Genomic DNA, 279,633 nt, shown 5'->3' with positions numbered 1-279,633 from the left:
TTGGTTGCTTTTATAGACATGCAACTGATTTTTGTGGGTGATTCTCTTGGCTGGATTTATAGCACATAATTTAAAAATAATAAAATTATAGCTTTCCTATAGTCAACGGAGTCTGGTGGAATGCATGAGTTTTTTTTTTGCCAAGCCCGGGGAGCTGTCGGGAGCCTGTGGTTGCAAAGAACAGGAACGGTGATGTTCTCGGTCGCCTCAGAGACTGAGAGCCTGAACCAGGGGCCTTCCCACAGCCCGCGTCCTTCCCCCGATGGTCAGACGCTTCATCTTCCTGCCCTTCCAGGAGACTCTTGTCTGGGCCCGTGACTTGATGTTTCAGGACAGAAACTTTCAAAGTTCCCCCCCACACCCCACCCCCAGTTCTTCTCTGGTGAATTCAACACTCAGTTCACACCCTAAACGCTTTCACTCCGCTGCCTTGGAAATACCTAGCTACCTTCAAAGCCCAGTCCGTGTAATTCCACTCACATGTGGGCTAGAGAGAAAACAGATGAACTAAATGAAACAACGGGCAGAGTGGGGACTCTACGATCAATTAGAAAGAGAAGGGGTTGGGGGCGGGGGTGCAAAGCTCAGGACAAAAGGGACGCTGAGTTTCAGTGACGCAGGCCACCAGCCTAAATCACCGTTCTAATACAGACCGACTCAGCTCAAAACGTTTGTTAAAGGAGAGTTACCGTTACCACCCACTCTGGACTGCGTTAAAGTGAATCCACCCCAATCCCCCACTGAACCCCCTGCCCGGAAGGAACCTCCTTACCCCAAAGCAGTTCTGCACGAATCCCCACGTTGCCTCCCTCCACCGAGACAGCAGCTGAGCTCTGCGTGGTGGATCTTTCAAGGGACCCAGTTCCGCCCTACACACAGGTAGTCTTGGGGGGACAGCTGGGCAGTCACTGTTTGACAAGAGTAAAATGCAAACAAAACATCTTAGACGTCAGAACCCCCTTTGTTCCTCAATGATGAACGGTTCTTAGCCAAGTCAGATATTAGTTTTTATGCTTTCTGTGTGTGTGTGTGTGTGTGTGTGTGTGTGTGTGTGTGTGTGTGCGCCGCGCACGCATGCACTCAGGGCCTTAGTCCTGACTCTGTGCTCAGGGATCACTCATGGGGCTCCAGGGACCATATGGGGTGCTGGGGATCGAAACCAGGCTGGCTGCATGCAAGTCGAGTGTCCTGCCCGCTGTCCTCCTGACAAAGGAAATAGCCTCCCGCCCACTTTTCAAACAGGCTGGCCTACAGGAAACAGGAGCCATCCAGGGGCAGCTGAGTCTGGGCGACACAACTTGGCCGTGAAGGGCTCTCTGGGTGACCAGGCACGGGTCCCACCCTCGCTCCGTAGCCCTTGTAACCTGGGGGTGCCCTTCCAGCGTGTCCAGACCCTGCTCTGTCAAATAACGTGCTCGGGAATTCTGCCTCTCACCAGCTGCTGCAAATGGCCTGTCCACCATCAGGTACTGGACCAAATGGACTCTGGTCTTTGTCCGGAACCCGGGTCTGGAGCACTAACTCCACTGGGTCAACTAGTGGGATTAAAAGTGTTTCCCCGGGGGCCGGAGCGATAGTGTGGCGGGGAAGACACTTGCCTTGCACGTGCCGGTGCAGGTTCAATCCCTGGCATCCCAGAGGGTCCCCCCAGCACCGCCAGGAGTAATTCCTGAGTGCGGAGCCAGGAGGAACCCCTGAGCATTGCCAGGTGTCACCCAAAGTGTCGAAATAAAGATGGGAGGGGGGCGCTGCTTGGTATGTTGCTGGCTTTGGTGGGACTTTCTGCCACACTCTCTCTGGCCCCACGGAACAGCTTATTCGTACTGGAAGCCGGTTTCCTTGATCTGATGTGCTGTCCTCAGGAGGGAGCTGCAGACCCGTATACAATTTCCACTTTACCTGCATTTTCTTTCTTCCATCTAGAGCAGAGAATCCCAAACTGATTGGGCATCACACCTCACTTTCCAGAAAAGAAAAGAAAAACAAAGACAGAAAAGTCTCCTGGCAAACTCCTGGGAGTCGGCCCTCTGCGGGTGGACAGATGGAAAGTGCCCCTGAATACCCCCAAGGCTCCAATCCTGGCCCCCCACCCTGTCATTTTGGCATCCTCGGGGGGCAGTGTCTCCAGGCTGCGGAGCACTCAGCAAAAGAGTGACTCGGCTCTGTGGCAGCCGCTGCAGTGTCTCGGGCCTCAAGTGTAACGGCTGAGACCTGGCCAGCTCCAAACAACCGACACGTGGTGAGTGGACAGAGACAGTGGCGGGAAGCCGGACAGCGGCCCGGAGGAGACGTTTCCCCAGACAGAGGCGAGAATGATGAGAACATCAGTAACAGCCGAATGTCCAAAATCACTCGTACGGGACGTGCTTGCCAACTGTCCAGCTGGGCAGGGCGGTCTGACCGGGCTGTCGGACCGTGTAACGGGAGTGATGGCGCTGGGCATCGCGCTGCCGGCCAAGGGCCCGGGACTCACAGGGGCCCCTGGAGGGTGAGGGAAGGGTGTCACGTCGGCATCGTGGACCTGCCAGGCCAGTCAGCGAAGGTCCTGAGACCCAGAACTGTCCCTGTAGAGATGATTCCTCGTCTGCAGTGCCCACACACATGGCCACGGCAGACAGAGGGGCTTCATGGTGTCCACCAGGGCGAGGACCCACACGGCAGCCCTGCACTCAAGTCCCCCCAGTTGGGCACCAGCACCAGCTGTTCCAGAGGGACCCACACTCAGGCGAGGGATGGTAGAGCCTGGGCACGTGAGGCCAGAGAGCCGCCAAGGAGGCTGGCCCGGAAGCTGTCCACCCAGGGACAGCGCACAGGACCTTGAATAATGGGAGGTGCCTCGGACCAAACTGTCCCCTCCAGCAACCAGGAGCACTGAGGGCATCCCCAGCACCAGCATGTTCTTGTCCCCACGCCCGCCTGTCTGTGCAGCAGGGGCCAGACCTAGGGTGCTTGGGGTGGGGCTGGTGGGGAAGAGAGGGGTGGGTAGGGGCGGGTCAGGGAAGGGAGGGGAGAGGAGGGGAGGGTAAGGATGGGTCAGGGAAGAAAGGGGCAGGGAGAGAAGGGGAGGGGAAGGGAGGGTATTGTAGGGGAGGGACGGGTGGGTGAGGCAGGGTGGAGCAGGGCAGGGAGGGTGAGGCAGGGAGGGGAGGGGAGGGGAGAGGTTAGGGTTTGGCAGGGTGGGGAGAGAAGGGACAGTGGGACAGGGAGGGAGCGGTGGGGGGAGGGGCTAGTGGGCTTGACGCAGCCTGGTCAGCGGCCAGGTGATACCCGCTCAGCTGTGCGTGGGCAGTCGGGAGTGCCAAGACCTAGCACAGAGGGAAGCATCTTTCTAGGAGGGTCCCAGCCCCCCTCCCCGGGGTGAGGCCTGGGAGTGCCAACGTGCAGAGCGCACGCTGTGTTTCTCAAAACTGTTGAGCACAACTTCAGAGTGAAAAACTGGGCTTTACCTGGCCACACACACAGGTGTGAACAGACCTGGGGCCACAGCACAGCGGGGAGGGCGTCTGCCTGGCACACGGCTGACCCAGGTTCAATCCCCGGTATGTCCTTGGGCACCACTAGGAGTGACTCCTGAGAACAGAGCCAGGAGTCAGCGCTGAGCACCTCCGGTGTGGCCCAGAAACAAGCAAAATCATCATCATCTTCATCATCATCATCACCTGCAGAGAGTTCCTACGTTTCCCTAGACAATTCACGCCGATACTTTGTGGCCATTTTTCCTGTTTTATTTTATTTTTCCCAAAAGTTAGACATCAGGGGCCCAGCGCTAGTACAGAAGTCAGGTGCTGGCTTGCACGTGGCTGATCTCGCCCCCGGCACCCGTCTGGTTCCCTGAGCACCTCCAGGCCTGGTCCCTGAGCACAGACCCAGGAGACAGCCCTGAGCACCGTCGGGTGTCACTCAGGAATAAAAAGTAGGCTTGACTTTGCCATTGCCTTCCCGGCCCGTGGACCCCACCTGGAAGTGTGAGAATATGAGCTCCGACTCCCCCAGGGTCCACGAGCCCCTGAGACCCTCCGGGGGTGATCCCTGAGTGCAGAGCCAGGAGTAAGCCCTGAGCACAGCCAGCTTGACCCAAAAGCAAACCAGGAAGAAAATCACGACCAGGGGCCTCGGCACGGGTAAAGATGCAGGAACGGAAGAGGGAGTCCTCAGCCACTGACCGCAGTGTCTGGTCTTGCCCGGCAGCTTCTTGGGCCCTGGGGTGGCGGTGATTTGAAGCAAATGATGTTCACCATCAATATTTTCATTGCACCTCACACTTGACCCTCAATTTCCCATCAAGGACAGAAACCGCAAGAAATACCCAGCAAGACGCACGGGCAAGGGTCAGGCTGCGGCCAGGCCCCTGCAGGCGCTTGGAATACTATGCAGCCCTGGAAAGAGCAGGGTGGGTCAGGGGCTCTCCAAAGGACCAGAGAGGAATCCCGGTGCTCCCCCTGAGGAACCGTGAGGATGCGCTGGTCTCTGACCCACCCACCAACAGCGGGAGCCTGGAGAGCCCGTTCCCAGACAGACAGCAGACGGGGTAGGCGTGGGGGACAGGGGACTTGGTGCTACTGGGGGAGACGGTCTCCCTGGGGGGAGATGAAAAGGTCCAGAGGTGGTTGGAGCTGCTGGTTGCTGGTGACAACGGCCTTAATGAAGGCGGTGGGAGCCAAGGTTTGAGAGCGGGGGAGATGGGATGTTTGTGAGACATTCCAGCTCGGGAACCCTCTGCCATCACAGGGCTGAGCCCTGGGCTTAGTACATCTGCATAGCAAACATTTCTTTTTTGGGTCACACCCGGGGATGCTCAGGGGTTCCTCCTGGCTCTGCACTCAGGAATTACTCGGGGGACTTTATGGGATGCTGGGACTCGAACCCGGGTCGGCCGTGTGCAAGGCAAACGCCCTCCCCGCTGTGCTATCACTCCAGCCCCCGCAAACACTTCTTGAATGACACGTTTTCTTTTTTGGGGGGGTCGGCGGGGGTCACACCCGGCGATGCTCAGGGGTTATACTCCTGGCTTTGCACTCAGGAATCACTCTTGGCAGTGCTCGGAGGACCCTATGGGATGCCGGGAATCAACCCCAGGTCGGCTGCGTGTAAGGCAAACGCCCTCCCCGCTGTGCTATGGCTCCAGCCCCAATGACACGTTTTCTTAAACGTTAAAAATACATAAAGTTCGGGGCTGGAGTGTAGCACAGCGGGGAGGGCGTTTGCCTTGCATGCAGCCAACATGACCAACCCGGGTTCGATTCCCAGCACCCCACATGGTCCCCTGAGCACCGCCAGGAGCAATTCCTGAGTGCATGAGCCAGGAGTAACCCCTGAGCATCGCCGGGTGTGACCCAAAAACAAAAAAAACAACAACAACATAAAGTTCAAGTGTCCCTAAGCACAGAGAGGTCGAGGGGGGCAGCAGCCCCCAGGGGGTGGAAGGAGCTAAGATCCACTGCAGTAAAGGGGGGGTCTACCCCCACCCAGCAATCCTGGGAGAAGTGGGAGCACAAGACTAGGAACTGGTCCCGAGGACACGGCAGGGACACAGATGCCATCACCCTCCGGGCTCAGAGCCCAGACCCCCAGCAGCCCTGGAGCTGGGGGCCAGGTTAGAGAGGGCAGCGCTGGCCGGGAGGCCCGTTAGAGGTGGACAGCGCTGGCCAGGAGGCTGGTTAGAGGCGGCAGCGCTGGCCCAGGGCGCGTTAGGGACCTGGAGCGCTGTCCACCCGGGAGGCCCCGCAGCCGGGCAGCGTGGGAGCGGTTATGCAAATCCCGCGGGTGTGGCTCTCATTACCTTCCCGGCTCCCGCCCTCCCGGGGCTCCCGCATCTGGATCCCATTGGGCCGGTTTGGTTCCAATCGGCTCATTTCCTGCTACCGTCCCGGCCCCCACGTCCCCTCCCCAGCTGCCGCTCGCACGTCTCCCGGGCCGGCCTGGGTAACGCCCGGCACCAGCGCGCTGGCCGCTGGCAGCCCCCGTGTGCGGGTCCACCCGGCCTGTGCCACCACCTGGGCCCTGACACCGGGTGCCCGCCCCCCTCACTCAGGCTGGACGTACCCTCCTTCTATCAAGAGGTCTCCCTCCTCCCTGGCTGCCCCTCTAAACAAAGCCGTGGTCAGTCAGTCTGGGGACAGATGGGAAGGATGGGGGTCCCGGGCCAAATGCATGATGGGACGGGAGAGAGGAACCTGGGCACCCCCCACCCCCACCCCCACCCAGGGCCGGCCCATAAAGGTTCCTGGAGTGAGCCATCTCCCACCTGCCTGCCTCTGGGGTGGGATCCCCCCGCCCGCCTCCCCAAAACGCCTGTCCCCCACTGTCACGCAGAGGTCATCCCCGTCACCCACCCTCAGCCCAGCACCGCCGGACCCTCACTCGGAGCTTCGGTGATGCATGATCACAGCCTCCATTATCCTTTGGGTTGGGGCCACACCCGGCCGTGCTCAGGGCCTCCCGCTGGCTCTGGGCTCAGGGACCACCTCTGGCGGGCGCAGGGGACCCTCGGGGTGTCGGGGTCGCACCCCGCCTGCCTCCATGCCAGCCTTGCCCCCTGTGCCCACTCTCCAGCCCAATCTCTGCCGTCCCTGTTGCATCTGCTGTGATTCACTGCCGCCGGGTCACAGGTGGGAAACTGAGGCAGCACCGCTGCTCGGGAACCCGTGGGGTCTTTTCCTCCTGCTGTTCACAGGCCCGGGGGGTGGGAGGCTGCCAAGCAGGGGTGGGCGGGGGTGGGCGGGGCAGGGATCCCACCCAGAGACCACGGGCTGAGAGACCCCAGCCAGACCAGACACCATTCATCCACCCACCCATCTGTTCGACCCACCCATCCATCCCACGGACCACTCCTGAGCCCGCATGGCCAGAGCCCCTTGACTCTCGAGGGAATGGACGGAACCCCGAGCCCCTCTTTGTCCGCACAGAGGCTTGGCATCCCCGGGACCAGCCGCACCACCCGGGCCCCCGTCCCTTCAGGCCCTGGCACCCGGACTGGCGCCAGGCTCCGCTCCCAGCCGGGGCCGGGTTCGAGAGCCCCTGCGCCTGGCAGAGCCTCCCCTGCCTCCTCCCGGGGGGCCCTTGGGGGGCCCCCGGGCTGCTGGCTTTCCGGGAAGGAGAGGGAAGCGGGCGCGCCGTCTGGCAGGGGACGCGGCTCCCCGGCAGGCTTTGAAGCTGCGAGATGAAAGCAGGCTGCAAGGGCCCAGCTCTCCGCCCCGGCCAGCAGCTGCAGCCCGCGGGCCCGCCAGGGGGGAAGCGAGGCCCCGGGCCAAGAGGGCCGCCCCCGCCCCAGGGGACCCGGGCGGCCTGGCTCCAGCAGGGGGAGCACTTAAGTGCCACCAGGCTGGGGCGCCCGGCCCCCCAAATCTCCCTGTGTGGCCTGGGAGAGGCGCAGCCCAGCCCGGGCTCAGGGGTCCTGCACATTGAGGGCTGTGAATCCCCCTGAGAGTTGAGGGCCTCGGGGCGTGGGGCTGCCGGCACAGACCTGCTGGCCCCGGGTGGCCCTGGCAAAGCAGCTGTCCGTGCCCTCAGCCACCTTGTGGGGGTCACGGCACAGCTGGCTGCCACAGGCAGAGTCCACTCTGCAACCCCCGGCTGGTGGCCACTTAGCGCCACCCCGGCAGGAGGCAGGACCAATGTCCTCTGGGGCTAGACAATATGGGCCATCGTGACGGTAAAGGGACCCCGGGAGACCCTGGACAGACCCCTGGAGCCTGCAGACCCCCCTCCAGGAAGAAAGGGAGGAGGAAAGGAAGGAAGGAGGGAGGAAAGGAAGGAAAGGAGGGGAGGGAGGAAGGAAGGAAGGAAGGAAGGAAGGAAGGAAGGAAGGAAGGAAAAAAGGAGAGGAGGAAAGGTGGAAGGGAGGAAGGAAGGGAGGAAGGAAGGAAGGAAGGAAGAAGGGAGGGAGGGAGGGAGGGAGGGAGGGAGGGAGGGAGGGAGGGAGGAAGGAAGGAAGGAAGGAGGAGGAGGGAGAGAAGGAGGGGAAGAAGGAAGGAGGGAAGGAAGGAAGGAGGGAGGGAGGGAGGGAGGGAGGGAAAAGGAGAGAAGGAAGGAAGGAAGGAAGGAGGAAGAAAGGAAGGAAGGAAGGAAGGAAGGAAGGAGGAAGAAAGGAAGGAAGGAAGGAAGGAAGGAAGGAAGGAAGGAAGGAAGGAAGGAGGAAGAAAGGAAGGAAGGAAGGAAGGAAGGAAGGAAGGACATAAGGGAGGGAGGGAGGAGGGAGGAAGGGAGGAAGGGAGGAAGGGAGGAAGGAAATGAGGAAGGAAGGGAGGAAGGAAGGAAGGCAGGAAGGAAGGAAGGGAGGGAGGGAGGGAGGGAGGGAGGAAGGAGAAAGGCAGGCAGGCAGGCACAGGGGTGTGCCACAGAGCTCTGGGACCCAGGGTTGAGGCCTGCATCCCAGCACACTGGCCTCTGCAACCCTGGGCCGCAGGCTCCCTGGAGCAGAGAGACCAGCTGTCCTGGGCTGACCCCCAGCCCACGAACTCCCTGCACCTTCCCCGGAGCTGAGCAAGGAGCCCGCGTCCAGGCCTGGGCGCAGCCCGGCTCACGCACCTGCACACACAGAGGCCAGGCGCCTGAGTGACTCTCTCCCCTTCCTCGCCAAGACGGGGCCGCCCCCTCCTCACGGCCTCTGTGACCGGCCTGACGCCCAAGGACCGGCCACGTCACAGGACGCTGCTTTGGTTTGGTTTGGGGGATGGTGGTGCTTTGTGGGGGCTGCTCCCGGCTCTGTGTCGCCCCAGCAGTGCTCAGAGACAAACCCCCCAGGGTCCCACGAGCCAAGCACGGGCTCTGACCCGAAGCAGCGAGCGAACTGGGCCTCGGACAAGAGGCGTCCAGCAACCTGACCACGCACCAGCCAGGCCCCAGGCCCCTCCCCAGAAAGGGGGAGGCCGCGGCTGATTCTGGACCCCCCTGTCTGCCTGGGGAGGGGTGAGGTGCTGTGCACTGTGTCCAAACCCAGGTGGACAGACCACGCTGCCCATCAGCTGAGCTGCTGGGTGGGCAGCACACACGGGGGGGCAGCTAAGGGCCAGGATCAGGGGGCCCCAGCCCGCAGGCCCTGAGAACTTCTGAGACATGGGGGGGGGCGCCGCCACAGCCCCCGACCCCGGCCGGGCCGCTGAGCCTGCAGGCCACGCTCGCCCCGCCCGGCCGGCCACGGCGCCCACAGCTGGCTGATGCGAAACACACGTGTTTTGACTGAAGCGGCCCCCGCCCCCTGGAAAACGCCGACATTAAAGGAAGCGCAGCTCTGCAGAGCCGAAACTGTAAAACGCTGCTGAAACGCAGCCCGGGGGATTAAAGAAACCACATGAAGGGGCCCGGCCGGGCCAACCTGCGCGCTGACTTCCTGCGCTCCAGCTCCGGGACATGTGCCTCCCACCCGCGGGGACGCCGGAAGTCCAGACCACCTGGGCCCCAACCCTCCCAGGGCCTGGCCTCTGGGGGGCGACAGAGGTGCCCTGCTGCCCGTCCTGGCCGCGGGACCCGCAGAGACCCGGGGCCGGGCACTAGGGCACAGCCACCCTCTGCCGCCCTCCTGCCTGGCCTGGCCCCGGCTGCTCGCTGGGAGATGCGGGAGGACTCGGCCAGGCCGAGTTTCCTGGACACGCAGGGAAACGCCGGTCAGGCCGCCACGGCCCCGCTGAGGGACCCCCAAGGAGCTCCCAGAGGAAGCCCCCGGCAGTGCCCACTGGGGGGATCAAAGCTGGGGGCTCCTCGCACTCACACTCGAGGGTCTGGGGGTCTGAGTCCCGCTTCCAGGTGGCCTTGGGTGAGTCGTGCTCCCTCTCTGGGCTCAGAACTTCGAGCCTGGAGAAGGAGAGGGGAAAGGAGCTGACAGGGCAGCCGACTGGGTGCCACGCACACACACACACACACACACACACACACACACACACTCACGTACACACATACACACGCACGCACACACACGCACACGCACACGCACACATGGCTGTACACAGGCATCTGTGGACACACGAATACGAGTATGCACGTGCACACATGCATAGAGGCACATGTACACACACACGCACATGAGCAAGCATGCATCCATGCACACACGTGCACAAGCACGTGCGCGCGCACAGTTGTGCACACAGACGCACATACAGATGAGTGTGCACACGTGTACACACACACATATTCACACGCACACGCATACAGACACACACGCACGGACATCCACGTGCACACAAGCCACACACACGCACGCATGCACAATGACATGCGCACACACGCACACACTCCTGTGCATATGTACCCATGCATCCATGCACACACAAACACACACACACACACACACACACACACACAGACACGGTCTCCCCCCTGCAGATCTGGGCACGCAAACACGCCCACCTCAGGCACCGGCGGCCGCCCCGGCTCCAGCCAGCCCTCCCCCCGTTATATAAACTCCTGTGCCCTCCAGTGTCCCCCGCAATCACTTACCTAATATTAGGATATTAAAAAATATGGCAAGATTTTAAGAGACTTATTAAAATGCAATTAGCAGCGTGTACGACTTAAGCAGGGAGATTATTTTTAAAAATGACTTGATTGTGCGGGATACCACGCGCCTTCCCGAGGCCGTAAACCTGCCAATCACGCGCATCCTCAAATGAGGAGGTTTCCTTGTTTTCTCTTTGTCCTTCAGGGCCTCCAGAGGCCGGGAGGACTGGGGCCCCCCACCCTCCAAAGTCACCTTACTACGACGCCGGCAACCCTCTCCGGGGGCCCCTCACGAGGAAGCCACGGGGCCCATCAGGCCCACAGCTGACCCTCGTGAAATTCGGTTAAACTGGCTGGAGGGTAGCAAGGGGCGGGCAGCCCCCCTAAACCCCCACCCCGTCCCAATTTGGATTTTGAATCTGCATGCAGATGAAGAGTGACTAACCCACCGTGCTTCTCACCTGGGGGTGAGAAGGGCCTAAGGGAGGAGCAAGAGGTCCGGGGGTGGGGGTGTGGGCTGCTGTAAGCCTCTCTGAGAAAGAGACCCCAGTTCCGACCCCCCCCCCCCCCCCCCCCGCCACCCCCCAGACTGGAACGGTGGGTTATGCTGCCCCCTGCTGTCCGCTCTCCGTACTGCAGGCTCCTGGACCGGGGCCGACTGCAGGGGCCGCGAGTGGTCCCCAGGGCGGGTCCTTCTTGGGCCCCTCCGCCCGGCTCGCCAGGACCCCCGAGACCACCTGGAGCATCACCTCCCTCCGGGGCAGCCCCCGCCCGGGTGAAGGAGTTTATCAACTGTGCTCACTGCTTCCTGGCATTAGACCCCCACCGGCACTTGCCTCCGACCATAAAAAGGCCATTTCTCCGAGAAACGAAGTCCCAGCTCCCGGCGTGGGACGCCTTCCAGAGCTCTTACCAAGCCGCCGGGCTGAATTTATGTTTCCTGGATGTGCTCTCGGGGGACTGCGATGGGGAGTCGGGGCGGCACAGGGCTTTCTCTCCTGTCCCCGTCTCCCTGTGGTCTAAGGTGCTCCCAGCCCCAGCTGCCCCGGGGGAGAGGACGGACCAATCCTTGCTCGCTGCGTGACCTCGGGCCGGGCCCTGCGCCTCCACGTCCTCTTCTGTGACCCCAGCAAGACAGCCACCTCTCCCTCTCGCGGGTGGTCCGAGATGTGCTGAGAAGGGGCCTGGGGGTGCTGGCGGGAGAAGGGTCGAATATTCCTGCTGTTCCAGAGACAGCGGCCGTCTCGGGGTTCTGGCCGGAGGGTCCCGGGCAAGGGAATCTCCTGATGTAAACATTGGGTCCCCGCCCCTGTCGGTCTCTGTCACAAAGATCTTACACTTCTGGGAGGTTGTTGAGTCACACCCGGTGGTGCTCAGGGCTGACTCCTGGCTCTGTGCTCAGGGATCACTCCTGATGGGGTGCAGGGGACCCTATGGGATGCCGGGGATCAAACCCAGGCCAGTGGCATGCGAGGCAGTTGCCCCACCCACTGTCCTATCGTTCCAGCCCCAGGATCTGCTTTTCAAATGAGTCAGGGGACCCTAGCCCAGCTTGTTCCCTCGCCCCCCCCCCCAACCCACCCAGGCAGATGTATCTAGAAGCTTCCAGCCCCCAGGGTCAGAGCTGTCAGTCTCAGAGGTGGCTGGGGAAGGTTCTGGAACAGTCAAGCTGACTTGCCACTTTCCAAGACAGACCCCACCACAGGCCTGGCCCCCCTCCCATTTCCAACTGCCCAGGACCAAGCCGTGGGGGGTCCAGAAATCCCCGCTGAATCGCTCGAGGTCTCTCACAGCACAGGTGGGACCCCAGACAGTGACCCCCACCCCCACCGGTCCCCGTCATGCGTGACTTAGAGCATCAGCCCCCTGCTGACTCCAAGGGGCCTTTTTTCAGTCTAGACAAATTCCCAGCAGAGGGGAGGGGAGCAGGTGAGGGAGGACTCGGCCTGTGGAGGTTTCTGGGGTGTTGGGTGCGAGATCCTCCTCCGGGGAAAAGCCATGAGCCCAAGCCCTGTGCAGGGTGCAGACCCCCTCGGCTGCCCCACGGAGCAGGAGAAAGGGACAATGAAGACTCCGGTCATCCCTGTCCTTCCACACGGGGGACAGTGGGCCTGCAGGGACACGGAACCGCAGGAGGCCCGCTCTGACCACAGAACACCCATGCCCACGGGCCACGGCAAGGCCAGCAGGAAAACCCACACACCCCGCTGCACGTGAGACCTCGGGGTCAGCACAGAGCCCCAGACCTCATTGGTCCCAGAGCTGACGCAGTGCTGTCTTGGGGAGGGGGGGGGGCGTGGGAGAACCCCACACGCCAGCAGCAGAGCTGAGGACTTTCTCATTAAACGCCAGGGCCCAGGGGCCTGAGTGACAGCACCGTAGGGAGGGAGCTTGCCTTGCCTATGGCCAACCGGGGGTCCAACCCAGCATCCCACAGGGGCTTCCGAGCACGCCAAGAGTGACCCCAGAGCTCAAAGCCAGGAGTCAGCCCCGATTATCGCCAGGTGTGGCCTGAAACCAATAAACTGGTGGGTCGGAATTTTGTGGAGCGAGGGGAGAAGACAAGGAAGGGGGTGGTCCCAGCCCACTGGAAGTGGCCAGGTCCCCCTGGGTCCTCTCTGTGGTGGTCTCTGCCCTTCGGGGGCAGGTACCAACAGCCGGTTCATTCCGGTGGGTCTGTCTCGGGGCACGGGTGGTCAACCAGGAAGCCCACAGGTGGGGCAGCCTTTGGGCGGTGGCCTGGCCATGCGGTGGGGGGTGGGATGAAGGGTGTCAAAGGGGAGGGGTCAGCCCCCAGCCACTAACGCGCCCAGGCGCCTCCCCGCCAGCTCTTCAGCACACGCCTCACCCCGGCTTCCTCGGCCCGGACTCCATGCTGTCCCTCACTGCCCTCTGCCTGGACACCCGCCCCAGGAGATCCCTCCCCCGCTGGGAACAGGGAGCCTCCGAGAGGGTCCGGGTGCGTGCCTACCTGGGGCCCCGTCCCCACGCACCTGCACACACATGCATGTGTGGATGCAGACATGGCTTTCTATGTGTGCTCTGCACACACGTGGCCACACTCACCTGGCCACACGCTAACACGCACACACGTGCACTCACACGCATGCTCATGGACACACACACGAGCACCCGTGTTCATATACACGCACACGTGCAAACAGCCTCTCGCTCCTGCTCACGCACACATGCAATGCTGAAACACGCAATAACATACATGCACCGACCACACGCTAGACCCGTTTCCCCTTTCCAGAGTGGGACGAGCGTGGAGGGTCCAGGGACCCTCTGGGAAGGTGGTGGGGGATAAGGGGACGGCCACCCGGGACCACCGCCCCCCCAGCCCAGACCAGCGGGGTGGGGGGAGGGGACTGCCCCCGGTGGGGTCTGCAGCGGGGGTCGCCCCTCCTTGAGCCCCCCTCGGGTGCCAGGCTTGCCCTGGCCGGGCGGGGCGGGGGCGGGGCTGGCCTCAGAGTCACGGCTTCGATTCAAGAAGGGAAATCAGCCGAGCTTTTAAAAAATTAAATGGAGTCAGTAATTTGATTTCAGAGAGAAGCTGAAAAGCTCGTAATGGCAGGAGCTGCTCGATCGCGGTGAGGAGGGAAGCCTTGAATGGGGCTGTTAGGCGCGGGGGAGGGCAGGGCCGTTTATCAGCCACGACAAGCCTGATCATTTATTTATTTATTTGCTGCCTTGGCCTCCTTGGCAGCGTTTCAGACCCACTTCCAGGGCTAGGCGGCGGGGGCCGGGCACCGAGCACCGCCCCAGCTGGCCCGGGGGGCCTTCAGGGGGCAGCGTCAGAACCGGCCCCTGAGTCCTGCCCCAGCCTGGGGGGCTGGCCGGAGACCCTGGAAGGGGCTTGAGCTTCGGACTGCCTGCCAGACCCGCGCCCGGGCTTCCGGACACCGCCTCAGTATCCCCTGTGGTGGCGCCGTGTGGCCAGGAGCCTGCGGGGGTCACCCAGCGAGGGTGGGCCCGACACTTGCCCCCCACCCACCTCTCCTGCAGCCAGACACCCGCGTGTGCCCCCCCCGGCCCGGCCCGGCCCTCGGGTCCTCTGGGTTCACCCTGCAAAGTGGCGTCTCCGCGGCCGTGCATGAGGGTCGGGGCTCTGGGGGCCGCTCTTTCGGTGGGGGTGAGGAAGGGGGTCGCAGCAGAGACGGGAAATGTCCTTGGGAGCTGGGGAGCCCCCGGGCTGTGAGGTGCGAGCAGGTGCCTGCAGCCCCCCGGACACAGCTGTCCTCCCTGGGATGTGGCTGAGGGCTTCCCGGGGGTGGCGGCTGAGGGCTCCTGGGAACAGCATCACAGTCTGGGGTCAGCTGGCAGCCACTGGGCAGTGAGGAAGGCGGGGGCAGTTGCTGGACCCATGAGCCTCCCGATGGGCTCCCGGCTCCATGCTTGGGCTGAAACTGTATCCTGCTCCAGAGGGCCAGTACCAGGGGCCACTCTGGGGTGACCCACCACCTGAGCCATGGCAGCACGGGGGTCGGGGCAGGGGCAGGGGGTGAAACGGAGTCAGGGCAGGGCAGGTCAGGCCAGAGCAGGCCGTTCCCACTCAGGCCTGTGGCTCTGTCAGCCCCCAGGGTCTCTCCACCCAGGGGTGCGGTGGGGGCACCTGGGAACCACCACCCCCGGGTGGCCCTGCTGTCTGCTGACCTGGGCTGCTCTCGGCACAAAGGAGCCGCACACCTAGCCTTCCCCAACAGGTACACAGGAGAGACGGCTCCCAGGGAGGGGCTGAGGGTGCCCTTGGGTCAGTGGGGGTGGGAGGTGGCGTGCCCTCAGGCGGGCTGGCCTCAGTTTCCCTCTGTCTTGTGCACAGCCCCCCACACCCCCCCTTTTGCCAACTGGGGCCCCGAGGGTGAGTGGGCAGGATGGCTGGAGTCTTGATCAGGGGCGTGTCCACACGGGGCCCCCCTTGGGCCGAGCCCTGGGGTCTGCAGGGGCCGGCCTGGACAGCCCTCACTGAGACTGCGGGTGGGAAGCCAATGGGCTTGTGTGGGGTTCCCCTGCCTCGGGTGCCCTCTCCTGGACAGCGGGGGCTGTGGGAGCCAGGCTCGGGGCCCGCCAGGCCTGTGGTCACAGCTGCTCCCCGGAGAGCCTCCTTCCTGCCGTCCTTCCTCCAAACAGCGGCCTGGAGCAGGGGGGTGGGCATGGCACAGTGGGGAGCACCTTGCGTGCAGCTGACCTGGGTTCCGCCCCCATCACCCCACACAGGGTCCCCGAGCCACCCTGGTGATCCCTGAGCACAGAGTCAGGAGTCGGGCCCAAACATCACCGGGCTTGGCCCCAAACCAAACACTAACAAAAACACGTGGGTCTGAGTATTTGGCTTTGAAAGAGATCTCGCCTTCTCTGCCTTCCTGCCAGGGTGAGGCCCCTGTCCCCCTCCCGACCCCCCCACCCCGGAACCCCTCCAGCCCTGGTGCAGAGCGAGGGTCTCAGGCCTGAGGAAGGCCTCGCAGGGGGGAAGAGAGGGATTCTCAGACCAGTAACCATTTCCTGAGCCCGGCCCTGGGGGAACAGATTTGTCTGCGTGGGCCTGTCTCCCCAGAAAGCCGAGAGAGAACATTTTTATGTATTTGCAATTGGGTTTGAGGCCGCACTTAGGGGGCGCTCAGGCCTTGTCCGGAGCTCAGGGGTTATTCCTGGCGGACTTGGGGGTCTCCGCGGTGCGGGGGACGGCGTCCAAGGCTGGAGCCCTCCCTGCTACACTACCGCTCCAGCCCAGGGAACTTTTGGGTTTGGGGGGCCACACCCAGAAGTGCTCAGGGGTTCCTCCTGGCTCTGAGCTCAGGGATCACTCCTGGCGGGGGTTCTCAGGGGACCATAGGGGGTATCAGGGACAGAACAGGGTCAGCCACATACAAGGCAAGCACTCTCCCCGCTGTGTCATCGCTCTGGCCCTCCGCTAACCTGGGGAACGTTGTTAGGAGGATTGGATGGGGTGTCAGCTGGGGGTCCCATCACTCCCTCTCACCTGCCGCCAAAGCTGCTAGACCTTCGTTCCTGGGCCTCCCCCACCCAGACCCCTCCCTGACCCAGGGGCACCGTCATCACCAGCCCCTGCTTTAACGGGCACTGGAGACCCCCTCCAGCTGCACACACGGCCCTTGGTTTCTCTCCTTCAGTTGGACCTACCCTGTCCGCATGACCCCATAGTCTCCAGTGATCTGGGGTTCCCTTCTTTTTTTTTTTGCTTTTTGGGTCACACCCGGCGAGGCACAGGGGTTCCTCCTGGCTCTGCACTCAGGAATCACTCCTGGCGGTGCTCAGGGGACCATATGGGATGCTGGGAATCGAACCCGGGTCGGCCGCGTGCAAGGCAAACGCCCTACCTGCTGTGCTATCGCTCCAGCCCCTGGGGTTCCTTTCTAACAGGCTTCTGCAGGGAAGACAAAAAAAAAACAGGACCCTCCAATCCCCATGCCAAGGCCATCCTGGTGCCATGACAGTCCCACAGATTCGCACCACCCATGCTGTTGACACGTGTCCTCCGTCTAAAACACCTTTTCAAAACGTTCTCCGTGAAGATTCCAGCCAACGAGCCTCTAAGTGCTCACGCAGGGTGAGCCGTGTGAGAAAGTCCCCGGGGAACAGAATGTGGGACCCGGAGGCAGCCCTGCTCTCAGGGGTCCACAGGAAAGAGAGGGAGAAGGGCGGGGGTGGATCTGTAGGAAAGCGGGGAGGGTGCTTGCCTTGCATGAAGCCGACCCGGGTTCGATGCTCAGCACCCCAGATGGTCCCCCGAGCCTCCTTGCCTGGATTAATGCCCGAGCACAGAGCCAGGGGTCAGCCCTGAACACAGCAGGGTGTGGCCCCCCAAAGCAAAACAAACACAAGAGAGAGAGAAAGAGAGAGAGAGAGAGAGAGAGAGAGAGAGAGAGAGAGAGAGATAGAGAGAGGAGGGAGAGAGATGGGAGCGTGGCCCAGGAAGGAACAGGAGTGCCGAGACCCTACAGGGAAGGTGTGAAGGGCGGGGGCCCAATTCTCCTGCTCCCAGGAAAGAATCATTGGGGCTGGAACCTTCCTTTCCCAGACAACCCAAGCCCTTTTGCCTTTTCCCTTCTAAGTGCCTCAGTGGCCCAAACCCAGGACCAAAGGGCTTAGTGTCGTGCCCAAGTCACTGGCCACATTCCAGTCCTCCGGCCCTTCCTTCCCACGCCTCCCACGTGGACGTGGGTGAAGGGAGACCACGCTGGTGGCCTGGGGCCCCTCCCCGCACGCCCGGCCTCACACCCACCCGCTGGGCGCACAGTATTCCCTGAATTCCTAACCCCCCCCCATTCCAAAATCGTTGTCATCGCCGCAGGAAACTGTTAAAATAAAAACAGCCGAAATGTGTAAAAACTTTCAAGAAACATTTCCATTTTTAGCAGACGGTTAGAACGCGTTCGGTTCCCCCCCCCCGCCCCCCGCCCCGCCCTTCCCTTTTGTTTCTAATTCTGAATTTGGGGCTAGATTGTGGTAGGCAGCCCCCCTTTGAATCTTTAAATATAGTTCTGAATATAATTACATTTTTAATGCGGCACTGAAGCATCAGATCCTGGTAACGGGGCGTTCTTGCGCCAGGCACATCTGAGTTAAATCTCCTTCGCGTCTGTCTTCGATTGAGGACAGTTAGGAAGTCGGAGATGAAAGTGTTCAGCAGCATTTGTGAATTATGTGTATTTCCTCGTGCTCCCTTTCAGTGGGTTTTGCTCCTGGTGGTTTGGCGAAGGCCGGCTGCCGGGGAGCCGGGCCCCCCCACCCGAACTCCTTTCAAGAGGCCACGCGGCGTCCCGGGGCCCACGAGAGGCCCGTCTCGGTGAGAGTCACGTTTCCTCGTGTCCTCGCGAGGCGGCCAGACCCTGGGACGAGTGACCGAGGACCGCCGGGCACATGGGGACGCCAAGGCTCGGCCGCCGCAGCCCCGCCCGCTCGTGCCCACAGCTCCAGGTTGCAGATGGAGATGCTGAGAGCCCCAGGCTGGCAACGGGCTGCTGCACCCGGCCACACCAGCGCGCCCGGCTCCACACTGCCCACACCCGACCCCTCCTGGGCCCCTCCCACACCTGAACTGTCCCCGTACCGGCACTGACGCCTGACCCCACTCACCCACGGGGTTCCACCCACACCCCTGACCCCACTCACGTGGTTACACACACACACATCTCACCCCTCTCACGTGGTTCCGCATGCATACTGGACCCCACTCACGTGGTTCCACACATACACCGGACCCCACTCATGTGGTTACACACACAAACCTGGCCCCACTCATGTGGTTCCACCCGCATTCCTCACCCCATTCACATAGTTCCACACACACACCGGACCCCTCTCACGTGGTTCCACACGCACCCCAGACCCCACTCACGTGGTTACACACACATTCCACCCGTATGCCTCACCCCACTCACGTGGTTTTATACACACTTGACCCCACTCGTATTGTTCCACCCACACGCCTGACCAACCCCACTCACCCACATGGTTCTGTTCACACACGTGACCTCATTCACTCATGTTTCACTTACATGCCTGACCTCCCTCACGTGGTTCACCCATACGCCTCACCCCACTCTTGTGATTCCACACACACCTGACCCCACTTACGTGGTTCTACCCACACGCCTCACCCCACTCACGTGGTTACACACATCTGGCTCTGCCCACAGGCGTGGCCCCTCCCACATGATTCTTCTCACACACATGGAACGATCACATAGATCCACTCCCCACGTAACCTGGCCACAGCCTGACTCCACCCACGTGGCTCCATACACACACACAATGCCCGTGCAGCCTGGCCTTGCGGCCTATCCTGGCCAGGAAGGGCAGCTGCGTTTCAGGAGAAAGCAGCTTGGGGCAGGGAAAGAGGAGCCGTGAGTGAGGCCATGTGGGCAAACCCTCCGCTTCGGGGACTCATCCCCCGGCTGGGCGGTTCCCCCAGGAGGGTCTGTTCCGGGCCCGTGGCCTATGGCTCAGCAGTAAGGAGGCAGCTCTCTGCAGGAGTGCGTCCTGGGACTGTCCAACAGCTGTCCTTGCCCAGTGACTGTCCTCTCAGGCCCAGGGACTGTTCCCCCGGGTCCAGTGACTGTCCTCCCAGGCCTTGTGACTGTCCTCCCAACCCAGCGAGTGTCCTCCTGGGCCGAGACTGTCCTTCCAGGAGCCTGAGTATCCTCCCAGGCCCACTCTGGCTTTGGCTCACAGTGGCCAAGGTCCAGTTCAGCCTGCCCCCATATCTGCTTTCCGTCATTAGTGACCCCCTGGCATTAGTGGCCATGGGAGCATGTGGCCTCCATGTGCTAACCTCAGGGCCCCAAACTGGACGCGGAGCAGTCTGGCCTCCTGACTCTGACCACCCCCAGACCCCTGCTCTGGGTCACAGGGAGGACACGGGGCCTCTGCAGGGAGACGCGGTGCAGCCCTACCCACCCTGGAGGCTGGCGATGCTCCTGTCCCTGCGTCCCCTGTGGGGAAGGTGTCCACTGGCAGGTGGGCTGTTGGCTGGTGTCCACCAGGCCTTACCCAGGCCGCCCCTGCACCTTCCCACATGGCTGGCGTGGGCTCCCCGGAAGAGGACAGAGCCTTCCCCAGGATTGGGAAGCTGTGCCTGCAGGGAGCCCCCCAACTGCCCCCCACGTCCTGACCCGCCAGGTGCCCCTCCACCGCCAGAGCCATCTCAGAACCGAAGCCCTATCAGCTGTTTACACTTTAGCGAGAATTCTGTCGTGTCAGGCCCCGGCGGGCGCTTTAGGCCAGCGCGGCAGCTGCTAAATGAGAGCATCTGTCTCCTAACAAAGCACCAGGGTTCGGGAGTGAGAGATCCTGGGGGGCTCGGGGAGGCTGTCCCCATGCCCTGCACCCTCCAGGGCTGGGGCATGATGTCGGGGCGTGAGAAGCCCACCCAGAGCCTGTCAAGGCCGCAGCTGATCTGCACCCGCATCCAGCTCCCAGGGGACAGGGCGGCCGCCAGGCTTCCGGGCCCATTGGCAGGGGTCAGATCGGGGGTCCCGGCTGGTGTCAGAGCCCCGATACCCGGGGGCCCGCTCCTGGACACCCCAGGAGTTAGGAAACGGCACGGAGGGCATTCCTCACCTCCCGCTTTCCTCCCCTCCCACCCCACCCCCACCCCCGGCAAGACCAGAGTCTCTGTGCCAGGCAGTTCCTGGGGCACAGCCAAGCCCTGGTGAGGACGCGGAGGGGAGGGCAGCGCCCAGAGCAGGGAAGGCGCCAAGCCCGCGTAAGGGCTGACACCGTGGACAGTGGCAGCCCCCAGGGGCCCGCCTGGCAGCTCCTGGAGAACGGAAACAGACGCCCAGCAGCCAGCCCCGGGCCCGGGGGAGCTGGAAACCCCCACCCCCGGGGGCCCTGAACCAGCCCCTTCCAGAAGCTCAGGAAGCCTGCCTCCGGGTGCCCCCAGCCCAGGTCTGGGCACGGCTGGGTGCTGGGCGCGCAGGCGGCCGCCCGTGGTATTTTTAGCAGGAGCAAATGTCAGGAGTCGCTTCTCCAGCGAAGCTCCGGCTATTTAAAGAGACGGTAATTACGCTCCTGCCGGAGCGAGCGGAGCGAAAGACGGTGATTGCGCGGCAGCCTCCACGCTGACGGCTCCCGCACCCCGCCACCCCGCAGCTGGACACCGGACCCCGAGGGGCAGCGGGCAGTCTGCACCCAGTGGCCCATTCTGAGACCCCCAGCCTGGCAGGGCCCTGCCCGACCCCTCCATCCACCTAGAGCAGATCCCAGATGATGACAGTGATAGCTGTGTCCACGCACCCACGACTGCGTCCACATGATCCCCAGATTGCTCCATACACAACCCCGCGGTCATGGCCACACACAGTCCCGTGCCGTGGCCACACACAGACCGGGCCGTGTCCACACACAGCCCCACTCAGTCTTCCTGAAAAGCCGCCACCCCCCCTTGGAAGGGGCATCTGGGCCCTTCTTAGCACAGGCTGGTCCCGAGCTCTGGCCCCTGGGGGGTCAGGGAGAAGGGGAAGGGAGTGCAGGCAGCACCAGCAGGGGGCAGGTCGCCTGGGCCTGACCAGGGTAAAGGACGCCGAGAGGGTCCAGCATTCAAAGCGCCTGTCGTGACGACCAGTGTCCAGCCAGCAGAGCCGGACCCGCCCCGCACCCTCGAACCGTGGCATCGCACCGCCAGGGGTGCTGGGAAAAGCCCCGGGTCGCCAAGCACCCTTGGGGGGCCTTGAAGGCAAAGCAAGGGAACGAGCTGGGGTGAGGCCCCGAGTTCGACCCCTGGCACTGCACTAGATGCCCAATACCATCAGGTGGGGTCCACGATCAATCGCTCTTTTGCTTGGTTTTGGGTTTTTGGGGGGTTTTGGACCCTGCCCATTGGTGCTCAGGAATCATCCCTAGTGAGAGCATCAAACCTGGTTGGAGAGTTGCCAGGCAAGTGCCTTACCTGCTGTACAATCTCTCTGGTACTAAGACATTTTTAATTTTATTCTTTCTTAAAAGTTTTAGGGGCCAGGGCTGGAGCAATAGCACAGCGGGGAGGGCGTTTGCCTGGCACGCAACCAACCCAGGTTCGATTCCCAGCATCCCATAGGGTCCCCCGAGCACCGCCAGGAGTAATTCCTGAGTGCAGAGCCAGGACTAACCCCTGTACATCGCCGGGTGTGACCCAAAAAGAAAAAAAAATTTAGGAGCCAGAGTGATAGTACAGTGACTTGCCTTGCATGCAGCCAACCCAGGTTCCATCCCCGGCATCCCATATGGTCCCCCGAGCACTGTCGGGAATGATCCCTGAGCACAGAACCAGGAGTAAGCCCTGAGCAGAGCCAGTTGTGGTTCAAGAAAACAAAAAAGAAAGCATTTCAGTGGAGTTCATGCTCAATTCGATCAGCTTAATCAATGGCTGAATAAATAGCAGTACTCCTATATTTAAAAACAAAAAAAAAGGAAGAAGAAAGAAAAGAAAACATTTCGTTCATTTGTGGTGCCAGGAACGGAACCCAGGGCCTGACCCGCGCTGGGCTGGCAGTTCCCCCGACATACTTCCCTGAGCCCCTAAAACATTTTAGAGCAGAAGAAACAAGTTGGGGTGAAGAAAGCGCCCAGAGTTAAGGCGCTTGCCTTGCATGTAGCTGACCGCGGGTCCATCCTCAGCAGCATGTGTGGCCCCCCGAGCACTCAGGAAGTGACCCCTGAGGGGCCGGAATGATAGCACAGCAGGGAGGGCACTTGCCTTGCACGTGACCAACCTGGGTTCGATCCCCGGCATCCCAAATGGTCCCCTAAACACTGCCAGGAGTGATTCCTTAGTGCAGAGGCCAGAGTAAGCCCTGAGAATCACTGGGTGTACCCCCAACCCAAAAAAGAAATGACCCCTGAGCACTGTCAGGTAAGACCCCCAAAGCCAGCAACCCAAATGCTGCTGCCTTGAGCAGTGAGGTCACACGCCAGCCGAGAAGCCAGACTTCCCTGGACCCTCGAATGCGCCCGCCCTCCTGCAGGGGTCCTGGGCGTGGGGCATGAATGATGGCAGGTACCTGGCAGGTGGGGAGGCGGGCAGGGGGACCCCCACACCCACTCTCTGTTCCTGAAGGCCTGGCGAGAGGAACTCCAGATTCCCTGGCAAGATCCCCAGAGGGATAGAGATGGGGTGGCTGGGGGCAGAGCCAGGGAGGAGGCATGGGGACGGGCAGCCTGGCAAAGGACCGAACTTCCTGTGGGTGGCACCAGCCAGGGTGGGCCCTGGCCCAGGAAGGACCTCAGGGGTCCCCACCTCCCTGCCCCAGGCTGCTCGCCCCTCTGCCCAGGGAGCACCAGGGGCATATTCAGCTGCCCGACACCTTCCAAAGGAGAAGTCAGAGCTACCCCGAGTATCCAGAACCTTCTGGAAAGCACCGGTATTTTCCCAGGGACAGGGGCACTAGCCTGAGAAGAGAGGAACCAGGCAGGGAGCGAGGGGACAGGGACGTGCGGCCCGCGGGGCCCCAGCAGGCGGCCAGGAGAGCACACAACCACGTGTTTGCTCGCTGAGACAAGAAAACCAGGCCTGGGACACGTCCAGGGGAGCATCTCAGCTGCCTCCTGGGCCTGCCAAGAGGACAGCTGGGTCCCCGGGAACAGATGGCAAAGCCCCAGGAAGCGGCCGTGTGCAGCGTGTGTCTCCGGGCTCGGCCCAAGGGGACACACAGGGCCCCCGTTCCAGAACTCGGAGTGCCTGACCTCGAGGGTCCCCGCCAGCATGGGGGGGGCACTTAACCACGCCCCCCACTCAGGACCCCTCCACCCGGCCCCGCAGTTCTTTCTACCTTTTCCAAAGCCCCAGACCCCTCCAGTCCCACCCCCACATTTGCTTCTGCTCTAGGCGGTCCGAGGTCTGAGCACAGTGAGAGAAAATGCTGCCAGGGACCAGGGGGTGCTGGGAGGTGTCTGATCCAGGTGGGGAAACTGAGGCAGAGAACTGACTCGCCAGGGACCAGGGGGTGCTGGGAGGTGTCTGATCCAGGTGGGGAAACTGAGGCAGAGAACTGACTCGCCAGGGACCAGGGGGTGCTGGGAGGTGTCTGAGCCAGGTGGGGAAGCTGAGGCAGAGAACTGACTCGCCAGGGACCAGGGGGTGCTGGGAGGTGTCTGAGCCAGGTGGGGAAGCTGAGGCAGAGAACTGACTCGCCAGGGACCAGGGGGTGCTGGGAGGTGTCTGATCCAGGTGGGGAAACTGAGGCAGAGAACTGACTCGCCAGGGACCAGGGGGTGCTGGGAGGTGTCTGATCCAGGTGGGGAAGCTGAGGCAGAGAACTGACTCGCCAGGGACCAGGGGGTGCTGGGAGGTGTCTGATCCAGGTGGGGAAGCTGAGGCAGAGAACTGACTCGCCAGGGACCAGGGGGTGCTGGGAGGTGTCTGATCCAGGTGGGGAAGCTGAGGCAGAGAACTGACTCGCCAGGGACCAGGGGGTGCTGGGAGGTGTCTGATCCAGGTGGGGAAGCTGAGGCAGAGAACTGACTCGCCAGGGACCAGGGGGTGCTGGGAGGTGTCTGAGCCAGGTGGGGAAGCTGAGGCAGAGAACTGACTCGCCAGGGACCAGGGGGTGCTGGGAGGTGTCTGATCCAGGTGGGGAAGCTGAGGCAGAGAACTGACTCGCCAGGGACCAGGGGGTGCTGGGAGGTGTCTGATCCAGGTGGGGAAGCTGAGGCAGAGAACTGACTCGCCAGGGACCAGGGGGTGCTGGGAGGTGTCTGATCCAGGTGGGGAAGCTGAGGCAGAGAACTGACTCGCCAGGGACCAGGGGGTGCTGGGAGGTGTCTGATCCAGGTGGGGAAACTGAGGCAGAGAACTGACTCACCATCACGACCCCTCCCCCACGTCCTGGATATGAAAGACTGGGGTCTTTCCAAAGCAGAAAGGAGTCAATGGGTCTGGGCCCGAGCCATAGGACAGCGGGGAGGGCGCTGGCCTTGCACGTGGCTGGCCCAGGTTCCATCCCCGACACCCCACGGGCTCCCCCGAGCCCCTCCGGGGCGGGGGGTGATTCCTGAGTGAGCCCTGAGCATTGGCGGGTGTGGCCCAAACCCAAACCCAAACCCAAACCAAACAGATCCAGAAGTAACTGGGCCTCGGCCCTCTGGGTTCAGGGGTCCTGTGAGACCCCCGGACCCTCCCCCTCACCTCGCTCCCTTGTACTTGAAGGTGCTGCCCAACTTGGGGAACGAAGAGAAAGAACAGGAGCTATGCCTGAGGTCTGGTGCCAACGCACGGAAGCTCCGAGCCGCTACCTGGTGGAAGGCGGGGGCCGGGAGCGGGGGGGGGGGGGAGGGGGGGCACAGCACAAAACAAAAAGCCGCCGTGCCCTTTAAGGCCCCACTCCGAGGCTATATTTAGGGCTGAGGACAGTGGGCAGGACCCGGGCAGCCTTCACTGGGAGCGATCGCTAATCACCGCACTGAGTTTACAGGGGCCCCTGGGCACACTTAACCCAGGGCAATGAATAGTTATTGCATGGCCTCGGTGCGGGGCCTGTGGGCACACTTAAGCTCGCGGGCTGATCACCAGGCGCGGGCACGGCTCGGGTACACCCTTGGGCACCCGAGCCTTCAGCGGGGAGCGGCAGAGTATTAAATATCTCTGTGCCCCGTGCCCACAGCTGCATTTAGCCAAGGGCAAGGCTGGTGAAACGGCTTTAATTAAAACTTAATGCAAGTTCAAGGTGCAGACGCGCAGGCGGCCGCTCAGAAGTCACCAGGAATGAATCAGTCAATTCGATGAGGTTCTCGGTCGGGGACAGCAGTGGTGGGGCGGGGGCCGGGCGGCGGGGACCTGCCTCTGTCCCAGCAGCCGGGCAGGTAGAGGGGCGCGCGGTGGCCTTCAGGCAGCACATCCCGCAGGCCGGCGGCCCCAGCCCCCTGGCGGCGGTTCTCAGAATGACAGATCCAGCGCCGAGGTGAGGGGCCGGGCGTGAGGTCCCAGACTGCGGGCCACCTGCGGGGACCCCGGGTGGACCCCGTGATACGTCTGAGGACCCACCTCACGCCCCACCCGGTCACCTGTGCCACTGAAAGGCCAGGTGGGCGGGGAAAGGCTTGCCTGCGCAGTCCCCACCCCTTAAGCTGGGAAGCAGGAGAGTCCCCCAAAGATCTGCCCGTCGCCCCCCCAAGGGTCGCGGGCTGACTCAGGCCCTCTGTGCATGGGTCTGGGAGATGCTTATGAAGCTGGACCAGAGGACAGGGTCATAAACTTCTCCTAAGGTGAGGCTCCATGTTTCTCTCTGCAGGAGCCTGGCCGCATACAGTAGGCATTTAACAAATGCTTGCTGTGGGCCAGGCATGTGGCTTACAGGCAGAACACCTGCGGGTTCGAGCCCCAGCACATGCCTTGCCTGCAGCCAACCCCTGTTTGAGTCCCTCACCTAAGGAGCCCTGAGCATCTCTGGGGGTGACCCCAGTGGCCTCAAACACCCTGAGGGGGCCCTGAAGGTCCCCAGCATCACTGCGTGACCCAGGAGGCTGTAACGTCACGGGGTCTGAGCAGCACCGAACCCCCAGCCCTCGCATTGACATTCCCACCAGGTTGGCTGAGAATCGCCGGGAAGCCCCCCAGGCTGCTGAGCGCGCATGAGGGAATTCCCCAATAAAACAAATAGTGAAAAAATCAATTAAAATTAAACAAACAAACGGTCAGGATGAGTGTGATCGCCTTGGCCAGACCTGCGTCCAGCCTCCCTTTCTCCTCCGCTTCTTTCTCTCCCAAAGGGGCTCCGAGGAGCCGGGCGGAGAGCAGAGGCCTGCATGCAGGAGGCCCTGGGCTAGATCCCTGCATGTGTGTGCATCACACACGTGTGTACACACACATGTATATACACATACACACGCACACACATGCACACATACATTCACACACACGCACACACACACACAATGTGTTTAATGCAATAAAATAGAAAAGAACTCACTGCCTGGCTCTGAGGTCCTTTGAAAGCTTTAACACTCATGACATTAGCCAGGCCACAAGGAGCCTCGTGGCCACCCAGAGAAAGTAGCCAAGGACGCACTGGACAGTGTCGGTGACAGTCGTGGCCTCCCTCTGTCCACGGCGCCAGCTCCAACAGGCCGGCCCAAGCAGGAGGCCAGCGAGTAGCCTGTCACCTCCCGACTTGCTCAGGCTGGGCCCAGGGCGGGGGCAGCTTGAGGCCGGAGCCCCAGGGCCTGGGGCAGTTCGGAGGCCAGAGTCCCAGGAGTGCCCAGCTGTGTGCTGAGCTCTGCTGCGTGTGACCCCAAAGGCAAACCAAAGCCCAGAGCCCAGCAGCACCGACTTCCGGTGCCACCTCTCGGCCCCATGGCGTGTGACACAGGAGCCACGACAAGGCCCCTAGCCCCCCTGAGTCCCTCGGCCGAGGTTCTGGGTGGACAGGCTCCAGGTCCACCCTGGAAGCGGGCGCCAGTCACTTCTTTATGGCCTGGCATCCCGGTCCCACCTCCTCGCCCGTAGTGATGGATTCAGTTCCTGGGCTGTCATTACCTGTCCAGAGGGAGGTGAAGCCCACAGGTGCCGCTGGGAGAGGACACAGTCAGTGGCCTGTGGGGCAGGGCAGGGGCCCAAGGTGCTCTGGGTCCAACCACGTGCCCATCTGGGGTCCAGCCGTCCCTCGGCAGGGGCAGCCATGCCCAGGCCCTGTGGCCTCCTGCCCTCTCAGCACATCCGGCTCTGTTGGTCCCCTTCTCCAGATGCGCCCACTGAGGTTCCAGGGAGGCACTGACTCAGTGTGTGCTCCCAGCCCCGTCAGGCTCATTTCTGGCTTGGCTGCGTGCGAGATGAAGCCAGGGGCCACCTGGTTGTTGGCAAACCCCTCCGTGGGAGCCCTGCTGGCAGCCGGTGCCAAGGGCGGAATCCCGGCAGCCCTGGACTGGGAGGCCCGGCACTGCCAGGGGCCACCAGGCACATCCCAGCCTGGGCACGCACCCCATAAGCACTGCAGCCGGGCCACAAACGCCACACCCCCATCATCATAGAGAGAAGTGGGGAGAACACACACACACACGTGCGCACACACAGGCACACACACGCACACGCATCACACACAACGGTGGTTCTCTGTGGGTCCCCAAGGGGCACCACGTGGCCTCCTGCTGTGAAGGAGGAAGAGTGTGGGATTCGAGGGGGGCCGTGTGGTGGGCTGGGGGTATCAAGGAAGGGAAAAAGAAGAACTGCAGGGCCAGAGGAGAGATTGCACGGTGGGGAGGGCATCTGCCCTGCGTGCCACTGACCCGGGTTCGATCCCCGGCATCTCAGGTGGTCCCTGAAGTACCGCCAGAACCCACCCCTGAGCACTGCCAGGTATGGCCCCCACACCCCCAAAAGAAGGAAAGAAAGAAAAGTGTTCCTGGGGCCAAGGGGCAGGCTCTAAGGCGGGAACACGGGCGCCTTGCGTGGTGAGGTCTAAGGTCATGACCCCCAGCACCTCCAGGCACCCTGCTGGCCCCAGCACCCCTGGCCTGAGCAGTATTTGCGTCACCAGGCCTGAGCACTAAGCCATCCGACCCTGCTGGTCAAGGACTGCTGGAAATAAGGTGACCGCCCTGTTACCTCAAAAATAAGAGTATAAAAAAAATCTGATTTTTGCAAATCTGGCAATCTGATTTGCAAAATCAGACTGATTTGCAAAATCAGGCCTGAGCGGAGCGTGCAAGAGGCTGAGGCAGGGGGTCCTGCCGCTCAGGAGACATGGCTGGGCCAGAGCCACCGGGCAGACGGGTGGGACGGGTCTGAGGGTAGGGGGTTCAGGGCCCACGGGAGGGGGGCTGGAGGGAGGAGAGGGACAGGGGACGGGGAGGGCAGGGAGGGTTCAGGGAGCAGGGGAGGGGAGGGGAAGAGGCAGGAGGGGATGGGGGTCAGGGAGGACAGAGGGGGTTCTGCCTCGGTGCCTGCTGCCCTCCTGGAGCTTCTGCCCAGGGTCTGGAAGGACAGTGGGCGTCACTTCAACCCGGAGATCGACCGGGGTTGGCTGCGTGCAGGTGCCGCCCACGCACTGCGCTCTGGCCAGGCGTTTATTAAAGGCGTTTCCCCAGAGCTCAGCTTCATGCTCAGAGTCGTGGCTGGGGGCTGGACACGGCTCTCAATGTCCAGAGCGTCGCACGGCCCGCAGGGGGCCCGGGTTCGACTCCCCCCACACCACACTGCTTCCGAGCACTGCCAAGAGCGGCTCCTGAGCACCGAGCAGGAGTACCCCTGAGCCCCTTTCAGTGGGGCCCCCTGAAAAAGCAGACGAACAAACACACAGCCTTGACGCAGCTGGGGCTGAAGGGAGATTCGGGCTCTGCTTCTCCAGAGCTGGCGAGCTGGGGGGGGCCCGAGGAGAGCTGGAGCCCCGCAGGAGAGCTGGGGGTGCCCGCAGGAGAGACAGGGGTGGTGCAGGGGAGCTGGGGCCCCGCTTTCTGGAGAGCCTGGGGCCTCACCCTCCCCGGCAGGAGGGCGGCGGGCGCTGCCGCGTGTCACTGGGGAAATAAAGCAGCCACGGGCTGTGCAAATTGACCCGGCTCCCCACGCTCGCATCCCCGCGTTGGCACTCTGTAAATATTTGCCAGGCTTCCCGCTGCTCACACCTGCTGCTGGCCCCGTCAGCGCGCCCGCCCGCCCAGCCCCGCCTGCAGAGAGGGGCCGAGCCACAGGTGGCCGCGACAGCGCTGAAACTAATGACCTGTGCCTGGCCGCTGTGACTAATTCTCTGATTATTGACTTTATGATTTTACGCTTAAAACTTCTTTATAATAACACCCAGAAATGTTTAATGGGCTCTATCCAGAGCCATAAAAATTACTTATTGAACACGCGTTTTAAAACTATTAATCTATTGTTTTCCATTAATAATGGCTCTCCAAAGAGCAGGCGACAGTTTAATGCAGCCGCAGTTTTTCTCGGGGAAAAACGGCCTTTTCCTGGAGAAACACCACTTCCCAGCTCGAGGCTGCCTCCCCACGGGGCCGCTGAGCCTCCCCGGCCGGATTTGCACCCCCGTGGGCTCGGAAGATGCTTTTGAGGAGTTTTCAGAAAGAATAGGCCCCAGGGGTCTCGGCCCCCAGATCAGAAACCCCTCGCCTTCATCTCCCTTTTCCGTGCAAAAGACAGGTTTGAGGACCCGTCCCCCAGGGCCTGAGACGGAAGCGGCTCACTTCTCATGCCGCTTTGGATCCTTCTAGAAAGTTCCAGGAACTCACCGGCTGGTACCTGCCCCTCTTCCCATGGCCATTGCCCTTCCTGGGTGATGGGACAGGGGTCCCTCTCTGGGCTTGCAGCTGCTGCTTCGTTCCACAAACGTTCATCAAGGGTCTACCAGGGCAGAGGTCAAGCAGGACTCAGGGAGTGAAGGTGGGTGCTGGGCAGTGCCCAGATGCCACACAGAGGCTAGCAGTGGGCAGGAACTGGTCTGACGTGTCTGGAAGGTTTCTGGGACTATTGAGTGGACATTGAGGAGAGGAAATCGCCCAAACCAGAGCACGCCAGGCCAGGCTCGGCTGCCGTCAGCCCAGCCCCACACAGGACTGGCATTTATTTTATTTATGTATGTATTTTTTGGCTTTGGGGCCACAGTGTTCAGGGGCTACTCCTGGCTCTGTGCTCAGGAATCACTCCTGGCGGTGCTCGGGGGACCCTTTGGGATGCCGTGGATGGAACCCGGGTCGGCCCGAGGCAAGGCGAGGGCCCTCCCCGCGGTGCTATGGCTCTGACCCAGGAGAAGTACGTTTAAAGCAATATTGTGACTCTCCCACAGATTTGTTTTAAAAAGCCTGTGTTAAAGGTTTTATTTTACTCCTTAAATTACTTAATGAGGCAACCAGGCAGATGTTACAACTGGCTCAGAGGAGAAACCCAGAGCGTTTATGGAAGAGGAATGTTCAATGAATCGGCACAGGGGCCAGAGCGATACCACAGCAGGGAGGGCGCTTGCCTCGCACACGGCCGACCCAGGTTCCATCCCCGCATCCCATAGGGTCCCCCGAGCACCACCAGGACTGACCCCTGAGTGCAGAGCCAGGGGTAACCCCTGAGCATCCCCAGGTATGACCCCTCCCAAAAAAAATAAGAATCTTATGTGCACAGGGTCAGAGAGTGGACCCGGGGAAGACACTTGCCTCGTTCTATCCCTGGTACCACATGGTCCCCTGAACACGGCCATGGGTCATCCCTGAGCACAGAGCCAGGAGTAGCCTCTGAGTTGCTACCAGATGTGCCCAAATCTGCCACGACCGCCCCCCCAAAAAAAAGAAATAAACTTTTTTTTTTTTGCGTTTTGGGTCACACCCGGCGATGCTCAGGGGTTCCTCCTGGCTCATGCACTCAGGAATTGCTCCTGGCGGTGCTCGGGGGACCGTATGGGATGCTGGGAACCGAACCTGTGTTGGCCATGTTGGCTGCGTGCAAGGCAAACGCCCTACCCGCTGCGCTATCGCTCCAGCCCCAAGAAATGAACTTACATGTGACTCAGAGTAGGAATGAACCTCACTAGAGGTTCCCTGACAGGTTCCTTGTTGTTCATAGACCAAGAGACTGGCAGAGACCTGGAACCCCAGCACAGGGCCAGAGCTCAGGGCTGGAGGGGACTCAGCGGCCAGGGGCTCCCCAGACTGGTATCGCCCCCCCCCAGGCACATGAGCATCTGGTTTTGCTCATTGCAAGGCTTGGTCGAGCTGTGCCCCTTAAACCAAGATGCTAAGAGCCGGTGATCTGGGGGACAGTGCCCCAAGGGGATGGAAGATACAGATATTCCAAAGTGGAGAATGAGGGGCTGGAGAGATAGTACAGCAGGCGGGGCGTTCACCTTGTGCAAAGCCGGCCCAGGTTCAATCCCCAGCACCCCCCGCAGTCCCCCAAGTCTTGCCAGGAGAGGTCCATGAATGCAGAGCCAGGAGTAAGCCAAGAGCATCACTGAGCATGACTCCCCCCACCAAAAAAAAGTAAAGAATGAATTTGGCATGTTTAAGGAAGGCTGGAGTTAGAGACGAGGGAGGGGCGGGGAATGACAGCACAGAAGGGAAGAACAGGCCGGGCTAGGGCCGGTGTGGAGAGAAGGGGAAGGACCTGTCTCTCCCGAGTGTCCTAGACTCCCGTCACTGACACAGCAGATACTTAAAAATGCTGAGAGCTGGGCCTGCATAGATGGTACAGCAGGGTGGGCGCTTGCCTTGCACACGGCCAAGCCAGGTTCGGTCCCCAGCATCCCTTACACCCCCCAGAGCACCATCAAGAGTGACCCCTCAGGGGCAGGTTGACCCAGTGGCCCGCCCGAGCAGAGCCCCCAGCAGCTGCTTGCTTCCCTAATCCAAAATCGCCGCCCTACCCCCAACCTGACTCCACCGTCTCAGGACGGACCTCACCAAGATATAATCTGCTGAACGTTCTGGTATGCGGGTTTTGTGACTGAAATCTCCAGGTTTTCTTAGAATCGGGCTGGGCTACCCTCCCCCACCTCCCTGTATTTCTGGAAGTCTTGGCAGTCATGTCCACATCTCAAAGCTGCCACCCAACTGAAAAGCTACTCCAGCCTTATGGTCCCGATAAAAATACCGAATGCCCTGAACGAGCACCATGACCTCTTAGCACCTGTATTGCAAACCATAATGAGCCAAAGGAAAAGGAGAGAGAGAGAGAGAGAGAGAGAGAGAGAGAGAGAGAGAGCAAGAAGGAAAGTGCCCCCCATAGAGGGAGGCTGGGGGTGGGGGTTGGAGTGTTGGGAGATAGTGAGAGGAAAACCGGGGACATTGGTGGTGGGAAATGGACACTGGTGGACGGATGGGTGCTGGATCGTTGTATGACTGAGACCCAATTATGAACTGCTTTGTAATGGTCTATCTCATGGATATCCAGTTTAAGAAATTAAAAAAAAAAAAAGTAATGTGGAGTTCATGCCCAATTCAATCTGCTGAATAAACAGCAGTCTTCCTATCACTTGATCACTTGACTTCCTGTTACTCATTGATTTGCTTGAGTGGGCGCCAGTAACGTCTCCATTCGTCCCCTGTCACGTGCTAGTGTAGCCCAATGGCGTCTGTTCGTTCTAGGAACATGAAGAGCCTCAAACCGATCGATCGTTCAGGGTCTTGATGAAGAAGTCTGACCATCTTGTAGGTGGGCAGCCACGCAGTCTTTTGACGTCCCATGGAATCCAGTCCGTAATGGCTCTAGTCCAGCGGTCGTCTCCAAATCTCATTACGTGTCCAGTCCATCTGATTTTTGACGCCTTGGCAAATGAGACAGAGTCCCTGATTCTTGACCCTCGATGGAGGTTGGAACTCCAGATTCTTTCTCTCATTTGAGTGAAACGTGATACTCCAAGCATATCTCTTTTGATTCCTCTTTGGGAGACCCGAATAGCTAGCGTTCTCATCCTGTTTACGTAGGGCCCAGGTCTCTGAGGCGTATGTTAATACAGGAAGAACAGTGGAATCAAAGAGATGTGCCTGGAGCCAGAGGTTTTTCATTCTCTTAGCTATTTCTTTGACGCTCTCTTCCTCCTGTGCAACTCAGGTGCAAGGTCATTCGTCATGTTGACTTCTCAACCTAGGTACACATAACTGTTGCATTCAGAGATGGTCGTTCCATTGAGAGTGAAGGAAACGTCAGGAACAAGACTGTTTCTCATAAACATTGTCTTAGTGAGATTCAGCTGGAATCTGACCTTTCCACACTCACGGTCGAAGTCAGGCAGCATTTGTGCCGCTTGGCTAATGTTTGGTGTTATTAGAATGATGTCATCAGCAAAGCGGAGGTGGTATAGTTGCTGACCGTCTACCTTCACTCCCATTCCTTCCCATTCTAGTCATCACATGATGTTCTCGAGGGTGGCACTGAAGAGTTTCGGTGAAATGGTATCACCATGCCGAACCCCTCTCTTGACATCAATGATCACTTCTTTGTAGAATGGTGAGATCCTGGTAGTGAATCCGTAATACAGCTCACGGAGGATCCAGATGTATTGAGTTTGAATGCCCTGATTGGCTAGGGTTTCAATGACCACTTCCATCTCAACAGAATCAAAGGCCTCCTTTAAATCAATGAACATTAGACAGAGCGGCATCTTGAACTCCCGAGAAAGCTCAATGAGCTTGGTTATCATGTGGATATGGTCAATGGTGCTGAATCCTTTGCGGAACCCGGCTTGCTTGCATGGTTGTCCTTCATCTAGTGTTCTGCCAATCCTATTCAGGATGACTCGAGTGAACAGCTTATAGATGACAGACATTAGGCAGATCGGGCGATAGTTGCCAATGTTGTGGATTTCTCCCTTCTTGTACAGTAGTACAGTCCTGCTGGTTTTCCACTGGGACGGAACCTTGCATTCAGACAGGTAGCGCGTGAAGAGCCGAGCCAGTGTATTGACGAATACTGACGGCAGGTTCTTCAGGTGTTCAGGTCTGACCTTGTCTGGGCCAGATGCTGTTCATTTCTTTACTGACAAAATGGTGTGTCAGATTTCGGAAGGGAGAACATTGGGAACGACATATCCATCCTGTGGAATTTGGTATGTGGGCAGGTGGACTTGGCTATCAAAGAGATTCGAGTAGAAGTCATAGATAATCTTCTCCGTTGCCCTTCTGGAAGATGTGATAGATCCATCAGGACGTCGGAGGGCAGTCATCTTGGTCTTGTAGTTGGCAGTGTTACGAGTCAGGACAGGCGAGTGTTACGAATGCTTTTCCCGGCTTCTGCTGCATCTACCAGCACTGCTGCTCTTCTCTCTTTGAGGTCTTCCTTGATCGCATCTCTGCACTGCTTTGTGAGCTCGGATGTTAGCTTGCGGTTGCCTGAGGCATATGCCAAACCACGCTGGCGAATTAGCTCAAGAGTTTTCGAAGACAGGCGATTTTTGTGGCTATCTCTCTCTTGGCGTTCCTCGCACAATCATGGAGGTGCTGAACCAGTCTATCGTATTCCTTGTCAATATTGTCAACGACAGCATCTTCCCATGTTACTGCAATAGTGCCGAAGAGCTCCCAGTTGGTGGTCGTTCTGGGAGTTCTCTTCTTAAACTTTGCAGCCCTTTCTCCCCACTCTGTGAAGCAGAATTTTGCACGAAGTTGACGGTGGTCAGATCCTGTTTGGAATCTTGGGACAACAGCGACATTGGTCAGTATTCCTGTATTAAAAAAAAAAGAGTGACCCCTGAGTGCAGAGCAAGGAGGAACCCCTGAGCACTGCTGGGTGTGGGCCCAAAACCAGGGTGCCAAGAGATTGTACAAGGTGAAACACTCGCCTTGCCTGGGCTGAGCTTGACTTGATCCCCACCCTGAAGTCTCCCCCGCCAGAGCCACGGTCTGAGGTCTTGGCAAGGTGCCAGGGGTGTCATCATGCACACAGAGAGTGAAGGGAGCTGCGGCCCCCTGAGTCAGGGGGAGGTGGACGGTGCCCCCTGGGTGCTCAGGTCAGAGTAGGGGAGGGCCCGGCCTCATGGGGGTGACTGTGATCTGGTGTTGGGGAACCCAGAAGCACACGGGGTCCCAGAAGCCACACCCACAGCGAGTTACCGAGCAGGAACTAGCTGCTTAAACACTAAAAGTCGGGCCCCAACCTCTGGCTGCTTCCCTCCCACGGGGCTGGGGGTGTCTTCCGTCCCCCCAGCCTCCCCCACAGCGCTCCCCACAGGCCTCGAGGTCCCTTGTCAGAGGGACCCCCTCCACCCTGCCTCTGTCTTCACGTGGGATTCTCCTTTTCTTGATCAGGTCACCCCCTGCCATGCTCTCGGGCCACCTGGGAAATACCAGGTGGCGTCTGGGGTCTCATGGGGTGCGGGGGTCCGACTCAGCCTTGACAGGTTCGGCAGGTGCTCCACCCCTAGACTAAGTGCCCCACCCCCAAATCTTCTCTTGTTGTTTTGGGACCACACCTGGTGGTGACCAAAGGCTTCTCGGGGCCCCAGGCTCCAGGGTCACTCCCTGCAGTGCTGGGGGTCGTAAGGTGCTAGGGATCAAATACAGGCCCAGGGGTCCACCTGCCTGGGTCATACCCAACGGTGCTCAAGGCTTACTCCTGACTCTGAGTTCAGGGGTCACTCCTGGTGGGGTTCAGCGGACCCTGTGGGATGCCAGGGATTGAACCTGGGTCAGATGCATGCAAGCAAGTGCCTTACTGACTCATCCTGCTGAGCTGTGCATCACTGAACATACGTCCATTGCTGGCCGGAGCCATAGCACAGAGGGAGGACACGTGCCTTGCATGTGCCCATCCCAGGTTCCATCCCGGCCCACTAGGAGGGACCTCTGAGCACAGAGCAAGAAGTCAGTCCTGAGCACTGCTGGGTATGATGCAAAAAACAAAGAGGAGGAGGAGGAGGAGGAGGAGGAGGGGGAAGAGAAGGAGAGGAAGAAGAAGAGGGAGGAGAAGGGGGCAGGAGGAGAAGGAGAAGGAAAAGAGGAGAGGAAGAAGAGGAGGAGGAGGAGGAGGAAGAGGAGGAGGAGGAGGAGGAGGAAGAGGAGGAGGAGGAAGAGGAAGAGGAGGAGGAAGAGGAAGAGGAGGAGGAGGAGGAAGAGGAGGAGGAGGAGGAGGGCATGCGGCCAACCTGGGTTTGATCCCCAGCACCCCTAGAGTCCCCAAGCACTGCCAGGAGTGCTCCCTGAGCACAGAGTCAAGAGGAGGGTCGCTGCAGTGTCACACTGCTGCCCGCAGGAGTCGCCCTTCCTAGCTGCAGTGCTCACACACTTCTCGGCAGTGCCTGGGGTGGGGCTCACTCCTTTGTTGCAGTGCTCACATGGCAGAGGACACTTCTGGCTCTGGAGATCATAGTGAGGCTGCCAGCATCTCCCTGGGGAACATGGTGGCACAAGAGATTGAACTTGTCAACCTACACTTGCAAGGCAGGTATTTCAAGCTACTTCCGCTCCTGCCAGCCCCTAGGGTTTGGTTAGGTTAGGTTTGGTTTGGTTTGGTTTGCTTGTTTTTTTAATCTGAGGGGCCTAGGTAATAGTATAGTAGCTGGCCCAGGTTCTATCTCCAGCATCCCATATGGTCCCCTGAGAGATTCCTGAGCACAGACCCTGGAATAACCAAGAGTGACCCATAAACCCCTCCAAAAATTTTTAAAATTTCTAACTAAAAATTTATTTAAAGGGGCTGGAGCAATAGCACAGCAGGGAGGGCGTTTGCCTTGCACACGTCCGACCTGGGTTTGATTCCCAGCATTCCATATGGTCCCCAAGCACTGCCAGGAGTAACTCCTGAGTGAAGAGCCAGAAGTAACCCCTGTGCATCGCCAGGTGTGACCCAAAAAGAACAAAAAATTATTTAACAACTCAGCTAGGGTCCGAGTAGTAGGGTACAGCTAGCCTTGCAGGTGGCTAACCCAGTTTCAACCCCTGGCATCCCATATGATCCTCCGAGCCCACCAGGAGTGATCCCTGAGTGTAGAGCCAGGAGTAAACCCAGAGCACTGCTGGGTGTGGACCTCCACAAAATAAAATAAAATAAAAACCTGAGCTAGAAGAAAGTTAATCCAGCAATATCAAAATTTGGGGCTGGAGCAATAGCACAGCGGGTAGGGTGTTTGCCTTGCATGCAGCCAACCCGGGTTCGATTCCCAGCATCCCATATGGTCCCCTGAGCACCGCCAGGTGTAATTCCTCAGTGCAGTGCCAGGAGTAACCCTTGAGCATCGCCAGGTGTGACCCAAAAAGAAAAAAAAAATTGAGAGTGGAGGCTGGGGTTGGGCAGGGCACTTGGCTTGCACATAGCTGCCTGGGATTAATTCCCGGCACCCCAGATGGCCTCCTGAGCCCCGCCAGCTGTGATCCCTGAGTGCAGAGCCAGGAGTAAGACCTGAGCACCATTTGGTGTGACCCAGAAACAAAAAAATATGGAGTGGAAATGACATCTTTTTTTTTTTAAAGTTGGATCTCTCCTCCTCACCCAGAATTTTATTATGAGAATTTCTGGAGGGTTTTTTCTCTTTCTTTCTTTCTTTCTTTCTTTCTTTCTTCCTTCCTTCCTTCCTTCCTTCCTCCCTCCCTTCCTTCCTTCCTTCCTTTCTTTTTTCTCTCTTTCTTTCTCTCTTTCTTTCATTTTTGGGCCACACCTGGCAATAATCAGGTGTTACTCCTGTCTCTGCATTTAGGGACCATTTCTGGCAGCTCTCAGAGGACCATGTAGGACACAGGGATCAAACCTGGGTTTGCCAAGTGCAAGATAAGGACCCTACCTGCTGTACTATCTCTCCAGCCCCACGATTTCTCCAGTATTTTTTGTTTGTTTGTTTGGGTATTTTTTTTTCCTTTTTTGGGCCACACCTGGCAATGCTCAGGGGTTTTATCTGGCTTGTGAATTTCAAATGAAAGCCCGGTGGTACACGAGGACTCAAGCATTCCATTCGGTGGCCAAGAGCCGCCTCCCCAGGCTGATGACAGCAAGGGATGGACAAAGAACCTGGGGAATGGAGAAGCAGGGCTCCAGGCTGGTCGGTAGTCGGTTTATTTCTCTGTCTGCTCCCCAGCATGGTTCGATCTCTCCCCTTACAGCACAGTCGTAGTCGTAGTTTTGGTCGTAGTCCCGGTCATCAGAGTCCCCTCATCCTGGTCTCCTCGTAGACCTCAAGGTCCTCTCCCTCGTTACATCCTTCCTCGTCTCATAGTCATCTCCTAGTCCCCTCTCTCCCCTCACAACACAGTTATGTAGCAGTCATGAAGAGAGGGGTACTCACAGGGGGGGTGGAACGTTGTCATGACAACAGACAGAGGCAAAACCCCTCCTTTGGGGGAAATTCTAGGAGATTAACTCAAGGACAAGATCTCACCTGAGGGTTCAGCCCTCCAGATTACCAGGAGATTCACTCAAGGGCGGATTCCATCCAGGGTGTGTTGCTTTCTCCTTTCTTTAGCTAGTAATCCATTTAACTAATCACGGTCAGGTCCTCCCTGTTGTTCATGATTTGCTCGAGTGGGCCCAGTAACGTCTCCATCGTGAGACTTGTTGTTACTGTGTCTGGCATATCGAATACGTCACGGGGAGCTTGCCAGGCTCTGCTGTGCAGGCAAGATACTTTCGGTAGCTTGCCGGGCTCTCCGAGAGGGGTGGAGGAATCGAACTCGGGTCGACCATGTTGGCTGCTTGTAAGGCAAATGCCCTACCGCTGTGCTATCTCTCCAGCTCATTTAACTAATTGTAGTAAATTTACTTCTTATATTTCTAGTCATTTTGTATGAACACAGTAAGAGATATTAAGCTTAAAGGGTGGCTCTTCCTGAGGACATCTCACTATATATTCCAGACCCCAGTCCTCAGGCCAGGTTAGTCTTTCCTAACCCCGCCAGGGTCAGTTACTTCTTTTTCGGTCATGACACTTTTTCCCATGACCATGTGCTTAAGTTACTATACTTCTTATGGCTCTTAGTTCGTTCCCTTTTGATGCCAAGACAGCTTACAGCTTGCCCTGGGTCCATCCAGTCCCTTCCTCAGGACCCTCCTTTTGGACATATTAAGAAGTAAGTGCGGGGCTGGAGCGATAGCACAGCGGGTAGGGCGTTTGCCTTGCACGCAGCCAACATGGCCGACACAGGTTCGATTCCCAGCATCCCATATGGTCCCCTGAGCACCGCCAGGAGCAATTCCTGAGTGCATGAGCCAGGAGTAACCCCTGAGCATCGCCAGGTGTGACCCCCCCCAAAAAAAAAGAAGTAAGGGCAACTGAGGCTTATGTCAGGTAAATATGATGGATGCCCAGGAGTAAATATTATTTGGAGGGCTGGAGCGATAGCACAGCGGGTAGGACGTTTGCCTTGAACACGGTCTATCCTGATTCGATTCCTCTGTCCCTCTCGGAGAGCCCGGCAAGCTACCAAGAGTATCCCACCTGCACGACAGAGCTCTCCGTGGTATATTCGATATTCCAAAAACAGTAACAACAAGTCTCACAATGGAGATGTTACTGGTGCCCACTCAAGCAAATCCATGAACAATGAGAGGACAGTGCTATGGTGCTAACCCCCTTGTTACAAAGCATAGCATCAACCTGTGGCTATGCAAAAAGGACATTGCTAAGCCACGCAAGTGACACAAAGGAAAGAGAAAAGCAATATAGGTTTATTAGTACTTGATGGAATTGGGTGTCCCTCAGGCAGAGTCTCCTGCCCCCGCGCCTGGCTGCTGTCCTCACTGGGGCCCCTTGGAGGGAAGCGGGTTGAATTTTCCTCCCCGCCCTGACCAGGGTTCCGGCAGCCGAAGACCTCCAGAACCAGCCACCACCATGCTGAGACCACTCTCCGCACACATGAAGGTACCGGCAGAGGAACAAAGGCATGTGGGTCCCGGGGTTGAGATCTCCAAGCCTACTCGGATCGGGGCTGAGTATCCTCCACCCAGATCCTCCAAATTCCAGTAGGTGGGGGTCACACCCACCAACTGGCCCACTGGTGCCGTGTAATCCAACGGCCAAGACTCAGAGTCTGTAAAACCCAGCTCCCGGGAGACATCTTATCATCTGATTCCTACTTTGGACAACCTGGCAGGCTCCCGAATGTAACCTGCCCACACAGCAGAGTCTGGCAAACTCCCCTTGGCGTACCCAATATGCCAAATACCAGTAACAATGATGGGTCTCATTCTCCTAAAGAGCCTTGAATATGGCACTTTTTTAAAAACCTCAGGGCTAGGACAAAGGAGACGTTACTGGGGCCTGCTTGAGGCAATCGACGATGGAATTGGGTGTCCCTCAGGAGCACTGTTGTGGGAGTAACTCAATAAGCCTAAGCTCCCTGCAAGAGGAGCAAGGACAAGCCAATGTTATCCAACACTGGCTCTGCCCAGGATCCCTCTTCGGGGGGTTTGGGGACCGTTTGCAGCACTGGATACCAAACTGAGGTCAGCCTCATGCAAGGTAAGGGTCTTCACCCCTGCACTGTTGCTCCAGCCCACACACTTCTTCCACACGGTGGCATTCACTGGGGTGGCACCTTTTTTGAGGAGTGATGATACTGGTACGCAGCCAGCTCCTCCCTCAGCTCATCTGTGGCACCAGGGGTCACCCAGTGCAAGCTGCCAGGACCTCTCTCAGTACCCGCAGGCGGGGGTCAGACTCGTGGCCTCATGTCTGGAAACCTCCCCGTTATTAAGCATTTTGGAATACTAATTAGAGAAGCTGGAGAGATAATACAGGAGCTAAAGACTTGCTTTGCTTCCAACCAACTCCAGCTCAATCCCTGGCCCTGCTTATGGCCCCTGAGCACCACCAGGAGTGAGCCCTGAGCACAGAGCCCGCGTCTGGTGCCAATCCAAAAAGACTTAAAATTCAAAAATTCAGTAAGATGAAGGTAGGGATGCAGCTCAGTGGAGCACGTGCCTTGCGTGTGAGACCCGGGGTTCGATCCCTGCAGTGTATATGCATGGGTGTTATTTTGACAAGGGGTCCAGAGACTTCATAAATCACTAGAGGAATCCAGGCAGAACACAGAGAGGTAGGGCTGGAGAGATAGCACAGTGGGTAGGGCGTTTGCCTTGCACGCGGCCGACCCGGGTTCGATTCCCAGCATCCCATATGGTCCCCTGAGCACCGCCAGGGGTGACTCCTGAGTGCTGAACCAGGAGTAATCCCTGTGCACCGCCAGGTGTGACCCAAAAAGAAAAAAATTAATAAAAAATTTTAAAAAAAAAGAACACAGAGAGGTAAAGGGGCTGTTAGCAGGCATTAGATACCAGACTCAGAGAAGTTAGGGCCATAATAGGAGACCAACACCCAGGGACAGTAGAGATAACGGCCAGGAGGATCGCTCCACGGCTCGGAAGCCACCCTCATGTGCTGGGGGAAAAGGCAGCTCAGATAGCCAAGGGACCACTAAGTAAATGATGGTTCACGGGGTCGCTCAGGATGGGAGATGCGTGCTGAAAGTAGACAATGGACCGAATTTCATGGCTTCTTAATACCTGTATTCAAATCATAACACCCAAAAGGAGAGAGTGAGAAGGAATATACCTGCCAGAGAGGCAGGGGGTGGGAAGGGGTGGGGGTGGCAGGAGGGACACTGGGAAGATTGTTGGTGGAGAATGGGCTCTGGTGGAGGGATGGGTGCTCGATCATTGTATGACTGAAACATAATCCTGAAAGTTTGTAAGTCTGTAACTATAACTCATGGTGATTCAATTAAAAACTATTTAAAAAAAGAAAAGTTAATACATTGGGACCAGAGTGATAGAACATATAGGGTAAGGGGGCTTGCCTTGCAAGTCATCGGCGTGGGTCCGAGCCCTGGCACCCCATCCGCCAGGGGGATTCCTGAGCACAGAGCCAGGAGGAATCCCTGAGCACTGCTGGGTGTAGCCCCAAAAATATATTAAGATTTTTTTCTTTTCTTTTCTTTTTCTTTCTTTTTCTTTTTCTTTCTCTCTCTCTCTCTCTCTCTCTTTTTGTTGTTGTTCTTGTTGTTTGTTTGTCTTTTGTTGTTTTGAGACCACACCTAGCAATTCTCAGGGGTTACTCCTAGCTCTGCACTAAGGAATTATTCCTGGCGGTGCTCAGGGGACCATATGGGCACTCAGGGACCAAGCCTGAGCGAACACCCTCCCCTCTCGCTCCAGCCCCTGGGACGCTTCTTGAGGTCACCGGCTGTGAGGTTCAAGGCAGACCAAGGGGGCCAGTCAGTCTCTGCTCCCAGCCCTGTGTGGAATGATCCCCTTTCACTGGAAATGAACCAGACTCTGGCTTTGCTAGGCATTGAGGGGTACCCAGATGGACCCTCTCAGGAGTCTCCTGTGGGAAGGCGGGAAAGGTCGCACGTCGACTGGGAGCCCAGGACACCTGTCGGCACTGAGGGTCAACACTGTGGCGTGCGACCCCACGGCCCAGCCTGGCTGCCAAGTCTGGGTCTGCCTGCTGCCACCAACCCCCCCAGACGGGGCCCCAGAACAACCGGGAGACCTCAGGGGCCCTGGATGGCCCCTCATATGCCTGAACCCCCAGATCTAAGACCACGGGGTGTATACCCCATTGCGCCCCTAAGTTCATGAAACACAGTGTGGTCAGCCTCATCCTAACCGAGAGTTAAACCACGCCGACAAGTAGCCCCAACAAGGACCCAGGGGCTTAGTGACTGCGACCTTCTCTTCACACTTGTGCAAGGCAGAACCTTTGCAAGAGGCTCCCCTCAGGCACCCTCAAGCAGGGGTTCTTTTTTCTGTTTGGGGACCACACCTCGGGGCTGAGTCCCGGCTCTGTGTCAGGGATCACTCCTGGTGGGTTCAGGGGACACTCTGGGGTGTCGGGGATTGAACTCGGGTCAGCCATGTGCAAGGCAAGTGCCCCACCCGCTGTGCTATCACCCTGGTTCCCACATTTTGGCTTTTTGGTTCTTTGTTCATTTGGGGAGGTCACACCCGGCAGTACTCGGGTTACTCCTGACTCTGCACCCAGGAATCACTCCTGATGTTGGGGGACCATATGGGAGACCAGGCATCGAACCAATGCAGGTCGGCTGTCTACAAGACACTTGCCTTACCCGCTGTCCTATGGCTCCAGCCCTACATGGACTTTTTTTTTTCCTTCACTGCCAAGCACTGTTGGGGTGAGTGATGCATATTGGCACCTTCGATGTGCCAAGCAATTTCAGGGAGTGAGATTGGGCCACACCTGGAGGTATCAGGGACTGTTCCTGGTGGGACTCAAGGGACCAAGTATAAAGCCGGGAATCAAACCAGGAACCATCGCAACTCCTAACCCCAGTGCTCTCTTGCCACCCCTGAAGTGTCCAGAGGCTACTCCTGGCTCTGTGCATAGATGTGGCCCCGGCAGTGCTCAGGGAACCGTATGCGGTGTTGGATTCGAACCAAGTGATGGCTGCTGTCGGCACATGCAAGGCAAGCCCCTGGCCCACTGTGCCACTGATCTAGCCTGGGCCAGACACTCAGTGCCCCAGCAAAAGTCACGCATGGCCACCAGAGCAGTGGGTGTGTCAAGGTCTGTGAGCATCTTTGTTAAAACACTCGTTATCGCCCGAGTGCCTGAGAACAGACGGATGGATAAAGAAACTATGATACATCTGCACAGTGGAATACTATGCAACTGTCAGGAAGAATGAAGTCATGAAATTTGCCTATAAATGGATGGACATGGAGAGTATCTTGCTGAGTGAAATGAGTCAGAAGGAGAGGGACAGATATAGAATGACTGCATTCATTTTGGTATATATATATATATATGTATGTATATAGCAGCAGGCTAATATCCATGGGCAGGGTAAACAGGGGCTAGGAGGACTGGTCATTGGTTGGAACTAACCACAAGTGTGTGTGGGGCTGAGGGAAGGTAAGATAGAGAAGAGACCACAATGACGCTAATAGCTGGGAATGATCACCCTGGACAAGATTTGAGGGTTAAATTTGGTAAAGGGATATTCTTGATAACCTTTCAGCATCGGTCACGGTCACAGTCCTCCCATTGTTCATCGATTTGCTCGAGCGGGCCCAGTAATGTCTCCATCATGAGACTTGTTGTTACTGTGTTTGGCATATCGAATACGTCACGGGGAGCTTGCCAGGCTCTGCCGTGCGGGCGGGCGAGATCCTCTCGGTAGCTTGCTGGGCTCTCCGAGAGGGGCGGAGGGATCGAACTCGGGTTGGCCATGTTGGCCGCTTGTAAGGCAAACGCCCTACTGCTGTGCTATCGCTCCAGCCCTTTCAGCATCAATATGGCAAACCATAATGCCCAAAAGGAGAGAGAGAGAGAGAGAGAGAGAGAGAGAGAGAGAGAGAGAGAGAGAAAGGAGACAAGTGCTATAGAGGCAGGCTGTGGGTGGGGTGGGGGTGATGGGAGGGAACCTGGGGACACTGGTCCTGGGAAACGCACCCTGGTGGAGGGATGGGTTTTGGAACACTGTATGACTGAAACCCAATCATGGACAGCTTTGTAAGGGTCTGTCTCACAGTGATTCAGTCAAAAAGTTTTTTTTAATCATTTTTTTTATTAGTGAAACACCATGAGGTACAGTTATAGACTTATAAATTTCTGTGCTTGGGTTTCAGTTATACAATGATCAAGTACCCATCCCTTCACCAGTGCCCATCCTCCACCACCATAGGTTCCAGAATCCCTCCCACCCCCCATCCCCTCCATCCCGCCCTGCCTCTGTGGCAGGGCATTCCCCCTTGTTCTCTCTCTCTTCTTTTGGGTCCTGTGTTTTGCAAGAGAGGCATTGAGTGGCAGTCTTGTTTGGTCTATAGTCTACTTTCAGCATGCTTCTGCCACCCTGGGAGGATCCTCACAACACCCTTTATTTGGTGCTCTCTTCTCTATCTGAGCTTCCTTTTCACCTAGCACATGTAGCAGACCTTCAAGTCATGCCGGCTGGTCCAACCCTTTTGGAAAACAGTATGGACGACTCTCAAAAAATTAGAATTTGATCTCCCATTCGACCCAGCTATAGCACTCCTGGGAATATATCCCAGAGAGGCAAAAAGGTATAGTCGAAGTGACATCTGCACTTGTTTGTTCATTGCAGCACTCTTTACAATAGCCAGAATCTGGAAAAAACCTGAGTGCCCGAGAGCAGATGACTGGTTAAAGAAACTTTGGTACATTTACACAATGGAGTACTATGCAGCTGTTAGAAAAGACAGAAGTCATGAAATTTACATACAAGTGGTACTACATGGAAAGTATCATGTTAAGCGAAATGAGTCAGAAAGAGCGGGATAGACACAGAAAGATTGCATTCATCTGGGGAACATAAAGCAACAAAACGGGAGACTAACACCCAGGAATGGCTGAGATTAGTACCAGGAATTTTGCTCCAGTCAAAAAGTTTTAACTTGGGGCGATAGTACAGTGGGGAGGGCATTTATTTTGCACACAGCGGACCCACATTCGATCCCAGCATCCCATATCCCTGAGCACCAGCAGGAGTAATTCCTGAGTGCAGAGCCAGAGTCATCCCTGAGCCTTGCCCCAAATAAAACAGAACGAAAAATCCTGTTTTCTGTCTGCTTGGGAGACAGTCTGCGTGGATTTCAGGGAAGGAACGAACGGTGAAGAGCACGGATCTCAGAAATATTCAAACTCACCAGATCCCAGAGAAATGCAAATGACAAGATTAGGAGAGCGTTTTGCACTCATCAGAATGGCAAAAAATTAGGAAGGTGGAAATGAAAGAGGTGGAGTGTTGGCAAAACGGCGCCCGAGGCAGGAGGGGAGCGGGCGCCCAGGTGCGCGGCAAGGGGCAGACTGCGCCTGCGCGGGGCAGCCTGCAGCCCTGCAGCCCTCAGCCCCGCAGCCCCACAAACCCTCAGTCCCGCAGCCCTCAGCCCTGCAACCGGCAGCTCTCAGACTCTCAGCCCTGCAGCCCGCAGCCCTCCACCCTCAGTCCTGCAGCCCTGCAGCCCTGCAAACCCTCAGTCCCACATCCCTGCAACCCCGCATCTCCGCAGCCCTCAGCCCTGCAGCCCCACAGCCCCACAAACCCTCAGTCCCTCAGCCCTCAGCCCTACAACCCGCAGCTCTCAGACTCTCAGCCCTGCAGCCCGCATCCCCGTAGCCCACAGCCTGCAGCCCTGCAGCCCTCAGCCCTCAGCCCTGCAACATTCAGTCTGCAGTCCTGCAGCTCCACAGCCCACAGCCTGCAGCCCTGCAACCCTCGGCCCTCAGCCCTCAGCCTTCAGCCCTACAGCCCGCAGCCCGCAGCCCTGCAATGCTCAGTCCTCAGCCCCACAGGCTGCAGCCAGAAGCCCACAGCCCCGCAGCCCCCAGCCCTCAGCCCTGCAGCCCTGCAGCCCTCAGCCCTGCAACCCTCAGCCTGCATCCCTGCAGCTCCGCAGCCCACAGCCCTGCAGCCCTGTAAACCCTCAATCCCACATCCCTGCAACCCTACATCCCCGCAGCCCCCAGCCCTGCAGTCCCACAAACCCTCAGTCCCACAACCCTCAACCCTGCACCCAGGCAGCCCCGCAACCCGCCGTCCCACAGCCCCGCAAACCCCTGGTGTCGGCACCTTGCTCTTCTCCACCCCGTGAGTGCTCCTGAGTGAGGCGCTGACACTTCTCTGCTGTCCCTGTTTCTTTTCTTCTTTTCAGGCCACACCCAGCAGAGCTCAGGACCGACTCCTAGTTCAGTGCTCAGGAGTCACTCCTGGCAATACCGGATGCAGGGGTGGAAGCTGGGCCCAGAGACATGAGGCAAGCACCCTCCCCGCTGTGCTCTCTCTCGGCCCTCACCTGCCCCTCACATGCTGTTTCTCACACAACGGATCAGGATATACTACATCTGTATCGGGATGTTCTCAGCTCCTTTAATTTTGTTTTCATTTCACAATTCCGGGGCTCAAACCCAGAGTCTCACGCCCACAGATCACTACGATTTTTCTTTTCTTGGTTTTGGGGCCAGCCCCGACAGTGCTCAGGGGCTACTCTGGGAGCTGTGCTCAGGGGACCAAACGGTACTGGGGACCAAACCTGGGGCTCCCACGTGCCTAGGTTGTGCCCTAGCCCTACCCTCCACCTCCCTGGCCCCAGATTGTTCTTTTGTTCAGGGGCCACTTGAGCTACGCCTGGCAGGGCTGAGGGTCTGTTCCGGGCTTGATGCTGGGGGCAGGGGCTGCTCCGGGGGCTTGTGGGAGATCCGGAGATGCTAGGGATCAGACCTGAGTTTTCGGGCTGCAGAACATGCCTTCCCGTCCTCGCAGCTGTCTCGCCATTGCTGCATTTGGGAATTATTTTTTGCATTATTTCCCCACTTCATTTAAACACCGTGGTTTACAAAGTTGTTGATGATTTGTCACAGACATTCAATATTCCGACACCAATCCCTCCACCACACTCTCCATTTTCCCAACCACCCCTCATGCCTGCCCCCACAGCAAACCCACAATAATTTATTTTATATTGCTGGTGACCAATCAAAGGCTAATGAAATGATTGCAAAGTGTTTTTATTTTATTTTATTTTATTTTGCTTTTTGGGTCACACCCAGCGATGCTCAGGGGTTACTCCTGGCTCATGCACTCAGGAATCGCTCCTGGCGGTGCTCAGGGGACCATATGGGGTGCTGGGAATCGAACCTGTGTCGGTCACGTTGGCTGCGTGCAAGGCAAACGCCCCACCCACTGTGCTATCGCTCCAGCCCCTGCAAAGTGTTTTTATAGAAGAAAATTGGTGAAAATTGTTGTATCTCACCATGGGGACTTGAAATCCTTCTCTGAGGGTTTGCCAAGCTGTTGTTGTTAGTTAAGCTTCTGTGTCAATGTTTTTATTGGTCAGGTTTAATCTGCAGTGCTCCTCCTGGGATGTCAGTGGTGTAGAGTTTGGAGGTGTCCAGAAAATCCAGAATATTAAACTGGACAGTCCTGCCAGAGGCGTGGTCATGGCTTCGGAGTGTGGGAGCAGCTTCCAGGGCTTCATTTAGGGCAGAAACTGGCCCGTCCCCCTCCAGAGATTGCCCCGTACATCTAAGCTGGGAACGGGTGTCCGAGAACTTTTTGCATCTTGTTGGGATTTAGTTAGTTATGAGTCTCTGGAACAGGCTTGTAGTGAGTTTATACACGGCAGCAGCAGGATGTGGGCCCAGAGCTGCATTTAAAAAAATTCTAGGGGCTGGAATGATAGCACAGCGGGTAGGGCGTTTGCCTTGCACACGGCCGACCGGGGTTCGATTCCCAGCATCCCATATGGTCCCCTGAGCACTGCCAGGAGTGATTCCTGAATGCAAAGCCAGGAGGAACCCCTGTGCATCGCCAGGTGTGACCCAAAAAGCCAAAAAAAAAAATTCTATATGTGAGAACTAGTAGGAATGATTATCTTCTTTTTTTTTCTTTTTCTTTTTGCTTTTTGGGTCACACCCAGCGATGCTCAGGGATTACTCCTGGCTCTGCACTCAGGAATTCCTCCTGGCAGTGCTCGGGGGACCATATGGGATGCCGGGGATTGAACTCGGGTTGGCTGCGTGTAAGGCAAACACCCTCCCTGCTGTACTATGTACTATCACTCCAGCCCCAAATGATTATCTTCTAACCAGAAGCCTAATGGATTGGCTATGAAGGCTCAGGGATGTCACCGACTATGGTCCTGATGAATTCTCATGGTCTTTTCATCACTTTTGGGGAGCATTTGGGGGGGATGAAACCCAGGTCTTCTGCAAGGCACATAATATTCCTTGCAGGGGATTCACACGCTATAGTGCTCAGGGATGACTCCTGGCTCTGCACTCAGAGATCACTACAAGGCTTGGGATTGAACCCTGTGTGGCCATGTGCTAGGCAGGTGTCTTAGCCGCTGTCCCGTCATCTTATACAATAAAGACAAGGTCTGGAGAGAGGACAGTGGGGAAGGTATTTGTCCTGCATGTGGTGGACCAGGGTTCAATCTCCGGCACCCCAAAGTATCCCCTGGGCCCCAACAGGAGTGATCGCTTAGCACAAGATCAGGAGTTAGCCCTGAGAACCCCTGGATGTTGCCCCCAAAACCAAAAGGGAAAAAAAGAGAGAAAGAAATAATACACAGGGGCTGGAGCGATAGTCCAGCGGGCAGGGCGTTTGCCCTGCATGAGGCTGACCCGGGTTCGATCTCTGGCATCCCATAGGATCCCCTGAGCACAGCTAGGATTAATTCCTGAGTGCAGAGCCAGGAGTAATCCCTGAATATCGCTGGTGTGATCCAAAAAAAGAAAAAAAAAAAGAAATGACATGCAGTCATTTCATGGTCATTTAGGGTCAGGAATGAGGCCCTGCGAAGGGTCAGGAAGGTTGGGTTTGTGCCACTCAGGCCTTTTCCCATGAGAAATGTGAGAAATTGTGCCCAGCCCTCAGTCCAAACAAGGCGACTGGCAGGTCAGAGCCCGTGAAGAGGACAGTCTGCGGCCTGAGTGATAGTCCAGCGGGGTGGGCATTTGCCTTGCATGCGGCTGACCCGGGTTCGATTCCCAGCATCCCATATGGTCCCCTGAGCACCACCAAAAGTGATTCCTGAGTGCAGAGTCAGAAGTAACCCCTGAGCATTGCCAGGTGTGCCCCAAAAGCAGAGAAACCCCAAAGAAGCCAGCCCTTGCAGAGGTGAGGGCCGGGGCACATTTCTGCATGGGGATGGGAGTTGGGGGCACACCTGAGCCCAGGCATCATGCAGGTGACGACCACCCCTCTGCCCGCCAACAAAACAAAACACCAGAGTAAGTCTGATGACAAACTCTAGAGGTTTTTTTTTTTTCTTTTTGGGTCACACCCAGCGTTGCACAGGACTTACTCCTGGCTCATGCACTCAGGAATTACTCCTGGCAGTGCTCAGGGGACCATATGGGATGCTGGGGATCGAACCTGGGTCGGCAAACACCCTACCTGCTGTGCTATTGCTCCAGCCCAGACTCTAGAGTTTTGAGTCCCAGTTCGGCCACTCCTGGCTTGGTGACCTTGTCCAAGCTAATAGGGCCACCCTGTGCCTCAGTTTCCCCAGCTAGGAAATGCTGAGTACAGTAGAACTCGCCTCAAAGTGTTGGGGTAGAAATTTCGTTACTCAACGGGAGGTATGATGCCGCCAGCAGGTCAATCTGTACCTGTGAGGCGAGTGCATCAGCAGCCTGATGGCGCCTTCAGACTTCCAGATACCCCAAAATTGCTGCTGTGCCTTTGGCCAGACCCCAAAAACTTGGGGTAAAGTTTACCAAGAAAGTAAACGGCCAAAAGTTAGGTATGTGGGAAACGCACCCACAAACCACCTCCGGCTCAGCTATGTAATTGGAGGCATGGCCTCTCTGGTTCCTGATTGAATGCTTAACGGCCATGATCCCAGAGACTCAGAAACAAATCTCGAAACCCAGTGGTTTTTGGCAGAAATGCATCCGGACCACACAGTAGGTTACTGTCACCAGGCCACCCCAGGGGGGAAAGGGTGCTGTCCCTCCGCCTGCTTCCCCCTGGCGGCTCGGTGGCTGTCATCCTCCAGAGGCCATTGGACAGTCAGGCTTGGGCCCGCAGTGACGAAACTTGTTGGGCCTCATGGGATGGGGGGAGCCGGGCCTGTCCTCCCCACCCCAACGAGACCCCAACTCATCGCCCACGAATGGCCTCTCCGGCTCCTGATCAAGCTGCTCAACGGCCATGATCCCAGAGACTCAGGAGCAAATCTCGAAACCCAGTGGCTTTTGGCAGAAATCCCTCCAGATTTTTTAAGTGTTAAAATTTCAGAATTTCAAAATCACGCGGCCACTACTGCAGCCACGTAACATCATATGTTATTCATAACCAGCAATAGAAAACAAATTGTCTACTGTTGCCTTTTCAGCAGATCTGAGTGTTGGGGTAAAATCTCAAATAATAATGGTGGGTCTGGTGTCAAAGTATTGAACGTGTTCAAAGTAGAGAGAGAGTAATGTGGAAATCATCTCCCCACAGGTAGGGGGAGGGTGTGGGATGGGGGTATACTGGGGTTGTTGGGGGTGGAGAATGGGCACTGGTGAAGGGACGGGTGTTTCATTGTATGACTGAGACTTAGACCCGAAAGCTTTGTAACTGCTCTCATGGTGATTCAATAAATAAAACTAAGGTAAAGGTAAGGTAAAGGCCCTCCCGTTGATCGTCGATTTGCTCGAGCGGGCCCAGTAACGTCTCCATTGGAGACTTTGTTGTTACTGTGTCTGGCATATCGAATACTCTCGGTAGCTTGCCGGGCTCTCCGAGAGGGGCGGAGGAATCGAACTCGGGTCGGCCATGTTGGCCGCGTGTAAGGCGAACGCAAATAAAACTATAAAAAATGAAAAAAAAAAACAAATTTTGTTACTCAAAATCGAAGTGCAGAGAGAGCACTGTGGGCAGGTTCAATCCCTGGCACCCCCTAGGGCACCCCCCAAGCCTGCCAGCTCAGCCTGAGCACTGTTGGGAGTACCCCCCAACAAAGGGGGCCAGCGGGGGGAATGAGCCTGGCTGGAATGCGGAGTCTTGGCAAGTTAACTCTCTGGGCCCATTTCCCCTGGGAAAATAACTAAAGGGGCAGGTAGCTGGTTACCTGAGAAACAGCCCACAGGTTTCTTTTTTTCTTTTTCTTTTCTTTTCTTTTTTTTTTTCTGTTTTTGGGTCACACCCGGCGATGCTCAGGGGTTACTCCTGGCTCTGCACTCAGGAATTACTCCTGGCGGTGCTCGGGGGACCATATGGGATGCTGGGGATCGAACCTGGGTTGGCCGCGTGCAAGGCAAACGCCCTACCTGCTGTGCTATCGCTCCAGCCCCATCCAGCAGGCTTCTCATGATGATTTGTTTGTCTGTTTTTGTTTGGGGGCCACACCCAGAGGGGCTTGGGGCTTACTGCTGGCTCAGCACTCAGGGGTCACTCTTGGCGGGGCTGGGGGTACTGTGTGGTGCCAGGGATTAAGCCCGGGTCAGCCGGGTGCATGGCACACGCCCTCCTGCTGTGCTATTGCTCTGACCGCTTGGGGAGACTTTTTGGGGTGGGGTTCTATGGACACTCCCTGTAGTGGTCCAGAGGCCCTAGGGGGACCTGGCCAGGCTCAGACTCTGCCAACTGGGTCCCATCTCTGGCCCTCGGCTGTGGTTTCATTTTGGTTTTTTAACTTTTATTTTCAGGCTCCATGTTACAACACCATGTCAATGACAGGCTTTATCCACACAAAGCCCCAACACACAACTCTCCACCAGGTGCTCCCTGACATTTACTCCCCTTTGGGGAAAAGGCCACACCCAGCTTTCCTCCTGGCTCAGTGCTCGGGAATCACCTCTGGCGGTGCTCAGTGCGGAGACAGGGACTTACAGCCTTAGCTCAGCACTATCTCTCCAGCCAGGGCTGCGGATTTTTTTTTTCCAGGCTGTAGATTTTAAACAATACTTCTATTGAGAAGATCTCCAGAATGCAAAACAAGGTAAACATACACATTTTTAAAAATAAGGGAGGGGGAAGGGGGCTGGAGCGATAGCACAGCGGGTAGGGCGTTTGCCTTGCACACGGCCAACCCGGGTTCGATTCCCAGCATCCCATATGGTCCCCTGAGCACTGCCAGGGGTAATTCCTGGGTGCAGAGCCAGGAGTAACCCCTGTGCATCGCCGGGAGTGACCCAAAAAGCCAAAATAATAATAATAATAATAATAATAATAATAATAATGGAGGGGGGACGAGGCTGGAGCCATAGCACAGCGGGTAGGGCATTTGCCTTGCACGCGGCCAACCCGGGTTCTATTCCCAGCATCCCATATGATCCCCCGAGCACCACCAGGAGTGATTCCTGAGTGCATAAGCCAGGTGTAAGCCCCCATGCATCACCGGGTGTGACCCAAAATAAATAAATAAATAAATAAAGGGAGCTAGGGGGCTGGAGCGACAGTACAGCGGGTAGGGCATTTGCCTTGCATGCGGTCAACCCAGGTTCAATCCCCAGCATCCAAGCTCTGCCAGGAGTAACTCCTGAGTGCAGAGCCAGGAGTAGCTTCTGGGCATCGCTGGGTGTGACCCCAAAAGCAAAAATAATAATAAGTGAACGAGAGAGAGAGAGAGAGAGAGAGAGAGGCGCCTGCCATAGGGGCAGGCAGGGGGTGGGGGTGGGGGGTGATGGGAGGGAACCTGGGGACACTGGTGCTGGGAAACGTACCCTGGTGGAGGGACAGGTGTTGGAACACTGTGTGACTGAAACCCAATCAGGAACAGCTTTGTATCTCACAGTGATTTAATTAAAAAGTTGGGGCTGGAGAGATAGCACAGCGGGTAGGGCGTTTGCCTTGCACGCGGCCAACCCGGGTTCGATTCCCAGCATCCCATATGGTCCCCTGAGCACCGCCAGGAGTAACTCCTGAGTGCAGAGCCAGGAGTAACCCCTGTGTACCGCCAGGTGTGACCCAAAAAGAAAAAAAAATAATAAACATGATTTCCTTTAAAAAAAAGTTTTAAAAAATAATAATAAAATAAAATAGATATATATCCCATGGGGGAAAAATAATAAAAATAAAAATAGGGAGCTGGGGTTTGGTGGGTAGCAGGCATGGCTCTTGCCTTGCACACACTGACCCGGGTTCAAGCCCCAGCACCCTCAATGCTCCCCCGAGCACCACCAGGAGTGATTCCTGAATACACAGCCAGGAGTCAGTCCTGAGCGTTGCTGGGTTTGGTTCCCCCCAAAGAAGATGGGGCAGGGGGGAATTTCACAGAAAGTAGAATACCAGGGGGGAAATTGTACAAGGAAAGAGGAAGAAATGTGTTTACCACGGCTGTCTGTTTGTAGGGGATTCAATAGCTAATGAACAGGAATTCCAGGAAGGAACCCAAACAAGGCAGGAAGAAAACTGGTCAAGTAACGATACAAGGAAGTTTCTCAGAACTGAAGGTCCTGAATGGGACCGGGTGCCAGAGAGATAGGACAGAGGGGAGGGTGCTTGGCTCGCTGCCACCAGGTTCACTTCCCAATGCCCCTCTGTCAAGAGTGATCCCTGAGCACAGAGCCAGGAGTAAGCCCTGAGCATCACCAGGTGTGATCCAACACACACACACACACACACACACACACACACACACACACGTCTAGAATGAGAAGATAACTGTATGCCCAGAACAGGGATTGAAAAAGGCTCTCCAGGAAGACGAATTTCTCATCTTCAGTTTAGAAACACAAGCGATGTCCAGACGATCGCTCAGGATTCCAAGACATTAGCTGAATTACCAAGAACGTTATGGGCTGCTCAAAGCAACCAGAGGGCCTGGAGGGCAGCAGAAAAGCATCTTTTCCTTTTCCTTTTTCTCTTGGGACCCACCTTGCAGCGACAGGAACTACACCAGGTGATACCAGGTGGACCGTGCAGAGATGGGTCAGACCTGGGTGTCCACATGCAGATCCAGGCTCCGGGCCCTAGAAAAATAACTCCAGTGCTGATAATTTTTTTTCATATTTATTTATTTATTTATTTTGCTTTTGAGGTCACACCCGGCGATGCACAGGGGTCACCCCTGTCTCTGCATTCGGGAATTATCCCTGGTGGTGCTCAGGGGACCATATGGGATGCTGGGAATCGAACCCGGGTCGGCCGCATGCAAGGCAAACGCCCTATCTGCTGTGCTATCACTCCAGCTCCTAAAATTTTTTTAAATCAATCTAAAATTCTGCCTGTAACCAGACACTCCGTGGATGAGAGTGAAAGGGAACAGGCATGGGAGCAAGTCCTGGAGTCACCAAAAATAAGTGAATAACAATTTAAAAATCACTGACCATAAGACTGTGCCAGCCTTGGGGAGGGGAGGAAACCTGGAGACACTGCTGGCGGGAAGCTGACCCTTGGTGAAGCTGACCACTGGTGGGGAGAGTCACTGCTGGAACATTGCATGTCTGCAGCATAACTATAAGTGACTTTATAAGTCACAGTGCTCTAATACATTTTTGAAAAATTGGGGGCTGGAGCAATAGCAGGTAGGATGTTTGCCTTGCACGCGGTCGACCTGGGTTCGATTCCCAGCATCCCATATGGTCCCCCGAGCACCACCAGGAGTAATTCCTGAGTGCATGAGCCAGGAGTAACCCCTGAGCATCGCCGGTGTGACCCAAAACCCAAAAAATTAAATAAAATAAAAAATGTGGGACTGGTGGAGGTAGGGCACTTGCTTTGCATGCAGTTGACCCGAGTTCAATCCCTGGCATCCCATAGGGTCCCTGAACACCGCCAGGAGGGATTCCTGAGTGCAGAGCCAGGAGGAATCCCTGAGCACTGCTGGGTGTAGCCCAAAAACATAAACTAAATAGTTTTCATTCAAATAAAAATGTTAATAAAGAAACGCACTGTAGCACTGTAGAGCACTGTCCTCTGTTGTTCATCGATTTGCTCGAGCGGGCACCAGTAACGACTCCATTGTGAGACCTGTTGTTACTGTTCTTGGCATATCGAATACACTGTGGGGAGCTTGCCAGGCTCTGCCGTGCAGGCGGGATACTACCCGGCAAGCTACCGAGAGGGACGGAGGAATCGAACCCAGGTTGGCCGCATGCAAGGCAAATGCCCTACCCGCCATGTGAAGAAATGATAGGAGAAAAATCTCCATTTTACAGTCATCCCAATGGCAAGTTAGTGGGTGAGTCAGCTGCAGACCCCGGTGGGGCAGAACATGAAGCTGACCAGGATGTTCCCCTGAACTGTGCATTGGAGCAGAGATTCTTTTTTCATTCCCAGTGGGGAGAGGAGTGATTCTACCGAGCGCAGCACCCATCCCACCTGGGCAGGCACCGACATCCCCGGGTCCCCATCTCCTAAGAGCCACGCAAAGGCACGGTGCTACTGTGGTCTTCCGCATACCTGCCCAGCCCTCCCCGGCCCTGCCTGGCACCACTTGGGGCCTGGGCATAGTGAGGACAACCAGCAGTTGTCCCTGAGCACAGAGCCAGGAGTCAGCCCTAAGCACCATCAGGGGTGATTCCTGAGCACAGAGTTGGGAGTGAAACCCAAATGCAGAGCAAGGAGTGATAGTTGAGCACAGAACCAGGAGTCGGCCCTGAGCACAGAGCCAAGAGTCAGCCCTAAGCACCACCAGAAGTGATCCCTGAGCACAGAGTTAGGAGTGATCCCGAGTGCAGAGTGAGGAGTGATCCTTGAGCACAGAGCCAGGATTCAGCCCTGAGCACTGCCAGGTGTGATCCCTGAGCACAGAGCTGGGAGTGATCCCGAGTGCAGAGCAAGGAGTGATACTTGAGCACAGAACCAGGAGTTGGCCCTGAGCACTGCTGGCCGTGATCCCTGAGCACAGAGCTGGAAGTGATCCCTGAGCACAGAGCCAGGAGTGATCCCTGAGCACAGAGCCAGGAGTCGGCCCTGAGCACAGAGCCAAGAGTCAGCCCTAAGCACCACCAGGAGTGATCCCTGAGCACCGAGCTGGGAGTGATCCCGAGTGCAGAGCGAGTAGTGATCCCTGAGCACCGCCAGGAGTGACCCCTGAGCACAGAGCCAAGAGTCAGCCCTAAGCACCACCAGGAGTGATCCCTGAGCACCGAGCTGGGAGTGATCCCAAGTGCAGAGTGAGGAGTGATCCTTGAGCACAGAACCAGGAATTGGCCCTGAGCACTGCCAGGCGTGATCCCTGAGCACCGAGCTGGGAGTGATCACGAGTGCAGAGCGAGGAGTGATCCCTGAGCACCGCCAGGAGTGACCCCTGAGCACAGAGCCAAGAGTCAGCCCCGAGCACTGCCAGCTGTAGCCCCCCGAAAAAGTTCCTGGCCCGCAGCAGGCACAGTCGCTGAGAAGAAAGTTCCCTCCTGGCGCGGAGCCGGCAAGAGAGCCTGGGGCGGCCCCGCCCTCCCGCCGCGGCCCCGCCCCTCGCGCCGCGGCCCCGCCCTTCCCGCCGCGGCCCCGCCCCTCCCGGGCCCGCCCCGCCCCGCCGCGGCCGCCGGGCTCCGGCCCCGGCCCAAGTCTCGCGAGCGTTGCGGCGCGCGAGCTGCGGCGAGAGCCGGGCGGGCGGGCGGCCGGGCGCGACCATCGGCGGCGGCGCGCGGGGGGGGCGCGGGCGGGCCGGGCGCGCTCCGGGGCGGCGCGGGGGGCTCCGGGGCCCGCGGCGCCCGCGACCCCGCGTGCGGGCGGGGCGCGCGGCGCGGGCGCGCTCGGGGGGCGGCGGCGGCGGCGCGGGCGGGGCGGGCGGCGGGCGCGGGCGGGCGCGGACCCCCCTGCGCGCGGGGTGGGGCGCGCGGCGCGGGCGCGGGCGGAGGCGGCGCGGGCGCCATTTTGTGCGAGCCGAGCGGTCGTGGGCGCTGTCGGTGCGCGCGCCGCCTCGTCGGTTCCCAGCGGCCTAGCGGGTGAGCGGCGCGGGGCGGGGGTCGGGGGCGCCTCCCGCCGGGCCGGGCCGGGCCGGGCTGGCCGGGCCGGGCTGGCCGGGGCGGGGGCCACACGCGCGGGGGCGGGCGCGGGGAGGCCCGGCGGGGGGTCCCCACACGCGCGGCGGCGGCGGCGGCGCTGCCGAGGGGCCGGACGGGCCGGGCCGGGGCGGGGGTCGCCGGACGGGCCGGGGCGGGGCGGCTCGGGTGGGGGGTCCCCCGGGCGCGCGGGGTCCCCGGCGCCCCCCGCCCCCGCTGACGGCCCGGCCCGCGCAGACGCCGAGCGGGCGAAGATGTCCGAGTACATCCGGGTCACGGAGGACGAGAACGACGAGCCCATCGAGATCCCGTCCGAGGACGATGGCACCGTGCTGCTGTCCACGGTCACGGCGCAGTTCCCGGGCGCCTGCGGCCTGCGCTACCGGAACCCCGTGTCGCAGTGCATGCGCGGCGTGCGCCTGGTGGAGGGCATCCTGCACGCGCCCGACGCCGGCTGGGGCAACCTGGTCTACGTCGTCAACTACCCCAAAGGTGGGCGCGGCGGGGGGGGGCGGCGGGGGAGACCCACCTCCAGCACGCCCGGCCCGGGTTCGATGCCCAGCGTCCCCTAGGGTCCCCCTGTGCATCGCCGGGTGTGACCCAAAAAGCAAAAAAAAAAGAATGAAGTGGCTCTTGGGGCTGGGGGAGGCGGGGCCTCAAGTGTCCAGGGGATCCTGCGGTGCTGGGGGTCGCCCACCCCACCGCCCCCAAACTGTCTGCTCCAGCCCTTTTGCTGACCCCGGCACCAGGCTCGCTCTCCCAGCCCGGCCCCAGGGACTGCCCAGAGCACGGTGCTCTGCTCTGCTCGGAGGGGAGGGCCGGGGCACCAGGGGCGGGGATTCTCCCAGACTTCCTTTTCCCCCACTTTCCCTGTTGATCCGCTGCAGACTTGAGTGTGTCAGGCCATGGCCTGACCCGCAGAGCAGGGCCACTTTGCAGTGTGGAAAGTTCGGGTTTAACGCGTGAATGTGACTCTGTCAGTTGTGACTCCAGCCAGGGCTGAAGGTGGTGACGGGGGATGCGGTGAGGGGACAGAGAGCCGCCGGGACACCTCTGCAGGTCTTTCGTAGAAACCTAAGACAACTCGGAAGCAGCGTTTCGCTTGCCCCGGACTGTCCCCAGGCTGCCTGCTCAGTCCCCAGCACGTGCTTTTGAGTTTGTCTTCCTGGTTGGCACGGCAGCCCCGTGACAGGTTTCCACGGGCTCTTTTTTCTGTCTCCCTCTCTGCCACTCCATTCCCCCTTCTAGGCAAACTGCTTTTGTCTTCTCAAGTTGTCTGGTTTCCTTTTTTTATTATTAAACTGCTTACATAGACGGGTTGGAGAGAGAGTACAGGGAGGTAAGGCCCTGGCCTTGCGTGCATCTGACCCTGGCACCCCGTATGACTCCCTGATTACTGTCGGGAGCTGCCTAAATCATCCCCACATGCACACATCTTCCATATCCCCCCCACCAAAAAAAGAGCAGGGGGGACAAAATTGGAATCCTTACATCCCCGGCAGTAGATAAAAGCCTCCGCGTTTGGAGCCAGTAAAGTCTTTTCAAAGTTGGGGTGCGCTTTGTTTTGAGTTTGACCCCGGGGACTCAGGGTCCCCAGCACTGCACCGAGTGGTCCTCCGCATCAGAGGGGAAAGTACCGCAAGCTTTGTGTGTATGGAAGGGGTCGTGCCCTAGGCCTGCGCCCACATAGAGCAGGACCCAACTGTGCCAGCACTGAAGGCCACGCCCGGAGCTCCCTGATCGGGGGCTCTGCTGAGGGGCCGAACTCGGGTTTTGCACGTACGTACGAGGCAAGCACCCCATCCTTGGGCCCAAAAGCGCACACCCCCCATTTTATTGGTCCCGGGGTACACGTTCCGTGGGAAGGGGCGTGTTTGCTCCCGGCCGTGCTTGGGACGGTTGTGGCTATGGTGGTGATCAAACCTGGGCCTCCAGTCTGTGGCCCCCAAAAAGTTCCCTTTCTTAAAAAAAAAAAAAATTTCTTCTTGCTTGATGTATTTTGAGTAAATGACTTTGATGTTTCTTGAAGAGAAGGCAGGTTCCAGAGTGGGAATATTACATATCCAGCCACGGGATTCCTGGATTTTCACTCGGTGTGGGAGGGGGTGCAGGGGCAGTGCCGTGGTCGGGCTCTTGTTTCAGGCTGTGACCCAGGTTTGATCCTTAGCACCCCATGTGGTCCCCTGAGCACTGCCAGCACGGGCCAAACGCTGCAGATCAGCAGGTTGGTTTTCCAGTTTCTTGTGGTGTTCTTTTTCTGAATGCAGGACATATTTAAGGGGTGTTTCAAACGTTTTGTTTGCTTAGATAACAAAAGGAAGATGGACGAGGCTGATGCTTCGTCGGCGGTGAAGGTGAAAAGGGCCGTGCAGAAGACGTCCGACCTCATCGTGCTCGGCCTGCCATGGAAGACCACCGAGCAGGACCTCAAGGAGTATTTCAGCACCTTCGGGGAGGTCCTCATGGTCCAGGTGAGTACCGGGGGGCCGCCAGAGTCCCTCCGCAACACCTCACTGCCCTGTGTCTGCTGTCGCAGTTTCCTTGGAGCTTTCTGTTGCGGTGAAGTTGATGACAGTGATGATTGTGGAGGCCAGGCGCTTCACCCTCTGCACAGGGCTCTGGGGACTCTTTCTGCCTCCCCTGTTTAGTTTCTGGGGCGTTTTGTTCATAGTGATTCATGAAGTTACAGGTAACCAAGTATCTGGCATCAGTTTAGAATTTGTAAACATCCGAATCAAAACACTTGAGTGTGGGGCCAGAGCGATAGTACAGTGGGTAGGGTGTTTGCCTTCCATGTGGCCAACCCGGGTTCAATTCCCAGCGTCCCATATGGTCCCCTGGGTGCATGAGCCAGGAGTAACCCCTGTGCATTGCTGGGGGGGGGGGGGGGGGGCGGGAAGGCACTTGGGTTTGACTGCCTGTTTAGAAAGACATGGGGGGAGAGCTCAGGAGAATAGTGTGCTCTAGATGACACGACTTCTCTAGAGTCGAAATAAGAACTGTGTTCTGCAGCAGTGGGGGGGGGGCGGGTGTTGCCTTGCACTCAGCCGTAGGAGGTGCAGTGCCAGGAGTAACCCCTGAGCGTCGCCAGGTGTGACCTGCAAAGCAAAAACAGAAAGAATCACTTGATTTAGGTTTTAACGAAGTAGATGGTATCGCAAGTAGGGCCTTGGCATGTGGTGGACCTGGGGTCAGTTCCTAGCACCCCTTATGGTCACCCAGAAAAGAACCCCCTGCAAAACAAAGGGTCGCTCCATCCGGTGGAAGCCACTCACTGGTTGTGTGTGTTTCAGTGCATTTCGATGATCTTCCGTAGGTAAAAAAGGACATCAAGACTGGCCACTCGAAAGGGTTTGGCTTTGTGCGGTTCACAGAGTATGAGACCCAGGTGAAGGTGATGTCCCAGCGACACATGATCGATGGACGGTGGTGTGACTGCAAGCTTCCAAACTCTAAGGTACTTGCTTGCTTCCAGCAATGGTGGAGGCGACATGAAATGAAATACCGAATACTTAAGGAATGAAATGGAACAGTAAATGCCCACAGGTGCTGTTACAGTTAAAAGTGTAGGCGCCGGAGGGAGGACAATGGGTCGGGTGGGCCTTCGCCTGCACGTGGCTGACCCGGGTTTGGTCCCCGGAGCCCCGCGAGGTGTGTGTGGCCCCCAAACGAACGGTGTGTTAAAGCAGAGAGAGTAACTGGCTTGCAAAGCCGCCTCTGTCCCATGCGAGCAAATCTGATTACCTGGAACTCGCCTTGCTGGCTCCTTTCTTGTCCTCGCGGACAGACTGAGCCCTGGTGGGGTGACGGCGAGGATGACATCTGCCCTGGGCTGGGAGGCTGTGCAGTACCAGGGGTGAAGTCAGGGCCCCTTGGGTGCAGAGAATGCACCAGTGGATTTAAGCCTTCGAGGTCAGCCCTGTCAGGGTTGATCCCCGCACTGCAGGAGAGTCGGACAGGTGGCGGGGCTGCTGTCCCGGGTCCCCCGGCACCACGTGTGTGCCGTCTCCCTGGCTCTCGGGTGCGGCCCAGAAAGACGGAAATCTTGAAAGATTTGAATGGTGCAGTGAGGCAGCCCACGGGTGCCTTTGGTACGGCCCGGTGTGGCCGGCCTGTTTGGTGACTGCCTGTGCTGTGATGTGCGGGTTCCGTCTCCGAGTAGGTGACCGGGGTTTCCCTTTGGTGCTCAGCAAAGCCCGGATGAGCCTCTGAGGAGCAGGAAGGTGTTTGTGGGCCGCTGCACCGAGGACATGACCGCCGACGAGCTGCGGCAGTTCTTCTGCCAGTACGGGGAGGTGGTCGATGTGTTCATCCCCAAGCCCTTCCGGGCGTTTGCCTTCGTCACGTTTGCAGATGATCAGGTATTTCCCCTAGCGTGGCGCCGTGGGAGTCGCCGGGGCCTGTTTCCTCTGCTCCTGGGGCGGGGCGGGGGGGGGGGGGCCGTGCAGTCCGCCCTTTGGCGTGTCGTGTCACGACCCTGCTGGGTGGGGTTGACGGACCGCCCCTGCCTTGCCAGAGCAGAGGCTGCTCTGTTCACGGAAAGGGCGCGCTGGTCACTGCCGTTCCCTGGGGCTCGGCGCGGTGCCCACGGCCCTGCGCCGGCCTCACGGTCCCCACCCGTGTCTTGCAGGTGGCCCAGTCCCTGTGTGGCGAGGACCTGATCATCAAAGGCATCAGCGTGCATATCTCCAACGCGGAGCCCAAGCACAATAGCAATAGGCAGTTAGAGAGAAGTGGAAGATTCGGTGGTAATCCGGGCGGCTTCGGGAACCAGGGCGGGTTCGGGAACAGCCGGGGCGGCGGGGCGGGGCTGGGCAACAACCAGGGCAGCAACATGGGGGGCGGGATGAACTTCGGCGCCTTCAGCATCAACCCGGCCATGATGGCCGCGGCCCAGGCCGCGCTGCAGAGCAGCTGGGGCATGATGGGGATGCTGGCCAGTCAGCAGAACCAGTCGGGCCCGTCGGGGAACAACCAGAGCCAGGGCAACATGCAGCGGGAGCCCAACCAGGCCTTCGGCTCCGGGAACAACTCGTACAGCGGCTCCAACTCGGGCGCCGCCATCGGGTGGGGCTCGGCCTCCAACGCGGGCTCGGGCAGCGGCTTCAACGGCGGCTTCGGCTCCAGCATGGACTCGAAGTCGTCGGGCTGGGGCATGTAGGCCGGGCTAGTCAGTCAGACGCTAGAGACTGGTGGGAATTCGAATTTTTCTAAACTCATGGTAAGTATATTGTAAGATACCTATGTACTAAGAATTTTCAAATTGGTTTGTTCGGTGTGGAGTATATTCAGCAGTATTTTTGACATTTTTCTTTAGAAAAAGAGGAAGAGCTAAAGGAATTTTATAAGTTTTGTTACATAACGGGTTGAACTGTTGAGTGTTTGACAGTGAACTGCTGTTTGCCTGACGGGTAAACCAACACTACAGTTGCTATCAAGAGGTTTCTCCTGTAATATTTTATCCCTGGACTTGTCACCTGAATTATTTGCATGTTCAAAGTGGAACCATTGGTTAGAGCTGCATTCTTTCCTCCTCGTTTTAATTTGAACCCCGCCATCCAGATTTTCTCCGCAGGAAGATCCCTGGAGATCGTGGCGTTGCGATGTTTGGTTCTTTTCTTTCTGTTTGTTTTCTTAACGCTTGTCTCCCCTCATATGCGAGAGTACGATACGAAGCCTTCGTTTAATCTCTGCAGTTCATCTCATTTCAAATGTCTGTGGAAGAAGCACTCACTGACAGGAGTGCTGCACTCACTGCGCCGTGGGGCTCTGTCCGCTGCTTGCCCCCGCACGCAAGAGCTCGTCCCCACGCCGCCGGGCTGCGTCTCTGACGGTGGGTGTCCCATTTTTATCCGCTACTCTTTCTTTCCTGGAGTCGTATCGACGCTGTGACGGCAAGGCTGTGCTGTGGACCAGAAGGCTGTCTGAACTTCTGAAACCTTGTGTGGGATTGATGGTGGTGCCGAGGCATGAGAGGCTGGTATGAGCGAGGACAGGAGAGCGCGTGCAGAGACTTGGTGGTGCATAATGGAGATTCTTGAACTGGGCGAGATGTGTCTCTCAACCCGTGGCTTTGGTGCGAGAGTGTGCGGAGAGCAGTGGTAGCAGTAACGTCCGTACGAATGTTTCTTGCATTCAAAGGACATCCACGTCTGTTGGAAGACTTGAAGTGAGTCTTGCTCTTAGCGAACCAACGTTAGCTGAATGTGTTAGTGACACGATACTGTATCTGCCCCGCCCCCTTGTCAACTGCTGTGAATGCTGTATGGTGTGTGTCCTCTCCTGCTCCTGATCTGTCGGTGTGGTCATGTGGCCTGGCGCTGGTGGGCTGAGCTTGCGTGCTATACAGGAGTCTCGGAGCGGAGTCGCCAGTGAGCGGGGGGCGGTCCTGGGGCCTGCCCACCCCGAGGATGCGGTTGGCGGTCCTGTACCCTGTGCTTGGATGCTTTTATAAGAGTTGTCAATGTTGGAAATTCTGAAATAAAACTGATTTAAATAATATGTGTCTTTGTTTTGCAGCCCTGAATGCAAAGAATTCATAGCAGTTAATTCCCCTTTTTTTGACCCTTTTGAGATGGAACTTTCATAAAGTTTCTTGGCAGTAGTTTATTTTGCTTCAAATAAACTTATTTGAAAAGTTGTCTCAAGTCACATGGATTCATCACCTGTCATGCATTGACACCTGATACCCAGACTTAATTGCTATTGGTTCTTGCATTGTCCAAAGTGAAAAGTTTTTTTTTTTCCTTTTGAAATCTAGTTTTTAATAAGTCTGGGTGACCGCACCTACAATGGTAAGCAGTACCCTTTTTCTTAGTGCCTCTGTGCATTTGGGTGATCTGTGTCCATGGCCTGTATGAAAAACTCCTTTGGGAAAGTCACTGCCTGAAATGCCGGAAGCAGGGCAGGGCGGGGCGGGGGTTTTGGGGGGGCATCGCAGTGGGAGCGTTTTCCAGGGCTTTGTAGCAAAAAGCATAATCGCTTGAAAAGGTCCTGCGCCTTTCTAGACTGGGATTTGAAAAGTGGAATTAATTGCAGTAGGGATAAAGTAGACGAAACCACAATTATCTTGTGCCTGAAATCCGTTCAGAAGCCTGATAGCTTTAAGATCTAGCGGGGTGGGTTTGTCTGTGAAGTGTTCAGTGGACTGGGCTTTGTCCTCCAAGCTGGGGGGTAAGAGAGTTGGGGGGGCGGTGTTTACAAAATTCAGACGCTCGATGCGATGCGAAGTCTGTAAGAGCAATAATATTTTCTCCTCTTGTACTGTGATGTAACTGCTTGTGAGAGTCGGGCTTGTTTTCTGGTAGAAGAATGTAGAGCTTCTTGTGTTGAATATTTACCTGGTGCCCCTGATGACTAGCTCACGATGAATGGACTTGTGTGTTTCCTGTTTGACACATTTATGAATGAAATGAAATTGTCCTTTAGACTTGTGATTGCTGCTTTATTCAGTTTCCGCTGTAAAAGGATCTTGAGTTTTGATTTTTTTTTTTCCCTGCATCTGAATGGCATGATTTCCAAACCCCGTACCGCCTGGATTTCGCATTTTAGCCCTTGCACTGTTACTCTGCAGCAGTAACACGGTAACACTTAAAATGGTACTCGGGGACCTCCAGAGACTAGACTGGCAAGCCTCCGAGGAGCCCGGGGTAAGTTCTCTCGCCATGGCATGGTTTCCCCCCTCCCCTGCACCGTGGGGCCGCCTACCCACATGGTTCTACAGAGCTCTGGGTAGCTAACTACCCCTCCCCCAGAAATCAGACGTTTAGAAGTAAAACTATTGGGCAGGGATTTGTTTTCAAATCTATTTAGTCATCTAAATGCTTTCATTCTTAAAAAAAGAAAAGATTTTTTTTTTGAACCAGTTGAATAAAAAATTTTGTTGCCACCACAGTTGAACGTCTGGAGTCTTACTGGAAAAACAAAACAGTTCCTTTTTATATGGATCAGAGATGCTATTGTAAAAGTGACCTTAAAAAGTGAGTCTAGGGCTGGAGCAATAGCAAAGCGGGTAGGGCGTTTGCCTTGCACGCGGCCGACCCAGGTTCGATTCCCAGCATCCCATATGGTCCCCCGAGCACCGCCAGGAGTGATTCCTGAGTGCAGAGCCAGGAGTAACCCCTGTGCATCGCCGGGAGTGACCCAAAAAGCAAAAAAAAAAAGTCTAGGGGCTGGAGCGATAGCACAGCGGGGTAGGGCATTTGCCTTGCACGCAGCCAGTTTGGGTTTAATTCCCAGCATCCTATATGGTCCCCTGAGCACCTCCAGGAGTAATTCCTGAGTGCAGAGCCAGGAGTAACCCCTGTGCATCGCCGGGTGTTACACACACGCAAAAAGCTGCACTGGTTTGCACAAGAGAAAGGAGGCCCAAGTTCACAATGCATTTTTACACATGGGGTGACTGGCTAGAGTGAGGTTCTGTTCCAGTGTCGGTGTGAAAAACATCTCAGGAGAAATGCTCAAAGAACCTGACATGTGCCTCATGGGGTTCAGAGTTTGATCCCCAGCACGTGGTGGTCTGAGTACCACCGGGTGTGGCTGGGAAACGGTATGTCAGGAAGATGAAACGCGGGTGGGGGGGCTGGCCGGTGTGTGTGAGGGAAGGTGCCGGTGTGCCCCCGGGCAGCACAAGCTGCCTTAAGTGTGTCTGAATGTTGCGTGTTCTTGTAAGCAGTGAAATTTCGTATTTAAAACCACTGAATTCTAATGTAGTTTTGTCAGGTGAACAAAAAGATACTTGACTCGGCCCTCTTCGGGCTTAAATAATTGCTCAGTCAAGTCCGGGCCGGCGTGCGGCGAGGCTGCTGCAGCGGCCACTGGGCTTTCCTTTAAGGCAGTTGGTAGCCTGGCGGCAAGACGCAGTGCTCTTCCATACTTGGGCTTTTGCCAGTTTGGCAAGAAAAAAAATTGACCACTTTTTGTGTTACTGGCTTTCACTTGGAAGGTGGCGGTTACCAAGGCTAAAAAAAGTTTTCCACATTTCCAATTGCCTGTTTGTTTCTAGAAATCCTAGGCTGGAGAGAGCTAGTACCGCGGCTAAGGGCCGTGCCTGCATGGCCGGCCCAGGTTCCTTGCCCAGCACTCTGAAGCCCCCCAGCCAGCGTCCCCCCCATAGTCATCCTCCCCAAGAGCAACTCGAAGCAGAGACAGTGTTTGCACAAGCCGTTTACTGATCCCAGCACACCAGGAAGTCCTGGCAGCCGTTTGTGGGGGTCAGTGGCGCGAAGGAAGCCGGGCCGGGCGTGGGGGTCAGGATAACCACGGCCGCGGGACTTCCATCTGCTGCGGCCACAGCTGCCGCCTCGCCAGGTCACCTGTCTGCCAAGGTCTTTCAGGGTTTGGTGGTGGTTTCTTAACCTCTGGTGTTAGGGATCAAACCCAAGGCTGCACCCTGAAAACAAGAAGCTGCTTCCTGGCTGAGGATGTGTTAAAAGTTGCTCATTACCTTCCTGATCCAGGGCACGTAGTTGGGGACTTTGGTGTAGACCCCATATTGGCCGGCTTCCCCGCAGTGGCTGGGGCCCCAGGACACGACCCCGCCCACGAACCACCTCTGTGTCTCCGTGTCCAGGAACGCGAGGGCCCCACCGCTGTCCCCCTTGCAGCTGTCCCTGCCCCCGTGTTCCAGCCCTGCACACAGCATGTTCTCCGTGACCTGGGTCTTGGGGACCGACTCAAAGGCCCTCGCGCAGCTCTGGTGGTCTGCCACCGGTACATCCACGAACATGAGGCTCCTGGCCAGAAAGCCCCTCTGAGTCAGCCCCCACCCAGCCACGGTCCCCATGGTGTTGGTCGACATGAGGGACTCTGCCGATGGCCCGGGCAGGCAGACGGGCCGGAGGTGGCTGTTGATGCCCACCTTGTCCTTCAGCTTGATCAGGGCAATGTCATTGTCAAAGCCAGCGTCGGGCCGGTAGCCCTCGTGAATGAAAACGGCCTCAGCCCAGGCCTGCGTGTACTGGGGGGACAGTCTCCGGAGGGTGCCCATCCTGATGTCCAGGGAGGCGGGGTCGTCCTTCTGTGCATACACGGCGTGGGCGGCCGTTAAGATCCAGCCGTCGGACAGGAGCGCGCCCGCAGCTGTCGCCGGGCCCAGCAGCAGCACTTGCCAGGGGAAGTCCCCGGGCTTGGCCCTCTCGCCCCCGTAAATGCGGCCTCCGGTGCTGCGAGAGGAGACCCCACACACTGCGGGGACAAACAGCCTCATGTAATGTAGGGCCTGCCCCAATAACGTGGCCCAGAGCCAACCCGCCAGCACCCGCGCCCCAGAAAGGCAGCGGGTGGCAGCGACACCCGGGGCTTCGTTTCAAGGGAAAGGAGGCGGGGGTTGGGGGGTGGGGGCAGCCAGCAGGCACTGGGGTCACCGGCCTCTGGCCTTGGATCACTGAAATGTTTGGGCTTGTCCTGGTGCCAGGGAACCCGCCCAGGCTGAGCCAGACCTAGGCGCTCAGAGTTTCACACAGTCGGTGCAGGAGCGGGGACAGCTCAGAGGGAGAGGGTGTCGGGGCGCCCTGGGGTGGCCCCCGAGCCCAGCAAGGCAGCAGGCTGCTGTTTTAGGCAGAAACCTGTAGATTGAGCTATGAGTTTTGGGCTGGCTGATTCTTCCAACCAGGACTTGTATCCTTGTTGCCGACTCTCTTTGTTAATGTCGCAAGCACGCCAGTGGCAGAATACTTTCATTAAACTTTGCAAAGTGTCAGCTAGAATAAGAGGTTTTAAAAAAGGAAACAACCAGATAATACAGGGGTAATGAAATATATTATTACCTATCTGGGGTTTTTTTTTTTTAATTGCTCTGATTCAACTATATCTTCAGAGCCAATTCTGGTACCAAAAAAATTCCTTTAAGTACTATGAAAAGGCAACTTGCATTAATGTTTAAAAACTAGATGTCATCGAAAACAATTGCTTAGGGAAATAATAAAGTTATTAGCTTTGGGTTTTAATAGCGGTTTTACAGAGAAGTCACTCGGTAGAGCTACTTGGCATTTGTAAATACGAAATGGTTGGAGATAATTTTTTTAATCGCTTAATTGTTTTTTTTTTAATGTTTGCCTAGTTATAAGGTCAAAAATAATCAAATGACTGATGTCGTCAGTGGCTAACAGCCCCTCCGATTTGGGGGGCAGTAACGAGACGCCATTGTTGGAATTAATAACTTGGCCTGCGAGCCAAGTGCTCAAGTCCAGTTTCTGCCTAGCACAGCGAAAATTTCGACGGCCCCCGCCCCTTCTCCTTCCCATCAATTACCAATATCCCAGACACGTATCCATTACCAGGCTCGCAGACGGGGAGCAGTCTCTCTCCTTTGGAGCTCGTCCAGAATCCATCAGCCTCGCACACATATTTACCTGCAAATCATGGGAAAAGCAAAACTGTTTAGCTGCATGTGTAAGGTGCTTGTCATTTGCGTGAATACCCCTTGAAAAATGTTGATTCTTGAGCATCGTTGGGAAAGTGGAGGCGCCTGAAAAACCGCTTTACATGATTTCCTAAGGAGGAGGTCTCTGCATTACCGTGTTTGCTTGCAAAGTGGAAACCTTTTAGATGTGTAACTTGAATATGCATCACAATCTCAAGTGCTTAATGATAAGGTTTTGACTTGTGAAATTAAACCATTTGGAATATATTGTGTGTTTGTAGTCATTTACGAGATAAGATCTGTTTTCAGGTTCTTGCAAATTGACAGGGGAGTCAGGAGCTGTAATATTTTACTTAGCAGGTGGGAGGGACGCTTTCTCCGGAGCCTTGGTGGTCCAGGCTGGGGCGGTTTGGAGATCCCCTCCCCGCGGCCTGCCCCGCCCCGCCGCACCGCTCACCATCATCACCCCTTCCCATTGTGTAGAAGGTCTCGTTACAGCGGTACTGGATCTCGGCTCTGTAGGTGGTCACTTCCGGCCTTGTGACATAGTCGACTTGGCCGTTGGGCAGCTCATCGGGGGGGCCACAGTCAACAACTGGCAAAGGGAGAGGGAGGTGAGCCAGGTTCTGCGGCGCGCAGGGGTGCGGGCCCGGGGCTCCTGACACACAGGGGAGCAGGCCGGGGGCTCTTGACGCCCCTCGTTGGCTTTTTCTGCAGACTGAGGGAAGGGCCGCAGGCCACAGGCCACTTCAGCTCTGCTTGTGGAAACGCCTGCAGCGGGGAATCCTGAAGGAACCCTGGGCTTTGCCAACCTGCCCCGGCCCCGTCAGCCTCAGTGGATACTGTGGGAAGGACCGAGGCTTGTTATCTGCAGGCTTGGTGGTTCCCAGCCCCGCCTGCAGGGAGCCCTGAGCACCACCCCAGGAAGGAGAGGTGCAGAGGGTGGACTTGAGGAAAAGAACTCCAATTCCCAGGTGTTCTGGGGAAGCCCCAGAGGCAGCTCCGCAGGAAGGGCCCGCAGTGGTCAGCAGCTGCCCAGTGGGACGCCCCTGAACTACAGAACGCAAGATGGCACATGATGGAAACCGGGCCCCTAAAAGGGGGCTGGGAGGTGGTTCCAAGGAAACACATGTTCTTTGCACACGTGAGGTCTGAAATCTGACCCCATGTGCCCTCCCCCAAGGACTGCCTGCCCGACCCAGACAACAGAACTTGGTCTAGCATGGAAAGAGCCCAAATTCTTTATAACTGCAGGGGCACCTGTGGTGAGACTTACTGTCCTTCATGAATTAGGGAACTGGGGGCCAGGGCTGGAGCCATGGCACAGCGGGAAGGGCATTGGCCTTGCATGTGGCTGACCAGGGTTCCATCCCCGGCATCCCATAGGGTCCCCCACACACCAGCAGGAGTGATTCCTGAGTGCAGAGCCAGGAGTAGCCCCGTGCATCACCGGGTGTGACCCCAAAAGCCAAAAATTAAACTCGGAACTGGGCTGTGAGATCATATGGATGAATGCAGCTGTCTGCTGTCCAGACCCTGGTACCACATGCGGGCCCTGAGTGCCGCCAGGAGTGACCCCTGACCACTTCCAGCCAGCTGTGACTCAAGTCTCCCTCCCCGCATAATAAACACTTGTGGGTGGGATCAATTGAGTGGGACACTTGCCTTGCATGCCCCGACTTGGGTTCAATCCCCAGCACCCCATAGGGTCCCCCAATCCCCACCAGGAGTGATCTCCAAGCACAGGGCCAGAATCCCGGAGCCCTACCAGGTGTGGCCCCAAAACTGTAATAATAATAATGATAAAGGCCCTCCCGTTGATCGTCGATTTGCTCGAGCGGGCCCAGTAACGTCTCCATTGGAGACTTTGTTGTTACTGTGTCTGGCATATCGAATACTCTCGGTAGTTTGCCGGGCTCTCCGAGAGGGGCGGAGGAACCGAACTCGGGTCGGCCATGTTGGCTTTGTGCAAGGCAAACGCCCTACCACTGTGCTATCGCTCCCAAAACTGTACATATGTGAAATTTAAGATAACTACTGTAACTTTATTTCCTACTTTTGAACATTCTATACTTCGGAAAAGTTTGGGGTTTTTTTTTTTTTTTGGCTTTTTTGGGTCACATCCAGCAATACTCAGGGCTTCCTCCTGGCTCTGCACTCAGGAATCACTCCTGGCGGTGCTCAGGGGACTCTGGTGGGATGCCAGGGATCAGAGCCAGGTCAGCAGCATGGAAAGCAAACGCCCTCCCCGCTGTACTATCGCTCTGGCCCAAAGCTTTATCCATTTTGTTTTGTGTCACCTTGGCTTTATGGGAGTCACACCTGATGGTGCGCGGGGCTGACTCCTGCCTCTGTGCTTGGGGTCACTCCTGGTGGTGCTCTGGGGAACCCCTGGGGTCTGAGGATCACCATGAGCCGTGTGCAGGCCAAGTGCCCTCCCCGCTGAACTCTCCGCAGTCCCATGATGTGTATTTTTTGGGCACACCCGGTGATGCTCAGGGGTTCCTCCTGGCTCTGCACTCAAATCACTGCTGGCGGTGCTCGGGGACCATATGGGATGCTGGAGATCGAACCAGGGTCGGCCTAGTGCAAGGCAAAAGCCCTCCCCGCTGTGCTATTGCTCCAGCCCCATAAAGAAACATCTTGTTGGTCGCAAGGGTCCCTCTTGAGCCCCTGGAGTGCATGGGGTGGGGGGGTTGTTGGGGGAAGGGCACACATTGGGCTGGTCCAAAGAGGAACAAGGAAGAAAAGGGAGCAGGGAGAGGGGCAGCGGGAAGGGCAAGGAGGAGTGGGGGAGGAGAGAGGGGAGGGCTGGAGCAGGAAGGGGTGAGGAGAGGTGAGCAGCTAGCAGGGCTGGCACGGGACCTACTGCTGCACTCGGGCATGGGCTGGTCCCAGCTTCCGTCCTTCTGACACACAGCAGCAAACGTCCCCAGGGCCACGGAACCCTAAAGAAGGATGGGGTGTCACTTCCTGCTGGCATTAGGAAACCCCTCCAGCCGGCGCGTCCTCTCCTCCCGTCCCCCCGCTGTCCCCCTGGTCCCAGGGGAGCACGGGTGTCCAGGCCCGGCCACCGCGGCCACAGCCTGGGCCGCGCTCAGGATTCTCCCTGGAAATTTCGCTTCTTTCCGTCGTTGTTGGGGGGTGCACACCTGGCAGTGCTTAGGGCTGACTCCTGCCTCTGTGCTTAGGGATCACTCCTGGCACTCAGGACCAAACGGGGTGCCCGGGACCGAGCCCTAGACAGTGCCACGCAAGGCCAGCGCCCCAGCTGCTGGACTGTCTCTCCCGCGTCCTCCCACATTGGGTGGGGGCGGAGGGTTGAGGTCAACCCTGGCGATGCTCGGGAGCGGGGGTGGGGTGAGGGGGATTACTCTTGGTTCTGCCCTCAGGAATCACTCCTGCTGGTGCTCAGGGGACCAGATGGGATGCTGGGGATCGAACCTGGTGTGGCCGTGTGCAAGGCAAACGTCCACCCCACTGTGCTATTGCTCCCGCCTCATCACTTTTTTTTGGGGGGGTGGCACATGCCCTGTGGTGCTCTGGAGCCTGTGATGCCAGGAACCAGGACACAACCCAGGCTCCTGTGTGATCTCCCCTCTCTCTCCCTTCCTTCCTCCCTCCCTCCCTCCCTCCCTTTCCTTCCTTCTTTTCTTCCTTCTTCCCTCCTTCCCTCCCTTCCTTCCTTCCTTCCTCTCTTCTTTTTTTCCTTCCTTCCTCCCTTCCTTCCATCACTCCCATGACACTTGGGGATTACTCCCTGCTTTGTGCTCAGGGGACCATATGGTACTGGGGATCAAGTCCAGGCCTCCCACGTGACGCACACACTCATCCCGCTGAGGTCTCCAGCCCTGCTCTCCACTTTGAGTCCAAGACACAACAGAGGGGCCGGAACGATAGTCCAGCGGGCCCGGGGCTGGCCTTGCCACACATCTGACCAGGGTTCAACTTAGTTCCCCAGAGCCCGCCAGGGGTGATCTCTGAGTGCAGAGCCGGGAGGAAGCACTGAGCAGTACTGGGGGGGCCTCTCCAAAGTGAGCACAACTGCTCTCACAGGTCTCTGCTGATGGCCCCAAATCCTTGTGTGGCAGGCCTGGGGTCAGACATGAAGCTTCCGCAGACGTTAACAGGAGAGTTACCGGCAAACACCGTCAGGGCAGGAGAAAAAAGTGCAAAGTTAAGGCCCTTGTCTCGCATCCCTCCCGGTGCAAATCCTCACTCCCACACCTGGTTCTCTGAGCACTGCTAGGAGAGCTCCCCAAGCTCAGGACCCTGAGTGCCACTCTCTGTGTCCCAAACCCCCACCCTCCTCAAAAGCAAAAGCAGGGGCCCAGAGCAATAGTACAGCCTGGAGGCACTTGCCTTGCACGTGGCCAATCCAGGTTCTGTCCACCCACACAGACTGTCCCCCGAACCCTGCAGGAGTGACCCCTGAGCACAGAGCCAGGAGGAAGCCTGAGCACCGCTGGGTGAGACTCCAAACCCAAACAAAATCAGAAGCTGAGCAGATCCGCAGTCCAAAGACCGTGCGGGGCTGGCCCTGCCCCCCCCCCCACACACACACACAGACACCTCCCGCTCACCTGGGCTCTTCCTTCTCAGCACGGGGACTCGGTGCCAATTAGGAAACACATAAAGAGCCGCTTCTCCTCTTACCTGAGCTCCTAAAGGACGCGCTCAGCACTTCCCGCCCCCGAGGAGCGGTCAGGGCCTGCTGTTTATAACTTTGCAGAATGCGCTCTTTCCCGAGCCGCTTAATGCCGGCTGCACCCAGGGGTGCTCGCCTGAAGGTCATTTGACCAAAGGGAGGGACCTCGCCTGACGTGGGGCAAAATCAGCGCGTGCGGAATTGGGTTAGTAAACGCGGCTCTGCTCCGGCCCGGTGACAAGGGAGGCTCGGCGGGTGTCTATTTTCGTCTCCGCTTTCCGAAGTAGTTTTCCAAAACGGCAAGCGGGAGCCAGGGGCGAGCCCCACCAGCTGCATGCGTCTCTGCATCCAGGATGTCAGCGTTTTCTCTCTGGCACTGCCGGGCCCCCTGGGCACCCCTGGGAGTGACTCCCAAGCACAGAGCCAAGAGAAATTCTTCCTGAGCGCTGCCAGCTACACACAATTTTAAAGATAAAGGGGCAGAGGGCGTTTGCCTAGCACACGGCTGACCCAGGTTCCACCCCGGCCTCTCCGAGGGTCCCCCGAGCATGGCCGGAGTGATCCCTGAGGGCAGAGCCAGGAGGAACTCCTGAATGTTGCTGGGTGTGGCCCCAAAACATCACCGTCACTGTCACTGTTCTCCCGTTGTTCATCGATTTGCTCGAGCGGGCCCAGTAACGTCTCCAATGGAGACTTTGTTGTTACTGTGTCTGGCATATCGAACACGTCACGGGGAGCTTGCCAGGCTCTGCCGTGCGGGCGAGATACTCTTGGTAGCTTGCCGGGCTCTCCGAGAGGGGCGGAAGAATCGAACTCGGGTTGGCCAGGTTGGCTGCGTGCAAGGCAAACGCCCTACCACTGTGCTATCGCTCCAGCCCGGCCCCACGCTGGAGCGATAGCACAGCGGTAGGGCGTTTGCCTTGCACGCAGCCAACATGGCCCCAAAACATAAATAAATTAAATAAAAATAAGGATATTTCAGAGCCAGAGAGCTAGTTTCGGGGTAAGGCACTTGCCTTGCATGCAGCCAACCTGGGTTCAATCAATCCCAGGCATCCTAAAATGGTCCCCGGGCCCCAGCCAGGAGTGATCCCTGAGTGCAGAGCCAAGAGTAATCCCTGGGCACTGGCTCGTGTAGGCACAAAACAAAACAAAAAAGCAGGGCATTTATTTCTAGAGGGTTATTCCTGGGGGAGGAAGGGGCAGGGCGTCAGTTTGGGCCACACCAACCAGCCTTGCTCGGGGCGCGCTCCTGGCTCTGTGCTCAGAGATCACTCCCGGGAGTGCTCCTGGCTCCAGAGATGCCGTGGGCAAGAGCTTGGGCCCCCGCTGTGTCCTGCATGGGTCCTTGTTGCCTGAGCAGAGACCCCGCTGGCCACCGCCTTGGCCCATGACCCTTTTGCACACCTGCTAGTTTACACGGATTTAAGGCCCATTAAGGCCCAGAGGGCAGGGCACAATCTCGGGGCAGGACCGAGCTCACCCCCAGGAGAAGGTGCTGGGAGGAGCCCCGAGCACCGCAGGCTGTGGCCCCCAAACCAGCCCCGCAACGCGGAGCCTCTGGGGCCACGGGTCACTCACCCTGAGCAGCTCGAAGCCTGGCTCACAGGAGACAGAGATGCGGTCCCGGAACACGTACTGTGCCTGCACCGGCGAGAGGCGGCCGTGCGGTGGCGCTGTCGGCTCAGGGCAGGGCTGGGCTGCGCCGAGAGAGGGCGGGTTGGTCCAGGCGACTTTTCCTTTGCGGGTGTTTTTGGTTTTGCTTTGTTTTATTTTATTTTATTTCACTGCCTCACTCGGCAGTGCTCAGGGCTTACTCCTGGCTCTGCACTCAGGGACCTCTCCTGGTGGGGCTCAAGAGACCATCTGGGGGGCTGGAGAGAGAGCACAGCGGGTAGGGCGTTTGCCTTGCACGCGGTGGACCCGGGTTCGATTCCCAGCATCCCATATGCTCCCCTGAGCACCGCCAGGAGTAACTCCTGAGTGCAGAGCCAGGAGTAAGCCCTGTGCATCGCCGGGTGTGACCCAAAAACCGAAAAGAGAGAGAGAGAGAGAGAAGGAGAGAGGGAGAGAGAGAGAGAGAGAGAGAGAGAGAGAGAGAGACCATCTGGGGTGTCAGGGCTCAAATTCGGGCTCCCACATTCAAAACGTGAATTTTCGGCCCTTTGAGTTGATGCCCCTGCCCCTGACATTTTGGCTTTGTTTTATTTATTTATTTATTTATTTATTTGCTTTTTGGGTCACACCCGGTGATGCACAGGGGTTACTCCTGGCTCTGCACTCAGGAATTGCTCCTGGCAGTGCTTGGGGGACCATATGGGATGCTGGGAATCGAACCCGGGTCGGCCGCGTGCAAGGCAAACGCCCTACCCGCTGTGCTATCGCTCCAGCCACTGACTTTTTTAGGGTGTTTTCTTTTTTCTTTATTTTTTTCTGCTTTTTGGGTCACAGGGCGATGCACAGGGGTTGCACAGGGGTTACTCCTGGCTCTGCACTCAGGAGTTACTCCTGGTGGTGCTCGGGGGACCATAGGGGATGCTGGGAATCGAACCCAGGTCGACCGTGTTTGAGGCAAACGCCTTCCCCGCTGTGCTATCTCTCCAAACCCTGGGCCTAACGTTCTTGATCTATAAATCAGACTTCAGTATGTGAGGAGAGGAGGCCATGGTGGAGGAGACGACGAACCCATCCAGAGGGCATGGGACTGGCTGGCGCAGGGGCCGGGGAACTTGCCTGGCAGGTGGCTGACCCTGGTTTGAATCTGAGCATCACACATGATCCCTCATGTTTGTGTGTTTGTTTGTTTTGGGGCCCCACCTGGCCTGGCGATGCTCAGGGGTGACTCCTGGCTCTGCACTTGGGAATCACTCCTGGTGGTGCTCGGGGGGCCCTATGGGATGCTGGGATCAAACCTGGTTGGCTGCGTGCAAGGCAAATGCCCTCCCCGCTGTGCTATGGCCCCAGCCACATAGGATTGCTGAGCACAGAATCTGGAGTAGCCCTGAAGCAGGATCAGGGTTGGTCCCCCCAAGAACAACCACCCCCCAATTAGAACAAGATCAAAAGGTGAGAGGGCTGGAAGGACGCTCCAGGGCTGGGCATGCCCGCGGCCTCCTGCCGCACAGACCCTTCTGGGCACCTCGGGGAGCCTGGGGGCCCGAGCAGGGCCGGCCCCAGCAGGGCCGGCCAGGCCCAGAGCGCCTGAGCGGCTTTGCGGAGAGTGCCCAGGGAACAGGCAGGGCAGAGGCGAACTGGACTCTGCTCAGCGCCCCCTAGGCCAGGCACCTTCCTGGGCTCTGAGCCTGGCAGGAAGCTGGTGTGGGGCTAGGGGTACGCGGGCAGGAACTTCTCACCACGGCGGGACCCACCAAGGAAGTCGAGCCCCCTCCTCTTCGAAGCCCCGGGCCAGCTCGGGACCGACAGGGGCACAGGGAAGGGGCAGCCTGGGACGCTGGAGGAAGCAGGATACGGGGCGCAGTGCAGGACCTGGGGGGCCGTCTGGGGACTGAGGGACAGCCCAGCACGGGCCTGACAGGAAGTTCGCTCAAGGGCGTGCTGGGAACTGCAGGGCCTGCTCCCACGCTGTCCCCAGCCCGCCCTGCCCCTGAGCCAGACCCTCGCTGCCCTCCCCCCAACCCCCATCCTAGGGCCCCCCTGCTCTTCCCTGCCAAATCTTCCCCCCCCCGCTTCGTATCTGACCTTCGCCCCAGCTGAGCCCCAATGCCTTGAAAGAAAACCCCGAAGTTTAGCAGTACTCCTAAAAAAAAAAAGAAAAGAAAACCCCGAACTGACGTGGAGACAAGGGGTGTCCTCCAGGCTCCGGACTGCTGTCCCTGCAAGCCCAGCGGCTCAGGAAAGACCTCTGAAAGACCTCATCTGTCCATCTGTCTGCCCATCTATCTGTCCGTCTGCCTGTCCATCTGTCTGTCTGTCATCTGTTCATCTGTCTGTCCGTCCGTCCATCTGCCTGCCTGTCTATCCGTCCATCTGTCTGTCCGTCTGCCTGTCATCTGTCCATGTGTCTGTCCATCTGTCCGTCCGTCTATCTGTCTGCCTGTCCATCTGTCCGTCTGTCTGTCCATCTGCCTGTCCATCTGTCTGCCTGTCATCTGTCCATCTGTCCGTCCGTCCATCTGTCTGCCTGTCCATCTGTCCGTCTGCCTGTCCATCTGTCCGTCTGTTCGTCTGCTTGTCCATCTGTCTGCCTGTCATCTGTCTGTCTGTCCATCTGTCTGCCTGTCCATCCATCCATCTGTCTGTCCGTCTGCCTATCCATCTGTCTGCCTGTCATCTGTCCATCTGTCTGTCCATCTGTCCATCCGTCCATCTGTCTGCCTGTCTATCCATTCGTCTGTCTGTCCGTCTGCCTGTCCATCTGTCTGCCTGTCTATCCGTCCGTCCGTCCGTCCGTCTGTCTGTCTGCTTCTCTGTCCGTCTGTCCGTCTGTCTGTCTGTCCGTCCTCCCTGTGCAGCCCCCAGAGCGCCCCAGGGCACCTGTGCTGCTGTAGCGAATCTTCCAGCCCGTGTGCTCTCCGGACTCGTCCGTGACGAAGCTGACGGCCACCGTGTTGCTCCTGGTCTCGATGCGGGAGGGCCTGGACCTCCCGCAGAAGGGGCCGTAGGCGTCTCTGGGCGTGTGGATCTGGGAACGGGGGCGTCACTCAGCGACTGTGGGCGCCGGGCCCGGGCGCGAGGGGCAGCCACCAACCTTCAGGGCGTCATAGGGGCACTGGGCCTCAGGGTGTGTCTCCACGTCAAAGGAGCCCTCGAAGTCCAGCACGATGCTGAAACCCTCTTCCAGACGGATGCTGTAGGTGCAACTGGAGAGTTTGGGGTACGGCTGCGGGTATTCGGGGCTACTAAGCACCCCAGACCGGTTGGTGAAGACCTGGCCCGAGCACAGGGCTGGGGGGGAGAGAGCATGCGTGAGCGGGGGCAGTGGGCCGGGCCTCAGCAGGGGTTGGAGGACAGTGTAGGGACCATTTCTGGGAAGTGTAGGGACGCAGGATCTGGGCAGTAAGTTCTCGGGGGGCCCAACGTACACCCCAGGGATGTGGAGGTTGTGGCGAGGAATCAATCGGGACCCGGGCATGGTTGGTACCGGGGCCCAAGCCTGGGAGGGAGTGAGTTCAGAGGCACAGGAGAGGGAGGGTCCCCCCGGGGACTCTCCAGGAGGAAGGTGACGCCCTGGCCCAAGGGTGTCTCTCCCTCCACACCCTGCCAGGTGGGACCCGGAGGAGACACCCACCCAGCACCCCTTCCTGTTGCCCCCATGCTCGGCACCCCCCGCCCCTTCCTCCTTCCACCCAGGTCCAGGGACCCACGGGCCGCGCCCACGGCCTCTCATACGACTCGTCCCAGCGCAGAGGGGCCCCAGGGTGCAGCAGCTGAGCATCTGAGGAGCTCAGGCCGGGTCCGCACTGCAGCCCCTCCCCCCCAGGCCCAGCCACAGAGACTCAGCACAGGGGCAGAAACAGCTGATCTGCTTTATTTAGGTCCGAGCAGGGTGGGGGGCCTGGCCCGGCTTCCGGGGGGCACTAGAGATGTCTCTCTGAAAGAGAAGAGATGGGCGGCGCGGGCGGGCATGGTCACCTCCGGGGTGGGGTGGGTCGCTCTAGGTGCAGGGCAAGGGCAGCGCAGGGGTGGGGTGCGGAGGTGCAGGGCGGGGTCCGTGCGGGGGTGGGGAGCAGGGCAGGGGCCTCGGGGGACCAGCGTGCTGTTCCCTTACACCCACACCTGCTCCAGCCTCGTTTTCCTTTCCCCTTTTGGGGGCCACACCCGGCCGGCGGTGCTCAGGGCTGGCTCCCGGTGGGAGGGTCCCCGGAGGCCCCAAACCCAGGGCCCGCCCTCCCCCGGCCTGACGCCTTCCCGTGTGTATGTTGGGTGCAGCCCACAGCAGAGAGCCCTGAGCACTGGGCTGGGAGCGGGGCATCCCGGTGGGCTCACCTGAGCACGTGCGCTGGTTGGGGTGCAGGGTGTAGCCAGCCCGGCAGGAGCAGTAAAAGCCGCCCAGGTGGTTGTGGCAGTGGTGGTCACACACGGGCGGCCCCTCCGGGGGCACCTGGCACTCGTCGATGTCTGCGGGGGCGGGGTCAGGTCGTGAGCTGGGCCAGGAGGGACCCTCCTCGCAGCAGACACAGGTCATTGTGGCCCTGGGTGGCTGACGGAGGGGGAGCCTGGCCTCAACTGTGTGTGTCCTGGGGGCGTCAGGGCTGACTCCCGGCTCTGTGTCCAGGGATCACCCCTGGGCTGCCGTGACCAGGCAGGCTTGAGCCAGTGCGCAGGGCGGCGGCATCCCCGGCCCGGGTGCGAGGGAAGCTCATCTCTGCGCTCAGCCCGTGGAGCTGCTCCCCACCTGAGTCTGGCCTGCTGGTTGGTTTTGGTTTGGGGCTCACACCCACAGTGCTCAGGACTCACTCCTGGTGGGCTCGCAGACCGGAGGGGGCTCAGCTCTCGAGAGTTGAGTCCCCCCTCCCCCCTACATCTATCAGGCCCTGGCCTTTCTTTGGGGCCACACTGGGCAGTCCCCAGGCTCCCTCCTGGCTTCGAGCTCAGATCAGGAGGGGACAGAGCCGGCATGGACGCGTGTGCTGTGCCCTGACTACCTCCTGGTGTGTTTTGGAAGGGCCACACCCGACCATGCTGACTCCTGGCTGCTCCGGGGACCATGGGGGGGGGGGGCAGGATCAAACCAAGCACCCTCCCGGCTGTGCTAGGGCTCCTGCCCCCCCCCTCCTTTTTTTTTTTTTTGGCTTTTTGGGTCACACCTGGTGATGCTCAGGGGTTCCTCCTGGCTCTGCACTCAGGAATTACTCCTGGCGGTGCTCGGGGGACCATATGGGATGCTGGGAATTGAACCCGGGTCGGCCGTGTGCAAGGCAAACGCTCTCCCCGCTCTGCTATGGCTCCGGCCCCTCTGGGCCCACCATGTGTGGCTTTTTTGAAATCAGCCACAGCGAAGGGAACAGCCAGCGTAAACCCACCCAAGGGACGGCTCCGGGTTCTGTTTGGACCCTGGCCGCTGCAGAGCACAGAAGGTTGAATCACCTGGCCCAGGCCTCACAGCAGATCCCAGAAGCCACCCTGGCTGTCAGTGGGGGAGGTGGCGAGGGTACTTCTGGCGGTTGGACGTGCTGGGAGGCCGGTGGACTGTTTCCTGCCAGTGGCCAGTGACGTCCCCGGGCAGCCAGTGTCCTGCGGGTGTGGCCGGAGTCGGCCCTAGAGAGGGGACACGGGGCGCCCAGGGCCCCCACTCACCCTCTGCCGCATAGAAGGCCTCGAAGCCTGAGAAGGGCTTCTCGTTGGAGTAGTCGGAGCGGAAGGTCACGTCCAGGTGGGGCCCCGGCGACAGGAAGTGGTCAGTGCTGGGTGCCCTCTCCGTGTCGGTGCTCTCCTGTCCGCAGAGAGTGGCCAGTACCTTGCTCCCGGCGCTCAGCTGTGGGCGGGGGCGCGGGGAGGTCAGGGGCTAGGGGGCTCCCGGGGCGGGCGCGAGGGGCACACGGCTGGGGTCGCACCTGGACGAAGTCGTACTCGCAGCGGTAGGACGGCTCCAGCTGGAAGTGGGTGAAATAGAGGCGCAGGCGGAACCCGGGGGGCGCCGTCAGGTTCCAGCGCCGCTCCTGGTGGTTGGGGTACGGCCCCGGGAAGCCGGGGGACGCCAGGCGCCCGAACACGGGCTCGGGCCACCCGGGGCTCGGCGGTGCCGCCGCCCCCCAGGGCAGGGCCAGGAGGACGGCCAGCCCGAGGCGGAGGGGCCCACTCCCCGCCCTCAGCCCTGCCCGCCCGGCCTGGGAGACCCCCAAGCGTCGCATGCTGCCTCCGCCTGCTCTGAGCAGACAGCAGCTCACCTTTGGTCTGTTTGCCCTGAGCCCGCCCTGCCCCCACCGCCCTGAGCCTGGCATTCCGGGACGTGGGCCCCGTGACCCCGACAGAGGACAGGCCGGAAGCCAGAGCCGATAACAGGCGACCTCCCCAGACTTTGTCTCCTCTGGGGCCTGCAGGGCAGCTGAGGGCTTCCAGGAGGAGGCGAAGCAGGACCGCAGGCTTCTGCCTGGGCTCCGTGGGGAGGACGGGGATGTGGGGGAGGATGGGCCTGTGCTTCCCGGATCCGGAGTGGCTGGGGAGCTCAGTGAGGGGGTCCCGGGGTCCCCTCGTCGCCTCAGAGGCGGGGCTGTCGTGCCCGGTGACTGCCCGCAGCGGGGTTATTGTGGGGCAGGCTCAGGGCCAGCTCCAGATGGCCGGGGCTTGAGAGACAGGACAGTTCCATCCCTGGCATCCCATCTGGTCCCCTGGGCACCGCCAGGAGTGGCCTCGTGGGCACAGAACCAGGACTAAGCCCCAAGCACAGCTGGGTATGGTCCGAACAGTTCCCCCTAAAATAGGGGTTCAAGCTAGTCCCTTGGGGGGGGCACGCAGGAGAGATGGAAACTCATTAAGGAGTCTGGGAGAGGCCAGGGACAGCCCGGCGGGGAGGGCACTTGTCTTGCACGCGCATGAGTTAGATCCCTGGCATCCCACAGGGTCCCTTGCGCCCTGCCAGGCGAGATTCCTGAGCTTGGAGCCAGGAGTCAGCCGGGTACTGCCGGGCAGTTCAGGAGGGGGCTGGAGGGAGCAAGGGTGCGGCTCTCGCCTTGACATGTGCTCTGGCTTGATGCCCGCCGTGGCATATGGTCCTGGGCCTTGCCAGGCGTGCCGTGACCCCGGATGTATGGTACGGCTGTGGGCATGGCCCAAAAACCAAATGAAGTTTGAGGCGCGGTCCCCGCGCTGGGGAGTCACCCGCTTGTGCCCGGAAGTGAGTCTAGTCCTTTTCATTTTCTGGCCCCATCTAACCTGTTTGTGTACACCTGGCAATGCTCAGGGGTCACTCCTGCCAGCACCTGGGGGCTCCTGGGTTCAGGGATGGAACCTGGGTCTGCTGGTGTTCAGGCAATCGGCCTCCCCTACCTACCGGCCCCTGGTCAGGCTCCTCGACTCTCTCTTTAACCCTTTCCCCCCTGCCCCAACTCTTAGGGCTTTACAGAGAACTGGCGAAAAGCCTGGAACCAAGTTCGCGATGAATTTATTGAAAAGTAACTGGGGAACGAGCCCCCAGCCCTCCTGGGTCAGCAGAGGGGCTGCGTGGCCTGACGCAGGAGGCAGCTGTTGCTGGGCTGGAGCACTTGAACCTGGAGTCCCTAGGACCGTTGAGGCTGGAGGTGGGGGGCGGCCTCCCCATCCCGGCCTCCATCCACGCCGGGGAACAAGTCAGTCGCAGACCCAGCCCAGGCAGGACTGGTCTTACTCCACACTACAACCCTGACGCGGGGCCTGGGGGGTCACTCGGCACACGCCATCCACATGGGACCCCCACTGCACTGTGCATGTGGCCTCAGGGTCAGGGAACTGGATTCCAGTGTCCAGGACTGTGAGGAGTCCTGGGTCCTCCTGGCGCCTGCCAACTGCCCCTTCCGGTGCCGGGTAGAGCCACAATTCCTGTCTTTACCCTCTGACCCCGGCTCAGGGCTGTGGGGGGAGGGGCCGCATGCCACTCCCAGCCCTTCACTGTCTGAGGTCACAGCGGCTGACCGGGCCCCAAGTCGGAGGCGCGCGTGGGGCAATACAGGGGTCAGGGGTCGCTGCAGAAGTGGACGCCCGCTTCCTAGCTCCCATCACAACTGGTCAGGGCCCGACGGTGGATGCAGTGAAGTGCCAACCTACACCTTGAGGCCCTGTCTGTCCCCTCCCGATGCTCTGGCTGTGTGCAGGGCGGTGAAGGGGCTTGTGCAAACAGTGTCCTGAGCTGTGGACACCAGGACAGAGGCAGGGAGGTGGGGAGGAGAGGCCTTGAGCCCCTGGTCCTGGGAGGCTCCTTCCCGGTCTGCAGGCGGCCGGGATGAGGTTCAGCACCATGGAGAGGGCACGGCCGCGGCCCAACCCTGCCAACCAGCACCTCCAGCCCGAACCGTCCCAGGACCGACCTAAACCCAGCAGCCCAGCTGGCCTCCCCGTGTTCCCCTCCAGCAGTCCCCGGTGGGCACCCGACAAGCCTGGGCAAGACTCATTGCTCAGAGCAGGGCTGCCAGCAGCTGCACCCCGGGGTGACAGGGGTCAGTGGGCCTGCGCAGTGTGTCCCCCCGCCCCCGCCCCTCCGGGGCCGGCGCTGGTCTGAGGTCGCAGGGGGGTGGCCCCTCCCGGGGATTCGGGCAGGCCAGGCAAGGTCGTGGACACAGATGCGGAACTTTGTTATAAATACACGTGTTGGTGGGCATGGGGCCGTGGGGCGGGGCTGTACACGGCTGCGAGAGGCCTGGAGGCCACGAGCCCGGGACAGACCGTCCAACCCGGGCGGCCGGGCAACGGTCCCTGGCAGCGGCCAGCCGGCGGGGGTGAGGGTGACGGGTCTTGTCCAGGCCGACGTCAGGCTCAGCTCACTTCATTCAAGGCCTGGGGGGTGGAGGGGAGGAGGGAACGACATGGGAGGCCTCGTGAGGAGAGTGGAGGCTGGCCCTGTGGCTGCACCTCAGGGGCGCCCCAACGCCTGCCCGCAGAGCCCACCCCAGCTGGGGGCCCACCTTGCGGGCAAACTCGGGCAGGACGAAGGCGGCCCGGTGCACGTCGGAGTTGTAGTATCTCAACTGCATCGCCTCCACCTGCTTCTGCGTCAGCGGCCTCACCGGCTCCCGGAAGTTGGTGTTCTGTGGGCAGGTGGGCAGGGCCATGAGGGGCTGCTCTGGCCCCCCCCCCCCAGCCCCCCGGCAGCCCCGTCGCGGCCCCTCACCGGGTTTTTACTGCACAGCATGAAGCCGATCTGGCCGCTGGGGTAGGTGGGGATGGAGCAGTAGGCGTAGCCCACCACCGGGAAGAGAGACTTGCAGAAGTGGCGCATCTCCTTGATGAGGTCCAAGTGCAGCCACTGGCACTCACCTGCAGGGGGGACGCACAAGTGTGGGCAGCTGCCCGGCCCGCCCGCGAGGACCCCCGCTCCACCCTGGCCTGCCCCTCACCCTGGCAGCACAGGATGCCGTCCTCCTTGAGCGCCGTGTTCATGAGCTGGTAGTAGGACTCCTTGAAGAGGCTCTCCGCGGGCCCTGCAGGGGAGGCCGGGCCTGAGGACAGTGGCCGGGCCGCTGCCTCCACCCCCCTCAGGACGCAGAAACAGGAGCCCGGGCTCTGGGAGGAGAGAGACGGAGGAGCCCGCCAGCCAGCCCCGCTGCCCAGGCCCGCAGGGCAGGAGCGGAGACCGGGGTCCCAGTGGGCCGAGGCCGCGAGTGGCCCGGGCACCTGCCCAGCGGCCGGCCTACCCACCCATGGGGTCCGAGGAGTCGGTGATGATGACGTCGAAGGCGTCCTGGTTCTGCTTCATGAACTCGAAGCCGTCTCCCACGTGCAGCGTGAGCTTGGGGCTGGAGTAGCCCACGGCCATGCCGGGCAGGAACTGCTTGGAGACGCGGATGACGTCCTGGGGGAGAGGGCGCAGGCTGGGCGCGGGCCTGAGGGGGTGGGGGGCGCTGGCCGGGGCACCCCGCGCCCCCGGGCGACCCCGGCCCCCGGCCTCACCTCGTCGATCTCGCACTGCACCACGGACTCCACGCAGCTGTGCTTGACCACCTCGCGCAGGACGCCGCCGTCGCCGCCGCCGATGATGAGCACCTGCGGGGCGGCCAGCGGTCAGCGGCGAGCGCGGCCCCGGCCCCGGCCCCGGCCCCCGGCCCGGGCCCGCCCCACCTTGCGCGGGTCCGGGTGGCTGCAGAGCGGCAGGTTGGCGATCATCTCCTGGTAGGAGAACTCGTCCCGCTCGGTGCACTGGATCACGCCGTCCAGCACCAGCACGTTCCCGTAGCTCTTGCTAGGGGGCGGGGGCACGGTCAGGGGGTCGCGCGGGCTCCCCCGGGCCGGGGGTCGCGCTCCCGGGGACGCGTCCCGGGCGGACACGTGGAGCGCGCGCGGCCCGGCCCGGCCCGGGGCCCCGCGCTCGTGACAGCGTGGCGGGGGGCGCCGGGCGGGCGGGGGGCGCGCGGGAGGGCGCGGGGCGGGGCGGGGCCGGGCCGAACCGGGCCGAGCCGAACCGGGCAGGGCCGGGCCGGTACCTGCGGAAGACGAGGATATCCTGGTACCGCGAGCGCTGGTGGTGCAGCAGCTGCTCCACCTGCAGCGACAGGGCCTGCCCGGGCCACAGGCTGCACGTCTCGCGGAACCAGCCCTCGCGGATGGCGGCGGGCCCGGGGCCGGGCGCGGCGGCGGCGGCGGCGGCGGGGCCGGGGCCGGGCTCCATGGCGCGGGGCGCGGGCACTGCAGGCCGCGCGAGCCGCGGCACAACGGGAGCGGCTCCGCCCGCCGCGCGCGCCGCAACCTAGCCGCGGGGGCGGGGCCGGCCGGGGGCGGGGCGCGGGCCGCCCAATGGCGGCGCGGGCGCGGGCGCGCGGCCCGCCCACCCCGGCGCCCGGGGCGCGCCCATTGGCCGCGGCGCGCGTCCGTCGGCGGCAGCAGGCTAGTGCGGCCCGCTCCGAGGGGCCACGTGGGGCCGCGCCGGGCGCCGCGGCCGGGCCCGGGCCGGGTTCCGGGGCGGGCCGCCCCGGCGGAAGGGGCGCGGGTGGGCGTCCCCGCGGGCCTCGGGCTCCCGGCGGGGTCGGGTCGGGGCCGGAGCTTCCGTTGGACGGCGCTGTCTGGCCGGGAAGGGGCCCTCGCCGCCTCGCCGGGCCGCGCAGCCTCCCCCGGCCCGCGCCCGAGCAGCGCCAGCCGGGAGACGCGCCCTAACGAGTTGCTCATTTTGCCGGCGCGTCCCGGAAGGAGCCAGCACATGCATATTCAGCACCCAAAAAAGACGGGCGTGCTTTTTTTTTCTTTTGACAAACGGGGTCTGGCTTCTTGACGGGTGGGAGGAAATCTGCTTTCTGTTTTCGCGAACATGTCAAGGAGCTCGTCGGCAGCCCATTAAGCAGGCTCATTAGCAGATATTAAATGCTAATTGCCCGACACGCCTGAGTTCGCCCGCCGCGACGGAGCAAACGGGTGTCAGCCGCCCCGAGGACGAGGACGAGGACGAGGACGAGGACGAGGACGTGACGGGCCCGTCCGCGGGGCGTGGGATTCAGGCTCCTCCAATTCAGCGCCGCGGCTGGGGGCCCGCACCCGGACCCGAAACGGAGGAGCCTCCCCTGGCACGTCCAGGGAGGCCTGTGTGCCTGGTGGGGTGGGCAGTGAGCATGCAGGCACCCTGCCCACGGGGCTGTCCGACCCCTGAGCGCTGCCCAGGAACCCACAGGCTCCCTGGAGCAGCCCCTGCCGGTGGGCGAGCGGGGCCTCCTGTGCAGCGGCAGAAGGCTGGGCCGGTCAGACCGTGGGCACCGGGAGCCCCAGATGCTGTTGTGGCTGGCAGCCCGGCCCAAGCGGCACAGGGATCCAGGCTCCTCCTGGCTGGCTGCCCGGCTGAGCTCACCGCCTGGTCCTGGACTCGGGCAGGTGTGTCCTAAGAGAAGCCAACACGTAGCCCAGCCCAGCCCAGCCCCACGCACCCACGGCGAGGAGCCCTGGGGCTGGCGGATAGATAGTCGACCCTGCACCTCCTGCACTCGGAGACAGGAAGACTTTGGTGGGCACGAAAGTCTCCCTCCGGGAAGGGCTGGGAAGGAAGTGCAGGGGGCTGGCACTGCTGGTGTCTGACCCGGTTCAGTCCCTGGTACGGCACAGGGTTCCCTGAGAGCACAGCCACAGGGCTCCCCGCCCAACACACACACATACACACACACAGACTCTGCCCCCGCCCAACACACACACACACACAGATTCTGACCCCGCCCAACACACACACACACACACACACACACACACACAGATTCTGCCCCCGCCCAACACACACACACACACACACACAGATTCTGCCCCCGCCCAACACACACACACACACAGACTCTGCCCCCGCCCAACACACACACACACACACACACACACACGGTTCCCTGAGCTCAGCCACAGGGCTCCCCGCCCAACACACACACACACACACACACACACACACACACACAGACTCTGCCCCCGCCCAACACACACACACACAGACTCTGCCCCCGCCCAACACACACACACACACACACACAGACTCTGCCCCCGCCCAACACACACACACACACACAGACTCTGCCCCCGCCCAACACACACACACACACACACACACACACACAGTTCCCTGACACAGCCACAGGGCTCCCTGCCCAACACACACACACAGACTCTGCCCTCGCCCAACACACACACACACACACACACACACACAGTTCCCTGACACAGCCACAGGGCTCCCTGCCCAACACACACACACACACAGACTCTGCCCCCGCCCAACACACACACACACACACACAGTTCCCTGAGCTCAGCCACAGGGCTCCCCGCCCAACACACACACACACACACACACACACACACACACACACACACGGGCTCTGCCCCCTCTTGGGTAGGAAAGTCTCACACACACAGACTCTCTCTCTCTCTCTCTCTCTCTCTTTCCCTCTGCCCCCCTTGGGTAGGAAAAGCTCCTTCGGAAGAAACACCGGTTTTGCCAGGGGCCCTCGTGGGCCTATAGTCGGTGACTGATAGGGACAATCAGGATGAAGAGGCCCAGGAGGGCAGAAATCTCACAATGCCCCAACGCAGACCAATGTCATATAAAACCCAGCTGGAGGTCTGGAGCAGTAGGACAGCGGGCGGGCGCTTGCCTTGCACAAGGCCAGTTCGTATATGGTGCCTTGAACCCCACCAGGAGGAAGCCCCTGAGCACAGCTGAGTGTGGCCCCAAAACAAAACAGATCTGGATGGTGGCACATCTATCAACTCAGGCAGATTTCTAAACTCCAGCTGGGGAGCCAGAGAGACCAGAAGGAAGCCCAGGCTCACCCCCCAGAGGGTGCAGGGGGCCTGGTTGTCTCCTGCACCATTCCAGACTGGCCTGAAACCAAAACAAATGTAAAATTCCTGCCTTAGACAACCTGGTTTCCTAAGGTGGTGTTAGTTTTTAGGGGGCTGGCAGGGTGGTGGTCACTGGCCTACGGATAGCTGGGGGTGGGGTTAGAGGTTAGTCATTGGCCCAGGGATGGTGGTGAGGGGGTGGTCATTGGCCCACCAGGGATGGCAGGAGGGTGGTCAATGGCCCAGGGATGGTTGGGGGGTGGGTTATTGGCCCAGGGATGGTGGGGGGTGGTCACTGGTCCAGGGCATGGGTGAGGGGCTGTCACGGGACAGACTTGGAGGGGGGTGGGTGTAGCCCAGGGCCTAGCCAGCCTCTCCTGGTTAAGTGGTCACGGGTTTAGCTATAATTTGGGAGGAAAACGGCTCTAGCACCTGAAGTAGCCCCACCCCCAAAGGCCCAGGTGATGCTAACTTTCATGAAACACTTGAATCTGTGTTGGTTAGGGATCAATGCCTAAAAGTGGGCCGTCCACATCACTGAAACCATGAAAACCCAACAAATCCGCAGGCTTCAAAAGGTGCCTGTTGGAGATGGGCAGCTGGCGGGGGTGGCACCTGGGTAATTGGGAGCATGTGGGGGGAAGATGGACCTGGTGGGGGGGGGTGAAGGGACAGTGAAGGAACCTTGTTTGTCAAAACCCAGCCCTGGGGGTCGGAGTGGCAGACCAGGGGGGAGGGACTTGCCTTGCACGCGGTCGACCTGGGTTTGGTCCCCAGAACCCCATATGGTCCCCTGAGTACCACCAGGAGTGATTCCTGAGCACAGAGCCAGGAGTAACCCCTGAGTACCACCTGTATGACCCAAAACCAACCAAACAAACAAACAAAAAAAAAACAACTTTGAAGAACTTCTTAAATCGCAGTGCTTTAATAAATTTTTTGGGGGAATAAAAGCACTTAAATGGGCTGAACGACAGTATAATGGGTAGGGTGTTTGCCTTGCATGCGGACAACCTGGGTTTGATCCCCAGAACCCCATATGGTGCCCGGAAGTTCACCAGGAGGATCTCTGAGAGCAGAGTGAGGAGTAAGCCTTGAGCACTGCTGGGTGTGAACCAAAGACCAAGAAAAAAAAATACATGGGAACCACAGAAAGTAGGAAGTCATGTTTTCTTAAGGGTTTTTTTTTTTTTTTTGAGGGGGACAGGCGGAGCACATCTGGGGCGCTGGGCATCAGCCTGCCCTGCCTGCTAAACCATCTCTCTAGCCCGACAGGCCCCAACTTGAATTTTTTTCTTTTGCTTTTTGGGTCACACCTGGCAATGCTCAGGGGTTACTCCTGGCTCTGCACTCAGGAATCACTCCTGGCGGTGCTCGGGGGACCACATGGGATGCTGGGAATCGAACCCGGGTTTGCCGCGTGCAAGGCCAGCGCCCTCCCTGCTGAACTGTCGCTTTGGCCATTTTTTTAGGGAGTCACACCCCGTGGTAGTTAGTGCTGGGGGTTGAACACAACCTCCTGCATGACACACGTGTGCTCCAGCCTTTGAGCTGTTGCCCTGCTGTGGTCCCATCATAGAAACAGACAAGACCAGGAGCTGGCCTGGGGCTGAGGCAGGTGTGGTGGTAGAGGCCCTGGTGCCCGGGCATCATGGGGAGTGGCATCTGGACTCAGCACAGGGAATGTGATCACTGTCACTGTCCTCCTGTTGTTCATCGATTTGCTCGAGCGGGCCCAGTAACGTCTCCATCGTGACTTATTGTTACTGTGTTTGGCATATTGAATACGTCACGGGTAGCTTGCCAGGCTTTGCCGTGAGGGCGATATACTCTCAGCAGCTTGCTGGGCTCTCTGAGGGGGGCAGAGGAATCGAACCTGGCTCGGCCAGGCCGGCTACGCACAAGGCAAACGCCCTAACCGCTGTGCTATCGCTCCAGCCCAGGAAATGTGATGTCAAAACTAAAAGAAAAATAGTAGGAGACTAAGATCCAAGGCCAGGGGCAACAGGGGCCAGGACTGGTCCATGGCTGGAAGCTTGCCAGAAGTGGGTGGGACGAAGGGCAGTTAGGACAGAGAAGGGACTTTGATGACAACGGTAGCTGGAAATGGTCACTCTGGACAGGATCTGAGTGCTAAAAGGAGGTGAAGGGATATGCATGGCGACCTTTCAGTACTTCTGAATCAGAATGCCCAAAACGCCAGAGAGAAAGAGAAAAGTGCTTGACTCGAAGGCAGGCTGGGGTGGGGGTAGCGGTGTTGGGAGGGAAACTGGGGATATTGGTGGTGGGAAATGTGCTCTGGTGATGGAACACTGTAGGACTGAAACCCAATCATGAACAACTTTGTAACTGTGTATCTGCGACTTAATTAAAAAATTAATTTAAAAAAATCTCAAAAAGACAAAACAAAAACCTCACCAAAGAAAAGGCCAGCCAGTCGCCATCCTCCAGAGGCCACTGGACAGTCAGGTTTGGGCTGTCAGTGACGAGACACGCGGGGCCTCACAGGATGGGGGTGGAGCTGGCCCTTTCCTCCCTGTCTCAACGAGACCCCGAGTTGCCGCCCACGAACGGCCTCTGTGGCTCCTGATCAAGCTGCTTAACGGCCATGATCCCAGAGACTCAGGAACAAATCTCGGAACCCAGCAGGTTTGGGCAGAAATCCCTCCAGATTTGAGTGTTAAAATTCCGGAAATTTCAAAATCGCACGGCCACTACTGCGGCTGCGCGACATATGTTATTCATAACCAGCAACAGAAAACAAATTGTTTAATGTTGCCTTTTTGGCAGATCTGAGTATTGGGGTAAAATCCCAAATAATAATGGTGGGTCTGGTGTCGAAATATTGAATGTAATTGAAGTAGAGAAAGTAATGTGAAAATCATTTGCCCCACAAGTAGGGGGAGGGTGTGGGATGGGGGTATACTGGGGTTTTTGGGGGTGGAGAATGGGCACTGGTGAAGGGGCGGGTGTTTCATTGTATGATCGAGACTTAAACCCAAAAGCTTTGTAACTGCTCTCATGGTGATTCAATAAATAAAATGATAAAAAATGGAAAAAAAAAAAGTAAGGTGGAGATCATGCCCAATTCAATCAGCCTAATCAGTGGCTGAATAAATAACAGTATTCCTACATTTAAAAAAAAAAAAAGAAAAAGCCAGCCAGGGTAGGGCCACCTCCAGGAGCAAGGGCTTATTTCACCCCTGGGGGAAACCCCGGGCAAGTTCGTGTCTTCTCTGCTGCCTGCCTGGGGCCCAAACACGCCTTTCCCGAAGCCTCCCGGGCAGCTTCTCACCAGTGATTTCTCACTTGAAAAGACCCCTGGGGGGCTGGAGAGTCAGGGTGGCGAGTAGGACACTTGCTTTGTACACAGCTGATCTGGGTTCAATCCCCAGCACCCCATAGGGTCTCCTGAGCCCCACCAGGAGTGACCGCTGAGCACAGAGCCAGGAGCGAGCTGTGAATATCGCCAGGTGTGGCCCCCAAACTTCTTAAAAAAACAATTCTCACCTGGGGGCTGGCCAGGGAGGTGCTCAAAGGGACGCAACAGGCCTTGGGTGCAGGAGGCCTATGTTGGCCCCCAGAACACCTCTGGGAGCAAACCCTGAGTGTGTGACCCCAAAACAAATGGAGATGAAACTGTCCATCTGTTCCCTTTTCATTTTCTTTTTTTTTTTTCCTTTTTGGGTGACACCTGGCGAATTTCAGGACTTACTCCTGGCTCTGTACTCAGGAATCACTCCTGGCGGTGCTCAGGGGACCATATGGGATGCCAGGGATCGACCCCGGGTCAGCCATGTGTAAGGCAAACACCCTCCTTGCTATGCTATCACTCTGCCTGGCCCCCCCACTTTATTTTTGTCGTGTTTTCTTGCCACTCAGCTATGCTCAGGCCGACTCCTGACTCTGCTCCGGGATCATTCCTGGCAGGCTTTGTGGACCACATGGGGTCCTGCGGAACAAACCAGGGTTGGCCCTGCACCACCTATCCACTTTTTTTTTTTTTGGTGTTTGGGTCACACCCGGCGACGCTCAGGGGTTACTCCTGGCTCTGCACTCAGGAATTACTCATGGTGGTGCCTGGGGGACCATATGGGATGATGGGGATTGAACCTGGGCCGGACGTGCGTGAGGCAAACACCCTCTCCGTTATACTGTCACTCCGGTCCCTCCACTATTTTTGGTAACAGATGCTGCTGCTTCTCAGGGCAGGCAAACACGCTTTGGCCTCCATGTGTTCACCGCGAATGTGCTCAGAGCATCCTGGGGCACAGCAATACTGGCATTTCCTAGTAGGTCCCCCCGACTCTTGCCAGCCCCAGCTTTTAGACCACACCACGTGGCGGTCAGGGATGACTCCTGGGAGGGCTTGCGGGAACATAAGGGGATCTAGCCTGGCTGCATGCAAGGCGAGCGCCCTACCCGCTGTAGGATCTTGGCCCGTGTCACCAAGTTCTCGGGAACTTGGGGCCCGGGGATGTGGCCCAGGAGAACGCTGGGTCTGGGCTCAATCTTGGCACTGCCACCAAAATAAAATAGCAGGACCAGAGCAACTGGTCCTGGAGTAAGCTACTCAGGAGTGAGCCCTGAGCACCACTGGGTTGGGCCCCAAACAAAATAAGACCAAATAAAGCATCAGGCAGGGGAGGAGGTGGGCGCCAGCTTCTCCCAGGGCCTGCGAGCGGGGCAGTGGCTAAAGTGCCTGGAGCTGGGCCGGGAAAGAGGCTCCAGCCCAGAAGCTGCCCCCTGACCCCACAGAGGGTACCTGGGTAGGGGGAAGGCGCCCGTGTCCCCCTGTACCACCCACATCCCAGCCCTGACAGGTGGCCCAGCGGCTCCCCCGGGCCCAACTGTCTTGTCCGGTCATTGGTGGGAAAAGCTTCTATGAAAATAGGGTTTTTTTTTTTGCTTTTTGGGTCACACCTGGCGATGCACAGGAGTCACTCCTGGCTCATGCACTCAGGAATTACTCCTGGTGGAGCTCGGGGGGGGGGGGGGGGGGGCAATATGGGATGTTGGAAATTGAACCTGGGTCGGCCGCGTGCAAGGCAAACGCCCTACCCGCTGTGCTATTGCTCCAGCCCCCGAAAATAGTTTTTTGTTCAAGTATTTGTGGAAAAAAAGGACATTATTCGGTGCACTGTATTTAACAAAGAAACTGAAGGCCAAAGTCACATGGTGGGGGTCACCCCCCTCCCCATGGTCCCCTGAGCCCCCCGGGAGTGATCCGAGTGCAGAGCCGGGAGTCAGCCCAGCGCCAGCCAGGTGTGGCCCTCAAACTAGAGAGCAACAGAAACCCCAAGTGGGGCTGGAGAGGACGCTTGTCGTGCACACAGACGACAGGGGTTCCGCCCCGAACCCCATTTGGTCCGCTGAGCTCTTCCAGGAATCCTTCAGCTCAGAGCCAGGAGTGAGCCCTGAGCACTGCCTGGCGGGGTCCAAAACCAAAAAGAAAAACAATCTGCCTGAGTCACCAACGTAGCTCAGAGCGTTTCCAGTTCGGATCTTGGTCCTGCAGCTCCCCACCCCACCTGCTCCCACCCAACACCTTCCCGCCACGGCATCACGCAGACCTTGGCAGAGGGAGGCCGGGAGAGGGGTGGGGCAGGGGAGGAGAGGGAGGGCAGGGGGCAGGGGAGGGAAGAAAGGGCAGAGGCAGGGCCCCTCCCCATGCAGCGCTCTCACCTTTCCTGAGCCCCAGGTGGGCCCCTAATTCCTTCCTCCCAGCCCCCCACCCCCAGCAAAGGAAAAGGCGGGACCAGATTCCTCCCAGTAAGAATTTTTTAATGGCTTAAAAATGAGCCTGTACAAAACCCGCCGTCTTCCGCTCCTCCCAGCTGGCCCCGGTGTCCCGTGAGCTCTATCTCTTCGGCCAGTTGTGCCTGAACCCTCTGCGGAGATACAGGAAAGAGGCTCGCTCCCTCCACCCCTGCAACTCCCATGCTCTCCCCGCTCCCGGGGCCGGCCTGGGAGGTTGGTTCCAAGGGTTCTGAGTCCACGGGTCACTCCTGGTGGTCACGGGGGCCAAAGCCCGTCGGCTGTGAGCAGGGCGAGCACCTGCCGGCAGGACCCCCTCTCTGGCTCCGGAATTAAGCAATGACGTACCCGGGAGGGGTGTGCAGAGGGGACTCAGGGCCTCACGCACAGGCGAGGGGCGTGCCTGACCCAAGTCACACCCCTGGGCTTACAAGGCCCTCATTTTAAATTCTGGGACCCCCTGCCACCCCCGGCAAAGCTTGGGGTTTAGTCCTGCGGGATCATGCCCGGCAGGGCGTGGGCGTGGGGGTTCCCTACGGGGTGCTGGGGAGCAAGTCTGCGCTGGCTGTGTGCGAAGCGAGAGCCCTGGCACCACGCTGTCTCCGACGCCTGAAAGATCCTCAGTCACTCTCTGAGGAAACGTCAGGAAACCAGATTCCCCGTTCAGGTGTCAAAGGTTTACAGGGCCCCTCATGCCCCACCAACAGTGCTCTGGGCTCAGGGCGGTGAGGTGCTGGGGCCCCGGGTGCCGGCCTGCGGCCCACCTACCTGTCCGACTTCCCCGTCGGGAAGGACATGCTTTTGTTCCCTGTGGTCTGCTTGAGCTTTTTGGCTGCAAAGCATTTCTGGGAGAGGGAAACTGTGTTTCAGGGGTGAGGGCGTCCCTGCACGTGCGTGCTGGGGAGTGGGGGGCTGTACAGGGAGGAGTGAGGGCGACACATCCGCCCCGCCCCCCCCCCCCCCGCACCCTCAGTGCCGCTGCCCCAGGGGGGAGTGGGTGTGGGGGGCTCTCAAGCTGGGGGTCTCACCTTGCCAGCCACAGGCTGCTTATTGGGGTCGAACTGGGCGGCCGGTTTGGTTTTGCCGTTCCCTGAAGGGCAACAAAGAGGTGCCCGGGCACGGATGAGCCCCAGGGCCTGCCAAGACTCGAGCGAGCTCCCCGAGCACAGCTCTGTGCTCTGGGGGTGTGGTGGGTGGGGGAGCTCCCGGGGTCGCTGTAACCGGTGCCACCCTGGGAACCAGCCCCCTCCCACACGTGCTGGCGGCGCCACCCACAGCCCACAGGCCGGGCCTCACCCGCAAAGGCCTGGAAGTCAGACGAGCCGTAGTCGAAGGGGGTGAACTCTTTCTCGGGCGCCTCCTCGGGCTCCTCGGGCTTCTTGGGCACTTTGGGCCGTTTCTTCCCTTGCTTCTGGTCGGGGGCGCCGGGGTCACTGGCCGCTCGCTCTCGCTTCTTGGCAGCATTTTCACGCTGTGGGGACAGGGAAGGGGGCAGGGAGAAGGTGAGGCTGAGGAGAGGCCGCAGGCGACACCCAGGGCTCTGCCACTGCCCCTGCTGGTGTGTGTGTGTGTGTGTCCCCACCCTAAACACACGCAAGCCTTCCCGAGGGGGGGACGGTGGGGGGACGGTGGGGGGACGGTGGGGAGACACGGCCAGCAGTTGAGCTGGAGGCCTGAACATCAGCTCTGCCTGCAGGCGCCCAGGTTCAAGCCCTCAGCACCCAGAAGTGACTCCGGAGCACGAGCGGGTGTGGGTCCCCCTGAACACAGCAGGTGCACGTGTGGCTGGCGAGGAGGCCAGGCGGCACCTACGGCGATCTGCTGGCGCACGGACAGGGCCGGCTCTGCGGGCGTCTGCGGCTCCTGCTTGGCCTCCTCCGGGGCAGCTGCAAGACAAGGTCCGGGCGCTTGGTGCTGGGGCGGCCGACTCCCGGCTCCAGCTCTTGTGCCTACCGCACCTCATCCCTCGGCCCACCCCGCCCGGCAGCCTCTCGACCCAGGTCCCAGCCCCCCACCACTGCAGCGCCCATGCCCAGGCCCTTCCTTCCCCGGAGACGCGGCGTCCTGCTGCCCTGCCTGTCCCCTCACGGGCCAGCTGCATGGCCAGCCGGGATTCATGCCGAGGGCAGGCCGCGGAGAGGCGCTACCTGTGGGCTGGGCCACGCTCTTCCTGGCCGTGTCCTTAGAGTCCTTCTGTCCCTGCGCCTGGCTGGCCAGTTTCCAGCGGTTGCTGATCTACAATGAGAAGAGACAGAATGGAACAGGCCTTGCTCAGCCACCCACGGCCGCTTCACTCGGACGGGGTCAGTGGATCGAAGAGCCACAGGCTTCTTCTGGGAGGGGTTTTGGATAACACTCGACGATGCTCAGGGGCTACTCCTGGCTCTGGACTCAGCAATCACTCCTGGCAGTGCTCTGGAGGACCATATGGGATGCTGGGAATCGAACTCAGGTCGGCTGCGTGCAAGAAAAGTGCCCTCCCTACTGTGCTATCACTCCAGCCCCTGAACCATCCACGCTCTGAGCTGCGGATTCCAAACAGAACCACAGCAAGCCCTGCACTAGCCTGACTGATTTAGGACTTTATTGATTTACGGCTCTGATGTTGGGTTAGCTGCCCCCAGTGCCAGGACAGAGGAATCACATCCTCTCTGAAGCAGGAAATGGCTCAGGACACTCCTGGATGACTGGCGGAGGACAAGGCTGAGCCACAGCCGGTGGGGCCCAGGGAGAGAGAACACAGCCAGCACACAGATGGCCCGGCTGGAGCCAACGACCCATGGCACCTGCCTACCCTGCGCAGGGGACGTGGCGCCCAGGGCTGGCCGGGCAGGGAGTGGGGAGGGGAGTTGCTACTCCGCATGCCGCTGACACAGAGCAACCGGGTCCGGCCTGGGAGGGCGAATCCCACTGCCGAGACACTGACAGTCACAGTCAGCTCCAGGCCTGCTGCTGGGAGACCCCGGCTCTTGGGGGCGCGGGTCCCCTCTGCTGAGGACGCCACTTACTTCGTAGATCTTCGAGGAAGGGTCAAACTTGGCTGCTTGGGAAATGTGAGCGTGTTGTTCGAGGGCCGGCAGGAACTGTGGGGAGGGACAAGGCCTGGTCAGCGGCGGAAGCAGTGCACGTTGGGCCCACTTCTCAGGCACTCACCCGGGGCTCTCTGGGAGGACCCCTCTTGGGAGCCCGTGACTCGAGTCCCACCCTGGACCACCTGGCCGGTCTGAGTGTCCAGACAGAGGGCTCCTTCCCCATGCCAGTCCCGCCAGCCCTGCAGTGGCTCCTGCCTACCATCCGAAATGGGTTCTCGAAGGACTCCATGATGCTCCGGGCTTTCTTCTGGGCTACCGTCAGGGGGGCCTGGGCGTCTTCCTCAGCACTTGGCTCCTACGGGCGCAGACAGAAAATGGTCACCACAACCGTTTGTGATGCGAAGACGTGAAGCAGAGAATAAGGAGCGCGATCAGTAACTTAATTCATTAGTAACTTAATTTGCTCTGGGGCGGGAGGGGCCCATGGGGGCAGGCCCAGCCCCAGGACTCCAGCACCCCCAGCCTGTGCTCCCCGAGTTTCTGTTTGGTCAAAACAGAGTCCAGGGGTGAGGTGCTTCCCTACTCACAGCAGACCCGGGTCTGAGGCCTGGGCCCCGCCAGGAGTGAGCCCTGAGTGCAGCTGGGGTCCCCCAAACAAAAACAAAAAGGTTACTGTCCTGGCGGAGTGGGGAGGGGGCTTTCTGCCAACAAGGGGAAGATGGGACGGGCCGGACTTGGACGCTCCATTACCTCGAGCCCGTTTCTCCTGCTAACGGTGACCCACCACGCCCCGGAGCACTCACGAGGGAGCCCCAATCCAGGCCCCGGCCTATTGGGGGTCTCTGAACGCAGGTTGAGTCCAGCCCACTGACTTCAGCTCTGGGGTGGGCCATGTCACGGGGACAAGAGGACAGAGCGGCTGGACTGTATCTGCATGGAGGACGCGGGCCTGGGGGGGCCACGTCAGGTCTCTACATGGACAGTGAGCTCAGAATAGGCTCCAACCGTCCGCCCGGCGCTGTCCCCAGGCCGCAGTCTCTCTCAGAGCACACGCTGCCCCCAGCTCCTCGCTCTGCCCACAAGCACAGGGCAGAGCGATGCCGAGTCCACTCTGGGCACAGGTGCACTCGAGGGGACAGCCTGTGCGGCCAGAGGGTCCACGACCCTGAGGACGGGCAGCAGGTTGGGTTGAGGTGAGCCCAGAGCACCCCCCCACAGCCTCGCCAGCCCGGCCACTGCAGCCGAGGCGGATCCAGCCCCGGGACGTGCCTGGGCGGCACTCACGTTAAACAAGGTGATCACGGCCCTGGCCACGAGGCAGCTGGTGGCCAGCAGGGCTTCCTCCTCCGGCTGGTCTGCAAAGAGGCTGGCCTGTCTCCGCTCCGGCACGGGCCCTGGTGGGGGGGGGGGAAGCAGGCACGTCAGACCCCCGGGTGTGCACAGATGGGGCCCGGGTCCCCAAGCTCTAGGGGGGCTGCCGTTACCACTGCTGGGGACGCCAGGACAGCCGTCTGCCGGGGTGTGGGAGCAGTCGTGAGGGCCAAAGAGGACGTTCTCCAGTCTCTGCGGGGAGAAGGCACCAAGGGTCTGAGTCTCTGCTGGCCGCCGGCTGGCGGGGACACCCACAGGGACAGAGATGACACCCGTGCCTACCTCAGGGTTGGGCAGCGGCCCGCTCTTTCGCACCCCGGAGGTGACTTCCGACTGAGGAGGAAAAGGGCGTGAGAAGCTGCCTGCAAAGGCCCACCCAGCGCCCTCCGGAGCCAAGAGACGAGCAGGGAATGGGGTCCACCCCAACGTTGCCTTCCCCTCCGGGGGTGACCCTGAGACTTCCTGCTCCAACCACCTTTCAAGGGCCCTGACGCAGGTCTGAGTTGCTTCTGCCGAGCACAGATGAGAACACGGGCCCCACGGTGCACCCGGGGCCACTGCAGCAGGGAGCAGGCCCGGGAACGCGGGGGCGGGGCACCCCTCGGGATGCGTCGGGGCTCTGGCCCGACAACCTGTTTTCTTCCAGGGCCCTTGTTTGGGAGCCACAGTGGGGGGACTCAGGGGTCGCTCCCAGCGTGCTTGGGAACCAGGCACCCCCCACTGCCCTCCATGTGCAGAGCCTGCAGCCCCCACCCTGGAGAGCTTCCAGGGAGGCCGCCCATCCATCAGCACCCTCCTTACAGGGCAGCAGGGAGCACCTAGGACAGGGTGCCGGGCACCTGCGGACACTGTAGTGGCCCCTCCCAGCTCAGGCCACGCCCCTTAAGCAGGCCCGGATAGTCCAAGGGGCCACGGGTGAGAGCCGCCTGAGCGGGGACCTCGGCTTGAGACTAGGGCAGCGTTTAGGGGACCGTGTGGGGGTCCTCCCCTGTCTCTGAGCCTTGGCGCCTGCCGGCTAGACAGAGCAGCCAGTGTGTAGAGGTGCCGGGGGCGCGGGGGGGTGAGCGGCAGGGGCCGGCAGTGCCCTACCTTGAGCAGCGGCATCTCTCGCGCCTGCTGGACCAGAAGATGCAGCTCGTTGAGCTGCTGCCGCACGAGAGGAGGGACGGGGCTGCAGCAGGCGATGATGCCCTGAGGCTCCCTGCACGGGGAGGACAGTCACCACCACGGCCAGCCAGCCACGCTGCCGCAGGACGGACAGCACACACCCTGAGCTCAAAGGCTGCGGGAACCAGAGCTCCGGCGCGGATGCCACTGAGACCTCAACTAGCGGCACACAGAGATCCTGCAACGTCCCCGGCAAGGCTGGGGGGCCCGAGAGTCTGCGGCTCTGCCCCTTCACAGGCGCTGACGGCGGGCCCCGCTTCCCGGCTGACACCAGCCTGTGACCTTCACCCCACGGGCACCACGGCCACTGGCCCTGAAAACCACTGCCCAGTGCACGGTCTCCTCGGACACTGCCCCCTGCAGTGACCACCTGGCAGCGTGACTACCGAGGGCCCCAGCCCTGGACACGGACAGGGAACATCCCCAGCCCCCAGCCCTGGACAGACAAGGTACCGTGCCAAGCCCAGTCGACTCACTTGGGAAGCTCCTCTGCGATCTTGAGCATCATGTGGTTCGGCAGGACGTAGCTGGAACAGACACAAGAGTCACACTCTCCACTCAGCCAGGGGACACGAGAGTCACACTCCACTCAGCCAGCGAAGCCCGTCCCCATGCTCTAACCAGCAAGATGCCCGTTTCTCCTCGGTTCAGACCCGCTCCAACTAGAAGCCTCTAGGAAACAAGTCTTGGAGATCAAATTTTGGTCATGGGTCACTCTTGGAGGTGCTCAGGGGCTGAGCCCAGCACTCTGCTCCAGGAAGACCTTTGTTTGTTTGGGGCCACACTGACGGGTCCTCAAGCGTCACTTCTTGTGGTGCTCAGGGGATTATGAGATGCCGGGGATCAAATCTGGGTTGGTGCCTGCAGGGTGAGCGCCCTCCCTGGTGGACTAATACTCTGGCCCCCTTGGGGTCACTTCTGACAGTGCTTCTCGGGGACCCTGTGGGGCCAGCTCAGCCCCAGCCTCACAGGGAAGCCCCAGGCCATTGCGCCATGCCCAGCCTCAGCCTCCCGGGCTCAGCCCCTCACCCGTAGCTCTCATCCTCCCTCCGGGCCGTCTTGTCCCTCCAGGCGAACAGCAGCTGGAAGGCTGTCAGCTGCTGTGTGTTGAGATGCTTCTTCTGCTTCCTGTACAGCTCCAGGTAGGACTCATCCGTGAAGATCGGCTTGACGAATTTCTACAAAATACCAGCGACTACTCAGTATCAGTGGGAACCCAGACATTCCCTGGGCTACTTCGAACCAGGGGATCACTGTCTGGGCCACACCGGGTGGTTCAGTGCTAAGGGCTCACTCCCGGCAGGGCGTGGGCACCACACGGGGTGCTGGGGACCGAACCCGGGTCTGTCTCGTGCAAGGCGAGCGCCCTCCCTCTGGCCCTCCCAGGGCTCCCTTCTCACAAAGGGAGAGGCAGGAGCAGCCGAGGCCGTGGGGGCCCTGGGAGCCGCACCTTGAGGCAGATGTCCCGGCTCCGCTGCCACACCACGCGGGCCTGCACGGGCTGCTCGCCCCCGCGCGCCCACAGCTCCAGCCTCATGCGGTCGTAGATGTAGAGCAGGTAGTGGGTGTCAGCGCGGGCGTAGTGGAGCATTTCCGCGGGCAAAGGCCTGCAGGCACAGAGGACACCGCGCCCTTGGAGGTGGAAGATGGGTGAAAGCCAACACCACACACGCAACCACATCTTCCTGCAGCAAACACCACCAGGCACAGTGCCCAGGGAGAGTCAGAGAGGGCCGCGGGGTACGGATGTGGGGAACAAGGGGCCCGCTGGAGCACAGGACAGTGGGCCGGGCACTTCGCCTTGCGTGCAGCTGACCCGGCCTGGATTCTTCGCCCCCCATCCGGCCCCCAGGCCTGCCAGGAGAAGGTCCTGAGCACCTCCATGTATGGCCCCAAACCAAAAAAATAAAGGGAGAGGGGCTGGCGCTCATAGGGAGGGGGTCTGCCCTGCATCTAGATGACCAGGTTCAATCCCCAGCATCCCATATGGTTCCCTGAGCTTGCCAAGAGTAATTCCCGAGCACAGAGCCAAGCGTAACACTGAGCATTGCTGGGTGTGATCCAAAATCCTGAAAAAAAAAAAAAAAACCCCCACCCAAACAGAAGTAGGGAGTGATTTTCTGATTTTCCTATGAGGGAGTCTGGGCCACACCCCTCAGTGCTGACGGTCACCACTGGCTCTGTGCTCGGGGGACGGTGCGTGGTGGCAGGGAAGGGGCCACAGCCAGCGGCGTGCAAGGCGGCGTCTTCCCCAGAGGGCCAGACTTTTCGCTTTTTGTTTCTGGGTCTGCTTCTGACTTTGCGCTCAGGTACTGCTCCAGGTGGGCTCTGGGGACCATTATGGGGTCCCGGGGATCAAACCTGGATCTGCAGCTTGCAAGGCAAGCGCCCCAGTGCCCCGGCCCCCGAGAGAGAAGCCAGCCACTTGGAAGCGACCCTGCAGGCAAGACGATGATCTGACTCTGGGGCAGACGCTTCTCACAGGCCTAACCAACTCAGTGCCTCAGGGCCTCTCAGACTCTCCCGAGAGCATCTCACACACACACAGACTGGGTTCCACTGAGACCCGCGTGGACAAACACTGCCATGACTGTCCGTCTTCTCTTGACCACTGTTTCCACGAAGCCAGGGGAACTGATCTCAGATTAACCTAAGAATTCCTGTTGTGGGGGCTGGAGTGATAGCACAGCGGGAGGGCCTTTGCCTTGCATGCGGCCGACCCGGGGTTTGATCCCCAGCATCCCAGAGGGTCCCCTGAGCACTGCCAGGAGTAATTCCTGAGTGCAGAGCAGGGAGTCAGCCCTGAACACTGCTGGGTGGGACCCAAAAAGTAAAAAAAAATATATAAATAAATAAAAAGACTTCCTGTTGTACTTATGCGCATGCAAACAGCCATCCACATTCACCCCGAGACCTCAACAGTGTTACAGCCTGGACACGCGTCTCTGCCCAGGAGGCCGCGCACTGACCGGATCCTCCAGTCGGCCAGCTGGTACTGCTTGTTGGACTCCACGCCGCAGTAGACCTTCAGCAGGTGGTCCAGGGAGTGGCGGCCCAGGCTGAGGAGACGCGCGGCCTGGTGGGTGTCGAACATGTTCACCACATACAGCCCGAAGTCCTTCTGCAGCCACTCGATGTCAGAATCCGCACCGTGGAAGACCTGGGACAAAGCCACCGTCACGCAGGGTGACAACAGGGGCCACTTGCACTCTGGAGACCAGTGGCCTCCGGTGTGAGGCAAGGGCTCTCCTGCTCAGCCGCGGCCGGGGTCGGTTGCAAACGCCTATTCTGACGTGGGCTTCAGCGCTCCACTCCTGAGACACATTCTCAGAGGCAGGAACTGCTGCTGGAGCAGCGGGTCTAGCTCCCAGTGCCAGCATTAAGGCCAAACGAGCTGGAGAGCTGCCGTGGGAGGCAGGGAGCTCGGCTCACCGGGGTCGCAGCGGCCGCAACACTGGTTCAAACCCTGGCACCACGTCTGTGGCCCTGAGCACCGCTAAGGGGTACTTCTAGTGCCAGATGTGGCCGAACCCTCCCCTGCAAAATTGGGGTTTAATTCCCAGCATCCCACACGGTCCTTCTAGCACCCCCAGGAGTAATTCCTGAGTGCAGTGCCAGGAGGAACTCCTGAGAATCTCTGGGTGTGGTTCAAAACCAAACCAAACAAAACAAAAAGAAAAGATTCAGCATCTTCCCGGGAGGTGAAGTGCTTTGTCTGAGCTCTGTGTTCTGGGCCATACCCGGCGGTGCTCAGGGCTCACTCCAGCCGGGAGCTGGCCGGGCCGGGCCAGCGCCGGAGCAGGCGGCTGACCTTGACGATGGCGGGGTCCGTGAAGCTCTCGTTGAGGATGTACATGTCACTGCGCAGCTCCAGCGTGTCGATGATGAAATCCTCGGTGCGGGTGGAGATCTGCATCAGGCAGGTCAGGCCCAGGAAGCTCCGGTAGGAGTGGTGCTAGCAGGGCGGAGAGGATGTGGCTGTCCTGGGCTCTGTCCGCGGCTCCGTGGGCAGCGTGAGACCCACAGTGCAGGGCGCACGAGCTCCAACCGCGCTTCTCAGCGGCGATAACCCAACGCCTCCCCCTCGCTCATGCCCAGGCTACCTCCAAGTCCACGGCGAATTCCTGACACGCCAGGAGCTTCTCGTTGAGTTCCGCGAGCTGCTCCAGCGAGGTGACAAAGTGGCAGGGCGTTTCCTCCACGGGCCTGTAGGTCTGCGTCCCAGAGCACAGGAGAGAGGCAGTGGGCAACCAGCCACCACCAAAACGCAAACAGGGCCAGGAATTCACAGGAAGCCCAGCGTGCTTCGACGGATCTTTCCTGTTCTTCCCGACCACCAAGGGCCACCCCGAGACCACATCTGGCACTGACCTGGGGCTGAGGCTTCTGAAGCGCTGAATCCGGGGGGGTGAAATGATCGAGTTCATACTGATATGGATGTGCAAACCTGCATACATCAAAACTCGGTTAACAAATGACAGTACGGCGATGGGACTGGGTCAGTCATGTGCAAGGCCAGTGTCCTGCCTGCTGCACCATCGCTCTGCCCAGGTTTCTAAATTTTTTTTGGGGGGGATGGGTGGGGACAGCTTGGGCATCACCCAGAGGTGCCCAGGAGTCATCCCTGACAGTGCTCAGGGGCCATGTGCAATGCTGGGATCAAACCACAGCCTTCACCCCACCCCAGCCTGACCCAGAGCCCCACGGTCTCTAATCTGTACTTATGTAGAGGCTCTGGGCTATATCCAGAATCATTTATGATTTACCTAGCTTGGCTTCTGGAGTCAGACCCAGCAGCATGAAAGCAGCACGAAAGGGTGACTCCTGGCAGTGCTGGGAGAACCTTATGTGAGGTTGGGGTCAGCACATGCAACGCAAGCAAACACCCTACCGCTGGGACTATCTTTTGGGCCCAGATATGTCTAATTCCATTACAAATTGAGGCCGGAACAATAGTACAGTGGGGAGGGTGCTTGTCTTGCACAGGGTTGACCCGGGTTTGACCCCTGGCATCCCATGTGGTCCTCTGAAATTCCCCAAGAGTAATTACTGAGTGCAGAGCCAGGAGTAACCCCTGGGCATCGCTGTGGGTGATTCAACCCCTCCCCCCCAATTTTTTTTTTAATCAAAATATTAAAAAATCAAGGGGCCAGAGGCACAGCAGGAAGGGTACTTGCCTTTGACGGGGCCAACCCAGATTTGGTCCCTAGCACCCCATAGGGTCCCCAGAGCCCCACCTGGAGTAATCCCTGAGTAGAGCCAGGAGTAAGCAGAGAGAACTGCTGGATGCCCCCCCCACCCCCCGTGGTCTCTACCACAGGGCTGGAAGCACCCCGAGGTGGCCAAGACCTGCTTGACTGTGCTTGCAGGACTGCGCACAGGGCAGGAGGCCCTACCGGGGAAGGTGAATTCACTCACTTCTTTTTTCCATTTGCTTTTTGGGTCACATCCAGTGATGCTCAGGGGGCCCTACTGGGCTGCTGGGGCTCGAACCTGGGTTGGCTGCATGCAAGGCAAACGCCCTACCCTCTGTGCTACAGCCCCGCCCCCCCCACCCTACTCTGCGCTTCCTGTCGCACAGAGGGAGACAGGAACTGCGGGGTCAGGCACCCACACTCACATGTCCTGCTCCACCCGCTGGGTGCGCTGCTGGTGGAGGAAGTCGGCCAGGGCAGGGGGCACGTCCAGGTCCTCCGGCCGGTCCTTGGGGCGCTCCCGACTTTCCTTGGACAGCGCTAGAGATGGAAGCAGGCCGAGGGTCGCGCGGCTCCACCCCTCGAAGGGAAGCTTCCCGAGAACCTGTCCCGGGCTGGAGGCCCCCGCTTACCCAGAGGGAGGGGTTTCTGGGCATTTGGCTTGACGAAGATCTTCGGAACAAACGGCGTGTTGGAATTGTCAACCTTCTCTCGGAACTTAAGCTGTGGCCGCACGATATTCTTCGCATGGAGCAGCCGGAATGTTTCCGATTTCGTTTTTTTGCTATACTCTCCCGCCTGTGATCAACAAATAGTTCAGAACACACGGAATAACAAGCCAGGGCGGGAGCGGGAGAGAGTTTGCAAGTGGTGGCACCTCAGAGGGGTTCAATCCCAGCACTATACGTACAGTGCCCTGAAACCCACCAGGAGTGATCCCTGAGCAAAGCCGGGTGTGGTCCAACACCCCCGTCCCGTACCGCCCCCCACAAAAAAGCAAGAGCATCCCACATTCCTAGAATCACTGGCAGAAGAGTATGTGTGATGTGTGCAGACTGGCAGAACTGGGGCTGGTGCAGAGTGAAGCAGAGAGGGAGGGCGGAATGAGGTTGCGTTTATGAGAATAAGTGAGCTCCGTGTCCAACAACTAGAAGAAGAACAAGAACTTGAATGGGAAAAGCCCCTTTATTCCTCTTGGGGGTCGGTGGCTTCCCAGTTGGTGCTCCGGAGCCCCAGGGCCTTCCTGGCAATCTGGGCCGCAGTGGGAGGACTCAGTGCTGCTCAGGCCCCGGCACTAAACTTCTGGGCTGTCTCTCTGGCCCAAAGACCCTCACTGACAAAGCCGCCCACAGGAGCTCAAGACCCCTGACCCATCCTCACCTTCCGGTTCCAGCTGGACACTATGGTTTCGGGGACTCGCAGCCCCGTGGGCAGGATGGGTTGCTGGTTCTTACTCACACCAGACGCTTCGTCCAGTAAGATGCCCTGGCAGGCGGAGGAATATCAGCTTAGATCTTGTTAATTTTCCTTAATGACTTAAACTCCCAAGAGCATGATTTGGAAGATATGTGAGAACACACAGAAGGAGGGGAGAGGCTGAGGAGCTGACACAGGGGAGGGCGTTGGCCTTGCACACGGCCGGCCTGGGTTGGATCCCCGGCACCCATATGGTCCCCTGAGCATTGCCAGGAGTGATCCCTGAGTGCAGAGCCAGGAGTAACCCCTGAGCATCACAGGGCATGGCCCCCAATAAAAAAACAAAGTAGAAAAGGTGATTAGGCGTGTACCCAAGCGGTTCAAGTATTATTCGTTCTAAGACAGGGCAGCGATCAGCCACGCTCATCCCTTGGTTGATACTCCTGAAGCTATTCGGTGGCTGAAGACTGAGCTGGTGTACAAAGACCCTCGACTGCACGAAGGAAACACAGAAGCACAGATTCTGAGAACAGAGGCCGTGCTGTGGGCTGCTGAGGCACATGTGGACACGGACAGCTGGGCTGTCCAGAGCAGAACCTGACACCCTTGCTCGGGAGATGGGATGGCACTTGGTCTGGGGGTCAGGACAGGGGGACCGGGACCTCACTATGTGCAGAACCTCCCCAGCCACATGTGCTTTGCAGCTGTACCTCACGGTTAGGTTCTAGCACCAGACCTGCACACACGCACACACGCATGGCAAGTACTGCCTCCGGCCTGTCCTACAAGTCAGCGCGTCACAGGACTGGAGTCACAGTGAAAATGGCGCTAACCACCCGGGCCTCGAGAGCAGATGGCCCGAGTGCTCAGAATCGCAGCGTCCACGAGAGCCACCGAGAACCCAGCAGCTTTGTCTGCCAGCCTGGGGCTGCGCAGACTTCTGGCCGCACCAAGGTGTGTGCGAGCAGCACAAAAACGGGGTGTGGCCCCGGCAGGCACGAACTACCACATAAAAGAAATGCGCCGAGTTCCGGCTGGCTCCAGAGGCTGCTTCTCTGGCGACAGTCAGAGCTGCAGCTGGGGAGTTACTTGCAAGCAGGCACGCGGACAAGAGGCAGCCGTGTGAAGACGCCTGTGTCCCCTGAGCCTTGAATAGAGCCCAGGCCCTTACTCTGTTGTCGCTGTTCCAGGAAGATGCAACCAACAGGGGCCAGAGAGAGCGCGTGGCCCCAACGGCCGAGCACATGCTCCGCATGTCACGTGGGAGGCCCGGGTTCAAGCCCCAGCACCACCTGGTTCTCTGAGCACCTCCGGGGGGGTCACCGTGGAGCACGGCCGGTGCAGCTCACCTTCCGCCCCCTCCGAAAAGGGACCCAGGGAGGAAGGTGAAATACTCGCCACTCTTTCCAGGATAACATCGTTGGTGTCAACCAACAAATCAAACTTGTCCTCCAGCTCTGTCACTTTGCTGCGGTCCTTGATGTTGCTCCGACAGCCGTGGTACTGCATCACTCTGCTCATGCTGCGGATGGAGAGTGCGGTTAGTCTGTGGACCGCTTCTGCCAGGAGTCGACAGTCCGGGGAAAGCTCTGGAAGCGGAGGCCCCCTCGCTTCACTTTCCATCCGTCCCCCCTTCTTTCTACTCCCTGTGAGGAGGACTGAACCCAGGGTCTCAGGCATACAGGGCACGTACTACAGCACGGACAGCTACAGTCCCACACCCCCAAAGACTGCTCGGACCTTGACTCTGCCATGTACAGTGCTAAGTCAATGATGTCCTCCTGGTTAGCTGCCTTTATTTTGGGGCCAAGAGCCTTATTTCTTTTTTGGGGGGAGGCTCCCAAATTCAAGCCAAGGGACCCCACCTGCAATTCTTTTCTTTCTTTCTTTCTTTCTTTCTTTCTTTCTTTCTTTCTTTTGCTTTTTGGGTCACACCTGGCGATGCTCAGGGGTTACTCCTGGCTCTGCACTCAGGAGTTACTCCTGGTGGTGCTCAGGGGACCATATAGGATGCTGGGATTCAAACCCGGGTCGGCCGCGTGCAAGGCAAAAGCCCTACCCACTGTGCTATCTCTCCAGCCCCTGCAATTCTTTTCTTTCTCTCTTTTTAATTGCTTTCTGGGCCACACCCAGGAATGCTCAGGGGTTACTCCTGACTCTTCATTCAGGAATCACTTCTGGTGATGCTTTGGAGACCATATGGGACGTGGGGAATTGAACCCTGGTCGGCTGCATGCAAGGCAAACGCCCTCCCCGTTGTACTACTGCTCCGGCCCCTGCCAGCGGTTGAGCGGAGGCCAGAGGATGCCACACTGCTTGGGCTTTGCGGGGCTGGGGCTTACCAGGGACAGCCTGGCAGGACGGGGGGACCATGCGGTCCTGGGAATCAAACCAGGTTGAGGCACGTGCTCAGGTGCCGTAACCAAGGTACTAGCTCTCAGCTTCCTGCACTGAAACAAAAATTAGTTAGGGACCCGAGAGAGAGTACAGTGGGGAAGGAACTTGTCTCACACGTGGCTGAACTAGGTTTGATTCCTGGCACCCGACATGGTCCCCAGAGCACCGCCAGGAGGGATTCCGGAGTGCAGACCAGGAGTAACCCCAGAGCATGGCGAGCTGTGGCCCAAACCGCCCCCAAGAAAATAGACAGGTGACAGTACAATGGGTAAGGTGTCAGTCTTGCACACGGCCAACCGGGTTTGATCTCTCACACCACACGACATTCCTGAGTTCCGCCAAGAGCGATCTCTGAGCACCAAGCTAGGAGTCAGCCCTGAGCACTGCTGGGTGTGGCTGCCCCTTCCCCCCAGACCCAAGACCAAAAAAAAAAAAAAACCAACAACGACTGGAGGGGCCAGGGAGGTAATCAGAATGGCTGGGTGCATATCTAGCATACAGGAGCCCCAGGGTCCATCCTGGGCACTGAACGTGACCCTGGTGGCCCCCGAGCAGCAGAGAGTATTAACACTGATTAGCTGAGTATTGCTGGGAGTGGCCCCCAGCTGCCCCCCAATAAAAAGTTAAACCGAAAATTTATAAAACACCATTTCTCTAATCAAAATCCACGGTCTCATTTATAGCTTCTAAAATTCGGTTTGGGTTTCCCCCCTGCCACGGCCCTGGCTGTGCCCAGGGACATCACTCACTCCTAGCTGTTTTCAGGGGATCGCTCGGGCGGAGCTCAGAGGACCAGACGGGATGCCGGGGACGAACCCGGAAGGCACCTTACCCCCGTCTCTCGGTACTACCTCTTCGGCCCCGCATTCACACGCTTCCTGGCTCCTCACTGCACAGCAAGTGTAGGTGAGAAAAGACACACACACACACACACACCCTCCCTCCCCCCTACTGAAGCACGGAGACGCTCTCCACGACTGTCCGGACACACACCCACACTCCCCCCCCCCACCCCAATGAAGCACGGCTGTTTCTCACCCCGACCCCACAGAACCTACCACTGAAGCAGCCGGTCTCCCTGGGTCTCACAGAAGGCCTGGAAGCCGGGGAAACTCCGGTAAAAGTCATACTCGTCGCCGAACTGCGGCAGGCCCCCGGATGCCTTGGTGACAGCCACCACCGACCCGAGTGCAAACTGTTGCCAAGGAGAGCACAAGTTTCAGACGCGGAGTCCCGCCTGGCCCTCGGCAAGTCTGCCCGTTCCCGTTCCCGCCAGAGTGGGACGTTCACAGGGTTCATTTCGGACACACCTAACACCCACGAACTGCGGATTCAACCTCGGGCCTCCAGGCTGCAGGGGCAAAGCCTCAGGGCAAACGGAAAAGCAGCTTCCGGGGAGCAGTCGTTGGAGGGTAGGAGGGAGACTCTCATAGTACGGCAGTCTCGGTGTGATTCTGCGCACCACCACCCATTCGCTGTGCTCTTGGGTAAGTCATCTCATCACACACACGCACCCACGGGTGCACACATACACACACCCCACCCATGGGTGCTCACACAAACACCCATGGGTGCTCACACAGACACCCCATGGGTTCGCACATACACACACACAGACATGGGTGCTCACAGACAAACCCGCCCGTGCATGCTCATGCCCACACACCCATGAGTGCTCAGAGACACCCCCCGATGGGTGAACACAGACACCATCATCCACGGGTGCTCACACAGACACACCCACACCCATGGTTGCACACGCAGACACACACCCATACGTGCTCACACACACACCCATGGGTGCTCACAGACACCCATGGTGCACGCATACACATACCCATGGGTGCTCACATATACACACACACACCCATGGATGCTCACACATACACAACCATGGGTGCTCATGCCCACACACCCATGGGTGCACACATACACACCCTGCCTATGGGTGCTCACACAGACACACCCCCCCATGCGTGCTCACACACACCCATGGGTGCTCACACATACATACACACCCATGGGTGCTCACACATACATACACCCATGGGTGTTCATGCCCACACACCCATGGGTGCACACATACACACTCCCGCCAAGGGTGCTCACACACATACCCATGGGTGCTCATACCCACACACCCATGGGTGCTCACACACACACCCCCATGGGTGCACACATACATACCCCGCCCATGGGTGCTCACACAGACACAGACATGGGTGCTCATGCCCACACACCCATGGGTGCACACACAGACACACACTCATGCGTACTCACACACACACCCGTGGGTGTTCAGACACCCATGGTGCATGCATACACACACCCATGGGTGCTCACACATACACACACACCCACCCATGGGTGCTTACACAGACACACACACCCATGGGTGCTCACACATACACACACACACCTGTGGGTGCTCACACATACACACACACCCGTGGGTGCTCACACATACACACACCCCCATGGGTGCTCACACAGACACACACACCCCCATGGGTGCACACATACACACCCCGCCCATGGGTGCTCACACAGACACACACACACCCATGGGTGCTCACACACACACACACACACACACACACACACCTGTGGGTGCTCACATACACACCCTGCCCATGGGTGCTCACACATACACACACACACACACCCATGGGTGCTCACACATACACAGACATGGGTGCTCATGCCCACACACCCATGGGTGCACACACAGACACACACCCATGCGTGCTCACACACACACACGCGGGTGCTCACAGACACCCATGGGTGCTCACACAGCCCCCCCCCACGGGCGCTTAGTGGGCGCTGGGGCTGGAAGCGGGTCTCCCGCGGGTGAGCGTTCGTGGGGTCCTTCCTCGGGACGGTCCCCCCGGGCTCAACTCGACCCCCGCGCCCCCGCGCCCCCCGCGCCACGCACGCCAGGAGCCAGGAGCAGCCCCGGGCGCGACCCCGAGGAGCAGCGAGCCGGTGGCCGCGGGCGGCGCGCACGGGGCCGGCGAGGGGCGCGGCGGCGTCCGGCGGGCGCGGGCCCCGCGGCAGCAGCGGGCCGGGGCGCCCCCGGGGTCGAACCCGCGCCGGGCCCGCCCGCGGACTCACCTTCACGAAGCTGTCGGCGTCCGGGAAGCCCGGCAGCACCATCGCCTCGGGCTCGGCGGCCGGCGGGGCCTTGGGCGGCGCCATCTTGGCGGCCAGCATGGCATCTTCTCGCGAGAGCGCCGGGCCGCGCGTGCGCAGTGCGCCGGGGCGGGGCCGGGGGCGGGGCCGGCGGGGGGCGGGGCGCCCGGCTGGTCCGCGGGCGGGGCTGGCTGCAGCCGCCCCTGCTCGCCCGGGTTCGTTTCCGACGGGTCCCACGCAGGCCGCCTCCCGAGGGAGAGTCGGAACGGGGCCGCCGCGGTCGCGGCTCGGGAGGTGCATGCAGAGCCCCTCCGCCCTCACCCCAGGCCCCCGAAACCCCCGTGCGAGGGACCCTGGGGCTGGAGGGGCTGCACGGTAACCCCCTTGCAGCGGGCACGGCTTAAAACCGTTATGGGTTGGTGGCGGTGTTGCTCGGAATATCCCATCAGCGGCATCCCCCCCCCCCACTTAGTATGTCCTGGCAGCCACCAAATACCTGCGCACCTCCTCCGCCCCACCCCCAGGAGTGACCCCTGAGCACAGAGCCAGGAGTAAACCCTGAACACAGCCAGGTGTGGACCCCAAACAAAGCGGCAGCAAAATATGTGTATATGTAGATAGTATGTGTCTATGTATGTGTCTATATATGTGTGTATAAAGTCTTATGCATGAGTCTATAAGGATTAAAACGATTACTGCCTCTCTATTTTTGCGAGGGCCATACCCAACAGTGCTCGGGACTTAATCCAGGTTCTGCAGTCAGGAATTACGCCCGCCTGGTGGTGCCCAGAGGCCATATGGGACGCGGAGGATTGGCGCGCGCTGTACTCTCCTCCCTGCTACTAGCATCTCTTACTGAGACTTAGAACTGATTCTTTGGCAGGGGGCACCTGAAAGTGCGGCCGAATGCCAGGCAAGTACCATATTTTTGGGGGAACCACACCCAGTGGTAATCAGAGCTTTTTCCTGGCGCTGTGCTCAGTGAACACTCCTGGTGGTGCTTGGGGGCCATCTGGGGTACCAGGGACTGAACAGGGGTCAGCCATGTGTAAAGCCGGCCCTTCACCTCTAAGACTCTCTGGTCAGTGAACCTGAACAATTCGTATGGAGGACCCACTCAGCAGTGCTCAGCAACCACCCCCTGATGCAGTACCAGGGACTCAAGCCTGGGCCCTTTCACCCTACGATCTCTCCAGCCCCATTACTTCTGTTCCTGGATCTTCTAGCAAAACTTTAGGAAACGTCCCCACGGACGAGGTGAACTGAGTGGGGCTTCCGGTGCCCTCCACACTTCCCCCGCCTGGGAGAGCCCTGCTCCTGCCCCCAGCCTATTGTTGGCATCGGGGGTCCGACATAGGCCATGACACGGTCCTCGCCCACCTCTCCCCTCCAGCTGTTTGCTAGCTTGTCACTGTGGTGCCGCCCGCCTTCTGTTTGAATTCTACTTACTCTTCAGCAGGCCTGACTGGTGGCAGGGGGACTGTCTCCCTGGCCAACTTCCTCCCTGAGGCACCGAGTATCCCCCGTGCAGGCAGCAGTGTTCAGGTTGCATTTTGGCCTGGCCTGAGGAGATGGGTGAGGAACTGTGTGGGGAGGGGTGGGGAGAGTCCTAGAAGACCCAGAAGGCATTTTTTTTCTTTTTAACATTTACACACACACACACACACACACACACACACACACACACACACACATTCCTGTCTGGGAACACCTGTAAAGGTGATAAGAGGCTGCCCTAAAAGCTTCCATCCCTCTCGGAGAGCCTGGCAAGCTACCTGTGGCATACTCGATATGCCAAAATTTGTGACAATGATGGTCCTCATTCCCCTGACCCTGAAAGAGCCCCCAATATGCCATTGGGCTACAGTAGCATGTGACAGGGATGAATGGAGACGTTACTGGCGCCCGCTCGAGCAAACCGATGAACACCAGGGTGGTAGTGAACATTAATAAATGCATTGAAAACAAAACCTCAAAATTTGAGGACAACCAGCATTATTCAGCTGTGACCTTTTTTTTGAAACTTCACCTGGGGGCTAGAGGCCTAATACAATCATCCTACCTGACACCGCTCCGATCCTTGGCACAGCATAAAGTTCCCTGGGCACTGCCAGGAGCGATGGGTATACGGCAGAGCCGGGGTAAGCCCTGAGTACCGTGGGTGTGACCCCTAATCCCTCAAAAAATTAAAAAATAAAGGTTTACTTGGTCCTGTTTTCCACAGCATCGTTTGAATGCCCTCCTGTGCGGGCAGGCAGGTAGCTCAACTGGCGGGCATCAGTTTCCCATGCAGGAGACCCAAGTTCGATCCCCAGCATCACACGATCCCTTGAGCATTGCCAGAAGTGACCCCCGAGCACAGCCAGGAGAAGACCCTGAGCGCCGAGTGTGGCCCCCAAATTAAAAACACAAATGAACTTCTTGCTATTGAGCTGGGGGTGGGCCAGGCCGGCCCCATCCCCCCTTTGGAGTTCCCCTTTCGTTCCTATTATTCCCTACTGAGCACTGAGCCCAGCTGGATCGAGGTCAAAGTGTATGAGCCGCCGTTCTGAATATAAATGCACAGGCCAGAGAAACAGTGCAGCGGGCAAGGTGCTCCCCTTGGAGTGGCCAACTGGGTCCAATCCCTGGCACCCCTGATGGTTCCTTATGGCCCCGCCAGAAGTGATCCCTGGACACAGTGAGTCCTGAACTCCGCCAGGTGAGGGCCGTAAGACCAAAAACACAAAACAAAACAAAAACCAAACACAGGGCCGGTGGTGGTTGCGGGGGGGGGGGGGGGGGGGGGGGGGGGGAGGAGATGTTTCCGTCATTCGCCTTATCTGGCAAACTCCCACTCACGCTTCATGACCTGCCGCCAACGCCCCCTTCCCATGGACCTTCGCCCCCACCCCCCTGCAGGCTAAAGCTTGCCTTGTCTTTTCCGCTGCTCTGTGACACCCCCTCTGGCAGGCAGAGAGCCTCCGCACTCCCTAGGACACAGTTCCCTTCTGAACTAGTAAATAAACAGTCACTCCTGTTCCTGTTCTTAAAATTCTGATGTTATTTATTGGCACAAAACTGTGTCAGCTACAGCACGGGGTCTCAACGCGGCTGGATGCTGACTCTGCGTTTCCACCTGGGCCCAGACGCCCCCTCGTGTTCAGCACCTCCACGACGGCATTTCCGTTTTTCTAAGTGCGAAACCCCCCAGAACCATCACGGGGCGGCCAGTGGGGGCCCTCCGGGGGCCGGGAGAGCACCCCCCACCTCGCGCTCGGGGCCTGGTGTCTTGGAGCTGCGGCCCCGCGGGCGGACGCTTCGCCCGGCCCGGCCCGGCCCGGCCCGTCATGCAGAGGTGGCCGCTGCTGTCCGTGGAGCAGTGAGGTAATGGGTGTGCGAAAGGTGGAACTGTGTCTCCCATACGCTTTGCTCTGAGTCCTGCCACGCGTCGTCCGGCCGGAGGCTTCCGGGCTGCACTGTGCTTGCCGGGCCCCGGGAGTAGGAGCAGCACGCCGGGCGACCCCGTGGGAGGGAAGTGAAAACCCGTATTCTAAAGTTATGGACCGGCTGTTCCCCACCTCGGAGGCTTGACTGCTGCAGTTCACTGCTCTGGGAACCGAATCAAGCCTTTTTGTGTTTCTGTAACAATATATTCTTCAACAGCAGCTAGAAAGTTGATTCCCACCAACTTTCAATATACAGTAGTTCTGTTCATTTACATCTCGGAGGGTCGAGGAAGTCGCACTTCCTATCTCTGGTTTCAGTTCGTAGGAAGCAGAGACATAAGTTCGGAATCTTCAGGGGAAGGCCGCGGGCACCCTCGGGCCTCCGGTTACCAGAAAGGACACCTAAGGCGACAGGAAAGGACGTGTGGGTGCCGTGGGCCTCCTCGGCGCTCTCCAGGAGCGAGGGGAGAGAGGGGCAGGGCCTCTGGCCTCCCGCCTCGCCTCGTCTAGTTTCCCATTGTGGATCCTGAATCTGCCTTTTCACTCTCGCGCCTTTGATTGAAGGCACAGACCCCCGCCCCAATATGGGATCCCTTCTACTGGTTAGTGTCTGTCCCCCCAGATAACAAACATGCATTTTCCAATTCTCTCCTTTATTTTATTTTTCATTTTTTTGTATTTTGGGTCCCACCTGGCGATGCTCAGGAGTTACTCTTGGCGGTGCTCGGGGAACCATATGGGATGCCAGGGATCGAACCCGGGTGGGTCTTGTGCAAGGCAAATGCTCTACCCGCTGTACTATCGCCCCCACCCAATTTTCTCCTTTTTAGCGTAATGAACGCACACGGTGAAAACAAGCTCGCTGAAAACAGTATTCTCGTGTATGTCAGCTCCCCAAGCCCTCTGCTGGCTGAGTGGGAGGCCTAGTATGGAGTCCAGCTTGTTCATTTATTTTTTAAAAGAAGACTTTTTTTTTTTTTTTTTGCTTTTTGGGTCACACGCGGCAATGCTGAGAATCGAACCCAGGTCAGCCGCATGCAAGGCAAACGCCCTACCCGCTGTGCTATAGCTCCAGCCCCCCAGTTGTGCATTTAACAAAGGCACTTTGAGTTTGTTTTGACGGGACACACCCCTGCTGTGCTCCTGCAGCCCCACCGAGGCCCCCAGACTCACCATCCAATGTAGCACTGGCAGAGGTTTTCGTGGGATGTCGCTTGTTTGATGAGCAGCTCAACTTGTGTTGGGACGTCTAAAGTCTCGTCATGAGAGAAGTCCCGGCCTAAGGGCAGAAACAGGAACACTGATGTGCTGGGGCGCCACCTGTACTCCGCGACACAACTTCTTTCTCCTCAGGCTGAGTTCCAAGGCTGTCTTAGCTGGATTTTAATTTTTTTTTGAAGACGGGGTAAGGCACACCCTGAGCTGATAGGGGCCTGCCTCTGGCTCCATTTTGGTTGTGTCTGGGCCACACCCGGTGGTGCTAAGGACTCACCCCGGCAGGCTGAGGACTATTCAGGTCCTGGGGTTCAAACCCAGGTTGGCTGCGTGCAAGGCCAGCGCCCTCCCCACTGTGCTCCAGCTCAGGTCCCTGTCAGGGGTCACTTCTGGGGGGGCTCAGGATACCACATGCAGTGCTGGGCACTGAACTGGGCCAGCTGCATGCAAGGTGGCGCCTGTTTCTCTGGGTCTGCTCCTGGCACGTGGGCATCTGCCCGTGGAGGGAGAATCAGACCCTGGCGCTCCCACAGGTGTTAGGGGTCATCTCTTTGGCCTAGGGTTACTTTTTTTGGGGGGGGTGGTAGTGGAGAGAGATTTGGGGTGACGTCTAGCAGTGCTGAGGACATACTCCTGGCACTTTGATTAGCTGTGGTTGGTTCTGGGGCCGCAGGGCTGACACTGGCTCTGTGCTCAGGGACTGTTCCCGGCAGGTCGGGACGCCACACGAGGTGCCAGGGATTAAACCCGGCGGGCCACGTGCCAGACGAGCACCCCACCCGCTACGCGCTCTCACGGTCAAACTACCCTCCCGTGGGACTCAAGTCAGCTCGTGGCAGGGCTTGGCTGGGTGATGGGTTTCTCCAGCTGCAGGAGTCAGAGGCGGCGCCAGGTTTACGGGGCTCCCCCCTATGGAGGGGGAGGAAGCCACGGGACTGCCGTTTTTGGGTTGGCTCACCGACGTGGTTCATCACCAAAGCAGTGCTGAATCCTCCCCGCCACGCCCAAACCTCTCCTCTCCTTCCCCTCACCAGCGCCCTCATTTCCTTTCCAAGTGAATTCATTAAGGACCACTTTAACCTTCTATTGGGGTGGGGGGCTGGGTACCACGGGAGGTTTAGCCCGTACCTGGCAGTGCTGGGATCGAACGTGCTTTGGTCTGAGGCTCAGCTTAATGCTCAAAGGTCCCCAAGGCTTGCACCCATATCAACAGCTCTTGTGAGTCCACCTCTGCCCACACTGTCCTTCAAGTGCCCGGTGTGGAAGGGGCAGCCAGTGCCCCGTGCTCTGACCCACCTGCCACACGGGCAAGCAGGCGCACGGACAGCAAACCCAGGCACCCGCTGCCTCTTGCCGCCACCTATGCGGCAGCAGTCTCCTGGCATCCTGCTGACACCGGGCACCAAGGCCAGGCCCTGCAGCTGGTCACCGCCTTTGGTGCTGCCTTCCTGGGCAGGTCACATGGGGCTGCTGGACTGCAGTCTGGCCTCTGTTGGGGTCAGAGCTTAGGGGAACCACCCAGGGACTTAAATTTCCCTCTACCTGCGTCGCAGTGAGAAGTACCTCTCTCCGTCCTGACGGTGACCTTCAGGTTCTAAGCCCGAGGAAGACAAGAGACCCTGTTTCTTTTTTTTCCCCCCAACACTCTTTCATGAGCGCCTAGCATTTATAAGCGCACAATAAATACACAGCCTTTGAAAGCAAGCTTGGGTGCCAGGTCTCAGCTAAGGCTCTTGCCATTTGCAGGTGAAGAGACAGTGCCCAGGGCTCGCCTGGGTGTGATGGGGTCGTCAGCTCCCCCGCTCCGTCTCACACCCCCTGGGTAATGGAGAGAGCATGCATTCCCCATTCCATGCAGTCACCGGACAGAGAGGGCAGGAGTCTGGTCTCAGATGTGCTCTAATATTAAGTCAAGATGATAAACGGTTTTCCAGAAGTTGGCTGACTTTGAGTTCAACAGAACTTTAAATTAAATGAGTGACTCTGACGTTATGATTGGTTAGAGATGATCGTAAACAGAATCCGTCCTTCACTTACGCCCCCCGAGCCAGCCAGTCACTGGGCAGAGACCGAGTTAGGTGGCATCGGTGCTGGAACCCGCTCACGTGCACACACTCACCTGTGAGCTTGTCGCGGACCCGGTTAATAATCTGAATAGCTTTCTTATTCAGGGCCTCGGGCTTCACCAAACCGTCTCCAACTGAAATACACCAACGACGAAAAATAATAGTAGGAATCACCCCCACGCTTCCATGGGCACCCCTCTTCTCCCCAAATAATTACTCTGGAAAATGCGGAGCAACACTTTCTCTGTGTCTCTCTTTATCCCCGGAAAATACTGTGAAGTCCACAAACCCTGTTTTTTATTGGGGGGTCACACTCGGGGTTGCTCCTGGCTCTGCGCTCAGGAATTACTTCTGGGATGCTGGGGACTGAATCTGGGTCGGCCGCGTGCAAGGCCAATGTCCTATCCGCTGTGATATCGCTCCAGCCCCCACAAACCCTGTTCTGCCCAAAGGCAGTCTGCTGCTTCCGCTGAGCCTCTCCTGGAACGCACAGCCACTGTTTTCGTGCTGAGCCCAACACTGGCGCAGTTCCGAGAGGCTGGACTTACTGAAAGAATGAATCGATTCTGGCACTGTGGTCCCTGTTTTCTTATGGGCAGGTTCCCCAAGTTCCACGCCATCCAAAATTTCTAGGAGAGAAAAAGAAATTAATTAGTCAAGACCCAAATTCTAAGAAGCCAGTGTTCCGAGATAGCTCCCACAGGCTCTACTCCTTAATACCGGTTGGCGCTGGGGGAGGAAATAGGAGTGATTATGTTACTCTTTAGGTAATTTATGGTCATTTTTTTTTGGGGGTGGGTGGTGGTGGAAAGTCACACCTGGCAGTGCTCAGGGCTAGCTCCTGGCTCTGCACTCAGGAATCACTCCTGGTAGGCTCAGGGGACCATAAGGGATGCCAGGGATCAGAGCCAGGTCAGCTGTGTGAAAGGCAAGTGTCTTACCCACTGTACTATATTATATATACACATATATAATATGTATATTATATTATAATATATGCTATTATATATCTCTCCAGCCCCTATGTAAATTATGCTTTAAAATCTGAAAATTCATTTAAAACAGTGAGCTGTTATTATTAAAGAAGAATATGGCAGACATCAGAATGGAAATGCAAGTTTTCCGGTTTTGGGGGAGGGTCGGGGACACCCCTGGCAGTGCTCAGGGGTCACTCCTGTCAGTACACTGGGACCATATGAAGGCCTGGGATCCAATCGGGTTGGGTCCATTCCAGACAAGTGCCTCAGGTCCAATATTATCTCTCTGGACTCAGGAAACACGAAACTTCAAGTGAATGGCAGTAATACAACATTCGGACCCAGCAAAAGTCAAAGTCCTGGTGACCTAACCTGTTTGGTAAAATAAAATTTGACAGTGATGTAGAAAACTAGTTTTGCAACGGGGTCACTTGCAAATGTTATTTCTTTGAAGAGCTTGTGCATCCATTTTAGAAGAAAAAGCCATTAGGCTTTAGGGCTGTCTTCCACTAATAATGGCTTTAGGAGAGAAGAATCTAGAATCGGAAGTACGAAGTTATTTCCACATTTCCCTTGTACACTACAGGAATGCAGTATGAAGTCAGGGATAATAACACTTTGATTAATAATCTCCTGGAGGCTAACTGCTACTATTTATTTATTCTGGTGGTGCTGAGGCTCAAACCAGAGACCCATTGATGTGAGGCGGGGACTCTGCCTCTCAACATCCTCTCTGGCCTTAAAAGTTAACTTTTTGTCTTTGAGTCAGTCACACTGGTGGTTTTCCGGGCTAATTCCTGGCTCGACACTGAGGCATTACTCCTGGCGGGCTCGGGGGAATATACAGGGTGCTGGGGATGTAACTGAGGCCGGCCACCTGCAAGGGAACCACCTTATCCGCTGGACTTGCTCTGGTCCTCTGAAAGTTAACTTCCAAGTCACAGAAAGCAAGCAGTCTCAACTCCATCTGATGCGCCAGGACTGGCCACCCGAATGCCCTCCGCATGTCCCTGGTGGCCCGAAGGAGTCACCGGATGTCATGTTGGTAAGGTGGAACCTGAGCGTTAAGCCCGTGAGTCTCCCGATGACTGAGACCAGGATCTACCCAGGGGTCCCCGACACGCACCAAGGCCCACCCAGACATCTGCGAACCCCGTCACAATGCGCGGTGGAGAATCAAGGCATGTCCATGGTGGCACTGAGCCAGAGTCCCTCTGCCCCCCCAGAGGCTGGCTCCTTCCGCCCCCATCCTGTCGGCTCCTCCCAGACTCAGGCCTCTCTTCCAGGCCAGAGCACAGCTCCTCCTCTCAGGTCTTTCCCAGCAAGCAGAGTGCACTGTTCTCTTACTGTACCCGAGGATTCCAGTGGATTCTAGAATGAGGTTCTATGCAGCTTCTGGGCTCTCTCTGTAGCGCACATTTTTCTTTTTTGGACCCTGGACCATCTGGCTTAGCTAAGCAACTTGTTCCTCGTTACACATGTCCTTAACTATTTGTAGAGGATATTTACATTTTGGAGGGATGTGGTGGGGGAAGGCGGGGGCCATACCCGGAGGTGCTCAGGTACCACTCCTGGCTCTGTGCTCAGAGCGACCCCTGGCGATGCTCAGGGGAGCATATGTGATGCTGGGATGGGGCCGGAGCTGGCCGTGGGCGAGGCAAGCACCCTTCCACCTCTCCGCGCCAGGGGGATCTACTTTCTTAGGCGCCCACAATTTTTCCCAAGGCGGAAGTTGCGTGTTTGGCTGCTATTAGATGCTGGGTGGCACAAAGGGCCAGGGAACGTCAAGCGAAGGCAGCTGCTTCCCACGGGGCTCTGGGAGGCGAGGCCTGCTCTGCCTCCAGGACGCCATCTCCTGTCACCTGCTCCAAAGAGCCTCGGGGTGGTGTTGCAGGTGCTAGGCTCTGCCGCTACCTCTCCCCCACCAAGAAAGGGTTTTGGAAGCGAGGCAACGCCCCTTGTCCTGACCTCGACCCACTCTTAGGGTGCGATATCTAGGCATGCTCTAAAAGTTGTATTTCACAGTAATGAAGGCCAGGAAGGCTGGTCCTTTGCAGAAGGCCGGCCATGATGTGTGGAGGACGGTGAGGCCGAGAAGGGCCGCTACGATGATGACAGTGGAGGGTGGAGGCGACCACCCTGGGTGAGAACCGGGTGCTGGAAGGAGAGAGAGTGACGCGCAGACACCCTGCCAGCAACAGCACTGCAAAACACAGTGCCTGAAAGGGGAAAGGGGGAGTCTGATGAGGCAGCTGGGGCGGGAGGGGACTGGAGACACGAGGGGGGGATAGGCGTTTGAGCACGGCAGGGCTGAAACTCAGTCATGAATGATGTTTAGCTCTGTATCTCACGGTGATTCAGTAAACTAAAAAGAAAATGTGTTTATGGCTATTAGCACAGCAGGGAGGGCATTTGCCTTGCATGCGGCTATTTTTAGAACAGATAATATTTCAGTTGGATAACATTTTCTTAGTTTTAGGTACCTGATTTATTCCCAAGTTTTAGGTGCTTGGTATCTAGTGAATATTTCTAGAAACTTTTCTTTTTTTTGGCTTTTTGGGTCACACCCGGCAATGCACAGGGGTTACTCCTGGCTCATGCACTCAGGAATCACTCCTGGCGGTGCTCGGGGGACCATAAGGGACACTGGGAATCGAACAAGGGTTGGCCGCATGCAAGGCAAATGTCCTACCTGCTGTGCTATTGCTCCAGCCCCATCTAGAAACATTTTAAAAGTTTTTTTTCCTTCTTTTCTTTTTGGGTCACACCCGGCGATGCTCAGGGATTCCTCCTGGCTCTGCACTCAGGAATTGCTCCTGGAGGTGCTCGGGGGACCATATGGGATGCTGGGAACCGAACCTGGGTTGGCCATGTTAGCTGCGTGCAAGGCAAACGCTCTACCCGCTGTGCTATCGCTCCAGCCCCGAAACATTTTAAAAGTTAAGTAAGGCCTAAAGGTGACGTTTCAGTAGTGAAGGCGGCCCTGCGAATCCCTGCTAAGACTCAGTCGCTGGCGCGGGCAGGAAGCTCCTGGCTGTCTCTTCCCGCTCATTTCCACTCCTGTTGAAGCATGCCCCTAGTGTGGTATCAGAGCCTCGTGTGACAAGTCCTCATAGACGGGGACACACCTCCCGGGGTCCCGGGCAAGCACCCACCTACTGACTGGCCGGCAGAGTAGGAGTCTGTCCTCGTTCGGGAACGCTTGTTGCCTTTGGTGTTTGCTAGGAAGAGAAACCAAGGGGATTAAAAGGGGCTTTCAACTTGGCCTTGAAAGAACCCTGCCTGATGCAAAGTTTTCTTACAATGATCAAAGTGTATTTCCACACGTGCAAGCCCAGGACAGAGCCAAAGTCACCCAGGAGGAAGTGGGGGCGGTCAGCGGGGTACCCAGCCCCGAGCACCCTCTGTCCTCGAATCTGACGCTGACCGTCAAAGTGGGCAAGACAGTTGAGAGTGGGTTAGTCAGAATGAGGCCTTGTGCAGCCAAGGCCTGCAGGGAGGAGGAGCAAAGGGAGGACGGAGACAGAGCTGAGCCGACAGCCCGATGCCCTGTCTAGAGTCGAAGACACGGCCGCCAGGGCGCGTGCTTTATTCTGAAGGGCAATCCAACCAATACATAAACTGATGACTGCAATTTTCACGACAATAAAAATACTGGAAGTTAGCTGTTAGGAGAGATGAAGTCATAAAATTTGCTCATAAGTAGATGGTCACAGAGAGTATCATGCTAAGCGAAATGAATCAGGGAGAGGGACAGACGCAGAATGACTGCACTCGTTTGTGAAATATAAAATAACACAGTATGAGACTGATACCCAAGGACAGGAGACATAAAGGCCTGGAATACTGCCCCAAAGTTGGAAGCCTGTCTCATGAGCGGGGGGAGGAGGCAGCTGGGATAGAGAAGGGATCACTAAGTCAATGATGGTTGGAGGGATCGCTCGGGATGGGAGATGTGTGCTGAAAGTAGATGAAGGACCAAACGTGATAGCCTCTCAGTTTCTGTATTGCAAACCGGAATGCCCAAAGTAGAGAGAGAGTGTGGGAGAGTATGAGAATATGGAAATTGTCTGAAATGCAGGCAGGGGGAGGGGTGGAAAGGGGGGAATAATACTGGGGACATTGGTGGAGGGATGGGTGTTCGATCATCGTATGACTGAAACTCAGACATGAAAGCTTGTAACTACCCAAAAACAAACAACAACAAAAAACCCCTAGAAGTTCTGGCCATCAGAGCCACCTGGAGGCGCGCAGTGCAAGGACGCAGGATTCTGTCTCAGGCCCCAGTCACCAGGGGGGCGGGGAAGTGAGTGCTGGGGACTTCTGAGCCGACGGGTCCCCTGGCTGGTACTCACTGTCCATCAGCCGCCAGTTGAGCAGGGGGTCATAGACGAAGGCCTCCAGCACGGCCATGACGCTGTCCTTGTGCTCCCGGAGCACCTCCATCACCGTGTGGCAGGTAATTCTGTAGTTGCCATCCAGGCCGGTGACCTGCAGAAGGGCCCGGGCCAGGCCCGGGAGAGAGGCTGAGAGGGCCGGTCCCCTCCCCGGCCAAGCCCAGGGAAGTTGTTACTGACTCGGCTGTAGGGGTCTCGAGGAGGAGGGATGAGCCTGTCCCATAAGAAGGCCCCGCCAGGAGTCTGCGAAGTCTGTCCAGACACCGAGAAACACTGACGTGACGTGACAGAAGAGACCCAAAAACTACTGCGGCAACAGGAGCACTCCAGGGAATCGGCATGTGGAACACGAAAGGGATCTCCAGGGCCCAAGAGGTCGCGGTCATGGCACGAACCTTGCATGCGCGGGCCCGGGCTCGATCCCAGCAACCTGCGACCCCCCGAACACTGCCAGGAGCAGCCCTTGAGCACAGAGCTCAGAGCAGCTCCCAGGCCCGGAGAGTGGACCCCCCCAAAGTCTGTTTTCAGCACAGAACTTGAAGGGAACCGGCCCTATCCCACAGCTGTTTTTTTTCCCCATTTCTATCTTCTCACCTCCATGGCATTGGTCAACATTCTTGTTAGTCTAAATGGAATCTTCTCTGGGAATTTCTCTCTGGTCATTGCAACCTGTAAGGAAATAAAGGGCAGATAAAGGAAATAAACCCATTAGACTGTTCTCCATGGCTAAAGCTGAAGTTAAAGCTTTCTTCTGCACCCCTCGCACTGACTTAAGTTCACGGTCACGATCACGACCATCCTGTTGTTCGTCGATTGCCTCGAGCAGGTCCCAGTAACGTCTCCTTCGACCTAGCCCTGAGATTTTTTTTTAAAAAGTGCCGTATTCAAGGCTCTTTCAGAGTTAGGAGAATGAGACCCTTCATTGTTACTGGTATTTGGCATATTGGGTACGCCACGGGGAGTTTGCCAGACTCTGCCGTGTGGGCAGGCTACATTCGGTGGCCTGCCAGTTTGTCCAAAGTAGGAATGAGATAATCAGATGTCATCGCTTCCGGGAGCTGGGTTTTATCGTCTCTGAGTCTTGGCCGTTGATGGGATTACTTACTGACTTAAGTTAGGACACGGAAATGGGGCCAGACAGAGAGAACAGCCGGGGGGGGGGGGCACTCTCCTGGCATGTAGATGACCTGGGGTTCATTCCCAGCACCCAAGATGGTTCCCTGAATCTTCAAGAAGTTATCCCCAAGGGGCCAGAGTGATAGCACAGCGGGTAGGGTGTTCGCCTTGCATGCAGCAAACCCGATTCAATTCCCGGCAGGCATCCCATATGGTCCCTCGAGCACCACCAGAAGTGATTCCTGAGTGCAGAGCCAGGAATGACCCCTGTGCATCATAGGATGTGACCCAAAATGCAAAAAAAAAAAAAAGAGGTTATCCCTGAGTGCAGAGCCAGGCGTAAGCCCCGAGCACTGCCAGGTGTAGCCCCAAACCCAAACCCAAACATAAAACAAACTCCCTCAAAACCCCCTCCCCCTTTTAAACGAATAAATAAATATTTTATATGCCTAAAAAAAGTAAAGTAAAGGCCCTCCCGTTGTTCATCGATTTGCTCGAGCGGGCCCAGTAACGTCTCCATTGGAGACTTTGTTGTTACTGTGTCTGGCATATCGAATACGTCACGGGGAGCTTGCCAGGCTCTGCCGTGCGGGCGAGATCCTCTCGGTAGCTTGCCGGGCTCTCCAAGAGGGGCGGAGGAATCGAACTCGGGTCGGCCAGGTTGGCTGCGTGTAAGGCAAACGCCCTACCGCTGTGCTATAAACCTCAGTAACTTTGTAAATAATGGTTCTTTAATTAAATAAAAATTCTTTAAAAAAAAAACCCTTCCCCCTCCCCCCAAAAAAGTTAACAGCAAAAACAAACCCAGGGAAATAGCGCAGTGAGCATTTAGTCGAGGGACTTGCTGCAGAGGAAACCGAAGCAGCGGGGAGGGAGAGAGAGCACTGTGCCTCTCTTCCGCGCGCACAGCTTACTCCCGCTGTGCTCAGGAGCACTCCTGACGGTGCTGGGGACCGACGCCGAGTCAGCCGCGGGCAAGGTGGGCGCTTCCCCGCTGAGCTCTCTGAGGCCCCTCCTTCCCGCGAGGCTCCGCGTTGTACGGGGGAGAGAGGCAGGAGAGAGCACTCGACACCTTCCGTGCGACACGCTCAGAGAGGGCGGGGAGCAGCTACGAGAGCGCTGCGTGTTCCGGAAGACGCGCTTACCTCAAAGCAGTCCCCGAAGTCGATGTGCAGGATCTTGCCACTGAGCCGGTCCAGCATCAGGTTGGATGGGTGTCTGGGGGGGAGCGGACAAACACACGGGGCACTCAGGCTGGACAAGCACAGTGCTCGGGCCAACCCGGCCCCTCTCGTCCTCTGACGCTGCTTCTGTGACTAGAGCTCGACCAGAACGTGACACGCTCATTTACTGTCTCCCATGGCCCGTGTGCAGGGATGAATCACGGCGACAGTAACTGCGTGGCCAGCCAGGCTAACAGGACTGTGACTTGGCCCTTGGCAGATCAAGGCGGCCAACCCCAGCCTGCAGGCAGGTTTGGGCTGTGACTCCGAAGGCCCCAGGGCCCTGCGAGAATTACGCTCCAGGGCCTCTGAGTAGTAAAATCCTTTAGGGCGGTAAGGGCACCTTGACAGTCACTTAGTAGCCAAGATAGTCTGTTCGCTTTCCAAAACAGATTCCTTTTTTTTCTTCATTTTTTTTTTTCTTTTTCGATCACACCCAGCGATGCTCAGGGGTCATCCTGGCTCTGCACTCAGGAATTACTCCTGGCTGTGCTTGGTGGCCTATATGGGATGCTGGGGATTGAACCCGGGCCGGCCACGTGCAAGGCAAACACCCTCCCAGTTGTATAATCGCTCCAGGCGGCCCCCTCCCTCCCTTTTTTTTCCCTTCTTCTTCTTTTTGGGTCACACCCAGTGATGCTCAGGATTACCCCCCGACTCTGCACTCAGGAATTACTCCTGGCAGTGCTCAGGAACCTTACGGGATGCTGGGGATCAAACCAAAGCCAGCTGAGTGCGAGGAAAATGCCCTACTCGCTGTACTACTGCTCTGGCCCCAAGGAGCAATTTTTTGGGTGGGAAAAACATTATTTTCACTTTCAAATAATTGCATAAGACATGATCCCGGAAGAAGAAAAGAGAACCAGTATTTTTTAAAAAAAAAGTTCCAGTGAGTCAATATCTGAACATTTCTAGAAAAGCCATGCTTTCCCGCAGTGCCCTGAGATGTAATTTATTATGCGGAAATAATGGAAGGGACCTAGATTGGTTGGTTTCAATTATGGAAATAGAATTCTTTGTCTTAGCATAGTGACTGATAAATGTTTACTGAATCAATGGAGCGATCAATCAGATTTAATACGTTCTTTAATACGTTAAATGAAGTAGTACCCTTGAACTGTGGGTTTTTTCCTCTTTAGTCTGAAGTATTGCTCTGTCGACAGGGATAATGAATAGGGAACTAGGGGTGAGGCGGCAAAGAGGCTGAACTTAGAGAACACAGGTACTTGCCAAATGCCGAGGAATTTCATTTGGAAAGCAGAAAATGTGAGGGAAGAAAAAGATCAAAAGAAACAGAGTAAGTTCACTCACCTGTCTCCCAGGCCCAAAATATACCCAACCATGGACATGACCGCCAGGGACCGGGTGTAATTGGTTCTTCGGTCAAACCATACCTAGAAACAGGAGCGAGCACGGGTGAGCCAGGCGCCGGAGAAGAACTAAAACAGTCGCGCGGGATCACACCCACGTCAAGTTGCTTTCCTTCGCTTTCCTTTCTCTGTGGTTTTTGGTCCCTCTCTGGCTGTGCTCAGGGATCAGTCCTGGCTCTGCGCTCAGGGATCAACCTGGCAGGCTGTGTGTGTGTGTGTGTGGGGGGGGGGTGTCATATGGGGTGCTGGAGAGCGCACCCAGGCCGGTCACAGCCAGACACGCGCCCTGCCCACTATCACTCTATCACTCAGCCCCGCTAGAGGTCTTCTTAAATCCCATCAGCAACCACCAGTCAGAACGTACAACGGAATAAAGATCTCGCCCATAATTACAGTAAGAATAAATGACTTGGGCTACACTTAATTGAAAAGGTGCAGAACCTTGATGAGAAAATTACATTTACGAAGAAATACAGGGCACCCGAGAACACCCACAGGAGATTTCCATGTAGGACGGAAGAGCCCAGCCAGGAAGATGGCTCCAGAGTGTGTTCTTCGTTGTTTTTTAGGTTTTGGGGCCACCCCCAGCGATGCTCAAGGGTTACTCTTGGCTGTGCATTCAGGAATTCCTCCTGGCGGGGCTCCAGCGGGGGCTGACGGGAGGCCATGTGGATGCCAGGGATCACGCGCCTGACCCGCTGCACCACCGCTCTGGCCCTCCTCAGTGTGTGTTCTGCACGTGGGACCCTGGGTGTACTCTCCTGGGCACTGCTAGGAGAGACCCCCAGGCTTTGCCAGCTGTGGTTCCAAAAAAGAAACCAAAGAAAGGCACAAAGATAAAGCCTCCCAAATGAAACATATTTAATGTAGCTCCAATAAATATTTAATAGCATTTTTTTTTCTTTTTGGGTCACACCCGGCAATGCTCAGGGGTTACTCCTGGCCTTGCACTCAGGAATCACTCCTGGTGTTGCTCGGGGGACCCTATGGGATGCTGGGAATTGAACCCGGGTCGGCCGCATGCAAGGCAAACGCCCTACCCGCTGTGCTAGCATTTTTTAATAGACTTGACAAAATAAAGGATCCCAACACTTCTCTGAAAGAAAAAAAAAATATGGAAATTGCCAGAAAGACTTGTATTGGGCCAAAGAAATAGTACAGGAGTTTACGGTGCTTGTCTGCATGCAGTCAGGTCCCTGAGCAATGCCAGAGGGACCCCAAGGATAAGAAAAGCCCCTGGGTTGGAGCAACAGTCCAGCGGGGAGGGCACTTGCCTCGCATGCAGCTGGCTCACGGTCAATTCCCAGCATCCCATACGGTACCCTGAGCACCGCCAGGTGTGACCCAAAAGGCCGAAAAATAAAAAACAAAAACAAAACACAGCCCCTGAGCACCAATAGGTGTGACGCCCACTTCAACCCCCACAAACAACTTGTTCTAACAGTATGGTATCTGAGGAGAAAGAGGCTTAAAGAGCAGTGAAACAGGGGCAGAAGCGATAGTACAGTGGGGAGGGCATTTATCTTGCACGCGGCCGACCCGGGTTCAATCCCCAACACCCCATATGGTCCCCCGAGCACCACCAGGAATAACTCCTGAGTGTAGAGCCAGGAGGAACCCCTGAAAATCGGTGGGTGTGGCCCCAAAACCAATCAATCTCCCCCGGCCCCTGCAAAAAAGAAGACCCTCAAAAAAACAAATCCCCCAAAGCCCAAATAAACACAATTTATAATGTATCTAGAATACGTAGCATCTGTGACACAGTAAGAGCTCAAGCACTATGCGAAGTGGAGGCGCGCCTGGCCCGTGTAGCCACGTGTGCAGGGGTGAGGGGGTGAGCGCGGGGCACACGCACCTCGGAGCTGGGACTCTTGAGCCACAGCAGCTTGGCCAGGTCGTCGCCAGCCGTGTTGTTGACGGCGTGCTCGAACACCTCCACCTTCTGCATCAGCGTCAGATGGTCGTAGTCGGGAGCCATCTGCAGGGAAGTGACCGATGAGAGAGCAGCTGGCGGGAACTGCGCTCTGACCTCACCGCCAGGCCCACAGGGAAGGGGAGAGGGGACAGCCTTGGGACAGGCAGCCCGTGGGCACACCCCGATGCCACGGGAGTGGGGACAGCCTTGGGACAGGCAGCCCGTGGGCACACCCCGATGCCACGGGAGTGGGGCCAGCCTTGGGACAGGCAGCCCGTGGGCACACCCCGATGCCACGGGAGTGGGGCCAGCCTTGGGACAGGCAGCCCGTGGGCACACCCCGATGCCACGGGAGTGGGGCCAGCCTTGGGACAGGCAGCCCGTGGGCACACCCCGATGCCACGGGAGTGGGGCCAGCCTTGGGACAGGCAGCCCGTGGGCACACCCCGATGCCACGGGAGTGGGGCCAGCCTTGGGACAGGCAGCCCGTGGGCACACCCCGATGCCACGGGAGTGGGGCCAGCCTTGGGACAGGCAGCCCGTGGGCACACCCCGATGCCACGGGAGTGGGGCCAGCCTTGGGACAGGCAGCCCGTGGGCACACCCCGATGCCACGGGAGTGGGGCCAGCCTTGGGACAGGCAGCCCGTGGGCACACCCCGATGCCACGGGAGTGGGGCCAGCCTTGGGACAGGCAGCCCGTGGGCACACCCCGATGCCACGGGAGTGGGGCCAGCCTTGGGACAGGCAGCCCGTGGGCACACCCCGATGCCACGGGAGTGGGGCCAGCCTTGGGACAGGCAGCCCGTGGGCACACCCCGATGCCACGGGAGTGGGGCCAGCCTTGGGACAGGCAGCCCGTGGGCACACCCCGATGCCACGGGAGTGGGGACAGCCTTGGGACAGGCAGCCCGTGGGCACACCCCGATGCCACGGGAGTGGGGACAGCCTTGGGACAGGCAGCCCGTGGGCACACCCCGATGCCACGGGAGTGGGGCCAGCCTTGGGACAGGCAGCCCGTGGGCACACCCCGATGCCACGGGAGTGGGGCCAGCCTTGGGACAGGCAGCCCGTGGGCACACCCCGATGCCACGGGAGTGGGGCCAGCCTTGGGACAGGCAGCCCGTGGGCACACCCCGATGCCACGGGAGTGGGGCCAGCCTTGGGACAGGCAGCCCGTGGGCACACCCCGATGCCACGGGAGTGGGGACAGCCTTGGGACAGGCAGCCCGTGGGCACACCCTAACGCCAAGGGCGCAGGCACTTGGGGCCGAGCCACCTGGTGAGAGAGAGCCCTGAAGGCTTCCGTCCCGGCCAGGGCAGTGTTCTGGTTCTTTCTGACTGATGTCCACTGCGTCTCAGTGAAGGCATCACTCCTGCTGGTCAGCCATCTGTGGCGTGCAAGTGACATGCCCCATCTGATAAATGATGCTGCCTGTCTCCCCTGGGGCGGACAGCTCCCCCCGCCCCCGACCCCAGGGTGGCTCCAGGACCCCTGCTGCTCAGGAAAGGCCATCCTGCTCGAGGACTCACTGCATTGAACTTCCTTCCACAGCTCATTCCTTGAAAAGGGTTTGTCCAGAAACCTTGCCATGCGCAGAAGGGGACAGGCAGTGCTGCCCGGGGCAGCCGTGCGCCCACGTACCCGTAGCATGATGCGGTGCTCGATGTTGAGGAGGATCTTCTTCTTCTCACGGTAGTCCCGGATGAGGGCGTGCAGCGTGTCACAGTGGGGCACCCAGCCGATGAGGCCCGAGTTGGTGGACAGCGGGATGACAGCGTACCGCTGGATGCTGGCGCCGGGGGAGAGCGGGTCAGTGCACAGTGCTCAGGGGATGCTCCTGGCAGGGCGGGCGGGGGTGGCCCTGGGGGCGGGGGGAGACCCTGAGTCCCGCCTGGAGCTCTCTGCTCTGAGTTCTGACACGAGCCTGCCTGGGGCTTGAAGGTGTGACCAGGGCCCGCTTGGACCGCACGACGCTGTCTCCTCCACCTGCCATTCCTGGCTCACTATTCTGGAATAATCCCGGGATTATCTCTAACCCTGAACAGCCCTCCGACTGAAGGTCTGGGACCAAGGACGAGGACACAGACACTTAGCGGCAGGGAGTCCTGTGGGGTCCGGCCCGTTTCATCTACAGGCGCGACAGACGCAACAGTTTACTCTGGACTGTCTGTACAGGGCATTTCCTGAGGAAAAGTTTCTAAACCTCTGAGGAATTTTTCCTTTTGTGTTTCACTCCTTGGTAACTTGTTTTTTGGGACACACCTGAAGGTGCTCGGGGCGCACTCCTGGCTCTGTGCTCATAGGTCCCTCCTGGCGGGGCCTGAGGGCAATATGGGAGCTGGCGATGGGGCCTGGGGCTCCTGTACCCGGAAGGTACCCTCCCTGCTGTACCATCTCTCCAGGCCCCTACCAGCGATGGCCTCGGGGACACACCTGGTGGTGCTCAGGGGTCACTCTCAGTGCCGTGGAGACCAATCCTGGCCCCCGCCTACACAGAGCACACACTCTTCTTCCCTTTTTTTTTTTGGCTTTTTGGGTCACACCCAGCTATACACAGAAGTTACTCCTGGATCTGGACTCAATTACCCCTGGCGGTGCTCAGGAGACCATCTGGGATGCTGGGAATCGAACCTGGGTCGGCTGCGTGCAAGGCAAACGTCCTACCCACTGTGCTATTGCTCCAGCCCCTTGTCTTCCCTTTTTTAATGACTTGTTTCAGAAAGGCGCAGGGCCACCAGGGAGAGACGCAGGGCGAACAGGGAAGGCCCCAAGCTGTCGCCACTTCCCCCACACAAGTACCTGAGGTTCTTCCGCAGAGACGTGGGGTCGTTGGCCAGGAGGGTGTTGACCAGCCCGAAGAGCTGCATCACCCGCTCGTCCTGCCGCAGGTCTTCATGGCCCTTCAGGAGGAAAACAAACTCATGCCCGTTGCTGCCTGTGGGAGAGTGACACAGTGAGCCCCGAGGCCCGGCCCCACGCCCACTCCCGAGAACCCAGGCCGAGAACGGTCCTGCCTGACGGTCCCTAGACGAGACGTGCTTCAGAAGGCCGGGGAGAAAGTCCAGGTACCTTGTACGTGGCTGGCCCAGGTGTGTTCCCAACACCACAGAGTTCTCGGGCCTACCACGAGGCGTTCCGGAGCACACAATCGGTAGCAAGCCTGAAGCGCCATCAGGTTTGGCCCCCTCCCTCCCCAAACCAGACGAAAATAAAAATCCCCCCAAAATTAAGGGGGCAGAGACATAGAGGTTAAAGTTAGCTTGCCTTACACTCGGCTGATCTCGGTTTGGCCCCCGGCACCCCAAAGAGTCCCCAGACTCTGGCGACCACACAGGAAGCTGGGAATCGAACCGGGTTGGCTGCCTGCAAGGCAAGTGCCCTCTCCACTGTACTATCTCTCTGACCCTGGGTTAAACTGATTTTTGATTAACTTATTTTTTATGTAAGTATCATAGTTTATAATACTATTCCAACATGAGCGTTTAATGAATTGATTTTTTGGTTGTTTTTTGAGCCACACCTGGCAGTGCTCAGGCCTTACTACTGGCTCGTGCCCAGAGATCACTCCTGGCGGGGCTTGGGAAAATCATATGGGGTGTCCGGGATCAAACCTAGAACTATATGCACGCAAAGCAAGTGCTCTGCCCGCTATACTATCTCTCCATCTCCAAGATGAGAATTTTATTCATTTTTTTTCCCTCTCCTGGACATCCTGGCGATACTCCGACGTTAGTTCTGGCAGAGCTTGGGGGCAGGCAACTGCCTTCCCGTGTACTCTGACCCCAGCACGAGCATTTAAAGGGAGAAACCACAAAGCACTAGCAGAGTACTCTAGCCTTCCCCAAACTGCCCCAGAGAGTGACCTCGTTGTAAGAATTCCTTTCTGATTGTATAATTGAAACCCAAGCACAAAAATTTGTAACTCTACAACTGTACCTCATGGTGTGTCACTAATAAAAATTAAAAAAAAAATTCCTTTCTGGTGGCCCCCAGGTACCACTGTGGGGGTCACAGCGGTCCCAAGTGCCACGGGCCCAAGCAGCGCTGGATCCCAGACCACTGAAGCACCAGCCCAGCTGGCCGAGAATCACCAGTGTTCCTGGGCCCCTTATCTCTACTTGGGAGCCCTCCAAAACTTTTTAGATTGTTTTGCGGACTCAGCCATCAGTGCTCAGAGCTTCCTCCTGGCCCTGTGCTCAGGGGACCCTAGACGGTTCTGGCCATCAGACCTGGACCGCTGGTGTGAAACGCCAGCGCCTGCCTGCGGTGCGATCTCTCTATCCTCCTTTGCTCATCTTCTGTGCCCCGTAGAACGAGAGTAAGAAGTCACATTCAGAGGCATCTGGGCCCTGACTCATGGCTTCCCTCCCCCAGGTCCGTGGCTGCCCTCCACACCCACACCCTTCCCGCCCCTCCCCCTGCCCCCATGCTCCAGGATCGTGTGTTTCACTGTATGAACCCAATGGCGGGAGTGAACCAAGATTCCCGGGGAGGCTGAAAGGAGAAATGCACCCTCCTCCCCTGCACTTGGTGAGCCCGGGACAACGGGCTGGGGGGTCAGCGGTGGAGATGGAGGGGGGAGGCGGGTGGCGGAGGGGCACAGTGGTCCTTACCCATCAGTGTCAGCTTGCGGGGCCTCTGCTTGGACGTGATGACCTGCAGGGACGGCGCGATGGACTGGATGCGGACGACGGGCTGGTTGGGGTCGTAGGTTCCCGGCACGGCCAGCTCAAGGTCCCGGCACATCAGCAGCTTGGGGGACACGTACTGCAACTCCAAGGACGTGAGCTGCGCAGGACACCAGGGTCAGTCTCCTCCGGGAGGGACCGCAGTGCGACTCGGGAGTTCCCGACAGGCTGGCCAGGGGCAGCGGCAGGTCCCAGGGAGTGCAGGCGCTCCGGGACACGTGGCCCTGGGCCTACCTGCGGCAGCTGCTTGGAGATGCGCCGGAACACGTGGTAGTAGAGGTCCCAGGCCTGCGTCAGGTCCTTGACGTTCCCTGACTTCATGTACTTCCGGCACCACTCCTGGGCCTCCATCAGGTCTCGGCCGTACGCCTGGGGGAGGGAGGAGCAGCAAACGGCAAGTGGCCGAGGCGCCATCAGGCACGAGGACACATCCCCCAGCGCATGGCTCCGGGGCGCGGCGTGACCGGCTCCACGAGGGAGCTCTGGGCCTCGGGAGTGCTCCATCCCCGCAGGCTCAGGGGGAGTCGTCACGGCAGAGCACACGCCCGGGTGCTGTCCAGCCCAAACCCCAAGACTCTGGTCACCTCGAACATTTCCCTTTTGTTTTTGGTGATGCTCAGGGCTTCCTCCTGGCTTGGCGCGCAGGAATCACTCCCGGGGGCGCTCGGGGGCACCATATGGGATGCCGGGGATCGAACCCGGATCGGTGCACTGACCCCCTGCACTACCTCCTCGGCCCCAGCGATGCCATTTCTGCTGCGTCCCCCCGAGGACATAGAGAAAAGGCCGGTGGCAGGGGCCTGGCCGGGGCGGGGAGGCCTGGTCGAAGGCCCCGGTACCTGATTGAAGGACGTCTCCTTCAGCGTCTGGGGCCCGCGCTCCATCATGGCGTGCAGGGGCTCCAGCACCTCGAACATGCCCTTCACGTTCCTCTCCCCGAAGTACAGGCGCGAGGCCTCCTCCAGGCCCTCGTGCCACATCTCATGCCAGAGGATGGCCACGCGAATCAGCTCCTCGCTCACCTGGGGGGGGGGGGGGCGGGCAGGGGCGTCTCAGCCAGGCAGGCGTGTCTCGGGGACGGGGCGGCGGCACGGACGGGCCAGCCGCGTGTCCGCGGGCCGCGCCCCGGCTCACCATCATGGCCTGCTGCACCAGGGTGTTGCTGTGCTCACACATGTTCTTCAGGATCTTGTTGGCTGCGTTGTGACGGGCCGTGGTGGTCGACTTGGAAGCCACGGTCAGCGGGTAGATGAGGGCCTGGGCCACGCGGGAAGGGCAGGAGGGACGGTGATGCGGGGGCGGCGCCCTCAATCCCCACGCCCCAGAGGGTCCCTGCGCGCCCCCAGGAATGTGGCCCTGCATCCCAGGAGATGCTGCAGAGTGTCCTCTGATTTTCTGTCTTATTTGGGCCCTGCCCGGGGCTGCTCTGGCGCTGCTCCTGCCCGGTGCTGTTGTTGGGGGTGGGGGGCGGGGGGAGACGGGGTATCGTCCAGGTCCACCCAGTCTCGGGGGCACTGCTCCTCAGGAGGGTGCTCCCGCCCCGGTCACCGTGCACCCCAGGCCCGTGGCCCCTGTGGCGGCAGGATGGCAGCCTGGTCCCCGCCTCCTGTCGCTGGCCCTGAGAGGCGGCGGGGGCCGGGGGGGCGCCGTCCAACTCCACAGGGAGCTAGCTGCTCCAGGACGTGTGCCCGGACCCCGTACCTGCGGGTGGTAGCGGCCGATGTCCGTGAGGAGCTGGTGGATGAGGCGGCCCACCAGGGGCCTGGGCGTGTCAATCCTGGCGATGAGCTGAGGTATGACCTGGGATGTGGCGGCAGCGGAGGAACAGCCCCAGTTACGCTCCTGGGCAGGGACCAGGCGGCCTTGGGGTCTGTCCCGGCCGATGCTGCTGGGCTCTGAGCGGGGTCGTTCTTTAAGCCCCTACAGAGCCTGACGGCCACTGGGCATCTCGGTCTCGGCCCGATTCCTACATCGCGGCCCCTGGGCCAGGTGGCCCCTCCCCACAGCGCTGTGACTCTGAGATGGAGGAGTTATTTATTTATTTATTTATTTATTTATTTATTGGGGGGGTGGGGCAGAGAGTGGTGAATCAAGAAAGTTTTCATTGAAACTTATTTACAGAGAGGAGAGGAGAGAAAAAGGAGAAGCACACGTTCGAGAGAGAACACGGGCTTCTCCAGAGGGAAACAGGCTGGCAGAGAGACGCGTGTGAGGGAGAGCAGGGGCGTGGCGAGGGGGCCTGAGGGAGGCACCGTCCGCCCGAACCAAGTCTCACCTGTAGCCAGGTGTCAATCTGGATCGCCTTGACCCCTTCTACTAAGGCCTCATTCACGTCTGGCCAGTGGCCATAATCGAACCATAAGGTGAGGACTCTGGAAAAGGAAAAAAACGAGAAAAATCACAGAAAATGCAGCCTCCCAGCTTTTGCCTATTTCTCATGGTTATGATTCATTATTATTATTTTTTTTCATTTTGGGTCACACCCAGCGATGCTCAGGGGTTACTCCTGGCTCTGCACTCAGGAATTACTCCTGGCGGTGCTCGGGGGACCATGTGGGATGTCAGGGATCAAACGCAGGTAAGCCGCCTGCAAGGCAAACGCCCCACCCGCTAGACTATCGCTTGGACCCTTGCTTTGGTTTCTGAGCCACACCTGGCTACGCTCGAGGCTTACTCCTGGCTCTGCACTCAGGGGTCACTCCTGTTGGACACGAGAGCCCATATGGGGTGCCGGGGAATGAACCTGGGTCAGCTTCGTGCAAGGCGAATGCCCTCCCACTGTGCTGTCTCTAAGGCCCTGTGACTTACAGATCTTAAACACAGTTCTGGACCACGCTCCTGGCTCAGTGCTCTGGGGACCATGTAGAGCCAGAGATGGTCCCTGGGCTTCCTGCATCCTAGCACCTGCCCCCTCTCCAGGCCCTCCGAGGAAGGAAAGAGCTGGGAGGACCTCCTCAACATCGGGCCTCAGGAGCCCTTGGCAGGGGCAGTGGCCGTGGAACCCACACAGGGGACACCCTGAGCCTGCAGCCTCAATCCACAGGGAGTGGACCTGACCTGGCGGGCAGGGCCCGCCCTCACGGTCTGCAGAGGGCCAGTGCCAACTGTCCCAAGGCGCTGACCTCAGAAAGATGCCCCAGGACACGCACCCCACGGCCCCTCAGAGGGAGGTGCCCTCCTCCCTGCAGACCTCCCGCAGGCAGTGACCACCCGCACAGGAGGCTGCAGGCGGGAGAGACCGGGTGGTTCGCCCCCCGACGCACCCCTCCGGCTTGCCCACCTGAGCGTGTCTTGGAGGTTGTTGCCTCGGGACAGGGAGATGGAGCGGAAGAAGCCCTGGACGGCAGGGACCGTGTACATCAGAAGGGTTTTGGACAGGTCCTGTCGGAACACGGGTGCGTCAGCTCTCTCACGGAAGCGGGCAGCGGTGCACGAGCTGGCGTGTGCTCCCTCGCCCCCACGGGACAGCTGGGCACGAGGCCCCAGCCCAGCGCCCGCCCCTGGGCACGGCCTTAGTAACCGGCACCAGTGCTCCGACGCCGCCACGACTGAAGGCGCCACCCAGGGCTGGGTGCAGGAGAGGGCGACCTCTGTGGGGGAGGCGGGGACAGCTCCTGCAGGCCGCCTCAGAGGGCAGACAGGCACGCGCGGCCAGGGCCACGCTGCCCAGTGCGGCCGAGGGGGGAGGTACCTCGGTGACCTTCTTCTGCAGCGGGCTCGGGGTGGGGCTGTTCTCGGTGCTCTCGGCCTCACTCTCGCTATTGCTGCCCTCCGTGCTGGTGGCCGTGGCGGTCGCCGCTGCTGCCGTGGTGGCCGCGGTGGCCGCGCTGGTGATGTTGGCGCCGCTGGCGTGGCGCAGTTTCTTCTTCTCGTCGCGAGCTTGGTTCTGGTGTTTGTAGTGCAGCACAGCTTCGAAGTTCATCACTGCCCACGCGTGCCAGGCCTGGGTTGGACGAGAGGAGGCGTGGGTGGAGCCGTGAGCCACAGCCACGGGCGGCCAGGCCACGGAGGACGGTGGAGCCTGAAGGGGGGAATGGGGAGGCTCCGCCCCCACAGTGCTTGGCAAGAGGTGAACTGAAGACCCCCAACCCCCCGGAAGACGCATCAGGGACTGTGAACAAAGGAGGGACGGGCTCTGGCCTCGTGGCCTGCTGGAGCTCCCAAAAGGAGCCTTTTCTGACCAGCGAGAGGAAGAGTTTTGCTTCAAACACCTCGGCAGCCTTCGCTCGTGAGCTCTGATCCCAGTGGCTTTTACTCACAAAGCATTAGCGAGTTAAAAAGACCTCGGGGAGGAAAACCCAGCAGCGATCTCCGCTCCTTCAGCATCGCCAGAAGGGCCCCCGGAAAGATGCGGGGAACCAGCGTTCTCCCCGGAGACACACATTGCCCAGGGCTCCTCCTCCATCAAACACATCTTTCAGACATCCTCTGTTTACGGAACTGGAAAGCTTCCTGTGACCCGACAGGATGTTGCCCGGAGCTTCCCAACAAAAACAGAAACCCGACTTCTGAGAGGGGAGTTGGGAAGCGGCTAGGAAGGACGGCCGGCCCGAGGGAATCGGAGTTCCAGAGAGGAACCCTGTGTCCAGATGCTCGTAGGGAAACAGGCCGGGGGGAACGTGGGCCGTGCCTGCCAGGAGAGACTCCTGAGCACTGCCAACAGAGTACTGCTCAGAGGAGAGAATCCGGGAGCCGCCGGCCTGGCCCCCCAGCACGGCCCGCAAGAGACGGGCCCGGGGAGGGCTGAGCCCGCCGCGGCCGGGCGGGTCCCACCCGTTACCTTATACCAGCTGCGGTCGTGCTCGGTGGCGGCGCTGTAGTACTGCAGCACCTTGGGGATGGTGCTCTCGTTGATGCCCTGCAGGTTCAGCTGCCACTCGCCGAGCTTCAGGAAACAGCTGCAACAGGCAGACGGCCCCGTTGGCTCCCCCAGCAGGAGGCCGATGCAGGAGCACGGCACGCGGGGCCTCCCTCCCGCTCACTCCCGCGCTCAGGAAGCAGGGCGGGGCCCACAGATTCGGGGCGCGCGGAGGGACGGGCCTGGGGCTTCTGAGGCACAAGTCTAAGTGGTGACGTCTCTTTTTTCCTAGAAGCTTTTTGGGCCACCCCAGGGGATGCGAAGGGGTTACTCCTGGCGTCGCACTTGGACCACTTCCGGTGGTGCTCGGAGGGGCCGTAGTACGGTGCTGGGGATGGAACCGGCTGTGCCAAGGCAGGTGCCCTCCCCGCTGTGCTCTCCCTCCGGCCCGGGGGGCATCTCTCTTGGATCTCTGTCTCTCACGGACCAGGTACCTGGCGTGGAGAGGTCTGCATGGCTTTTTCTGGGCCAAGTACAATTTCTGTGGGTGGCGACAGCTGGGACTCACTTTTCTTATTCATCGTATCTGACCTTACACCATTCTTTACAGCGGTGTGACCACCAGCTCACGCGTGCCAGCTGCCCCTGCAGGCCAGCTCTGAAGGCGAACACTGTCCTCTTTGCATCTTTTTTATTGGAGCTGTTGCTGTCCACGCCCAGTGGCGCTCAGAGCTCACTCGGCACTGTATGTGCAGCAGGGGATGGAAGCAGGGCGAGCCCGCACCCCGTGCCCTCTCTCTGGCTGACCCTCCCCGTTCTCGGGCCCCGCGCAGGGCGAGCCCACACCCCGTGCCGGCTCTCTCTCTGGCACTGTGTTCTCCCCCTTCTTCCCACTGTCTTATACCCATCGCAGGAAACAGGTTTTTGGGCTCCCCCCAGCTGCGCCCAGGGGACCACATGCGTTCTGGGGGTCAGACTGGGTGGACAGCACGTGGGCCAGCGCCTTGTCCCGTGCTCCCTCTGACCCCGTCTCCTTCCTGTACGGGGAGACTGAGGCGCAGGGAGGGTCAGTGGCTGGCTGAGGTCCCCGTCAGAGCAGCACCCGCCGGGCTTTGTACACGGGCCCCCGCCCCAAGGTCCCGCAGCAGCACAGCTCGCGCCTGCCCACGGACACCGCAGTCCTGACAGGGATACCAAGGACAGGCGAGGCCCCATGCGCGCGTGGGGATGGTGGGGGGGAGGGGACACAGTGGGGGACAGGAGGGCAGGTGACGGCGGGGGACGGGCGGCTCACCGCGCCATGAGCTTGTGCAGCTCCTGCTGGTGCTGCTGGTCCTCGCTGGCCACGGCGTGCTGTGCCTGCTGCTGCACCGTCTGCACGAAGTGCTGCATGTGCTGGAAGGCATCGATCTGCAGGACGGAGCCCGGGCTCAGGAAGGCAGCCCCCGCTCCGAGAGGAGCACCCAAGCACGAGCACCGTCAGGCCCCGGGCCCACGGCCCAACGCAGGGAGACAGATGCAGTTCCTAAGGACACCGACAAGTTTCCTTCTCCTTTTGCTTTTGGGCCACACCAGGCGGTGCTCAGGGCATACTCCCGACTCTGGGCTCAAGGATCATTCTTTTTATTTTGCTTTTTTGGGTCACACCCAGCGATGCACAGGGGTTCCTCCTGGCTCTGCACTCAGGAATTCCTCCTGGCGGTGCTCAGGGGACCATATGGGATGCTGGGAATTGAGCCCGGGTTGGCCACGTGCAAGGCAAACGCCCTACCCGCAGGGCTATGGCTCCAGCCCCACAAGGATCATTCTTGACTGGGCTGGGGGGAGGCACAGGGAATACTGGGGACCAAGCTTGGACCAGCCGCTTGCCAGGCAAGCTCCTTATTCTGTACTGTCTCTCCAGCTCAAGTCAGGATTTTCTGTTTGTCTTTTGAGGTCAGACTCGGTGATGCTCATGGTTTACTCCTGCTGGTGCTTGGGGGACCATACTGGACAGTGGGGGTAGAGCCTGGGTCAGCCGTGTGCAAGGCAGGCGCCCTCCCCGCTGTACCATCGATCCAGCCCCTAATTCATGAATTCTTCCACTAAACTTTTGGCCTTCCTCTGTCAATAGAAACTGGGAGTTTAATTAAGCCTTGGAAAAACTTCTCTCCCCTCCCACTTCCATGAACAGTTCCTGTGAGGCAATCTGATAATGAGGCGCTGACTTCACTATCAATATATTGGCCTGGGGGGGAAGTCGAGGCCAGCGGGGAATTGTTTCGGGCTCATAAAACCTCAGCACTGATTGAAAGCACCAGGCGTATTCCAGCTTGGAATCACCTGCCTCCCACATGGGACGTGGAACTCCTCTTCTCTGCCTCATTTCCTAAATAGAACTGTTTCATTTCACTAAAATCCCCCAGCAAAAGAGCGCCCCCTCGCACACACGCTTCCCACCCCACTTCAAGGGACCCTACACACTCCAATAGAGCTAAAACTATCCATTTAAAGGCCCGCGAGAGGGGCTGGAGCGATAGCACAGCGGGCAGGGCGTTTGCCTTGCACGCGGCCGACCCGGGTTCGATTCCCAGCATCCCATGTGGTCCCCTGAGCACCGCCAGAAGCAATTCCTGAGTGCAGAGCCAGGAGTGACCCCTGTGCATCGCCAAAAAGCACATATTTAAATAAATAAAGGCCCTCGAGAATCCTCAGAACCCAGATCAAGAGACAGATGTCTCCACTGGCCACGGGGCAGGACCCTGGCTACGAGACACACGGGGAAACAGGGGGGCGGAGCAGCAGCGTGGCCAGAGCCCCCTCCTCCGCTTAGATGCACCTGCCTCAGAGAACAGAGAACAGAGAGAACAGCTAGGGCTGGACAGGGGAAGAAAGTCCCAGCCCCCCGGCGTTAAGTCCTCCGTATCATACACACCAGCCTCTTGACAGAAGGAATGGTTCACTTTCAAAAGCTATATGCAAACATCAACACTCAACGGGAAAAACAGTGAAATCTAAATCCACTACTACAGGGAAAGGCAATGGTCCGTGAGAGAACGTGAAAGGACATGGATTCTTGGCTGTGAAAGTTATCACTGCATCACTGTCATCCTGTTGGTCATCGATTGCCTCGAGCAGGCCCCAGTAACGTCTCCTTCGTCCTAGCCCTGAGATTTTAGAAAGTGCCACATTCGAGGCTCTTTCAGGGTCAGGAGAATGAGACCCATCATCGTTACTGGTTTTTGGCACAATGAATACGCCACGAGGCGTTTGCCAGACTCTGCCGTGGGGGCAGGATACTTTTAGTAGCCTGCCAGGTTCTCCAGAGTAAGACCCAGATAATAAGATGCTGCGCAGCTGCGAATGCGGCCGCGCGCTTCCGGGAGCAGAAAAGTAAAAGTAAAGAAATAAAATACTTCATCCAGCAAGGCCAGGATGATCCCTTTATATAAATTATACGTAAATCTCTTCGCCCCCGTTTTTTAACGGAAGCAGGTCAGGATGATGACTCTGAGGGAAAGCAGGAAGATTCCCTGGCTTGGAGAACAGTATAACCCCAGGGCTTTGTTCTGGGGGGGGGGGGGGGGGCCCTATCCGGTGGTGCTCTTGGGCTACTCCTGGCTCTGTGCTTGGGGGTCAACTAAGGCAGCACTAAAGGCCCGGGATCCAACCTGGGCCTTCTGCAGGCAAAGCCTGACCTTGGCCCAGAGTTCTCTCCCCTGAGAAACATTTAACAATGACCCGGTATCACAGGTGAGGCCGGGCTTCACTGAGAGCCAGAATGACACGACAGTTGATCAGGCAGCCAGTCCGTGTCGGTCACCGGTGTTCTAACAGTTAAGGAGACGCCTGGGGTCCTGAGAAAGTCCCATGAGTCACCACAGGCCCTGAAAACTGAACTCAGTATCCCACGCCTGGGAGTGATCAAGGCGTCTTCAGCGCTTCTTCCGTGAGAACGGTACTGGTCAGTCTTAACTTGGGTCAAGTGGGGGAAAGAACTGGGCAGTGGCACTAATGCCCAGGGTGGTGACTGGCTAGTGGGGGATAGAGCAGGCCGCCCCAAGCGAGGGGACAGGGGGCGGGGGGGCTGCTGACAGCCCTGACATGGAGCTTCAACGCCCGCGACTTGGCCAGGTGCTGAGCAGAAAATCAGAACCAGAAATCAGTCTGGACTTGGAGTCCAATGTTTCATCTACTCGGCTGGCCCAGTGTGACCGTCTTGCTGTACTGGGCACGGAGGCAATTTATTTCCATGGAATTAAACATGTCTTACAAAAAATGCCTTGTTCTCCCCATCCCCACGAAACGGAGGAAGATGATGATTCTGGCAGAGAAAGGACTAGTCACCCAGAGGAAGCAGCTTCTCCCAGGTCCAAGGAGAGCCAGCAGAGACTCCTGGGCCCTGGGTGGTCCAGGGCAGGAACGGTCTCATCCCAGTGACCCTCGGGAAGGACCAGCCTTCCCTCGAGCCTGTGAAGTACGACCACTTCCTGACGCTCCCCGTGGAACAGGGCCTGCTTCTCCACACTTGTGTCTGCCGTTGACAGAGTGGGAAATGTCACTCAGAGAAGTGACCTCTGTCCAAGGGCTGGGCGCAGGGCTTACTCCTGGCTCTGCACTCAAGGGTCACTCCTGGGGGGGCTGGGGACCATGTGTGGAACCAGAGATCCATGCTGCGGCTGCCTTGGCCCCTGGACTATCTCTCTGGCCCCGACTTCTGGATTTTCCGTCCACGTGGTACTGTGGTATCCAGCCAGAATTCCTGCTTCTCGGGAAAGGTGGTGACCTGTGCAGAAGCTGGGCTGTGGCCAGGTGCTGACAGAAGCTGCTTCTTGCTGGGATGATGCCAGCCAAAGGCGGCCTTGGGCAAGACACGCAAAGTCCTGAGGCTGGTGGGAAGGAACTCAGACTACTCAGACCCGGCCCCTTCTGGTTTCCCACCTGCCCTGGCCTGGAGATTCAGGCTAAAACGAAGCAGGAAACAGAGAACCACAGCGGCACGGGAGACGGAGCAGGTCCTGGGCTGGGATCCGAGGAGACTCGCGCTACCCAGCAGACCCACGTCAGCACAGGGCTCCCAGGCCTCACGTGGGCGGGACTCGGTTTCCAACAAGGAACTGTTTCCAGCACAAGGCTGGGCCCGATCCATCCCCAAGCAGCCAGGTTGGTCCCCACCGCCCCCACTAAGAAAAACCTAAACCATCTGAAGCTTTCACACCTTCGGCAAACACAACTGACGCCTCACCACGACGTCCCCCAGCCAGCTCCGGGCTCTGTGGGCTCACGGGGAGGAGCCAGGATTCCCCGCCGTCCTCCAAGGGGACTGTGGGAGTCCAGCAACCCCAGCCAAGCCAGGACCCCGCGATGCCCACGGGCCTATGCTGGCCTCAGGGACTTTCCCCAGGCGCCAATAGGACACTCTGGTAGATGGACGGGAAGAAGCTACGTCTGAGAAAGCCCAGTGGTCCTGTGAGAGTTCCAGTCTGTTTTCTCAAATAAACTTTAAATGAAAGAATCCAGGGGCCAGAGAGCGGGCATGGGCCGAGGCACCACACCTGGGCCTGCTTGGCCGAGCATCGCCGACAGGGGTCCCGGCTCGCCTGGGCAGCACCTGGGAAGCAGCCTCAGCCCAAAGAAAATGATGAGACCCTCATTAAAAAATATATATATATTAAAATTAAACAGCCCACGTTCTCTTAAGGGGAAAAAATTTTTCTTCCTCTTCTTTTATTTTTGTGAAACAAGAAAGTTTTCACTGAAACTTCTTTAGAACGAGGTGAAGAGAGAAAAACGGAGAAGTACGTGCTCGAGAGAGAACACGGGCTTCTCTGGAGTAGAAACAGGCAAAGGAGCAGAGCAAGTCAGTGTAGATGCAACGGAGAGCAGGGGCTCGCGGGGTCCCCAAAGCGCCTTTCCTCGTCCCCCACACCTGGCCCGTCACTGGCACACCTGGGATTCCTCAGCGGTCCTGGATCACCCTCACACAGGACTCACTGGTTTGGCGGTGGCGGTGGCGTCACCCCTGGGGGTGCTCAGGGACCAAGCGGTGCCAGAGCCTGAACCGAGACCGCTACCTGCCAAGCCCGTGTCCTACCCGCCGGAGCCCCGCCACTGCCCGAGACCCTTTCTGAAATGGGACCGAGTCACTTGGGGACAGGAGCCCGCTGGACACTGCTTTCTGTCGCGCCCGTGGGGACACAGACCTTGCGAGAGCTCTTCCACATGTTCTTCATGTAGGCGTAGGTCACCTGCGGGTGGACGGTCGGCAGAGGGTGGTCGAGCTGGCGCGATGGGTCCACTCCCAGGAGCAACACTAAGGTCTTATGAGCCAGGGCCTGGAAGCCGAGAGCAGCGGGTCAGACCTGGAGCTGGGCACGTGCCCCCCCCACCCCCGCATCCCCCCGCCCCGCTGCCACTCACCAGCCGGCCGCTCTTGCCGCACAGGCTGGCGTACTTGAGCCACGTCCGCATGTCCTCGTGGGGGCTGACCACGAGGGAGCGCACCATGAGGATCTTCTGCCAGTCCTCCACGATCCGCTGGCAGCCCTGTGCAGGAGGGGGGCAGTCAGCGGCGAGCCCCGCGAGTGGCCGAACCCACCCCCGAAGAAGAGCTTCCCGCAGGCCCTCAAGCTCCTCAGTTGTGAGAGGAGCAGCTCCGAGGGACCTCTCAGGACCCGAGTGGCGGGGCCAGGTGCGCACTCGGCCTGCGGGAGGCCTGGGTTTGATCCCGGGCATCACATGGTCCACTGAGCATCGCAAGGAGTGACCCCTGAGCACTGAGCCAGGGCTGGGCCCTGAGCACCGTAAGGCGTGGTCCAGAAGCTCAGGAATTGGGTTGGAGAGAGGGCGCTTGCCATGCACAACTCCAGCCTGGGTTCGAGTCCCAGCACCGTCTATGGGCACCGAGCACAGCCAGGAGCAAGCCCTAGGCACAGCTGGGCATGGCTCAGCTGAATACGGAACAAGCGTCCCTCCCTGTGGGACTATCCCTCCGGCCCAAGAACAATTTGGTTTTTAAACCTGAGAAGCAGAACATGAACTCGAGATCAAATCTTGGCTCGGCTACTTTCTTGGTGTTATTGGAAGGTGGGGGTGGGGTGGGGGCCGGGCCACACCTGGAAGTGCTCGGTGATTTATTATTTATTTTTTTGGGGGGAGAGGACACCTAGCAGTGCTCAGGGCTTACTCTTGGCTCTGTGCTCAGGGATCATTCCTAGCAGGGACCGGGGACCACGTATGGTGTCAGGGGTCAGCCACGTGCAAGGCAAGTGCCCTATCGACTGTACTATCTCTCCAGTCCCACGAATTCTTTTTTAATTAAAAAAAAATAACAGTGTGAATTAATCGCTAACAAAGCCGCTAAGTTAATTTGTATCAGGGCAACAGAGAATAAAGTGAGTCTTCCTGCTTTCATGAAGAGACATGAAGCCCTGGAGACAAACCCTGGGCAGAGATGGCCGAGGGCTCTGAGCTCTCGGGACAGCCCCTGAGGCCCACGCAGCTCCCATCTGTGGAGACAGACCCCCGACGCAGAGAGGATGGTGGAGTCAGGCTCTTCTTGTTCCTTTGGTGCTGGGGGCTGAGCCCAGCTCTGGGCTCCGGGTGAGCCCCGTGGTCCAAGGTTTGGGCCCCGGCCCCCGCAGGCAGGAGCTACTGCCACCTGGCTATTCACAGTGACAGGAAGCTGTCCGGGCCTGAATAAAGACCCTGACTGAACTGGTCCTCACTGCCCTCAGGACTGCCCCCGAACTCCCACCCCCCGCCATGGGGCCCCCTGGCCCAGGCATGCTCTGCCTTGACAAGCCGTGCCCTCCGGCGAGTCTCCCCACACACACACTTCAGGCTTTATTTTCTGGCCTGACCACATCTTTCCGTCTCATTGCGTGTGACCATAATGATTTGGAAAGTCAGAAAAAATTAAAACCCAACAAACCCCAACAGAACAAGTGCAGAGTGATTTGCCTGGGTGATTTCTCGCCATCGGCTCCTTCCTCCCGGGCTGAGATCACCTGGACCTCTGTCAGCCGAAAGGCATCTTGTCTCGAGATAGGAAAGTCGGGAAGATTACGATGCTGACAGCATCTTGGCAGCAGAGGGGTCGGACGTGGGTGTCCCCTTCCCAGACCTACTGAATGCACCTTCCTACTCGCCCTCGTTAGCACGGCGGAAGATTCCAGAGGGCTCTGCTGTGGAAACGCTTTACCTCATCACAGATACTCCGCACACTGGGTGTGTTGTACAAGTCGAGGGGGAAATAACTGCCCTGCCGCATTCTTTTCTGGTGTCCGGTAGACAATTTTCCATCAAAACATCCACTGGGCATTTCACAATTGCTCATAAAACATGTGCAAGAACTGCTTGTGCTCGAGTGGGAGCAGCAGTGGCTGTCTCCCCGGCCGCCCTGCGCTGCTGGTCTCCCCTCGCAGGAATGCGGCTTGGAAGGAAAAGGCTTTCTCACAGCCCACTGGGCGCAAAGGGCGCCGACTCCCCGGCCTGGGGGACAGAGCTCAGGGAGGTGACGAACGGGACACCTGGCCTCCCTGACCGGGGACGGGAGCACTGTTCTTTCCAAGAACATTCAGGGCCGTGACTGCAGCGGTGGAACTCACGGCTCCTTCTCTCCGGATGCTAAGAATGTACAACGGAAACGCACCCACCGGGAAGCTCCAGTGGAAAGTCTGATCAGGGATAGGTGTGACCACCACCGGCCCAAGGGAAGCCGAGGAGCCGGCCACGGGCACTTCAGTGACCCAGCACGGGCTAGATGCCAGCAGCCAGCGAGTGTTTTTCTGCTCTTGGGTGGTGCTGGCGGCGTTCTAGAATCATCTGGGAGGCCGAGGAGTAGGAATCCTGGGTCTGCGCCCAGATATGTAAGTGGCTGCATTTTCGAAAGCTTTCCAGGTTGTTCTATGGTGCAGCCACCGTTGAGAACCACTGACCCTGAGGCTACGGTCCTCCAAGGGGTGCTGCGTGTGTCTGTGGGTGATTAGTTTTGGAGGTAACGCTCAGGAGGCCTGGGGCCACTCCAGGCTATTCTTGGACAACCAGTGGTCAATGCAGGAGCCTGAGAATGAGGTGGTGCTCGGGCCCCGCCGTGCGGGGGGGGGTTCCCCAGGCCACCCTTGGAGGATGTTGGGGGCCTTCATGCCTGCAACCGGCCATGCCCAGGGAACACGTGGCGTAGAAGCAGAGGAGGCTTCGCCTCAGGCAGGGCGTGCGCCTCAACGCTTGGCTACCTCCCTGGCCCCTAACCACCCCTGATCAAGACTTCATTCTAATCTCCAGGTTTAAGAAGGAAGACTCGGTCCTTCTCTCACAGCCTGTGTGTAACTCAGCACAGCTCTGTGGGGAGGCAGAAAGCATCTCCTGACAGAGCCGGGCAGACAGGGGTGGCCAGCGGGCTTTCCAGTCTCACCTGGAGTCGCTCCCACCAGATCTGGCGGATGATCTCTCGGCGCTCGGGGACCAGCTTGTACTGGATGACCTCCTCCAACTCGGAGAGCATGTGGCAAGACACCATGGCCTGAGGGGAGGACCACAGACCGGTCAGGACGGAACGGGTGTCTCTGAGCACACAGGCTCCACTGACCCGAGCTCTCAGCTGCTCCCTCTGAAGAAGGAATCAGGCGGCCCGGAGGGCAACGCCACTCACCCCATAGGCCCGGCTGTAGCTCTCCCCTGCCATGGCTGTCAGCTCTGCGTCCAGCAGGTCCCGGGCCTTGTCGATGCACTAGGAGAGAAACAAAGCATCCCGGAATATGATTTTTTCTGACGGAGAAAATCTGGGGTCAAAATGCATGGCACTTGGGGGCGATTCCTGGCTCGAAGCTGGAGGCTGGCTCCCAGGGAGGCTTGGGGGGGACATGCGGGGCTCGGCATGAAGCCAGGAAGACCACCAGGTTGGTAGACACTACGCAGTGCTCTTATTCTCAGCCTATCGTGCTTCAATTCCAGTGATGAGACTTGCACCACAGGGGCTGGAGAGACAGCTCAGCGGGGAGGTCTCTGGCCTCGCGTGCTCCCCTGGGCTCGATCTCCGGCACATCCCGAGCATGGCTAGGAGTGATCCCTGAGCACAGAGTCAGGGGGAAGCCCTGAGCACAGCCAGCTGTGGCCCCAAACCAAACACAGAAATGAACACCAAAAAAGATCAAAGGGAAGAAACCTTTCCAGGCCTGAACAACTAGAAGAGTATTATCTGGAAAACAAAACAAAACAAAACCCAACCCCCCAAAAAAGCCACCAAGAAACCACCAAAACAACCCAAAACACAGAAGCAAAATAACTCGGGCTGTATCTGGGGTGTATGGGACCCACATCCCCACCACCCGGCGTGGCAGGGAGTGTCAGGGTCAGAACTGGGGCCGAGCTTCTGCACTGCCCTCCCTGCACTTTCTCTTGATAGCCAGTTTTCCTTTTGGTCAGTTGTGTGGGGGCCACACCCAGTGATGCAGGGGGCGACTCTGCCCCAGGATCACTCCTGAACCCCTGCCCTGCGCAGGTGCAGTGAGCTTTGAGTGCAGGCCGGTGAGCCGGGTGGGACCGGCTGAGCTGTCCAACAGCTCTAAGGCAGGGCTGGGGGACGGGCTCTGGTCTCCTGCAGGCGACAGGGACACCCCCAGGTCCCAGTTCTCTCTCCTAAGCCCAAATCAGGGCAGACACAGAGCCGCAGCTGGACCGGTTTCCCCAGGTCAGAAGCTTCACGTGGCTTCTTCCCACCCCAACGTTTAAGGGTGCCCCGGTCCCCAGCCGACGGTGAGGTCAGCTGCCCACAGACCCAGCCACGACCGCGAGGATGTGGCGACTCCCCTGTGTCACCCCGCGAGCCGGCACAGGCTCTCTCAACCCAAGCGCAGTCCTCGGGAAGGGAACCCAGGTGTCTGCATGGGGCATGGACGGCCGAGCTCCAACTCCAGCTCTGGCAAACGCGCAATTCCAGCAAACACGCAATTCCTCTCCCAGACGGAATGCCAAGGCCAAGGTCAGGGGTATTACGGTGGCCCAAAACACGAACTCCCAGAGCGGGAGGCAGCCTGGCGTGCGTGTCGCATCTTCTGGGTACTGTCCCTAAAGGACTCGAGGGCCTACTCAGGGCCAGACACCAGCCCAGGCCCCAAGGCCATGCAGAGTGAGCTCGTCCTTGGTGATCCGGCCGCGTGTGGGGCTCTTACCTGCTGAGCCAGGGAGAAGAGGTCCTGGTGGAGGGCCAGCACGGCCCTGTAGAAGGCGCCGTCGTGGGTGTCCCGGGGGATCATGCAGGTGTATTCCTCCATGCTGTCCCACTGACCTGCACGGCAGACACGCACACAGTCAGCGGCCACGTGCAGGGGCAGCCCCAACCACCTGCGCTCAGTTTGGGCCCGGATCGGTCCAAGCTCTACCGTGACTCTACGCTATGGGCTTGAGTGAACCCAGTGAAGGCGAAGCCACATCTGTCTTCCAAGCCCGCTGCTGCCGGGGGGTGCTGGAGGGCTGGCGGGGCGGCAGGAGAGCGGGACCGCACGTCAAGAAGGCTTAATGTATGACCCCATTAACCCAGAGCTCTCGCAGCTTCTCGGGGTGAATGGGAGAGCGGGCGGCTCTGCCAGCCAGCACCTCGCCGCTGGAGGCACGCTGGAAATCACATTTCCCGCTGAACAACGGAGAACAGCCGTTACGCGAGACAGGAGACAGGATGAGACGGATAGTTTGTTTGTCATACCCTGGGCTCATGCACTCAGGAATCGCTCCTGGTGGTGCTCGGGGGACCAAATGGGATGCTGGGAATCGAACCTGTGTTGGCCATGTTGGCTGTGTGCAAGGCAAACGCCCACCCGCTGTGCTATCGCTCCAGCCCCGAGACAGATATTTTAAGACTCGGATCACAGAGCACTGGGCTGGGTCAGGGCACAGGAAACTCTGCGCCACGGCCATCCATCAGGGTAAGGGCCGTGCCGGGGGGGGGGGGGCAGCCGTTTTCCCTGGTTGGGGGGAGCAGGGGCCAATGGCCGGACTTCTCAGGCCATCTGCAGAAAAGACACCAGCTTCATTAGCTGCAAACCGCAGGGCCGCCGATTTTACAAGGCAGTTTCCTGCCTCTCACCCCAGACCGTTGGCTCATCCATTCTCTACACCTCTGGGCGAAAGCGAACAGCCAGCGATGACTCCTCAGGAAGCAATTTGTTTTGAAAAACGTTCTGGATACAGCCCAGAGCTCATGAAAGGATATAAGCGCCATGACTCAGGAGGGACAGAGAGGAGGTGGAGGTGATAAAACCCTCCTCGGGTTGCCAGCGGTGACGCTTTTCCTGTGGGGCTTCCTGTGGCCCCTTAACCCTCCCCTCAAAGGGTCTCTCAAGAGACGCCAAAGCCCTTGGCTGGGGCCTGGCCCCACACGCCCACACAGCTCCTCAGAAGGAACTCTCTGCTTTAACGTACACCGCGACGGGAGGCAGCAGAGAGAGAAGACAAAGCCGTCCAGCATTTATAATTTCTGAAAAAGGCGAGGGGCACACAGGAGTTCATTATGACACCCTACACACACACACACACGCACACACACACTTCTATTTAAAAAGTTCAGAAAGATAGCCATCTTTTCTCTTGGGTCTGAGACCAATAATCGATGGGTGGATTATGAGATACGCTTGAAAACTGACACCCCATGCCAAGAAGAATTGTAACAGGTTAAGAATCACAAACCAGAAAGCTAACCTGGGAATTCCCATCTCCAAAATTCATTTTTAAGAGATACAACTACTAGCTTACCTCCAGATTAACATGAACTACAGAAATGATCCCTGAAAAGACGGTCTTTACTTTCAGATTGAAAAGAAGAAAAATCCCTTCATGACCTATCCCAGTTCTGATCCCTGCTAACTCTTCTCCTTGGCTGCCCTGTGAAAGGTCATCTTCACCGAACAGGTCGGAACCCCCAGGGGAAGGGAACGGAAGCCGCAGGTGAGAGGAGGTGGACGATGCGGTCGGGCGGGTGGGTGGGCGGGGGCCTTACCTAAGCCCCAGGCGGCGGCGGCGGCCATGCGGGCCATCTTGGCCTGGGTCTCATCGTTGACCAGAGTCCACTTCTCACAGCACTGCTGGTGCAGCTGTCCCCTGGGGAAGGGAACCAGACAGCCGGGTTAACTGAAGTCACGTCCACGCCCGGTTCGTCTTCCTCTCCAGCCCGTGGGACGGGCGTTGGAGTAGTCCTGAAACCACTGATGCAACAAGCCGCGTCTAGCCCTAAGGCCACTCCACGGGCCGGGGTGACTGTACAACGAGTGGGTGTTTGCCCTGCACATGGCCAACCCAGGTTTGGTCCCATATGGTCCCCCAGGCACCGCCAGAGCGATTCCGGAGTGCCATCAGGAGTGACCCCTGAGCATTGCTGGGTGTGACCCAAAAATCAAAAACGAATGAAATCCCATCAGTGGGAGGGGATAAGGGGACTGGCCAGAGCAAGGGAGCACGGTGAGAGAAGGGGGTCGACATTGCTCCAATACCCCGTCATCGGAACCGAACAACTTCTCTCGGGCCCCTTTCCTGTGGCAGGCCGAGAGCGAGCGGTATGAAGAGACAGTTGGACATTCACTTTGGGCTCAAACCTAGAAGGAGGACCGGAGCGATAGCACAGCGGGGAGGGCCTTTGCCTTGCATGCGGCCGACCCGGGTTCTATCCCCAGCATCCCAGAGGATCCCCTGAGCATTCCAGGGGTAATCCAGGAGTAATTCCCGAGTGCAGAGCCAGGAACATCACTGGGTGTGACCCAAACGCCAAAAAAAAAAAAGCTATATGGAAACTGCCGGTCCAAATAGCTGAAGTGTGACCGGAACTCCACACACTCGGTGTGTGGCATGAGGCCCTGCAGGGCTCATGACCACCAGGCTCCCTGATCACTCTTGCCACCTGCCGCACGGCTGGTACAGGCCGAGACACAGACACAGACGTGATGCCCAGCGGGTTCCACACACAGGAGAGGCTCCCCCAAGAACAGGTGCCCCACAGCCAGTCTAACCACCGGCCTCCACGGGCCACTGTGAGAGGGGTAAAGTGAACTGCAAACAGGACTGGAGCGACAGGGCATTTGCCTCGCCTGTGGCAGACCCGGGTTTAATCCCTGGCCCCTCATAAGTCTCCTGACCACCACCAGGAATGAGCTCTGAGCACTGAGCCAGGAGTAAGCACCGCTGAGTACCGCTGGGTGTGGCCCAAAAATCAACCAAACAAACAAACAAAAAAGGAGAAATGCTTCTGCAACGCCACGCAAGAGCCAGCCTCAGTTTCCCAGGCCTCAGGCTCAGCTGCAGGCACAGGGAAAACGCACGCATGGTGAGTAATGCGGCCGGCATTTCTCCTGAGCCAGGAGCTGCTCGGGCAGCTCTGCCGGGGAGGGGGCGGCAGAGCTGGAGGGCTCGAGGCAGGGCTCGCTGGGGGGGGGAGGGGGGATGGCGAGAGTGAGTCGGGCCATCCGCCTCCGTCTCGGGCACCTGACCCAGACAACCAGAGACACCAGCCAGGGCCAGGACGAGGAAGAGGAAGCAGGCAGCCCCTCCCCCCCCACCCCCCCCACCTCTGCCGGCCTGAAGCCCCCGAGGCAGGGTCAGGACCCTCCCCTGGGGGGTGGCGGGTGTCAGAGCAGGCAGAGTAGCAGGGTCCTCAAAAGCACGGCCTTCTCTGGAGTTTCTCTTGGGGGTCTAGCTGGGGACCCCAAAAGGCCAACGCTCCGGTTCGGGGTGTGCACTCGAGAGCACTGTGGCCGAGCACCGGGACGCCTTCTCCAGGTGCTACTCTTGCTGGGCCCCACCGAGGGAGTGGAGGGAGACACGCGGCCTCCCCAGTGACCTTCCCAACCAGATTTCTGTTTTGTTTTCTGACCCACACTCGGGGTTTATTGCTGGCTCTGGGCTCAGGAATCACAGTTGGGGGCTCCGGGGACCACGCAGGGTGCCGGGGATGGAGCCTGGGCCGCCCGCATGCCCGGTAAGCTCCTCGCCCACCGACCTACCGCTCTGGCCCCAGGGTCCCGATTTTTACAGCTGTGTCCACGGGACAAGCCTGCAGCCAGCTGCTGCTCTGCGGTAGGGCTGAGGGCCGAGTCCTGCTGTTGCCTCAGAGGCAGGGGTCAAGTTCAGGATGACACGCCACAGGATGGGAGCTCAAGGGACAGAGCAGGGGGCAGTGTGGGAGCAGCTCCCGGCAAGGCGTCCGTCACATGGACACCGGCCTGCAGGTGCCCAGGAGCGGCGTCTCCACAGCCCCCACAGGGACACTGGGCCTGCACATGGCATGACCTGATTGGGGGGCAGGAGACAGATGCAGTTCCAGGAAAGAACGCAGACTCTTCTGATGCCCAGTTCCAAAGCCATAGGGGAAGATCACGACCAAAGGAGGAAGAAGACGACACTGGGGGAGCACTCGGGGGTTCCGAGAAAGTATCCTCTCCCGTGGAAGGAGCGTCTGCCCACGCTCGCCCCTGAAGACCCCGGTGAGATCGGGAACTGTGTGAGCGTGGGTCCCTGCCGGCTGTAGCTGCGGCCTGGCGCACGTGCAACGGGGGAGCTGCCTCTCGGAGTGAGCTTCGGAGGCCGAGGAGCACTGGGGGGAGGCCTTGTCTTGACACACTTGGTTTATTTTTGTTTGTTTTGCTTTTCAGGGCCACGCCCAGCAGTGCTCAGGGTTTACTCCCGGCTCTGTGCTCAGGAATCAATCACTCCCGGGGGGCTCGGGAACCCTGGGGGGATGGACTCAGTTCCGGCTGCCTCGCATGTGGCCTACAGCTGTGTGACCTCCCCAGCTCCGTGACTCACTGGTTACACTTGCATCATTCCTGAGGTCACCTTTGGTGAAAACTTTCCACCTCGGCCATGTTTGGGATACATACTCAAAGCAAACACAGTCCAGAAATCACAATCTAAGTAGGAGTGACCGGATGAACCGTATCCAAAACTTGCATCTGATCAGAAAAAGAATTCTGCCTCTGGGGAAGAGGCACAGCACAGTGGCTAAGGGGTGTGTGTGTGTGTGTGTGTGTGTGTGTGTGTGTGTGCGTGCTTGCACACACTGCCTTGCATGTGCTGACTGGGGTTCAATCCCCAGCACTGCACAGGTCCCTGAGTACTGCGAGGAATGATCCCTGAGCACAGAGCCAGGAGTAAGGCCCAAGTATCACCCAGCGGGTCCTGCCTCCCCCGTCTAAAATAAAAAAATTCTGAAAGAATTCACCTCTTTCAGTCTGCCGCGTTCTTAAATCCCTAGGCGAACCTCCCTATCCACATCCACTTTACAGGGAACGAAAAGAACTTCAACAAGGGCTGGGGCAATCGTCCAGTGGGGAGGGTGTTTGCCTTGCATGCACCTGACCTGGGTTCAATCCCTGGCACCCCAGACAATCCCTGAGCAGGCCAGGAGTGATTCCCAGGTGCAGAACCAGGAATAAGCCCTGAGCACCACTGGATGTGGCCTCCGAACAAGCAAACAAAACAGCGGAACAAGTCCAAGGGGTCAGAAGCCAGATAAGCATAGTGAGGCCAGGGTCCCTCTGCTCTTGGGAGACCCCAGATGGGCTGTGTCAGCTACAACAAGAAATAAAGCATTTAGGGGCTGGAGTGATAGCACGGCGGGTAGGGCGTTTGCCCTGCAAGCGGCCCGACCTGGGTTCGATTCCCAGCATCCCATATGGTCCCCCAAGCATGGCCAGGGGTAATTCCCGAGTGCATGAACCAGGAGTAACCCCTGTGCATCGCCGGGTGTGACCCAAAAAGCAAGAAAAGAAAACATTTAGAAACTGACGCGTGTCAAATTTTACCAAGTGTTATATCTTCTTATCTTTCTTTTCTTTTTGCCCTATGCAGTTTTCTCAGGGCTTGTTCCTGGCCCTGTACTCAGCGGTCACTCTTGGTGATGCTCACGGGACTATATGGGATGCTGGGGATGGAACCCGGGTCTGCCACATCCAAGGCTGGTGCCCTCCTGCCCAACTACCTCTCCAGCTCTTCAGAGAAAGCGCGTGGTTGAATGATCTGCTTGAAAGCAGGAGAAGCTGGTCTTGAGAGTGCATGGCTAACCCTTCCCACTGGGTGTTCCCTGGCCTGGAGACTGGCACTGCCCACAGGAGGCCCTCTGGTGAGGGAACGGTCAGCATCAGCACCGTTGGACAGAGCGCCCTGAAAAGAAGCTAATGACCCAATTATTCTTCAAGCACAAACCTCCTCTCCCTGGAGGCAGCTCCGGTAGGCACCTCGTCAGAGAAAAGCCCCCAGTGAGGGCATCATTCTTTGTTTTTTTGAGGGGGGGTCACACCCGGCAATGCACAGGGGTTCCTCCTGGCTCTGCACTCAGGAATTACTCCTGGAGGTGCTCGGGGGACCCTACGGGGTGCTGGGAATGGAACCTACGTAGTCCGCGTGCAAGACAAACACCCTCCCCGCTGTACTATCGCTCCAGCCCCAGATCATTCATTCCTTCCGAGCAGCATCAGCCAATAAAAGACGACGGAAGCCCCGGCCGTGGGTACAGCTCTGCGGGCTTCATCGGCCCACTGGGGCACAGGGCAGACAGCGTGACGCTGTTTCAAAGAATCTTCTTCCCCCTCGGAGATGGAAGAGCAAAAGCCCACAGTGCCAGATGGTTCCGGGGAGCTCCCAGTGACCAGAGTGTGAGCTGGGGGGGGGGGGGGAGGGTGCGGCCCCCACTGCACTCACCACTCCCCCAGGGCCTCCAGGCAGCGCATGCGGCCGAGCATCAGCTCCGGGTCGGCCTTGTTGGTATCCATTTTCTTGTCGTAGGCCACCAGGGCGTCCTCCCACTCGTGCAGCTTCTCGTACCAGGTGGCCTGGATCTCCTGCCAGGGGGAGAGAGGAGGACTTTGGTGAGGCCCCCGGTGGGGTTTCACGGCACACAGCACCCACAGGACCTCCCGGCACGGCTGAGGAGCTGCAGGCTGGAGGCACGCTGCTCGGTGAGGGGCCCAGGCCAGTTCCCTGGGGGACCTGAGAGCATGGCCAGGCCTCCTCCCGCCCAGACGTGAGCAAGGGACCCCAGAACTCCAGCACACAGAGATGGGTGGGCCGGGGAGACCATCAGAGGACGGGAGGTGCCCAGGGATGGGAGGTGGCGCTGAGGTTTGCACCAGGGTCGGCCACACCAAGGGCAGCACCCACTAGTGTTCTGGCCCTAAGGTGCGGCTTTTTTTTTCCGGGTGGGAGTGTGAGGGGGAGGTGGGCTCTGGGGTTACTCCAGGCAGGGCTTGGGGGGACCATACGGGACGCCAGGGATTGAACTTGGGTCGGCCAAGCAAGACAAGCGCCCTCCCTTCTGCACTCTCCCAGTCCCATAGGGGACTCGTTACCCTGGAGACTGGCCTCGCCCCACTGGAAAAGGCCGCGTTCTCCTTTGAACACAGCGTCCTCGCTCCCTGCGCATTTCCCTAAAAGATTCCACCCCACTGGATAAATACAACCGGGACCCGAGCAGAAGCAACACTCGTGGGTGCGGCTCCGCTCCCTGAAAGGTCATTTCTGTTCTCAGCGGGCACCTGCCCCCGCTTCTCCCGCTTGGGTATCAGCAGAGCCAAGCTCCCTGCTGCCCCTGCTGTGATTCTGTGGTGGCAACAGCCCTGACCCCCCTGCGCAGCGCGGAGTGGGGGTGGCCGAGGGGGCCCCATCTGGCTGAGTGGCAGGGAAAGCTGTGGGACTGGACTCATCTCTGTGATGGCTGGCTCTGAGAGAGACAAGGGCTGTGGGGACATCGTCACCTGAAGGCAACACGGGGTGCCCGAGAGACTGTCCACGGCCCGATCCCTGGCACCACACACGGTCCCCTGAGCAACGCTCGGCATGCCCCCGGCCCCCCAACCCGCACCGAAAGGGGGTTAACCATAAAAAGTGACCGTTTCCCCGAGTCTCCCCGTGGTACTGCAGAGAGGGGCTTGTGAGTGACACGTGACAGTCCCTGTGCGGGAAGCTGCAGGGCAGGAAGGACGCGGGACACTGAACCGCAGCAGACTGCAGAGACCATACGCTTCCCGCGATGCATCACCCACGTGCTAATGAGATTGCTGTTACATAAACCGCTGAGGAAGCACGGGTGCTGCCAAGAGAAAGCGAACCCCTGTCAAGCTGAACAGGACTCACTTCCCTAGACAGGGCCAAATCCATCCACTGCGGGTCCAGCGACAGTCCTCAGCCTGGAGACGGGGACCTCTCATTAGGAGGCCGGCACTCCCGGCACTGGCTGCTGGGGGAGCCCTGCTTCGAGGAGCTCCCCCGGGTGGCTGCGGGGACGGGCCTCTTTGAAGCCTTTCTTCCCTCTGCGCATCAGGGCCATGGCAGAGCCGGGGGTGGGCAGCCTGTTCTGGTCACCATCTGCAGAGAGGCTCTCTCCATCCAGGTACGGTCACGTGCATGGGACAAGGTAAATATTCCCGTGCCCTCCTGAGCAGGCGCCTCCTCTGAGTGCCCCAGGCTCCTGACCTCCACCATGAGTCAAGGCCCCCATCGAACATCCGGACACGGGACCTCTCGGCTTCCAGGAGGCCAATGCTACGCTGATTAGGCTGATGCTTCTACACGGTCAGGAAGGGACTGAAGCCCCCTTCCAGGGCCACAGAGTAATGGAAACGCTTTACTATCAACAGGGCAAGGATGGCAGAATCGAAACAGCTATGTAAACAATAATGGAATGGAAAGATCCCAAGCGCAGGTATAAATCAGCGTGCATGTGTCTATCCGTACAGAACCGTGGAACTGGGGACGCGCCGGGGTCAGGCCCGGGGCGGGGCTACTCTCAGCTCTGGTTCAGGGGTCCCCCTGGCAGTGTCTGAGGGACCCTAGGCAGTGTCAGTACCTGAACCCCAGTACTATTTCTCTGGCACCTAAATCAGAGCATAATTCGTCTGGGCTGGAGCGATAGCACAGCGGTAGGGCATTTGCCTTGCACGCAGCCAACATGGCCAACCCGAGTTCGATTCCTCCGCCCCCCTCGGAGAGCCCGGCAAGCTACCGAGAGTATCTCGCCCGCACGGCAGAGCCTGGCAAGCTCCCCGTGACGTATTCGATATGCCAGACACAGTAACAACAAAGTCTCCAATGGAGACGTTACTGGGCCCGCTCGAGCAAATCGATGATCAACGGGAGGGCCTTTATAATTTGTCTAGGACGTTGGAAAAAGTTTCCTGGGCAGAAGGTACAGCGTGAACACAGCTTGGGCCACACTGGCGGCCCAGCTGACGGGAAGGTGGCCTGGTCCATCCAGTTCAGCACCCGGCTCGGCCACAGACGGCCTGAATTCAAGCCCTGCTCTGCCATTTATTCCCTCGGGTCAAAAATAAAAAAGCCCCGGAAGACAGCAGCTCGCTGGAGAGCTCTCCGGGCCCTGTGTCGAGCCGATTTCACAGGAGCACCTCAGATGGAGCGGGGGCCTCTCTCCGCCACTCCAGATGAACCCCGGGTGGCCACAAACTTCCAGGAGAAAAGCCCAGGTACACGGGGCCAGGGACTGAAGACTCCAGGCCACATAGCGGCGGTGGGGACAGGCTGCCCCTTCCCATCTCCCCGCCCCTCGGGGTCACGGCTGTCACTCCCAGGAGCTGCCTCTGGGCGCTTTCTAGCGTATCACTGGCTTTGATCCAGACTCCCAAATGAATCTCAAAGTGGATTAGCTCCCTACAGAGATGTCTCCGGACCCCAATCATTTACGATTTTAGAATTCCAGGAGCGCGTGGCCATGATACCTCTCCTGATAGTCATAATAAGCAACAAAAAATTATTTATCTAGCATCTGTCTGTGGCAGGCCGGCTTGAAAGGTGGTGGGAAAATTCAAAATAATGATGGTGGGAAGGTGTAATGGTGGTGGGATTGGTGTTGAAACACTGAATGTAATCAATTAATGTGAACAACCTTATGAAAATAGAATTTTAAAAATAATACATAGGGGCTGGAGCGATAGCACAGCAGGTAGGGCATTTGCCTTGCACGCGGCCATCCTGGGTTCGATCCCCAGCATCCCATAGGGTCCCCCGAGCACCGCCAGGAGTAATTCCTGAGTGCAGAGCCAGGAGTAACCCCTGTGCATTGCCGGGTGTGACCCAAAAGGAAAATAAATAAATAAATAAATTATTGGAAACACAAAAATAACCAATAAAAAATAAAATAAAATAAAAATAAAAAAGTCTGTTCATCCCACTGGGATGAAAATTTCCTCATCTGTAAAATGGGGTAAGGGTACCACCTACTTGGCGGGATTCTACTGGCATGAACGCAACCGGAGGACCGAAATCAACGAAGCGTATCAAGTGCTCAGCTGAGGGCCAGGCCTACGGAAGGCCGACTGCGCCGCTGCTCCCGGGTGGCTAGGGCCTGCTCTCGCTCCGTCTCCACTGTGGCTCCAGTCCTGCCCCCTGAGCCCCAGGAAGTGGCTCCCCGTGCCAGCTGGGAGGGAGCGTCTCCGAAAGGCCGTGCTCTCTGGAGAGGAACAAGCACTCACCAGCTCTCCGAAGTGCTTCATGGCGTATTCGAGCACGCCGGCAGCTGCCTCTGGCTGCTGGAGCTTGTTGTTGATGCTGGGGAGACAAAGGAAGAGGTGGGGTCACACTCTGCACACAGAGCGTCTGAGGGGGGTTGCCAGGGACACGCCGAGGGACTGGGCAGCTGCGTTTGGGCACGACGTCTTACAGATGCAGAGAGAATACTGGCTAGCATTGGCACCCAGAGCCTCAGCCTGAATCACAGCTGCAGAACTTCATCCTGACCCCACGGTACAAAGTTTGAGGAGGGAGGCGACACTGGGTGGGCAGGATGCTTCGGCGCTCTGGGCCCTCCGGACGCCGGCACAGACTGGTTTCTGTTTCCTCTCAGGCATTTTAACTCAGAAAGCACGCATATTTTTCTTTTTTCCTGTTTCGTTTTGGTTTTTTTTTGGGGGGGGGGACCACACCGAGTGATGCTCAGGGGTTACTCCTGACTGCACTCAGGAATTACTCCTGGCGGTGCACGAGGAACCATATGGGATGCTGGGGGTCGAGCCTGGTTTGGCTGCATGCAACGCAAGCGCCTTACCCGCTGTGCTATCACTCCAGCTCCACGAATCTATTTTTTTTTAAAAATCAGCAAGCCCAGGGTGTGGGAGAGAGCGCAAGGTCTGGAGAGGATGTCTGTATGCGCTGGGCCCCACGTTTTGTCCCAGCTCTACAGGAGCTGCTGAGTACAGCTGGTGTAGCCCGGGGGGTCCCTGAGCCCTAAGGCCTGCGCAGTTGGCCGAGCACCACCAGGAAATGTCCCTCAGCCCTTGAACTACGCGTTGGGCCCCCCCACACCCCACCTCCCTGCCGCAAACCAGGGAAAAACAAAGTCAAACGACATGCAGGCACGAGGGGAGGTCTGGAAGAGAAAAGCCGTAAGGTTTCAACACCTGTTCCACAAAACCTGTTTAGGGGGTCGTAGGATAACACTGGTTTGCCCTTCCTCCCTGTTGGGTTTGTTGATTGCTTGGGTTTGTTGATTGCTCCACAACCTGTCAATTGCCTTTGCCTCCTGATCAGACTCTGCTGACCTGTAAATATTGCTTTTCTCTTCTCTTTAAGTCCTTTGCATAGTTGCTTCAAAGCAACACCCTTTTTGTATAGACACAGGAAGACAGTTAACGCTACGCTTTTGTAACTTGGGAGTGAAATGACTCCAAATGATATTCACTCCTGGCACCTGTTTTCTCGACTTCAGCCTCAGTTGCCCTCACTTCTTAGCACCCTAAAAGCAGGGTCCTGATGAGAGACTGGATGGACCCAGGGCAAGCTGTGAGCTACCCTGGCATCGAAATGGGCCAGGCCAAAGTGTTATGATACTTAACTCTAAGTTAAGAGCAGGTCATGGACAAGTTCTGTCATGATCCGAAAAGTAACAACTAGATTCAGACCCTGCTGGGGTCGGGGCTGGAGCGATAGCACAGAGGGTGGGATGTTTGCCTTGCATGCGGCTGACCTGGGTTCGAATCCCAGCATCCCATATGGTCCCCTGAGCACCGCCAGGACTAATTCCTGAGTGCAGAGCCAGGAGTAACCCCTGTGCATTGCTGGGTGTGACCCAAAAAGAAAAAAAAACAGACCCTGCTGGGGTTAGAAATGATTAATCCGGCCTGAGCACTGTAATCTGAGTCTATAGTGAGATGTCCACTGGAGAGCCACCCTACAAGCTCTTACTGTGTCCATACAAAATAACTACTATTAAGAAATGGATTAAGATGTTAATTAAGTTATTGGACTAAGGAGAGGAGAAACACGCTAGGTGGTATTTCCCTCCCTCGAGCCCATGGGCAGTCAGGAAGGGCTTTGATATGTTGATCCTGCTACCCCCAATGAGGGTGACTTGAAGAGAGAGGAGAGACCAGGGCAGCAAGATGGAGCATGGAGAGACTAGCAAGGGGGACAGCGGGAGAAGAATGCAGGGGAAGAATTCAGGAGCAGGCGTGCAGAGAGATGAGAGATGTGGCTGCGAGAGGGAGCACGGAGAGATAAGCGGGAGAGACAGGAGGAGACGGGAATGAGGGGCAGCGTGAGACTAGAACGAGGGGCTCAGGGAGACTGGAACAGGCGCATGGGGAGAATGGAATAAACGGGAACTGGCCATCAACCCGCCTGGTGGCCCTCGTTTCCTCCTTTGCCTGCTGTCCCGGGTGAGGGAGCGGCCAGAGACCATCGAACACAGGCGGAGAGAGAGAGCCGCGGGGTTCCCTAGCCGCCCGGAGATCACCCAGGGGGTAAACGGAAGCAGTGCAACACTGAACATTGTAAGCCCGAGTTACGGAAGAAAGGGAAGGAAGCTGGAGATGGGCCCAGAGCCGTAGCACGGTGGGCAGGGCGCCGGTTTTGCACACAGACCACCTGGGTTCGACCCCCGACATTCCATACGGTCTCCTGAGCACTGCCAGGAGTGAGCCCAAAGCACAGAGTCAGCAGTAAGCCCCCAGCTGGGTGTAGCGCACGGCCCTCACCCCACCTCCCACCAAAAACAGAAGGCGGGGGCAGACTTGAACACATCTTGGATGGTGTTCCGAGGGGGGCCGCAAAGGAGGCCAGCCTATCTCTAGTGAGTGAGAACCCGGTTCACTGCCCCACAGACAAACTGTCCTCTCAGCTAGAATGAAGGTTTAAGTGGTTTTGGGAAGTTCCAGGGTTTGGGTTCAGTTTGGTATCATGGGGACTCCGCACCCAGGCTGTGGGGTGGGTGAGAGCCCTCCGCACCCCAAGGGACCCAGCCCCGGCAGCCGACCTCTGTTACCCAACCACCGCCACACTCCAGGCCACTTTCCGGATGCTCAGGCTGAGCCTCACGCATGAATAAAGTCCCACGAAACCCAGATAATGCAGAAGTCTGTGACCTTGGACTCTGGACTCAACAGGACCCTGGAACAGAGATCTTCTGCCTGGTTCCCCCAGTCTCCGGTGACTCAGGGATCACACCTATAAGCCACACCCTGCCGGCACCAGATAATCTCCTCATCGGCCACCCTCCAGAACTCACGGATGCTCCTCCCCAACGGGGGTCTCAGAACCATGCCACCGGAATCCACGCCAGGCTGTGGGGCAGGTGAGAGCCCACCTCACCCCAAGGGACCCAGCCCCGGCAGCTCCATTACCCAACCACCGCCACGCTCCAGGCCGCTTTCTGGACCGAAAGGGGCTGTGTGACACATTTAAAGACTATATAAATATATGCCTCTCGGAGAGCCCCAGCAAGCTGCCAAGAGTATCCCGCCTGCATGGGCAGAGCCTGGCATGCTCCCCTTGACATACTCAATATGCCAAATACAGTAACGACAACAGGTCTCATTCTCCTGACCCTGAAAGAGCCTCCAATTGTTGGGAAAAGACGAGAAGAAGAGGCCGATAAAATCTCAGGTGGGAGGAATGGAGACGTTACCAGCGCCCGCTCAAGTAATTCAACAATCAACGGGATGACAGTGATGATGATGATGAGGAGGATGAGGATGACGACAGTGGGACCACGGCAAGAGACTGATGCCATAAATACCATTTTTAAAAATTCAAATTCCATGACATTCCTTCTAATAAAACGGAGGGAACATCCCAGACTACCATTTGTGCAAGCCATAAACAAGTGCTTCCTGCCTCTAATCAAGCATCATCCCCAGCTCATGCCCCTGCGAGGCCGTCACCACCCGAGAGGGAAGGGGCAGTGTCTCCGTGGCCAGACCCGAGAGACCGAGGCCCACAGGTCTGAAGCCCTTCAACCTGGAGGTGTCCCTTTGGGAGAGGGCGGGACGGCTGTGTGAAGACTCGGGTTTGGATTTGGAGGTCCGATGCCGCTACTTATCTGCGTGATCACCAACACATCACCTTCTGAGTTTTCGCTTTTTCACCTACAAAATGGGGCCAGTGCTACCCCCTTCACAGGGTTTTTCAGGGACTTTAACACTGGACGTGAAACTGCTAAGGAAGTCCTCATAAACCGCCCTCTTCAAACCGCGTGGCTTCTTTCTGTACAAGCGTAACAGCAGCTTGGGCTGGAGAGAAGGTGCTTGCCTTGCATGCTGCCAATCCGGTTTCACTCTGCGGTGCCACATATGGGCCCCCAACTCTGCCTGGTGAGATCCTTGAGCACAGGCAAAAAGGAAAAAGAGACTACAAGTTGCTAGAAACACCATCACACACTGGCACACCGAAGAGCACCCTTCTGAGGCTGAGACCTGAGCCTGCACCAGGATTCCGTCAACGTCAGCTCCAAACTCACCCTTCCTGTTTTGGACAACCTACCCACGTGCGAAGGAGGCTGGTGCCACCTGGACTCCCGAGGTCCCAGGCAGAGAGGGCAGCACCGTGACAGAGACCTCACAGACCTGGAATGTGGGCTGGGGAAGCGCCCCCACCCAGAGGCCCCTCTCCCCAAGCAGCGGGGAGACGAGGCAACGGGAGACAGAATTCCAGTTTGCTGAGATGGTAGGGGAGGCCCAGCTTTGTTTTTTTTTTCCTTTTGGGGTCACACCCGGCGATGCACAGGGGTTACTCCTGGCTCTGCACTCAGGAATTACTCCTGGCGGTGCTCAGGGGACCATATGGGATGCTGGGAATCGAACCTGGGTCAGCCACGTGCAAGGCAAACGCCCTACCCACTATGCTACCGCTCCAATTGCCTAGCTTTGGTTTTCAACTGAGGGAGGTTCAATGAAATTCTCCCTCCCCCCGACATTTCACGCAAGGCAACCACAGGGCACTCACATCTCTTGACGTTTGGGCCACACCCGAGTGCTCAGGCTACTCCCAGCTCCGTCTGGGCACCGTTCCCGGAAGTGCTGGAACCCAGGGGTTGAGCAGGCAAATCCTGCGCTCAGCCCTCTGGGCGCTCTTCTCCCCAGACCCTGTCTGTGGCTTCCTCACCTCACAAGGATGTTTCCCAATTTCTCCTGGGTCTTTCCATCATTCTCCGCCAGTCCTAACCCTACCCTGCCGAGAGATCCCGGGGTGCCCTCCTGCTAAGTCACATTCTCCCGCCGGCTGGGGGCGTCGGTGGCCAGGAGCTGCTCAGGGGCTCCCTTGGCCCCGGCTATGCCCTCGAGGTCCGCAGGGCTGGCCCCGGCGCCCAGCGTGCCCTCACCCCCGCCCGGCTGGGACGGCGAGTGTCAGAGCATCTGATTTGTGCTGGCGGGCTTCCAGCCCAGGGGCTGTCGGAGGCGTGCTGTAAAAATGATGCACGGCTGTCACCTATCGCGGCTCGGGCTGATTTAGGGAGCTATTGGCAGGCACGTCACTCCCCGCGTGTCAGCTAGTTAATTACTTCCAACTTTATCTTTCTTGTCAACACTTCTTGACAAATTGGCCATTATCTTTTTTATTCTACAGCAATGAGTGCTGCTCCTTTTCTGGGGACGCCTAGAGGTTTTTCTCCGTCTTTATGCTTCTTCGTATCCAGAGCAAAATGAAGAGCTCTGAGAGGAACGATGAGAGGAGAGAAGCTGTCGGGGGAGGGGGGGGAGGAGGGCGACGAGGAACGGGGAGGAGGGGAGGAGGGGAGGAGGGCGGGCAGAGTGAAGCCAAGGTGAACGCTCAGCTCCTCTGATTCAGAGCAGAGTGGGGATATTTTGGGTAAAATCTGGATTCTTCGGCTTCTCAGAAATAGACTGACTCAGTCTATTACGTGAAGCTGAGAAACAAGAACTAAATAAGCTGGCATCGGCGGCAGCAAGCTTAATTGTGGAAGCAGATGTGACTGGTCCCCGCCCCGGCCAGGAGCAGCCATCCTGCAGAGCGCGAGCCCCATCCTGGAACCCGGGGGAAGAGAAACATCTGCCCGCCTTCCTGGCGGGAAGGGCTGAGCGGGACACGTGTCCCGGCATGCCAAGACCCACCGCCAGGGTGGCGTGGAAAGACCGTCGGAGCCACTGGCGAAGCATTTCCCCACACCGGATAGAATGTGTCGGGAGTGTCCACGGCACGGAGGCCAGCGCCCACGGAGTCCATGGATCGAAGGTGGACCCCCGCTCCTCCCCCCCCCCCAGCTTAACACACGAATTCAGGATCTGTCTAGACAGTTCCAAGTTCCAGAGCACGGCGGCACAGTTTAATTCCCCGTGCGACACAGAAATCATGAGTGAGGTCACCGGGGAAGTAACTGGAGGGGTGAGCGCGCGCTCTGCCGTCAACCCTGCACTGCACACCTCACGGAGGGCGAGCGGCCCCAGAAACCACGCGGCGTGCCTCCAAGTCCCACAGGAAAGGAAAGCAGCTCCCTGACTTGCCCACGGCCTTCCCGCGGCCGGGCTGGAGCAGGGCTGGTGCAGGTATTTCCCGCCCAACTACAGCTGCCTGTCCCCTGTCCCCTCGCACGGTCTGCTGCCGCACTCAGAGACCTCCTGTCCTTCTGGCCAGCTTCGGGAGCCTCCCCGGGGCTCCATCCCGGGACGGGCAGCGCTCCGCACTGACAGGCTGGAGGTTTATAAGATGTTCCGCGAGGGCCAAATGGCTGGGCGGTGGGGGCGCAGGCGTCCTCGGCAGTTCATGCTCCGCTGCTGACCAGTGAGGCCAGGCCTCCTCCAAGTGGCGGGTGTCAAAGCACGTGTGAGTGTGGCCGGAGTAAGCCAGGACGCACACGTTTCATTACGGAGCTGCATCCCGGCCCTCAGAGAACTTTTTTTTTTTTTTTTTTTTTGCTTTTTGGGTCACACCCGGCAATGGCTCAGAACTGACTCCCGGCTCTGTACTCAGGAATTACGCCTGGCGGTGCTCGGGGGACCATATGGGTTGCCGGGGATCGAACCGGGTTAGCCGCGTGCAAGGCAAACGCCCTCCCTGCTGTGCTATCACTCCAGCTTCAACATTCTTTTTTTTTTTTTTTGCTTTTTAGGTCACACCCGGCAATGCACAGGGGTTACTCCTGGCTCTGCACTCAGGAGTTACTCCTGGCGGTGCTCAGGGGACCATATGAGATGCTGGGAATTGAACCTGGGTTGAGCCACATGCAAGGCAAACGCCTGACCTGCTGTGCTATCGCTCCAGTCCTATCATTCTTAAGGACGAGAGGAAGCAGAAGACACACAGTTTGTGCTCATGCTCTGGCCCCCGGGGGTCGCCCCCACTGCCCCCTTATTGCTGGCAGCTGTGCACGAGGTAGATTCCTCAAGGCACGATGGTGTTCTTGGTGTCAGCCACAGGTCACAGATGTGGGTTGTGTTTTTGCCAAGAAACGAGGAGTTGTGAGCAAATCCTCACTCCGAACTGTGAAGCCTTTGGGAAAAGCGCAGACTGGGGGCCGTTTTCTGGAAGGCGAGGCGGGCCGCCAAGGCGGGACTCCAGTTCCCACTAGGTTCCCGCTAGGGGGGCACCTTGGGGACTTGTATGTCCGCCCGCCAGCTCCAGTATTAGCCTCCAGAGCCCGTTACTCTTGCTGCTAACTGCTGCTCAGGCACGGCCAGTCCCATGTTCCGAGCAATCAGAAGACGAGGCCCATCTGTCCAGCCGGCGGGGGGCCTGCACACCCAGGAGGGGGGACACGGGCAGGCTTGGGCCAAGGATGGGGTGGCGTTGCCCAGACAGGGACATGTGACAGAACACGACGGTCTCTATTCTGCCTTCACTGTGAGCTGCTGCCTGAGGAAGGGTAACAGACAGGTCTAGGCAGATGGGTGTATCCAGCTATACCACTTACAGAATCTTCTAGAAGACACAAGAGAGACAAAACTCTACCCTACACAGGAGCCCTGTGGGCCTCCTGTGATCTCACATGTAAGGAACAGGTAAGGAGCGGGTTTCTAGGGACGCCTATGATGACCGACAGTTTTACTATCATATAAAGCAATTAGACCATAACAATGTTTCCTCGAGTTATCGAGTTAAGAGAGAATGACTGGAATGATCTCCACCCTTCAAGATCGCACATGGCTTCGACGACTCAGACAGGAAGAAAAATGAACTCAGGAGCAGGAAAGAACCGCCACACAGCCCTCAGCCTCATGGATCCCGGCGCGAAGACCCGGGGGCCTCCACAACACTCCCGGGGGAGCAGACCCGCCAGGAACTCCCAGCCGGCAAGTTCCAACCACCCCTTCTGTCCCGGGTTGTGTGTGGAGCTCTAAACGATACAGGCACTGAAGTCAGTAAGTCAAGTCAAGGTCTTTGCCTTCAGAGGTTACAGGTCAACGGAGACGCACATGCACCAAAAAAAAAAAAAAAAAAAAAAAACCAGGAAGAAAATTAAGCCCCTGAACAAAGAATCACAGGTGGAACTTATTTCACAGAAGAGTCTCTGGATGATAATCACCTGCTCTGTGGCAGCTCTCCCTCCCTCTCTCCTCCCTCTTCCCTCTCTCTTTCTCTCCCTTTCTTCCTTTTTCTCTTTCCCTCCCCCCCCGACACTATTTTTTTTTTTTTTTTGGTTTTTGGGTCAACACCCGGCAATGCTCAGGGGTTACTCCTGGCTCATGCACTCAGGAATTACTCCTGGCGGTGCTCGGGGGACCATATGGGATGCTGGGATTCGAACCTGGGTCGGTCATGTTGGCTGCGTGCAAGGCAAACGCCCTACCCGCAGCGCTATGGCTCCAGCCCCTACCCCGCACTCTTTTTAAGCGCACTTCCCAGCCAACACATAGCACATCCTTGTAGCCAAGTGCACACAGAGCCCAGTTTGATACGTGGCCACACCAAAGAGAGAAAGAAACGCTCGCTCCTGCCCCGCGCACAGTCCACGCCGCCCTCCCCGTCCTCCCTCCCCATCTCAGGCCCAGAACCAAGGCGGCCTGACTCCCAACAGAACTGGCCTGGTGAGTGTTTACGAGCAGGTCTGAGAGACAGGCCCCGTACGACTCTGTCACGGCTTAGCGGCTTGCAGGGCTGGGGCTTGACGTGCTTTCGGTTTGCGACCAGAGTCAGTGCCACTACTCCCTGACATCCCTGTAGGTCTTTTTTTTTTTTTTTTGCTTTTTGGGTCACACCTGGCGATGCACAGGGGTTCCTCCTGGCTCTGCACTCAGGAGTCACTCCAGGCGGTGCTCAGGGGACCATATGGGATGCTGGGAATCGAACCCGGGTCGGCCGTGTGCAAGGCAAACGCCCTACCCGCTGTGCTCTCTCCAGCCCCTCGTGCAGGTCTTCATGCGTGCATGCTTGCATGTCTGTTGCAATATACTTAAAAGTGAAACTGTTGGGTTGGTCTCATTTAGCTTTAGAAGATGGCCGCCAACTGTTCTCCTGAGTGGTTTTTACCCACTTATATGTCCACGGGGAGGGTCTGAGAATCCCCGAGGTCCCCTCACTCTCCCCCGACCCCCTCCATTCTTCTTGTCCTTTGAAGGGCTGGGTCAGTGCCGGGCTGCAGTCAGGGGTGAGTCCTAGCTCTGTGCTCAGGAGTGACCCCTGCAGTGCTGGGGATCACGCGGGGCCAGCGCCCTTTTTCCTCCTGAGACCACACGCACTGATGTTCTAGGGAGCCAAGCTCGCAGCGGGACGGAGTCTGCTCAGGACGCCCTCTCCGGCTCCTGGATTTTGTTTTGTTTCTAACCCAGGGACCCCTTTCCGTGGGAGGCCTTCCAGAACCTCGCCAGGCCCAACCTGCCTCCCTGCGGTGTCCTGGAGGCCAGCCTGTCACACCGCCCCAGACGGCAACTATTTCTGCAAGAGACCAGGAAGCTGGACCAGCACTTTCACTGTCTAACAGAATCTCCAAACTTCTGAGAGTGCAGCTTTCCTGCAGTCCTGGCATTTGAGGGCTCACTTTTGTTTGGGGGCCACACCCGGCAGTGCTCAGGGGTACTCCTGGCTCTGACTCAGGACTCTCCTGGCGGGGCTCTGAGGGACCAACGGGGGTGCTGGCGCCTGAATCTGGGCCAGCTGAGTGCAAGGCGAGCGCCCTGCCCGTTGCATCCCCTCCGCCCCACGGCGCTATCATTCAGCCACAGACCCTACACGGAGGCTGAGGCCCGGGGGGACAGTGCCGAGGTGAGCGCGCAGGCGAGCCCCTGGACTAAGGAACCACCGAACTCAGGGCCCTGCAGCCTGAGGCGTGGACACTGGTGTGCACTCGCAACGGGAAGTGAAGGGGCAAGGCACAGAGGAAGGAGATGAAGCCAGCACAAAGAAAAAGGTGGCGGCTTCAGCCAGCTTCATCAGTGGCCACACGAGTAGCGGTATGCCTACGTTAAAACAAAAAATGGGGGAAAAAAAAGGGTTAAGGCATTTGACTGCACATGGCCGATCGCAGACCCCAGCGTCACACGGTTCCCAACGTCTATCGATGGGAGCAGCCCGGGGGGGGGCCTGGGTCACCGCTGGGGCTGCAGCACTGCACCCTGGACCCTCGCCTCCAGCCACAGGGTCAGCTGGTCACGCGCTGCTGGGAGGAGATCCCCTCGAAAGAAGAAAAGAAAAACTAAAGGGCAAGCTGGGAGGAATGACCGACGGCCCCGGCACAGAGACTGGACGGCAGTGCGGGAGGAGGCGAGAGGGCTGTGTGTGACGGGCGGCTTCCAGGTTCCGGCGGAGACAGAAATAGGAGCGAGTGACAGGCCGGGGACGCGGCAGCTATTTATAGGCAGTCAGGCTGTGACTCATTACCCGCCTGCGAGAGAAATGAAGTCCCCACAAGGCAGACAGCCGCCCTGACAGGCAGGTGCCCGGGGGCACGGGGAGGGGGGCGCGATCACAGGGCTGCGGGGGGGGAGGGCGACTCCCCTTCCCCCCCCCGCCCCCAAAGCAGCAGCTTAGGAGGAGCAGGGCGGGGCTCCACATGGGGGAAGGTCAACCCTGACCTTTCGAGGCCTGCTGTCCATCTCGAGGGTCCTCCTGGCCCCGCCACCCTCAGGCTGGGTCCCTGGAGCCGGAGACACACCTGAGGTAAGGCCTCGATGGGGCCTTCGTGCAGCCGCCGAAGCAGCAACCCGTTTGAATCCCTGACACACCAGGGGCCACTGCTCACCCCTGGGCACCGAGCCAGGAACCTGGACGAAGATGGATTTGGCCCAACAACTTCCCCCTCACAAAAGAAGAACAGAGAGTTGCGGGTGAGGGGGGGCAGAAAGATCGCTGGGCTCCATGTGCTGCATGCACGGTCCCTGGAGCACTGAGCCAAGAGCACCCCCAGAGCACCACATGTGCCTGTGTATGCAAGGGGCCGGGACAGACCCTTCCCCAGGCCTCCAGGTATGGCCCTGGCAGCTTCACGTACTGCCACACTGACACCCCCCCACCAAAAAAAAAAAAGAATCGAGGCTTTATTTTTTTCATAGGCATCTTTCCCAGAATCACTAAGCTGATCTTTCCCTGGTAGCCACATAGAGAAAAGGGGGGGGGGGAAAGGTGCCTAACCAGGTTTTCCAGATTTTCTCAGTTAATTTCCAGGCCCACAGTCACCAGTGGGCTAAAGAGCAGAGAAAATTGTTCTAATCCTCCGCATTCTTCTTGGTTTTCTCTGCTGGCTTCGCTGGACTCCAAACAAGGGCTCACTTTCCATCCTGCAGAAATCCAGAATCTAGGACACCCTTGGGGTGTGGATGTTTTGAAGAATAGATACTCTTCTGGGATGGCAAAATACTCAAAATCAGCCATTTCTCAAAATTTGGGGGATTTCATTGACATTTGGACATGTACATCCACATTTTGAACAACTTAGGCAATTAACAAAAAACTTAAACAAACAAACAAGGGGCTGGAGCGATAGCACAGCGGGGAGGGCGTTTGCCTTGCATGCGGCCAACCCGGGTTCGATTCCCAGCATCCCATAGGGTCCCCCAAGCACCGCCAGGAGTAATTCTTGACTGCAGAGCCAGGAGTATCCCCTGTGCATCGCCGGGTGTGACCCCAAGAAAAAACAAAACAAAACACAAAACATCCTTTTGTCTCCAACTTATGCCTTATGTTAGAAATAAATTTCCAGAACATACATGTCAGAGAGAGGTATCTGTGCTGGACCCCACCCACCTTTTCTGGAAGGGCTGTCAAGGCTGCAAACATGACCGGCCGGGGCATTTTCTCCTCACTTTCCTGCCCGGGGCGGGTGCCCCAAGGGACCCAGCCCCAGCAGCCGAAAACCTCCAGAACCCAACCACCAGGACCTGAGCACCTTTTCCGAGTCCAAGCGCGCTGCCTCCGTGTCCATTCTCTTCACACTGCCACCTGGGCCCTGAGACAGTGGGCACACTGTCATGGCATATGGCATTTCCATGGCACAGTTTTATCTCTTAGAGCTGGCTGCTGGCCAGGACATCATCCTGAAGCTCCCCCGGGGACCGGGCAGATGTGTCACTGAGGCCAGACTGGCATGAGTCAGGGGCTCCGTGTCGCCAGTGCCCAGTGGGGTTTGAGACACAGGGAGAGCAGGGGCCGGCTGGCAGTGCCAACCCTAAACAAGTATTTCAGCAGAACGGCCAGTTGTTAGATGGTGCCAGCCTCAGCCTCAGCCCGGAGCAGGCAACAGAGACGGGAGTAGAAAACTGACGCGACCCCACCTGACCCCACCTGGCCTTTCACTTAGAGGAGGAAAGGTTTGTTTGGGAATCCTAGCTGCCTGAACAAAAATGACTTTATTTTTTCGGCAGGGGCAGGGGGAGGACGAAGGGGCACACCCTGCCAGGCGGATTGGGGCTGACTCCAGGCTCTACACTCAGGGGACCAGAGGGAGCACCAAGGACCCAACCCAGGTGGATCAGGTACACGGCAACCGCCCCAGAAACGGCTGACGGCCTCGCCCTCCCTCCCACCATGAAGCACAGGCTTGAGCCCCCCGCGCCCGACTCCCCGAGCACTCACCTCTCTGCGGCCCCAAGAAAGAGTTTCTGAGAGGCTAAAAGCCCCCACGGGAAAAGGTTCAACAGGGACGGTGGGAGGGCTGCTGAGTGTCAGGCTCACCCACGCGGGGCCGCACGGAGATCAACGGGCCCCAGAACCCGGGAGCCGCAAGCGCACGTTCCCAGGACCCAGAGACAGACTCACTGCTGGAGGCCAGAAGAGTCTCGAACCCGTGTATTTGGTGAAAGCTTATTTTGAGAGAGCTAAGGCCACCTCTGGCTGGCGCCACATAATCTCGTCATCGGCCACCATCCAGATCACATGTCCTTCTCTCCTGGAAGGGAGCATCACATGGCGCTGGCCATAACCACGTCACCGGGCCCTGTGCCAGGCTGCTTCACTTGTGCACCCACCCCGGAGGGGGCCAGGGGAGACCCCTCCCTGCCCCAAGGGACCCAGCCCCAGCAGCCGAAAACCTCCAGAACCCAACCACCATCATGCTCACGGCCGCTCTCCACACGGGCTGAGCCTCACCCACGAGTGAACACTTTCCTGGACTCTCGGCCGCATTCGCAGCCACGCACACTTCATCGGACATTCCCTCCCCAGACTCCAAGAGTACCACACCACTTTGGTGGGATTCAAAGTAGGAGGCAACCAACCTTAGAGGGAAATATTCTATTGCTTCGAGTTACGCTTTGGGGCAGGGACTGGGGGACAGAATGATAACACCCAAACTATGGTGATGGGAAGGTGTAATGGTGGTGGGATTGTGAACTACTTTATAAAATAACTGTCCTGTCCTCCCGCTGTTCATCAATTTACTCGAGCGGGCCCAGTAACGTCTCCATTTCGAGACTTTGTTCTTACTGTGTTATTGAATACGTCACGGGTAGCTTGCCAGGCTTTGCCGTGCAGTGAAATACTCTTGGTAGCTTGCCGGGCTCTCCGAGAGGGGCGGAGGAATCGAACCCGGCTCGGCCAGGTTGGCTGCGTGCAAGGCAAACGCCCTACCAAAAAATGCTGGCTGAAATTCTGGGTTTGTTTTCAAAGGAGAGGTGGCTTTCAAATATTGTACATGAAAAAAAAATCCCTATATTTAGGGATGTGTGTATACAGAAAAACTTCAAACGTACAAATTATTAGGAAAAAAGATAAAAGGAAAATGTGATTCATTAAGTGGATTTATTAGGTGATGGGAATTCTGTCCCCTATTTTTTTAAAAAAATGTTTTTTTGGGACACACCCAGAGATGCTCAGAGGTTATTCCTGGCTCTACACTCAGTAATCACTCCTGGCAGCGCATGGGGGACCCTATGGGATGCCGGGGATCAAACCCACGTTGGCTGCATGCAAGGCAAGCATCCTCCCCCCTGTACTATCACTCCAGTCACATCCCTTTTATTTTAATATATTTTTAAAATTTTAAACCATGGCCCACGACTGCCTCCAGCTGACCCTGCCTCCACACTGAGGGAGTGGCCATCCAGAACCACGGCCAGCACTCCTGAGGTATCATCCTTGCTATCATCTTTTTGCTAAAAGCAAGCGGGAAAAAGAACTACTGGCCTGTTTTTGGTTGAAAGACGAAGTTTGTAAAAAGGGTTTTTTTTTTTTTTAAATAATTCCTAAGAGACTTATTCTATCCTACTTCTAGAGTTTTCTTAAAGTTGGAAAGTTTCAAATATGAGAGTGTTAGGGCCAGATAGAAGATTCTGTAAAATCCCGAAGGATGAGAAAGGGATACTCTGTTTAAAATTTCAAATATGAGACAATGCTAGGTCTAGATTGAGTGAAAATTTTCATCTCATATTTGAAATGTTTAGCAGGTCCAGACTGAGTGAAAAGGATTTTGCTGAGGGATAACAAAGGAATACTCTTTGTTTAAAAGCACATTCCAGGGGGTAGCAAACGATTTCAGCTCCTCGTAGAAGCAGCACAGATGATGCTAACAGCTGCTCGGGGGTGGGGGGGTGGAGAATCTTGTCCCTAACTCTGTGCCCACCTCAAGCTCGGCCCGGAGTTAATAACCTCTAAAATGGAACTTGGCCGCTTCTCTGACTCTGCCTGGCCGGCGGCGAGAGTTGAGCCAGTGGCTGGCAGGGGCACCATCTGATGGGGGAACGGAATACACAAATTCACAGTTTCAGCCCCAAGACGGCAGCGAGGGAGGCGAGACTCGCCTCTGCCCCCTCCCTCTCCCCTCTGGCCGAAGTTCCCTCTGACTTCACCCGCCAGGCACCTGACCCTCCCGGACGCGCGGGAGGGGCGCAGCCCCGCGTGGCCGGGGTGGGGGTGGAGGTCCAGGCAGCAAGCAATATTTAAGATGCTGAGTTTCCAGAGAGAGCATCCCCGGCGAGGCGACACGGCTCCAAGTTTCCAGGGCAGCTGACGAGGACCAGCGAGAGCGAGCAAGGAAAGCCACCAGGCGCCGGGCCCCGGGAGCCCAAGGGTGCGATTTCAGCTGGCCGGGACCACGCCGCGCACCCCTTCTCGGCCCTTCCTCACCCGGGCCCGGGCACGATGCCGCAGCGCAAGGCTCACCTCGCCAGCCCTTGGCTCTGCGTTCTCCTCGTGGCGTCCGTCGCCCACCCGGTCTGGTCCCAGAAGCCCCCCAAGCGCAAGAGCCCCGCCCAGCTCCAGGCGGCCGCCTGCTGCGAGGAGGTGCAGGAGCTCAGGGCGCGGGTGGCCAACCTCAGCCACGCGCTGGGCGAGCTGGGCGAGAGGCAGCAGCGGGACTGGGTGAGCGTGGCCATGCAGGTCACGGAGCTGGAGGGCCAGGCCAAGCGCGCGGCGGCCCGGCTGGCGGACGCGGAGGGCAAGTACTCGGAGATGCACGAGCAGATGGGCCTCATGCAGCTGCAGGCGGCCCAGACCGTCACGCAGACCTCGGCCGGTGAGGAGCAGGGGGGCCCGGGAGCGCCGCCCCCACTAACGCAGGCGGCTGTCCGCCGCCGCCCGAGGGTTCTCTGGGGTTCCTTTCCTGGGCCCGCGCCATCCGCTCTGTACTCCTACGTGAAGGCTGGGGGTGGGGGGTGCTGATTCCTGATCGGCTGTAAATCTACCCAGAACCTTTTCCTTGATTCCCACAGTGCTCTGTAATACTGAAGGCATGAATCTTGGCGCCCAGCGAGATGATGTGGTTTATCCAAAATCAAAGAGCAGATCTCAGAACCTCAGGGTTTCAGAGGAGACGTCTCGGGAATCATGGGATCTGAGTCTCCCTGTTTTGGAAGTCGGCGCTCAGGGGCCCGACCTGGCGCTGCAAAGCTGTCCCCCCAGTCCCCAGGAAGCAGGAAGGAACCCAAACCATACTCTCTGTTGCTCTGGAAGCCAAGTTTTGCCAGCAATAGCCTCGGGGCCTCTAGGGCGCAGAGCGGGAACTAGGGAACGAAGGGTGGTCGGAGCCTGACCTTCCCGCCAGCACAGTGCCAGGACCCACAGTGCCCGCCACCTAGAACTCCCTGGCTTCCGGAGAAAGTGTCCTCACGATTCCTCAGTTCTGGGAATTCAATTTTTTTGCCATAATATCAAGTAAATTCTCCCCCTGCCCCCCAAGCAGGTGATAAAAGGTAATCAGGGTCGGCGAGGTTACAGGGAGGTTAGGGGGTGCCTGGCCTGTGGCTCCCAGCCAAGGGGAGAGGTGATCTCTGAGAACCGCCAGGTGTGCTGCCCCCCCCCCGCCCCCGCAAAAGAAGAGGAAAAGAAATGCTGAAACAGGAATGTTTAGCAGGTCCAAAATAACACTCATCTAATGATTAGTTTTCCTTTGTGAAATAACTTTCCAGTTTCAAGTTGACCTGGCTCAGAAGGGCGGGGGTGAACTAATTTACCGTGCAGAGGCAAAACAGGTGCCCTGGAAAAATCAACAGGAAACTGAAGAGTTGCAGAGCTGCAAGGAAAGTAGCCCATAACCATGCCATTCCTTGCCGAGATAAAAACATTCAGTCACAGCAAAAACCAAGCCAAGAACAGAGTAAGTCATTGTTGCCCCTCAGTTCAGGGGAAAAGCTTTTTAAAAACTTTCTGGGTTTGGGGGCACACTCTGGGAGCCTCGGGGGTTCCCCTGGCAGTCTCAGGGAGCTATCTGCGGTGCCAGGATTCGAACCAGGGTTGCAGATGCTGTAGCCACCTGCAAAGCAAGTGCCTTCCCTCCTTACCATCTTTCCAACCTCTCTCAAACTAGAGGTTTGGGGTGTTGTGTGTGTGTGTATGCTTTTTTTTTTCTGAGTTTTTTTCTGTTGGGTCACATCTGGTGATGCTCAGGGGACCATATGGGATGCGGGGGATGGGACCCAGGTCAGCCGTGTGCAAGACAAACGCCCTCCCGGCTGTACTATCGCTCCTGCCCTCAAACCAGAGTTGCAACAGAAAATCAAGCTTTATAGTCCCATTACCAAAGCTGTAAGTGAAAATTCCTTTCTACGCACGTACTCTCTGGCCCTCGGTTCGGGGCTAGGAAGAAATTCCCAGACTATTTCCCAGAGAAGTGAGTCCGGACTGGATCGGAGAGGAAAGCCCGTCCTGAGGTGCCTGCATGCCCGGCACCTGGACACGTCCTGCCCCTCCGCTTCCTCCCACCTCGAGGGCAGCTCCCAGCAGGCCTCTTCCTGCCCGCCACACTCTTTCCCAATCTGTTCTCAGGTGCTGGCTCACGTTTATACCCTGTAGGTAGGATGCCCTCAAACACAGCAGGAAACCGGTGTTTTCAGCAGCAACAGGAAGTGACCCACTCTGATGGCTAGTTCTTCTCCCACTTCTACTGCTCAGCCCGGGCTGATACTTGGTGCTCATCTCTACAGCCCAGAGCAGTGACCACCAGAATCGAATCCCCAAACACAGCAGAGGAAGCAAACACAGCCAGAACAAAGCAGAAGCCGCAGGGCAGCTGGGAAACCCCTGAGGTCGGGTCCAGAGTGAAGCCCTCAGCTCGGGGTCTCATAGCCCTGATTAACTCAGCCAGGGAGCTGCGTGTCCACCTCCAGCTGACCCATCGAGGGGGAAGAGCCAAGATATTAAAATCTGTCTCCCCTAACTGCATCCTACGAGGCAAGAGCCCTGACTCTGGGAAGTCCACAAAAAAAACGTACAAAGAACCGAGAACCAACAAGCCCAGATGTGGGACCTCCCAGGTGGGAAGGAGCTGTCCCAGAAGCCCACCCTAATAGGCGGGGGCTCTCATCGGGATGGACACATTCCAGTGTTTCTAGAATTCTCAGGGAGCTACAGCAGGCCCCTGTGACCGCCGGGCGAGGCCATCAGGACAAGCACCACCAGCGCATGCCTGGGTGTGGCCCCAACAAAACAGGATCCTTCCCTGCTAGCCTCCGCAGACCCCCCTCAGCCAGGGTGTTCAATACTGACTCGGGTGTGCGCTGGGGGGGAGCTGAAGTCTGTCCGAACCCTGCCGCTAGGGGGCGCCGGCGCTCAGCCTGCACTCTGGTCCCTTTGCAGATGCCATGTATGACTGCTCCTCCCTCCACCAGAGGAACTACCGCATCTCAGGCGTGTACAGGCTTCCTCCGGACGACTTCCTGGGCAGCCCAGAGCTGGAGGTGAGACGGGGCTCCGTCACAGCCCACTCTAGGCCGTAGGCAGAGACCCAGAGAGCCGAACAGCAGGGAGCGGGGCAAATGCCGTCTATGGGCAACTAAGCCCAGGCACCTCCGGGCCCTCATGTCCCGGCCAGCTCCACTGCGTTTCCCGGAGTCCCCTCACTGCCCGAAAGTCTGCTGTGTCTTAGTGGGAGGAGAAAAACAGTATGAGGGCGCCGATCGCGGTACCTGCAATCTGCCCCCCCCCCAAAGCCCCCTGCCATCACCCTCAGGCTCAAGCGCTATGGGTGCCCAGGAAGCCAGTGAGGCGCCCCCCCCCCCACGTCTGGCTCTGCAGGAGGGTCAGCGGGCCAGCCCCCCCGCATGCCCTGACCTCCCGTCTGCCAGGTGTTCTGCGACATGGAGACCTCGGGCGGGGGCTGGACCATCATCCAGAGGCGCAAGAGCGGCCTCGTCTCCTTCTACCAGGACTGGGCGCAGTACAAGCAGGGCTTCGGCAGCATCCGCGGGGACTTCTGGCTGGGCAACGAGAACATCCACCGGCTGTCCAGACGGCCGACCCGGCTGCGCGTGGAGCTGGAGGTGAGCAGGGCCCCCCCCACCCCCGCAGTGCAGCTGAGGAGGAACAGGCTTTCCCGACCCCTTTATTCGGAAACAAAGGTTAGACTGCAGGAGTACAGAAGAGGCTGATGCCGGTCGTGCACAATGCAGCTGTCTGCAGAGCCCTGGGCCCTGCCCTGCCCGGGCGCCACGCAGGCCGTGCACACCGCAATGACGCTGATGGGTGGCCCTTGCCAAAGACCTTCCCGCGCCACTCTGTCTGCAACTGCCTTTTCTTTCTTCCCTCTGCGGGAAGCAGAGCAGGCCGGGGTGCTCCGAGGCTGCTCCCGCTCAGCGCATGGGAGCAGTTCCCAGAAATGCAGTGCTGGGGTCCAAAGCCTGGCCCCAGCCCACCTAGCTGAGCTATTTTTCCGGGCCCCTCAATTGTGCTTTTGAGACCTCTGAGCAGGACGGAGCAAAATCACATTTCTACAACCTCCAAGGCCGGGTGAGGGAGGGACGTGGTAAGACAGACTCACAAGGCCACAGAACTGAGCCGAGGACCCCGGGAGAGTGGTGAAACCTTTGCAGAGGGCGGCAGGGCAGAGCGTGGCGGCGGTGGCCTGAGACCCGCCCGGCCCTGCAGGACTGGGAGGGCAGCGTGCGCTACGCCGAGTACAGCCACTTTGCTCTGGGCGACGAGCTCAACAGCTACCGCCTCTTCCTGGGGAACTACAGCGGCAGCGTGGGGAAGGACGCCCTGTTCTACCACAACAACACGGCCTTCAGCACCAAGGACAAGGACAACGACAACTGCTTGGACAAGTGTGCCCAGCTGCGCAAAGGTGAGTTCCCAGCTCCGCCAAGGGGCGGCGGGGGGCGTTCCCTCCGGGCGGGCGCAGAGGCTTGCCCTCACTGGCGCGTCTCGGCCCAGGGGGGTACTGGTACAACTGCTGCACGGACTCCAACCTCAACGGCGTCTACTACCGCCTCGGGGAGCACGCCAAGCACCTGGACGGGATCAGCTGGTACGGCTGGCACGGGGCGAGCTACTCCCTCAAACGGGTGGAGATGAAAATCCGCCCTGAAAACTTCCAGCCTTAACGGGAGGCGTGCTGTGACGCAGGCCGGAGACGCGGGGACGAGGGTCTGGGCCGGGGCCGGGGAGGAGGGCAAGCCTCCGCAGGGACCAAGGACACTGCCGAGGGGCGTCAAGGCATCAGGCCTGAGACACAGTCGAGGCGGGAGGGAGCCTGCCCGGGCGAGGGCAGACTGTTTCCTTGCAAGGAAAATGAGACCATTTCACCTATTTGCTCTAAGACCCAAATTACATGAGGTTACATGAGGACAGAACTTTTTTTTTTTTGCTAATATTAAATCTGATTCTCAAAGGCTGGCATGGGTGCCAGAGAAAAGGGCGAAGGGGCTGTAGGGGAGCCAAGTTCCTCTTTTAAACTAAACGAATTAGCTTTTAGCTTACACACTTTTGGAGACAAACTTGCTGGAGGTGAGCTGCCCAGGCTGCACTGGCTGGCAGCACTCGGGCACTCCCCTGCGCCCGGGCTCGCACAGGGCGCCCCCAGGGAGGACAGCCGGGCAGGCCGGAGCCGCCTGCTCCCGCACCCCAGGGCACTCGTCACCTGGAGCAGCTCCATTCACCCTGTCGGAGGGTGGCTCAAAGAGCCCCTTTGCCCATCTCGTTTAACAAAGGTTTCTGAAAGCTGAAGTAGACGTTCTGCTGATGAATAACTCACTGCTGTACGTGAGCATCTTGCTTGGTAAAAATAAAATATTGTACGTTGCTTTACATGTTCAAAGTCTCTTTTTTCATTTATAATATACGCTTATTTGTTGTAAAAAAAATAGAAACAAGACAAGACAAAAACTCTTGTCATTGCTCCTGAGGTCCTGGCAAATGCACTCTAGAAACTTCCGCCGAGGTCTGGGCGCAGGGAGACGGCTCAAGAGAGCACCTGAGCAAACACTCCCGCTTTCTACCTCGGCAAATTCACACGTCCGAGAAGGAAGCATGTTCCGCTGTAACGGACACCAAATCATCTTGACCTTCAAGAAACATTTTTCCAGGGCCGGAACGATAGTTCTGCGGGGAGGGCGCTTGACTTGCCTAGGGCCGACCTGGGTTCGATCCCTGGCACCCCACACAGTCCCCCAAGCACTGCCAGGAGTGATTCCTGAGTGCAGAGCCAGGAGGAAGCCCTGAGCGTCGCTGGCTGTGGCCCCAAAACAAACAGAAAAAGAAACCTTTTTCCTTCACAAAACCCACTCACTGTACCAGTCTGTTAAGGTACGCCATTGTCCTAATTCACTATTTTCTATTAAAACTGCAGTTCTTGACTGTTGAGAATCCACAGTACCTGAACGTGAAGATTCATGAGAGAGAGAGAGAGAGAGAGAGAGAGAGAGAGAGAGAGAGAGAGAGAGAGAGAGAGAGAGAAAGCAAAGGAGCTGAGTTGTCTGCTGACTTGTGCCATGCTAGGTTCAATCCCAGGCACCAGCGCTGATCCCCCAAGTACCCCAGGGGTCATTCCTAAGCGCAGAGCAGGGCAGCCCCAAGCGTTTCCAGGCTCTGCCTAAACTACCCGCCCCCAGCCCCCCACCCCCCACCCCCATCTACTGCCCAAAAAACGAAGAACGGTAGGATCTTTTAGAACTCAAATGAATACAAAAGCATGCTGGCACAGGACCTCCCGTGGGACAGACAGTCAAGTGACACTTCCTCAGGCAGGCAGGGGAGTCGGGGCTCTCGGCAGCTGGCACGACACCGTGGGCAAGGCGAGGACAGCGGCCCTGAGGACCACAGGGAGGCAGACACGGGAAGAGAGCACGGGAGCAGCTAATTATCTCTCTCATCTCCAGCAGCAAAAGCCACGACAAATGGAAACTGCCTCTCACCAAGGCTCCAAACGACAAAGGGAACAGTGAGCTGGAGAGAACACACAGAACAGGGGAAGGCCGCCTTATGACTACGGAGGCCAAAGGACTCCATGCCCGGAATGTCTAAGCAACACAGCAAACACAGGCTGAAGAATGAGCCGCGCAGGCCGACAGCCAGCAGGCATCCACAGGTGCTCCCGGTCACCTGTCACCAGGAAACGTCCACCCTCAGAGAGGGGTGGCCCGACTCCGTTCCCAAAAGGGCAGGCTGGCAAGAACGTGCGGAAAGTGCCGCGTGTGCCCGCTGGGGGGACCCACGAGAGAAAGCGGCCAAGGCGTCCCGGAAAGGAAAGCGGAGCCTCCCTGAGCAGCCCCAAGCACTGAACTTAGCCCCTGGGAACCACCGGGTGTGGCGCCCACTCCACCGCCCCACTCTCCCTGGCATGACCCTCGCGCACTCGAGGGGGCTGGGTGTGTTGTGTGGGAGCGTCCTGGACCCCGACTTCCCTGGGACCCGGGTGCGGCCAGGGGCACCCGCCTTCCTAGGCATGACAGATTAACTGGCCTTGATCTGCCGATGGCTGACGGCAAGAGAGAGGGAGACACCTCTGGGTGCCAGCGAGGCTTCACCCTTGCCTCGCCTGCCCCTGGGTCCCTTCCTAGCTGTGACAGTGCCTGCCTCCCTGCGCCACCTGCTGTCACGGCCTTCCCGGCGGCCCTGTCTAACCATCACCTTCCTGATGAGCTGCTCACGTGACTAGAGCCCCTGGCCCATGTGGGTGACCATGGCATCCACTGCCCCCGATGGACGGAGCGTCCCCACGGTGACGAGACGCCTGCACGCCCCCATCCCAGCGACTCTCCACGGCCCAGCAAGCCCAGCCCTGCGTGGACACGGGGGCAATGAAGTGAGACCGTTCACTGAGGGACGGGGGCAGCTCTGCGGGACAGCACTGCCCTGGGACCCTGAGGCTCGGGCCGAGCCGACCCGGGCGTCGCCGTGAATGTGGAGCCCTGGTGCCAGTCTCCACACGGGGCTTGGCACAGTGCACCAGCCTAAGTATGGAACCTTCAAACAACAATGCGGGGGACTGGTGGTAAATCATTAAACTATAGCACAGTGGGTAGGGCATTTGCCGTGCACGTGGCCGACCCAGGTTCAATTCCTCCGTCCCTCTCGAAGAGCCTGGCAAGCGACCGAGAGTACCCCGCCTGCACGGCAGAGCCTGGCAAGCTCCCCATAGTGTGTTCGGTATGCCAAAAACAGTAACAACAAGTCTCACAATTTGTTGTGAGATGTTACTGGTGCCCGCTCGAGCAAATCCATGAACAGCGGGAGGACAGTGCTACAGTGCTACCTCTTTGAAAAGAGAGAGAGAAAACATACATGGAGATACGCTCACCACAGCCTGCCACACCCTGGGCACTGAGGCAGGACGGGCGGGCGGGAAGAAACGGCCTGGCGGCGGGGAAGCCGCAGTCCACTGACCTAGTGCCGGCTCTCGCTTTCATCTTTAACTCTGCAGCTGTGTCTGTCAGGCAAAGGTTGTTTTTGTCGGTTGTTCGCTAGTCTCAGGGCCATACCTGGGGGTGCTCAGGGCTTACTCCTGGCTCTGCGCCCAGGGGAGGAGAATGGGGATGGGGGGCTGAACCCTCCCGCTTACTATTGCTCTAGACCCAGAAACAAGTTGGAAGCAGAAGCTGCCAAGTAAGGCGTCCCGTTTGCCCTGACTCTCCTCTGCTCACAGGGGCAGGGAGATGATAAGCGGGTGCTGCGGCTGCCATGTGTGTCTTCACTGATTCCTCTGTACAAGCCTAATTCCCAAAGCAAGGGGCTTTGGAATAGCGAGTGGGACACGACAGACTGTCCCCGGGGTGGGGTCACGGCTCGTAGGAGAGGCAGTACAGCAATCAGGGCGTCTGCCTTGGCGTGGCTACGGTGCCTACACGCCAGGTCGAATCTCTGGTACCACACAGTTCCCTCAAAGCACCGCTTTGTGCTCAGGGGAACGAGGTGGGTGCCAGGCCGGGGATCAAAGCCGGGTTGGGTGTGTGCGAGGCAAATGCCTCCCCGGCTGCGCTGTCTCTCTGGCTCCGAGAGGTGGTGAGATCTTAGGAGCGAGGCTTATACTTGCTTGCGGCCTGCCCCCATTTCTCTGGATGTCCAGAGCACAGATCATGCATGGTTTCGGCTAGAGCCCGATTCTGCCAGAGGCTGAATCCCGTGCCCCGTCTCATCTGCACACAGCTTAGAGGATATTTGGATGAGGCTTTCGAATTAACGCTAGAACAAGTCAAAACTTCGGGAGGATGGGCTGGAATCAATGCATCCTGCACGTAAGGGCACGAATTGGGAGCGTGGACCAATACTGGGGACCGAATGCTTGTATCCCCCAACTATGACGCCAGAGGCTAATTCCCAGTGTGACGGTATTTGGGGCGTCTCATGAATTACTGCTCTGCGGAAAGAGATCCAAAGAGGTGGAAGTTTGCTCTCCACCCTGCGAGCACACGGGGGCATCAGCAGCCAGCCTGACAGAACCCCTCCCCGGGGGCTGCCCTCGACCCCCGCAGGGCCCCGCCTCCAGAGCAACGCCCTGTCCCGTGAGTGCTAACGGGCTGGCTGCTGCAGTCAGGAGTGTCTGTCACAGCCGGCCAGACGGTCTCAGACACAAGGCAGCGGATCTCCCCCGATGCCACCCCAGCAAACGCCTGTTCCCCGAGAACTGAGCACTCATTTCCTCCTCCGCTCCCGCAGAACCGATCACACGCGCTGATAAACCTCAGGGCTGAGGAATGGGAAGAGTTTAAATCGTTCCGCGTCCTAGCCTGGGGGTTTTATGAGGGATTTAATTTGTCCGGGGGCAGATCGGTAAAAATATCAACATGCAGGAAGACAGACTGAGCAGCGCAGTCAGCAATCGCAGCTTTCTGAAGCAAAATCAAAACCTGGACGGCAGTTTTGCCTCATGATGGCAGAACTCTGAACGATGCTGAGGAAAAGAAAGGTGACAAAATCAACACGAAAAGCTGAAAATAGAAATGAGAGAGACGGGAGACTTGGGCGAGAGAATCTGGTTAGCCAGCAGAAGGGAGGCGAAACTCCAAGCGGAATTCAATCAGACTTGCAATATTCATAAAGCTCAAAGCGCTGGCTCTGCGTTGAACAGAAGCTTGTTTGGTTTGGTTCCATTTTATTTGTTATCTGTTATTGTTTTGGGGCTACACCCACTGATGCTCAAGGGTTATCCTGGCTGTACACTCAGGGGATAGAACCCGGGTTGGCTACATGCAGGGCAAGTGCCCCACCTGCTGTGCCATCTGCTATCTCTTCAGCCCCTGGTTTCGTTCGATCCATTTTATTTTTTTATTTTTATTTTTTTTGCTTTTTGGGTCACACCGGGCAATGCACGGGGGCTACCCCTGGCTCATGCACTCAGGAATTACTCCTGGCGGTGCTCGGGAGACCATATGGGATGCTGGGAATCGAACCCGGGTTGGCCGCGTGCAAGGCAAACGCCCGCTGTGCTATCGCTCCAGCCCCTCGATCCATTTTAAAGCCAAGAGATTCCTGTGAGAACTTGTTTCCAATACTACTGGCACTGAAAAGCTAAATGACCTTCTTTAAATGACCTTCTTCTAGAAGCCTCGAAGTAAGTCCTTTCAAAGATTTTTGCATAATGAAAATTGCTTCTGTGACAATCTACAGCATAAGGAAAAACCTGGGGTGCAATGAGGCAAGTTTCAGAGACAGGAAAAAAAAAAGGAAGGAAATGAATGAAAAACCAGCTATGTGGTATGAAAGTTATTAAATTCCAGGATTTTGTCAGTTAGCAAGCAAGACTGCATTACCCATACCAGAGAGCAGGTAAGAAACACAGGCTTTCACACCTGCCGTAGTTAATTTGGAACTTGAGAGAATATTCCACAGGACGGCATGTTTCAATGTTCTCTCAATGTCCAATTTGTCTGGGCAGAAAAACAATTTTCTTTCTGTTTACTTGCTTACACATCTAAAAGCGTCTCTCTGTCATCTGCCCGACAGCAGAGGCAGCAGAAAACCTGGCAGCTCTCTGGTCTCCTCTCCAGGCAGGGAGCACTGCATGCAAGAGGTTGCTCCAGCCACGATGGAGCGGCTTATTAGCTCGGTGATTTTTCCCAGAATGTCTGTAGTGAAATAATCACTCATGCTAGCATTTGCATGAGGCAATTAGAGCCCAGAGTTAATATTCCCTGATAATCATTAGGGGAGCAAACGGTACTCCAGGAGCTGCAATGAACATTTCAGGCTGCTTGTAATTTCATCACAACAAAATTTATTAAACAATCTATTTTTTTCCCTGCATATCGAAGTCTCAAAACTACTCAAAAAGATGACAACGGGGGCTGGACAGAGAGTGTAGTGGGCAGGGCACTGCCTAGCATGCAGCTGACCTGGGTTCTATCCCCAGCCCTCCATGTGCTCCCCTGAGCCATCCCAGGAGGAATCCCTGAGCATTGCCGGGTGTGGCCCACCACCCCCACCCCCACCCCACATAATCAAATCCGGGAAAGAACACTAAACCTCAGACTTCGAGACTCCAAGAGCTTCAGAGGAAGGAGTCGCAAGCACCGACACGAGTCACTATCAGCCCACGCAACTCGGCGGGTGCCGGAGGCCCAGAAACCAGCATTCCCGCACCTGCCCACAGGGCGCCAACCTGAGCTGAAGCCTCCCTGTCCTGGGCAGCACAGGCACAGAACTGCTTCTGTTCTGATGATCCTACCAAGGAGGCACGGGCTGGACACAGCAGGAGGCGAGGTGCCCAGGTCAACGGCCGTGCCAATTCTGGCGAGGAGCCTGGGGCGAGCCGTCTGCAGCCACAGCTCGCGGGCAGATTCGGCGGGAGAGGGGCCACGCGCGGCGCTGGCAGCGGTCACGAGGGCTCTAGCCTACCTGATGAGGGACTCGAGGATGGCCGGGGTGGGGCCCTTCTGGAACTCCAGCTCCTTGTAGTGCAGTGCCTTGGCGTACGCCCGGCACTTGGCGGCACGCTCCCCCAGCAGCACGATGCCGTTGTCGTCTCTCAGCGGCAGGGGGCCCTGGGGGAGAGCAGACCCATAGCACGCGGGCGCAACAGAGGGCGCGAGCGACATAGGGCGCCAGCGGGCCTCGGCCGCCACCCCCGGCCGGCGGGGAGCCTCACCTTGTCACTGTGCTCCATGAACTCCGCCAAGTTTAAGAGGGTCTGTGTGACTTCGGCGATGTCCTGTGAGGTGAGGGCCAGCTCGATGCTCCTGATGAGCTCATCCTGCTGGTCTTCGTTCAGTTCAGACCAGCAGGACACAAAGGCGGCATTGAAGAGGTCCCTGAAGGCAGAGGAGAGGGGAGACGCTGCAGACCCTTCCACACCTCCGCCCGGTGTCCCCAAGTCACATGACCAATTCACTCCTGGCACCGCTGACTCTGCTGCTGGAGAGAACTGGTGGGAAATGGTCCCTCCCCCCATCTTTCATCCTCTCTTCGCAGCACTGTGGATTGCGACCAGCTGTCATACATGTGAGATGCATCTAAGTGTTTTACCAGTTGGTGACACCGCCGTCCATGGTCATGTGGTCCCTACTTCCTACGAAGAAGGGAGCCACTGGCCAGTGAGCACTGAGTTGTGCTGTGAATGAGGACTGCATTTTAACTTTTACATAACTCTCATTAACCACCTGGAGCTCCTATGTTTGCAGGCCAGTTACAGACACAGGAACTGTGTTCCAGTGGAGAGAGCAGAACACAGCAAAGGAACAGCACCACAGGCAAACTTCTGGGCAGTTTTCCCATCATTTTCTTTACCCTCTTTGATTTTCTGGTAATACAGAAAATCAGTTGGCAATGACCCAGGAATGTGGCCAAGTGGCTGGAACACCTGTCTCGCCCGCGGGAGGAGCTAGGTTGACCCGAAGCACCATACTCCCCCAGCACCTCTGAGTGGCCCCATTTGCACATGCATCCCTGGAGGGTCACCCTTGCCAGGGATGTTTTTAAAAATGAAGAGCCTTCACCAGGGCACCTCAGATGGGCGCAGGCATCCCCTCTCTTCGCCTGTGCCGGATGAACCCCTGAAGCCGCAAACCTCCAGAACCCAATTGCTGCCACCCTCATGGCTGATCTTCACAGGCTCATCCTAGGCCCTCCACACAAGGGAAGAAATCAGCTGAAAAACCCAGGTATGCAGGACCAGTGGCTGAAACGCCAGGCGTCAAGGGGTCAGGACCAGGCCGTCCCTTCCCATCTCCCAACCCGTCCGGGGTCTCGGCTGTCATGCCCACCAACTGCCTCCTGGTGCCATTTAACTGCATTAAGGGCCATGATCCAGAGACTCACAAACGAATCTTGGAACCAAACAGCTTGCTACAGAGATGGCTCCGGACCCCAGTGATTTAAATGTTCAGAATCCCAGGAGCAAGCGGCAGCTTTTGCGGCTGCGCGATATCTCATACTATCTTTTTTTGCTTTTTTGTTGAATCGCTGTGAGACAGACCCTTACAGACATCTTATACTATTCATAAAAAAAGGAATACAAAATAAATTATCTAGCATCCGCCTGTGGGGTAGGCTTGAGTGGCTCTGGGAAACTTCGAAATAATGGTGGTGGGAAGGTGTAATGATGGTGGGATTGGTATTGAAATATTGAATGTAATCAATTATGGTGAACAAACTTTATGAAAATAAAATTTTAAAAATGAAATTTTTTTTAAAAATAAAGAACTTTGTGTTAACCGATTTGGAAAGCAACAATTTTCAAGTAATTTCTGCAATTATTTCTCAGGCACTGTCCAAATTCCTAAGATCAAAAATGACAGACTGGGACTAGAGAGACAGTCCAGCAGGTAGGGACTTGCCTTGCATGCAGCCGACCTGGGCTCAATTCTCAGCATCCCATATGGTCCCCAGAGCACCACTAGAAGTGATTTCTGAACAGATACCTAGGAGTTACTCCGGAGCATAGCCAGAAGTGGCCCAAAAATGAAACAAAAAAGAAGTGGCAAAGGCAGCTTCTGTTAGTGCTCTTCAAAATAAAACCAGAACCTTTAGATGTTTATAAACAAAATATCAACAGATCTTAAAGTACTTGAAGTATCAGAAAACAGAATCCAAATCCACAAACCCGACCTATTATGTGGCCACTGAGGACTTTTGAAGACTGGGACACATAGATTTTTTTTGGGAGGTGGGGAGCAAGGGTGGGGTTAGAGCATGTCTGTCTGGCAGTGTTCACAGATGACTCCAGGTTCTGTGTTCAGGAATCTTTCCTAATGGTACTCATGGGACCATATGTGGTGCCACGGATATGAACCAGGGTCAATGGCAGGTAAGGAAAACAAAACAGCCTCCTTCCTGCACACACACTCTCTCTGGCCAACAGGCACCACATCTATGTTTACTACAACTATTTTACAACTCGACATCACACACATGGACGTATTTGCTACACCTGACACCTGAATTTTAATTCTACTCCTGCTTTTCGGCAAATGCGGGGGCAGAGATATTGGAAACTACAAGACATGCCTAAACATATGGGTGTTAACAGCTGATATTTCTATGCTCACTTTCTGTTACAAATTCAAAACGTTAATCATTTTGAAATCTGATCTAAACACACAAAACTTGAAATTCAAAGATAATCAGAAGATCAAGAGAAGTTCTGGACAGGGATTCCCTAAAGTCTCTTTTGACGATCACCGGGGGTAAGTTAATTAGCCGAGTATGTGTAATCTGCAGGCCCCAGGAACAGGGACATCCGAGGAATAGTTTTGCTTGTTGGTTTGCAATGCCAGGGGTCACATTCAGAGAAGCACAGCAAGGCCAGCAGCCTATCACCGGGCCATAGCCCCAGCCCCTGAATACTGCAGAAATAGTTCTGGCGAGGAATGTAGCTCGATAGTAGAGGTCTTACATGTGTGAGGCCCTGGGTTCAATCCCTCGCGTGGAAAAAAGAAAATTACATAAAGCATTCAAAAAATACTTGGAAGAAATATGAACTAACCCATTATCTTCAAGTCATACATGGTCTCAGAGCTAGCTATTCCCACTAGCTCTCTTCCGTAACAGTAAACAAGCTTTGTTGACACAGTGACCACCAGGGAGAGAGTTCAAAGGGCACAGGCTTCACAGGCGACAGCCCTGGGTTGACCCTCAGCACAGCAAGGCCCCCAAGCCCTGTCAGGGGGACTGCCCCCGATCCTCCAAACCAAGGAGCCCCTTTTTTAGCTTCCTGCTAATGAGAGGGTTCTACGCATCAAATCACTCTTTTATGCCTCACCATAAATGGACTATTTTCCACTGCAGAAAAAAATCTCAAAAACAGGAAAAAAGGATAAAAAGCAAAACCCCACTCCCCTTAAACTTTCCCACTGAGGGCAGGGGCAATAGTTCAGTGGGGAAGGCACTTGCTTTGCACACCTGACACAGGTTTGAGCACCAGCACCACATACGGTGCCCTAGCCTTGCCAGCAATGATCCCTGATCACAGAGCCAGGAGTAAGCCCTGAGCAGTGATGGGTGTGGCCCCCTAAAACCAACCAACCAAAACAACCTTTTCCACTGAGAAGTAATCAACTATTAGTTTCCAAAATTTTTCCATATGCATCTATTTCCTCATATATATGTATAGGTAATAGCATTAAAGTAGCTTCAGGTAGGTACCAATGATTTGAGAAATGATCACAATAAACCTAATTAATATTCATCACCATACAGACATTATAAAATACCTTTTCTTGTGATAAAAAGGTTCTTTTGGGGGCTGGAGCGATAGCACAGCAGGTAGGGTGTTTGCCTTGCACGTGGCCGACCCGGGTTCGATTCCCAGCATCCCATAGGGGCCCCTGAGCACCGCCAGGAGTAATTACTGAGTGCAGAGCCAGGAGGAACCCCTGAGTATCGCTGGGTGTGACCCAAAAAGCAAAACCAGGGGGAAAAAAAAGAGGTTCTTTTGTTTTTAATTTTGTTTTTGAGCCAATATGGCAATGCTCAGGAGTTACTCCCGGCAGTGCTCAGGGGACCCTATGAGATGCCAGGGATTGAACCCGGGCCATATGCAAGGCTAGCACCCTCCCCGCTGTACTATCGCCCCAGCCCCATGTTTTGTCTTCCTGGCCTGTCGTTTTACTCAGGATAAAATGTCTAAATATCTCATTATGGTTCTGATTTTTATTTTCCTTATGATTAGTGATGTGAACATCTTCTCGTGAACCTTCTTGAAAAACCGGCTACTCTGCTCATTTATTCCTTTTAATTAACGGATTTTTTTTTTTTTACTACTCTTGGCGTAGTGCTCGGGGGTCACTCCCATGTGGGGAACTGATTATGAGTCCGCAATGTGTTCCAGCCCTTTGCACAGTCTCCCCAATCCCATTTGTTCACTTTAAAATTTGATCATTTGTTTTTGCTATTGAGCTTGTAGGAGTGTGAATCCCTCAGGAGGAATGATGCAAGTACTTTCCCCCATTCAAAAGTTGTCTTTTTATTTTGCTGATGGTTCTTTGGCTGTGTAAAAACTCTGAGTTCCGGGAAGTCCCATTAATTTAATTTTTCCTTTGGTGTCAAACTGAAAAGAATCACTGTCCAGGTGGATGTCAAGGAGATTCCCACCGACAGTGTCTTCTAGTTTTGTGCTCTCAGGTTTTAGGGTCCGAGTCCTTGGCTCATCTCCAGCTGATTTCTGTGCCTGATGTAAGATCGTTGCTGTCCAGTATCGTTATCACTGTTTTGGGGCCATGTCCGGTGGTGCTTCGGTGCTACTCCTGGCTTGGTGCTTGGGGTTCCACGTGGCACTGGGGATGGAGCCCAGGCCTCCCACATGCACAGCCTGCTCTCTCGCCTGTGGAGTTCTCTCTGGCACCTCCAGCCCCATCCTTCTGCATGTGGCCGCCTGGTTTCCCTAACACCATTAACTGAAGATCCTTGCTTTACAGTGTATATTCTTGGTTCCTTTGCCATGGTTAATTGAGCATAAGAGCACATGTTTATTTCTGGGTTCTTTCTTCTGTTCCAGTCGCCCATATGTCTGTTTTATAGCCGGTACCATTCTCTTTTGTTTTGTCTTTTGTGGAGGAGTGCCTACCCAGCTCTATGCTCACGGGCCCCACCTGGCTCTGTGCCCAGGGACTACACCTGGTACTATGCTTGGCTCGGGGGCCACACCTGGTACTATGCTTGGGGCCACACCTGGCTCTGTGCTCAGGGCCATGCCCAGGGACCAAACCAGGTCTGTACTGGTCCTTCCTTGCATGCTGGGCAACCACATGTGCCGGGACGTGGCAACTCTCACATGCCAGGCAAGTGCATTAACCTTTGTACTATCTCTCTGGTCCCAGACGATTCTGTTCTCACTACCACAGCTAGGGGAGAGAAAGAGCTAGAATAGAAAGAAGGCCCTGTCACTATGTGGTCCTCGAATTACCAGATGGTCTGGCCCAAAAAGGAAAAGATTTTGATGACCATAGGCAGAAAACAGGATGACCACAGGTTCGTTCTTTCTAAGATCACTTTGCCTACTGAAATTTTTAACGCGTCAAAAATCGAAATTTTTAGAAAAATTTCCCTTCTATGTCTATGAAATAACGTTGGAATTTTTCACATGGATGATACTGGATCCGCAGAGAGCCACTGGCAGTGTGGACACTTGAACACTCTTCTCCAATCCCGAGCACACACTGTCTCTCACTTATTTCTTTTCTTAACTTGCTTTCATAAATGGAATGATTCACAGTTTTGGGTGCACGGGTTTTTCCTCCTAGTAAAATTTATTTCGGAGCATTTTATTCTTTTTGATATTTATAAGTAGGACTGTTTTCTTGACTTCACTCTAATAACTAAAAGCATGCAGAAACGTAACTCATCTGTTTACTGCTGCTGTGTCCTGGAACTTACTGAATTCATTTGGCAGCTTTTTAGTTGAATCTTGAAGGTTTTACTTACAGCATCTGTCTTCCTCCTTCATGATTTGAATACCTTTTTTTTTTTTTTTGGCTTTTTGGTTTCAGGCTACACAGGGCAGTGCTCAGGGGTTACTCCTGGCTCTGCACTCAGGAATCACTCCTGGTGGTGCTTGGGGGACTATTCAGGGTGCCAGGGATGGAACCTGGGTGGACCATGTGTGCAAGGCAAACACCCTCCCTGCAGTACTATTGTTCCAGCCTCCGCCCCTTTTTCCCCCCTTGCCTAATTATTCTGTTTTGGACTTTCAATATTCAATTGAATAAAAACGTCAGAACTGGGCATCCTTATCCTGATCTCGTGCACACGTATGCATACTGGGGGATATCCCGGTGACACCTGGCCCAGCTGCCCGTACTGACGGAGGAGTGGTCTGGCAATGTTGTCAGGCCCAGCAGGGACATGCAGTTACGGGGATGGAACTCCAGCCTCGCCTGCGAGATGCACGTGCCAGCCCTCTGAGCGAGCTCTCCGACCTGACGATTTTTGACAGCTCGAATTGTGCGTATAGGGCATTCTCTATTCCATTTAATTCACACTGTAAAACTATCATGCCCATTAAAACTTTTTACACATTTTAGTAACTAAGATGTACTACTTAAAATAATACTTGTGCACTGTCCTCCCGTTGTTCATCGATTTGCTCGAGCGGGCACCAGTAACGTCTCACAATAAAGTGTGAGACTTCTTGTTACTGTTTTTGGCATACCGAATACACCACGGGGAGGTGGGCCTATATGTAAAGGTCATATAGGACCCTCAAAGTTTATGAGAAAGATACTTGAATATGTTAATAAAGTGGACATTTTTTTTTTCTTTTTTGGGTCACACCTGGCAATGCACCGGGGTTACTCCTGGCTCTGCACTCAGGAATTACTCCTGGCGGTGCTCGGGGGACCATATGGGATGCTGGGAATCGAACCCGGGTCGGCCACGTGCAAGGCAAACACCCTACCCGCTGTGCTATCTCTCCAGCCCCTAAAGTGGACATTTTTGAGGTAGAAAAATGCTGATTTTATTGAAAATTTATGCAAAGTTCAAATTTTCAAAGATGCCTGGGACACATCGCCAATTGCCCGTGCACTGCCATAACTCTGCCACTTCCCCATGAAGAGGCGGCGTCTCTGTCCCCTCTCCTTCCTCCTGAGCTGCTGTGCAGTGGTGTGAGGCCGCCTGGATCCTAAGGGGCCACATTATCACCAGCAACCCCCCTCAGTCCTGTGGGCTGACTTACCCGTGAACCCCACTGCTATTCTCTGGGGAAGCGTGCGATCCACGGAGGGACAAACTGAGTTTCTAGTTGATAGTCCCGACCCGCCAGACCCAAGAATGAGTCATCGTTCAGGTAAATCACTAGGCCAGAGAAGGAGCCTGCCTTGCACGCAGCCCACCCCAGTTCAATCCCTGGTACCACATACCCGCTGAGCACTGACAGACCAAACCCCCTAAGCACAGAACTGGGCGTGGCCCTGCCCACCACTGGGTGTGGTTCAAATCCTCCAAGGAAATGTATATATGATGAAAGTGGCGCTCCAGCCCGAGAGAAACACCCCCTTGACAGTGCGCAGAGCTGTACCCACAAGCCCTGCTCAAGCGCAGATTCACTGCCAAATAAACGAGCACTGTCCTTTACATCAGGTCTTAGGAAAGGACTGGAAACTGGAGTAATGCTCGGAATACCATCATTATCGGAGGCAGGTCACCTTAATCACACGTAACAAAGTTGTTTGTGGAATTGTAAGTGACTATAGCTACTATCCTTGGGGAGCTGTGAGGTCAAAGTCGGGGCCTCACACATGGCTTTAAAATTCTGGACTAAACTCTATGAAGAGAAGGTCTCCTAGCAAGGTTTAGATTGTACTATGAAATATGAGCTCTTTTTCCCCCCCCTTTTTCCCCTGAATTATTTATTTAGTGAAGCAGTATAACTTTTACTGAAACTCACTTCGAAGGCTGTGAGGGGAGAGAGAGGAAATGCATGCTCAAGGGAGAACACGGCTGGGGCTGGAGAGACAGCACAGCTGGTAGGACGGTTGCCTTGCACACGACCGACCCGGGTTCGATTCCCAGCATCCCATATGGCGCCCTGAGCACCGCCAGGAGTAACTCCTGAGTGCATGAGCCAGGAGGAACCCCTGTGCATCACCAGGTGTAACCCAAAAAGCAAAAAATAAATAAATAAATGAGAGAGAGAGAGAGAGAGAGAGAGAGAGAGAGAGAGCGAGAGAGAGCGAACACAGCTTCTCCATAGTCTGGAAAAGACCCAGAACCACGGAGACAAGCAAGCGAGGTCCGTATCCCGTGAGAACACGGGCTTGGAGCGCCAGCGCCACTGGCCTTCCACGTCAACTCCCCTCACAAATGAACAAAATTACAAACACCAGCCCGTCACTGGCAGTGCTAAGAACACCAACCGCTGAAACTGCTTCCCGGGTGCTGACCCTTCGCCCCCAAGCTGCAGCTGGGCAAGGGCGTTCTGCATCGTACCTGGCCATGGGGTTGTAGGCCTGCGCCAGGGCCCAGCACGAGCGGAGGGAGGGCGAGGAGGAGTCCTTCAGCAGCTCGAGGCTCAGCCGTCTCAGCCACTCCAGCCAGTCGTCCTTGGAAACTCTTCTGGCCGCTCCCCAGGCCTGGGATCCGCAAACAACAGGGGCAGACGTCAGCGGGAAGGCCGGGCCTAAAGAGCCCTCATCCTCTTACCGGGTTACTCCGCGCCCTTGGCTTATAAAACTCGACCTCTCCGGATATTCTCCCAGAGCACAAACACAAAGGAGTAATGCCGAACTCAAACCCAAAGCAGTGACCTCTGCCACACAGCCCAGTGTGGGAAGATCTGTTGACCACCGGCTGGGCCATGCTACTGGCAAAGCACAGCCCTCGGGGCCACCATCACGGGGACTGTCACCCACAGTGCAGTGAACCAAGTCTATATTAATGGTGTCCGGCCGTGGGAAGGACCCTGGAGGCTCATCTTACAGCAGAGTGTCACGGGGCGGCGGTGGGGGAGTTGGGGGACGCTCAGGTTGACATCAGCATAAACCCAGTTACAATCAGGTAACGGCACATGGCAGAGTGAGACGAAAGGGGTTAAAAACAATGCAGGTTTTTTTTTTTTTTTGCGCGCGCATGTTTGTATGTGTTTTCAAAATCACCTACAACCTGTCAGAAAATTGAGACTGCAGGTATCAAGGAGACGGACAGGAAGACTGGCCTCTGAGGTGGCCGCAGAGGGCAGGGGCCGGGAGCACAGAGGCCTGAGCACAGAGCCCTGTTCTGGGACCTTCTGGCCGGCTGACCTTGGGCAAGTCACTTCACCCGTGGGCCTCCACGACCTCCTCTTTTGGAAGGGGATAATTTCCACCTCACAGTGGGAAGTTTTCCTAACGGCTCCTACTTCAAGGCTGGTGTTTTACTGATCGCCTCAGCTAGAATGTGCAAGGCACTGGCAACCGTGACCAGTACAAAGTTAAAAGCTAGGGTTTGGCTTGCACGCACACCACCCAGGTTGGATCCTTAGCACAACACGGCCTCCGGGGTGCAGCCCTGGTGGCCCCCAAGCGCTGCTGGGGTGGCCTTCATGGTCCCTAGCTCCACGCGGCTTAAACAGCATCCTCAGGTCTCAGCACTGAAGCTGAAACCCGACTGGCCGGGTACTGAGGGGCCCTTGGTGCATCTTCAGAGACCTCCTGCTAACCCTGCCGAGAAGCAACCCCAAGTTCATGTAGGTTGGAGGGCGACACCTCTCTGTGCACTGTGGCCCGTCGCCCCTCTGCACACCCGAACCTCCACTCTTCTCGTCGTGGAAAGGATCCGACTGACACAGGAGAGAAAAACACAGCTGCTACCGGAAGGACACGTCTCGGAAGCGGTCGAGTTTCGTCAAACCCTGAACATATTCTCCCCACGATGCTGCGCTCTGCCAACAGCTACCGCTGGTGGGAATGTCGTCTGGGTCTGCCTCATGGCAAGCGACAAATATGTCCCCGACCCAGGATGAGAACTCCCGCACAGCCCAGCGATGTCGCTTCTCGGCTTCTATTTCCAAAACACAAAAACCAGAATTCCCAAGGATACATGCACACCTGGAGTGATAGCACAGCGGTAGGGCGTTTGCCTTGCACGCGGCTGGCCCGGCTGACCTGGGTTCAATTCCTCCACCCCTCTCGGAGAGCCCGGCAAGCTACCGAGAGTATCTCGCCCGCGCGGCAGAGCCTGGCAAGCTCCCCGTGACGCATTCAATATGCCAAACACAGTAACAAGTCTCACAATGGAGATGTTACTGGGCCCGCTCGAGCAAATCAATGAACAACGGGAGGACAGTGCTACAGTGCATATGCACACCTATGTCCATCTTCATGCCAAGATTCTTAGATAACACAAATGCCCAACTCTGGATGCATGGATCAGGAAGCTGCAGCCCTGGCGCCAGAGCGACAGGCCAGTGGGAGGGCGCTTGCCTTGCACGCAACCAACCCAGGTTCGATCCTCGGCAGCCTTATGGTCCCCCCCCCGCCTACCAGGAGTGGTACTTTAGCAGAGTCAGGAGTAACCCTAAGCACTGCCGGGTGTGACCCCAAATCAGAAGCAGACAAAAAGATGCTGTCACCAGGAGTGGAATGATCCCTAAGCACAGAACCTGGAGTCCAACCTAAGCACCGCTTGTTCTGCCTTGCCGAAAAAAGCCATGGGCTACTATGCACTGCTAAGAAAGACCAAAATCCTCCAATTTGCCAGGACACGAATGGAACTAGAGAATGTCACGCTGAGTGAGGTCAGTCAGAAGGAAAGCGACAGACAGAATGATCTCCTTGCATGTGGACTTAAAGAAATACAGCAAGCTAGCAACAAAGGGCCACAGTCAATGCAATGATAACTGGTCCACAAAACGGAGTGTGTTGGGACCAAGAGCTATAGTTCAACAGGGCGGGCAGCCGACCCGGGTTCGATCCCCGGCATCCCATATAGTTCACTGAGCATCACCAGGAGTAATTCCTGGGTGCTGGGGGCAGAAGCAACCCCTAAGCATTGCCGGATGTGACCCAAAATGCCAAAATAAAAAAAAACCCTTCCCAAAACACAACAAACAAAACCCGTTTGATCCCCAACACCCTTTTTGGTCCTCCTGAGCACAGAGCCAGGAACAGGGGCCGATGGCCCCACACCCTCCTGCCTCCCATCCACACACATACCCAGAGCCAAAAGGAACAGAGAATTCAGTCCCTGGATGCGGCGCTACACCCGGCAGCAGTGCCTGGGAGCTTCTTAGAGACACAAACACAGGGGCCAGAAAACTATACCGGAGTCACGGTGCATGAAAGCACGTGTGCCCTGGCTTGACCCCCAGAACCACACTGCCACCCAAGCACTGCCAGGTGTGGCCCCTGGCCCGTAAGCACTGCTGGGCAACCTTGGTCCCCTTGGGCCCTCCCACTGAATCTCCGGCCCCAGGAGCACACCCAGTCACACTGAGCACTCTGGCTCACTTCAGGGAGCCTTTCCCTCTCCTACCTCCCCCCCCAAAAGAGATGCAGAATCTCAGACTGCCTCATCAGAACACACAGCTTAAGAAATGTGAAGAAGCTGGTAAATCAAATGAGCCTCAGAAGTTTGGGAAGCTTTAAATGCTTTAAAAACCTGTGTCCGCTTTGAAAGAACTAGGAGCTCACAGGGGCTGAAGCAATAGCACAGCGGGTAGGGCGTCTGCCTTGCACGCGGCCGACCCGGGTTCGATTCCCAACATTCCATACGGTCCCTTGAGCACTGCCAGGAGTAATTCCTGAGTGCAGAGCCAGGAGGAACCCCTGAGCATCACCAGGTGTGACCCAAACAGCAAAAAATAAAATAAAATAAAAAAAGAACTAGGGGTTCACTAATTTTGTCCTGCTCGTGTGAAAAATGAGCATGTTATTAGTGACCGGGATTCTGCTCTCCAAGACCCAAGGAGTACAAAAGGACATTTCATTTTCTATTTTTAAAGACAGGCAGAGGGGCACACGCAGACTGATCTCACTCCTTGGTGGGATATAAAGAAAGGGAGGAGGGGAAGGGCTAATGCCCAAGGCAGGATTACGGGTCCTGAGCTTGTACTGGGGGCCGGGGGCCGGGGCAGGGAGGAACCAGTACAGCAGCAACAGAGGCAGCGGTCACTCTGGACAAGGACTGGGCGCTGAAAGAAGGCACAGTGACATGCGTGATACTATCAGTGACGGTACTGGAAACCATGGTGACTAACAAGAAAAAAAAGTGCATGACAAGAAAAAAAAGTGCATGACATGGAGGCAGGCTGGAGCCAAAAGGGAAATTGGGGACATGAGTGGAGGGGAGGGGACACTGGCGAATGGGCCGGCTCAGGAGGAGCACTGAACGCCTGAACCTCGATCATGAATAATCTTGTAACTCTGTAATTCACAATCATCCAATAAAAAAATTTTTTTTAAATTTCCAACTGTACAGTTGTGACAAGTTTCTGTCTTTCTCTCTCTCTCCCTCTCACCCACACCCCATGTGTCAGCACGCAGGGCAGGCTGTCACTGAGTCACACCCCAATCAAGTTTGGGTTGTTTACGATGAGGCAGCAAAGCTGGGACTCCTGCGAGCCTAGGAGCAGGGCGCTCCTCCCTGAGCTTCCCGGGAAGAGCGAGGGACCTGCCTTCTGGAGGTTGATGGTGCTGACGTGGAGCTTCTTCATAGGTCCCGTTTCTACTGGTCCACTGGCCAGAGCATCCCCTTGGCCGCTCCTCAGCATCCGGTGCTGGTAAATCAAAGGGTCTTCCTCTTCATCGGCAAGGGTATAGCCCTACGATCAGAGATTCGTTTGGCCCCAAAATCACAGGTCTTGGGAGCAGGCAATGGACCCAGTGCAAGACACGGACTCTTACAGCTACACTACATCCAGCCCCCAAGCCAGGAATTTATAGGAAAACACCCCCGACACCACGAGGTGCTCCCGATTTAGAAACATCCTTAAGCACTGCGGGGTTTGCACCTCTCGGAGGAGTCAATATTTCAACGAGAGTCAAAAAGTTAACGCGCCTGGACAGACCGAACCCTGGGCGGGGACCGTCTTGGTGACTGACAAGCACTGACTCAGAAGAACGAGTACGCAGTTGGCAAAGATAAAGTAATTGTGATCAACACTTAGAAAAGTGACAAAATGTTTCCTCTGCAAGTGTGGCAAAGGGCCCCCGCGGTCTATTTCTGTGCTACCCAAGATCTAAGAATAGTTTTATATTTTAAGTGGCTGTAAAAAATATCGAGAGTGTTCTGCAACATGCGAAAATTATGACTGTATCACATTTTCACCTCCCAAAATAAAGCTGTCCTGGAGCGTGGCCAGGCCCGCTCGCTTACAACCCGCGTGGCCGCGTGGCTGCTCTCCGTGGCTGGGGCGGAGCCAGGAAGCCACGGCAGACCCGAGCTGCGGAGCGGAACAAAGTCATCCTCTCCCCGGGGGTCTGTCCACCCCCGTGCAGCACCAACTGGCAGATCTAGTCACACACTTGAGATCCCAGGAACGCCAGCTGGGAGGGCCAGTGGGGAGCCAGGAGTCGTTCACCTTAACGATCCTGCAGATGAGGACGTCGTAGCGCTGGTGGTTGATCCGGTGTCTCACCAGAACCTTATTCACCATCGGAATGAAAATCTGGTACTGTGAGAGAGAGAAGGGATAAGAAAGCACTGCCGAGCAGAAATCAGAGAGGAGGCCACTTCCACTCCCCCCGACATGTTGGCCGTGTCTCTGGGCGTGGATCTAGCACTGCAGCGCTCACAGGGGTCGCGTCCCGCCCTCTCCCATCTGGGTTACTGCCACAGCCCACTGACAGCCTGTGCGGTCACCCCGACCCACACTGCAGGTGGTCCTCTAGCAATGCTCAGCTTGGGGCTGGAGAGAGCTCAGTGGGCCGGCACCAACAGAAACACTGTCAAAAGGACCGGAGAGAAAGTAGAGCGGGGAGGGCGTTTGCCTTGTACGCGGCCGACCTGGGTTCGATCCCCGGCATTCCATATGGTCCCCCAAGCACTGCCAGGAGTAATTCCTGAGTGCAGAGGCAGGAGTAACCCCTGAGCATCGCTGGGTGTGACCCAAAAGGAAAAAAAAAATTAAGGAGAGCTTTTGGGGCTGAAATGATAGCACTGTGGGTGGGGCGTTTGCCTAGCACGCGGCCAACCCGAGTTCGATTCCCAGCATCCCATGTGGTCCTCCGAGCACCGCCAGGAGTCATTTCTGAGTGCTGAGCCAGGAGTAACCCCTGTGCATCGCCAGGTGTGACCCAAAAAAGCAAATTAAAAAAAAAACCCAAATTCTGTCAACTCTGTCACCCCGTGCTCCAGGTTAGAGGAAGAGTGTAGTCTCCAAATGGCCTCCCACGGGGACCTGCAAATGGGCAATGGCAACTGGGTCTCATGGCCAATTTCCGGCGCAGCAGGTCCAGGGTGTGGCCTGAGAACAGGCATTTAACCAGCCCTTCCTTAAGGGAAGACCCTGAAGCTGGACGCGCTCTGGGACACTCCCAGTCCTGCCTGCGCCTGCAGCCGCGCCCCCATACTCGGCCCGCATCCTCCTCCGCTCCCGCACCTCCCCGCCTGCCTCCTGCTCTCCGCTCGGCCTTGGGCTTGGCTGCAGGCTCTGCTGAAGCATGTGTGAACCACCGCGCCTTCTCCCGTCTGTCTAGGGAAGAGCATCGGGCACTGCTGCCACAGGAAGGCAGGCTCAGGGAGGAGACGCCGCCTTCTGCTCACGCCCCCTCCCAGGGGCCCAGGGGCAGGGACGAGGGCAGAGGCCGGGCCCAAGCTCCCTCCCGCCGAGGGCTCCTGCCCTACCTTCTTGCCCAGCTGGAAGACGAGCGAAGACAACGTGTCCATGGCCGTGGGGCGCAGCTCAGGGCTCTGGTCCAGGGTCCGGACGATGGGGTGAATGATCCGGGAGGCATAGTCAGTGAAATCCAAGGATTCCGTCAGGCGGTCCACGGTCTCCAGTGCTGCCCTGCCACAACACGACCCCAGTGACACTCAGCCCAGGCCCAGCGGAGGACACGGCTCATGGCAAAGACAGGCTTCTGTGCACTCGGCCCTGCTCAGGGGCCACTCCCAGGAGGCTCTGGGCCGGGGCTGCTCCTAGCGCACTGCTCTCCTGCAGGCCACAGGCCGAGCCTCTTGTGCTCTCTCTCTGGCCCCCCACCTTTTTCCTTTTCTTAAGCAGTGTTGGGGCACAAAACCCCGGGCATCACACAGGCAAGTAACTCCTCTATCCTGAGCTGTATCCCTGGCCCAGGACTTCGAGTGGCATGGAGCCAACATTTATTCTGGCGCGGGAGGAGAGCACAGGAGGGCGGGTTTACAGTTCCACAAACCTGGACACTTCTGAACTAAAGTAACTGGGGAGTTAAAATAATTTCAAAGAGACAGGTTAGAAACAGGGACTCCACGAGAAAACAAACATTCAAGCAGGGGTGGAAAGCTTGCCGAGTGCCAGGCCCAGCAGGCAGGCGCTTACTTTCGAGACGGCAGGGGGACTTCCGGGGCATCAAACAGCTTCACGATGGGAGGCAGCAGCAAATGCAGGTAATCGTCCAGGTTGGCCCCGAAGAGCTGGATCGCCGCCAGCAGCTGTCAAAAGAGCAAAAGCACGGCTGTCAGCAGGTCAGGTGCCGCCCAGACACACAGAGGGTCAGGGGTGTCATTCAAACCTCCGCGGGGATCAGAAAAGCTTAGAAGTGACCCTGAACACCAGTGTTTGCGCTGGGCATTTTCTGCTTCATTTTACTGTAACTTCCATGTTACGTGGCTTTCTTTGAACTTGCTCAATCGGTAAGGAGTCACTTGCTATACTAGACAGAGAAAACTGTTCTGGGATAAAATAATGACCAAAAATAATTTGTTCACGGAAACAAAGCTAACTGACGGACAGCCTGTACTCCGCACGCCTTAGGCAAAAATATTCTGGGATAAGCAGCCCCCGCCACTCAGGATACACTCTTAGCTGACCACCCAGGGCTCAAATGGTGCCGGAAATCTCTCGGAGCAATGTTTTCCAAAGGTGCCTCCTCCCCCCCAGAAGGAGAGTGGGGGTGTGCTGGGCCCTTGGGGGGAGTCATAGCAGCGTCAGGAACAAATGGGGGGGGGGGACACCTTCTATCTGTCCCTTTAAAGGAGGCAGAGCTCCAAGGGGATGGAGGGGGATGCCAAGGAAGTGTGCCCTCTGCTGGAGCGGGCGGGGTCTCACCTTGATGGAGACGATGCGGCCAGGGCTGTTGTCGTGCATGAACACGCGCAGCATGTGTGGGATCAGCTGCGGCAGGTAGAGCTTGAACTCACCCCCGAGGGCCACCACGATTTGCTCGATGAGGAGAATGATGGTGCTCTGAATGGACGTGTTCATGACCCAGAACTCCTAGAAGGGGCACGGCAGAGGGAGAGCAGGGCTGTTGCTGAAACAGGAAGGAACTGGGGGGGGGGGGGGGGGAAGCAGCAGAAGCGCCGTGGGGGGCACGGAGGCCTTCGAGCGCTGCGGGTGCGTGAGGGGCTCGGCTGCCTCCCCGCTCCTCCCCGCCCTCCCAAGCCTGGGCGAGCAGCGCGGCCTCAAGGCTCACTTGCAGAAACTTCCTGCTCTCCTTCCTTCCGTCACCCACTTCGGGTGCCTCTGACGCCTTCCGGCACACATGATACCTGGTTCGCTCGGGATTTCTTTGTATCCTCCCCGACCCCTCCCCGGACTGTGAGCTCAAGGTGAGAAACTCCTTGATTCCTCGGACTCCCCCGAACTTCCCAGAGCCCCTGACATGTTACAGCGTCCCAGACACACGCGGACAGAAGGAAGACCAAGCCATCACTGGGGGGAAGGGGGCTCAGCTTGTGGCTCAAGTTCGTTTGTCTGTCTTTTAGGCCCGTGGGTCACCCCTGGCGGTGCGGAGGGTACTAGCTCTCAGCCCTCCTGGGTTCTCTTCCCGATCTGGGCTGACTCTGCCGGAGGGCAACCCGGCGTTAACGAGCTCCCCGCTCTTTGCAGCACCCGCCGTCCGTTCCAAACCCGTTTCAAGACAGAGCTACAAAAGCACTTTTCCAGCTCATCAACTCCACAGCCTAAGCGTGACCAGAACCGCTGACTCCGGCCGCTCAGAGCTGCGGGGTGACAGGCCACGTGTTTACCTGCAGGGAAAGCGGTTACCACAGACCACCTGAACAAGAGAGTCGCCCGCTGCCTCTGCAGAACCCTGGGGCAGGGGACCTAAGGGCAACAGAAGCTTAACAACGAGGGCAGTGTAAGGAAGTACATCATCTTGGCACCCAAATAATACAGAGGAGGCCAATTAAAATTTCTTGAAAAAAGGTTCCACGGACAGGGGCCACCAGGGAGTTAGCTCAGTGGTCAGACCCCAGTTCAATCCTGGGCACAACAGGGTCCCACCCTTCCAGTCACTGCTGGGGGTCCGAGCCGCTTCACATCCCCCTGGCCCTCAACCCAGGAGGGCTGAGAGCTAGTACCCTCCACACCGCCAGTGCAGACCTGCTGGGAGTGGTCTCTGGCGCACCTCCCCGGCCCCAGACACCCACAGTACTGGCGACTTTCTCCGCGAACCGTCCTGGTCACTCTTCCTTGGGCCCAGCTCTGGGACTTTAATACTTACCGTGTAGTCCTATTGGGAGCTGAAGCGATAACACAGTGGAAAGGAAGTTTGCCTTACACATGGCCGGCCCAACCGAGCCAGGTTCAATTCCTTTGCCCCTCTCAGAGAGCCCGGTAAGCTACCGAGAGTATCTCGCCTGCACAGCAAAGCCTGGCAAGCTCCCCGTGATATATTGATATGCCAAACACAGTAACAAGTATCACAATGTTATTGGGCCCGCTCGAGCAAATTGATGAACAACGGGAGGACAGTGCTACAGTGCTAATCTTCCGGTAAAAGGTATATGTAAAATACAATGGTCTTTTGAAATTTTATTTTGCTTTTTGGGTCACACCCGGCAATGCACAGGGGTTACTCCTGGCTCTTCACTCAGGAGTCACTCCTGGTGGTGCTCGGGGGACCATATGGGATGCTGGGAATTGAACACGGGTCGGCCGCATGCAAGGCAAACGCCCTACCCGCTGTGCTATTGCTTCAGCCCCACAATGTTGTTTTTAATTAAAAATCATCTTTTAAAAAAATTATAACAGCTTGGAAAGCCCAAACAAAAGATGCTGCTGGCAAAATTATCTTTCTCTCTGCTTGAAGAGAGACAATGTCTCCGAAAATGTGACTTTCTCTAGTGAAAAGGCGCTGCTAATGAAACTGCAGGCTGCCCAGCCTCCTCAGCGCGTCTCACTTGGACCACACTCGGCCTTCTTCAACGAAAGCCACCTTCTTCCCCACTGCCTTTCCCCAGCTCCTCGTAAGGACCCTCGGCCTTGAGCAGCCAGGCAGCTTGCCCAGGGACGTTCACAAAGCCTGTTCTCTCCCCAGGCCCCAGGGAGCTCATTAAAGTGCCCGGGACCAACAGAAAAAGGGAAATCTGCCCTCTCGCACTCCCTCCGTCTTGCAGGAAATGAAAGCTGCATTTGGCAGGTGTGAGGCTTCCTGCCCCAAATCCCCACACTGGGGTTGTCTGGCATCTGGTGGAGCAAGGCAGTAATGACTTCGGCTTCCCGGCAGCCCCCGGGCCCCGGCCCCCAGCTCAGGGGCCTCATCAGCATCCTGCTCCCTGCTCCCTCTTTCGGCACAGGCCTCCGTGGGAGGGGCCGGGCTGAACGCTCTGAATTATTTATCTGCGGAGGCAGTTTGCAGTTCTGAGGCCCCCTTGCAGTGAGTTCCAATTCTGAAAGCCAGACACTGATTCGGACCCTGCTGCTTCCCCCACGCCAACTACAAAGGTCTGGGGCAGAAGAACTGAAATCGCTAGAACTGTCTCCCGGGTCTTTGAGGACACAGCCAGCACCACAAAGAGACACGGTGCTGGCACCAAGCCAGCGGGGGCAGGGCCGCCTCCAGCAGGAAAACAACTCGCTAGCTCTGTGGTCCTCTGGCACCTGCTGAAAGCCGGGGACAGTCGGGGACAGTGGCGCTCAGAGGCGGCACTCGTGCTTTGAAGGGAGCAGGGCAAAGCGTCGCCTCCCCGCCGGGCCTGACAGGGGCCTGCCCCACTCAGCAGCCCTCGGCACCCCAAGCCCAGTGGCCTCTGAAGGCGGCGTTTCATGGGCTGTGTGTGAAGAGGCCTTTCAGGGGGCCGGTGAAGGCACCGCTGTGATATTCCAGAGAAACTGCTTTGCAGGGCCGCGGCACAGAACTCGAGTCCAGCTCTGCAGAACAATGACTTCCGGCTTCCCCCAGACACCCGAGTCCCCCGTCACTGCCCCACAGGCTGCCCTGTTTGATTTCTAACTGTCAGAAAGCTCCACTGTGCCCTAGACCAGTCTGTCCCGCTATTCGAAGCTGCCTCTGAAGCCCTTCCCCGCAGCACGGCCACAGGCCCCAGCACTGATCCTGACTCACTCTCATGAGGGTGACGATCTCGTCCATGTAGGGTCTGATGTGGCTCTTCACGAAGGACACCAACATCCCCAGCTGCTGGAACAGGAACTGAGCGAGACAAGAGGTCAGCAGGGCCCGCGCGGGGGCACAACACCAGGCTTATCGTCCATAGGCACAACACACTGGGTCTGCACACGGCAAATGGGCGGCGAATCCGCCCCCTTGCCCCCGCCCCCCCCCCCCCCCCGCCTTTTTCTTCCTCCTTCTTGTAGCGCTGGGAGCTGCACCCAGGTCTCTCACACAGGCCAGGCAAGTGCGCACCACTGCGACACCCCACCCACCTACTGGGAACACATTTCAGAGAATCCGACTTAAAACCTGTCGTTGTGGTCATGGGAATTAAAAGAACGTTTTTAGGCTTCACGTGCCTGGCGAGTCCGTCACTGCGCTCACGGCAGGGCTATGTGGAGCCACCGTGGCCACGAGCTCTGGGATCTTCGCTGAGCCTCATGAGACAACGGGGAGATGCTCAGAGCAGTGGGACCCGCTTCCCATGGAGAAACCCCAGGTTCAACCCCTGGCAGGCACTGTTCCTTGAGCACCAACGGGGAGTGACACGCCCTCCCCCCAAAGCAGAATCACAACTGCCCCTGGGGACCGTCGGGTGTGACCCAACAACCGAATCCAACGGAGAGACGGCTCAAGGGCTGGAGCTTCCACCTCGAGGCCCGTTTCTGGCCAGGAGAAGGCCATGAGCATCGGGGACAGTCCCCAGCCACACCGAGCCTGCCCCTCGCAGCTCAGAGGCATCTGCCGGCTTTGGGAGGCTAACCCAGTGCTGCTCAGGGCTCACTCCTGGGTCTGCACTCAGGAACCGCTGCTGGTGGACTGGGGGGACCGTGTGGGGTGCCGGAAGTGAGTCTGGGCTGGGCGCTACAAGTCAGCACCGTGACCACTGTGCTCTCCCAGGCCTCTCACCGGCTTCTCTTAAGAGAACAGCAGGACAGTACCAGAGAGCACCAAGAAAGGAAAATGAGAAGCTTTAAGTTTCACTGATACCCACTCTCACTAAAAGGCTTCTCAGAGTCACTGAGGGTATAAAAATGGATTATGTTAATTTTTTGAGGGGGGGGGCACCCCTGGCGGCATTCAGGATTTACTCCTGGCTCAGTGCTCAGCAATCACCCCTGGCAGGCCTGGGACAACCTATGGGATGCCATGGGCCAAAGCCCTGTGGGCAACGTGCCAGGCAAGTACCCTACCCACTGGGCCCTACCTCAGGCCCCTGGGCACACACTTGAATCAAGTGTAAATGCAGCTTCTCTTACAGAGCCCAAATCACAACCATTTACTTCCCCAGATACATACAACTGTTATGGGCTCTACAGCCCATTTGGAGTAGCTCAATTAATCAGCCCATGTTGCTCGGGGCTGACTCCTTGCTCTGTACTCAAGGGCCATTCCTGGCGGGCTTGGAGGACTGTATGGAGTTCTAGGGGTCAGCGTGCAGAGCGAGCACCCTACCCGCTGTATTATCTCTCCAGCCCAATTAGCTCGTTTTAACTAATTAGCTAACCATACCTCTAAGTAATTAAAGCAGGCAAATCGGGGGAGGGGTGAGGTATGGAGTGTCCCAAGCCTGACTGCTGGCCTTCTCTCTGTCACGCAGGCACCTGACTGAACCGGAAGCAGAGGCCTCGACCTTAAAGGGGGCTGCCTCTCCCTACCTCTCCCCCTCTCCTCTCTCTCTCTCTCTCTCACACACACACACATCGTTGCTGTCTCTCTCTCTCTCTCTCACACACACACACACACACACAGATACACATACACACATTCACACACTTGCACACACACACATAAACTCACACAACATACATGCGCACAGATTCACACACACTCACATACACGCATTCACACACTCATACAGACTCGCACACTCACATACATGCTCACACAACATACTTATACAGACTCGTGCGCGCACACACGCGCCCACACACACACACACACACACACACACACACACCTCTTGCAGCTCCTGGCAGGGCGGGAGTGGAGCAGGGGCGGCCGGGCACTGGGCCCTCTGCAGCCCTCCAAATGTGACTGATCCTGACTGATTTATGGGACTGGCCATTAGGGGGCACTTCTGACTTGTTTCCTCTTTCTTTTCTCAAGCTCTGAATTTACTCTTCCCTGTTTTAAATCTGCAATAAAGAGGAAGTTCAAGACGGCCTCGGTGCCGCCTTTGACCTCAGTCTCGGCAGACACAGACCCCAGACCCGACACACTCATCTCCCTTGCTCTGTCTCTCCGGATGGCCCCCGCTGGGTGGTGTAATTCCAGGTCTTGCAATAAGCCTCTTCTCTTTTTTCTTCAAATTTTCCTACTTAGGGGGCTCGAGTAATAGTACTGCGGGTAGTATATTTGCCTTGCATGTGGCCGACCCAGGTTGATCCCCGGCACCCCATACTGTCCCCCGAGCACTGCCAAGAGGGATTCCCGAGTGCAGAGCCAGGAGGAGCCCCAAGCATTGCCAGGTGTGGTCCCCGCCCTGTCTCAATATTTTTTCCCGACGATTGCTGCTGCCCATAACTTTAGTGGAAACAAGTCCCATCCCGGCCAGAGCACTGGTTTTCGAGGACAAAACTGGCTCAAAATAAACCATGAGAGAAAGTCTCCATGAACAACGCGGGGGAATCCAAGGGCAAGGGAACCCCACACCAACGCACTCACACGGCAGAGACCTGACTCAGCGGAGCACCCCTGCCTCTGGCCCCTCCCGAGGACCCCTGCCGACGAGACCACAAACTGCAAGAGCTGAAGGGAAAAAGCAAAGCTGGAGCAGCGGTGGGGCAGCGGCGATGATGAGGTCAGGCAAACAGGCAGAAAGGACAGGCTTGCAGTGGCTCCGCTTCGCCCTGTCATTTCCGGAGCCACAGACGGGGAAGGTTCTGGGTTCTAATTCCTGGGGGCAGAGCCCCTTGGTATCAGCGCTGCGCACATCATTCACTGGGAAGGAAGCGAGCAGACGCCTCATTTCCCCTCAGAGTCTCTCACAAACGCTTTCCTCTTCCACCCCTCCTGGACATCAGCCCTTTGAGAGCTGACGGCGGGCTGGAAAGACAGCTCAGAGGGCGGAGTGCACGTTTCGCACACAGGATTCCCGGGTCTGATTCCTTAGCACAGCATGGGACCTGACTACCCCCAAGAGCGCCCCGAAACATTGTGCTTCGAGTACTCCCAGCACTGCTGGGCGGGGCCCCCAAACAAAAACAATCTACAAGATATATAGGAGCCCAAACTTGGTTCTCGGTTAAATATTTTCCAAGAGGGTGAAATAAAGATGCTGCATTTCACACGATCAACTACCTTGACACTCTAGGTACAAAGTTAGAAAAAATTCCTTTGTTTTCTCTTTCTGTGCTGGAGGTCACACCTGACGATGCTCAGGCTTCCTCCTAGCTCTGCACTCATGTACCACTCCTGGCGGGGCTTGGGGGACCATATGGGATGCCGGGGATTGAACCTGGGTGGGCTGCGTGCCAGGCAAGCGCCTACCAGCTATCCTATCATTCTGGTCCCTAGAAAATATAATTTCTAAAAAAAGCCATCTGTGTTTTTGTTTTTTTTTTCTTTTTGGGTCACACCCGGCGATGCTCAGAGGTTACTCCTGGCTCTGCACTCAGGAATTACTCCTAGCAGTGACCATATGAGATGGCGGGGATTGAACCCGGGTTGGCCATGTGCAAGGCAAACGCCCCACCAGCTATACTATCGCGCTGGCCCCGCCACCTAGTCAAATGTACTGTCCTCCCGTTGTTCATCGATTTGCTCGAGCGGGCCCAGTAACATTGTGAGACTTGTTACTGTGTTTGGCATATCAAATACGTTGCGGGTAGCTTGCCAGGCTTTGCTGTGCGGGCAAGATACTCTCGGTAGATTGCCGGGCTCTCCGAGAGGGGTGGAGGAATCAAACCTGGGCCAGCCAGGTCGGCCATGTGCAAGGCAAACGCCTCACCTGCCGTGCTATCGCTCCAGCCCGATCAAACGTACATCAAATTAAATACATAATCACAGAGGGAAAATAGCGAGTTCCCTTTGAAGTGCAGAAGTCCGCCCATATCTCCTGCGGAATGTATCTAGGAACAGCAGGAACGGCCCAGGCTGGTTTCTGTCACCTGGAGGGCCACATGCAGTACTCAGGGCTATTCCCAAGGCACTGCAGGGTTCACTCCTGGCACTGCTCAGAGCACGCATACTGGGGACGGATCCTGGCCCCTTGTCCTGCAGAGCCTGTGGCTCGGCCCTCTGAGCTCTGTCCCCAACCCTGCCAAGCTCCTCTGACCCTCGGGGGAGCTCTGCTGTCTAGCCTGGTGTCCGTCGGGGTGTCTCTGCTCAGAGACCTGCCCAGAGGGGCCAAGTGGGTGTGATGGCTACGCCTAGCGCTCCTCAGCCAGGCAGCATGTGCCCAGCAATCCAGTACTTGGACTGTGCTGTGTCCGGTGGCTCTGGGGCAGAGGCTCGTGGTACAGAGCTCAGACTATGGGCATCGTGTGTCAGACATGTGCTTTACCCCTCTGAGTCCTTATTATGGACCCCTGGCTGCCGACTGGTATTGGACAAAAGAAATTTCCTGCTGGTCCATAAAAGTTACTGTCACTTCACTGACAGGGGTTTTCAATGGACTGCGGCAGGTCCACCATTGTATGAATTGAAGCCACTGGTGCAGGTTCTAGCAATCCAAAACTACTTTTAGGGGCCAAAGTGATCATAGAAATGAATAGGGCTTTGCTCTGCATGCGGTCAGCCCGGGTTCGGTTCCCTACACCCCATAGGGTCCTCCGAGCCTGCCGTGAGGGGCGCCTGAGCGCAGAGCTGGAGTCAGCCTGAGCATGGCCGGGTGAGGCCCAACCTCCTTGAGTTCAGCCTCCTTTGATGATCTTGCCTGAATCAGTTATCACTCTGGTGACTGCAAATATGACTTCCTAGCTAGAGTGTTCTTTCATTTAAAAAAAAAATCTTTTTGCACGACTCACTGGTGATTAGGGGCTGCTCTCTGTGATGCTCAGGGGACCAGGGGGTACTAAGGACCAGACCTGGGCGTCCTGCACGCAAAGCCTTTATTCAGTCTTTTGAGCTGTCTCTCCAGCCCCTCAACTTTGAGGATTTGGCACTTTTATATATAAAATTCCCCTCAACCCATTTATCCCATCCTTTGTTTTCTCTAAATCATAGAACACTAAATGTTGGGTTTTTTTTTTTTTTTTGCAGGTGGAGGGAGATGGGGGTGGGTGAGTAGAGGCACACCTAGTGGTGCTCTGGGCTTATTCCTGGCTCTGTGCTCAGGGATCACTCCTGGCGGCTCAAAGTCTCTCCCCACAGACTACTACTGACCACAAAGGAAAGCAGGCGACTTCAGCGGCAATCTGACAGGGACCCACTTAAACCAGGTGTTCAAAATCACAAATCAACAAAATGACGGCAAAGGGACATTAGAAAACCCCATACGAAGAAGGCAGCCTCGGCCGCCCCTGCAGTGCTCACTGCTCACCGAGGTGTCAGACTTCAGCCCAATCAGGGAGCAGCAAGAGAGCCGAACACATGAGGAGGCGCGTCGGGGCCCCACCAGAGGCCCGGGCCCAACTCTGGGTTGCCGGGACACTAACGCCGCCTGCCCTCTGTTGGTCATTCGCCTCCAAGTCATTTTGGAGCTACCAAGCCAGGAAATTGGGCCGAGCTGCCAGCTGCCCTCTGCGGGGTGAGGCGGGACGAGGGAAGCGGGGCTGAGCGGGGGAGGAGGCACAGACAGGCACCCCGGGGACGCTGCAGGGCAGGAAGGGGGGGGGCTTTCTACTTACTTCCCGGATGGCCCCGTCACACACCCGAATGACATTCAGGAACGTGGGCATGACCTGGGGCAGGAACTGCACGCACTTGAGTCCCAGGGACTTGAAGATGAAGGTGATGGCCTGGACCACCATGGTGTGGTGGTGGGACAGCGACTGGTCCCGGAAGATGCGCATCAGGGCCACCATGGACACGGCCGGGTAGAACTCGTCCAGGGGCAGGTTGCCCATGTTGACCAGCATCTCACTGGTGCTGTAGTCCGCTGGGACAAACGACGGTGACACGCGTAAGCGAAACAGCACCCGCACCGGACCTCCGGCAGAGCAGTCAACACTAACACGCCTCCTGACGGGCACCGGCTGTCCTAGCTGTCCCCACGCTGTCTCAATGCCGCGGCAAGTACAGGAGCTTCTGGGACCCAGTTCATAAGCTCAACGTCGGGGACTAAACCGTTTCCGGCTTTGCTATTATCCAAACCATAAAAGTCTAAAACAGAACCTGATGGGTTTTCTTCAAATTGCTGCTGGGCTTAGTTCCTTACTACTGCAGTCTACCCCTTGGTAGCTGAAACCATCGATAAAAATGATTACTCTCTCAAATGAACGTCGAGGGAATGAAACCAGGCAAACATCTGTTTAACAGCTGCTTGGAGGCCCGAGAGAATTCAGGCTAGTTAGTGGCAGACGCTACCTGAGAGGAGCAAGGATCTCACGGGCCAGGGCTGGGCCAGAGAGGCAGCAGAGGACAAGGCCCTGCGCACAGCGACTCCAGATTATCCCCTGCACCACACACGGCCCCTGAGCACTGCCAGGGCTCCCTCCTAAGCGCAAACCGGGAGCAGCCCTGCAACTGGATCAGGGGTTCCCAAGCCTGCTGGGTCCTGCTACCACCTTCCTAGGACAATAATTACTCAGCACCCCCCGGGAATTTATCTTCCTTCTGTTCTATTTTCATTCTGGTGTCACACCAGCAGACTGCTGTTCGGGGACCACTCCCAGTGGACACGACCAGTCCCCATGCACTGGCAGGGCTGCAGCTGGGCTCCGGGCAGGCCTGTGCCCCGCCTGCCAACCCGTGTCCCTGGCGGAAGGAGACGCGCCTTCTTGAAAGCACCTGCAGGCACCCAAGATGACCGTCCCCCCGGATACTTCCAGTGCCCACCGGGCAACTGGACGGCAGTGCTAGGTCTGGAGGGGCCCCGGGAGGCAGGGCTGGCTCTGCGAATAAGCCCAGGGTGAAGTGACAGCACCAATTCTCTGGGACAGCCGTGTTTAGCAGTCTGATGCCTGGGGACGGCGTGTTCTACAGACCGGCTGCTAAGCCCACGGTGCCAATACGCAGAACAAGCAGAATGCGACTTAGTCCTATCCACGCTATTTAGAAACACATTATTTGGGCTGGAGCAATAGCATAGTGGGTAGGGCGTCTGCCTTGCACGCAGCCAACCCAGGTTCGATTCCCAGCATCCCATATGGTCCCCTGAGCAGAGCCAGGGGTACTTCCTGAGTGCAGAGCCAGCAGTAACCCCTGTGCATTGCTGGGTGTAACCCAAAAAAAAAAAAAAAAGAATAGAAATACATTCTTTGATTTGGGGAAAGTAACATTTTGCTGGGTTAGTTGGGAAACCTGTTGAACTTTTAACTTCAGAAATAAACTTGGCCTGGCAGGCATGGGTGAAGTCTGGAGAACTCTCCAGAACCCCCAAGCCCTACCCCCATATGGCTCCCTCAACCCATCTCCAACTTCGTATCAAAAGATAAAGGGGCTCCAGAGCCAGACCACGTGGCTTTCTGACCGCAAAACTGGTTTCTTTAATCCAGGGTCTTGCCCCAGATTTCCCTACTGATAAGACCTGGAGTAAAAAAATGTCCCCTTATCCTTCTTGGGTGTCCTGGAATAGAAAAAATATCAGAGCAGCAATTTAAAAAAAAAAAAAAAGATAGCCTGGGCTGGAGCAATAGCACAGCGGGAAGGGCATTTGCCTTTCATGCAGCCAACCTGGGTTCAATCCCCAGCATCCCATATGGTCCCCCGAGAACCACCAGGAGTAATTCCTGAGTGCAGAGCCGGGAGCAACCCCTGGGCGTTACCAGGTATGACCCAAAGAGAGCAAAAAAAAAAAAAAAAAAAAAAAAAAAGAAGTAGAAGAACAAGGGATGGCCAGAGGGGAGGAAGGAGCAATTCACGTCTCTTTCATCAGCTCTAAAAAGCAAGTCCTAGGAAGTCAGGAAGTCCTACCCACCAGGAGCAAAGAATCCGGCCCGTCGCCAGGACTTGGGCCCTCCTGGGAAGAGGTCCTGCTGTGAGCTAGAGGAAATGACTACATTTCACCCCCAAGTCCTGCAGTGAGTCGACCAGCTCGAACTTCCCTGAGTTCACCAGCCCGAGCCTCCCTGGACACACGCTGTCGGGCCTGGGGAGGTGGCACTGGGCGATCTGTCCCGTCCCCTCCACTTACAGGAATCCTGACTGGACTTGGACTCTGACAGGCTGACGGCCGAGGCGTCCCGGGACTGGTCGATCATGCCAATATTCACTTTGTGCTTGTAGGGGTCCAAAGCCCCCAGGAGCCCCAACACACGAATAGCCTGCACGGGAGGAAACACTCATCACAACGCTGGACGGTGAACGGCTCTCGGGCATTCCCGCCTGTCACCTGATTCCCAGGTCACACCCCAGCACCCTGCTGCAGAACCAACAACAGGACAGAGGTCTAACTCACTGCTTCAGCACACACCAGACTGCTCTCTCCATCCCAGGGCTCTTGGCCTTTTGGCTAAGATCATGGGTAGCATCTGTTCTTATCAGTTTAATATCTATCCTTCCAGGACAGCACGTGTGTGCATGCATGTATCTGTGTGTGGATGTGCACATGTGTGTATACGTGTGGATGCGTGCGTGTGTGCATGTGAGCGTGGCACAGGGATCAAACACACATGCCAGACGAGCAGACGAGCGTCCCTGCTGGTAGTGTCTGTGTGCCCCGCCCCCGCCCGCAGAGACGAGCCTGCCGCGCCCCGCACCTCTCGCCGCGTGCCCTGGTTCTGCTCCGTCTTCAGGAAATTCAGCAGCACTTCGAGCAGAGTAGGGTACTTCCTGTAGGGCTCCACCACGTAGCCTGTGCTGGCCACCAACTGTCCTAGGGTCCACAGAGCCACCTGGGTGGGCAAGAGATGGCACGCCCCAATGAGCCCGAAAGGAAACCGAAAGTGCAGTTTGCAATCCTGCTAGCATCTGCTCTTGTCAGTTCTACATCTCCATCACCTGAATGTAAAGAAGCGTTACAAACTGTCCCAACAAAAGAGTTTCCAGTAGACAGGAACCAGGATCAGAAACCTTGGGAGTTCGGCATTACAGAAAAGGTTATCAGAGCACAGACACACACGGTCACTGGATCAAAGACGGACCGTCCCCACCCTTCCCCAGAGTCTCCCCAGACTCTGAGTGAGCAACCAGAGAGGTCTGACCCAAAATGGAAATGACAACTGTTCTCAGGCTTCCGGCTGACAACCTCTGGGCACAGTGGAGCCAGGCTCAGGAAGGGCGAGACAGCACCTGGCAGGCCCCTTCCCCCTAGGACCCGGGTCCAAACGGTCTCTCAGCAGCAGCACAGCCAGCTCTGAGTCTCACTGCAAGTGCCTTTTGGCCAGCGCAATCACTAATCCAAGTTTTGAATCTTTTCTGCTCTCAGCCACCACTCCACGCAGCTGCTGTGCGGAGGACACGAGGAGGCCGAGAGGGACAGAGACCCAGCCCTGCACCACGTCCCGCACTCCCAGGAAGCAGCGACACTGACCTGCCTCTTGGCCAGCAGCGAGGAGTCCTGTAGCATGTCCATGATGATGATGAAGAGCTCGTCGACCCACTTCCTCATCTCGAGGCCACTCACCTGAGAACGAGTGTGAGAACGGGAGAGGGGCCAGTGAGGCCGCACCGAGTGCCAAAGGCTCTCCCCAGGGCAGCCTGGGTTGGAGTCCAGCTCCCCGCTGGCCCCGAGCACAAGCACTGCCCAGACAGAGCCCAGAGAAGAAGAAATCCTTTGAGTTCCAACTACCACTCCGCCTCGAAGGTCATCCGACACGGAAGAGCCACCCCTTACCTGAGCTAACTCTCCTATCGTGGCCAAGACGTTATTGATGACACCGGGGTTGGGATCGGGGTCCGGATCTTTCAGTTTCAATATTAAAGCCTGTGGAAGAAGGTCTGAGTGAATGAACGCAGCGCTAAGCCTATGGGAGATTCCTACCAAACCATCCCCCGCCCCCGTGAGACCGGGCTTCCAGAAGGCAAGTCACGCTCGGGCTTAGGAACCCAGGGCTTCCGTGCAATGGGACCGAGTAAGAGCCTCCAGGGGAGAGAGCTGGGGAAGGCCGAGATCTGCGTGGCTAGTAACCGGGGTCACGACAAGAGACACCATGACTTTAATAACTCCGTGAGTGTGTGTGTGTTTGTGTGTGTGTGTGTGTGTGTGTGTGTGTGTGTGAGAGAGAGAGAGAGAGAGAGAGACGGGGTGGTGGGGAGAGGCGGGATGGCATGGCTGCCACGTGGGCAGTGTGCCATCTGCGGTGTGCCCTGATGCTGCCACGACTTTAATGACTCCGTGTGTGTGTGTGTGTGTGTGTGTGTGTGTGTGTGTGTGAGTGAGACGGGGTGGTAGGGAGAGGCGAGATGGCATGGCTGCCACGTGGGCAGTGTGCCATCTGCGGTGTGCCCTGATGCTGTTCCTCCTTCCCAGGCGCAGCGGTGCCTGTTCCCAGCCCCGGTGAGATCCGTGGCGCTCTCCGAGTGCGGGATGACGCCTCTGAGTCCGAGACGGGGGAACTGTCCCTTCGCCTGGCTCGGCCAAGAGCGACGGTGCACTCCCTCCGCCCCACTCACTGCGCGGAGCAGCGCGTCAAGAAGGCGCGTTACCTTCAGAATAGGCTCCATGTAGGGGCGAATGAGGCGGGGAGCGTTGGAGACCAGGTGCCCCAGCATGCGGGCGCTCTGCTCTTTGATCCTCCCGATACCACTGTGCTCCAGCTCTGTCAGAATCTGCAAGAAGAAAAGCGCGCCTTGGCAGAAGGCCTGGAGTGAAACTGTATGTCTAAAGGGAAAATGTGCAGGCTGGAACGAGAGGAGCGCGGGCAGGGCGTGGCCAACCCAGGTTCGATTCCTGGCACCCCGCATGGTCCCCCAAGCACCGCCAGGAGTAATTCTTGAGTGCAGAGCCAGGAGTAACCCCTGCGCATCATTGGGTGTGACCCAAAAAGAAAAAAAAAAGGGAAAATGTGGTCAGAAACGAGGGGAGGAATTAAGTGGCTGTGGGACATGTCACAGCAAAGGACATGGTGCAAATGGAAGGAAAACTACCCAACAAATCCCCCCCGCCGAGTTATTTTTTTTTACTGAATCACTGTGAGATAGTCACAAAGCTTTCATAGTGATCTACAATCATACAATGATAAACACCCGTCCCTCCACCAGTGCACATTCTCCGCCACCAATGTCCCCATTATACCGGCCCCCATCCCACCCTCCCCCTGCCTCCATGGCAGATAATTTCCTCCATTCTCTCTACTGCTGGGCTTTGTCGTTCGCAATACAGATACTGAGAGGCCATCACACTGTATCTACTTTCAGCACGCATCTCCCACCCCGAACGATTCCTCCAGCCATCACTGACTTAGTGACCCCTTCTCCATCCCAGCTGCCTTCTCCCCAGCTAATGAGGCAGGCTGCCAAACCATGGAGCAATCTTCCTGGCCCTTGTGTCTACTGTCCTTGGGTGTCACATTACGTTACTTTATATTCCAATGATGATTGCGGACTTTCTACGTCTGTCCCTCTTTGACTCAGACAAAACCCCTCTCCTTCTGTCACAGCACCCAAAGCCCGGCAGTCCTCCCCAAAGCTCAGCTTTTCAGGGGCTGGTGCGATAGCACCGCGGGTAGGGCGTTTGCCTTGCACGTGGTCAACCCAAGTTCCATTCCCAGCATCCCATATGGCCCCCCAAGCACCGCCAGGAGTGATTCCTGAGTGCAGAGCCAGGAGTAATCCCTGAGCATCGCCGGGTATGACCCAAAAATAAAAAAATAAATTAAAAAAAGCTCAGGTTTTCACAGAAAAACCCAGTCAGAGAAGATGGAGAGAACCAACTGGGGCAGCTGTGGGCAGAGTTACCCACAATGAGGACGAAAGGTACAACTCTCTGGAGAGAAACACGTTTGTTCAGACAACTCACTAGGAGGGCCTATGAATAATGACAGAGCACACCAAGAACAGCCAGAACGGCTGTGACAGCCACGGAATACTGATGCTCTGCAGCTGCTTCAGGTGCTCCGGAGAAGCCAGAGAGGCCACGTCGGCAGACTCCTCCCGCACCTTAATGCAGAGGCAACAGGCTTACTCTCATCGACATCTCTGAAACGAGAGCAAGGCGGTCCGTCTGCGCTCATGGAGAGAAGCTCATACAGACTTAGAGAGATGAAGTGCCCAAAACATCGCTGAGGAGAGAGAAGTGAGAAAACAAAGCTGAGGGGCTGGAGCCATAGCACACAGATAGGGCGTTTGCCTTGCACGTGGCCGACCGGGGTTCGATTCCCAGCATCCCATGTGGTCCCCTGAGCACCGCCGGGAGTGACTCCTGAGTGCAGAGCCAGGAGTAACCCCTGTGCATCGCAGGGTGCGACACCCCCCCGCCCCCGCAAAAAAAAAAAAAAAAAAAAAAAAAAACCACTGAGTTTCCAGGGCTACGCCCGGTGATGGGGAAGTTCACGCACAGAACTTCATGCTGCAGGCCCGGCCAAACCACATGACCCGGCCGCTTAGACAAGCTTCCAAGGGAGCAGGAAGCGAGCGGCTCACTCCTACCCCCCCCCCCCCCAGCCATCCCCGGAACGCAGCAGCTGCTCAAAATTTCTACTGACCGATTAGACACGAAACACGCCTCTCACTATTTCCATTTCAAATTCCTTCTCGTTGACATCGCTAAGATTTCCATTTCAAATTTCTGTGGCAGGATTTGAGCTGACAAGGTCACAGTGATTTACTTTCCTTCTCGAAAGGGCTGAGAGACACCCCGCATGCAGCAGACTCAACTTTCATCCCAGGCACCACAAGGCCCCCAGAGCGGAGCGCAGAGGTGGGAGGAGCCCCCAGCACTAGCTGTGGTCCAAAGTGGAGAGGAGAGGAAAGGAGGGGGGAGGGGAGGGGAGGGAAGAAAAACGCCTGCCAAAAGAGGCAGGCAGGAGGTAGGGGGTGGGGGTGACGGGAGGGAACCTGGGGACACTGTGCTGGGAAATGGACACTGGTGGAGGGACGGGTCTTGGAACACTGTATGACTGAAATCCAATCGTGAACAGCTTCGTGATGGCCTATTTCACCATGATTCAATAAAAAAGTAAAAAATAATAATCACTGTATCACTGTCATCCCATTGATCATCGAATTACTCAAGCAGGCGCCAGTAATTAAAAAAATTTAATTTTAATTAAAAAAAATAACATGGAGCAAAAGCGATAGCACAGTGGATAGCACAGCACGGCGGCTGCCTTGAACATGGCCAAGTCGGGTTCGATCCCCAGCATCCCATACGGTCCCCCCCCCCCCCCGCCCAGCACTGCCAGGAGGAATTCCTGAGTGCAGCGCCCAGAGTGACCCCTGTGCATCACCAGGTGAGACCCAAAAAGCCAGAAAAAACAAATCCCTTTCCTATCTCCCAAAAATAAAAACTAAAACCTTAGATATTTTATATGGGTCTGGGGGCTACACCAGGCAGTGCCCAGGGGCTCCGTAAGCGCCTCACCCCAGTGCTATCGCTCTGACCCCGACCTCAGACACTTCAAAAAGACTTCAAACAACAGGAAACGCACCGTGAGGCTAGAAAGAGAAGTACCGAGGTACGAAGCACCTTCTAATTTCTTGATTGATGAGGTGTGACAACCACTTTAATTACGAAAATCATGAATAAATTATACTTCTCCAGAGTGCAAGTTACATTATATATTAATGAGTTTCTGCTTAAGTTTTGCTAAGAAAGTGTCCATTCTCACTAGAAACCACGGCAGGAGCCAGGGAGAGAGCGAGGCGAGTGATGCCGGGTGAGTCACAGAGACGCCCCGGGGAGTCTTGTTGCCAACGGTTGGGCAAAACTTGAGGCACGAAGGACTGGACCAGCAGAGGCACCAAAGTGGCCCCCCGGGTAGCCGAAAACAACCGATGGGGACCCGGGGCTCAGCAAGGGTGACAGCGTGTGCCGCCCTGCAGCAGTGCCGAGCAGAAGCCACCCAGAGCCTAAAGGTTAAGTTGGCGTCTCCCGTTGCTGGAGAGCACCCGGCGGGAGCAAACGCTGAGCATGCAGAAGGCCAGGCTCAAGCCCTGCCGGGAGAGACACGCTGGCAGAGGGGGAACTGATCCCGAACACAGGAAGTGTGACCCCAAACCAACAAGAAAGAATAAGAGCCAGGGAGAAGGAGGGACCAGAGGCGCCGTGCTCGGAGAAACAGTGCTCAGTCCCTGGCACACCCGGCCTCTGTGCTCTGCAGTAGGGACAGCTGGAAGAGCGGAAGGACAGCAAGGCGGGCAAGACCGGCCCCGTGCGCAGCAGACTGAACGGAGGGGACCCAGAGCAGGACCCCCGAGGCTGGCCGGGAAGAGCGCTCGGTGGGAGGTTTCCCGGGACGGGGAGGCGCCACCATGACAGGGGGCTTCCGGGGGAATAAGCACCCGAACCGCAAGTGTGCACGGGAGACCCTGGGATGCCGGAAGCCAGAGTGGCTCGGCCGAGTCTGACTCTTCTCCCCGTCCCTTGCCGACAGTCTCCTCCGCAACAGGCTCCAGTCATGCCATTACCTGGATGAGCATCTTGCGCAGGAAGGGCATGACGAAGGCGGGGTTCATGCTGCTGAGCCGGCCCACGGTGCAGATGGCCAGCTCCCGGATCTCGAACACCTGGTCGTTCAGGGCCACGAACAGGGCCTGCAGGTTCTCTGCCTGGGCCAGGTGGGCGTCGAAGCGCTCATCCAGGGACGCCAAGACGCAGTAGCGGATGTCAGGATCTGCGGGCAACAGAGCCGCTCGGTACCCCTTGACAAACCTCCCCCCACCCCACACTCTCCATCTCCACGAAGGTTCCAGACACTGCTCTCCTCGAACCCACTTCTTTGCTCTAATCACAGGAGCAGAAGGGAGAGAATAAAAGTCCTGTGCCACCCCGGGAGAGCAGCCAAGCCCCCCACCTCGGCAGGGCAGCCCTAGGTGAGCTCGAGGAGCCAACGGTTTCTGGAGAGGCCCTCGATGCAGCCGGTCACTCCCAGCTGCCCCGGCGCGAGCCGTTCCCACTGCCACCGTCGCCCACTTTACCGGGATCTGTTATTCCAACCACCAGCAGTTTGCTGAGCACGTCGGCCACCACCTGCACAGCCGTCTGGCTGACCACGTGCGCGTGGCCACTGATGAGGTGGACGGAGGGCGTGAGCAGGCGGGAGCAGGTGCGGGCGGCCTCCATGCGGATCTCCTTGTGCTCGCTGTTCAGGAAGTGATCCGCGCAGTGGCGGACAAACTGGGTCAGGGAGTGGCCTGGACACAGGCGGGAGAAGAGAGAGTGACACGGATGCCTGGGGCAGGGTCTGCAGCTTGCCGGCGGCATTTTCTATTCCATTTCAGGGCCATTTAGTTCATTTCCTTTTTTTTCTTTTTTTCTACGTTTTATTGGATCTCCATGAGAAACGGTGACAAACTTGCACGATTACGTTTCAGTCACACAGTTCTTGAGCACCATCCCTCCACCAGTGCACATTTCCCACCACCACTGTTCCCAGTGTCCTTCCCGCCACCCCCACCCCACCCCACTCCCTACTTCTGGGCACCAGGGTTTACAATACAGATGCCAAGAGGCCATTGTGTTCGGTCCTTAGTCGACTTTCAGCACGCATCTCCCATCCCGGGCGATCCCTCCAACCGTCATTTACTTAGTGGTCCCTTCTCCATCCCGGCTGCCTTTTCCCCCCAGCACGTGGGGCCGGCTTCCACACCACGACGCGATCCTCCTGGCCCTCATCGCTACTGTCCTTAGGTGTTAAGTCTCCCATTGTGCTACTTTATATTCCACAAGTGAGTGGAGTCATTCGATGTCTGTCCCCCTTTCTGTACTTAGTCCACTTTCAGTAAGGTTTTCGGCAAGATTTTCAACTCCAACCAGAACCCCTCTTTCCTTTTTGGGCCACACCCAGCGATGCTCAGGAGTGAGTCCTGGCTCTGCACTCAGGGGTCACTCCGGCGGTGCACGGGGGACCACATGGGATGCCAGGGAACCTGTGCTGGCCATGTGCAAGAAAAGGACCTCACCCTCTCTACTATCACTCCTGGCCCCAGAAGGCTCTAAGAGGGGGCCAGAGCGAGAGCTCAGCGGACTGAGCGTGTGCCTGCGTTCTGAAGGGGCCCTGGGTTCCATCTCTGGGGCTTCATGCCTCCTCCAAGCACCACCGGGAACAACCCCCAAGCACTGAGCTGGGCTTGATCCAAAATTTTTAAAGGGGGTGGGGGGTGGTTAACAACTGTTCTTCCAACCAGCCAAAAAGAAAAAGGCAGGCAGGGAAGCAGCTGGGAGACAGAAAAAGGCGTCCACCAACTCTAAGCCTTTCTTTATTTCCTCAAAGAATAAATTATTTTGTTTTATTCTAAGTCACCCTTTTATATTCCCAGAGAGTAAAGCAATTCTTGGTGAAATTTATGTTGTCTATTTAGATCTCAGATTTAAATACCAAAAAGAGCGTCTGATGGAGGCTGGGTTTAAATATAGCTGCTTCCCATTCATTAGAAATAAATTACCCGGGTGTTAATCAATGGGGCCACAGATGGCTGCAAGTATGCAGGCAGCCTCGAGACATCTCGCCGTCTCCCTGCAGCCGACCAGGACAGCCTACACCATCTGAAGTTCCGAAAACATCCATTTCTTTCCTGAAATATCCCTCTGCAGGGCATTGACGTGGGTTTATCTGCAGCTTAGCAATCTCAACTAAGTTACATCGGACAGCATCCTTGGAAACCACGGCTCCGGGAACGGAAACACCCAAAAGCCTGCTCCTACATCTGGAAGCCTTAATAAATACCATCCTGGCGACACGGAAGCGGGGAGGGAGGGGAACCCACTCTGCACCTTCCACCGGAGTAGTATTTAGTTAGCTGATACTTTTCTTGAACGCCACCCGCCCTGGAACTTAGTGTGGGACGAGGAAACGAAGAGCAGGAATCCACGTCCAGAAAGAGTCCAGGGGGACAAGCTGCCCCGGCGCCAGCGCGCCTGTCTGAGGAAACCGCGCGGGCCCAGGACTCTGATCCCCCCGCCCCGCCTCCCAGCCCCACTCCCTTCCTCGGCAACAACCGCGGCAATTTCTTACCTTCGAACTCAAAGCTGCCGAGGGTTCGAAGGGCGAGTGTGATGCTGCCCACGTCGCTGGCTTCGGGGAGGGCGGTGAGGCCGGGGGAGGCCAGCTGGTGGGCAAGGCCCTTGGGCATGCCCGGGTGTCGGAGGGGCTTGTGCATCAGGACGAGGGACAGCATCTTCAGGAGCCCGTCCTGGATGTCCTTCTTCAGCTGCGGGATCTGCCGGCTCAGGTCGTAGAGCACGGCCGTGAGGGCAGGGCTGGGGGGGAGAGAGGGGTCACCGGGCTGCGCACACACCGTCAGGTCTGTGCTTGAGAAACGGCCCTGGTGTCAGCAAGCGGACGGGGCCCCGTCTCTGCACGGGCCTCGCTGCAGGAAGACCCTAAAAGGAATGGCCCGCGTTCTCTCGGCCTGGTCGTAGACTTCCAGGTAATCCATGAGTTCAGGGGCTTCGTCAAGGGAAGGAATGCGGGAAGCCGGAGCAACAGCACAGCGGGGAGGGCGCTTGCCTTGCGTGCAGCCGAACCGGGTTCAACCCCCGACACCCCATATGGTCCACCGAGCACCACTGGGAGTGATTCCTGGGTGTACGCCCAGGAGTAAACCCTGAGTATTGCTGGGGGGGGGGGGGGGCCTGGAAAGCAGACTTGGAACATCCGTCTTGTTTTCCAGGTGAAGAGAACAGAAACAGAAAACACCAGCAGTTTCCCCAACAAAAGCAACAATAGCTGGAAACGATGTGAGCGCTCCTCGGGCTGGCACCGCAGAGTGGTGAGCCCGCGGGTTCTTTCACCGGGTCTTCACCGCACTCCTGCCGGACTTGCTTCTAAGCTGAGGACACCAGGGCGCCGAGACGGTCAAAGCTAACTTAGAGTCACACTGCTGGCCACCGTGATAAAGATTGAGACTCAAACTAGCTCTATTTAGCATGAGTTATCCTCCAGATACCTTTTTTTTCCCCTCCAAATAAATATATACTATTTTTTTCTTTTTGGGTCACACCGGGCGATGCTCAGGGGTTACTCCTGGCTCTGCACTCAGGAGTTACTCCTGGCAGTGCTCGGGGGACCATATGGGATGTCAAGGATTGAACCTGGGTCGGCCACATGCAAGGCAAATGCCCTCCCCGCTGGACTATCGCCGGCCCATAAATACACACTTTTAAATGTAATTCTACCTAGCTGAAGGGTACTGGGGTGCTCTCTCCGATGCTTGCTGGAGTCTCCCATCCCACTCAGTAACCTCAGGAGACCACACCACGCCCTCCTCACCGCCCTGGGCGGACGCAGCTGGCACAACCCACCTCAGGCCGACGGCCAACATGGGCTCCAGCAGCTCCTTGATGTCCTGCTGGATGCCGGGCCCCATGGCGCGGGCCAGCATGCTGACACACGTGAACACGGTGGCGTCCACCTGCATGGCCTTCTGCCGCCTGCGGAGAGAGAAGGACCGGCTCTGACCAAGTGACGGCTCCCAAGTCCCCCTTCAAACACGCCTTCACACAAAGGGAACAAGCCACCCGGAGGCCATCCCACGCAGGTGAGCAGGGACAGGACACCCACGAGGGCGAGCAGGGCACCAACTGAGCCGATTCTCAACCGGAGACCACATGCCCCCATCGGGTTCCAGCGAGGTCCAAGGGGACCCAGGTCAAAACGACGTACGTGGGGAGGGGAGCTGGAGCATGAGACGGGGCCCACCCAGCAGGCGAGGAGCCACAGGAAGAAACCAAGACGGGGAAGGGGTCACGGGTCGGGAAGGCTGAGAGGCAGATCCAGGCCCATCAGCTCAGCTACTGGGAGCACTGCAGCACCGTCCCTCCTGGTGTTCATCGAATTGCTTCAGCGGGCACCAGTCGCATCTCACAACAAACTGTGAGACTCGTTCCTGCTTTTGGCATATCGAATACGTCACGGGGAGCTTGCCAGGCTCTGCCGTGTGGGCGGGATACTCTTGGCAGCTTGCCCAGCTCTCTGAGAGGGTCGCAGGAATCGAACCCGGGTCGGCTGCGTACAAGGCAAACACCCTACCCACTGTGCTATCTCCCCAGCCCAGTTACTGGGAGACCTCCTATTTAACACGCAATCCAGCAGATGGCAGTACAGAATCTCGAGAGAAGGGACAGTTGCTCCGAAGGTGCGCGTAGGGTGCTGCCCAGTCCCAATACAGCAAACCCGAACAGGCAGCAGAGAGCCAGCAACCCTTCCCCGCCCAGTGAGACGGGGGTGCTGTCGGCTCACTGAGTCCCAACTACCGGCACCGGCTGCCCTTCAGGCCGGGCTCCCCTCACACGCCTCCACTGGTCCGTCCCTCTCTCGGCTGCCCTGGCTCCACCTGGGAAAGCCCACGTTCTCTCCTCAACACGCGCTTTTCCCTTTCTCTCCCCTCACATCTTTCTAAATGAACTTTCCTGCTTTGTCAATAAAAAAATAATAATAATGATGAAGACCCTAACACCCCGAGTCTTCAAATATGTAACTATATTTACATAAGTATATGCATATGTAAACATACAGATATGTATTTTATTTTTTGTTTTGGAGGCCCTAGCCAGTGGTGCCTGGGGCCTACTCGCAGGTTTTTCTCCCAGTTGGTTCTCACCGGGAGGTTTCAAGAGGTGACTTTGCAACCTTAGTGATGAGGACAGTGGTAACTGTCACCACCCTCCACCCCGGCCTGCAGTCCTCTCGCTACATCCTGTGAAATGCATGCCCTAGAAGTCAAAGCAAAGGGGCACAGTGGGGAGGGTCATGGGAAAAGTGGCCCCGGCCTGGTGGAGCATGTAGCCCGCCTGGGTTCGAGTCCCTGCATCCCATATGGTCCCCCGAGCACCGCCAAGAGTAATTCCTGAGTGCAGAGCCAGGAGGAACCCCTGAGCATCGCCGGGTGTGACCCAAAAAGGAAAAAAAATAAAGAAATAAGGAAAGTCAGAGCAAAGAGCAAGCCTGGGCTTCCTAGCGAATAATACGGCACACAGCACTGGCACCCACTCTGCTCCCCCAAACCTCTGAGGCATCACTGCACCCGGGAAGGCTCGGGACTCCACCGGGCCGAGGCCACTCCATGTCCTACAGAGGCTGAGGCTAGGAACAAGCTTCGGGCCCTCAGAGACGGGGATGGCGCCCCCTTCCTCTCCCAGCAGCTGCCCCCGGGGGTGCTTACTTGTGTGCGAAGTCCTTCGGGGGCAGGGCCGCCCGGATGATCTCCAGCACGCGGGGCAGGTACACCTTGAACTCCGACCTCATGGCCACGGAGAGCAGCCCGAGAGCCTGGAAGGCCGCCGTGCGCTCCTTCTCCTTCTTGACGCAGCTCAGCACGTGGCTCATGGTCTCCTGCAGGTACTGGGTGTCTGAGCAGGGGGAGGCACAGGAGGGGCTCGAGGTCAGAAGGGAACTGTGTCGAGGATCCGAGTCCCGGGGAGCCATTTCCGTTTGAGGGGAAGGGAAGGGTGGGCTGGAGTGACAGCACAGGGGGGAGGGCGTCTGCCTCGCACAGAGCCAACCCGGCATCCCACGGAGCCCCACAGTCCGCCAGGAGGAACCCCTGAGCACCAACGGGCGCGGCCCGCTCCCCCCCTCGAAAAAGAACAAGGGAGGCGCATACGCTGCCTGAGCACATGGGTCGCCCGCATCTCCCCTCTTGAGATGTGGACTTTCATGTTTTCATGCCTGATGCTGGGCTGTGTGCAGGGGCTCTCTCCGCCCCTGGAGAAGCCCGGGCTCTCTTTTGAGCAGGTGACTCTCTACTCGCTCTCACCTTCTCTCCCTCCTTCCCTTCAAAACCCTTCAACTAAAAACCGTGTAATTTCACAAAAAAAAAAAAGTAAGGGAGCAAGAGAGACAGTACAAAGATTCAGGAGCTCGCCTAGCATGAGGCTGCAACCATGACACTGTCCTGGCACCACATACCGTCCTCTGAGCACAGACCCGAATGTGGCCTGGGCACTAACAAGTGCGATCCAAAGCCCAAAACGAACAAAGAATAAATTAAGGACACCTATTAGAGAGACATTACGAAGAACTGAAAGGAGAACTACCCAGTTTTATGATTGACACCCATTCCTTGAGTGCCTCTTTTAGCACCAGAAATGTAAGACATTGGGGCCGGAGCGAGAGGACAGTTGGGAGGGGGCGTTTGCCTGGCACACGGCCGACCCAGGTTCAATTCCTGGCACCCCATATGATCCCCCAACCACAGCCAGGAGTAATTCCTGAACACAGAGCCAGTGACCCCTGAGCATCGCTGGATGTGACCCCAAAAGCCAAAAAGCCAAAAAAAAAGTACAAGATGTTTACCTTCATTTTTTAAAAAAATGAGAGGGAGGGAAGGCAGAGAGCTAGTACCATGGGGAGAGCAGAGTGGGCAGAGTACTTGCCTTGCAAGTGGCTACCCCAGGTTCAATTCCTGACACTCTGAGCCCTGCCAGGAGTGCTCCTGAGTACAGAACCAGGAGCAATCCCTGAATGCTGTGTGTGTGGCCCAAAGAACCAACAATTAAATTAGAAATTTTAAAACAGGGGGCTGGAGAGATAGCACAGCAGGTAGGGCGTTTGCCTTGCACGCGGCCGACCCAGGTTCGATTCCCAGCATCCCATATGGTCCCCGGAGCACCACCAGGGGTAATTCCTGAGCGCAGAGCCAGGAGGAACCCCTGTGCATCGCCGGGTGTGACCCAAAAAGAAAAAAAAGAAAATTTAAAACATAGGGGCTGAAGAGACAGTACAGAGGGTAAGGGGCTTGCCTAGAACGCAGCTGAGTCAGGCTCAATCCCCTGCACCCCACAGCCTGCCTGAGCCCACCAGGAGTGAACCCGGAGCACAAAGCAGAATCAGCCCTAAGAAAGTGGGGCCCAAACATAAACTAATCAAATTGAAACAATTTTTTTTTTGCTTTTTGGGTCACACACAGCGATGTCCAGGGGTTACTCCTGGCTCTGCACTCAGGAGTTACCCCTGGTGGTGCTCAGGGAACCATACGGGATGCTGGGAATCGAACCCGGGTCGTCCGCGTGCCAGGCAAACGCCCTCCCCGCTGTGCTTTTGCTCCAGCCCCGTAAACAAAAACAAAATTTTTAAAACTGAGGGCCAGAGAGCAACTTCAAGGGGTTGAGCACATGTTTGCATGTGGGAGGCCTGGGTTTGATCCCCAGCACCACACGGTCCCCTGAGCACGGCTGGGAGCAACCCTGAGCACATAGCCAGGAGTCATCACTGAGCACTCTTGAGTATTTCCAAAAATAACTGAAAATTAAAACCAAAACAAAAAAGAGGGTCTCCATAGTAATAATATCGCATAACTGTATCTAGTACTGTTATATTTTGAATGGAAAAAGTCATGTTCTTCTTTAAGAAATGTATGTTAAATCTTGTTTAAGAACAAGGAATCCTCTAAACTATTAATATTATCTTGAAATATAAAGTAATACGCATGTAGTTTGCAATCATCAGGCCACTCTACTCAGGCCTGAAAACCACTTTCCTATTACCAAGATATTTCTGCTATAGCTATATTTAATAGAACTAGATTTAGTCTATAATTTGGAAAGCCGCATGTGTATTTTCATTAAATTTACATAAGCCAATGTGCATGGATAGGCAATTCTTGGGCAATTTGAACTAAAGTGTTATTACTCCTCCAAAGACGGGGGTTTCCTTATTCTTGCCTTTCTCTGCTCCTTCTCTTCCAGCTTGCTAGACTCACACCTGGGTACTGCAACACATACGGAAGGGGTGAGAAGGCAAACAAGTATCTGTCGCAGGGGCTGGAGCGATGGTACATGGGGTAGGGAGTTTGCCTTGCAGTCGGCCCACCCAGGTTTAATCCCCAGCATCCCTTATGATCCTCCGAGCACCACCAGGAGTAATTCCTGAGTGCAGAGCCAGGAGTGATCCCTGAGCATTGCCAGAGGTGACCCGAAAGAGCAGGAAAAAATTAAGTATTTGTTGCAGAGTTAGAGATCTGAGGGCTACCGAGCCACACGCAGGAAACGTGTAGAACCCCAAGCAGGTGAGAAACGATTCCTGCGCAGCTTGTGATGCGAAGGCTTGAAAACGGACGACCAAGGTGACACGGCCCTGAAGGCCGAGTGACCAAGGCAAAGCCAACCTCTGCACAGAGGCACAGCATTTCAGCTTGAGTGGAGAACCTAATTCCTTGGGCTCAAGAGCGAACACAGAGGTGAGGGAGTTGCTGTCTGCACCCTCCCCTGACACCACAGGTGCCTCCGAGCACTGCCAGGGGAAAAGCCCGGGGCAGAGACATGTCTAGCCCCTGACTGTCTGGGTCCCACCCAAAATCAACAGAGTGGCCAGAGGGTAGCGGGGCTCTTAGGGCGCTTGCGTGGCATGTGCCCAGGCCTGGTTTGCTTCTGAGCACCCCAGAGAGCCCCCCAGCCCTGCCAGGAGTGATTCCCGCATGCGGGGCCAGGAGAGAGCTCTGAGCACTGCCATGGGGCCCAAAACCCAAAACAAAATTAAGAAAGTCCTTTCCTTTCCCTATCTCACATCCTGAGCGAGCAGGGATGTAGAGCTGGAGAGCTCAGCCTGTCTCTCCAACCCAAGCCCCCGGAGGGGCCAGACCCTCTCCTGCTCGGGAGACACTAAGGCACACGTGGCGTGCCAGGGGTAGGGGTCACGTAGTACTGACGACTGGGTTATCTCCCCGATGAGGGCAAGCGGTCCTGATTTTACCTAACGCGCGCATCACCAGGGAAGCCGAACGACGGCTTCCAGCGCACAGGCCCTCGCCAAGCCCTGTTCCCGACAGAGGGCCGCCGAGGCCGAGTTGCAGTGGCATATTTTAGCGGATGACTTAATAAAACAACAAAAACCCACATCAAAAGGGTAAGCCTCGGGGCCCTCCAGCCCTGCGTCCCGCTGCCAGGCAGCCCTTTGAACTTGCTAGATAACCGTTTCCACACCGTGCCACCCTTTGATCACACTTGGCCTACTTATTGATTTCTTCTGAGCCACAGACTTCCAACTCCAGAACAGTTAAAGCTCTACTGCACAGGGGCATGTACGGTCATTAAAACGGAGGAGAGCTGCTGGCTGCCAGATGGGAAGAATGGAAAGCTGAAAAAAAGGGAGGTAATTTTCCTGATCTAATTTCTCTCTGGTTCGGGGGTTTTATGTGGCTAATTATCTCGCCCTTAGCTTACACGTCCTATTCTCACACGCGGAACCATTTAACACCTCACCAGCAATATTTCTCCCGCGCTCCATCTGGGAGAGGTGGCACGAGGGGGGTGTGAGCTGGGGACGGGCATCTGCCGGGGGCAGGCTGGCCGGCAACTCGGGCACCTGGCGCTCTCCTGCATGTGTCTCGGGCAACGGGCACCAAGATGTCCCAATGGCATTACTGCGCGCAGCACACGCAAGGAGGTGACACTGGACACTAAGTAGGAACAGGCCACCGGAGTCCTAATTCTCACAGATTTCTAAAACAGAGGTGAAGTGGTCCGAGGCAGCAACTAAAGGCTCCCGTCTCTCGGGGCTTGCTCTGTGAAGGCCGCATGCAGACACTCAGGCACTGCCGTGACTCTTGAGAGGCAGGACTGGGATTCTGGGGGCCCTGGCCAGAGTCAAAGTGAAGAAGCGGGCAGGATTCGCCCACATCTGATGCCAACCCCTCTCCACAGAGCTACAAGGCAAAAATAACTTTTCTGGAGGCCCCAGGGATGTCAGCACCCGAGCTGGGCCGGCCGGCTCCAGGAGGCAAGGACCAACGGTGCCCAGCGAGGAGTGGCACAAGAGAGGGCACCCGGGGGCCGGAGCGATAGCACAGCGGGTAGGGCATTTGCCTTGCACGCGACCGACCTGGGTTCGATCCCCGGCATCCCATATGGTCCCCCGAGCACCGCCAGGAGTGATTCCTGAGTGCAAGTGAGGGCACCCACAGCGTATCGGCCAGGCCACTGCCTCTGCACCGGGCACGCGGGAGAGAGACCAGACGTGATTCCCGCAGCAGCTCAGGAGGAGAGGCAGACTGATGTTCTGGAACCACTCCTGCTTAATCGCCCGAAAACGGGGACCGACGGTTTCCTTGGCCATCCTCACCTGTGAAGGCAGAAGGTCGGAAGGCGGCCAAGCGAGGCAGCAGATTAAGGATCGTCATTTGGATCAGCGCGTTCTTGCTATTCCTGCACTTCAACACCCACTGGCAGACCTGGGGGGCGGGGGGCAACGTGTCGGAGGCGAACGGGGCGGCCCGGGGCCCGGGGGGAGGGAGAGTGGCCGCCAGCCGCTTACCTGGTCGAACTTCTCCTCCATCAAGTCTCGGCAACACCGGCTCTCCACCAGGGTGGACTTGGCTGGGCTGGGCGAGGCCCCGAAGCCCAGGAGGCCTTGGTGAGAGCTGTACCCCAGCAGGCCCCCCAAGGCGTTGGACTGCTGGGGCGGCGCGGCCTGGAAGCTGGTGAAGGGGGTGATGTGCCGCGGCTTCGCCCCGAAGCCCATGAGGTCTCTGCAGTACTTGTCGTGCACCAGCTGCTGCTGGGTGATCTCTTCCATTTCTTCTCTCAGGCGCTGCGTGCGGGGTGGGAGTCTCACTCACGCAGGGCTCTCGGCCCAACGCCGCGGAGCCCGCCCACCTGCCCAGGCCTGACGCAAACATCGCCAAACTGTGTGTGGGGGAGAGGGCGGGGGCAGCGGGGGGTGGGGGGGGGCTCTTCTCTTAAGAATCTTGACTTTGGGCCACAGTGAGGGAGGGTGTTTGCCTTGCACGCAGCTGACCGGGGTTCGATCCCCGGCGTCCCATATGGTCCCCCAAGCACCACCAAGAGTCCAAGAGTGATCTTTGAATGCAGAACCGGGTGTTACCCTGACCATCACTGGGTGTGACCCAAAAAGGAAAAAAGGAAAGAATTGTGATTTCTTTCAGAATTTGGGGAGGGGGGGTGGTAGCCACTTAAGCAGTGCCCTTGTATCTCAGTGCTGGGGGCCTCCGGGACACACCGACTGCTGGGGGAGGGGCAGAGCCAGGCACTGGCGGTGGGGGGTGGGGGGGGAGCCCATATAAACCCTGAGCCGTCTCCCCAGGCAGAAGGGCGGCTCCTACTCAACACAGGCGGGCCTCCCTCTCAGCGGGGAAGCTGCTCCGTACTCTCAGAGGCCCCAGGGCCCCCGGGAGAGACCCCACCACAACGTGACAGTCTCACACCAGCACCCTCGTGGGAACGCCCGGCTCTCCCAGCGGGCGGGGGGCAATGGTGGTGGGGTGCAGGAACTGGGGAAGGGGGCAGTGATGGAACACTGTGTGCCTGAAACCCAGCTGTGAACAACTTGGTCATTTCACAGTGACCACCCCCACCCCCCCAAAAAAGAACAATCTGTCCCAACATAAACTCCAGCACCAGACAAGTTCTTTTTCTCCGAACTCTAGTAACTGCCTAGGAGGAACGTGACAAGCGGACTGTTGGGAATCCCACCCACCCCAAGCCAGGGGCTGCCTGAGACCCCATCCCCCTACAGTCCACACTGAGAAAGAGAGAAAATAAGGAATTTTCCAAATTTTCAAACTTTTCTTAACACAGGTAAATGCACTAAAAATATCTTTATATATACCGTCAAGGTGCCGGAGCTCTAGTACAAGCTATACCGTGCAAGCTGGCCCTGCACGCGGCCAACCAGGGCCCAGTGCCCGGCATCCCAGGTGGCCCCTGACGCACCACCAGGAGTAACGCGGGAGCATCACTGGGAACAGCCCCAAAACCAAAAGAAAAAAATTTTCCCAAGGTCACCAAGTGCCTCTTAGGCTGGATTCTGACATCCTGAGCTTTCCAGGCCTCCATCCCTGCCTCAGCTGCCCCGCTTCGTCTTTCCTGATTCCCCCGCCGGCTCTCAGACTCCGTGTGCCCTCTGTGGTCCTCATCCGATCTCAAAACATCCCTGTGTTGATGACTCCGAAATCTGCCTCTCCCCCAGAACCAGCTGTCTGCTCAGAGGCCCAACTCGGCGTACGCAAAAGGAAACTCCGGGGGTCCGGGAGAGAGCACAGCACTCGCCTGGCAGGCGGCTGGCTGACCCTGGTTAGATTCCCACTAGCCATACAGTCCTGAGTCCCACCAGGAGGGATCCCTGAGCACAGAGGCAGGAATAAGCCCTGAACACTGCTGGGTGTGGCCCAAAAATTAAAAAAAAAAAAAAAAGAAAAAAGTCAATCTCTGACCTTATCGCCCAAGCCCACCCCTTCCCTAGAGGCCTCCCCTCCTGATCAGCCCAATCCACCTTCCCAGATGCGCAGGCCAAAAGCTTCGACTCTTTCTCTTCTTCCACTTTCTGTATCCCATACTCAGAATCCAGTCACTGGCCGGAGCCACAGTGCAGCAGGTGAAAGTGCTCGCCGTGCACGCAGCCCACCCGGATTCAATCCCAAGCACGACAAGCGGTCCCCTGAGCCCTTCCAGGAGTGATCCCTGCATGGGGCAGAGCCAGGAAAAAGCTCAGCACCGCTGGGCGTTCCCCGGCCTGTCCCCTCGAAAGAGGAATCCAGCCTCTTCCTTCAAATCCGTCCTTCCCACTCTGCCCCAACTGCAAGGCCCTCTCAGAGGCTGCAACGGGTCATCCCAGCTAGATGGAGGGCCGCAGAACTGCTCCTCTGATGGCTCCATCTCGACAGAGCCGGGCCGTCCATCCGAAACATGAGTCCAGTGCCATTCCGCCGCTCAAAACCCACAAGGAGGGGCCAGAGTGACAGCACAGTGGGGAGGGCATTTGCCTTGCACGCGGCTGACTCAGGTTCGATCCCCGGCATCCCATATGGTTCCCTGAGCACCACCAGAGGTAATTTCTGAGTGCAGAGCCAGGAGTAACCCCTGTGCATCACTGGGTGTGACCCAAAAGGGGGGGGGAACCCACAAGGAGTTTCTTCTTTCTTTCTTTTTTGTTTTTCTTTTTGGGTCACACCCGGCGATGCACAGGAGTTACTCCTGGTTCATGCGCTCAGGAATTACTCCTGGCGGTGCTCAGGGGACCATATGGGATGCTGGGAATCGAACCTGGGTTGGCCGCGTGCAAGGCAAACGCCCTCCCCGCTGTGCTATTGCTCCAGCCCCAGGAGTTTCCTCTTTCATACACCACCATGCAATGGCTTCGTGTCCAAGGGGACATGTCCTCCCCTCGCCCACTGCTTTCCCGAACACGCAGACGCCGTCCTGCTTCCTAACTCAAGCTGCTTTCTGCTGCCTCGGTCTCTGCAACCTGCTCAAATGTCCCCTAGATCTGAGGAGGTGACCCTTACGCCACGGTTCCCTCCCCTTCCCTCCCCACTCTGTCACCATACGCTGCCCTCTACGTGTTTTTTCACTAGTGTCCTGTGGTCTTCGTCCTGCTAGCAGAACAGAATCTTAATTCTAGCTCGGAGGGTGCAGCTGGCTCAGAGTAGATGTTCAATTAAGATCTACTGAATCAGAAACGATTATGAAATTTTAATACCTAATGTTTGGATCGCTTTTTGTTTTGGGAGACACACCTGGCTGTGCTCAGGGCTTACTCCAGGCTCTGTGCTCAGGGTCACTCCTGGTGGAGCTCAGAGGACCTGAGGTGGTGTGCTAAGGTTTGAGCTCAGGTCGGCAGCATGCAAGGCGAGCACTTTAACCCCTGTACTATGTCTCTAGTCCTTTAGATTTTATAACGCACCATCATGAGTGTTATTTAACTGAAATTCATGAGTTCAGTGTTACCGCCCTGTTTTACGGGAAGAAACGAAGATCCAGAGTTATCTGGAAACCGTCAGTAAGAGATGGGTGGGGAACTCCCAGGGGCTGCTGCTCTCGATCTGTTTTCCTCATTTTCTATTTCAAGAGCTCATAGGAGACCCACGAGGCGGGTAAGATCCCTGTCGAGACTGAAGAAAACGGAGAGACTCTAAGGGCCCGTTCTGCACGTAGACGGCTCGAGTTCCATCATCAAAATCACACAGTGCCCTGAGCATTGCGGGGTGTGACCCGAGCACAGAATCAGGAGTCGTCCAAACACCGCCAGTTATTATCCAAAACATGCCCACCCCCAGCACCCCCGGTAAAGGAGGGAAGTAATAGGAACACGCTGCTTCCAAATCCCGGCACGGCCAGATCATAAGCCCTGGGGTGTCACCCCACCTCCACCTGCTCGTGACAGCACTACCCCGAGGAACCTTCTCCCAAGGACGAGCCATGTGAAGCTACTCTGTGCCCACTGCCAGTCAGCCAGTACCACCGCGATCCCCAAAACCACCGCAACAGCCTAATTACAGATCACTCTGGGGAGCCATGAGAGCGACCCTCCAGCTCCGAGGGCCCTGGCTCAGCCTGCCACGAGGCCACACTCCCCTAGGGCTGCTCCCGGCCAAGCAGAGCACTTCGGCAGCACTCAGGGGCCACGGACAGAAGCCCTGCATGCCCCATCACCTTTCCCGGGTCAGCTGTGCCGGAGGCCTGAGGACTCCTCCGTTCCTACCATGAAATTCTCCCCTTTGGCTGGTCCTCACAGCTGCTTCTGGAGCTGACACACCTCCCAGCCCGCAACCCTGCTCTCACAGCACGGCGCTCCTCTCCCAGGCTGGCAGCTCCCCCGAGGGCCACGACAGTGACTGAGCCAGTGGCCCGGGACCGAGAGGCTCACGCACCCGGCCTGGCGCCCTCACCCCTGGGGGACCACCCACACTTCACTTCTTACTGCCACTTGGATAGTCCGGTTCTCTCCCTGCCCGTTCAGCTAAAACGGCAGCACATGAAGGGGGTCTTCCTGACCCCCGGCCCCCTCCCCTAGGACGTCCAACCTATCTCTTCCTAGAACTTGCCACTGTCTGATATGAGCCTGTCTTCTTCCCATCTCTCCTACACAATGTCCACTCCACGTGGCCACTTTGCAGCCGCGTGAACTCTCATGATATTCAAAATGACCAAGGGAAAATAAATTATCTAGTGCCTGCCCCGGCAGGCAGGCTTGAACAGTGGTAGGAAAATTTGGGCAAAACATAATGCCCAACACTAGAGAGATAGTATTGGGGAAATTGTTTGCCATAGAGGCTGGGTGAGGACTGGGTTGGGTGGGGGGGAATACTGGGGACACTGGTGGTGCAGAATGTGCACTGGTGGAGGGACGGGTGTTCGATCATTTTATGGCTAAATCTCAAACATGAAAGCTTTGTAACTCTCTCACCGTGATTCAATAAAATTTAAAAAAAAATTTAAAAAGTCAGCTCCAGGAGGAAAGACTCTCGTGGCCTTGCTCACGGCAGGGCCGGCGCCCAGATGCCGACGCGGCTTCTCACCTCTCCCTCCATGCTGCTGATCCGGACCAGCTCGTTGAGGATGAGCAGGGCCCCGTGAATCCGGTCGTCTCGATTCATGCCCTTCTCCTTGGCCAAGGTCTCGTCAAAGCCCTTCTCTGCTTCTTCAAACGTGTGCTAGACAGAGACAGGGAACGCTCGGGTCACCGGGGTTCAGTCAGAAGGATACTGGGGACCCAGACACAAGGGGTTCTCGGCAACTTGCGCCAGTGTCACCAACCAGCTAATCTGTCAATCCCCTCACTTAACGTGGCTTACTGAGGAAGGACACCATTCCATCCCAATTGACAGACTAAGCTCAGGGGCTTCTGAAATTAAAGTCCAGGTCATGTCACAAGCCGTATTAGAACCCAGGTCCTAGGTTTTTGTTTTGTTTTGTTGTCTGCAGTGCCAAGGATCAAATCCAGGATAGTATGAAAAGCATGTATACTATCACTGAGTTACTTCTACTGTCCCACACCAGGCAAAATCTTGTGGCAGCAGTAATAAGCAGAGAAGTCAGGATACGAAAGAGAAAACCAACACTTTCTGAATTAGTAAGATTCAGAAACACCCACTTCCCCACATTTTAACATTACTGAAAAGAAATATCTTATAATTATTTATAAGATAATCAGATATGCAGTCAGTCCAATTAGAATCATTTTCATTCCTAGCAGTACATCAAACAATAACGTGGTCATCAATGGATTTTTCCTCTAATGGAAATAAAATGATGTATTGATTCAGACTGAACCTGGAAATTCATGTGAAACCAAGCACAGATGTGAGCCTTGCTCTGTGGCAAGGGGCCCGGGATTACCCTTGAAGGCAGGTGATACCAGATCAACGCGTGCTCTGCAGGCACAGGAATGTGACCCTGTCCTCACCCTGTACCACTGTGGCTTCTGCATTTCCTTCGGCTCCCGCTGGGTGGTAAGGATCAGACAGGCCCGCAGGGCTGCCACGGCTCCCTCGCGGATGGCCTGCTTAGGGTCCCACACGGCCACAAAGATGTTGTCAAAGAAGGGCTGCACTTGCTGGAAGAAGAAGGTGGGCACGCTGATGGCCAGCTCGCGGAGCACCAGGACCTGGAGGAAGAGGCACACTAAGGACACCCGCCTGCACCCAGGGGCGTGTTCTCTCAGGGATGCAGGCTTCTCGCATCCTAGAGTCTGAGGACCCCGGGAAAAGAGAGGCTCACCCACTCTGTCAGCAAGGGAACACTGGGATTCAGGACAGAAAGGTAAACGATGACTAAACACCTCGGTGTTCACTGTCCTAGGGTATACCAGAGAATGTAAGCACCAGCAGGGCGGGCGTTTCAGGCCGAGTACGCTGCCAGGCTAGACCCACGCTTGGAATACATCAGTATTTATGAAACAGTGAAGAATCCTTTTAATATTTAATCTTGCTATTATCTTCATTTGAGGGTGGAAAGAACTGAAAATCAGAGGCTGCCCTAAGTTAGCGTCAGGAGAAGGCGAGCTGAGCCTGGAACGGAGGTCCAGCACGCGTGCCCACCACGGCTCTAGGCTCGCTGCTCTGGTGCTAACAGTCACGTTCCGTGCCAAGACCCTCTCTCCTCGGAGCAGACGCTCCCCCATCCCGCCAGCCTGGAGTCTGGCCCATCCCGCCAGCCTAGGAAAGCAATGCTCGAGGCGTCGAGAAGTAGACCGCGCTGCCCCGGGGGCCCCTCTCTGAGTTTCAGACCCCGAGCACGCGGGCACCCCGGGGGGCACTCACAGCTGCGTGTCTCCGGCCCTCGTTGCGATCGGCACCCAGCCACTCCAGGGCTCGCTTCACCTCAAACTCCACGTACTCGGCCGTGAAAGTGTCCCCAGCCATGGCCAGGCGGCCGATGGCTTTGGAAGCCATTTCCATGACAACCGGGTCATTGGAGGGGAGGAGGTTCCGAAGGTAGTTAGCAAATCTCCCAATCCGGGTGGAATTCCCACCTTCCACTCCTATGAGGCTGGCTGGAAGAGAAGAAGCAGAAGGGGCGGGACACGGGGTAAGCGGAGGCCTCGGCTCAGAGGTGCCAGCGGGACTGTCCTTCCCGGGAGCAGACGGCAACCCCCGCTGCTCAAGAGCCCTTTCTTTTGGCTGTTTTGGATTTTTGGCCACATCCAGCGGTGCTCAGGGCTTACTCCTGACTCTGCACTCAGGAATCACTCCTGGAGGTGCTAAGGGGGCCGTATAGGATGCTGGGGATTGAACTGGGGTCAGCCACGTGCAAAGCAAACACACTTCGGTCCCAGATCGTTTTCCTTGCAGCCAACAGGTTGGACATTTATGTCAGAATTACTTACCTAGAGCACAATAATCTCATTTTTGTATATATAATTAGTCTTGTCAAGAAAAAGAAAATACACTGCAAAGGAATCATCCTTTGCAAAAGTGCTGACAATCCTGTGAGTGAAAATGACTTTTTTTAAATTCACTGTCCCTTACTTCGCTTTTCCTTTTGAGTCTCAGTGTGCTGAAAGCTGACCCACAGAAAAGCCAGAAGCCACAAGAGCAGCCTTGGCAGTGGGAAGGCAGGTGGCTCCCGCCTTGCCGCGGGCAGATCTCTGGGCAACCTCCCTGAGGTCCCAGCCTTGACACGGGCTTTGTCTCGAGACCCGAATAACAGGGCCCAGGGGGAAAAAGGACCCAAGAATAAACCACATGGCAGAGAGTGGACACAGGACCTAGTGGACACAACGGTCCCCTCTAAACTGACGTCCTTCAGGGCCGGGGAGATAATGCGAAGGGCTGGAGCTCACTTTGCACGTGGGAGTCCCCGGGTCACTCCCTGGCACTACACGGCCTCCCCAGGAACTCGGAGCACCGCCGCCAGATAAGGCCAAACAAATTTCAGTCAACTCAAGAGAATCTTCATTCTGCTGTTGTCATCAGACTCCGACCTTACCTATGGCCAAAATGCCACCTTTCCTCTCGTTGGCATCTGAGCTGGAAACCAGTTCGAAGATGTGGTGGTTGAGCTGATCATAGAAGCGGGTAGATTCCTCTTGACTCATCTGCAAAGAAAGACGGGCTGGGAACCAGCTCTGTCTCCGTGAGGGGGCGGGGGGGCTTCCCGAAGATCTGGACCTGCAAGGTGCAGTTCAAATCGAAGACGACAAAGCCGCTGCGTGTTTCCATAGCTTAAGACTGTAGAGCAGGGAAGGGGCTTGCCAAGGTCCCACCCCTGGAACCACTGATGGTCCCCAAGGCAGCCAGGAGCGACCCCTGAGCCCGAAGCTAGGAGCAAGCCCTGAGCACAGCATGATGTGACACAAAAACAAACTTCAGGGCAGCCGAACTCCCAATTCTTAAGTTTATTTAACAAAAATTATTGAGTGTCAACTTCACAGCAGGGAATACCTTATTCCAGGTTCTATCTACCCCGTGCCAAGGGAGCAGAGGATTATGGACACGAACCCATCCTCAAACCTGGTCAGTATTTTATAAAGAGGCCCTCTTGGGCCGGAGCAATAGTACAGCGGGGAAGGCGTTTGCTTTGCATGCGGCAGACCCAAGTTCGACCCCCGGCATCCCGGATGGTTCCCCCGAGCACTGCCAGGAGCAATTCCTGACTGCGGAGCCAGGAGTAACCCTTGAGCATCGCTGGGTGTGATCCAAAAAGCAAAAAAATTTAAAAAATAAAAAATAAAGTGGTCATCTTTTCAAACCCATCCCAACCCCCAACATCAGGCAGAAAGAACTAATGGTCGAGGAGAGGTAAAAGAAAGAAAAACGACTGACTCTATGCTGACTCTTAAAACGGCCTCATGACCTAAATAAACAGTATCATAGAGATGTTCACTACCACACATCCCCTGGGTCTGAGGAATCGGGTGTCTTTTATAAAAAGACTCTCTGCGTTGCCCAAATCCTCGTGGGCCCGTCAGGGAGAACCTAGACCGAAGGGAGCCCCGTGCGCAGCCCCTGGCCGCCCAGAGCAGCGGCCTCACCTCTCGGAGCTCCATGGTGACGTAGTGCTGGAGCTCCTTGGCGGCCTTGGCCCGGGTCTCCTCATTGCGGCTCTTCAGGCCGCTGGCGAACTGCTGCAGGACGCTGACGTTGCTGGGCGAGCTGGCGGCCGTGGTGGCGGCGGCAGGGCCCGTGCCGAGCATCTTGCCGTCGGGGTCTTCGGAGAGGAGCTTTCTTGAATATTCTGGGTAACAACAGCGATGAGTCGATGTGTGGCCCCGAATCCTCACCAGACCTGCGGCCAGCCAAGGTCCAACAGGGGTTTCTACACATGCCGGCAGAGCTGGGGAGGGGGCTCAGGGGCGGGAGCATTTTTTTCTTTTTTTGCTTTTTTTTGGGGGGAGTATACCTGGCGATGCACAGGGGTTTCTCCTGGCTCTGCACTCAGGAGTTACTCCTGGCGGTGCTCAGGGGACCATATGGGATGCTGGGAATCGAACCCGGGTCAGTGGCGTGCAAGGCAGACGCCCTACCCGCTGTGCTATCTCTCCAGCCCCAGGGGCGCGAGCATTTTTGCACATGGGAGCTGCAAGCTCAATCACTGGCACCATACGATCCCCCAAGACTGCTGGACATAGTGCCCCCAAAAAACAAACAACAAGCTTTAAAAAAAAAATCTAGGGGCTGGAGAGATAGCACAGCGGGTAAGGCATTTGCCTTGCACGCGGCCGACCCGGGTTTCATTCCCAGCATCCCATATGGTCCCCTGAGCACCACCAGGAGTAATTCCTGAGTGCAGAGCCAGGACTAACCCCTGTATATCGCTGGGTGTGACCCAAAAAGCAAAAAAAAAGAAAAATCTAAATTAGAGTCAGAGAAAGTTCAGCAAGGGGCTGAGCGGTAGGACAGCCAGGAGGGCGTCTGCCTTGCACATAGCGGACCTGGGTTTGATCCCCGGCATCCCATATGGTCCCCTGAGCACCGCCAGGAGTGATTACTCAGTGCAGAGTCAGGAGTAACCCCTGAGCATCACTGGGTGTGACCCAAATAGACTAAAAAAAAAAAAAATCAGTACAGCAAGTAGGGCACCTGCCTTGCACACAGCTGACCCGGATTCGATCCCTGAGACCTGAGACCCCATTTCATTTCCCTGAGCACTGCCAGGACTGATCCTTGTGCACAGAGCCAGAATTAAGCTCTGATCACTGCCAGGAGTGGCCCAAAAGCAGAAACAAGAAAAAAAAAACTTAAATAATGAAAGGGAGTGGACTGGAGATAACATAAGAACATGGATCAAGGGTCTTGGACACCATCATTAAATATTTTTTCAAAATGAGCTTGCTGGGGCTGGAGCCATAACACAGCCGGGGTGTTCACCTTGCACACAGCTGGCCTGGTTTCATCCCCGGCATCCCATATGGCCCCTCAAGCCCCGCCAGGAGTGACTCCTGAGTGCCGAGACAGGACTAAGCCCTGAGCAGCGCTAAGTGTAGGCCCTCTTGCCAAAAAAGACTTGGGCTTGAATCTAGCCCAAAGTCACAGAGCATGAGAAGTATAAGTGAAACATGTTTCCTCGGTTGCAATTAGAGGATAAAACAGTCTCTAACTCAAAAGGCTGATGGAAGCACTAAGTGACTTAATAAATATTTAAATCAGTATTTAAGGGACCGAGGGGCTGGAGTGATAATACAGCAGGGACGTGTGCCCCGCACCCGGCCAACCCGCACATGTGGTCTCCCCATGAGTATCCCCGAGAACAGAGTCGGGGGTAAGCCCTGAGCACCACAGGGCTCGGCCCCCCACAAACAAAACAGAAACAAGCACTGGGCACAGAGCCGGGCACACAGTGAACCCCGAGTTGAAGTTATCACGGTCGTTATTCTCACTATGTGCGGCCGGACTGGACACTGGAGGCAGGCAGGATGGGAAAGATGCCTGAGACTGCCCCTTCCTCGGGAGTCCAACTTGCAGAGGGAAATTTATTCTTACCCTCTAACAACTTTTTTTTCTTTTCTTTTTTTTTTGGCGTTTTGGGTCACACCTATAACAACACTTTCCAAAACCCTGTATAAAGAAGTCAACAGAAGTTTTTCACACGTTTAAATTTCCCAGGAAACTTAAAAAGGTTAAAAGAGAGAGAGAGAGAGAGAGAGAGAGAGAGGCCAGTAATACACGACAGCAGCATGGGCGTTTGCCTTGCACACGGCCGAACCAGGTTCGATCCCCAGCACCCCCGACGGCCCCCCAGGACTGCAAGTGCCCGGTAAGCACAAAGCCAGGAGAAGCCCTGAGCATTGCCGGATGCGGCCCACCCCTGGCCCCCAAGAAGTGGGCAAAATTAGTGTGTTTCATATACAAAGCCTCGCTGTGCAGGCTCTAAGGCTAAAAATGACTGATCACTTTCCCGTTCTCTCTCTTTCTGCAGGGAGCCTGCAAACTCTGGGCCCTTCACAGCCAGGTTGGACATGTCCCCTCTCCAGGGCGCCCGGCCTGCTGCTGCCAGCGATGGGACAGGACGGGGTTGGGACAGTTAGGGGAGTGGGACGGTAGGCGGGTGGGACTAGAGAGGGAACGGGACGGGACAACGGACCGGACTGGGCAGGACTAGACAGGAAATGGGACAGGGGACTGGATGGGGGAGGGCTGGTCAGGGGATGGGGAAAAGGAGTGGACAGGAAGTAGGACAGGCAGCAACAGGACAAGGAGGGGTGGGACTGGACATGGGATGGGAAAGGATAGGGGATGGGATGGGAAAGACTGGACAGGGCAGGGGACAGGGGACGGGGCAGACACGGAGTAAGTGATGGGGCAGAGAATGGGGCAGGGGATGAGACACAAGGGACCTGACAGGGGCAGGGGACAGGGGACAGGACACAAGGGACCAGACAAGGGACAGGGGACGGGGCAGGGGACAGGCGAGAGGGGATGGGGCAGGGGACAAGGGACCAGACAGGGGACGGGGCAAGGGACAGGGGACGGGGCAGGGGATGGGACACAAGGGACCGGACAGGGGACGGGGCAGGCGAGAGGGGACGGGGCAGGGGGCAGGGGACAGGGGACAGGACATGAGGGACCAGACAGGGGACGGGGCAAGGGACAGGGGACGGGGCAGGGGATGGGACAGGAGACGGGACACGAGAGACCGGACAGGGGGCAGGGGACGGGACACAAGGGACCGGACAGGGGACGGGGCAGGCGAGAGGGGACGGGGCAGGGGGCAGGGGGCAGGGGACAGGACACGAGGGACCAGACAGGGGACGGGGCAGGGGACGGGGGACGGGGCAGGGGACCGAACGAGGGACAGGAGCGGTCTGCCGGAGCGGGCAGAGGACGGGCCGGGACAGGCGGGCCGGGGACCGGGCGGGCCGGGCAGCAGCGCAGGGGACGGCGCGGGCAGCGGCCGGGCCACGCGGGGGCCAGCCCGGCCCGGGTCCTCGTCCCTTCCGGGAGCGGCGCGGGCGGAGCGAGCCGCGGGGTCCAGCCCGGAGGCCCGCGCCGGCCTCGGGGTCCGCGGGGGTCCCGCCGGGTGGGCGTTGTCCGGCGGGGGGCCGGGGGGCCCGGCGGCGCCCGAGACGCGGGGCCGGCGCGGGGGGGACCCCCGCACGCGGCGCGGGGCCCCGGCCCACCACCCTCGGGCCCGGGGCCAGGCCCCACACTCACCGCGCGGCTTCGGCCAAGGCCTCGGCTGCCCCCGCCGCCGCCGCCGCCGCCACTTGAGGCCCCCCGGCCCCGCCACCCGCCTTCCTCTCTGTCCTCTAAGCCGGGGGAAGGAGGGCCGGCCTCCAGAGCCGCGGGCCAATCGGCAGGCGCCAGGGGAAGATGGACGGGGGCGCCAGCCAATCGCAACGAAGGAGACGGGAGCCTGCAGGACCCGGCTTCTCCGGGGGCGGAGACTATTCAAATAGACAAACCAGACGGCCAGTAGCAGACGAAGGACGGGCTCGGGCCGCCGGCGAGAGCCAATCGGACGCGAGTTGACGCCAGTCACTTCCACGCACACTTCCGGTGCGTCGCTCCTAGCGTTCCCCCGCCGCCCCGTGGGTGGTGCCCGCGCCGTCCGCGGTCCGGGCGCGACGGCGCTCGGAAGGGCGCGGGTTCGAGACCCCGCCCCGCCTCATTCCGAGTCTCTTGCGCGGGAAGAAAGCGGGCGGGCTCGGCGCCCCCAGCAGTTAGCTGGGCGAAAGCCACGCTTTGCTCACGGACCTGCGCCTCGACTCTGACGTGCTTTTTTTTTTTTGCAAGACGCCGTCAGATTTCTCCACTTTTGCAAAGCTCCCTAGCTCCGTGGTGACCAGTGATTTACAAATCATCTCGCAGCAACGTCACTTTAGAGACATACTTTCAAAAATTAATAGTGAACTTTGACTACGTCTGTGTCAAACCTTGTGCTGTAATACTGAAAATGCTTAACTCCTCTCCATTAAGTCTAAATAAAAAGAGAGCAAGGAGAGGTTGCAGGTCGAGTAGGGAGCTTGCCTTGCACGCCTCTGACCCGGGTTCAATCCCCGCCACCCCCTATGCTTCCCCGAGCCCCCCCTAGGAGTGATCCTGAGCCCTGCCAGCAGTGATTGCAGAGGGCAGGAGTAAGCCCTGAGCACGGTCAGATGTGCCTTCCAAACAAAAAAAAAAAGAAATTCAGTGCACTTATATTAAGGAAAAATTCCATAGCCATTGGTAGCAATATTACAGATGAAAATTTGCTAAGAAGGAAAAAGATTTCCCGTTCTTTAAACAAGAGAAAACAAGGTGTATATTAAAGCAAGTAAAGGAGCCTGAACAAACAGGGAGGACAAAAAAGCTAAGTCCTGGTGAAAACCTGGTGTTCCCAAAGGGGAAGGGGAGAGGGTGGGAGTAAGTGGGGGGGGGCTTGGGGGGAGGAGATGGCGCTGGAACTTTAGTCGTGGGAGTGTCCACGAAAAGAAATTTAAAAAGAAGCACAAAATAAAGTTATAAAACAACTTAAGTTATAGTCTAACCTTTTCTTTATGTGTCTGTTTGCATTCTGGAAACACAGCAGGGCTGTAGAGTGTTGTGGGAAGCAATCACACATTACCATCTAAGGCTTGTGCAATAAGTAGAAGAGAGGTCATCTTGGGCCTGCGTGTGGACTCAAAGGGCTGACCCTCTGGCTAACGAGACAGTACAGCAGGAGGACACCTGCCTTGCACCTAGTGGACCTGGGGTGGGATGTCGACCCCCAGCAACTCCAGAGCCACTAGGAGTGGTCCCCGAGCTCAGAGCCTGGAGCGAGCCCTGGGAACGCCTTCCTGGTCCAAAAACCAGAACAAAGGCCAACCCGCATAATCCCTGAGCGGGGGCAGAGCTCACCGCCCTGCCCTCAGAGCCAGCAGGGTCAGCCCCGCCCTGCACCTATCTGCGGTGTCCCCAAAGCAAACAAACAAGAGGAAAGGTTAAGTTTCCCAAATTCCTGAACTACCACGTTAAAAAAGAAATTTGTTAATATTCTGTGTCCAATTTCAAAATCTGTATTTAGGATTCCTGCTTTAGGCTTGGAATGGTTTTGTTTTGTGCCAGGCAAATGCCCTACCTGTTGTATTATGTTGCTGGCCCCTTACAATGTATTTTACTGCATAGATTTTTTTTTTTTAATTTTTGAATCACACCCAGCAATGCTCAGGGGCTGCTCTTGGTTCTGCACTCAGGAATTACTCCTGGCATTGCTCCGGGGGCCATATGGGATGCTGGGGATCGAACCCGGATCAGCCGCATGCAAGGCAAACGCCCTACCTGCTGTATTATCGCTCCGGCCCCCAGGCCCTGCATAGATTCCAATGTGCAGTAATTATCCCTCAGAGTGTCACATTTTTACTGTTAAACATCTTTATTTACGTCACTAAACATTTTAATATGTTAGATACTCACTATTTGATTCTCAAAATAGATAAAAATTATATTGTGAAAAGTTTGACCTCACACCAACTTCTTCCTACTTATTTAGTCGTTATGCAGTCCTAAAGTTTTCTCTTTTTCTTTCTTTTCTATTATTTTCTTTTCTCTATTTTTTTCTATACCTCTTCCTTTCTCTTTTTTCTCTTTCTTTTTTTCTTTTTCTTTTTGGGTCATACCGGCGATGCACAGGGGTTATTCCTGGCTCATGTACTCAGGAATTACTCCTAGCGGTGCCCGGGGGACCAAATGGGATGGTGGGAATCGAACCCGGGTCGGTAACGTGCAAGGCAAACATCCTACCCGCTGTGCTATCGCTCCAGCCCCTCTCCTTCCTTCTTTCTTTCTCTCTGCCTCTCCAGTGGGGGTCAGGGGTGCATTCCCAGTAGTACAGTCCAGCTAAACTGGGGGCCACGGGGCAATGCTCCCTGGTGGCTGAGTGGAACCAGACCGAGTGGAAACCAAGCATTTGCTTCAGTTCTTCAAGTCATATCCCAGCCCCACTGCACTGTCTGTCCTCCCATTGTTCATCGATTTGCTCGAGCGGGCCCAGTAACGTCTCCATTTTTTGAGACTTATTACTGTGTTTGGCATATTGAATATGTCACGGGGAGCTTGCCAGGCTTTGCCGTGTGAGTGAGATACTCTCGGTAGTTTGCCAGGCTCTCCAAGAGGGGCGGAGGAATCAAACCCAGCTCGGAAGGGGCTGGCTGCGCGCAAGGCAAACGCCCTACCGCTGTGCTATCGCTCCAGCCCAGCCCCCACTGCACTGTTTAAAATTTTAGTACATCTTTGAGGGCTTTTCATCTTAGCATATAGCAGACCCTTGAATAATGTGGTTTTATTTAACATCCTTTCATTAATATTGATAAGTAAAAAAGCAATCCTGGACCTTGAAAGATGGTATAGCAGGTAAGGTACTTGCCAAGCAATTGGTCAACGCTGGTTCTGTTGCATATGGTCCCCTGAGACCCCGTGATTCCCTGAGCCCCACCAGGAGTGACCCCTGGGCACACAGCTAGGAGTAAGCCCTGAGCACCTCCAGATGTGTCCAAAACAAACAAAACAAAAGAAATTCTGGCCACTGAGTAACTTGCTTTCAACATACCTTGTCTCACATGAAGTTTCAGTCTCCGAGCACCCCCTGAGAACATGAAAAGGGGCCTTCACTGCAGGCAGGCAGCTCTTTTTTTCTGTTGTTATTAGAACGTTACATCACCTCATGAGATCTACCACCATTCATTTTTCCAGTTCTTAGTGACAGACATTTGTATTATTTGAAACTTTTTTCTCGTTCTCATGATGCCGTATTGAATGCTTTTGCACATACGTGATTTTTATTCCCTGGCCATCTACCAAGATAGACATGCAGAAATAGGATCAGTGAATAAGCAGTTTGATAAATATTGTCAAAATGATCCCGGAACGGGAGAGGTACGCCAATTTTTATTTCCACCAGCAAATGAATTTTGCCACCTTCAGCAATGTACGCTGTTTTCTTATTAAAGGTAAAGGTAAAGGCCCTCCCGTTGATCGTCGATTTGCTCGAGCGGGCCCAGTAACGTCTCCATTGGAGACCTTGTTGTTACTGTGTTTGGCATATCGAATACTCTCGGGAGCTTGCCGGGCTCTCCGAGAGGGGCGGAGGAATCGAACTCGGGTCGGCCATGTTGGCCACTTGTAAGGCGAACGCCCTACCCGCTGTGCTATCACTTATTAACCACCTAAATATATATTGCATTGAAGGGCCACATTCAGAGGTGATCAGAGTTCATGTTCAGGCGTGATCCCCCTGCCATGCTCAGTGGCAGCTCTGTGTAAGGCCAGCAACTACCTCCTGTACCATCTCAAAGGCCCTCAAAGGTGGTTTTATTTATTTATTTATTATTTATTTATTTTTTTGCTTTTTGGGTCACACCCGGCTCATGCACTCAGGAATTGCTCCTGGCGGTGCTCAGGGGACCATATGGGATGCCGGGGATCGAACTTGTGTCAGCGACGTTGGCTGCGCGCAAGGCAAACGCCTTACTCGCTGTGCTATCGCTCCAGCCCCCCTCAAAGGTGGTTTTATAGTAACATTCAAATCAGTGCATTTATAGACCTCTTTAATTTACAAAGAACTTCCTTACTATAGCAAAGCAAAAACTAATATTTCTCGAGCACTTCAAATAGCAGTCATTTCCTAGGAAAGTACAGAGCACTGTTTCAAAGCAACTTCACGTCAAGCTTAACTCATTTTGAAACTTAACTCCAATCCCTGGCCAACAATCTGAAAACTATTTCTATGACCGATTTCCTTATTTCTAGAACAGGAAGGATTATAATGCAGCTTCCTTGGGAGGCAGTTGGGCTTGATGAACACGAATACAGGGAAGGTCCCTCGGAAGTTTTCTGGAACGTGTGAATTGTTCGTTGATGCAGTTGCTTACTCTGGAACATTTGTAGCTGGCAGGTCAGATTGTGGCCACATCTACATGGGTAAACTGAGGGTACAGAGCCAGGGATGCAGCTCATGGTAGTGAATGCCTAGCTGGTACCTGGCACTACAAACCCAAAAGAATTGAAAACCATGTGAATTTTCCATTCTTCCATAATTCCCTGGTAACCAACAACAACCCAAACGAACATGCAAGTGACGAGGCTGGGATTTCAATAAATCTGCTTCTCCTGGGTCTTGTCTGATTTGGCGGCATAGATAACCTTGGTTTGACCGGGGCCATGAATACGTGCTGGCGTAATGTTTAACCAGCAGCCAGCCGGGAAGGGAGTGTGGTGCTGGTATGTGGATGCAGAGTGGGCTGTCTTAACGGGGTCTTGATGAATTTTGAAAGAGAAAGGACTGAACCATAGCACAGCGGGGAGGGCGCTTGCTTTGCACACAGTCAGCCTGCAGTCTTCTGGAACCCCGTACAGTCCCTCGAACCCATCGGGAGTGATCCCTGAGTGCAGAGCTGGGAGTAAGGTCTGAGCACCCAAGGGAAAGAAAGAAACAAAACAAAACAGAATCTACCTAGAGCATAATTGGTAAAATGCAGTGAAATAATTAGTAAGGAATTCTGAGGGCTACTTTCATTAATGCTTAATCAATTGATTTGGGGGGCAGGGCCAGGGATCAAACACAAGGGCTCACACATGTAAGCATTTTACTGTTGAGCCTCATCACCGTCATTTTTAATCCAATTAACCTAATAATTTTGTTTGTACCATTTATTTTTAACAATGGCTGTGCTAACTGACCTGCTCACAATTTACTCTTTTGGGGGAGGTCACAGCCAGTGGTGCTCAGGGCTTACTCCTGGCTCTGTACCCAGGAATCACTCTTGGCAAGTTTAGGGGACCATACAGGGGTGCTAGAGGTCAAACCGGGGAACCAGGGCCGGCAGTGTGCAAGGCTAACGGCCTCCCCACTGTACTATCTCTCCAGCTCCTGAGAGAGCTGGGCTCACGCGTTTTCTAAAAATTCAGCAATTGCGTCTCTGGCTCCGGACGAGCTAGAGATCAGGACCTGAACCTCTCCAGAGGCAGCAGCGAAGGCTCTGAGCAGGCACTGGGGAGCGGAGGGAGTTGGTTATTTGCAAGAATAAGCAAAGAAACTGGAGAATGGATAAAATGTCTGGCAGGGAAGCACAGGCTGGAGAATATTACACAACAAAACTCGGGAATCGTGGTCGTGGATGTTACTGGAGCTATTAACTTCCTGGACTTCACTTCCCATTTCAGTGCTTCAATTTTCCCTTCAAAAGGGGGAAAGGGATCTTTGAAACGTTCAGAATAAGAGAAGGAAGACATGGAGGGTGCGGGATCCCGGAGGAAAAGAAAAAAGAAAAAACAGGTTCCAAAAAGAGCCGAGAGCACCGGGAAGTTCCAGATGGAGTAGGCGCCGCATCCCGCCTCCCCCAGATGGAACCCTGGTGACCAGAAGCCTCTACAAACACAGCTCGAGTATGCGGGAACGAGGACTTTTTCTCAAATCTGCCGGACTACACCTCCCAGGTAACCTCTGATCCCGGAAGTCATGCCCACAGCCCGCCCCCCAGCGCCATCTTTGAAACGTTCAGAATAAGAGAAGGAAGACATGGAGGGTGCGGGATCCCGGAGGAAAAGAAAAAAGAAAAAACAGGTTCCAAAAAGAGCCGAGAGCACCGGGAAGTTCCAGATGGAGTAGGCGCCGCATCCCGCCTCCCCCAGATGGAACCCTGGTGACCAGAAGCCTCTACAAACACAGCTCGAGTATGCGGGAACGAGGACTTTTTCTCAAATCTGCCGGACTACACCTCCCAGGTAACCTCTGATCCCGGAAGTCATGCCCACAGCCCGCCCCCCAGCGCCATCTTTGAAACGTTCAGAATAAGAGAAGGAAGACATGGAGGGTGCGGGATCCCGGAGGAAAAGAAAAAAGAAAAAACAGGTTCCAAAAAGAGCCGAGAGCACCGGGAAGTTCCAGATGGAGTAGGCGCCGCATCCCGCCTCCCCCAGATGGAACCCTGGTGACCAGAAGCCTCTACAAACACAGCTCGAGTATGCGGGAACGAGGACTTTTTCTCAAAACCGCGCGGCCGCTTACGCGGCCGCGCGACATCTCTCTATATACAAAGTGATCAATGAGAAGTAAACCACCCAATCTTTCTCCCTGAAAATCAGAGTTAAGTTTGGAGCACGGCCACAGCCCCAGAAACACAAGGACTTAATGCAGAAACCAGCAGCTTAGAGCAGAAAAGTGAACGGACGATGCGTTAACCCAGGCCATCATTTCTGCCCAGAGGGGAAAAGGGTGTTGCCCCATTCGCCCTCTCTTCTCTGGAAAGAAGGATGGCGGCCGCATGGGAGCCTTGTGGACAGCAGGTATGAGCCGGGGGTGTGGGGGCGACTAGAGCCTCGTGGGAAGGGGGGCGTTCCGGTCCGTCCTTCACGCCCTACCGAGGTCGCCAGTCACCCCTCACGAGCGGCTCTCCAGCACGGCCACGGCCCCAGAAGCACAAGGACTTAATGCAGAACCCAGCAGCTTGGAGCAGAAAAGTGAACGGACTATGCGTTGATCCAGCCCATCAAGTCTGCTGGAGGGGAAAGGGTGTTGCCCCATTCGCCCTCTCCTCTCTGGAAAGAAAGATGGCGGCCACATGGGAGCCTTGTGGACAGCAGGTATGAGCCGGGAGTGTGGGGGCGACTAAAACCTCATGGGAAGGGGGGCGTTCTGGTCCGTCCTTCGCGCCCTACCGAGGTCACCAGTTGCCCCCCACGAACGGCTCTCCAGCACGGCCACAGCCCCAGAAGCACAAGGGCTTAATGCAGAACCCAGCAGCTTGGAGCAGAAAAGTGAAAGGACTATGCATTAATCCAGGCAATCATTTCTGCCCAGAGGGGAAAGGGTGTCGCTCCCTTCCGCCCTCCTCCCTCTGGAAAGAAAGATGGCGGCCACATGGGGGCCTTGTGGACAGCAGATATGAGCCGGGGGTGTGGGGGCGACTAAAACCTCATGGGAAGGGGGGCGTTCTGGTCCGTCCTTCACGCCCTACCGAGGTCACCAGTTGCCCCCCACGAGCGGCTCTCCAGCACAGCCACGGCCCCAGAAGCACAAGGACTTAATGCAGAACCCAGCAGCTTGGAGCAGAAAAGTGAAAGGACTATGCATTGATCCAGGCCATCAAGTCTGCCGGAGGGGAAAGGGTGTTGCCCCATTCGCCCTCTCCTCTCTGGAAAGAAAGATGGCGGCCACATGGGAGCCTTGTGGACAGCAGGTATGAGCCGGGAGTGTGGGGGCGACTAAAACCTCATGGGAAGGGGGGCGTTTCGGTCCGCCCTTCACGCCCTACCGAGGCCACCAGTTGCCCCCACGAGCGGCTCTCCAGCACGGCCACAGCCCCAGAAGCACAAGGGCTTAATGCAGAACCCAGCAGCTTGGAGCAGAAAAGTGAAAGGACTATGCGTTGATCCAGGCAATCATTTCTGCCCAGAGGGGAAAGGGTGTTGCTCCCTTCCGCCCTCCTCCCTCTGGAAAGAAAGATGGCGGCCACATGGGAGCCTTGTGGACAGCAGGTATGAGCCGGGGGTGTGGGGGCGACTAAAACCTCATGGGAAGGGGGGCGTTCTGGTCCGTCCTTCACGCCCTACCGAGGTCACCAGTTGCCCCCCGCGAGCGGCTCTCCAGCACGGCCACGGCCCCAGAAGCACAAGGACTTAATGCAGAACCCAGCAGCTTGGAGCAGAAAAGTGAACGGACTCTGCATTGATCCAGGCCATCAGGTCTGCCGGAGGGGAAAGGGTGTTGCCCCATTCGCCCTCTCCTCTTTGGAAAGAAAGATGGCGGCCACATGGGAGCCTTGTGGACAGCAGGTATGAGCCGGGAGTGTGGGGGCGACTAAAACCTCATGGGAAGGGGGGCGTTTCGGTCCGCCCTTCACGCCCTACCGAGGCCACCGGTTGCCCCCCGCGGGCGGCTCTCCAGCACGGCCAGGACTCCAGAACACAGAAACCAGTTTCTTAACTATCTGACTTTCAGTGGAAATACTTCCAGGGTCAATAGGTAAAAGAGCAGAAATCCAAAACCAACATTTAATTCTTGAACCCAGCCGTAGAAAGCAAATCACTTCACAATGCTTTTTCAGCATGTCTGATTTGGGGGGGGGGGGTAAACTCTAAATAATAGTGGTGAATCTTTTATTGAAACAATGAATCTAATCAAAGCAGATAGAGTGTTAACTAGAATTCATCTGCCTCACAGGGACGGGGAGGGGTGGGGGGTGGGGTTTTATTGGGGTTCTTCATGGTAAAAAATAAGTGTTGGTAAAGGGAAATGTGTTTGATGTTTGCATGACTGAGACATAAACCTGAAAGCTTTGTAGCCTTTCCCACAGTGATTCAATAAATAAATAAAAAAAAAAAAAAAAAAAAAAAAAAAAAAAAAGGGGGAAAGGGAGCCTGAGACACAGTATAGTGGGTAAGGCGCTTGCTTTGCATGCAATAGACAGGGGTTTGATCCCGAGCACTGCCAGGAGTAATTCCTGAGAACAAGCCAGGAGTAACTCCCGAGCATTGCTGGGTGTGACCCTCCTGCTAAAAAAAACACCCCCAAACCTAAAGGAGGAGGTCGGGGTAAATGAAACCTATTATTTTAAAATTAAGTCTGTCTTATGGCTCTCGCTGCACTTGCATTCCCATTTGGTCACTGCTGAAGACAATAATAGGTGCTCAATAAATGGTTGTTGCATACTGTAGGCACTCCATAACGTCTCAATCAAGTGGGGGAAAAAACACGCTAGTGTAATATTATAGTATTAGTGAGCAACTCTTTTTTTTTTTTTTCTTTTTTATTAGTGAAACGACATGAGGTACAGTTGTAGATTTACAAATTTTTGTGCTTGGATCTCGGTCATACCCCGATCAAATACCCATCCCTCCACCAGTGCCCATTTTCCACCACCAGGATAATATCCCGCCCCCCCATCCTCCCATCCCCCCATCCCCCCCGCCACTGTGGCAGGGCATTCCCCCCTGTTCTCTCTCTCCTCCTGGGCGCTGTGATCAGCCAAAGAGGCATTGAGTGGCGAACATGTTCAGCCCAGTCTACTTTCAACCTGCATCTCCCCTCCTGGGAGGATCCTCCAAACACCCTCCACTTGGTGTTCCCCTTTCTATCTGAATTGTCCTTTCCCCTAGAATACCCAGCTGGCCTCTAAGTTATGGAGTAATTCTCCTGGTGTTGCTCTCAGCTATTCTTGGGTATTAATCTAGTGAGCAACTCTTTAAGTAAGTGATGAAGCTACCCTTGTTCCAGGGAGTCTAGGAGCGGTTTGCTGGAACAGGACCATGGCCGATCCCTGGGTTAGAAACCGTTGGCTGCCCCCACCCCTTTGCTTCTTCTAATTTTTATTCCCTGCTCTTGTTTTTATTTTTAAAAATTTGGGTCACACCCAGTGATGCCGAGGGATCATTCCCGGCAGGCTCTGGATCAAACCCGGGTCCGCTGTGTGTGTGTGTGTGTGTGTGTGTGCGTGTATGTGAGTGTGTGTTTGAGCGTGTGTATGTACGACTGTGTATCTGTATTATGTGAGTGTGTGAATGTGTGTGAGAGTGCGTGCGAGTGTGTGAGTGAAAGATTGGTGTGTGCATGTCTGCGTGGAAGGCCACGCCATCCCCGCGGAGCTTTGGCCCCGCCCACCCGTGCTCTGCCCCGCCCACCTCGCGCTTTGGCTCCGCCCACCCGAGCCCTGGCTCCGCCTCGCACCCTGGCTCTGCCCACCCGCTCTGGCTCCGCCCACCCCACTCTTGGCTCCGCCCGTCATGCCCTAGCCCCGCCCACCCACGCTCGGGCCCGCCCACCTCGCACTTTGGCCCCGCCCTCCCCGAGCCCTCCCTTCGCCTCGCACCCTGGCTCCGTCTCGCGCCCTGGCTCTGCCCACCCGCTCTGGCTCCGCCCACCCGCTCTGGCTCCGCCCATCCCACTCTTGGCTCGCCCCGTCCCGCCCTGGCCCCGCCCATCCACGCTCTGGCCCGCCCACCCACGCTCTGGCCCGCCCACCTCGCGCTTTGGCCCTGCCCGCCCCGCCCGAGCCCTGGATCCGCCTCTCACCCTGGCTCCGCCTCGTGCCCTGGCTCTGCCCACCCGCTCTGGCTCCGCCTCGCACCCTGGCTCCGCCTCGCGCCCTGGTTCCGCCTCGCTCCCTGGCCCCGCCCACCTGCACTCTGGCCCTCCCACCTCGAGCTTCGGCCTCGCCCGCCCCGCCCGAGCTCTGGCTCCGCCTCGCGCCCTGGCCCCGCCCACCCCACTCTCGGGCCCGCCCGCCCCGCCCTCAGCCCCGCCCACCAGCCGCCCTGGCCCCGCCCTCCCGCGCCCGGCCACCGCCGGCCGGCCGGCCGGGTCCGGCCCGGGCCCCGGTTTCCGGCCGGGCCCGGGAGGCGGCGCACAAGATGGCGGCGCGCGCGGCCCCGGGGACGCGGCGGCGCCTGCGCGCGGGCCCCGAGGCGGGTCGGGGGGCGCCGTGAGACGCGCGGCCGGCCGGGCGCGCCGGGCCACGCCCCCCATGGCGGCCGCCGCGCAGGGCCCGGGCGAGGGCGCCGGCCTCCCGGGCGCCGAGGCCGCCGAGCCCGAGCGCGCCCCGCGGCGCGGCTGGCGGCACCAGTGCGCGTCCTACGTGCTGGCGCTGCGGCCCTGGAGCTTCAGCGCCTCGCTGACCCCCGTGGCGCTGGGCAGCGCGCTGGCCTACCGCTCGCAGGGCGCGCTGGACCCCCGGCTGCTGGTGGGCTGCGCCGTGGCCGTGCTGGCCGTGCACGGCGCGGGCAACCTGGTCAACACCTACTACGACTTCTCCAAGGGCATCGACCACAAGAAGAGCGACGACCGGACGCTGGTGGACCGGATCCTGGAGCCGCAGGACGTGGTGCGGTTCGGGGTCTGCCTCTACACGCTGGGCTGCGTGTGCGCCGCCGGCCTCTACTGCCTGTCCCCGCTGCGGCTGGAGCACCTGGCGCTCATCTACTTCGGGGGCCTCTCGGGCTCCTTCCTCTACACGGGAGGTGAGCGGGCGGGGGCGCGGGGCGCGGGCTCCAGGGGCTCGGACGTCGGGCCGAGGAGCGTGGCGCCCCTCGAGTCTTGCCTCTCTCCCTCCCTTCCTGGGTGGGGCCGCCCCGGCCACCCGGAGGTTCCTCCTGGCTCTGCCCTCCAGCATCCCTCCCGGCGGCCGGCGCTGCTCTGGGTACCACATGGGCTGCCGGCCGCGGATGCCTCCGCGGATGCGCTCTCTCCAGCCACATCTTTCTTTCTTGTTTCTCTCTTTGGGTCATGCGCAGGGGTTCCTCCTGGCTCCTGCACTCAGGAATCACTCCCGGCAGTGCTCCGGGGACCCTGTGGGATGCTGGGAGCCGAACCCGGGTCGGCCACGTGCAAGGCAAACGCCCCACCCGCTGTGCTGTTGCTCCAGCCCCTCACGTCTTTCTTTTCCATTATCTGGTTTGGGGGCCACACCCGCCGGCAGGCGGTGTTCAGGACTTACTCCTGGCAAGCATCTTACTCCCTACTGTTCCCCGCCCCCAGCGCTCATCTGGACTTTGGAGGGAAACCCATAAACTCTCAGTGAGTTCGGAAGATGCTGGCCTGGCATTTCCGGAGTTAGGAATGACACAAGTATCTATGGGAAAAGAAAAAAGAAATCCTACCTCGTGTCCTTTCCCTGGCTGCACCTTTTTTTTTTCTTTTTTTATTAGTGAAACACCATGAGGTACAGTTGTAGATTTACAATTTTTTGTGCTTGGGTTTCGATTATACAATGATCAGCTACCCATCCCTCCGCCAGTGCCCATTTTCCAACACCATGGATGATATCCCCCCCCACCCCCATTCCCCCATCGCCCCCTGCCTCTGTGGCAGGGCAATCCCCTATGTTCTCTCTCTCCTTTTGGGTGTTGTGGTCTGCAAAAGAGGCATTGAGTGGCAAACATGTTCAGTCCATAGTCTACTTTCGACATGCATCTCCCCTCCACGCCACTGGCCGAGCAAGTGAAAACAGAGATAGATAAATGGGACTATCTTAAACTAAGAAGCTTCTGCACCTCCGAAGAAACAGTGAACAAAATACAAAGACAGTCTACAGAATGGGAAAGGATATTCGCCGAATACACATCTGACAAGGGGTTGATATCCAGGATATACAAAATACTGGTTGAACTCCACAAGAAGAAAACATCCAACCCCATCCAAAAATGGGGCAATGAAATGAACAGAAACTTTCTCAAAGAAGAAATCCGAATGGCAAAAAAGCACATGAGAAAATGCTCTACATCATTAATCATCAGGGAGATGCAGATCAAAACCACAATGAGATACCATCTCACACCTCAGAGACTAGCTGCACCTTTAAGCTTTCAGATCAGCATGGGATTAAGTAGGAGGGGGTCAGAAGCTCTGGGGCAGGGAGCCAGCCAAGTGACCAGGCACTGCTACACAGGGACATCATGGCCACTAGGCTCCCTGTTCTTGGGGGAGCTTTTATGGATATCACAAGGACATACAAAACATGGAAAATAAGGGCGGGAGAGATAGTACAGTGGTTAAGGCGCGGGCTGGCATGCAGCCGAGCCAGGTTCTGTCTCCTGCTACAGCATACGGTCCCCCAGGCGCCGCCAGGAGCGAGTCCTGAGTACACTCGGTTGGGCCCCAAAGCTGAAAAAGAAGCTGGCCTGTGAGAGTTAGAATGACCCACGTTCCGGTGTGTTCCCAGGGTCCGGGACTTGGGGTGAGTCACGGTGAGTTAGTACCGTGATTCTATCTAGGGAAGGATGCCGGCGCCATGGGGGCAGGACAGGGGACAGCGTGCACTTGGCATTTGGGAGTCCCGGGTTCCATCCCGGCACCTCTAGCTGGGACCCCTAATAGCCCCTCCCCGTATAGAAGCCGGAGAGTGAAGAAGGACTCGAGTATCTTAACTAGTGCACTCAGGGTGGGCACAGTCCAAAGCGGATGTGAAAACCAAGGTGGAGGACGCTTAGTGACCGAGCCAGGGTCTGGAAGATCATGGGAGAGCCCTGGCCGAGGAGTGTGTGAGAGAGAACCAAGGAGGTTCAAGGAAGAAGTGCATTTGGGGGCTGGGCTGAGAGTACAGTGGGGACAGTGTTTGCCAACTCGGGTTCCCTCCCCAGCATCCCATCTGGTCCCTCAAGCACCGCCAGGAGTAACCCCTGAACATCGCTGGGAGTGACCCCAAGACCAGAAAAATAAAAACGTACATTTAGGGAGGGCAGGAAGGTCCACTGAGACTGTTTGCTTGTTTGTTGGGGGCCAGATCTGGGCGTGCTCGGGGCTCACTCGTGGTTCTGTGTTCAGGGAGCACTCCTGGTGGGGCTCTGGTCGAACCTGAGTCGCCAGCATGCACGGCGAGCGCCTTCCCCGCTGGACCATCTCTCTGGCCTCCTGGTTCTCCAGGCTGATGTTCCAGGCATTGACACTGGCGAGGGGAGAGCGGGTGCAGGTGGGGGTGGGAAGGCCCGGAAGGAGGCTGTGACCCGTCTGGACGCCCGGCATCGGGGCATCCGGGCGTGGATCCAGGCGGCCTTGGAGAAGGCGGGAACAGGCCCCTCCGGGCTGTGGAGTGGAGCTGACAGAGTTTGCCATGGGCAGGGGAGAAGGAGGAAGGAAACGGGGCGCCCGAGGCCGAGTACTGCAGAAAGGAGTGGTGCATAGCGAGAGGGCGAAGGTTGCTTTGGGGAGAAGCTGGCAGCTGGCTCTGGCCTCCTCTGCGGCTCAGCGCGGCCTCTGCGTTTGGCTCTTCTGCCCGAATAGCCGTGTTCGTGTGTTTTGGGCTCTTACTCTTGCGCCTTTTTGTTTGTTTGTTTGTTTGTTCGAGGGTCTCATTCAGCCATGCTCAGGGGTCACTCCTGGCGGGGCTCAGGATGCGGTAGGTGGTGCCGGCCATGGAGCCCGGGGGGTCTGTGTGCCCCCTCCCCACTGTCCTGTGGCTTCAGCCTCGTGTCCAGGTGGCTGTGAATTCCTGTCCTTCTCTTCCCTGTAAGAGCCAGGAGGAACCCCTGAGCATCACCAGGTGTGACCCAAAAAGCCAAAAAAAAAAACCAGCTGGACCCCGGCCTGCCTTTGTTGGTTCCCAGGGGCTGTTCCTGTCCACATGCCTGGGGGGGTTTCAGACAGTGCTCAGGGGCCCCCGCGGTACTGGGGGTGGACCAAGGGGCTCTCACCTGCACGGCCAGTGTCCCCCCCACCCCCTGGCCCCGGGCGGTGTCTGCCCAGCTGTGAGCTGAGCCAGCCCCCGCCTTCCGGCTCTCACCCCCGACCTTCTGCTGCAGGAATCGGGTTCAAGTACGTGGCGCTGGGTGACCTGGTCATCCTCATCACCTTCGGGCCGCTGGCCGTGATGTTCGCCTACGCCGTGCAGGTGGGCTCCCTGGCCGTGTTCCCGCTGCTCTACGCCGTTCCGCTGGCGCTCAGCACCGAGGCCATCCTGCACTCCAACAACACGCGGGACATGGAGTCGGACCGCGCGGCGGGCATCGTCACGCTGGCCATCCTCATCGGGCCCGCCTGCTCCTACGGGCTCTACAGCGCGCTGCTCTTCCTGCCCTACGTCATGCTCAGCATCCTGGCCACGCGCTGCACCATCAGCCTGGCGCTGCCGCTGCTCACGCTGCCCGTGGCCTTCTCCCTGGAGCGGCAGTTCCGGAGCCAGGCCTTCAGCAAGCTGCCCCAGAGGACCGCCCAGCTCAACCTCCTGCTGGGCTTCTCCTACGTGTGTGGCATCATCCTGGCCCCGGCGGGCAGCCTGCCTGGGCTCCCGGGCAGCTAGTGGCCCCGCGGGGCCTCTCTCCAGAATGTGCTGAGGACAGGCCGGGCGGAGCGGAGACACCGTGGGCCGGGCGGGGCCCGGGATGGCCTGTGAATTGCGTCCCCCCCTTCTGGAAGATTCCGCTCTGCTGTTCTTTATTGCGGCCGGGGGAGGTGGCTCGGTGGCCCGGCTCGTGCCTTAATCTATCACTTCCACTAGAGGGGGCTGCCAGGTTGCAGCCGAGTGGACAGCCTGGTGGCCTCCTGCACGTGGACAGTGTCATCCTGCAGGGCGCCGGATGCCCGATCTCTCCCTCAAGATCGTGTCTGGAAAGACCCCGCCTTCCTGGCCCAGCTCTCCCTTCACTTCTGCCACAGTTGAAGAACCAAGTCGAGTCCCTCTGCAGTGAGACGCTCAAGGGGCCATGGATATGCCAGCAGAGCCCCCCAACATGAGAGAAGCAGGGTGGCCACTCTCCTCCGTGGCTTGGGCACCGCTGCCCATGGGGCCGCCCCATCCCCCCCCCATTGCCTTTCTTGATGCTCCCTGGCCCCTCACCCCCATTCCCACAGCTAGGGCAGCGGCAGAGCCCCTTATTGGGGACATGGCTGCATTGTCACAACTCTCAGATGCACCGGGCAGGAAGGCCGCCCTGTGGGAACGAATCAGAGGTAGAGGCACGGCAGTTCCCAGGCATCCGCCTTGGTGATGGATGTGCCACCCATCACGGTTCCATGGCTCGCAGCCCCTATGGTCTCCGTGGCCAGTGTCACTCCCTGGTGTTCCGGCTGAGACCGAGTGCGTGTGAGGCCCAGTCTCATTCTTCCCGGGGGGTCAGCTGTTCTATTCTGCCAATGGCGATGGAAGAACAGTGGGGATGGAGGGCAGCAGAGATCCCACCCTCCCAACAGTGCTCTCGAGCCCGGGGCCACTCCCCAGAGTGGGCTGGGAGGTTTGAAACCCACCCACCCGTGCCAGGGGCCTTCACGGCTGCACCCTGAAGTGCTTGGGGGTTTCACGCAGTGCCAGGCGCCGTCCTGGGGCCCTGTGCACACCAGGCCCACGCTCTAGCCTATGAGCGACCTCTGCGGCGCTTGGGGACAGGTTTCTGGGCAGGTACCTGCCTGATACGTGGCTGCGCCGGGACCGTGGTTCAGATGCCAGCCCCACGGGTGGTTTGAGCACTGCCAGGTGTGGCCTCTGAGCACAGACCCAGCGGTGATCCCCAGAGAGCCACAGTGTGTGTCACCCCACCACCAGCACCCAAAAGAGCTATTTTTTTTTGTGGTTTTTTTTTTTAATGTAAGCAAAAGCCACAATTGTTGATACGATTCTAGAGCTTTAATTGATTAGTCACGGAGCTCCAATACGAAAATCGAGAAGCTTGAAAATCAGTTACTTTGTAATATGGAAATTGTTCTGTCTCATCAGAGGCTTGTCGGGGCTTCACCCGAGGGTTTCCGAGCTGTCTGCTGCTCTGAGCCTTCTGTGTTGCTCCATCAGAGCTAGTTTTCAACACCACCACCCCCACCGCTGCCCCCGAATCAAGCAAATGATTTAGCTCGGTCCGCTTGCTCAGAAAAATCCCGTTTGGAAATGAGGAAAGTCCCTCGCCGGAAGGTGGTTTCTGTGTAGACTTGGACCCCGGGCGGGAGCCCAGCCAGGCAGGGCCGACGGGACAAGCCTCCAAGCTGGGCATCGGGTTTGGCGTCTTGGGGCCCAGCCCCCTGTCTTCGAGGCACGCCCCATCCCTCAGGCTCGCCCCTGCGGGACCAAGTAGCCTGTGGGCAGGGACCAGATGTCCCCGGGGGCCACCTCCGCCCTGTCACGGAGTGCACCTAATGCCCGTTTTTATACCGCAGTGTTTCTAAAAGGCCGTGTTTGGGCCAGATTTTCTACGTGGGTCCATGTCGTTTTACTATATCCCCTGGCCCAGGGAGGATTCTCTTCCAGCTTGTAATAAAAAGAAAATGTTGATCAGCAGCCTGGCTTCCAGTTTCTGCTGTTTCCTTGACTTCCTGTGACTGTGGGCTCTGCTTCACACATCTCAGGGGACCCGGGCAGGGCCCCGGGGTTGGTGGGGGAAAGGCCTCGTCTCTGGGTGGGCTTTGGCCTAATCTCGTGGGTGCGAGTGGGAGTGCTGGTGAATATCAGCCGGGAGCTCATGGAGGCAGAGTTTACACTCTAAGGGGCTGGGTGGTACAGGGCTAGCGCTGACCGTGCACGCAGCCCACCCGATCTCATCCCTAGCACCACAGGGTGTGCCCCAAGCCTCGGAAAGGAAAACGGCAACAAGGAGGCTGATGGGATGGATGTGGGGTTTTGTTGCTTGGTTTATTATTATTTTTTGGCTTTTTGAAACACCGGCAGAGCTTAGGTGTTCCTCCTGGCTCTGTGCTCAGGCATTACTCCTGGTGGGGCTCAGGGGACCCTATGGGATGCCGGGGATGAGTCAGGTTGGTCCCATGCAAGGCAGGGAGGGCATTTACCTTGCGTGTGGCTGACCCGGGTTCCATCCCGGCATCCCATATGGTCCCCCGAGTACTGTCAGGAGTGATTCCTCTGAGTTCAGAGCCAGGAGTAACCCCTGAGCACCGCCGGCTGTGACCCAAGAAAGAAAAAATTAGCATAAATTAATAGAAGTATACGTGCATCCTCAGAATTGAAACCTTAGAAGGGAGGTTTCAGGGCAGGGCAGAGTGGATGGAAATTTTATCTGGGCCTTGGGGTCCACACCCCTGCCTTTCTTAGGCTGCAATTCAGTCTGCTCCCAATGGGGTCCCCTTTAACGGGAGGGCTGGAACTAGGGGGCAGGGGGCTGGCTTCTGGTTTGGTCTGGGGGCACACACCTGGCAATGCTCAGGAATCACTCCTGGTTCTGCACTCAGGAGCCACTTTGGGGGAGGCTCCGGGGACTGCATGGATGCCGGGGATCGAAGCTGGGTTGTCCACGTGCAAGGCAAACACCCTCCCTGTTGTACTGTCCCTCTGGCCCCTTGGTGTTTGGGCCACACCCAGTGAGGCTCAGGACTTACTCCTGGGGTGCTTGGGGGAACGTACGAGGTGCCAGGGACTGAACCCGCGATGGCTGTGTGCAAGGCAAATGCCTTACCCACTTACCCATCTTACCCACTGTACTATTGCTTGGGCCCCATTGTCTTCCTTTTGTAGCTCACACAATGCTTGCAACACACACACACACACACACACACACACACACACGTGCGCGAGCACCTTCAGCCCGAGGCGGTTGGCAGCCCCTGCTCTGAGCTGGGCACCACCAGGCCGCAGCGCCAGCCTGCCAGCTGCTTTCATCCCGGGCTCCGGACAGCGCAGGCGGGCGGGCGGGCAGTCGGTGCCTCTGGCCAGAGCCAGGCTCCAGGGTTTCGGCCAGATGCCGCGTTTCTGATGTGCCCTTGCCTAGCTTGGGGCACGGCCCTGCCAGCACGCCAGACGGTGGTGCGAGCCAGGTGGCAGCTGGCCCAGCAGGAGGGGGAGGCCCCCTTGAAGGGCAGAGACTCAGCCAGAGACCCTGAGACCCCCCAGCCCACTTCCTGGGGGCTTTGGCCATGGCTGCTGTGGGAGGGAAGGGTTTCACCGTCTCCCCAAACCTCAGTCTGGGGCCTACTTGTGGGGTGCCTGTGGGGGTCAGAGAATGCACCCACACCCTTGCCATCTCACCCCATCATTCTGCAGACGAAGACCCTGAGATTGGGGCGGCATTCCCTCCCCCAGCTGGAGCCCGGCTGTCCTTGTGCTGCGTCCAGGCCTTCTCCCTAGACACCTGGCCTCCTGGGCTGCATTCAGGAGTGAGTGAGTGACCAGTGCTCTGAGGTCCCCCAGACCAGCCTGGGGCCTGTGTGTCCTAGCAAGGAGGGATCCGCTGGAGGGGCACCTGGCCTGAGAGCGGCTGGGGTGGGGCCCTCTGACCCCCGACACCATCCTCAGCCTCCGCATGCTGTCTACTGCCTCTGGGCACCCCCCCAAAGGGCCTGACCCTGAGGGGCTCCTGGTCCAGGTCAGCCTGCCCTCGTGACTGACCCTCCCCAGCCCCCACCTAGCCCCATGTTCTCTTATTACTGAGTCCCCACCCAATCCCCGAATCAGGGAACCCACGGTGGGAATGTGGGAGTGGCCGGGGCTGATCCTGCTACTGAGAAGGGGGGTGATCAGGGACCCCTCCCACGCTCAGGCAGGAATCTTGCCTTGCAGCTCAGAGTTTCATGGTGTTTGGGACATACGAGACTCGCTGCTGGGGTTCAGTGAAGGAGGCTGACGCTTTGCAAGCACAGAACAAATTCGGGACAGTCGTGTGGTTGGGGGGGGGGGGGGTCTACGTGGAGCCCATTAGGAGGGCTTCCAGGGGGAAGTGGCCATGAGAAGGGGTTGATGTTCTGGGAAATAGAAATGTGGTGGACCGGGGCCCTCAAGCCCCTCCTTGGAAACCCAACGTCCCACCCCAGCTGTTTACAGGGAGGGGGTTTTCCTGCACTGCCCACCCCTGGGGTCCTACAGCAGAGCAGATGTGCTGAGAGCCGGTGCCAGAGCCCCAGGTCAGAGCCAGGAATGACAAACTGCGACAGTCCTCGGTGAGAAACGAGCAGGAGGGTCTGGAGGGCACTGGTCAGCCGGGCTGCAGGCGTCTCATCCAGGTGAACGGCTCGGCCGGAGGAGGCAGTGGGTGTGCCAGGCCAGGCCAGGAGGGCACCAAGCTGGGGTCCTCTGACCCCCGACGCCATCCTCAGCCTCCCCATGCTGTCTGCTGCCTCTGGGCACCGCCCCCAAAAGGTCTGACCCTGAGGGGCTCCTGGTCCAGATCAGCCTGCCCGCGTGACTGACCGTCCCCAGCCCCCATCTAGCCTCATGTTCTCTTGTCACTGAGTCCCCACCCAACCCCCGAATCAGGGAACCCACAGTGGGAATGTGGGAGTGGCCGAGGCTGCTCCTGCTACTGAGACCCCAGGGGACCGGCCAGCCCTGGCCTGCATCGATGGCTTCTCCTGCGTGTCCATCCCGTGACTCAGGATAAGCGAGTGGGGGCACTGTGGGGGCGCAGGGAACTGGGGGCATGTTTCGGCATCACTCTGACCACGCAGACCACACGAGAGCCTCGCGGGGCTCAAGGAGGAGTGGGCGGGCCAAGATTGGCCCCATCATGCCCCCCAGACCCGGGCGCAGATGCCCACCCAAACCCACTGCCCCCCAGACCTGCGTGCAGACGCCCACCCCCACCCTCTGCCCTCCAGACCTGGGTGCAGATGTACCCTGCTGCCCCCCAGACCCAGGTGTGGACACCCATCCCCACCACTGCCCTGCGTCAGTGATGCTCTCAGCTGCCCACCTGCATCTTTTGCCCTTTGGTCCTCTCTGGCGCCATCTACAGGTGTCTGCGGCCAGGCGCCCCATCCCCATTTAATTGAGTGAGTGCTATGTCGCAGCACCCTGCAGGACTTGGGCACAGCACGGAAGACGACCTGCGAAGGGAAGGGACAGACAAACCCACACTCACAGAACACGGAGAGCGTGGGCTTTGCGGCCCCCAGCGTTGGCGTTGGTGACATCAGGCTCCCACCTAGAGAGCTAGGAGACCAGCTTCATGTCACCTGCAATGCAGAGATGGTGTTCTCCTTCTCTGTGTGGGGGTCACTCATTCATTTATTCACACAGGACTTCATTCATTCACCTACTCAACCGTTGGAGTACTCAGTACAAAGCCCTGCCCTGAGTCCTAAAAGCTAACGCTGGACACGGCCAGGTCCCACCTCCTCACAGATGTGGAGGAAAAGAGAATGACCTGCTCATTGTGTTTTTTTTTCTTTTTGGGTCACACCTGGCAATGCACAGGGGTCACTCCTGGCTCTGCACTCAGGAATTACCCTTGGCGGTGCTCAGGGGACCATACGGGATGCTGGGAATCGAACCTGGGTCGGCCACGTGCAAGGCAAACGCCCTACCCGCTGTGCTATCGCTCCAGCCCCATGGACCTGCTCATTGTGAAGCTGTTGTGGGGTGCCTCTGGTGCTTTGGGGGGACTCTACCCTGGCACCAACACTGGGTTCTTTTTCTTAGGGGTGAGTTGGCTATCACCTGGCAGTGCTCAGGCAGTACTCCTGGTCCTGTGCTCAGTACTCCTGGTCCTTGGGCTGGTGTTGGGACCTAACCCAGATTGGCCACAGGCAAGGCCAGCTACCCTAAGCCCTGTCATACCTCTCCTGCCCCCAGTCCTGAAGGAAACCGAGGATGACCCATTTGGAACTGTCCTCTCTGGAAGGGTCAAGCCTGGTTGAGCGAGGTTAGATTCCAGCAGTCTGGGTGTGTGTCCTGCACACGGCCCCCAGGGCTCGATCCCTGGACCCACATACGATCGCTGAGCACTGCTGGGTGTAGCCCCAAAAACAAACCTAAAAAGGGCCTGGAGGGATCGTATAGCAGGAAGGGCACTTGTCTTGCATGCAGCCAATTCCCGGCACCCTGTATGCCCCCCCCCCCCAGAACTGCCAGGAGTGATTCCTGAGTGCAGAGCCAGCGGGAACCCCTGAGCATCGCTGGGTATGACCCCCAAAGAAAACGAAAACGAAAAAGTGAGGATGGGTGGAGGGATAGAAGGTCTCTGTGTGGCCTATTCAGAGGCCCATCAGGAACATCTAGGTGGAAGGAAATTGTTTTAGAAGGTCTTCCGTGCAAGTGGTGTTTAGGGGACATGGAGGTCACACTCACTGACAGCCTGGGAGCCGCCAGGATCACCCCCTGGTATTTTGGGGGATCCTGTGGTGCTGGGGAGGCACCTTCAAACCTAGGCCCTCTGTGTGCCAGGCCGGTGCTCCTGCCCTCTGGGCTGTGACCCCAAACCGGGGGCTGAAGGAGCGTCAGGAGCTCGTGTTCCCCCAAGAGTGCCATGGGAGGGAGCCCCCCTGGGCGCTGTCGGATCCGGGCCAAGCATCCGGGAATGTGGGTTTGAGCAGAGGTCCCTGTGTCAGAGCCGCCGTGCACGTGGGTCCGTGGGGAACCCTGCCCCATGCCCCGCCCCCCGGCCCCAACAGACAGTTCCTCATAGCCATCTGGGAGCCCAAGACCCCCGGAGCCTGGCGCAGGGGCAGAGCTGGTGCCCAGACGCCCACTGCTCAGTGCTCAGGGAGGGGCAGAGCAGGGTGAAAGCAGCCACAGATCGGCAATCTCGGAGGCTCCATGGAGGGGGTGTCTGCACCTCGGAATCCCCTGAGCCCCCCACCCCCACTGCCCGCCCAGGGGGGTGGGGGGTGTCTGGAACGCCTGCCCATTGCCCTGCCTGTGACCTGCAACCCCATGACCTTGAGAGGTGCCTTATCTGGGTGGGGGGGGGGACGTTCCCAGCCTCCTCTGAGCCTCCCCCGCAGCCCTTCTCCGTGTGGCCTGAGAACTGGGGTTCAGTGTGTCATGTGCTCAGGGCCCCTGGGAAAGTGCCCCTGGCAGGGCAGATCTCCTCCCCACTTTGGCTCAAACTTGTCCCTTTGCCTCAAACTTGTCTGAGAAGAGGAATCTCGTCGCCTGAGGTCCCTGCTGAAATCTCTGCTCTCACCGTCTCAGTTCTGCTTCCCGAGCTGCCCCTGTCCCTCCCCGACCTGGCTACCTTCTCGGCACTGTGGCACCGTGTCCAGCTGCCCCAGGTGCGGTGGGAGCAGAGGCAGAAGGGGAGGGTCTCAGGCTTCACTGCTAGGGCGCTTTGCTGTGTGTGACCGGGCCCCTTGGTGGCCCAGCACCCCTGGAGGCCGGGCTGGGGGTTGCTGGTCCTGGAAATGCAGCGAGAACTCACCTCTGTGGACAAGCGGCCTCAGACACAATCCCCCCGAGACGCGCCCCTCACCGCGGCTGTCTGAGCCGAGCTCCTGCTCATGAGCACTGGCCGTGAGCACCCCGGGGTCATGCCGCGACCCATCCTGGAAATGAGGGCCTGCAGCTGGGCAGCTGCAGTGGGTGTCAGGCCACTGCGCTGTCACCGACCAGGGGCCAAGCAGGACGCAGAGGCGGGTCCTCAGTGACCAGCCCGGCGCTCTGGGGTCCCACCAGCTTCCTGACTCTGGTCGCAGAGTTGGGGGGACTCGTGGCCTCCAGGTGCCCCCGAGTGATGGGAGGGTGAGCGAGAGGCGGCCTGCGCGGGCAGCGGCTGGCGGGGATGGTGGTTCCCACCCACCCCCGTCCCCCCTCCCCTGAGAAACGACGGCCACTTTCTTGTCCGCTGTGAGTCCCATCCTAGAGCTGCATTGTCACCGGCTGACTGGGGGCACAGGGGGTGGCCCCCCGCCCTAGTAGACACTTAGGTGCAGGCGGGGGTTGGGGGCAGGAGGAAGGAGAGAACTGGGCGACCTCCGGGTTCTTTCTGGAAGTTTGTACTTGGGAGGGACTTGGGGTCAGAATAGAATGGGGGTCAGGAAGGGCCCTGCTCCGCCGTGGGTCCCTGGGGCCCCTCTTGGGGAGAGGCTGTCCTTTGGCCCCCCCACACTGGCCAATGGTGCCAAGACGCGGTTCTGGAAGCAGGTACTTTCTCTTCCGGCCCCATGGGTCCCAGAGCTGGTGACAGGGAGGCATGGCACCTTCCACCGGGACCTGGACTTTGGGAGGTTGGACGAGGCAAGGATCCAACTCTGTCTTATTTTATTTTATTTTTTTTAGTTTATTTGTTTTGGGTCGTCTCTAAATCACATTACGATTTAGAGACGACTGTTACCGACTGGATTCCACAGGACATCAAAAGGACGCGTGGCCGCCCACCTACGAGATGGTCAGACTTCTTCATCAAAACCCTGAGCAAACAGTTTGAGGCTCTTCATGTTCCCGGAGCGAGCAGATGCCACTGGGCTACACTAGCCCGTGACAGGGACAAATGGAGGCGTTACTGGCGCTCTCTCGAGCAAATCGATGAATAACGGGATGACATGTGATACAAGTGATTCGTTTTGGAGCCGCACCCGGCTGTGCTCAGGGCTTCCTCCTGGCTCTGTGCTCAGGGATCACTCTTGGCGGGGCTCAGGGACCCTCTGGGGTGCGGGGGGCTGGGCCTGGGTTGGCCGCGTGCAGCAGCCCACCCGCCACCCTCCCTGCCCCGGCCTGCTGTCCTGCTGGCCTGTGCTGTCCTGCCGTTCAGTCCAACGCTGCCTTGCTGGGCACATCTTGCAAGGCTGACCAGGCCCGCGGGTCTGCAGGGAGAGGTCAACCAGATCAGAACACACTTCCCACTGGCTCACCGGGGCCGAGATGAGCAGAAGCTCTGGGCGCAGTGACCACCCGAGCCCAGGGTGCTGCTGTCCTGGGAACAGGCTTCACGTCTCCCGGGCACGTGCCCAGGCACGTCCTGAGTTGAAGGATCCTCCATGGGTGACGGGGGGTGGCCCAGTGAACGCACTGGAAAGTGTTTCCAGGGACATGCTGGAAACTGCCCAGCCCCAAACAGGCAGCTGATCCCCAAAGGGGCCAGGAATATATGGGCACAGCTCCGAGAGGCGAAGAACTGCCCCAGCCCCGGGGGGTCCCAGGGACCCCCACAGCTGGGGAGCTCAGAAACAGGGCCTCCTCCACATCTCAGAGACTGAGCACCCCAGTAACCCCTCCCCTGCTCCCTCATCCGCACCCCCACAGCTGGGGCGGAGGTGCTGGAGGAGATGGAGTCGGCCCCCCGCCCGCCCCTGCCTCACAAGCCCTGCCTGGGGTCCCAGGGACAGTCAGTCCTCACCCACCTGGGTGTCTTGGCTGAAAGTCAAAAACAGTCTTCGTGGAGGGGGCTGGGAGTGACCCTCTGCCACCCTCCCCCCTTATCTGATGGGTCTTCGGGTGCTAATTAACTGGGGAGGTGCCCACCGGGCAGAGGTGCCCTGCCTAACCTCTTCCTACTTAATATTCAGAACCTATTTCACCTCTTGTAGCAGAACTTCTCAAAAAGTCACATAATAAAGCACATTAAAATTCATCGGAAATGGTTTCCATAAAGACGATTATTATTATCTGGCAACGGCTCTAGGTGAGCACTTGGCTTACTAAGTACCAGCGCCGGGAGGGCAGGCGGGGGGGGGGGGGTGCTCAGCTCCTTCCCTGCAGCTCACGCCTCAAGACAGGGCCTGCAGGGGGCCGCCTATCCAGGACAAGGCACAGGAGCTGGGCTGGGCCCCCTCTGCCTGCTCGTCCCTCCCCACTCCACCCCTCACCACACTGGGAAAAGACTGGTCTCCGGAGCCAAAGGCTCGGACCCAGGACAGAGTGCAAACTCTTAGTTTGGGGGCGCCCAGCGCAAGAAGCTCTCCCAATCCCCGCCAGGGACTCACAACCCCACGTCCCCACGTTTCTGGTGGGACCTGGGCAGGACACAGGGACCCTCTTGAATTTCGGAGGATGTCAGTTGCTGGGGCTCTGCGGCAGCTCCTGACTCGATACCTCTGGGACCAGGGGGTACTGGGAACGGAGCTCAGAACTCCACATGCAGAGTCCATGTTCTGTTCCGTCGAGTTATCTGCATGCCCAGCCAGTCCCTCTAAAGCACGTAGTCCTTAGGAAGGTACAGTGGTTGGAAATAACCCCCCAGCATCCGTCGTTAGGCAGAGGGGCAGGGGAAGGCTGGAGGAGGGGCGTTTTGGTGGGGGAGGTCAGACCACATAGGTGCACCCATCTGTTTGGATTGGTTTGGGGCCACACCTGATGGTACTTAGGGTTTACACCTGGCGCTGAGCTCCGGGCTCACTGCTGGTGGACTCGACAAGTCATACAGGGGGTGCCTTGCACACGGCCGACCAAGGTTCCGTCCCCAGCATCCCATAGGGCCCTCCGAGCAATGCCACAAGTAAGTCCTGAGTGCAGAGCCAGGAGTAACCCCCGAGCATCACCAACTGTGACCCCAAAAGCCAAAAAAAAAAATCATACAGAGTGCCGAGGATCGAACCTGGGGTAGCTTCATGCAAGGTCCAAGCGGTAGAACTTTCTCCAGCCCCGGCACTGAGTTCCCTTTACACGGTGTCGGTGAGCTAACTTCAGGGGAACAAGTGGCACAAGCCTGCACCATCAGTCTGCTACCTGCCCTGCTTCTCTGTCTTTCAGTTTATAACGTAGTAAGGGCTCCATGCCGTCAGCATCCAGGATGGATTTATTCGCTGACCGGGGCTTTGTGTCGTGGTCCATTCATTCTCTTCAAGAAATTCACTGAACTTTAAACTGGTTACTGTGAACAGCGAACACACGTTTTGCCTCAACACAGAGTTTCCCCTCCGAGGCCTGTGTCCCGTCACGGTTATTATTCCAGCGGCCCCAGATTATTGCAACAAAGGCCTCTCCGTGATGGCGCAGACCGTGGCATGGTCGACTGCTCACGCATGCACGGCGGGTTCCGAGTGGGCACCGTGTCACCCAACGGGCACTTGTTTGCTTCTGCTAATGGAAAAATGAAAATCGGTGAATTCTGAATCCGTGTCGCTGAGGACGGTCCAGCAGGCACCAGGATGGGAGGGGGAGGCAGCACTGAGAACCTCGCCTGGATGCCCAGGACGTAGCACGGAGGGAGGGCGCGCCCCTGGCAAGCAGTTGAGCGGAATTGGATCCGTGGGCCCTGTGGGGGCCTCCTTGGGCACTGCCAGGAGTGATTCCTGAGCACAGCCAGTGTGACCCCCAAACAGAACAAAATAGAAGGAACTTGCCTGCTGGAGCCTAAGAGACAGTTCACAGAGGTTAAGGCATTTGTCAAACACGAAACCAGGACCCTGGTTCGAATCCCGGCACTGCACATGATCCCGCATTTGCCAACAGAGCCAGGTGTTCCTCCCCCCCCAAAACAAACAAAGCCACCCTGATATGCACCCCCCTGGGCTGCCTCCATCCTCTGCCTCTGTCCCCGAACTCTGTATGGTACATGGTCTCCATTCAGGGACCCTCGGCCTGGTTCTCTCCACTCGGGTGAGAAGCCAAGTCTGGGCTGGAATGAGTGCTGGAAGGGTCAGGAGGGAGCTGGCCATTGGGGGAGGGCCAGAGAGCCAGACCGCAGAGTAGACACGGGGCTTCCTGCTTTGCAGCCCCCTCCCCCACATGCTGCCCCCCAACTCTTTCCACAAAAAAGTGGGATCTCTTTCCAGCCCCTTGGGTCAGGGGTGGCCTTGACTCCCCCCGCCCAGTGGCATATGGCAGAAGGGGGCGTTGTCTGATGTCCCAGCCTAACCCAGGAGGGGCTCGGGCAGCTTCTGCGCCCTCAGCTCGGAAGCATCTGAGACGGCCCCTCCAGGGACCCCGAGACTGGGCCACGTGTCACCCACGGACCCACCAGCACCAAGAGGAAACAGCAGCCTCAGCCCTGGTGAGACCTGCTCAGAGCCCGGCCCCTCAGCGTGGCGCCATGGCACTGCCAGGCTCCCGGGGGTCCGGAATGTGCCCACTGCCCGTTCTGCCCACCCCCGGGCCCCGGAACCAATCTCGGCCAGTCCGTTTGTCCTCGCACGCCCCAACGTTTCCAGGGCGGCCACACTCTTGCTCTTTATTAGTTTAATATATGTTGAAACCTCCAAATAGACGCTGGGGCCCAGGTGGGGCAGATGAAATGTGACTAAGTTCTGGGGGGGATGATTGATAACGAGGAGGGACTGGAAAATCAATTGTGTTAATTCCTGGTCTGTCGCTGGGACTGAGAATTAATGAGAAAATCTGTCTAACTTAATGGTATTTACACATTATACAGAGTGTGATAAAATTGTCTGCGGGTGCCGCCTGGCATCCCAATTACGGAGCCCTCCGCAGACGCGGGGCCTCATCCGAGCGGGTCCCCCTGCGACCATACGGTCCTCCAGATGGGCCCGAGTCGCCTCCTGCATCCCAGGGGCGGCTCCTGGCACACGTGGGCACCCCGGGCATAGCCTGGTGGGGGTCTGTGGACAGGCACACGAGTGGTCTACTCGGACGTGGCCAGCCCGGAGTCCAGGCAGCAGGTGGACCCTAGCTGGGGGCTCAGTCGAATGCGTTGGCCTGATTGAGACCCCCAGGCCCTCCTCCGGACCCCCAGGGGCTTTATGTCCCCAGTTCTGCTCCTGCCTGTCCTGCCTGGCCACCGCCAGAGGTGCCTCATGGCAGAAGAATCTGCTTGGGGTCTGTGTCTTTACTCTTTTTTATTTATTTATTTATTTATTTTTCCTTTTGAGTCACACGTGGCGGTGCACAGGGGTTACTCCTGGCTCTGCACTCAGGAATTACCCCTGGCGGTGCTCAGGGGACCATATGGGATGCTGGGAATCGAACCCAGGTCGGCCGCGTGCAAGGCAAACACCCTACCTGATCTGCTATCACTCCAGCCCCTTTACTCTTTTTAAGTGCTCAAGACTGGGGCTTGCCCTGTAGCCTGCAGAGTCCCCTGCACCCCCCCCAGCACCCTATTCTGGCACTCACACCTTTGAGTGGTTTCTGTTGCAGTAAAGAGGGTTGGATCGGGGCCCACAGACGTAGCTCCGGAAGCCACACACAGACTCTGTCCTGGGGTCCCTCACTGGGGTTGGTGGGGGTGACACACCGCGGCCTCCTCAATGACCAGTGAGTGAGCCAACTTGAACGCTTGGGGGCCTCCAGCCCCGCGCAAGCCTGCAGATGACCCCACCCCAGGGGATTGCTTCAAGTCCCTGAGCTCAGGCGCTAAGTTGGGGGGTCAGGGTCAGCTCTGACACCACCAGGGCACCAAGCGCAGGCTGGGTCAGGGTCCCCTGCTCTGGGGTGGGAGCTGACGACTGAGCTGATCCCGCTTCTTCCCAGTTTCCCAGCCTGATTCTCCTCCTCCGGCGGTGTCCAGGGCATCCTGCGGTGCCAGGGGGTGGCCCTCAGGGCCTCCTGCCTGCCAGGCATTCACTCCTGTGTCACTGGAGCTGTCTCCCCCGCCCGTCCACACTGAGCCCCCTGCCCTTCCCGCCTTGAATACGACGTCTCCTCAGTGACTCAGACTGGGGGTGGGGGTAGAAATTGGGGTGTAGCCCTTCGTCCTCCCAGTCTGGAGACAGGCTGGTGTCTGTAGACCAGGCAGAGCCACAGCAGGAAGGTCTGCAGTGTGTGCGTGTGTGTGTGTGTGTGTGTGTGTGTGTGTGTGTGTGTGTGTGTGTAGGGGGGGTGGGGTTCCCTCATTAATCTTACCACAGACTTCCACAGACACCAGAATTTTAGCAGCCCCGCCCCGCCCAGATGACCTTCCCCGCAGGAGACAGCCACGCAGGGACCCAACGACTCTGGCTGGCTGGGAGCTGGGGGTGGGGGTGTCAGTGAGGGCCAGACCTTGACATCCCCAAAGGGTCCCCAAGTCCCGCCTGCAGGCCTGACCGTAGTGGGGCCCAAGAAATTCTCCTGTGGCTGGGGGGACGGGCCCCCGTCAAAGCAAGACGTCTTTAGTCCTGTTTCGCTGGACCCGCAAAATGGACAGTGTAGCCGGGAAGAGAGCCCAGTGAATGACCTGAGCCCATGTGATTTGCTTTCAGGAGGCCCCGGGTTCGAGCCCCAGCATCAGATGTTCTCCAGCATTGCTGGGAGCGACCCCTGAGTACAGAGCCAGGTGTGGCCACAAAAACAGAAAATGAAAAAGTGCCTGAAACTCAATCACGAGCAGCTCTGTCATTTTTTTTTCTTTCTGGGTCACATCCAGCGATGCTCAGGATTTCTTCCTGGCTCTGCACTCAGGAATTACCCCTGGCGGTGCTCAGGGAACCATATGGGATGCTGGGAATGGATGGAACCCTACGGGTTGGCTGCAGGCAAGGCAAACGCCCTACCCACTGGACTATCCCTCCAGCCCCTCGACTCTGTAATTTCATGGTGACTAAACAATTTTTTTTTAAGTAGTGGGTAGAGGTCAAACTGAGTCAACAAGTGGCCCTCCCTGACCTCAGCATCCCCCCACCCCCAGCTTCCTGTGGGCAAACAATAAGCAAGGCAGGACCCGTGCTTTGGGCCCCGGCCAAACTGGGAGTTCCACCACGTGGCAGAGGCCCACGGAGCAGTTCCATCCTGAGCAATAAGGAACCTGCTGGTGTTTCCAGACCCGAATGACTGCCTTGGCACTTTGGGGGCAGAGAAAAGGGAAATGAGCCCAAGGTCCAAGAAAGAGTCTCAGATTGTTTCAGAAATCAGAAATCAATCTGGCCTGATCTGCAAAATGAAGGAACTCAAGAGGGGCAGCGGGGGGTGGGGAGGGGGCGGGAGGGGGCGGAGGGCGGCCTGGAGAACATGGGAAACAGAGGCCAGCAAGACCCAGGAAGGGGCATGGCACCAACATGGAGCCCAGGGGGCCCTTGCCCAAGCCCTGACCCATGCTCAGCCGGCCCCTAAAGCTTGTGGCGTCCTTGTCCCCATGACCCTTTCCGAAGCTGCAATGTGGGCAGCTGTTTGAGAGGGGAGTGTGCCATGCTGGTCACCTCGCCCAGGCTGTGCCCCACTCCCCTTCTCTGTGTCCACAGAAGATCCGGCCCTGGAGCCCAGGGCAGCTGCGGACTGGACACTGCAGTGATGAGCCACTCGGTTTAGGGCCCTCTGAGCTCGTTCTTTTTTTTTTTTTTAATTTTTTTTGTTTTATAAAAAAAAAAAAGGCCCTCCCCGTTGATCATCGATTTGCTTGAGCGGGCCCAGTAACGTCTCCATTGGAGACTTTGTTGTTACTGTGTCTGGCATATCGAATACTCTCGGTAGCTTGCCGGGCTCTCCGAGAGGGGCGGAGGAATCGAACTCGGGTCGGCCATGTTGGCCGCGTGTAAGGCGAACGCCCTACCGCTGTGCTATCGCTCCAGCCCTTTGTTTTATAAGTTCTCAATATTTGATTACATTTACTATTCAGACACCAATACCACTGTTACATCTTCCCACCACCAAACTCGGGATGTTTCCATCCCAAGCCCCAAGCCCTGTCTGAGCTCATTCTTAGGGGCAGAGCTGAGCCTGGGGGGGTGGGCAGGGGAGAAGCACTGTCCCTTTTCCCTGGGGAAGCTGCACCACCCCATGTTGGGGATCAGGGTTCAGGGTGCTGCTGCTTCGTGCTGCAGGGAGGGTGGAACTGGCCAGGGCGGGCAGGATCTGGAGGTCACCTGTATTCTAAGAGGCCTCAGCGTGGCTTTGTCCCCTGAGTGGCCATGAAATGAAAATTCTCAGAGGCTATAGGCGCTGGCAGGCCAAAGGGTGGGGTCATTTTTGCTCTTATTTTCGAAGCTGGAAGTTGCGTTTGCTTTGGGACCATGCCCGGCAGCAGCTGACTCCTGGCTCTGCTCTCAGGGATCACTCCTAGTTGACTGGGAGCCGGGGATGGAACCTGGGTTAGCCACGTGCAAGGCGAGGGCTCACCCCCTGTACTGTCTCCCTGGTCCCTTTATTTTAGAAGTTGGTGATAGAATATCTGCAATAACAGATTCAGCAGTGAATCTCGGAAGACATCAGCTCACTGTAGATCTCTCTGGACCCCGTGCCGAGCCAGTGTCACCGGGGCTCCTCAGATGGAGGGGTGTCCCAGCTCCAGATGGACCCCTGCTGGCCACCAGGGTTCAGAAGAAAAACCCAGGTATGCGGGACCCCAATCATTAATTTATTTAGAATTCCAGGAGCGTGCGGCCGCTCTTGTGGCCACGTGACTTCTCATGATATTCATAATAGCACTGCACTGTCCTCCCGTTGTTCATCAATTTGCTCGAGCGGGCCCAATAACAACTCCATCATGAGACTTGTTGTTACTGTGTTTGGCATATCGAATACGTCACGGGTAGCTTGCCAGGCTCTGCCGTGCTGGCGAGATAAGCAATAGAAAATAAATTATCTAGAATCTGCCTGTAGCAGACAGACTTGAATGGTTGTGGGGAAATTCAAAATAATGGTGGTGGGAAGGTGTAATGGTGGTGAGATTGGTGTTGGAATAGTGAATGTAACCAATTAACGTGAACAACCTCATGAAAATAAAATCTAAAAGAAGAACATCTGCAATAAACCTGAGGTGTAAGTGGCTGGCTTGCAGCATTTAATATATTCATGTGGTCATGAAAATCCTCCATTCCTCTTCTCAGCATTTTTTTTGAGGGTTTGGGCCATACCCGGTCTTGCTCAGGGCATAATCCTGGTGGTACTCGGGGACCATTAGCAGTACCCATGACTGAACCCCAGTTGTCTCTCTAGCCCACACCACCCCAACTTCGCATGCTGTGTTTCTTTCCACTTTCTCTGTTCCAGGGTTTGGACCACACCTAATGGTGCTCAGGGGCTATTCCTGGGACTGCCCAGGGCTCACTCCTAGAGGTGTTTGGGAACCGTATGTGGTGCTGGATTTGGAACTGAAGTCAGTGCATGCAAAGCAAGTGCCTTATCTTCCAGACTCCCTCTCCAGCTCCTCTCTCCTTCCTTCCTTCCTTCCTTCCTTCCTTCCTTCCTTCCTTCCTTCCTTCCTTCCTTCCTCCCTCCCTTCTCCTTCCTTCCTTTCTCCCTCCCTCCTTTCCTTCCTCCCTCCCTCCCTCCCTCCTTCCTTCCTTTCTCCCTCCCTCCTTTCCTTCCTTCCTTACTTCCTCCCTCCCTCTTTTCCTTCCTTCCTATCTTCCTTACTTCCTTCCATCCTCCCTTCCTCCTTTCCTTCCTTCCTTACTTCCTCCCTCCCTCTTTTCCTTCCTTCCTATCTTCCTTACTTCCTTCCATCCTCCCTTCCTCCCTCCTTCCCCTCTCCCTCCCTTCCTCCCTCCCTCCCTCCCTTCCTTCCTCCCTCACTCCCTCCTTCCCTTCCTTTCTTCCTTCCTTCCTACCTCCCTCCCTCCCTCCTTTTCTTCTTTCCTTCCTTCCTTCCTTCCTTCCTTCCTCCCTCCCTCACCTCCTTCACTTCCTTACCGTGTTTTCTCCCTCCCTCCCTCCCTCCCTCCCTCCCTTCCTTCCTTCCTTCCTTCCTTCCTACCTCCATCCCTCCTTTTCTTCCTTCCTTCCTTCCTTCCTTCCTTCCTTCCTTCCTTCCTTCCTCCCTCCCTCCCTCCTTTCCTTCCTTCCTTCCTTCCTTCCTTCCTTCCTTCCTTCCTTCCTCCCTCCCTCCCTCCCTTACCTCCCTCACTTCCCTACCGTGTTTCCTCCCTCCTTCCCTCCTTCCCTCCCTTCCTTCCTTCCTTCCTTCCTCCCTCCCTCCCTCCCTCCCTCCCTCCCTCCCTCCCTTCCTTCCTTCCTTCCTCCCTTTTTCCCTTCCTTCCTTCCTGCCTTCCCTCCCTCCCTCCCTCCCTCCCTTCCTTCCTTCCTTCCTCCCTTTTTCCCTTCCTTCCTTCCTGCCTTCCCTCCTTCCTTTCTCCCCCCCCCTTTTGTTTTTGGACCACACTCAGCAGTGTTCAGTGTTCAGGGCTTACTCCTGGTTCTGTGCTCAGGAGCTTGGGGGACCATACGGGGTTCCAGAGTCTGAGCCCAGGTCTGCCACATGCAAGGCAAATGCCACCCCCCCGACTGCTGTTCTCTGCCTGCCTGTATCCCCTCCCTCTGTGCTGGCAGGGGCAGCGCGAGCCAGTGCATGCATGAGGGGACACACATGCATGCACACATGCATCCATGCATGGACGGGGGAAGGGTGCATGGGGGGGCGGGTGTGGCTGCACACACAGACGTTCCTCCCCAAGGGGCTTACCAAATGCTTCCTCCTTGCGGGTTGCCTCCAGGGCCCAGGCGACCTGCCGAGGGGGCGCGGTAAGAACCGCAGGGAAGAGAGTTTAGCAATCACATCCGAGCTCAGTAACTCATAAACCTTTCATTAGTTTTACATCACTGGCAGCTTAGGTCCTGAGAAGTAGATTTAGGCTGGAAGACAGATGTCTCCATAAATCCCCATCTCTGAAAATTAGGGGCGTGGAGGAACCTTTTATGGGATTTCTCAGAAGCTCCCGTAGAGCTCTGCTCTCGCTCCCTCCTTGAGCGGGTGTTGGAGTCCAGGCTCCTGTCTCTGGAGGGGAAATGCAGACGGAGGCTTGGAGGCGAGGCGAGGAAGGCGAGCCAGCCTCCGCCTTCCTGGGGCAGCTCCAAGCCTGCGGGTTACAAGCATGGGAGACCCTGTGCCGTCGGAGGGTCTCCAGAAGGCTTCCTGGGTTTCCACTGTTTGATTCTGAGGTCACATCAGGCAGTGCTCAGGGGATCATATGCTGAGTCGGGGATTGAACTGGGGTTGGCTGGACGTGAGGCAACCTTACCCTGCGTGATCGTTCCAGCCTCTTTCTGGAAGATTTTTTTCCCCAAGAACTTCACACGTGCAAGGCAGGTGTTCACCGCTGAGCCATATCTCACGCCCTCGAAGAGGTTTTGGTGAAAACCCAACCCAACCCAACCCAAAAGCAGCAGCAGGAAAGCTGGAC

The 279,633-nt window shown here is 57.5% G+C and overlaps 7 protein-coding genes and 1 pseudogene across 8 annotated transcripts; 4 read left to right on the top strand and 4 right to left on the bottom strand.

Annotated features, from left to right (window-relative positions):
* Nucleotides 1–57,442: 57,442 nt before the first annotated feature.
* TARDBP (TAR DNA binding protein) lies at nt 57,443–64,279 on the top strand. The gene is made up of 6 exons (XM_056110862.1): nt 57,443–57,581; nt 57,876–58,130; nt 59,946–60,109; nt 60,955–61,095; nt 61,829–61,999; nt 62,269–64,279. Exons 2-6 carry the CDS (start codon nt 57,893–57,895, stop codon nt 62,797–62,799), a joined length of 1,245 nt encoding a protein of 414 aa, XP_055966837.1. The 5' UTR covers nt 57,443–57,581; nt 57,876–57,892; the 3' UTR covers nt 62,800–64,279.
* A 2,518-nt stretch (nt 64,280–66,797) lies between these two features.
* On the bottom strand, nt 66,798–81,495 carry MASP2 (MBL associated serine protease 2). Its single transcript, XM_056110900.1, has 10 exons — nt 81,163–81,495; nt 80,906–81,083; nt 79,595–79,726; nt 78,357–78,553; nt 78,143–78,290; nt 75,230–75,348; nt 71,870–71,948; nt 69,458–69,595; nt 68,915–68,989; nt 66,798–67,823 (listed from the first exon to the last, which is right to left on the bottom strand). Exons 1-10 carry the CDS (start codon nt 81,457–81,459, stop codon nt 67,066–67,068), a joined length of 2,121 nt encoding a protein of 706 aa, XP_055966875.1. The 5' UTR covers nt 81,460–81,495; the 3' UTR covers nt 66,798–67,065.
* A 2,432-nt stretch (nt 81,496–83,927) lies between these two features.
* On the bottom strand, nt 83,928–85,933 carry SRM (spermidine synthase). Its single transcript, XM_056110907.1, has 8 exons — nt 85,717–85,933; nt 85,355–85,475; nt 85,187–85,279; nt 84,935–85,088; nt 84,634–84,717; nt 84,408–84,553; nt 84,202–84,324; nt 83,928–84,073 (listed from the first exon to the last, which is right to left on the bottom strand). Exons 1-8 carry the CDS (start codon nt 85,899–85,901, stop codon nt 84,053–84,055), a joined length of 927 nt encoding a protein of 308 aa, XP_055966882.1. The 5' UTR covers nt 85,902–85,933; the 3' UTR covers nt 83,928–84,052.
* An 8,370-nt stretch (nt 85,934–94,303) lies between these two features.
* On the bottom strand, nt 94,304–112,108 carry EXOSC10 (exosome component 10). Of its 2 annotated transcripts, none has more exons than XM_056110871.1 (25): nt 111,987–112,108; nt 109,928–110,064; nt 107,867–107,994; nt 106,437–106,541; nt 105,689–105,854; nt 105,482–105,596; nt 104,233–104,308; nt 103,965–104,075; nt 103,673–103,816; nt 102,831–103,021; nt 101,312–101,468; nt 100,891–101,039; nt 100,338–100,388; nt 99,784–99,895; nt 98,977–99,027; nt 98,808–98,886; nt 98,608–98,717; nt 97,583–97,678; nt 97,300–97,374; nt 96,439–96,526; nt 96,104–96,177; nt 95,588–95,762; nt 95,320–95,381; nt 95,060–95,136; nt 94,304–94,425 (listed from the first exon to the last, which is right to left on the bottom strand). In XM_056110871.1, the coding sequence occupies exons 3-25, from the start codon at nt 107,888–107,890 to the stop codon at nt 94,395–94,397; spliced, it is 2,319 nt and encodes a 772-aa protein (XP_055966846.1). In that variant the 5' UTR covers nt 107,891–107,994; nt 109,928–110,064; nt 111,987–112,108; the 3' UTR covers nt 94,304–94,394. The 2 variants fall into 2 exon arrangements, with proteins under 2 accessions (XP_055966846.1, XP_055966847.1); XM_056110872.1 differs by having other exon boundaries at nt 107,871–107,994; nt 111,987–112,102.
* Nucleotides 112,109–115,078: 2,970 nt separating this feature from the next.
* On the bottom strand, nt 115,079–241,413 carry MTOR (mechanistic target of rapamycin kinase). The gene is made up of 57 exons (XM_056110858.1): nt 241,211–241,413; nt 240,166–240,274; nt 238,998–239,230; nt 238,142–238,342; nt 237,255–237,389; nt 232,253–232,528; nt 232,061–232,169; nt 227,166–227,352; nt 225,307–225,435; nt 224,018–224,262; nt 221,982–222,197; nt 221,472–221,677; nt 217,551–217,673; nt 216,739–216,828; nt 216,436–216,528; nt 215,663–215,797; nt 215,098–215,227; nt 212,651–212,901; nt 206,811–206,897; nt 203,567–203,734; nt 202,838–202,950; nt 202,165–202,327; nt 200,900–200,992; nt 199,994–200,140; nt 195,832–195,974; nt 187,556–187,718; nt 187,306–187,451; nt 160,641–160,716; nt 156,859–156,998; nt 152,171–152,271; nt 150,351–150,466; nt 148,832–148,909; nt 148,595–148,702; nt 145,600–145,725; nt 145,383–145,514; nt 140,495–140,610; nt 139,183–139,300; nt 138,094–138,345; nt 137,683–137,783; nt 136,678–136,774; nt 136,104–136,202; nt 135,537–135,659; nt 135,242–135,424; nt 134,637–134,771; nt 134,328–134,502; nt 132,514–132,649; nt 131,356–131,503; nt 129,652–129,774; nt 127,738–127,820; nt 126,349–126,421; nt 124,682–124,756; nt 124,046–124,181; nt 122,846–122,911; nt 119,262–119,342; nt 118,767–118,847; nt 116,606–116,711; nt 115,079–115,834 (listed from the first exon to the last, which is right to left on the bottom strand). The coding sequence occupies exons 1-57, from the start codon at nt 241,370–241,372 to the stop codon at nt 115,819–115,821; spliced, it is 7,653 nt and encodes a 2,550-aa protein (XP_055966833.1). The 5' UTR covers nt 241,373–241,413; the 3' UTR covers nt 115,079–115,818.
* On the top strand, nt 175,903–180,580 carry ANGPTL7 (angiopoietin like 7). The gene is made up of 5 exons (XM_056110859.1): nt 175,903–176,275; nt 178,834–178,934; nt 179,322–179,516; nt 180,121–180,319; nt 180,409–180,580. Exons 1-5 carry the CDS (start codon nt 175,903–175,905, stop codon nt 180,576–180,578), a joined length of 1,038 nt encoding a protein of 345 aa, XP_055966834.1. The 3' UTR covers nt 180,579–180,580.
* LOC130020404 (uncharacterized) lies at nt 215,402–215,472 on the top strand (annotated as a pseudogene).
* Nucleotides 241,414–256,093: 14,680 nt separating the features above from the next.
* Nucleotides 256,094–260,388, top strand: UBIAD1 (UbiA prenyltransferase domain containing 1). The gene is made up of 2 exons (XM_056110879.1): nt 256,094–256,586; nt 259,863–260,388. The coding sequence occupies exons 1-2, from the start codon at nt 256,094–256,096 to the stop codon at nt 260,357–260,359; spliced, it is 990 nt and encodes a 329-aa protein (XP_055966854.1). The 3' UTR covers nt 260,360–260,388.
* Nucleotides 260,389–279,633: the final 19,245 nt, after the last annotated feature.

The sequence above is a fragment of the Sorex fumeus genome, unplaced genomic scaffold (assembly GCF_029834395.1).
Source record: "Sorex fumeus unplaced genomic scaffold, SorFum_2.1 ptg000011l, whole genome shotgun sequence".
In the NCBI taxonomy this organism is placed as follows: domain Eukaryota; kingdom Metazoa; phylum Chordata; class Mammalia; order Eulipotyphla; family Soricidae; genus Sorex; species Sorex fumeus.
Note: the sequence above shows the minus strand (reverse complement) of the source record. Positions and strands in the feature narration are given on the sequence as shown.

Excerpts from the sequence above, each read along its gene's own strand:
- MTOR (XM_056110858.1), bottom strand. The coding sequence starts at position 241,372 with ATGCTCGGCACGGGCCCTGCCGCCGCCACCACGGCCGCCAGCTCGCCC. Across the intron at positions 224,263-225,306 it reads ATGTTGGCCGTCGGCCTGAG|CCCTGCCCTCACGGCCGTGC; the intron begins GTGGGTTGTGCC and ends TCTCCCCCCCAG. Across the intron at positions 206,898-212,650 it reads GTGACGGGGCCATCCGGGAA|TTCCTGTTCCAGCAGCTGGG; the intron begins GTAAGTAGAAAG and ends TGTCTCGCTCAG.
- EXOSC10 (XM_056110872.1), bottom strand. The coding sequence starts at position 112,085 with ATGCTGGCCGCCAAGATGGCGCCGCCCAAGGCCCCGCCGGCCGCCGAG. Across the intron at positions 103,022-103,672 it reads CGGACCCCGCCATCGTCAAG|GTCTTCCACGGTGCGGATTC; the intron begins GTCAGCCGCCTG and ends GCTTTGTCCCAG. Across the intron at positions 100,389-100,890 it reads AGGGAGGATGAGAGCTACGG|CTACGTCCTGCCGAACCACA; the intron begins GTGAGGGGCTGA and ends TGTCTGTTCCAG.
- UBIAD1 (XM_056110879.1), top strand. The coding sequence starts at position 256,094 with ATGGCGGCCGCCGCGCAGGGCCCGGGCGAGGGCGCCGGCCTCCCGGGC. Across the intron at positions 256,587-259,862 it reads CTCCTTCCTCTACACGGGAG|GAATCGGGTTCAAGTACGTG; the intron begins GTGAGCGGGCGG and ends CTTCTGCTGCAG.
- SRM (XM_056110907.1), bottom strand. The coding sequence starts at position 85,901 with ATGGAGCCCGGCCCCGGCCCCGCCGCCGCCGCCGCCGCCGCGCCCGGC. Across the intron at positions 84,554-84,633 it reads CGGCATCCTGTGCTGCCAGG|GTGAGTGCCAGTGGCTGCAC; the intron begins GTGAGGGGCAGG and ends TCCCCCCTGCAG. Across the intron at positions 84,325-84,407 it reads TGCTGTGCAGTAAAAACCCG|AACACCAACTTCCGGGAGCC; the intron begins GTGAGGGGCCGC and ends ACCTGCCCACAG.
- MASP2 (XM_056110900.1), bottom strand. The coding sequence starts at position 81,459 with ATGCGACGCTTGGGGGTCTCCCAGGCCGGGCGGGCAGGGCTGAGGGCG. Across the intron at positions 78,291-78,356 it reads GCCCCTATGACGCCCTGAAG|ATCCACACGCCCAGAGACGC; the intron begins GTTGGTGGCTGC and ends CCCCGTTCCCAG. Across the intron at positions 67,824-68,914 it reads GCTCCCCGTCTGCGAGCCTG|TGTGTGGGGTCTCCTCTCGC; the intron begins GTAATGGATACG and ends TTGTCCCCGCAG.
- TARDBP (XM_056110862.1), top strand. The coding sequence starts at position 57,893 with ATGTCCGAGTACATCCGGGTCACGGAGGACGAGAACGACGAGCCCATC. Across the intron at positions 60,110-60,954 it reads GGGAGGTCCTCATGGTCCAG|GTAAAAAAGGACATCAAGAC; the intron begins GTGAGTACCGGG and ends GATCTTCCGTAG. Across the intron at positions 62,000-62,268 it reads TCACGTTTGCAGATGATCAG|GTGGCCCAGTCCCTGTGTGG; the intron begins GTATTTCCCCTA and ends CGTGTCTTGCAG.
- ANGPTL7 (XM_056110859.1), top strand. The coding sequence starts at position 175,903 with ATGCCGCAGCGCAAGGCTCACCTCGCCAGCCCTTGGCTCTGCGTTCTC. Across the intron at positions 176,276-178,833 it reads CGTCACGCAGACCTCGGCCG|ATGCCATGTATGACTGCTCC; the intron begins GTGAGGAGCAGG and ends GTCCCTTTGCAG. Across the intron at positions 180,320-180,408 it reads GTGTGCCCAGCTGCGCAAAG|GGGGGTACTGGTACAACTGC; the intron begins GTGAGTTCCCAG and ends GTCTCGGCCCAG.